This window comes from Lepus europaeus, chromosome 23, assembly GCF_033115175.1.
Source record: "Lepus europaeus isolate LE1 chromosome 23, mLepTim1.pri, whole genome shotgun sequence".
In the NCBI taxonomy this organism is placed as follows: Eukaryota; Metazoa; Chordata; class Mammalia; order Lagomorpha; family Leporidae; genus Lepus; species Lepus europaeus.
The window spans coordinates 12,907,094-13,189,450 of NC_084849.1; the positions used below are offsets into that span (position 1 = coordinate 12,907,094).

Here is a 282,357-nt window from a genome sequence, read left to right on the forward strand (position 1 = left end):
TTTTAAAAACATTTATTTGAGGGAGGGAGGGTGAGAGAGAGAGAAAGAGAGCGAGAGAGCGAGCTCCCTGTTGCTGGTTAACTCCCCAAATGGCCAGGCCTGGATTCTGGCTGAAGCTGGGGGCTGGACCACAATCCAGGACCACATCTCCTGAGCCATCACCTGCCTCCCGAGCCTGCACAGACAGGAATCTGGAGTCAGGAGCCAGAGCTGGGTTTGTACTCAGGCACTCTGATGTGGGACATGTGCATCTTAGCTGCTAGGCTGTCGGACCCTCGCCAGCGAGGGTCCAACATAGTCACGACACGGTCACTGTTTCTCGGTTCTCAAGGAACTTTTACTTGTGGGGGCAGAAGGAAAGAGAAGGAGGAGCTCCAAGCCCAATTCCCAATGTCCCTTTATACCCCAGGTCCTGTGGAGCATCCGCTCCACAGCCAATAGCGGCTCTCTTCACGTGCAGTTCACGCTGGCATCGTCCAATCAGATGAAAGGACGCGTATAGTCTCGGGTCGAAAGTTCATCTGTTTCACCGGGTTCCTCCTAGTTGTTTATGCAGAGTCCATTCTGTTTCATCTGTTTCACCTGGCTGTTTTCGTGGGCCCTGTGGTCGACCGATTGCTGCAAGCTGTGCAGATGAGGAGGTTCTCACAGGTGGCCAGCCTGCGGTTCCCCACACTAGGCTAAACACCTGCTCTCAGAAGCAGCACTTTTAAAAAAAATGATTTATTTCATTTATTTGAAAGACAGAGTTAGAGAGACAGAGAGGTCTTCCAGCCGCAAAATGGTTCACTCCCTAGATGGCTACAAGGAGCAGGGCTGTGCCAGGCCGAAACCAGGTGCTGGAACCCCATCTGGATCTCCATCTTTGAAAGGCCACTACCAAACACACCAAACTCCGGAGTGAGGGAAAAGGTTAATGTTGAGGGCAGCGGGTGGGGTGGGGAATGAAGAGAGAGAGAGAGAGAGAGAGAGAGAGAGGTGGGAAAGCAGGTCTCATTACAGCCTTGCAGGGGTAGGGACGTGGGAGCAGCAAATGCCGTTAGGGTGAGGGTGGAGTTGATGTTTGTGGTCAGGCCATTTGGTCACCTGACTCCTAGTAAACCAGGCTGGGTTCTGGAGAGGCTGAAGTTACTGTACAAGATGGCGATGGGGCCAGAGCTGCGTAAGACGGTACCACTTCACTAGCCATCTTCTGCTTTCCCAGGTGCGTCAGCAGGGAGCTGGATCAGAAGTGGAGCAGCCGGGGCTCCAGCAGCGCTGCAGCACATCCCTGGCCACCTGGTGCTTTACTTCTTAGACAGATCAGGCGAGGAAATCAGCTCTTGCCGTCCCAGAGTACACGCTGGAGGGTGAGTGTGCACCATGAAGGCCAAAGCCATTGCCTCTCCGTTCTGTGCCAGAGGGGCCTGAACAAAGAGTGCCTGGGGAGCGCCAGGCTGGAGCTGAATTCTCGAGAGAAATAACAGGCAATCCAAGGACAGAACGTGCTCCTTGTCTGCGGGGAGGGTGACACCTTCAGGGAGAGGGGATCCGGAGCCAGGTTGGGGAGATTAAAAGGGAGGGGGCTTCCATCAGAGCAGGAGGGGGCTGAGGAGGGAGAGACGGGTGAGGAACGGGGTCCATATGGAACCACCTCCTTGTGAATGACTAAGTCTCTAAGTGGCAGCTGACACAAAATCCCGTCTGTGTAGCATTTTTAAAAAACAGAATTATTGATGGGAGAGTTCTCAAGAACAAGCAAATTGTTTCTAACTACAGATAGTTTTTTTTTTTCATTTTTCAAATCAGGCCCAAAATTGCTTTTTTTTTTTTCATACAAATTTTGTATTTTGTTCACAAGAAGACATGCAAAGCAACACAGCAAAAATGCCTACAGCCACAGATGTACCAGGGTTGTGTTGATCTTCCAAATGGTCACTCGTATCAGTCTCCTGTTTCCATTCCTGTTTCTAAACAGTGTACTCTGAAACCATCACCACTTCTTGTATCGTTTGCATATTAATCTCCTGGTGTTCTTCGCACATTACCGATTCCAAATGAGGTGTGATTCTCCTGTCTCGGGAGGCATTCATGTAAGAGGAAAGGAGTTTGTCTGAAGTTCTGGATTGTTCAAGCATGAACTCCCGGGAGCACACACCTCAAGAAGCTGCAGGGATGGCTCAAGTAATGGGGTTCCTGCCTCCCGAGCGGGAGACCTGGATTGCGTTCTCGGCTCTTGGCTCTGACCCTTTTCCAGCCCTGGCTGTCGTGGGTATTTGAGGAGTGAACCAGCAACGGGAACTAAAGCTCTTGCTTTGCCTCAGCAAAAAAGAAAAAAATAAAGAACCACTGTGGGGTTTCAAGGCTACTGATGGCAATTTATGCTTTCTAGTAAAAATCTTTATTCTTTAAAAGATGGTTTTTGTTGGTCATAACTCGAGAGAGAGAGAGAGAGATTGATTTTTGGGAGATGTGGGCTAGGATCCAACAGTCGGGTGGAGCAGAGTACAGGTTGAGCATCTCTTATCTCTTGGGCTGGCGCTGCGGCTCACTAGGCTAATCCTCCACCTTCGGTGCCGGCACTCCGGGTTCTAGTTCCGGTTGGGGTGCTGGTTCTGTCCCGGTTGCTCCTCTTCCCGGAGTGCCGGTTCTGTCCCAGTTGCTCCTCTTCCAGTCCAACTCTCTGCTGTGGCCCGGGAAGGCAGTGGAGGATGGCCCAAGTGCTTGGGCCCTGCACCTGTATGGGAGACCAAGAGGAAGCACCTGGCTCCTGGCTTCAGAGTGGTGCAGCACGTTGGCCATAGCGGCCATTTGGGAAGTGAACCAACGGAAGGAAGACCTTTCTCTGTCTCTCTCTCTCACTGTCTATCTCTGCCTGTCAAAAAAAAAAAAAAGCATCTCTTATCTAAAATGCTTGGAGCTGGACGTGTTAAAGATTTTGGACATTTACAGAAGATGATGAGATGTTTTGGGGAGGAGACCGAAGTCTAAACACAAAATTCATTTATGGTCATTTTATTTTTAATTTTTTAAAGATTTATTTTTGGGGCTGGTGCAGATAAAGCCACCACCTGCGGTGACAGCATCCCATATGAGCGCCAGTTCAAGACCTGGCTGTTCCACTTCTGATTCAGCTCTCTGCTAATACACCTGGGAAAACAGCAGAGGATGGCCCAAGTGCTTGGGCCCCTGCACTCATGTGAGACATCAAGAAGTAGCTCCTGGCTCCTGGCTTCCATCTGGCCCAGTTCCAGCTGTTGCTCCCATTTGGGGAGTGAGCCAGTAGATGGAAGATCTGTATCTCTCCAACTCTGCCTTTCAGGTTATCTTTTATTCATACTTGAAAGACAGAGCTGGAGGCGGGGGGACAGAGAGAGAGAGAGAGAGAGAGAGAGAATATCTTCCATCCTCTGGCTCACTTCCCAAATGACTGCAACAGCCAAGGCTAGAAATCGGAAGCAGGAACTCCATGTGGGTCTTCTATGTGGGATTCAAGTACTTGAGCTATCACTGGATGTCTCCCAAGCACATTAGCATAAAGCTGGATCAGAAGCGGAACAGGGACTCAACATGGGCATTCGTATGAGTGCTAGGCTTGGCTTTTGGCTCAAGTTGATAAAGCAAGCTTGACCGATCCTTGGAATTCCATATAGAAGATATCCAGGATAAGGTGAGATGTTTGCTGAATGTTTTGGGAGAAATAGGTTATTATTTTAATTATCATTATGAAAACACGGGTTTCTTTGGCAGCAGACACTGACGACCAGTGGCCAAAGGTCTGTGTTAGGCTATGTCCGTGGGACTCCACGAAGGGCACAAAGTGACCATGAACTTGAGTAAGCTAAGGTACAGCCTCACCAGGACATGGTCCCAGATGTGTGTGGCTTTGCCCCTTATTGGGGGTACACCTTGGAGGTCTCCAAGGTCAACAGGGCTATCAAGTGCATCAAGAAAAAGGGGGAACACACATGTGTACCAACAGGAACCTAAGGAGCTGAGCAGTGACCTGGCCCCCAGGAGGAAAGCAGCTGTCGAAAAAGACTGACCTCCCTCTCCAACTCTGCGCACAATAAAACCTTCAGAGAAAAAAAATTTACTTGTATTGGACGCTTATACCCCATCTTACATCTTTTTTTTTTTTTTTTTTTTTTTAACACATCTGCTGGTTCGCCCCCTACATGGCTGAACCGGCCAGGGTTGGGCTAGGCGAGAGCCAGGCACCAGGAGCCCCATCCAGGGCTCCCCCGTGGGCGGCAGGGACCCAGGTCCCGGAGCCCTGGCGGCTGCCTCCCAGGGTGCGCTCCCCTGTGGGATGCGGGCCACACGCCAGCCCAGGCCCCAGCCAGCTCTCCAGCTCCGACGACGCCTCCTCACCCGCCCGCCTGAATGTCAACTCCAAGAGGTTTGGTTTCGCTTTTACAGCCTTAAATGCAAGTTTGCTCAATGCAGGAACACAGGCAGGGCACAAAGTCCCTGCTCGGCAAAACACTAGCGCGCCCCTCGAGCCGGCCCGCGCATCCGGGGAGCCGCACGGCGAGCAGCCATGTGCGCGCCTGCGCAGCGTGAAGGGGCGTGGCGTGGCGAGGGGGCGTGGCCACCCATCCGGAACCCAAAAGCGACGCCCCGGCGGTTTCCGGCTGCGGCGGACACTTCCCGCGGAGGGACTGTCCCGTGGCACCTGGGGGCGGCGGCGGGGGACGCGGAGTCCGGAGCTGCGACGATGGATGACCGCAGCCTGGAGGAGTTCCGACGGCGCTGGCAGGAGGAGCTGGCGCAGGCTCAGGCGCTGAGGAAGCGGCGGCGGCCCGAGGCTGCGGAGCGGCGGCCCCGGCGGCCCGAGGTGAACCCCGGGCGCGGCGAGCAGGCCTCGGGATACCTGGCGCTGGCCCAGGGCCTCCTGGAGGGCGCGGGGAGGCCCCCCGGGGCGCGGGCGACGCGGGCCGAGAGGTCGGACGCAGCGAGCCGTTCCCGCTCCCCCCCGGTCCGCGAGGGCGCTGGGGGCGGCGAGGCGCTGGTGGACCAGCTCATCCGCGACCTGGTGAGTGGCGTCGCCACCTGCCCAGGCCCGGCGCGGGCCCGCCCCCCTGACCCGGCCCCGCCACGAGTGGCAGAAAAACTCGGCGTGCTCCCGGTCGTGGGGGGAAAACCGAGGAGCGGCGCGTGGACGGTGCCCCGGGGTCCGGCTGCCCCCCCAGTCTCGGCGGTGCCTGGCGTTCTGGGGGCGGTCAGCCGGGGAGTGTGCGTGTGTGTGTGTGTGCGTGTGTGTGCACGCGTGTGCGTGTCCGTGACTGTCTCGCAGTGCTCAGGACGGCTGCCCCAAGGCACACCAGCCCCAAACATCAACAGGTGTGCGGTTGAGAAATCCTGAACTTTTAGCAAGAGGACGCGAGAAATGGACAAGCAGGAGTTTTGACTTCTTTGGTGTACTGTTGGCTACTTAATTTTTCTGTGTCTGTTACTTAAGAGGGGAAAAAAGGAAGAAGAGTCTTAGCGGTGCCGCTGGCTGCTGTAAGAACGAAGAGTCTTAATTGTTTTTTTTTTTTTTTTAATTTTGGGGGGGCGGCGGAGATCCCTTGGAGAAGCAGGAGGGAGTCTGGGAGTCTTGGTTAAAAAAGCCTCGTTCGCCAGGCTGGCAGAATCGGGATCACCGGAGACGCATCCACGGCTCCCACGTTCAGAGTTAGCCTGGTTTGCTATAATCAGGCTCAAAGGAAATCTTTTTTTTTTTATTATTTAAAAGATTCATTTTATTTATTTGAAAGGCAGAGATAAAGTGAGAGGGAGAGACATAGAGAGACCCAAATGGCTGGGCCAAGCCAGGCCAAAGCTGGGAGCCTCATTTGGTTCTCCCATGTGAGCGCAGGGACCCAAGGACTTGGGCCTTCTTCCACTGCCTTCCCAGGTGCATCAACAGGCAGCTGGATCCTAAGTGGAGCAACCGGGACTCAAATGGGTGCCCATATGGGATGCTGGTGTTGCAGGAGGAGGCTTAACCTGCTACACCACAGCGCCAGCCCCTACAGGTGTTTTTTGTAAAGACTGAATTCTTTGAAAGGCAGAGTTACAGAGAGAAGGGGTTGGGGGCGGGGGAAGCAGATCTTCCACCTGCTGCTGGTTCACTCCCCAGGAGCCCTAAGGGGGCCAAGCTGAAGCCTGGAGCTTGGCACTCCCTCTGGGTCTCAAATGTGAGTGCAGGAGCCAAGCACTGGGCCCTCTTCCGCTGTTTCCCCAGGTGCATTGGCAGGGAGCTGCATCACAAGTGGAGCAGCTGGTGCTTGAGTGAGATGCCAGCATTGCAGGCAGCGGCTTAACCCACTGTACCACAACGCTGGCCCCATCTTTACAGTTTTCCCATTGGGAATGATCCTGTAACTGAAAGTTGTTCCAAGAAGTAATGACATGATTTTATGTAGCATGTAGTTTTTTACTCAAGTAACATTAATAGCAGTTTTGAATTTCACCAAGTGTCTGGTCCTGTGCCCCACTTCTGATTCTAGCGTAGCCATCCTGTGAGAGCTGTTAACTGTCCTTTCACAAATGAAGACAGACGAGTTTCTTGTCATTTTTCTGGGGTTACTCAGCGGATAAACTTGGGGGGTTGGATTCGAATCCAAGTCTTTTGGACTTCCACTCTCCCCAGGCGTGTGAATCACCTGAGGCCTTGCTAAGTGCAGGTTGGGGCCTCGGCCAATGGGAGATTTGGTCAGAGGACCGTGTTCGCAAGGCCTTTCAGCCATGACATTTCTGAGGGATAGGCAGTAGACCAAAAATAATGGAGAAGGAAATGGAATATTCTGAAAACAAAAGGTTCCTCTCCAGGGAGTCCATCAGAATCAAGTGTCCTGGGTCGCGTGGAGAAGCCTGCAGCACACGCCTGTGGGTGCCCTGCCCCCTCCGAAGCATCACGCCAGGTGCCACTGGGTGCTGCAGCCAGCCTTGGCACCCGTGATGTTTGAGAACACCTTGCAGGGTGGATGTTGTGGCGCAGTGAGTTCAGCCACCACTTGCCGTGCTCATATTGTAGTATGCCGTAGTACACTGCTGGTTTGAGTCCCCACCACTCCATTTCTGATCCAGCTTCCAGCCAGTGCATCCTGGGAGGCAGCGGATGGTGGCTCAAGTGTGTGAGCCCCTCCCACCCCTGTGGGAGACCCAGATTTCTGGACTCCTGGCTTCAGCCTGGCCCAGCCCTGGCTGTTGGGGGTGTTTGGGGAATGAACCAGTGATCTCTTTGTCTCCACCAGCCTTTCAAATAGATGAAAATAAACGTTAAAAAATAAAAAGGGACTGTCTCATACAGCAAGTCTCCTTTAAGCACAAACACACACCACCTTACAACCTTGAGTGACACTACTATAAATAAAGTCGTTGGCTGGTGCCGTGGCTCACTAGGCTAATCCTCCGCCTGCGGCGCCGGCACCCCGGGTTCTAGTCCTGGTCGCTCCTCTTCCAGTCCAGCTCTCTGCTGTGGCCCGGGGAGAGCAGTGGAAGAGGAGCAACTGGGACTATAACCCGGCCCCATAAGGGATGCCAGCGCCACAAGGTGGAGGATTAGCCAAGTGAGCCACGGCACCGACCCCCAAGTTTTTTTTTAAATCAAACTTTGAACTGAAGTGTACAGATCATAAATGTACTACTCAACAAGTTTTCAGGCGTGTATACATCCATGTAAGCATACCCAGATCCCAGAACAGCACCGCCCTTCACCTCCACGTGTTCTCTTCCACCCCAGGGTAACCTCCAGCCTGCTTGCTAACACAGTTCGTCTGTTTTGAACTGTGTAAATGGGATCATGTCCTAAACTCTTGTGTCTGGGTTCTTGTGCAAAGCCTTGTGTGTGAGATTGAATCCTCTAATGATACCACATTTTGTTTATTCATCAGTAGTCGTATGGTGGACGTTCTAGATAGCTAGTTAATGGCCGGTTTGGGGCTATCAGGAACAGGGCTGCTGTGAGCATTGTGTTCATCTTTTGGAACATGTGTGCACATTTTTCTTAGGTTTTAACTTAGAGTTGCTGGATTGCAGCATGTATCTCCCTTGGTAGATATTGGCAAACAATTTTCCCAATTGGTTGTATTGGTTTTCTCACTTATGTAGTAAATTGAGTTGGTGGAACATGGTATTTTACTTTACCATAAGTAACAGCCAACGGAGATGACATATGGCAGCTGAACTTGATCCTCTCGTGGGTGTGGTGGTAGAGTGACAAACAGAAAAGCATGCTTGCCATGTAGGAATGTGGTCCCAGTGTTGTGAGCTCTGTGTGTGTGTGTGTGTAAGATTTATTTATTTGAAAGGCAGGGTTACAGAGAGGCAGAGGAAGAGGCAGAGAGAGAGGGAGGTCTTCCATCTGTTGGTTCACTCCCCAATGGCTACAACGGCCAGAACTGAGCCAATCTGAAGCCGGGAGTTTCTTCTGGGTCTCCCACATGGATACAGGGGCCTAAGGACCTGGGCTATCTTCTACTGCTTTCCCAGGTCATAGCAGAGAGCCGGATCAGAAGTGGAGCAGCCAGGACTCGAACCGGCACCCATATGGGATGCCAGCACTGCAGGCGGCAGCTTTACCCACTACACCACAGCACTGGCCCCTAGATATAAGTTTTTTTAAATATTTATTTTCATCTACTCAAAGGTGGAGCAAATGCAAGAGAGAGAGCTTTCATCTGCTGCTGTATTCTCCACTCCACGCCCCCCCCCCCCCGCCCCCCATGCCTAGGATAGCTAGGGCAGGACCACGATGACACCAGGAGCCCAGATCCACCGAGTCTCCTGTGTAGGCGTAGGGACACGAGTACTTGGACATTCACCTGCTGCCTCCGAGAATGCAGTAGCGGAAAGCTGGGTTGATACACAGCAGCCTAAACTAGAACTGGCACTCAGGTATGGGATGTGGTCATCACAGGTGGCTGCTTAACCAGCTGTACCACAATGCCCATTCCTAGATTTTAAAAACATCAGGAGTGTGTATTTTTATCAGTTTGTACTGGATAGTACAACTATGGCTTAAAACAGCCATCATTTATTCAGCTCACCGTTTTGCAGTGTGGCTGCACTTGGGTAGGTTCGCACCTGTGCCTGAAATTAACTGCTGGGCTCCTTTTAGCTCTGCTGCCTGGGGTTGGTGGTAGTTGGCTGTGTGTGTGTGAGTGTGTCTGGGTTATGAGTATCTCCTTGTCCAACAGCTTGGCCCAAGTGGGCCTTCTAAGAGTTACGAGAGTAGCAAGAGGGCAGGTCCCAGTGTGCAAGTGCTTTTGAAGTCTCCCTGGGCCATGCTTGCTACTGTCATGTTGGCCAAAGCATCATATGGCCAGGCTCAGCCAGTGAGGACTTAGCCAAGTGCCTGGATATAGAGAGGCATGAACAAATTAGGGGCTGTTGCCACAATGCCTACCCCCCAGACTCTTCCCTTTTGAAGTCGTTGGTAACTAAGAACACTGCAGGTCGAATAAAAACCTTTCTTCTAGCTCTGTCTGCCTTGGCTCACCAGTTTGTGTTCTTTGTCTTGCACCTTTCCCAGAATCTGCTTGATCTGTGGCATGACAACTTGTGAAAAGATATTTAGTTCCATTTGGGACTCCCAGGAAACTCTAGCAGAGGCTGAGCTACTTGACATGAAAGTGGGAAGAAAAAAAATCTGGTGCCACCTACTCGTACCCCTCCGCAGTTTTTCTCTGATCTTGGCACACTGTGATTGTTATCAGTGCGTTCTACCCGTTTTTGGTGCAGTCTCCGCAAGCAGAGTCGCGCTAGAGTGAGGACAGCTAATGAGTTAGCCTCTTGAAGGGTAGGTGGGCAGCATTGCTTTTGACTGTCTGAGGCTTGGGTAGAGGCCAGAAGCTTTGACGGACAGGCACAGTTGAAATGAAACTTGGAAGTCACTCTGAATACCTAAATTGACACTTGATAGTCTTCTCAGCGTGTGGTTGAAGTAAGGAAAGAAATGACATGCTGTGGTCAGGGTACCAAAGGCCGTAGGCTCGCTCGCTCTCCCTTGCCTTCATTCCTCTTGCTTCATAATCTTGGGCTTCTTGGAGATACTGGAACCCCTGAGTATGACTGCAGTTGTATTTCTGGCCTTAGCATGGTGGTACTATCCGGTTATGTGGTCTCATTTTTTATTTTTAAAAATTTTTTAAAGACTTATTTATTTGAAAGAGATTTACAGAGAGAGGTCTTCCATCCACTGGTTCACTCCCCAGGTGGCTGCAACGGCCAGAGCTGTGCTGATCTGAAGCCAGGAGCTTTTTCTGGGTCTCCCACGTGGGTGCAGGGGCCTAAGGACTTGGGCCCTCTTCAACTGCTTTCCCAGGCCATAGCAGAGAGCTGGATTGGAAGAGGAGCAGCTGGAACTAGAACCGGCATCCATATGGGATACTGGCACTTCAGGCCAGGGCTTTAACCTGCTGTGCCACAGCACTGGCCCCTGTGGTCTCATTTTTATTGAGGTGGTATCTTAGGGCTCTACACAACACGTAAAAGACCCTAACTTGCATCTTGATTCATGTAACTGGAAGCTCCAGGTGGTAGTGCTTGTTGTGTGTGCTTACAGAGTAACTAGAAATCCCTCCTCCTCTTACCCTGTTGCCCTTTTTGTTGGCTTTGTTCACAGGCAGACTGTCCCCTTTTGGAATCAAAGACTACTAACAACTGAATTTTATATTCTGTCTGCTTAGCAGTTCAGGGGAAAGAGAGCATGTATTTTCTGTTGTTTGCAGCACAAACCATGTTCCTAAATTCTTGTTTGTCAGCACTGGGTCATGTTTTTATCGTTGAGGCAACCACTGGTTGAAATTGGCCAGACTTGTATTCAGTGCCCCCTCCTGAAGATAAGAGTCAGTCCCATCCAGATCACGTTGGGTGGGAGGAAGGTGGTTTCCAAAAAGAAGAGAGAGGGGGTGGGCTTTGGCATATCCCCTGTTGGAGTGCCTGCTTCGAGTCCTGGCTCTGCTTCTGACCCAGCTTCCTGCTAATGGGCACCCGGGGAGGCAGCAGTGATGGCTCAAGTGTTTGGGTCTCCGCCCTTCATGTGGGAGACCTCAGGTTGAGTTCCAGGCTCCTTACTTTGGCCTGGCTGATGCAGGCATTTTGGGAGTGAACCAGTGAGTGGAAGACGTTTCTCTTGTCTCTCTGCCTTTCAGATAAAGTGAAAATAAAAAAGTTAAAAAAAAAAAGGCCGGCGCCGTGGCTTAACAGGCTAATCCTCCACCTTGCAGCTCTGGCACCCCAGGTTCTAGTCCCGGCTGGGGTGCCGGATTCTATCCCGGTTGCCCCTCTTCCAGGCCAGCTCTCTGCTATGGCCCGGGAAGGCAGTGGAGGATGGCCCAAGTCCTTGGGCCCTGCACCTGCATGGGAGACCAGGAGAAGCACCTGGCTCCTGGCTTCAGATCAGCGAGATGCAGCGGCCATTGGAGGGTGAACCAACGGCAAAAAGGAAGACGTTTCTCTCTCTGTCTCTCTCTCACTATCCACTCTGCCTGTCCAAAAAAAAAAAAAAGTTAAAAAAAAAAAGGGAGAGGGGCTGGCGCCATGGCTCACTTGGTTAATCCTCCGCCTGTGGCACCGGCATCCCATATGGGCTCTGGATTCTAGTCCCGGTTGCTCCTCTTCCAGTCCAGCTCTGCTGTGGCCCGGGAAGGCAGTGGAGGATGGCCCAAGTGCTTGGGCCCTGCACCCACGTGGAAGACCAGGAGGAAGTGCCTGGCTCCTGGCTTCAGATTGGCATAGCGCGCTGGCCGTAGCAGCCATTTGGGGGGGTGAACCAACGGAAGGAAGACCTTTCTGTCTGTCAAAATAAAAAAGGGAGAACAGATGTTGAACAGAAGCAGCAGCAACACAGGTCCACTTTAGTCGGGTGAAGCAGTGCTGTGGGCATGCACGTTTTTCTGTTGACCATGCAGATATGCATCACGTAACAGGGGCATGTTCTGAGAAATGTGTTAGTGGATGTCCCTGTGCAAATGGCATAGCGTGCACTCACCAAACTTCGATGGTGTCACTGTCAGTCACCTGGTGAGGCTCTTGAGTCAGGCCAGAGACACAGGTGTATGGGGCTGCTGTCCACATAACAACCGTACGCTATTTACAGTCATTAGGTTTTTTTTTTTTTAATACTTATTTATTTTTTTGAAAGAGTTTCAGAGAGAGAGATGAAGAAAGAATCTTCTACCACTGGTTAATTCCTCAGATGCCTGCAAAGCGAGGGCTGGGCCGAAGCCAGGAGCCAGGAACTTCATCTGTGGGCCATCTTCTGCTGCTTTTCCCAGGCTGTTAGCAGGGATCTGGATTGGAAGTGGAGCAGCTGGAATGGCTTAACCTGCTATGCCACAACACTGCCCCGGTCTTTGTTTGTTTGTTTAATAACTGGGAGTGTACTCTTAAAATAATGATAATGATAAATAATGCCTAAAAACATAATCCAGTAGCGCAGTTGTTGATTTTCATTATCAAATGTTATGTCTGTACTTAGGCGGCCTGCAGTGTGTCACACATGGCAACATTGTGGTAGGAAGTTTTCAGCTTACATGGTCTGTGCTTGCAGTTTGTCTGTCAAGGTATCACTTCCTCTTTGCTGAAACTTACCATGACAAGCCCCCAGCCTCCCTCCCCCATGGGTTGGGAATTCCTGGAGGAAAGAGTCTGCTGTTTTATGCTCTCCCCTCCCCCCTCAGTGCAGGAAGGCCCCAATGGTCATTGAGTTGAAACAGGGCAGAATTGCTGCCTTGCAACAGCAACTTTATGAAGAGGATCTGGAGTTGTTAGAACCCTTGTGAGCATTCAGAACCTTCAGCTTTAAGATGGGGGTTTTCAAATGTGCCACAAGTTTTAATACTGCAGGCCAATATGTATCACTCCCTATCAACTTTTTTTTTTTCCATATGGAGTGCTGGCACTGCAGGTGGTGGCTTTACCTGCTGTGCCCTAACACTGGCCCCATTAGCATTTATTTTTTAATTAATCAACTTACTTGACAGAGATACAGAAAGAGAGAGAGAGAGAGAGAAAGTCTTCCACCAGTTAGTTCACTCCCCAAATGGCCACAACGTCTGGAGTTGGGCCAATCCGAAGCCTGGAGCTTCTTCCGGGTCTCCCACACAGGTGCAGGGGCCCAAGCACTTGGGCCATCCTCTACTGCTTTCCCAGGTCATAGCAGAGAGCTGGATCGGAAGTAGAGCAGCTGGGACTCAAACCGGCTCTCATATGGAATGCTGGCACTAGCAGCCGGTGGCTTTACCCACTGCGGCACAGCACCGGCCCTGACTATCAACGTTTAACTTGTCAGAGCCTTTATCTGTGCAGCCAGCAAGATCAATTCCGTGCTTAACTGTCTTCTGCTTTTTTTTTTTTTTTTTTTGACAGGCAGAGTGGACAGTGAGAGAGAGACAGAGAGAAAGGTCTTCCTTTGCCGTTGGTTCACCCTCCAATGGCCGCCGCGGTAGGCGCGCTGCGGCCGGCGCACCGCGCTGATCCGATGGCAGGAGCCAGGTGCTTCTCCTGGTCTCCCATGGGGTGCAGGGCCCAAGGACTTGGGCCATCCTCCACTGCACTCCCTGGCCACAGCAGAGAGCTGGCCTGGAAGAGGGGCAACCGGGACAGGATCGGTGCCCCGACCGGGACTAGAACCCGGTGTGCCGGCGCCGCAAGGCAGAGGATTAGCCTCGTGAGCCGCGGCGCCCGCCTGTCTTCTGCTTTTAAGTTAGGAGCAAATAAGGAAGTTCTTCTGTGAACAGTCCTGGTCCGGTTCATATAAAACACAACAGCAAACCAGGTCACATATGCACTTGTTCCGTGACCTCCTAGAATAACTCTTCCCTCTCTGCTGTTCTTTGGCTTCCTTTTAAGGCTCAGCTTGAATTCCGTCTCCTATGTTCTCTTCCCTGATCCCTGCAGATTTCTGCCTTTCCTCCAACTAAAAGTCCTGGTTGTCAGTGCCCTCACGTTATTCATGAATTAGGTCTCTCCTTGGAGTCCTTTTGAAATGGGCTCTGTATACCAGAACAGCGTGTAACTTAGATCATTCCTTCATTGGAAGGTTCTGCTGGCTTCTCGCCTGCCTTGTACAGATGCTCAGTCGGGGGCCTCGCAGTAGCAGAAACTGTTCTCAGCGCTGAGCACCCAGCCGTGAACGGGACGGAACACAGCCTGTGCCCTCCTGGGTCTCACATTCTGGGGACCAGGAAGCTGGACAGTGGGTGAATAATTGCTGGACATTAGATGCTCTGGGGAAAAATAAGGCAGGTCAGAGGGACAGGATGTGCCTGTGCTGTGAGAGGTGCTGTAATTTTAAATGGCGCCATGGCAGAAAGCCCTTCTGGGAAGATTGTATTTCACGGAGACCGAAAGGAGGTGTGAGGGTGCAGGTTCCAGGGTGCCCTGGTGGGCACGCACCCTGTGGCTGCACGCCCATGCTCAGAGGGCCCTGCGCTGGGTAAGTGCTCTGTTGTCTTGGTACTCTTTGTCTTTTTAAATTTATTTTTATTCTTATTTGATTTGAAAGACCAAGAGACCTTTCATCCATTGGTCACTCCACAAATGTTGGGAGGAGTGATGGAGGGGATAGGGAGAGCTCTTGATTGATTTTTTAAAAGATAGATTTATTTACTTGAAAGAGTTACACAGAGAAGGAGAGGCAGAGAGAGAGAGAGTGTGTGCGAGAGAAGGAGGGAGGGAGGGGTCTTCCATCCGCCGGTTCACTCCCCAGTTGGCTGCAAGGCTGAAGTTCCTCCTCCCTTGTCTTTCCCCTTTCTGTGTCTTAAAAGTTCTGATCCCCATTTAGACTAAAAAGGGACTTTGCAAGCAAAGGTCCAGTCTTTTTGCTTCACAGCAACTTCCTTCACTGCACGCCCAACCCCCGGGATCCCCCAGCACTCACTCTTGCCCTAATTCTTTAGGCTTGCCTTTCTTACCCCACTCCCCTTTTCTTTTTAAAATTTACTTATTTGAAAAGCAGAAGTGACAGAAAGAGATATTCCATTTTCTGGCTCACTCTCCAAATGGTCTCAATGGCCAGTATTTGTCCAGGTTACGGCCAGGATCCCGGAACATGATCCGGATCTCCCACGTGGGTACGGTGGCCCACGTACTTGGGCCATCTTCCATTGCTTTCCCAGACACATTAGCAGGGAGTTGGATCAGAAGTGGAGTAGCCGAGACTCACACTAGCACTCTGATACGTGATGCAGGTGTTGTAGGTGGTGGCTTAACCCACTGCGCCACGCCAGCCCCCATCAACCTCCCCTGCCAGGGTCCCCAGGACAGTCATGCAGAAGGTGGTGAAGGAGAATGTGTCTGAGTTGGAAAACCTATTCTTGTTTTTAAAAAAGTAAAGAAAATATATCAAATCTTATAGATGTTTATTGCACATCTGTGTGCAAGGCACTGGGCTGCTTAGATTCTACAGTTCAGCTCCAGGATCCGCTTGTGCAGTCAACAAATATTTAGTGAATACCTTTGGCTCTTTGTCCTAGCCAGCACGGGGAGTAGGTTAAATGTTAAGAGATTTGTGGACTGCTTGGGAATTTAACCACTCTTTGTGGTTTCTTTGGAGAAGTTGTTTCCAAGTTCTCAATAGCTGGTATACTAATGACCTTGGGAATGCCTTAGGGGGCTGCATTGCCTTTTGCAGTCACATGACAGTGACTCATGTCGATAAGGTTTCAGTGCTCTGAGTGTGGATGCCGTTTCTGACATATTTACTAACAGCGCCTATCACACCCCAGCACTGGCATGGCTCTGAATTCACATAGTGTTTTGGACATCAGTTACCTTATTTTAAAATGTGTTGCTTTTCTTGGTAAAAATATCGTGTGCTCAGTGTAGAAATACTTGGGAAATTCAAAGAGAATAAGAAGAAAATGGTATGAGGAGCCAGTGATGTGGCATAGAGGGTAAAGCCTCCACCTGCAGTACCAGCATCCCATATGGTCACCGGTTCAAGTCCCAGCTGCTCCACTTCCCATCCAGCTCTCTGCTATGGGCCTGGGAAAGAAGTAGAAGATGGCCCAAGTCCTTGGGTCCCTGCACCCACATGGGAGACCTGGAAGAAGCTCCTGGCTTCTGATCGGTGCAGTTCCAGCCGTTGTGGCTAATTGGGGAGTGAACCATCGGATGGAAGACCTCTCTCTCTCTCTCTCTTTCTCTCTCTCTCTCTCTCTTCCTCTCAAATAAGTAAATAAAATCTCTAAAGAAAGAAAAAAAGGAAATTATATGAGTAGTATAGAAAGAAGGAAGCAATCACTTAGAGGCGATTCAGATGTTCTTATTTTCTTTGACATAAAGAATGTGTTTTGAGGGATGGGTGTTTGCATCCTGTGTTGGAGTCTGAGTCTTGAGTTCGAGTCCCAGTTCCACTTCCGATCCAGCCTCTTACTAATCCACATCCCTGGAGGCAGCAGGTGATTGCACAAGTAATTGGGTCTCTGACAGCCAGCCATATGAGAGACCCAGATGGCGTTCCTACCTTCTGCCTGGGCCATCGCTGCCTGTTGTGGGCATGTGGGGAGTGAACCAGCAGGTGGATGATCTCACGTGGGCTCTGCCTTTGAAATAAGTAAAAATAAATTTTAAATTTTTTTTAGGGAATACAAAATTTGAGACAAATTGAAGTTTGTAACTGGATGTCTAGTTATTTGGATAGTGTTTGGGACTTTTCACAATCAGTCTTTTTTTTCTCACAGAAGACACAGGTGAAACTGGAACTCATTCCTTCTGAGTGAGATTGTGCCGGCTCCTCTTCTCAGTTTTGCACTGTCTTTACGAGTTTATCTTTGCACTTCGAGATAAACTCCTTGGAGCAGTCTCCTATTAGTCACAGATTGAGGAGAAATGTTATTCTGAATCTCTCATTTGAGCCCGGGGTGCTTTTCTCAGTTCTTAAAACACCACCTAGAGAGCTCTTTCCTGGAGTTTGCCCTGGAGATGTCCACAGAGAACAAAACCCCAAGTCAAGTTTCTTCAGTTTTTACTGATTTGGCTCTCAGTAATTATCTTTTCTTTTATTAAACAAGAGAAGGCAGATTAAATTTCCAACGGGAAGGCACAAAACCAGTCCATTTACAGAATTAGTCTTACATTAGCACACAGGAGTACCAGTCTGCTCCCGTGGGAGGGATCTGTTTGCCATTTCTCTCAGCATTTTTGGAGTAGGTCCAGTAGACTTTGGGAAAATCTGCTATTCACTGACTTTAAATCAGCAAGTAACATGACCCCTTTGTGTTTTCCCCCTTGATTGGGCAAGAGGGGATGGATTGGGTTTTGTATGTGCCTGTGATTTAGGGTTGTGCTTCTCACCTCTGGTGTGCAGAAGCATCCCCTGAGAAAGATGCTTTCTTGAGCCCCCACCCAGGGGTGAGGGGCAGTAGGTCTGGGGAGACCCTGGGCAGTTTTGTTTTTTTAAACTCAGACGTGATGTTGATGTGTTAATATGGGACAAGAATCACCAGCAGTGGTAGAGAGCCAACATCTGAGCCATTGTCAAAGAAGTAAAAGCCAGGTTGTGGGTTACTAAAAAGATCCTTTTCCTTAAATTTAAAGGAATGTTGCTACTTTGAATTTATGGCTCTTCTGTAGCCTAAATTTGGTCAGTCTCACAACACAGGATCGGTTGGATTCATGCCAAATTAGTCTCTAAACATTTGTAGTCAAATTGATATTTTTATAGTGTGGCCAAAATTTCCTAAATTAATATTTCTACTGTCTTTCCTTATTTCCTGGAGTATCTTTGTTTCCGAAATGCTATTTTGTCCACTTTGATGTTTTTAGGTAAATATAGAAGTTGAGTTAAAGCAACCCAGGGCGTTTTGCATGGCTGTGTGCTTCCCATTGGTGGGGAATTCTGATAGCTTCTCCTGGGTGACAGGGTGTTCTCTGCACGCAGTATCAAGTCGAATTCTTTGCTGTAGAAGAGCAGCTCAGGGCTGAAGATACTCTGCTGCTGCCAGTAGGCTTCCGGTCGTTACTGGGCTGTGGCTTCGGTCTATGATGTGGCTTCACATTCTTCTTCAATCAAGCAGACCTATAAAAACTGGTGTGCTCAGCCACGGGGTCAGCACGCTCACAGCTCTTACTCTTCTGTTGTGTTACTGATAGCACATTCACTAGTTTGTTGGCGGGTTGCTATAATGATATCAGTCTCACCTGCATTCCAGTGTGCCTCCCTTAGGGAAAAGGAGAGGGAAGTAGGTTACCTACACTGATGTCTTTAGAGTTGTGCACAAGAATCCTCTGAGTGTGTCCGTCACGGGACTCTGATGGGTCGAGCCTGCTGCTCTGGGGAAAAGGTTGAGCTTTCTGCAAAGCAAACTCTTGACTTGCAGATTTGCATGTGGGTGGTGGTTCAGTGCGTTGGTTTCAGAGAGGTTCTCAGTTGAGGCCGGAGTGCAGCCATTGTGCCCAGGCAGTGACTACTCGGGGGCGGCAGACTGCCCTCTGAGATACAGCTTGGCCAGACAGCTTGCTTGGCAAGGGCAGTGCCCAGGAAGAGAGTAAACTGTGAGCCGATGGCAGGCAGCTTGCTCATCTGGGGAGAGGCTCTCTCTGACCTGAAGGGGGCACCCAAGTGACACATTGCCCCCCTCCCCAAGCATTTATTGTGTCTATTAGAAGAGCCATTGAGGCACAGTCTTTTTTTTTTTTTTTTTTTTAAGATTTATTTTATTTATTTGAAAGAGTTACAGAGAGAGTAGAGATAGGGAGATTTTTCATCCACTGGTTCACTCCCCAGATGGCCGCAATAGCCGCAGTTGCGCTGATTCAAAGTCAGGAGCTTCCTCTGGGTCTCCCATGCGGGTGCAGGGGCCCAAGGATTTGGGCCATCTTCCACTGCTTTCCCAGGCCATAGCAGAGAGCTGGATGGGAAGAGGAGCAGCCGGAACTTGAACCGGCGCCCATATGGGATGGGAGCACTTCAGGCCAGGGCTTTAACCCTCTGGGCCACTGCACAGGCCCCAACGCATAGTTTTATCTATGGTGTGATCTACACCCTGACACCATCCTAGGCTCTAACCCCAGCTGCTATTGCTGGAAGCCAGGTGGCCACATGGCCCAACTGTCGGTGTCAACTCCACTCCCATCCTAATGGGATTCACCGCTCCTACTTCCCTGCCTGCTCCCCTCCCCTGGGCAAAGTTTTAAAAGGACCTGCTCCTGAACACCCTCCCCCCTTCTCTTTCTCTCTTCCTTTCTCTCCGTCTCCTGATCTCTCGCTATTTGTCTCTGTCTTCTCTCTCTTACACTCTCCTTCTCCCTCTCTTCCTTCTTTGCCCCTTCCCTCTGGTCTGTTGAGTTTCCCTAATAAATTCTTTCCCTTAAAAAAAAAAAAAAAAAGAGCTATTGATACAGTGTCTTGCCAAAATTATTCCAGGCACAGCATGAAACCTTGACATTTGATCTCTTGACCTTTTGGGTCTACAGATTTCTTAAGCTGGGTACCTTTTTTTTTTCTTACTACGTTGGCTGTTTCTTCTCCTGCCATTAACCAACCAGTGATAACAGCAGGGCATGTCATCTACATATAAGAAAGATGGGTGTTTAATCTTTTGGAGTTGTAGTTTTTAAAAAGACTTTATATGTAAGACAGTGACAGGGGGAGATAGATATTTTCCATCTGCTTGCTTGCTCCCCAAATGGCTGTAACGTCTGGGGCTGGGTCAGGCTGAAGTAAGGAGCCTGGAACTCTGGGTCTCTCACATGGATGGCATCTTCAGCTGCCATCCCATGTGCATTAGCGTGGAGTCGGATTGGAAGCGGAGCAGCCAGGACTTGAACCTGTGTTGCAGGTGGCAGGTTAACCTGCTGTACTACATTGTCGGCTATTGAGTTGTAATTCTAAGTGTACAGTGACTTAAAAAAAAAGTTTGACCCTTTAACGTTGGTGGTTTACATAATCACAGTTCAGTGCTTTGGAACAGTGGTCACCCTTCAGAACTTACGAATGTTCCACCATCATCATGTGTGCGTTCCCAGTGAGCCCAGCGCAGGGTCTCTGGTGTGTTGGTGTGGCGGCTGTAACACACCACTGACTCATTTGCAGCCTTTCATCCCCTGTGCACCAGAGTAGAGGCTTCTTGAGTTATTACACAGGTCTAGCCTTTTAAAAATGATTATTTTAAAATTTTATTTTATAAGAGACAGAGCTGTCACCTGTTGGTTCATTCCCCATGTACCTGCAGTAGCTGTAGCTGAGCCAGGCCAAAGCAGGGAACCAGGAATTTGATATAGCTCTTCCAGGTCAGTGCGGGAACCCAGCTGCTTGAGCCATCACCTGCTCCCTCCCAGGATCCGCATTGGCAGGAAGCTGGAGGCAGGCGTAAACCCAGACACTCTGGATTAAGTGGTATTTTAACCACTATGTTAAATACTTGCCCTGATGATGATTTTTTAAAAACTCCTGTTCCATGGATACTTCCAGTGTTCACGCTCCTGAGTACAGTCTGCTTCCCCATCTTCTCACTACTCCTGTTACTAGCTGTCACATACTTACAGTATGGCAGGGCTGGGGAGACGACGTCCCTGTGCGAGCAAGCTGGTACTGTGGGGTATGAACAGGCATGCGGCAGACACACTACCAGAAGTGTGCCTTTTCTGCACTAGACTACTTGGAAACAATGCAGGTGATGTCAGGAGTGACAAGTGCAGAAGCTGGTCCACAGTGAGTCCTGAATGGGACCCACTGAAGAAAGCAAGGCCTGGCGTGTCTCGACAGTGAAAAGCTAAACGAGACTTCAGTCTGCACTAGTGCAGGCTTTTGTCTGCCTTTGTTCTGGTCCCATGAGGTTAGGGGACATTCTTCTCTTGTGTCTTTACCAGATAGGCCTTCCCACTTACTGTAGATGGGGGTCGTCCAGGGTTACAAGTGGTGATCTGCCTTGTGTACAGCCCTCTGTGGCCGCAGGGACTCCCTTGCACATTGTGGTGAGGATTCTCAAGTTGTATGAGACTCTGAGAGAGAGTTGTGCCTCTTTGTTGATGCGGGAAGCCAATTAGTTGTGGGAGGCGAACTAGCCTGACATTAGACCAATAACTTTCCATTATTTTTTTAGGCAAGAACCCCTGTGTCTTCCAATTACACTTGCAGATTTTTTCCTGTTTTTTTCAGTATGGCCGATGTTTCTCCCTTGATTTCACATTCTGTTCCTTCTTTGCCCAAGAGGCCTGTCAATTCTTACTCTTTTTGTGTGTGTGTATCCTCTAGAGATCTTTTTTGGCCCTCATACTTAGCCTTGCTCTGTTTTTGCAGTTGAATATCACATTCTCTTCATATGTTCTGGATTATCTTTTAGCCCTGAATCTCCTAGATGAACAGAAATATGATTCCAGAAAAATCTTTACACTGAATCTTAGTAATGTCCAAATCAGTGTTCACAGTCCCTTAAACATGCTGAGATGTTGTCTGTTTTGAGGCTATAGCCTTGCAATATGTAAGACTGTTGTGTTTGCATGGTGAATTAACAATTTGCTTGCAACCAGTCACTGATGTCAGCCAAAGCTTATTAAAAATGCATTTTATTAAGTGAGTTCTGTTGGGACAAAGAGCACAGCTTTCTCTTGCTTTGCAGAAGCAAGTACCAGAGTGCACTTTGGCAGGTGGATTTGAGAGCAGGCAGAGGGGTGCATATGCACGTTTGGCTTTTTCTGTTTCACACTCATGTTTCTTTGTGCTACCAAGATCGTCATGACAGCCTTATCTCTCAACTGAAGTCTGTTACCTCATCTCTAATTGCCCATCCAAAGGCAGGCAAGCTCTAATTTCCCTACATTAATAAATGACACCGAAGAAGAACTTCTTTGTTTGCACTGGCTGCCTCAGGTTAACCCACATTAAGCCCCCAGGAGGGTTGGGAAACCTGTCCTGCTCCAGCGGCCAAGGACGGTGTGGTGTCCCCTCACAAGCAGCATCTGTTTGTTTACTTTTCACTCGTGTTCACGGCCCTGTGTTTTTTTCTGATGAAAACATTCAGTGCCCTCGGTCAGCCTTTCCTCAGCTGTGGACTCAGTGTCCACCGAGCTGGGGGCGGTGGCACTTGTCCTGGGCGCTGGGTGGCTTCCTGGATTTCAAGGCTCCCTTTCTTGGCCGCCTGCTGCTCACCTTGCCTTACAAGCCAGGGGGCGGCCATACATCTCTGTACAGCTTCCCGTGGTGTACCCAGTGTGTGAAATGGTGCCCTTGCCTCTCCTTTTTGAAGCCTTGTGGCAAAGGGTTCTGTGGCTTTCCTAAGTGAATGTGGTAGGGGGGAGGTTTGTGGGGGTCGGAGCTGGGTGTGACTGGCAAGTCCTGCAGCGGTTCTGTAACTGCTTGGTGAGGCAGTGAGAGGCCTGCTCCTGGGACACAGCCTTGTCTCTTGGTGCCGCCTGAGGACAGTCATTCAGAGGGGCTGCAGACATGAGTTATTTTCATATCTCAGAATTGTAAGCTTTGTTCTTTTTTGTCCTCAGAACGAAATGGATGATGTGCCCTTCTTCGATGTCCAACTGCCTTATGAATTGGCCATCAACATATTTCAGTATCTGGGCAGGAGAGAACTTGGACGGTGTGCACAGGTAAGCTGTGGTTAACGGGTTCAAGAGCTTTCCAGATGGTGGTTAATGTATAGGAAGGTCCTGGGTAACAGAAACTTTGTAAGTAAAGTTATATACTTTACAGAACCGGCTAACTGGATAGCAGCTCTCCTCAAAGGAAGGCACCCTTGAACTTTACAGAACCAGCTAACTGGATAGCAGCTCTCCTCAAAGGAAGGCACCCTTGAACTTTACAGAACCAGCTAACTGGATAGCAGCTCTCCTCAAAGGAAGGCACCCTTGAACTTACAGGATTGTGTTCCACGACACTGCTTCTGCGACTGTTTGCTGCAGAGCACTGTCGTCCCTGCATTCAAGTTATGGCTGACCTGTGGCAGTGAGTGCCAGGCTGGAGCTGGCTTGTGCTGTTGATATACTCACCATTTTTTATTATTACTATTTATTTTTTATTTATTTTTATTTATTTATTTTTTGACAGGCAGAGTTAGACAGTGAGAGAGAGAGAGAGACAGAGAGAAAGGTCTTCCTTTTCCGTTGGTTCACCCCCCAAATGGCCGCTATGGCCGGCACTGCGCTGATCTGAAGCCAGGAGCCAGGTGCTTCCTCCTGGTCTCCCATGTGGGTACAGGGCCCAAGCACTTGGGCCATCCTCCACTGCCTTCTCAGGCCACAGCAGAGAGAAGGACTGGAAAAGGAGCAACTGGGACAGAATCCAGTGCCCCAGCTGGGACTAGAACCCGGGGTGCCAGTACCACAGGCGGAGGATTAGCCAAGTGAGCCGTGGTGCCGGCCACTATTTATTTTTTTAAAAAATTGTTTATTTTAAAGGAGGAATTGCAGAGAGAAAGAGACAGAGATCTTCTGTTTGCTGGTTCACTCCCCAAATAGCCACACCAGTCAGAATTGGACCTATTCAGAGCCAAGAGATTCCTCCAGATCTCCCACCTGGGTGCAGGGGCCCAAGCATTTGGGCCATCTTCCATTGCCTTCCCTGGCACATTAGTAGAGAGCTGGATTGGAAGTGAAGCAGCCAGGACTCAAACTGGCGACCATATGGGATGCTGGCACTGTGTGTGGTGGCTTTACCCACTATGCCACAGTGTAGGTCCCATACTCACCATTTTTAGTGCAAAGATGTGAGCCCTTGGTTAAATCAAGCCCATTGTTACCTTGATAGCTGTGCGTCAGCTGGGGATTGAAGAGTTAAGTTAGGTTTTAGGTATGTAGTGCACGTTGCCCCTTGATATTGCTTGGTGTGAGGCCCGTGAGAATAGAGACCCAGTGAGGGGACTGCAGATCAGTGCCACCTGCCTTGGGTTCACTCTGGGGTAGATGCCAGTGGAGTGGAGTGGCTGGGACGATCACCTAGACTAAACTTCGTTTTGGATGTGAATCTAGGGGGACTCTTGATAAAAATGCAAATTCGGAGTTAGAAGGTCTAGGTTGGGGCTTGATGGTCTACATTTTTTTTTAAGACTTATTATTTTTAAAAGATTCGTTTTATTTGAGAGGCAGAGTTACAGAGAGGGAGAGACCAGTCTTCATCTGCTGATTCACTCCCCAAATGGCTGTAGTGGCCAGAGCTAGGCCAGTCTGAAACCTGGAGCCAGGGATTTCTTCGGGGTCTCCCATGCGGGTGCAGGGGTCTGAGTACCTTGGGCCAACTTCCACTGCTTTCCCATAAGCAGAGAACTAGATCGTAAGAGGAGTTGCTGGGACATGAACTGGCACCTGTATAGGATGTGGGCGCCACAAGCAGAGGCTTAACATAGTACTCCACAGCACCAGCCCCAAGATTGATTTATTTTTCATTTGAAAGGGAGAGTTAGAGAAAGGAAGTGACAGAGAGATCTTCCATGTGCTGGTCCGATCCCCAATTGGCTGCAGCAGCCAGAACTGGGCCAGACTAAAACCAGGAGCCAGGAGCTTCTTCCTGTCTCCCAAGGGTTCAGGGGCCCAAGCACTGGAGCCATTCTCTGCTGCTTTTCCCAGGCTCATTAGCAGGAAGCTGAATCAGAAGTGGAGCAGCCAGGATCGAACGGAAGGCCATATGGGATGCCAGTGCTATAGGCTGTGGCTTAACTCACTAAAGCCACAGTGCCAGCCCCGATGGTCTTTGTTTCTAACCAGGTGACTGACACAAGTGTCGCTTTGACCACACTTTGAGAGGCAAAGGTTTATGCCAAGAGCATATAATTGAGTTTTCTTTTATTAGAATTTATTACTTGTAGTTGATAAATAAAAGTTGTATTTATTGTGCGGTATAATATTCTGAATATGTATACTTTATAGGATGGCTCTGCTAAGCAAATAACACACATTACTTCACATGCTTATTTTTTGTGGTGAGAACGCTTAAAATGTACTTTTTTAAATTTAATTTTAAAGATTGATAGATTTATTTGAAAGGCAGAGTTGCAGAGAGAGGTCAGTCTTCTATCCACTGGTTCACTCCCCAGATGGCCAGAGCTGAGCTGAGCTGATCCGAAGCCAGGATCCATGAGCTTCTTCTGGGTCTCCCACACAAGTGCAGGGACCCATAGACTTGGGCCATTTTCTACTTTGTTCACAGGCCATAGCAGAGAGCTGGATCAGTAGTGGAGCAGCCAAGACTCAAACTGGCACCCATATGGGATGCTAGCACTGCAGGCGGTGGCTTTACCTGCTGCGCCACAGCACCAGCTGCAAAATGTACTTTCTTAATAATTTTCAAGTATATAATATATTGTTATGGACTATGATCACCGTGTCATACAAAGGATTTCTTGACCTAATTTCTCTGTCCAACTGAAATTTTCTATCCTTGGACTGTTGTTTCCCCCAGTCCTCTCCTCAACCCCCAGCCTGGGTAACCACCATTTTGTTCTCTACTTCGATGAATTAAACTTTTTTTTAGATTTTATATATAAGTGAAATTAGGTGGTATGTGTCTTTCTGTGCCTGGCTTATTGTATTTAATGTAATATCTTCTAGGTTCATCCATGTTATTGAAAATGATAGAGTTTCTTTCTTCTTAAAGGCTGGATAATATTCCATTGTTTATCTATAACACATATTTGTTACCTGTTTGTCCATTGATTTCATGTCTTGGTTGTGAACACAGAAGTGCATATACCTCTTCAGCATTTCTTTCCTTTGGGGTGGCTGGGTCATATGGTAGTTGTATTTACTTGTTTGAGAACCTTCATTCAGTTTTCCTTAATGGCTGTACTAATTACATTCCCACCAGCAGTGTACAAGGGTTCTGTTTTCTTTTTTTTTAATTTTTGACAGGCAGAGTGGACAGTGAGAGAGAGACAGAGAGAAAGGTCTTCCTTTTGCCATTGGTTCACCCTCCAATGGCCACCGCAGCAGGCGCACTGCGCTGATCCAAAGACAGGAGCCAGGTACTTCTCCTGGTCTCCCGTGGGGTGCAGGGCCCAAGCACTTGGGCCATCCTCCACTGCACTCCGGGCCATAGCAGAGAGCTGGCCTGGAAGAGGGGCAACCAGGATAGAATCCAGCGCCCCGACCGGGACTAGAACCCAGTGTGCCGGCACCGCAAAGCGGAGGATTAGCCTGTTGAGCCACGGCACCAGCCAGGGGTTCTGTTTTCTTCACATCCTCACATTACTTGTCATCTTTCATCTTTTAGATAATAGCTGCTCTAATGGGTATGTGGTGATAGCTCATTGTGGGTTTAATTTCCAGTTTTTTGGCAATTAGTGATATTGAACATTTTTCACATTCTTGTTGGTCATTTGCATATCTTTTGATAAGTGTTTATTTGGCTCTATTGGCTCAGTTTTTAAAATAATGTACATTTTTCATGAACTTTTTGAATACCTTTTTAAAAAATATTTTAATTTTTTTGATCTACTTAATACTATTGGTTGAACTCTTTAACACACAATGATTCTTAGGTGTTTAAATTCAACTGAAAAGTGATCCCTGTTAAATATAAGAGTGGGAATAAGAGAGGGAGGAGATGTACAATTTGGGACATGCTCAATCTGACTTGCCCCAAATGGTAGAGTTAGAAACGTGCCAGGGGATTCCAATTCAGTCCCATCAAGGTGGCATGTATCAATGCCATCTCACTAGTCAAAGTGATCAGTTTCAGTTCACAATTGATCATGATAGGACTAAGAGTCAAAGGGATCACATAAACAAGACTAGTGTCTGCTAATACTAACTGATAGAATAAAAAAGGAGAGAACAATCCAACATGGGAAGCTGGATACACAGCAGACTCATAGAATGGCAGATGTCCTAAATGGCACTCTGGCCTCAGAATCAGCCTTTAAGGCATTCAGGTCTGGCTAAAAAGCCCATGAGAGTATTTTAGGCATGGAAAGCCAAGACACTCTGGCAAGGAAAAAAAAAAAAAAAAAAGACCTAAATGAAAGATCTCTGCGAGTGAGATCCCAGTGGAAAGAATGGGCCATCAAAGAAGGAGGTACCTTTCTCTGAAGGGAGGAGCGAACTTCCACTTTGACTTCCTTGTCTAAATAAGATCGGAGTTGGCGAACTCAAAAGGCTTCCATAGCCTTGGCAACTCATTACAAGAGCCTAGGATGATTACTGATGCCATAAACAAGAGTGTCAATTTGTTAAGTCAACAACAGGAGTCACTGTGCACTTACTTCCCATGTGGGATCTCTGTCCTTCTGTCCTTAATGTGTTGTACAGTGTGAATTTATGCTGTAACTAGTACTCAAACAATACTTTACACCTTGTGTTTCTGTGTGGGTGCAAACTGTTGAAATCTTTACTTAATATATACTAAATTGATCTTCTGTATATAAAGATAATTAAAAATGAATCTTGATGTGAATGGAATGGGAGAGGGAGCGGGAGATGGGAGGGTTGCAGGTGGGAGGGAAGTTATGGGGGTGAAAAAGCCACTGTAATCCAAAAGCTGTAGTTTGGAAATTTATATTTATTAAATAAAAGTTAAAAAAAATTTGAAAACTTTTATTTGTTATAAAAAAATTTGAAAAAATATTTTATTTGAAAGGCAGAGTTGTCTGTGTGGTATGCTGGAGCCCCTGTGTTTTCTTCTAGTAGTATTATAGTTTCAGATTTTATGTTTAATGATTTAGTCCATTTTTAGTTGTTTGTTTGTGGTATGAGATGAGGGTCTAATTTCATTTTTCTGGTTGTGGCTGTCCAGGTTTTCCCAAAATCATCATTTATTGAAGAAATTGTCTTTTCTCTATTGTGTGTCCTTGGTACCTTTGTCAGAAACTAAATAAATGCCTGAGACTCTCCATTCTGTTCCATTGGTCAGTGTCTGTTTTTATCCAGTGCCGTGCTGATTGGATCACTGTAGCTTTGTAGTAGACTCTGAAGTCCAGTAGTGTGATGCCCCGGCACTGTTCTTCTGTTCAAGATGGCTTTGGCAGCTTGGGGTCTTTGCTTCCACAGGAATTTTTATAATTGTTTTTCTATTTCTATGAAAAAACGCCTTTGGAATTTTCATATGGGTTACATTGAATCTTTAAATCACTTGGGGTAATATGGATATTTGCACAATATTAATCTTCTAATGTACTGATGCGGACCATCTTTGTATTTATTTCTGTTTTCATTTTCATTGTTCTGGTCATTCACCTCCTTGAGTTTGTTCCTTACTATTTTGTCTTTGTATCTGTTGTGATGAGATTGTTTCTTTAGTTCGTTGTTAGAATATACAACTGCTACTGATTTTTGTAGGCTGACATTCTGTCCTGCAGTTTTACTGAATTTATTCTAAGAGTGTTTTGGTGGTGTCTGTAGGATTTTTTACATGTAAGATCATGTCCTCTGCAGGCAGGAACCATTTAACTCCTCCTTTCTGATTTGAGTGTCTTATGTTTCTTTCTCTTGCCCATCACCAGGCTCAGATTCTGTGCTGAAAAGAAGTGGCAAGAATGAGCATCCGTGTCTTGCTTCTGAGCTTGGAGGAGAAGCGTTCAGTTCTTCTTTGTTCAGTGTGATGTTAGCTGTGGGTTTGTCACACACGGCCTTTACTGTGTTGAGATACATTCCTTCCGTATCTGATTTGTTAAGAGTTTTTAATAAGAGAAGAGGGTTTAGTTTTGTCAGATGCTTTCTCTGCATTTATTAACATGATCATGTGGTTTTTGTCCTTCATTCTGTTAATGGAGTGAATTGCATTCAAGTTTTTGTAAGTCAGGAGTGTGTCTGATCGCTGTCGTTTGGTTTTCCATGGAGGACACTGGAGTAGCCATTCTCCATAATTGCCAACAAATTAGTTAGTTTAGCAGTGACCATTGACATCCCTGGATTCTGTCGTGCGTTTTAGAAGGGTGTGTGTACCTTAAAGAAATAGTTTAGTAAATCGACTGGTAGAAAGACTATAAAATCCAGAGTACCACCAAAAACGTAAAGTTCAAAATATGAAAGCACTTTGAGAGCGGTGCAGCTGTAGCCACTTCCCAGACTGTAGAGCTTTCTACCTCACCGTGCAGTTCAGCAAAAGCACATGGTATAGGCCAATTTACAGAGTTTGTCTGGCGTTAAAATTATTTCTTGATGTGAGGCATTTTGCTTATTTTCTTAATTAAATGTGAACTTGAAAAGATTTTCAGTACTCCTGATTGCCATAGTATTACATAAGTGAAGGTGTTGCAAATATTATTAATGCAGAGTGTGTCCCTAGAAAGTGATGGAAATTAAAGGCTAAAATTCACCATAAAAACAAAAACAGAAACCATGTACAAGAGTGTCAACTGTGCTCAGAGCCTATCTTTGTATTAAGAGTACCTATATTGTCTCCTTTCCCCCTTGGAAATTGGATTTGTTATATTCTAACTTTACACATTGGCCTTGTTCCCAAAAGCTAAAAACAACAGTGTAGCTAAATGAGTCCAACTCCTGGATTTCAGCCTGATGCTGTTAGCTGAAGTCTTCGAACAGAGTCTAACAGCTTTACACAAAGTCAGCATTCGATGATAAAATCTTTATTCTTGCTAGTGAGCTGCTGTGGAAGGAATTATTTCTTTTAACATTGCTTTTTGCTCTCCTGCTTTGTAGAGAGCCATGTGGCTTTCACATCTGCTGCGGGTTTTCTCGTCCAAAGAGTTTATCAGTGAAAGATAGGATCTGGTGGAAGAAGAGATCCCCCTTTTGGTACAGAGGGGCTGCATTTCAGGGTAGATTGGTTATGCTGGTGAGATTATTCTGCAGGTGTGAGCAGCTGAATTTGCAGCACAGTGGTCCAATTGTCACCAGAATTCATCCCTCTTGGGCCAGTTGGACTTGGTGGTGGTTGTTAACTTAGTTTTTAGAGCGCATGCATAAGAATAGAAAATATTCTTACACAGAGCCCTTGTAATGTACAGGACTTTGCTGGCTGTGATGTGCAAAGCCAGGACTTTTATGGAGCTTGTACACGAGGATGACACGGATGGCCAGTAGTTTGTGGAATTGGCTTTGTGACTCCAGATTGTTAAAATAAACCATGAAGTAGTAAATATGAGTAGCAGTTTCATTTGTTTCTTGTGGTGCTTTTATTTTTGAAACAGGGGAAAGTCCTTCTGTTGGATGGTGTGCCCTGCTGCTTTATGATTTTATTTGAGAGGGGCTTGCTCTTCCTGCCTCTTTTAATCTAGGCGCCTTGGGACTTGAGTGAAATGGGGCCAGTTCTGTGGAGTTGGCACCGTGACCTGTGTGTGTGCCCTTGGAGAAAACCTGTTTGCTTAGATCTTTATGCCAAATTGGTAAGCAGCTCACAGTGAGGAAGCCTGAGTGGCGAGGCCTTCTGAGATTTAATTATGCTACAGACTCTACCGGAGAGCTGATTTCCAGAGACTTTGCCTCCTCCTCACATCTCCTCCCTCTCTGCGTTTTGAGGGCTTGCGTGGCAGGACTGAAGTTGTGAAAACATAAGTTTGTGATCTTTGTGTGCTGTTGATGCTGGTCTCCCTTGCCCTTTGCACATCAGTAGTTATCCCCCTGCAAACTCAGTATCTCATGGCGTGTTCCAAACAGAAATGTCTGAAAAACAGTGCGACTTTTAGTAAGTAATTGATTTGTTGGATAACACTGATCAGCTCCATTATTTTGCCATAAATAATTTTGTGTTCTTTTTTTGGTGTGTGTGTGTACAGAATTTCTGGCACTTTTTTAGGGGTAATATTTTTAAATGGGTAACCATGATAAAATTTCAAAGTTACAAGCTTACTGCATTTCTTTGCCATAATATTACATGAATGAGGGGCCAGCATGTGAAGTAGTGGGTAAAGCTGCTGCCTGCAGTGCCAGCATCCCATATGGGCACGGGTTCGAGTTCCGGCTGCTCTACTTCCGATCCAGCTCTCTGCTATGGCCTGGGAAAGCAGTAGAAGATGGCACAAGTCTTTGGGCCTCTGCACCCATGTGGGAAACCTGGAAGAAGCTCCTGGCTTCAGATCAGCACAGCTCCGACCATTGCGGCCAATTGGAAAGTGAACCAGTGGATAGAAGACCTCTCTCCCTCTCTCTCTCTCTCCCCCTCCTCCCTCCCTCCCTCCCTCTCCCTCTCCCTCTCCCTCTCCCTCTCCCTCTCCCTCTCCCTCTCCCTCTCCCTCTCTCTTTCTCTGTGTGTAATTCTGTCTTTTAAGTAAATAAATAAGTCTTGAATGATTCTGAGGAGTGATGATTTTTTAGGTATTTACCAACAATCATTTTTAAAGACTTTTAAAATAATGATAAATTAGGCCGGCGCCGCGGCTCACTAGGCTAATCCTCCGCCTTGCGGCGCCGGCACACCGGGTTCTAGTCCCAGTCGGGGCACCGGATTCTATCCCGGTTGCCCCTCTTCCAGGCCAGTTCTCTGCTGTGGCCAGGGAGTGCAGTGGAGGATGGCTCAAGTCCTTGGGCCCTGCACCCCATGGGAGACCAGGAGAAGCACCTGGCTCCTGCCATCGGACCGGCGCAATGCGCCGGCCGCAGCGCGCCAGCCGCGGCGGCCATTGGAGGGTGAACCAATGGCAAAAAGGAAGACCTTTCTCTCTGTCTCTCTCTCACTGTCCACTCTGCCTGTCAAAAAAAAAAAATTAAAAAATTTAAAAAAAATTAAAATAATGATAAATTACTAAGAAATTGCAAAACTTAGTACAGAGAGAGGTTCTATGTAGCCTTCCTTGGTCTCCTCCATTGGTAACATCTCATCTAAGTGCAGAATGGTGTCATAACCAGGAAATTGACCTTGGCACAACCCAAAGCTCATTCTGGTCTCACCAGTTTGGCGTGTACTTGCTGGTGAATTGGGCTCCATGCTGCTTTTTCCCAGGTGTGATTTGTGTGGTAACCTCCACAGCCAGCACAAGAACATGTGTCATGGGGATTTCTTAGGCTCTCCTTTCATAGCTTTTTTTTTTTTTTTTCTTTTTTTTAAGATTCTTATTTATTTGAAAGAGTTACAGAGAGGCAGAGAGTGAGTGAGAGAGAGAAAGAGAGAATGTCTTCCATCTGCTGGTTCATTCCCCAAATGGTTGCAATGGCTGGAGCTGAGCCAGTCCAAAGCCAGGAGCCAGGAGCTTCTTTTTGGTCTCCCATGCGAGTGCTGGCCCCAAGGACTCGGGCCATCTTCTACTGCTTTCCTAGGCCACAGCAGAGAGCTGGATCAGAGGTGGAGCAGCTGGGACTTGGAACCAGCGCCCATATCGGATGCCAGCACCGTAGGTGGTGGCTTTACCCACTACACCACAGTGCTGGCCCCTTTCATAGTTTTTTAAGGCCACATTGACCTCAAACCCTGCCCCACCACCTCTGTTTCTAATCCCAGGCAGCCACTGATCTCCTCTATGATACTGTCTTTTTGTGTTTTCTGTTTTTTGTAACCTGGAGTTTGGTTATGTGTATTTCTTGTGTAGTTTTATAAATTTAGTTGCATGGGCAACAGTGGCGTGTTTTTCATGGAAAAAGCAGAAAAATGTTCATAAAGGAGGCAATAAAGAAAAAGAGAAGATGTGGAGGTTAAAAACCTAAGATTTACAATAAAATTGGTGGGCAAGAAGTAGGTGATTACCACCATAAAAAGTAATGCTGGAACTAAAGTCCAGTCCATTTGATTATGGTGTTTTAAGTTTTGAGGAAAATGGGATCTCATGATCCTGCCAGATGTCGTTGTAGGAGAAGCTAAAGTCCAGGGTTTGTAGCTGAAAGTCCGGAGTCTGTGTGAAGTCTCTGCAGGTGAAGCTTCCACAGCCGAGTGGGCGGCAGCGTCTTCATAGCAGAAGCAGTCTGCAGCTCTCAGGATGCCCTGTGCCCTGAATGCCACCTCTGCCACCGGACTGCGCTCTCAGGGAGGTGCTGGAAGGTTCCTGGTGTGCCCAAATGCAGCACCCTCAGTAGTTCCTTTCAGTCCGCCTGGTTGCAGTCTCTGCCTCCTTAAAGCAGGTTAGGAAGAAGCAAGAAACTGGCAAATAGATTGAGAGCCAGATGAAGCAAGAGTGGCCAACACCGACCATCTCTGTCCTGAGTTGGGGATACGTAGGAGGTGTGGCACTGTTCATGTGACTTTCGTGTGTTTGAGATTTTCCGTGATCAAATATTTTAAAAGAAACAAAACCAGAAAAGTGAGAGAATGCATTTGAGTGAGGAAGTCAGAGCTGAGCTGCTTGTGTGACCTTTGAAAATAAAAGCAATCCAGCTTTTCTAAAAGTTGAGTTTTTGAAAAGTTGGATTTCTGGGGCCGGTGCTGTGGCATAGTGAGTAAAGTCGGCCACCTGCAGTGCCAGCATTCCATGTGGGCACTGGTTTGAGTCCTGGCTGCTCTACTTCCAATCTAGCTCTCTACTATGGCTTGGGAAGATGACCCAAGTCCTTGAGCCCATGCACCCATGTGGGAAACTTGGAAGAAGCTCTAGGCTTCTGGCTTCTGATCAGCCCTGCTCCGGCCATTGCAACCATATGGGGAGTGAACCAGCAGATAGAAGACTCTGTCTGTCTCTGCCTCTATAACTCTACCTTCCAAATAAATAAAATCTTTTAAAAAAAGTTGGGTTTCTTCTTTTATCTCATTCAGTTATTTACAGAGGGCTTATGCTGTACCAGGCACCATTCTAGACAGTGAGGGTAACAGTGAACAACACAGATTCAAAACTTGGCTTTCTTAGAGCTTACATTACATACAGTAAAGACATCATTCAGTAGGCAATCAGGTGGCCATCAGTGCTGTGGGGAAAAAAAATGACAGCACAAGTGATGTTGACCTTGTGCTCTCAAGTGGCCATGGAAGACTTGACAAAGAAGGTGATCTGTGAGCAAAGACCCGAGGAGAGATGGCAGAGGGATGGGTGGTGTGCAGTGGCCCTGAGGCAGGTGTGGCTGAGGCTCACCCGGGCAGAGTGCACACCTGTTGTGTTTGAGGAATAGCCGCCAGGAAGTCAAAGGGGATGTCCCGATGCCTGGGTCCCTGTGGAAGGGTTAGTGTTCATAGTAAAGGGCGTTTGCTGGTGGGATTAAGTTACAGATCTTGGGTGCAGTGATCTTGGATTGTCCAGCTAGACTCAGTGTAACTACAGGGCTCCTTAGAGAGACAGGAGCTCACAGAGGAGAGAAGATGCCACTGGCTTTGAAGATGGAGGAAGGGGCCACAAGCCAAAGAATGTAGGTGTCTAATGGAAGCAGGAAAAGGAAAGGAGATTTCTCTCTGTATCATCCTGAAGGAGTGCAGTGTTGCCCAGACCCTAATTTTAGACCTTTGGCCAGCAGAGCTGTAGGAGAATAAATCTGTTGTTTTAAGCCACTAAGTTTGTAGTAAGTAGAGCATGAGTAAGGAGCTAATACAGGGATATGGTGAAGAGGGAGTGAGGAGAGATGGCAGAATTTGAAAGGCATTCTGTCCACTAAGAGAACTTGAGGTTTTACTCTGAATGAGATGGGAAGCCTTTAGAGTGAGCAGAGGACTGACGAGGTTGGACTCAGATTTTAAAAGGACTGCTTTGGGCTGCTCCATGGAAACTGGGCTGTAGGGGCACAGCAGGAACCAGATGGGAGGCTGCTGAAATAATCTGAAGGGGAGGGAACCTGGTGGCTTAGACCAGGGTTGTAGCCGAGGAAGTGGACACAGTCAGGATCAGTACTGAGGCACAGAACCGGCAAGGACTCCAGGGTCCTGAGCTAGGGAGGGGCGAGGTGGCCGTCTTCTGACCCGGAGGAGACTGTGAAGGGCATGGCAGGGAGGTCAGTGCGGACATGAGGCTGAAGGTGAGTTCTGGGTTGAGCCCAGGACATCGATGGTATTGAAAGCCAGGAAACCAAATGAGAACATTTAGGAAGTAAAAGTAGGCCAGCGCCATGGCTCAATGGGCTAATCCTCCGCCTTGCGGCGCCGACACACTGGGTTCTAGTCCCAGTCAGGCGCTGGATTCTGTCCCGGTTGCCCCTCTTCCAGGCCAGCTCTCTGCTGTGGCCCGGGAGTACAGTGGAGGATGGCCCAAGTCCTTGGGCCCTGCACCCCAGGGGAGACCAGGAGGAAGCACCTGGCTCCTGCCTTCAGATCAGCGCGGTGCGCTGGCCGCAGTGCGCCGGCTGCAGCGGCCATTGTGGGGTGAACCAACGGCAAAGGAAGACCTTTCTGTCTGTCTCTCTCACTGTCCACTCTGCCTGTCAAAAAAAAAAAAGTAAAAGATTCAGGGATTGAACCTGGCAGCCAGAGAGGCCAGCCAGGAAATGGGGAAGGAGTTATGGGAGAATTAGCAAGAAAACCAGACTACAGGGTTCCCTGGAGCTGAGGACTAAGTTTTCAAGGGGGAGAAAGTGATCAAAGGTGTTAAGTGCTGCTGTTTGTCAAGTGAGAGGACTGAGAAGTGACTGTTGGGTTTGGCAGCCTGGAGGTCACTGAGGACCTTGGTGAGGTGAAAGCTAAGGGGCTCCAGGGCAGGTGGGATCATGAATGTAAAGAGCCGTCGCACGTGGCCTGTCCTCCCTGCGTAGACGTGCTGTGCGTACGTGCAGCTAGAACAGTGACACTTTCCCCTGCGTGAGCCTCACTGGGAACCCTGGTCCAGGCAGAGTCATGAAGCTAATGTTTGAGCCAAGAGCTTTTTTCTTTTTTTAATGCGACAATTCACAGTGGTGCTATAAAGAAAATGCTGGAGACACTTTTATTAGCAAACCTTCGCAGCTGAGGCTCACTCAGTGGGGCTTTTACTGAGCGGAGCTGTTCCAGTTCTGATGGATTAAAGGAAAGACCATTAGATCTTTGGAAAGTTCAGGCTTGTAAACTGGGGAGACTCGATGTAATTTAAAGAATTAAAACAACTAGGAATTTTTTCTTTTGGTGGTGTCCTTTAAAATTTGCTTGTGAAAGTTTAAGTAGGTCCTTTCTTTTTGATTTTTTTTCTTCAGAATTTAAGGAAATCCTTAAAAGCTGTCATTTTCATTCTTTAAAAGAAGGAAAAAAGCACCTTCCCTTTATAGTTTGCATAAGAAATTGTTGGCACATTTCTGTTATTACCTCATTGTAGGTACAATCTGTTCCCTTTGTGGAAGTAACTCTCACCTCAGTCTCTTAAAAATCACTCGAAGAGGTTTTTTTGTTTGTTGTCCAGGACTTAATTTTATCCTGAATATTATTTTCTGTGAAGTTAGTGATTTGAGTGATATAGCAAAATATCAACTCTGTATTCTCAGGTTTTTGGTTGTGTTTTTTTTTTTTTTTTTTTTAGATTTGTTTTATTTATTTGAAAGGCAGAGTTACAGAGAGAGAGGTCTTCCATCTGCTGCTTCACTACCCAAATGGCCCCAACAACCAGGACTGGGCCAGGCCAAAGCCAGGAGTTTCATCCGGGTCTCCCATGCGGGTGCAGGAGCCCAAGCACCTGGGCCATGCTCTGCTACCTTCCCAGGTGCATCAGCAGGAAGCTGGATGGGCGTGGAGCAGCTGGGACTCAAATTGGTGTCCGTGCGGAACGTGGCACTTCCGGCCAGGGCTTTAACCCGCTGTGCTGGCCCGTTTTCTCCATTTTTGATCTCCTAACCCTATGGTACAGGCAGATTTTAGGTTGTGTGATTTAAAACTTGGCATTTTCCTGGGAGCGGACATAAAAATCTGTCAGCTTCCACAGATTTTAAGAACTTACATGTTTGAGACTTCTTAGAAGTCCTCCTGACTAGTTTCTCAGTCTTAAAGCGGCTGAAGTTTGTACGGTTTAGGTAGGATCTTCTGGTTTTAGTCAGTGAGCTCTGGACTTGGGTTCTCCTACAATGCAGATGAGCCAGAAGCTCCATCTAACAAGCTTTGGGAGCACAGAGTTTAACAACATTGCCCTCCCTGTTTGGGGGCAGTCTTGGGATCCAGCCCGACTGTAAGAGCAGGAACCCAGGTGGCTCTGTGGCTTCCCCAGCCACAGAGAAGCAGCCCCCAGTCTGGGCACATCTGTGGGTTGGCTCTCACATGCCAAAGGTATGGATCAGTTTGGTGGTTACGGTGCAGGAGAGTGGATGCACATTGTATGCAGTTCGTGTCTGATCAACCAGGAGCCCATGTCTGCTTTCTCTGCAGTGACTTCTGCACAGTGTTGGGCTTTGGAAAGGAGGAGATCAGGAACAAGGCTGGGCAGTGCGACTTTCTGTGTCCCCTTCTGAGATGGGCAACACATACCAGTCTCTTAAAATCTCTGAGAAGTCCTTGACATGTAATCCTGCTTAGCTTTGTGTAAACCAGTGGTCCCTAAATTCGTTTGACCAGGGAATACCTTTTTTTTTTTTAATATGTATTTATTTATTTGAAAGGCAGAGTTACAGAGAGGCAGAGGCAGAGTGAAGTCTTCCATCCACGGGTCCATTCCCCAAATGGCTGCAGTGGCTAGAGCTGGGCTGATCCGAAGCCAGGAGCTTCTTATGGTCTCCCCCATGGGTGCAGTGTCCCATCAACTTGGGCCGTCTTCCACTGCTTTCCCAGCACATTAGCAGGGAGCTGGATTGGAAGTGGAGCAGCTGGGATTGAACCAGTGCCCATATGGTAATGCTGGCACTGTGGGCAGCAGCTTTACCTGCTATGCCACAGCGCCGCCCCCACCATGGAATACTTAGCAACATTCTGAGAAGCTGTGGTTCTGTGTATGCTGTGGCAGTTGCTGGTCTGTGTAATGAGATATGTTCAATGACAACGTCTATATGATCTCAGCTGCTCTGAGTCTTCTCAGTAGTTGCATTTCATGAGTTTTACAAAATTTTATATTTCATAATTTTTAGAACAAAGACTCCTGGATCTGAAGGATCAGGAAAATTGCCCTGTGTTTAGTTAGCGTTTTCTGCCTTGAGAACCCTGGAGGGTCCCTCGGTGTTACTTTTATCTTATACCTCATTTGATCCTGAATTCCAGGGGTCTGATAGAGGACACACTGTACTCTAGACCAACGTGCCTTGTGGCCTGGCTCCATCACAGCTGATGTCGGTCCATCCCTATCTGTTTTTCATGACTGCCTAGTGCTCACACTCAACTCTGGCATAGACAGATGGACAGATACTACCCGGGTGGCATGGGCAGGCTCAGCTGTGAATTAGACTTGCCAAAAATAAAACCATGGTGTTCTTTCTAGTCAAAATTGTGGCTGCATTGTTATTGAGTCATTATCCATTTTTTATTGCCTGACCACTTGTGATCAGATGAGTTTGCCTCACTGAGCCCTTATGGCAAAGATGGAGAAGTGTGGGATGATAGTGTGGTTAAGTGGATTTGTGACTGATGCTGTGGCCATGCCCAGGGTGGGCTGCTTAATAGATCCATGGCAGCCTAGGGTTAGGCTCTAGCGGTTTGCCACAGGGCCCTATTCTCAGCCCCATCCTAGTTAACTTTTTTTTTTTTTTTTAATAATTAAGACACAAAGGCCACAGACTGTATGTTTTGCAGATGACTTATGGTTGGGAGAAGTAGCTAATGTAATGGAGGACAGAATTGGGATTTAAGAGTGATCTGGGAAAAAAATGATCCGAGAAGACTGAAGTGCTGGATGGTGGGTCAAGCAGTGAGGTGGGGTTTTAAATGGAGAGAAAGTGAAGAACATAGGTATAAAAAGTAGCTCTGTGGTGGTGGGAGTTGGAACTTTTTAAATAAATTGCGGTTGTGTTTAAAAAGCTCCTGAAGAGTGATGAGCATGAAATTGAGGTTACAGATAAGGGGGAGAGTGTGAAGAGTGAGAGATGGGAACGTACTTCAGGAAGTTCATGGAAAATGGAGTTAAAAGGTGTGTATTTTGGTGCAAAAAATATTTTTTTTAAGATCCATGTGTACAAGGGGTTTCCAACAAGTTCATGGCAAATGTATGTTCTGAAAACAAATGGCTTTCAGAATTTGGGGGTGCCAGAATGAACTTGTATTTTGATTTCCCTTCGAACTTTTGAAGTACCCTTATACTCAGGGGTTTAAAGCTTATGAGTGATATCTTGTTTCTTAAGCAGGGTGCTGCGTCTGTGAGTGTGAAGTATTCTTTATACCTTTTTGTCTGGCTAAAATATTTAATAATGAATCAGACTGCAGAAGCTTTAGTGCGCTGTTGGGAATCTGCAGTGACATACCCACAAGCACAGCGCCGAGCCGATGCCTGGGCAGACCTTCCTGTTCATGGCACTCGACAGCCCAGAGCTGAGGTGGTGTTCAGTCCCAAGCAGCACATTGAAGAGAGATGCTGTAAATGCACAGCCATGAGCGTACATTCGAGGGGGATGGAGATGGCAGCTAGTCACATGACCAGTAGTTGAATGGAATGGGTAATATTTACAGCAATGAAGAAATAACTAAAGGGATATATGGTGCCATCTTTGGCTATTTGAGGGACTGCCCGGTGGAAGAAGGAATAGATGGTTTCTTGAAAAGGGGAGAATCAGGGCGTTTTCTACACAGTGGAAGAAAGCTCATTCTAATAGTCAGATGGCCTTGTGCTAGAGCAGGCCAGTTTGGGAGGCTGTGTGTGGGAAGCATTTTGGGATTGCACGGACCTCAGCTGGCAGCGGGTGCTGTGAAGAACCTTCCTGCAATGAGGAGATGAACGTAGTTGATCTCCAAGCCCCTCTGAATTCTTCAGATTGAAACTGAAGACTTGAGCCATTGTCACCCGTCAGCATTACGGTGTGAAGCCTTTGGTTCAGAAAAATGACAGCCTTGTTGCTTATGCCTGCTGGTCTTCACTTCTGATGTTGTGGATTCTGTACAAAGTGTCTGTGCCTGCAGAGAAAGTGACTTAGGATGTGGTTGTCGTACACATGCGTGTGCACCTGTACAGCAGAAGTGTGATACAGGAAGCCAGAACCTTCATATGCCAGCAGAGTGTTACGTTGGTCAGTGTTGCTTTTTGCACTACTCATGCTTTTGGTTGAATAGACTTTTTAAAAAAATACATATTTATTTATTTGAAAGAGTTACAGCAAGAGAGGAAGAGACAGAGATCTTGTATCTACTGGTTCACTCTTCAGAGGGCCACAAGGGATGGGGCTGGACCAGGCCAAAGCCAGAAGACTGGAGTTTCTTCCGGGTCTTCCTTGTGAGTGCAGGGGCCCAAGCACTTGGGCCATCTTTTGCCGCTTTTCCCAGGTGATCAGCAGAGAGCTGGTCGGAAGTGGAGCAGCTGGGACATGAACCAACATCCTTACAGGACGTGGGTGTCAGAGGCGGTAGCTTTACTCACTTTGCCACCATGCTGGCCCATCCTGTATTTCTTCAGACATGTTTTCTGTCAGTGTTTACAGCATGTTTGTTTCTGTTGACTGCTCTTTTCCTTTATGTGGATCCTACTTCTTGTTTCATTGCAGGTCTTCTAATTTGTCGTTAAAAACTGGGACATTCTCGACAATCTGTGACCATTCTGGCAATCATCATTCTCATTCTGCAGAGTTTGTTCCTGCTGCTTGTTGTTTTTGATGTTGGTGCTGTTTATTTACTTTCCTGGCCTGATTCTCTAGTCTATATTCTTTGTCCTGCAGGGCCACAGAAGTCCCAGTTTGATTAGCTCAGTGGTCTGCCGTTGATGGGCAGATTTCCTTACAGGCAGCCTTTGCTGAAGTGCTCTGTGTGTTGGTCACTGTTTCCCCGTTCCAGCAGTCATCACTCTGCCTTAGCCTTCTCTTACTGCTGGTGAAGAACCTAGGGGTCAGGGCCTTCTCGGAATTTTCCTGGGCAAGTGCACGTGGCATTCTAGACTCCCAGGAATACGTTGGAGTCTTTCAAGGCTCTGTGGAATCCCATGCCCAGCTTTTCCTTCTACAGCGTGTTGGTCAGCATCTTGTTAGCCCTGACTAGTTAGTGTACCTCAGGCAGCTGTCGTGTTAACAGTTGTCTCTTCCTGTTTGGACAAACGCCCTGGAGTTAGTGAGTGCTCCTTCAGTTCAGATAAAGACAGGCCCAGGAGTAGGCCTCTCCAGTAGCTTCCAGACAGGTCAAATGGTGATAGTCTCTGAGGACTGGATTTCTGAGGAGCCCCAAACGCGTCTGTCCCCCAGTGACTTCTAGGCTGCTGGGTTTTCCAGCTTCCATTGTTGCAAGGCTGTTGGAGCTGGAGAGGAGGGGATAGCTCAAGGTAAATGACACAGAGATCACTGTTTTGAGATTTGCCATTTTTTCTCGAGTACATGTTCCTAAGAATGTTGCAGGCCTTTCATTAATTTCTGAGGCTCTGAAAAAGTTGGTTGTGACAATTTTTTGTCACTGTGTGGAGATTTTTGGAGGTGTTTGTTCTGCCTTCCTAAGGTGTCTTTGCATTGTGAGCATCTGCTGCACTTCTGTTGTGTGCTTGCTTGCTCTCACTTTGGCTCGTGTTTCTTCTCACCTCTGTCTCTGATGCTTGAAGTGGCCCTATGGAGTAGAAACACAGGAACCAGAGGCCACTGGTCACCACTCTCAGCTGATCAGAAATGGATTTCAACCTTAGGATAGGCACAGGCGGTTTCAACACGCACTGAAGACTGCATTGTGCTCACTTGCTGGATCCATCTTTTCTAGTCTTGCCAACTTTGTACATTATCCTGTGATGAACTAAATTCATTGTTGCCCATTTTAGGGTTAGGAAGTAAAACACTAACAACAAAAAAGGCACTGGACACTGCTAGGACTCAAAATTCAGACAGACAGGATGCTGGCTTCTCTCTGCCAGATCTCACAGTTCTGGAGTTTTCTGTTGAATGTGTTTTTTAAAATCTTAAGTTCCCACATGTAATGTAAATTTGAATTTCTTCTGTGACTGTAAATTTGTGCTATTGGTATTTATTGTACTGCAGCCTCTTATTTCACGGGCCACCAGGTCCAAATCCAGAAGATAGAAGTGAAGCTGCTGTGGGTGGAAGGTCGCAGTGCTGTCCTGGAAAGCTCTGTGTGATCATGTGGCTAATTACCATGAGAAGTTTGTCTTTCTTGCCTTTTATGTATTTGTATACCTTTTTTCTCTTGTTAGATCATGATTTAACCAAGCAGTCAAAAACATGATATTACACGGTGATAAAACAGTCTTGAAAGATAAAACTGGAAACATTTGCTTGTATTTTTTTCCACCTCCGAGTGTTTGTTAATGAGACATTTTATACTGCTGTAAACCCAGGGCAGTGATAAAGGTGTTGATTGATTTTTGGATGGCAAGGGGCTCCTCTAATTGCAGAATTTGACATTTGTGTCCCTTCTGTCGTTCTAGGTGAGCAAGACGTGGAAGGTGATTGCAGAAGACGAAGTGCTGTGGTACAGGCTGTGCCAGCAGGAAGGACACCTTCCGGAGAGCAGCATCTCGGATTATTCTTGCTGGAAGCTCGTCTTCCAGGAGTGCCGAGCCAGGGAACACATGTTAAGGACCAACTGGAAGGTAGGCAGTGGCCAATATCGTGACCTGTAGAGAACAGCTTACAAGGACAAGGAATCCCTGCCTGCAGTTACAGTCTGCAGTTGATTGTCGAACACAAAGGGAGGGGCGTGTGCCGAACAGCCCCGCCAGCCACTGCTGACTTGTCCAGTTCGTCGCTGTCTGCCCCCGTTTTCAGCCACAAGATTGGGAGGCATCCCCTTGCTCTCCAGGAGAGGAGCGGCGATACTGGGTTGCCAGGCACTGCCCCTCTGCTGGCTGGGCTTGTTGAAGTCGTGCCCGGTACAGCTCCTTTTCACGTTCTCACGTTCTCGCCTCTGGAAAGATGAAGGAAGCAAAAGCACCGTCCTTACGAGAAAGGAGCCGGCAGCATCCCTGCCAGTGAATGCAGGGGAGATGTTAAATGTCTCTGAGCACCGGCTTCTCTTCCCTCACGTAACCTCCTGGCTTGCTTCCCTAACATTTGTCACTTCAGAGTCTCTACAGAAATATTAGATCACAGCTAGGAATTCATACCATGGAGGCTGTAGGAGAGAACTGTCAGGGAGCAGTTACATAAAGCTGTTGGAGGCGCGACAAGGCTGCATTGTGGCTGCTCCTGGGAAGTGGGTATTCAGTGGGAGAGAAGGGATGGGCCTGTGCCCCTTCCTCTCCTGTAAGGGTCGATCCTAATAGACTTTGAGATACATGAGCTTTTGCTTGTTACTGATGGTGACGTATTGCCAGTGTGCAGGTTTGTCCCTAGTAACCGTGTAGCCTGATGAGTGACCAATACGCTTGACCTGAGCCTCCTCACACAGTGGCTGGCTAGGTGAGTGAGAGTGGCACTGTTCTCTAAACCCCAGCACTCATGGCATTGGGGGCCAGGTGATTGTTTTCTAGGGGTGGTGTTTCTGTGTGTACTGCAGGATGTTGAGTAGGATTCCTGGCCTCACCCACCAGATGCTGGTAGCATGCCCTCTTCCCTCCAGTCTGGACAACCCAAAGTGTCTCCAGACAGTGCCACATGTCCCCCGGGAGGGAGGAGATAAAATCGCCAGTGTTCTAAGAGGTGTTAAGTTGTTAAGACACCATCTCTAGTAAGGTCATGTTGGCCCCGGGATTTGTGTTTGCATCCACACAAGGTAATCAACTGGCATGCCTGGTTAGGGCCATGTGATGGGCCACGGGTGAGCGGTGGGTTGAAAGGTTTGACAAAGAAAGGTGCTCAGATAACCGAAGGGCCAGAAAGTGAAGGGTTTAGCCCTGGTGGGAGGTGCTTCAATTTAGGAAAGCTTGAGGTGGGAGCTGGAGACAGTTGGTGTCCCATGGCTTGCAGTAGGAGATGTCAGGCCCTGCACATTAGCAGGAAGCTGGATCAGAAGTGGAGTAGGAGCTGGCACTGTGGCATAGTGGGTAAAAAGCCACTGCTTGCAGTGCCGGCATCCCATATGGGCGCTGGTTCGAGTCCCAGCTGCTCCACTTCTGATCTATTTCTCTGCTATGGCCTGGGAAAGCAGTAGAAGATGGCCCAAGTCCTTGGGCCCCTGCACCCATGTGGGAGACCTGGAAGAAGCTCCTGGCTCTGGATTGGCACAGTTCTGGCCATTGCCTCCAACTGGGGAGTGGAAGACCTCTGTCTCTCTCTCTCTCTTTCTCTCTCTCTCTCTGCCTTAATACATAAATCTTTTTTTTTTTTTTTTTTTTTTGACAGGCAGAGTGGACAGTGAGAGAGAGAGACAGAGAGAAAGGTCTTCCTTTGCCATTGGTTCACCCTCCAATGGCCGCCGTGGCCAGCGCGCTGCAGCCTGAGCACTGCGCTGATCCAAAGCCAGGAGCCAGGTGCTTCTCCTGGTCTCCCATGCGGGTGCAGGGCCCAAGCACTTGGGCCATCCTCCACTGCCTTCCTGGGCCATAGCAGAGAGCTGGCCTGGAAGAGGGGCAACCGGGACAGGATCGGTGCCCCGACCGGGACTAGAACCTGGTGTGCTGGCGCCGCAGGCGGAGGATTAGCCTATTGAGCCGCGGTGCCGGCCGATAAATAAATAAATAAATCTTAAAAAAAAAAAAAAAACAAAATGGAGTAGCAAGCACTCTAATATGGAATGCAGATGCCCCAAGTGGTGACTTAACCCACTTTATCACAAATCCCACTAAAGAGTGTTTATTTTCATCTACTTGGGATATAGAACAAAAGAGAAACAGTGACTATAGAAATATAGAGACAAGGACCTTCCACATTGCTGGCTCAGTCCACAAATGCCCACAATAGCATGGGCTAGGCCAGACCAAAGTCAGGATCCTGGAACTCCATCTGTGTCTGCCACATGGGCGGGAGGGGCCCAAGGACTTGAGCCATCGTTCTCTGCCTCCCAGGATGTAGTCGTAGGAAGCTAGATAGAAAGTGGAAGAGCCAGGACTTGAACCAGCACACCTGCTATGTCATGATGCCCATTATGGTTTACTTGGTATTCTTGAAAACTTTATTCCCACTTTTTGTTTTTAAAGATTTATTTACTTATTTGAAAGGCAGAAATATAGAAAAGGAGAAGAGAACGAGAGAGAAGTCTTCCATCCGCTGGTTCACTCCACAAATGACCACAAGGACTGGGACTGAGCCAGGCCGAAGCCAGGAGCCAAGAGCTTCATCCGGGTCTCCCACACGGGTGCAGAGGTCCAAGCAGTTGGGCCGTCTTCTCCTGCTTTCCCAGGCACATTAACAGGGAACTGGATAGGAAGTGGAGCAGCCAGGACTGGAACTGATGCCCATGTGGGATGCTGGCACTGCAGGCGGAGGCTGAACCTGCTATGCCGCAGCACTGGCCCCCACACTTGCTTTTAGCTTTTATGATTCTATTCTTCATAAATATTTTATACCCCTTCAGATTTCCTTTATTTTTATAAATTTTTAAAAATACTTATTTTATGTATTTTTTCCAAATAAATGATCATGGTAATGTAGTTCAGAAATCATGAAAGGACATGCAGTGGTGAACGCCCATCTCCCTCCGCTCTCCCCAGTGCCAGCTGTAAGCAGGGAAATGTGTGTTTAGGTTTGAGAGCTTCCCTTGACACTGTTGCTGTGAAACCCCTGAGCTGGTGGTCAGAAATCGTGTCACCTCTTCTTTTTGCCATCCTGATCTTTTGTCTTCCTATCTGATTTTCCATTTTATTTTGAGAGTTCTTGTGTGAGTTGTCAATGGACATGAAATATTTTCTACTGAGCTGAGGAGCTCAGCGTTGTTGATACACCTCTTCAGATAAATGCCACTGCCAGCAGCCATTTGCCAGCCTACTGTGGACTGTGGCTCTTTGTGCGCATGGATTTTCTTTGTATTCGGGAGTTTCACTCATCCTGAGCCCCCTAGCTCAGTGCCTTTAATGTACATGGTACCTTGTATGTGCTTAGTGTCTTGACTTGTTTGGTTGCCATCTTTGACGTAGCACTGTGAGATGGAGATGAACGTGACGTGCTTTGCCTTCCAGCTCTCCCAAGAACCGTGTAAACCTCATCCCCCTTTTCCTCATGCAGAATCGAAAGGGGGCCGTGAGCGAGCTGGAGCCTGTTCCTGACGCAGTGTTGTGTGACGTGCACTCTCATGACGGCGTTGTCATTGCTGGGTAAGCAAGGCCGCTCTTCATCTTCATCTTCATCCTGTGTCCTGGGCGCCCTCTGAGTACAGGGTCCTTGTCTTTCCTTGGGAATGTGTTCACTCTGCAGCGAGTGGTGAGGAGCAAACGGCGCTGAGCAGACCTGTGGTCCATTTGCCTCAGTGTGTCTTTCCTAGCTTTTAAATCACGCTTGTGGCATGTTATCTAGGATTTTCATGAAGGCACACAGTTTGTATTTTATGAAGACATAAAGAAGTCAAGCAAGAATAGTAACAGGGCCTGTTGTGCTCTCCTGCGCTGAAGCTGGTGCTGTGGCCACTCTTGACCTCCCTTCCCCACAGCTTAGTGTGTGCTTGCTGCTCGAGCTGTCCTGCCCAGGGCTTTTTGTCTCCCTGGCCAAGAAATAGAATGTTGGCTTCTGTAAATTCCTTTGGTACCAGTTCCCTAAACCACTTTCAGGAGTTCTTCATCATTTGCCACGGAGGTGCATTGATGTATTTCTTTAATGTACATTAAGGGGGCCTGCACTGTGGCATAGAAGGTTAAACCTCCACCTGCAGCACTGGCATCCCATATAGGCGCTGCCTTGAGTCCCAGCTGCTCTTGTTCTGACCCAGCTCCCTGCTGATGGCCTGGGAAAGCAGTGGGAGATGGCCCAAGTGCTTGGGCCCCTGCACCCGTGTGGGAGACCAGGAAGAAGCTCCTGACTGCTTCTGATCAGCCCACCTCTGGCTGTTGCAGCTGTCTGGGGAGTGAACCATCATGTGGAGGACCTCTCTCTGTCTGTAACTCTGCCTCTCAAATAAGTAAATAAATCTTTAAAAAAAATAATGTACATTAAGAAAATCAGCTCTTTTTTTGGATTCAACTATAGTCTCAAATTGTACGCTTAAATTAAAAAGCTTTTTTTTTTAATTTGAGAGATCTTTCATCCATTGATTTGGCCTCCAAATGACCATAAGCTCTAGAATTGGAACAGGTTGAAGCCAGGAGCCTGGAATTCCCAGCTGGGGGTCTCATGTGGGTGGCAAAGACCCAAGCACTTGAGCCCTAATCTGCTGCCTTCCCAGGAAGTTAGCCGGGAGCTGGATCAGAAGCAGAGTAACCGAGACTCAAGTCAGGCCTCTAATATGGTATGCAGGCAGGACTGCTGGTCACTAAAGCTGCTTTACCAAGCACCTACCCCTCAAACTGTGTCGTTTAAATTGTGTGCCTTCTTAGCCTTCAATCATGCTGTAAAATAGAGACCAAAACACTTAGATTTCTGAGTCTTGATGGACTCTGAAGTGAGCCAAATAAGGTTTCTGCTAGTAGGAAAAGAAAACCAGGCACAGCAAGCTAAGCTGCTGCCTTCAATGCTGACATCACATATTGGAATGCGAGTTTGGAAAGAAAGAGTGATGGGGGGGGGGGGAGTAGGGAGGGGGGAAGTGGGGAGGGAGGGGGGAGTGGGGAGGGAGGGAGGGGGTGAGAAAAAGAGAGAGAGAGAGAGAGAGAGATCTTCCATCCACTGGTTCATTCCCCAGATGGCCACAACAGCTAAAAAGCCAAGAGCCTAGACCTCTGAGTCTCCCGTGTGATTGACAGGGGCTCAGCTATTTGGGCTTTCACTGCTTCCCCAAGTGTATCAGCCTGGGAGCTTCATTGGAAGCAGAACAGCCTGAGCTCCAGTGTGCCATGCGTACCTCGAATTCGGCAGCTTAACCCACTGCACCACGACGCTGACTCCTAGCTTATCTTGAAAGATCTAGATTGAGTTCTGGGCTCCTGTCTTGGGCATGATCCAGCCCTGACTGTTGGGGGCTTTTGGGTAGTGAATCAGTAGATGGAAGATCTCTGTTTCTCTGCCTTTTAAGTAATTTTAAAAAATTCCTTCTTGATAGTACTGTGAGAATGCTGTAGAACTGTTATTTTTAGGAAGGCTAATGGACGAGAACTCTGGCTCCACTACCTATTGCTAGGAGCCCCTGACAGGCAAGGTCCTTTCTGCCCACTAATGCCAACAACCGGTGGTGACTTTAGAAGGCACTGACACCATTCGGGCTTAGAAAGGAGTCGGCCTTGTGTGTCAGAAGACACAGTGCCAGGGCTGGACTGAAATTGTCTTTAAAGAAATCAGAAGTAGCAGAGAGACTTCCATCTCCAAAGCCGATTGTAATGTTCTCCCTGGACGTGGTGCTCCTGCAGGCCAGGCTGACTCGGAGTCCTGATGCCAGAGCTGCTCTCCCGCCTCCCTGTTCCCTGGAGGTCTGTTCGCATTACAGATTCTGCCAGCACAGAGCCAGGCGGTGGCAGAGTTGTGCGGATCGATGAGATGAAACCTGATCTGTGGGCCAGAGAGGCTCCTTTTTCACAGAGAACCTTGGTGGATGGCTTCGCATGAGGTACTTCAGTCTTGCTTGTATGAGAGCATCTTGTGTTTATCATTAAAATTTCATCTGGTGGTTACGATGCTTGTTTTCTGGGTCAGATCTTGAATCCCTTTTCATTTGAGACAGTGGTGTTTGTGGTTACCTCATTCCCAATCAATGTTGTATTCACCAAGCTTTTCACCGTGATGCATCTCCAAGGAGCTTCTTAAAGAGACAGTGACCACCCCACCATTGCTTTCTCTTGTACAGCCTATCTGCTGTTCTCTTTCTTTTCTTCTTTCCTTCCCATTTCTCTCTTTTACACAAGTGGAATCTCTTTAGAAGCTTGGTTTTATGTATCCAGAGCTAGCAAAACAATAAAACATCTTTGCATTGAAGCTTCTTAAATGTGTTTTATAGAATTATCGGAGGGCCAAGATGGTTGGGAAATCTGCATCTTCTACATTCGCAGTTCCTGGATGAGGTCAGGTTGCAAAGACCTTGACTGATTTGTGTTGCATTGGCCTTCAGGTTGATCTGGCTTTGTGCTTCCTTCCTTTTCTTTGCACACAAAGCCAAAGTTACCTAAAACAGTCATTGACTCATCCCTTACCTGACAGGTGCCGGAGTACCTGTTGTATGGGCAGCACTGGCCCCTGCTCGCCTTAGACCTGTTTGTCTAGCAGGGAAACAGGCATGATTCTCAGTGATTTTGTTTTTCACTTTTGGTCTATGAGTCTGCTTCCTGTGCCATCCTAGGAATAATTTCCACTTACCTTTTCCTGACATTCGGAGTTCTTTGGAATTTGTTTCCTACCTACCTATTGCTCTTCTTGAGTGAACCTTTGTGGGTTTTTCACTGTTCTATTTAGTCACCACTGACCAAATATTGTTTAAAAATTGTGGCAGAAATCACATACCATGACGTTCACTCTTCTAAAGTGTACAGCTCATGATTTTTATGAAAATTCACAGGGTGGCATTATCATCTAACTCCAGAACATGTTCGGCACTCCCAGAGGAAACCTGGCTGGCATCCTTTTAGGCCTGCCCCAGCCCTGTCTCCTTCCAGAGACTTCTGGGATGCCCTGGCCTGACACCCTGCCTGTGCCCCAGGTCTGCTCTGCTCTCACTGTGGGAGAAGGGATTCTCTGTAGCTCATCATGTGGCCTCATGGCTCCACTTAGATGTTTGTTGTATTACTAACTTCTAACTTTGCAGCCGTGTGTCGTCTTTCCAGTAATGTGTAAGTGTCTCGTGAGGCTCAGTTGATCTGCCTGTGTACCGTTCTGTGTGCAGTGGGCATTGCAAGTTGTGCTCAGTCTCCTTTGCCCCCTCCCTGCACTTACCTGTCATGTGGGACACTGGCGATCAGAGCCTGCTGTCTCTTGCCTGTCAAAAAAAAAAAAAAAAAAACCAACATGATGAGTAGAGGTTTGCATATTTATCTCCTTTTCAGTACTATGAAACTTCCTTATTTAAAAATTGTAAAACACATGCTGTGGTAGAAATTTAACTTCCACATAAGTGTGTGGAATAAAGTTGGTTATTTTCCTGGGCTGCAGTCCTATAGGTGGAATTAGTGGATCTGGGGGAATGCATTTTTATGATTTTTAAGATTAAGAAATTATTTTAAAATGCTTCCATAACCTTCACCTTTTTTCTGATTTGAAGTCTCCAAACCATCTCTCAGGCCTTGTCCTCCTCAGGTGTGCGGCTTCCTAAAGCAACGCTACTCTCTGAGTGTCACTTTGGGGCCTGAGAGCCAATGGCCTTTTCTTGATCCTCCTCTAAGGCTGTTGGCAGCATTTGACCCTGCTCGCTGGACCTCTCTAGAGATGGGGTAGCACATCGGGAATACCTTTCTTTTTTTAAAATATTTTTTAAAGAATTATTTATTTATTTGAAAGTCAGAGTTACACAGAGAGGAGAGGCAGAGAGAGAGAGAGAGAGAGAGAGGTCTTCCATCCACTAGTTCCCTCCCCAGATGGCTGCAACAGCCAGAGCTGCACTGATCCGAAGCCAGAAGCTTCTTCCGGGTCTCCCATGTGAGTGCAGGGGCCCAAGGACTTGGGCCGTCTTCCACTGCTTTCCCAGGCCATAGCAGAGAGCTGGATAGGAAGTGAAGCGGCTGGGACTTGAACAGGTGCCCATATGGGATGCTGTCACTTCAGACAGCAGCTTTACCTGCTATGCCACAGTGCCGGCCCTGGAAATATCTTTGTACCCTCAGAGCCTAACGCCAGTCCCAGCACCCAGGAAATTCTGAGGACTGAGTGTCTGCCTGTCAGTTCCCTGCTTTATCTGCAAACCTGCATTCCCCGGGCCTCCTCCAACCCACCTGAGCTCCTTTCCTGGACCTTCTGTGGTCTTGTGTGGCCACAGAGCGATGGTACTGTTGCATTCCAGAAAATGCCTGAACCAGATGTTTTCTTTGCCCGCTAAGTCACAACAGAAAAAACTTGTGCTTAGCAGTTCAGACACACCTACTTTCTACTTTGATTTTCCAGCTAAAATTTCCCATTGCTTTAACTTAAGACACATTTGTGTTCAGAAGTCACCTCTCTGCAGAATAAGCCACATTCTTTTCTCTGAGAGGGCGGCGTCTGCCTGCGTTTGCTCCAATCTGGTGGCAGTCCTGAAATGGTAGGGAGGACGAGTGTGTATCTCCCTTGCCTTTTAGAAGAAGTATCATCTAGAAGGTGTGTTGATAATAAGTGACCAGGGAAGGTTTCTTTTGTTTGTCTCTTTAGGTTTTTAGTGGTGACAGCTCTTAGACTTTTAGAAAGGTTTAGCAATTTTTTTTGTGTATCATTTAGAAGAAAGGAGGCTGTGAAAACATCCCTGCTCTGTTTTGTGATGCTTGGACTGTTCTCCGTCTCCCCAGTTGCACTCTGGAAGTGAAGAGTGTTGCAAACAGATGACGTCATGGGTTCACAGCGGTGGCAGAATGCAAGCTGAGGCTCAGGGTGCAGTGGAAGCTGCCTTGCAGAAGAAGTGAAGGAGATGGCCTAGTGAGGGAGCGCCTGCTGGGTCCCTGGAGACGAGGCCAGCCCAGGGCCAGCTCTGCTGAGCTTTTGTCAGATGCCCGGGAGTGGTGGGGTTTGCCGTCAGCCCCGTCCTCATTGATGATCCCTGAAGCGTGTCCGTTCTCAGGAGGCAGCACAGTTTTCTATTCAAAGTAGAGGACCTTTTTTTCCCCTCCCATCTGGTTTTAAAATATGAAGCACCCTCTTTTGTGGATGATTTTTTGAAACTCCTAAATGTTTTTCTCCTTTTTTCCGCTGGTGTGGCCTGCCTTCCTGCCTTACTGGAAGGAGCAGCCGCTCTGCATCCAGGGATCTTGGCTCTGCCAGATGTGGCCGGAGGGAAAGCCGTTATCACTTAATGTTGCAAAACGTGAGCTGCCTGCTTTTTCTGAGCACATTCAGTTCCAGTTTGCCTCAGGCCTTTGCGGCACTGTGCCTTCATAGGTTCATACCAGCGTGGCAAACACTGCTCTCTCCCAACGTGCACCAGGTGTGATCTTACGCAGATTTGTTTTATCTTTATTAGCTCTGTCTCTCCAACCAAATTGGACATCAGAGTCAAGGGTTTCCAGTCTTCTGTAAATAGAAAACAAATTTGAGCTTCAAGTTTATATATATATAAGTTGGTATTGAATATCTTGTCATTTACTTTGCCTATTGGTATTTCAGTGGAATTTTATCATTGTTTTATAATTATGAACTGTTAGGCAATATCAGTTTAAACATAATCACCTAAAGTAGCCTGAAATACTTTGTCCTCTTTATTTTTTTAAAAGATTTATTTCATTTATTTGAAAGAGCTACACAGAGAGAGAGGGAGAGGGAGAGTCTTCCATTGCTGGTTAACTCCCCAAGTGGCTGCAACGTCTAGAGCTGCGCCAATCTGAAGCCAGGAGCTTCCTCTAGGTCCTTGCAAGGGCCCAAGGGCATGGGCCATCTTCTGCTGCTTTCCCAGGCCATAGCAGAGAGCTGGATCAGATGTGGAGCAGCCAGGACTTGAACCAGCGCCCATGTGGGATGCTGGCACTGCAGGCAGCAGCTTTACCCGCTATGCCATGCCGCTGGCCCCATGTACTCCTTATAAATGATTTTTTCTCTACTTTTCCCATTAGTTAAAAATGTACCTTTAAATTAGCCATGTACCATGCCAAAATTTTAAGAGTGTGGCTTTGTTCTGAAAATACATATATATATTTTTTCTCTGAATTGTTGGATATTTTCTATTCAGAAATGGATGTTCTCAGGGCTGCTGTTTCTGACACTTTGCAGGTTTCTTAGGAGTATCTAAAAAATAGATGATACCTACGGATTACTTTACGGTTCTTGGGGATAAGAAATGTGTTATAAATATGGATTGGTGGTAGGGTTGTGTCAGACCTGTGTCAGCCATGCTTCTGCTTACTCAGGGCATGCTTCTTGGAGAACTTCTGACAGTTTTCCTTTCAGCCTTGTTTGATATGGATTTTGTGCTGCTGCTTATTATGACATTGGACTGTTTCCCATAAGGAGTCCAGTCATTACCCGTTAGGGACCTCTTTTTAAAAATACTTCTAAGCTTACTTATTTTCTGCTGTGAGGTGTACGTGCTCTTCTAGTAAATAAGTCTGAGGTCAGATATTGATAAGCGACCAGAGGAGAGCATTACGTTTATCATGTCTTTAATGAAGGGGCTCCAGAATACCTTTAATAAATACTGGTGAACTCATGACTGCATTTATCCATCTCTGGTTCTCCAAGGAATAATGGGAAAGGCCACAGCTACACTAACTCTGCATAATCATCATTGACTCTGACGCTATTGATTGTGATTAACCAAGATGTATGGAAAACAGTTGTCAGTGTGTAGTGCATGTATCTCGTAAGGTCCATTAAGATGTTCATTATTTTTCAATTGATGCGCCTAAGTCCCGGTTGATGTTTGGCAGTAGTGCATTTCCATAGGACAGCTGCACTGTGGGACTGAGTTCATTTTGTTAATTGCATAATATAACACAGTCATGTTTCATAGAAAATAGTAAATACTCTTGCCGCTATTGATTTGTAATCTTCGCTATCGCTGCAGAAAGCACAGGGAAAGTGAGTAGTTCTTAAAACCTCTACGTGTTAAGGGCGCAGAGGATTCTTGGAACGTGGGTGCTGCACTTTTGGGGGCCTCTGCCTAATTGTGCGCTAGGCTTTAACTGCTTTAACACTTGAGTGTTGCAGGTTGACGCCAGCGGCTCCTTTCCTGTAGGGAGCACTCATGGAGAGTGGATGAGGACTGTCCACGCATCCCTTGCTCACTGGGAGTTTATAGGCCAATGAGGGGTACAGCTGTTGGGGGTCACAGAACACAGCAGGGATGGTAGGGCAGGGAAGAGTCTCTGGGCCAGCTTCCTCCTGGAAGGGACTGTTGGGCAGGGTCTGGAGTGATGAGGGTCTGGCCGGTTAGTGTGGTGGGTGGGGCCGGGATGCTGCCGCTTCTCATTCCCAGAGCCGAGGTGGTCATTAATAATCCATTACAGCATTAATTTTTCTGCTGAGCTCAGGAGGATAGTTTCAGCATCTTTTTCAACACAGGACTATAGGCAGCCACTACTGATTTGTTTATTTGACACACAAATGAGACTATTTGCTGTTCCTGGCCTGAGGCTTCTTTGCAAGGCTTCTCCAGGCTACCGTGGGTACCTGATCAGAATAGAACTGGGACTTTGGGAGGCAGCTGCATGAGTATGAGCCTGCTGATGGTAAAGTTTTACTAACCATTCTGTCTGTCGTCCCACATCACCTGTTCACAGGTTGGGCGGCACGGCATGCACCTGCCAGCCCCATGCTCCTGCGGCCAGCATCTGGAGGTTCGTGGTTGACGTCTTCCTTGCAGTTCACACTGATGGGCTAGGGGCAGGCCTGAGTCACAACATTAAAAATGATAAATTCCTTATGTTGTACTTCAGTGGGGATGGCTCTTCAAAGCAGTGTTTGTGTAAAGACCCTATTGTGTATGGAGGAAAAGGGGCCTGTTGGCTAAGCAGCAGATTGAGAGAACCCTGGGTGCCCTTTGGTCCTAGCTGTGCCACTGATGTTTGGCCTCTGATTGTGACTTCAGGGGAGTCACTAACCTTACTTCTGAGCGCTTGCAAGTGAAAATATACCTCCCCCACCTCGCTTGTTATGATGTCTTGAGAAAATTTGTTTTTAGCAAAAAGTGCTGGCAGCCTGGAAGCAAATTGGAACCTCCGCCAGATATTTATACAAAAAACGAGAGGTCAAAGGTGGTTTTTAGCTGTGCAGTGTTTCTTTCAGTCTGTTCGTCCAAACAAGTGGTCTCCTTGTTGGGAACTTACCAGTTAATGAGAGCTCTTCGTGGTAAATCATTTTAAATTGGCAGCTGCTTGGGAGGGGTTCTGTTCCCATTCTTTGAACAAAAATCAGCTGTGGTCTCTGACCTATTTTTGTAAGGTAAACTCAACCTTGCCAAGCGTGAAACAGCTTGGAAAAGCAGTACCCTTTCCCTGGCCCTGGGCATGGCGGGGGCACATCCTCGCTCACTTGGAAAAGGCTTCTTTCCCCAGTTCTTCTGGAGTGTTCTTCCATCAGCTAACATATTCGTTGCAGTTGTACTTTGCACAGACACTAAGTAGAGAGCCGTCAGCATTGGGGTCCAAAGGCTTTCTGACAATGCAGCAGTCGTGGTGGTGTCTTAACTGGGTGAGTGTAATTGTCATCAGGCAGCAGTAAAGACAGATGTCTGGAGCTCCAGAGAAACTCAGCCCGTTTCCACCTCCACCCAGTGTCTCGTCTCGCGGCTGCTGCTGGCCACTGTTGTTAAGCGCTGATAGATCACATTCAGGGTTTGGTCCAGGTCCCTGTGCTTCAACCGATGTTGTATCCTCATGGAAACGTCTGTTTCTTAGCTAAGTTCATTAGCTCTGAGTCTGACTCCCATTGCAATAGTGCTTTCACTTAGGGTGGATTTCAGAGTGCACCGCTGAACTCGGGTATGTTTCTCTGTCCTCATCAATAAAGGAGACATGGAGTCTCATATTTTACCTCTTCAGTCATTTTGCTGCACAACATTTCTGTGATTATCATGCTCTTGGATCATGACGAATAGTCAGTTTCCATAGGTATCTATGGGAAATTAATTGTGCTTATCTTGTGTTTTCAGAGTTTTAAAATTATTTGAGAGTCAGAGATAGAGAGGGTGATCCATTTCATCTGCCAGTGCACACCCCAAGTGTCCACAATGCACGGGCTGGCCCGGACTAAGGCGAGGTCTGGGCCAAAGCCAGTAGTCAGGAACTTAATCCAGGTCTCCCAGGCGAGCGGGAAGAATGCAGTCACTTGAGCTAGCACTGCTGCTTTTCAGAGTCTGCATTAGAAGGAAGCTGGAGTCAGGAGCTGGAGACACGGATACTGAGCCCAGGCACTCTGGGTGTGGAACACAGGCATCCGAACTGTCAGGCTAAACACATACCTCTTTTCCCCTGTTTTGTGGAAGAAATTCATCTATATGGGTCTTCCATGTGGGTGGTAGGAACGCAAGCACTCTGGCCATTTGCTGCTGCCTTCCAGGTGTATCAGCAGGAAGCTAGATCAATGTGGAGAAGCTGGGACTCAAGCCAGGCACTCCATTATGGAATGTGGGCATCCCAAGTAGCAGCTTAACCTGCTGTGCCACAGCGCCCGCCCCTGGAGCTGTATTTCAGTCCATTTGGAAGTACATGGTAGAAGTCCACTGTCTGTGTTCTGGGTGTTTGGCTTAGCATTAGCACTGGAAGGTGGGTAGTAGAGATCAAAAGGGATGCTGTTCCTACCCACCAGGTTGTTACTGGTGGACACCCCATTTCAGTCACCAGTTACTGATTTGGTTTTAGCTGCACATAAGATGTTTTGACAGGGTCTTCTTGAAGACCTCACAGTTGAGTTGAGGAGCTAGGAGGTACACGTACGGAATGTAACAGTGAATACTCTTTCTTAACATCAAGGGCGTGTAGTTGAGGCAGAGGATGCTTTGTGGAGGAGAGGAGACCTGGGCTAGACATAGGTGCTTGGTGGGATTGGGCTGGGACACGGGTTCTCAGCTTTGGAGGCAAATGGGAAACACTGAATCCTTCCTCCACCTCCAGCTAGTCAGGAGTTGCATTCTGAGAGAAACAGCTTAAAAGGCTCATCGGGGGGCCTGCACTGTGGCGTAGCAGGTAAAGCCGCCATCTGCAGTGTCGACACCCTATACAGGCGCCAGTTCAAGTCCCAGCTGCTCCACTTCCGATCCAGCTCTGCTATGGCCTGGGAAGGCAGTAGAAGATGGCCCAAATTCTTGGGCTCCTGCACCCGTGTCGAGGACCCGGAAGAGGCTCCTGGCTCCTGGCTTTGGATCGGCACAGCTCCAGCCATTACAGCCAGTTGGGGAGTGAACTAGCAGATGGAAGACAGACTCTCTCTCCCTCTCTCCCTCTCTCCCTCTCTCTCTCTCTTTCTCTCTCTCTCTCTCTCTCTCTCCTTCTTTCTGTGTGTAACTCTTTCAAATAAATAAATAAGGCTCATCAGGAACCTTTTAAACATTAATAGAGTGCGATTCTCCCTGAGATCCCTGCGTTCTGCCCCATTACTGTAACTTTTCCCTCCAGGTTTCTGAGCGACATTGTCATCCTTCTCGTCTTTCTTTCCTGAATTGGCCGGTTCCTTCGTACAGAGCTTCATAATCCAGTGGCACACATTCTAGAAATTCAAGTGACTCTGTGGCTGAGCAAGTGACCTTCCTCCAGAGAGTGGCCCGGTGGTGTTGGACTGTGCTCCTGTGCAGGGTGCTTCATTCAGCACAGTCGGATTCAGGACAGTCGGATTGCTGCCTAGGAGCCAGTGGCTGTGCTTTGGCCGAGGCGACATCAGTGTCTGCCTCGTCGCCTGGCCTCAGGGCCCTCCTGCTGTGACTTTGTGTCTGCAGAGGAGCAGTGGTCACCCAGCCGCAGCACCTAGTTCTAGAAAGCACATGTCCTGTGTGGCTCTGTGTGCCACATGCGTGTTCTCCGGGTGCCGTCCTGCAGGTACAGAGCCGGTTTCTCTAACCTGGGGAATTGCTGTGAGCACAGAGTGACCCGTGGGTTACTGAAAACTTGTGTGTTTAGTATGCATTAATACCTTGGGGAAAATGCAGTTACCTTTAGTACATGAAGCACTTCTGAATCTGTCTCCTTGCTTTCTTTGTTAGGAAATCCCACCTGGATTCATCTTCTGTAGAAGCTTCGTGCATGTGTCGTGTCATAGATGAACTAGATCTCAGGGGGTGTGTTTGACTCTGCAGAGAAACCCTGGAGGAGTTGTGGTTGGAGCTGCAGGGAGACTGTGTCTGCCTCTCCGTGTTCCTGAGGCTCTCAGGACTAGATGCTTTACAGGTGAAGTCAAGGCCTCTGCCGTGGCCTCGGGCACTTACACACCTCCGTGGTGGGCAGCATCCCAGCTTGTCATCTGGTCCTCCCTCACCCACGGGGCCTGGGTCTGAGCAGGTCTGACCTGCCTGGGCTTCAGGGCCATCATTTACTGGAGTGACTGCTGTGACAGCACAGGGAGTGCTGCTGTTTCTGCTTGGGCAGAGCTGGGGGGTCCTGCATTCAGTGAGAGCTTTTCATGAGAAGGCAGCACTGTCTGGCTGCTAGAGGCAAAACTTAATTGTTTCAGCAAGTCAAGTAGTCTTTGGGGACTTTCATCAGTCAAATCTGATTCACGGATGAGGTGTTAGAAAGCTTGCGCCTGCAGCACAATCAGGTCTCAGTGTGCGCAGCGTCTCTCCTTCAGTCTTTCCTCTGTGCAAATCCTGTGGCTCATACAGACTTCTGCTGGTGAGTCCTGTGGCAGGAGAACTTAAGGCAGCAGATTGGTTATAAAAGTGTGAAAGGAACAACAAGGAGATCTTGATACTGGATTTCTTATTCTAGTTTCTCACTTGACACAGGCACCATTGTGCTGTGAGAACAGGAAGCATGTTCGCAGCCTTCTGTCATCTCGTTGACATTTCTTCCAGCCGGAGTTACTATCCACCCAGAGCCGCAGGCGTGCTCCCAGGCCCACCAGAGCTTGTTCCTCTGTTGTGTTTTATGCCTCTTGCTGTTTTCCTTTCAATCCCTTTTTGGAACAGAGTGTGTCCTTCTCTTCCAGATACACATCAGGGGATGTGAGGGTGTGGGACACCCGCACCTGGGACTATGTCGCCCCCTTCCTGGAGTCGGAGTTTGAGGAGGACGAGCCTGGAATGCAGCCATATGTCTCCTTTGTGAGGATAAACAGCTCGCTGGCGGTAGCAGCCTATGAGGATGGTGAGTAACTGCAACCTCCTCCCTATTAAGGGAAAAAAAAGCTTTACAGAAATTAAGCAGCTGTGGCCAGCTCCCCCTCTCACCCATGTGGGCACACACACATGTTCACACATGTGTGTGCACACACATGCTCTCTTGCCTTTATGTGAAGAAGTTGGCCAGTCACCTTCAGTGCGTTAGTAGGCACAGGAACACAGCACCTATTAAAACTGGGGTTTAATTCCTGCTGGAACTGTCAGTCTGGGTGTTAGTGCCAGACAGGAGGCTAGCCAAGCCATCTTAAGCAAATAACTTGTTTGGTGTAAAATATTACATATACTTGGCCTGCTTTTCCTTGAGTCTCTTCTCAGTCCTGAGAGAATGGTGGAAAGGGGAGAGACACAGAGAATCTATGGACAGATAGACATAGAAACATAAAGGCAGTGCCTACCTTCTCCTGGCACCAACATTCCACTAGGAACGTTGATGGTAGCGTGTTCTCTCTCTGGTCCCCATAGAATTCTTTGTGTGGGAACAGCTGTGGACTTAGAGCAGAACAGTCTCAAATCAGCTTGACCTAAGTAATGACACACTTGGTAATTATAGCTAACAGAAGTAATGACGTCTGTGGCCATCCAGCCCATCACCGGCCTCTTGTGCTCCCAGCCTCCTTTAGGGTGTCAAGTTTGAGTCTCCATTTACCTGAAAGTTGGGGTGCTGCATTTCAGAAGGTTCACATTCATGCCGTGGCCCCTTTGCAAATCTTCAGTCAGTGGAACATTGTCACTTGGCTCAGGGGGACAAAACTACAGTGAAGTAGCCACTGGGGAATTTTGTGCCTATATTCCATTTAAAAATTAGAGCTGAGTCTTGAAAACATCTTTATTAGATTGACAATGTGAATGGTTTGATTGCCAGTAGATTCCATTGATGGGTTATTTTAAGCCTATAGAAATTTGGTTGGGCTGTTTTCTGTGGTATAATTATTATTAATATTTCATATGTGTTGAGATTCTGGATAGGTTTTTTTTTTTTTCAAAATGCAAAGATTGCAGTACTTGTAAGTCAGCATCATACAATTTTAGAATCATCTAATGGCCTCCCCTGCTATACACACACATGAATGTACACACGCATATTCTACCAGTGGGAAAACGGGTCCTAGAAAGCCAGCCGAGTACTCTGCTTCAGGTCCAAGTCAGTTGTGAGCCAGTATGATCGTGTGTCCTGGGCCATGCTGTTTGTGTAGTTCTCAGCACAAGAAATGTGAGCCCAGGGGCCAGCATTGTAGTGTAGCAGGTAAAACTGCTGCCTGGGGTAGTCAGCATCCCATATGGGCGCCAGTTTGTGTCCTGCCTGCTCTACTTCTGATCTAGCTCCCTGCTAATGGCCTAGGAAAAACAGCAGAAAATGGCCCAAGTGTTTCGACCCCTCCTACCCACATTGGAGACCTAGATGAAGCTCCTGGCTATGGTTTGGCCCAGCCCTGGCCATCGCGGCCATCTGGGGAGCAAACCAGTAGATGGAAGATCTCTGTGTCCCTCTCTAACTCTTTGAAGAGAATAAATAAATCTTTAAAAAAAAAAAAGTGAGCTTAATTTATTTGCACACCATGTCTCATATCCCATGAGTTTGAAGATTCAGCCTGAAGGAGATTTCTTCGCTATTGTTGCACAGAAATATTGGGAGCCATGTAGATATGAAGAGTCTATTTTCATTGGTAAATACTTGGAACTGATTGCCAAAATATATTTTAAATACTTGAGTTCAAAAATTATATTTAAAATTCAAACAGAGCAAAACCATATGTAAAACACAAAAGAAAACATATTGGAAGCCAGTGTTGTGATTCAACATTAAGTCTCCACTTGGGTTTCTTGCATCCCATGGCAGAGTGTTGGCTTGAATGTTCTGGTTCCAATTGAGCTCCCTGCTGATGTGCCTGGGAAGCAGCAGATGATGTCTCAAGTACTTGAGTTCCTGCCACCCACATGGGAGAACTCGATGGAGTTCTGGCTCCTGGTGTTAGCTGGCCCAGCCCTGACTGTTGTGGCCATGTGAGGAGTGAATCAGCCGATGGAAGAGCTCTTCCTCTGTCTGTTCCGTCTCTCTGTCATTCTGCCTTTAAAATGAATCCACAACAAGTGTCAGAGTTGCATGGCTGTTTCTTACATATATTTTTTAAAAGATTCATTTATTTATTTGAAAGTGTTATACAGAGAGAGAAGGAGGAAAGGGGGGTGGGGAGTGTCTTCCATCCACTGGTTCACTCCCTAATTGGCTGCAACACCCAGAGCTGTGCCAATCTGAGGCCAGGAGCCAGGAGCCTCTTCCAGGTCTCCCACACAGGTGCAGGGGCCTAAGGACATAGACCATCTTCTGCTGCTTTCCCAGGCCATAGCAGAGAGCTGGATGGGAAGTGGAGCAGCCGGGACTCAAACCGGTACCCATATGTGATGCCAGCACTACAGGCAGTGGCCAGCCCATGTGTGGCTGTTTCTGTGCTTCTATTTCCTCTGATTCTACATGAAGGCCCTGTGCTATATGAATTCGTTTCCATTGTGTTTTCAGTTGTCTTTTTTTTTTTCCCTCTGCAAATTGCTTGTCCCTGTCTGTCCTTATTTTTCTTTTGCTTGTTATTGTTTCCAGTTGAAAAGGGCTCAGGAAATAACCTTTGTCATATGTATTTCATATAGCTATGGTTTGTCATTCTTCAGTGAACTCTGAGTGTTTCCGGATGTAAGGGATATGTGTATGCAAGGGAGATTTTAATTTTTTTTTTTTAAGATTTATTTTATTTGAAAGACAGTAACAGAGAGAGGCAGAGACAGAGAGAGAGGTCTTCCATCTGCTGGTTCACTCCCCAGATGGCCGCAACAGCCGGAGTTGTGCCAATCTGAAGCCTGGAGCCAGGAGCTTCTTCCAGGTCTCTCACGTGGGTGCAGGGGCCCAAGGACTTGGGCCATTTTCTTCTGCTTTCCCAGGCCATAGCAGAGAGTTGGATCAGAAGAGGAGCAGCCAGGACTGGAATCAGCGCCCATATGGGATGCCGGCACTTCAGGCCAGGGCTTTTAGCCCACTGCACCACAGCGCCAGCCCTGGGAGATTTTAATTTTTTAATCCGCAAGTGAGTGGGTTTTATTTTATAATTTAATATTTTTGACTAAGTAATGCATTTTTAGAGTTCAGATATTAAAATTGTATTAACAGTTCTACCTTGAAGTTTTACTTCCACTCACTTTTGTCTATCCTGTTTAAAGATTTATTTATTTATTTGAAAGTCATAGAGAAGTACAGACAGATCTTCGATTTGCCGGTTCACTCCCCAAGTGGCTGTAACAGCCAGGGCTGAGCCAGGCCAAACCAGGAGCTTCATCTGGGTCTCCCACATGGCTGGCAGGAGCCCAAGCACTTGAGCCATCCTCTGCTGCTTTCCTAGGCCATTAACAGGGAGCTGGATCAGAAAAGGAGCAGCTGGGACATGAACTGGTGCTTGTATGGGGCGCCGGCGTTGTAGACAGTGGCTTTACCTGCTACGCCACAATGTCAGCCCTTGTCGATTCTGTTCTAGAGTAACTGGATGTTTACTTTGTTTTATAACTTTCCAATATTTGATATTAGCAATCCAAGCAACTAGGCTTATCAGTTCTTCTCCCTCCCCCTTTTTACGTGAAAGGCTGTGAACAACATTATGTAACGTTCTGTGTCTTGGCCCTTGTCACTTAGTGAGAGATCTTGAAAGAAGTGTTGCTGTGTAGAGAGCGGGCCCTCCCTTTCCACACCTGCACGGTGTTCCTCGCGTGCAAGCTCCTGGCTGGTGAAGAGCAGCTGCGTGGTATCTGGTCTTTTGCTGTGACAGGTAGTGTTGGAACACACATGATGTTTCGTGAGTGCAGGAGAAAGATTTCCAGGTCAGAGGGTATATGCAAATGGGCATGTATGCTGTTTGGCAGTCTTAGCCACAAGGTATCAGGATGTGTCCGTTTCCTCACAGTTTTACCAGCACAAAGGATGTTTTGAACTTTTGAGTGTTTTTCAGTTTTAACAGATGGGAAATATGAGTGTAGGGTTTTTGTTTTGTTTTGTTTTTTGGACAGGTGGAGTTATAGACAGAGAGAAAGGTCTTCCTTCGTTGATTAACTCCCCAAATGGCCGCTATGGCCCGTGCTGCGCCGATCCGAAGCCAGGAGCTAGATGCTTCTTCCTGGTCTCCCACGCGGGTGCAGGGCCCAAGCGCTTGGGCCATCCTCCACTGCACTCCCAGGCCACAGCAGAGAGCTGGACTGGAAGAGGAGCAACCGGGACAGAACCCAGTGCCCATATGAGATGCCGGCGCCGCAGGCGGAGGATTAACAAAGTGAGCCACGGCGCCGGCCCCTGAGTGTAGTTTTTAATATGCATCTCTGTTAGTGTGGAAGTGGTTGATTTTTTTTTCCATATGCATGTTTGCCTGTAGATCTTTCTTTTTCTGTTACTGTCCTGCCTTATTTCTTTATATTTAAGTCTTGGTCAGGATAGAGTTTATCCTTAGTTAGCATGAGTTCTGAATCCAACTATATCTTTTTTTCCAATGTCTCTTATCAGAAAGTCTGTCTGTGCTTAACCGGAGTGTAGTGCTGTCTTTATAAGCTTTTAGATAAGGAATTCCTTTTGTGTTTGGGTCTGTTGCTGCATTTCATGTTCTGTTCCAGTAGGTGCATCCAGCAGTTACTCTACACCATCAGGCTGCCAGTGCCATCCTTCTGGGTTTCCCATCATGCTCGGGAAGGTGATACTCTGAGATTAGGTCGGGCTGTAGGATCTCAGGGCTGCAGCCTTGGTAGCTTTGACTTGTCACAAGTTCATTGTGGTATTCAGGGTTATTTCTTTTCTAAGAACTTGTGTGTATGCTTGGTCCTCTTCCAGCTGAGCTTGACTGACCAGCCTGACGCGGGTGCTCACCCCTTCCCTGGATCTCGGGCAGCGTTGTCTTTGGTCTCACTGCAGCTGAACACAGTCACCACAACATTTGTATCACCGTGTTTGTGACTATTTACTTCCGGGCAGAGATGAACTCAAATAACTAAACGCTCATTTTTGTATTGCTCCTCCCCAGGAGCAGCTAACTGGCACTTCTTAGGCCAAAATAAGGCAAAAGGGAAATTTACCTCATGGGGCTGCTGTATGAAATTTGTGACTGTGCCCCATAGAAAAGAAGAAAAAGATAATAAATAAAATGAGTTAATGAACTTCAACTCTCGTGGTTGTGCCAGCAAGAAGCTCTGTAGCCACTGAGCCCCCTGGGTGGTCCCTGGCATCTTCTCCGGGGAAGGATCCTATCGGGGCAGACAAAGACTGCTTTGGGTCGTCCCCACATCGTGTGTCGCCTCCATGCCCTGTAGGGGCACTGAACACGCACCTGGGGTGGTAGGATTTGGCAAGGTGAGCCACAGTTGTGATTTTTTGAATTCCAACCCACTGGCCTCATATTTCTTCTGCCTTGTTTCCGATTGTCAGCACTGGCCGTCCTCCAGTTTGATTTTACCACTAATTGTGTTGCACGTTACCGTACCGAAATGAATCAAATCAAAATGCTTTTCCTGGAGCATTAGATAAAGCAGGCGAAGGTTCTGAGTAATGAGCAGATGCTGCTAATGCAGGGACAGCAGAGACCTTGCCAGGACTCCATCTGCTCCATGCTTGCCTGCCTTTGGCCTTGAGCCACAGCATTAGGGAATGGCAGTGCGCTCGGAACCAGCTCCCTGCTCACAGGGTGGGTCTTGAAAGCCCACTCTTCGGTGAGAAATGAGACGACATACTTCCTGGGAGCAGAGAAGTTGTTGTTTGTCCTGCTAAGTGGGGACAGTGCACGTCAGCATGTGGCCGCCGAGATGGGGCAGCCAGCAGCCGTTCTGTGGTGCCATCGAGCGAGGCAGAGTGGCTTCTCCACTCTCGCAGCTCTTGCAGTGCGATTGTCTGAGCACACACATGCTCCATTGTCCAGGACCGCGCCTGCCCAAGGCCAGGGCGCGCTGATTCCTCATTTACTGAGTCTTAACAGTAGTTGGGGTGATCTCCAGGCTTTTTAGTGATCATCAGTAGGATCCTGTTTTAGTTGGAAAGGTGGGGAAACTAGGCAATCCTGAAGTTTTATTTATGACTTTAAGTGTAATAAATCAGTTCTTCCATAATTGTGCTTATGCCTCTCGTTGATCTGTTGATGAGGACTCTGGGATAAAATGGCATGACCTCTGAATGGATACACGGTTTCCTCCCATCTCCTCTCTGTCAGCAGTGAGCTGTGAAAGGTGGAGTATTAGCGTGTTGACATATTGCTAGGGAGATGGCTTGGACAAGGGATGGGGGATGGTGGAGGTTTATGGTACATTTCAAGACCTTTCTTTTCAGGTCACTTTTCCCTTAGAATCTTGGAAAATTAGTTCTTACCTGATAGCTTTGCCTATGCTATAGGTCTAGGAGGCTTCTTCAGACACTCCGCAAACAAAACAAAGTGATGCTTTCTGGCAAACCAGCCCCAGACAATCAGATTCAGTCCTTTTAAAAGATAAGGTTCATCTGTACATTTAAACAGTTTGCCTAACAGTGGAAATGCGCATATTTTAAATATATTCAGAAGAGAAGTAAAACCTGTAAGTGCAGAGCGCTGGGGCGTCGGCCTTTCCAGTTGGTCCCTGCCCCGCGCGTTCCAGGACGTGCACCGTGTGTCAGAGCTGAGCCGAGAGCCTGCGTTCTCTGCTGCAGGCAGTGGCTGAGCACAGCTGCTCTTCTGAAAGTTGCCTGTGCTACGGAGAGGAGAGCTGGACGTGGCACTTGCCCGAGCTCTGGACTGCACGTGATCACAGCTGAATAGAGGGCCAGGCGCCTCAGGCCGGAGCGCACAGAAACCACGATCATCTCCGGTGGAGTGGCGAGGCTTCTGGGAAAGTTTTAAAAATCAATTTCAAAAGAAATTCTAGGTCTTTGGACTTTAAAACAGAACTGTGCTGTGGGGTCTCAGTGTCTGAATTTGCGTTTTATGTTTTACTAAGTGATTACCCACGTGTCCGTGTTTACCTTGTAATGTATTCTTTGCCTTGCCAAGAGATCCACAGATGAATTCTTAGGGATTTGGAAGCTCCCAAATTTAAGAAACACTCTGTACGAGGCATAAACTAACATGATCAATATCTAGGATAAATATGAATTTCTGAATTACTGAGAAAATAATTTTTCTCATGCAGAAGAAAGTGGCACATTGAATTTCTGATGCAAGATTTAGTGCTAATCCTTTGGTTTACTGGGGATAATTTTACTGAAAACTAGGTTTTGAATAATACACAGTGTGATACTTAAATTGCAAGTAGCTGCCTGTCTTATTACAGTTGAGGTTAAAAACCAAAAGGAGCAATAAATCACGCAAGGTGGCTTTGGAGAGATGGTTTAAATTAGAGAAATAAATTGCCCAAGTTCTTAAATGTACCTAATGATAACCTAATCGAGCATGAATTTGCTTTTTTCAAGGCAGATAAATTGAATTTTAAGTGAGAGAATTTAATTTCCCTTTCAGTACTTACAATTTTAGTTGTAGCATTTATTCCGTTCTAAACCCTAGGGTTTTTATCAAAGCAGAAATAAGTGTGGGAATGAATGTATTTTTGTTTTAAAAGTAAAATGTGTCTGCTTGCCTTCCTTTTTAGTCAAAAGCCATTAGGCGGGCCTGAGTGGAGTCGAAAGGAAGCCCAGTGGGCCTGGGACAGTGGGAGGAGGGGGCCTGAGGGGAGCAGCGGCCTGGAGGGCCTGGGAGGTCGGCCATGGCCATGTGGGTATGTGGGAGCTTGAGCCGGATTCCTCACTATTGGAGAAGGAAGGTACAAATAAGGGGTAGGGGTGGACTGGGTGGATCCTGTGGGGCTGGATTGCAATAGGAGATGTTGAGGTGGAGTTTATGGTGTTGTAGCTAGAGAAGTAAACAGGGGTGCGGTGTGTGTGTTCCTTGTCCTGGCTCTGGTGAGCAGGGGTTAAAGCAGTAGCAGCACCACAGCAGTGAGCACAGCCCACTCTTGAAGGGATCACTGTCCACCTGAGGGAGCCACAGCTGGCGCAGAGCTAGGGTGGGCGAAGAACAAAAAGCCCAGGCCATCTGATTGTCACGAAGCAAGGAAGCTTGAAGAATGATGGTTGCCATGTTAAAGGAACAGAAGCTATCGTGAAGTGGACCCGCTGGCCAGATCTGGGACAGTGTAAGTGTCAGTAACAGATACAGCCCCTTGAATGTTGCAGGTATCCGCAGGTACACACTGAGGAAACAGATAGGTGAATGTAAAGGAAGAAAAGAAAAATTCTCTTACAGTAACATGTCAACTAGTAGTGTAGAAAGAATGGTGGGATTAGAACGTCACGAATTGGCAGCCATCATGGTGGTAATTGATTTGGGTTAAAAGAATCCATGATAGGCCGGCGCTGTGGCTTAACAGGCTAATCCTCCGCCTTGCGGCGCCGGCACACCGGGTTCTAGTCCCGGTTGGGGCGCCGGATTCTATCCCGGTTGCCCCTCTTCCAGACCAGTTCTCTGCTATGGCCCGGGAAGGCAGTGGAGGATGGCCCAAGTGCTTGGGCCCTGCACCCGCATGGGAGACCAGGAGAAGCACCTGGCTCCTGGCTTCGGATCAGCGCGATGCGCCGGCTGCAGCGGCCATTGGAGGGTGAACCAACGGCAAAAAAAGGAAGACCTTTCTCTCTGTCTCTCTCTCTTACTATCCACTCTGCCTGTCAAAAAAAAAAAGAATCCATGATAAAGCTAGTAGTAAGAGTGAGATAAGGCATGGGATTTTACATCATGTCAAAGAATATACTTACTGCTAATTAAAAGAGAGAAAAATGCACCTTTGCAGTTGAGAAACCTTGCAGATGCCACTTTAATAACCTGGTCAAATTTCACATTGTTTAATCATGATGCAAACTGTTGTCCTGTACCCCGTGATAAGATGCAGTAAGGAAAAAAAATTGCACAGCCTGGTCTAATAATGCAAAAATATCAGCCAGACCCAGATGAGGGACATTTTACAAAGTGATTGGCCTATCCCCCTCAAAATTGTCAAGGTCCTAAATGGAAAGATAACCTAAGTAATATTCCAGGTTGAAGGAGGTGAGGGAGATGTGACCACTGAACACAAAGTGCCCTCTTGGGTTGGATCTTTTTTCTATAAAGGACATTGCTGAAGTAATTAGTAGTGGGATCTGAACTGCAGGTATATGAGAGTTTTTGCAACTTTTGTGTAATTTAAAATTGTGTCAAAGTAATAAGTTTAGAAAACACTAATTTTTGATCAAGGTAAAGTAACAAAAACTGAATTTATCCCTTTACCCTAAATAACTGTAAAACTGGGAAAAATACTTTAAACCATGATTCTCAGACATTGGAAAAGAAGCCTCCCAGGACCCTGGTCCCTTAGAGCAGAAGAAACAGGGCAGGGCCTGCTGTTACACCAGCTGCCCCCTGCCCAACTCAAGGCAGGAGGGGCACTGGGACAGGGTCTGGCCACTTCCCTGAGCCGAGGAGTGCCCAGTAGGAGCCAGAGGATCAGAGGAAGAACTCTAGACACCTGCTGAGGGGTCCCAGGCTGAGTACGCTTCGCAGGTGCATGAGGGATTACCTGAGACCAGGAAAAGAACTACCCGAAAGGAACTCAGGCAGGCAGTGTATGTTTGCATTTCCCTCAGCCAGAGCAGAAAGACCTGGTGATACCTAAGTTGTTGGACAGAAGCCTTAAAGAGGGGCACCTTTCAGTAGTGGGGCTAAATTAGCCCTCAACTAAAAGCTGCCATGATTCACTGTTAGAGTTGAAAAGCAAATCTCAAAAGGATCTAAGTGATTTGAAGTATTTTAATCTTTGATCAAAATAAAATTCAGCACTATTTAATAGATAAAACCCAGCAACCAGCAATCTAAAATTCACAAAGTTTGCTATCCAATAAAAAATGAAGGCCGGCAGAGAAGCAGGAAAATGGAAGCCCATAATGAGAAAAATCAGTCAATAGGGGGACCCAGAAATGGCAGAGAAAACTAACAGATGAGATTACTCAGCTGGCCATCACAAGCATGACGTGTGAGTGCAGAAAAGTGTGGGAGAACAGGCCGGCACCGTGGCTCACTGGCTAATCCTCCGCCTGCAGCGCGGGCACCCCAGGTTCTAGTCCCGATTAGGGTGCTGGGTTCTGTCCCGGTTGCTCCTCTTCCAGTCCAGCTCTCTGCTGTGGCCCAAGAAGGCAGTGGAGGATGGCCCAAGTGCTTGGGTCCTGCACCCGCATGGGAGACCAGGAGGAAGCACCTGGCTCCTGGCTTTGGATCGGCGCAGTGCTCCGGCCGTAGCGGCCATTTGGGGGGTGAACCAACTGAAGGAAGACCTTTCTCTCTAACTGTCTTAACTCTGCCTATCCAAAAAAAAAAAAAAAAAAAAAGTGTGGGAGAACAAAAGCATGATCAGGAAAGAGTCGAGAAGGAAGGTACTTGGAGAGAGGAAAATGGACCCCTCGTATGTGCCTCCCTACACCTAAAATGACCCTTCAGTTTTATTTCAGGCCATATACCGGTGAACTTAACATAGATTGTAGACCTAAAAGTAAAACTTATCTAAAAGGAAGCAGAAAATCTTTTGCCCTTGAGTTGGGCAGAGATTTCTCTTTTTATTCTCATTTTAATTTGAAAGTTAGATGCACACAGAGCTACAGATAAGAGATCTTCCATCTGCTGATTCAATCCCCCAAATGCGCAGAACAACTAGAGCTGGACCAGGATGAGGCCAGGGGCCAGGAACTCAGTCTGGTCTCCTATAGGAGTGGCAGGGACGCCACTGCGTGAGCCATCACCTGCCGCCTCCCAGAGTGCTCATTTGCAGGAAGCTGGAATCAGAAGTGCAACCAAGATTCAGAACTGAGCAGTCCGCTATGGGAATGTGGATGTCTTCAGCACCAGGCTAAGTGCCTACCCCAGAGATTTCTCAGGACACAAAACACAAATTATAAGAAAAAAATAGGCCGGCGCCGTAGCTCAACAGGCTAATCCTCCGCCTTGCGGCGCCGGCACACCGGGTTCTAGTCCCGGTCGGGGCACCGATCCTGTCCCGGTTGCCCCTCTTCCAGGCCAGCTCTCTGCTGTGGCTAGGGAGTGCAGTGGAGGATGGCCCAGGTCCTTGGGTCCTGCACCCCATGGGAGACCAGGAGAAGCACCTGGCTCCTGCCATCGGAACAGCGCGGTGCGCCGGCCGCAGCGCGCTACCGCGGCGGCCATTGGAGGGTGAACCAACGGCAAAAGGAAGACCTTTCTCTCTGTCTCTCTCTCTCACTGTCCACTCTGCCTGTCAAAAAAAAAAAAAAAAAGAAAAAATAATTATTAGACTTCATCAGAATTACAGACCTTTCCCATTAAAGATATTAAGAAAATGAAAAGCCATGAGATGGTAGAAATATTTGCGAAGCATAGAAAGGGTCTACAAAATGTTCATGAAGGCACAGGCGTTCGGTGCAGCAGTTAAGGCACTGCAGGGCCTGCATCCTATTTTGGAGTTCTTGAGCTCAAGTGCTGCCTCCAACTTCCAGCTCTAGCTTCCAGCTGGTGCACACCCTGGGAAGTAGCAGGTAATGGCTCAAGTAGTTAAATCCTGGGCACCCACATAGGAGACCTGGATTGAATTCCTGGCTTTGACCTGGCCCATCTCGGGCTGTTATAGGCATTTGAGGAGTAAACCAGCAAATGGAAGATTTTTACCTGTCCTTGTGTCTCTTCCTTTCAGATAAAAACAAAACAGTTTATGGAAAATGCATATTTTTTAAAAAAAAACTATAGATTTCAAGTTTTTGCACCAAAATTTACAACTTTCATTTCCATTTCCATGACCTTTTTGAAATACCTTCATATCTGATACATAACTTGCATCCAGAATACATAAATAACTTCTACAACTCAGGTGTAAGCAAGCAATAAAAAATGGCAGATTTGAATAGGCACTTCACCAAAGAAAATATATAAATGACCAGTAAGTACTTGAAAATAAACTCAACATTGTTAGTCATTAGGGAAATGCAAATTAGAAGTATTATGAGACAACATTATGTGTCAAGTGTTGGTGAGACTAGAGCACCTGGCAGTCAGGGGCAGCTGCAGCCACTTTGGAGACAGCTTGACTTTTACTTACAAAATTAAACATAAACTTGCCAAATACCCCAGCAGTCCTACTCTTAATATATTTATCTAAGAGGATGAAAACATATGTTCACACAAAAAGTTACGCTTGAATGTTTATAGCATTTTAATTCATGATAGCTCCAAACTGGAAACAACCCATATCATCTGATGAAAGGATAAATTCATATAAATATATATGCACATATTTATATCATCTGATATGTATTTATATTTTCTATGTCATCCAATAATATATGTCATATATATAGATGTTATATATGAATACATTATCATTTGATATATCATCTGATGAAAGGATTAGTGCTTTATAAATATATTCACACAACTGACTACCAGTTCATGGTCCAACACAGATGAGACTCAGCAGCGTTATTCTAAGACACAGAAGCTAACTACAAAAGAGTACATACTCTGTAAAATCTCGTTTACATGAAATCCTGGGAGAAACAAAACCATACTGGCAGATAGCAGGTAAGGGGTGACCGGGGGATGGGATGAGAAGGGACTGATCACACAGGGGTGTGAGGGAGCTTTTTGGGTGATGGGACTGTTCAGTTGGTGATCATGGTGGTTATAGGGCTGTGTGCATTTGTCTGTTCTCACCTAGTTGTTCACTTCAAGTCCTCCCTCCGCCTTTGGAGCGCATAGATGATACCTCAGTAAAACTGCCTTTTCAAAAAGACAAAATGTGCCATTTAAATACTTTCTGCAGTGTAATTGATACTCCTGCAAAGTTAGAGTTGTTTGCTTAGCAACTGTCTGTGAGATAGATAGAATAGAAGGTGAGAATGCATCCCTGCTCAGCCCTGTCTTTGCGTGGACAGTCAGGAGTAGAGATGTCTTCTGGTGGCTCCATGGCCACCAAAATACAGTTAGTGAGTAGGGTTTATTTCTGAGTTTTCACTTCTGCAATAGCTATTCCATAAGTACTTCAGCTCTCTCGCCAAAGGGCTGTGAAGAAGTTGGTGTTGTGTGTGTGAGATCATGGTGGCAGCAGACTTGGCCAGAAATCCTGACCAGATGTGCTCTGAGTTGTTTCTCTTTGCTTTTGACTCTCCTTAAACAGGACATGAAAAACCAGACTGTGCGGTGTAACAAAAAGGAGTTCTCTGTGGCCTTCTGTCCCAAGGCCATGGAAAGCTTTCCTGCATATTCCTAAGGGTCCTAAGAATCTGCTGTGGTACCCTAGTAGCACTAAACATAACTGGTGCCCAGATTTTGGTTCCTTTTTTTTTTTTTTTTTTTTTTTTGACAGGCAGAGTGGACAGTGAGAGAGAGAGAGACAGAGAGAAAGGTCTTCCTTTTGCCGTTGATTCACCCTCCAATGGCCGCCACAGTCGGCGTGCTGTGGCCAGCGCACCGCACTGATCCGAAGGCAGGAGCCAGGTGCTTCTCCTGGTCTCCCATGCGGGTGCAGGGCCCAAGCACTTGGGCCATCCTCCACTGCACTCCCGGGCCACAGCAGAGAGCTCGACTGGAAGAGGAGCAACCGGGACAGAATCCGGTGCCCCAACCGGGACTAGAACCCAGTGTGCTGGCGCCGCAAGGCGGAGGATTAGCCTATTGAGCCACAACGCTGGCCAGTTGGTTTCTAAATGTTAATTCTTAAAGGAAAACAGGACTAGGACAGGTAAATAGAAATTGAGTCTGGAACATCTTATGGGACCAGAAACTAAGATTTTTTTAAAAAAAGATGGAGACAGGACAATAAAATTTAATTTGAGCTCCCAATGGCTAAAACAGGGACAATTTGAGCAACAAAATATGATGGTGATAATGGATAACTCAAGAGCCCTGTGCTAAACGTCCTGGGGCCTTGCAACAAAACCATGTACTTGCTGGGGAAATTTGCATTTGAATATGAATGCCCAAGTGAGATGTTAGATGTCTGTGGTTTCGATTTTCTCATTCTCATTTGGTGTTAGTTAACTCAAAACAGACTGTAGTTCTGCCATAATTTAAGTCTTTTTTTTGTCATTTTTCCCCCTGCCTTTTGTTTGAGTCTTTTATTACTTTTATTTAAAGAAATTAATTGGTAGTATGATTTCAAGATCTTTTGAGGATTTGGAATGCGGTTTCTTAATGTCACTACGAGAATTTTCACTGTAAATAAGAAGACACTTGGTTGGCAGTGTGGCTGTTGAAGTAGTTGTAAAACCCAAGCTCATTTTTTTTTTTTTAATTTATTCATTTATTTGGAAGGCAGAGTTGGAGAGGGAAAAGGTCTTCCATCCACTGGTTCATTCCCTAAATGGCCACAACAATTGGAGCAAGGCTAATCTAAAGCCAGGTACCTGGAGCTTCTTCCAGGTCTCCCACATGGGTGCAGGGACCCAAGGACTTGGGCCATCTTCTGCTTTCCCAGGCCATAGCAGAGAGCTGGGTGGGAAGTGGAGCAGCCAGGACTAGAACCGGCGCCCATATGAGATGCTAGCACTGCAGACGGCAGCTATACCCAGTATGCCACAGTGCCAGCCCTACGGTCATGTATTTTTACTCTTGTTAATGATAGCCTTTTTTTTTTTTTTTTTTTTTTTAAGATTTTATATATTTATTTGAGAGGTAGAGTCACAGATGGTGAGAGGGAGAGACAAGAGAAAAGTCTGCCATCTCCACTGGTTCATTCCCCAAATGGCCACAACAATCAGCTGGGCCAATCCAAAGCCAGGAGCCAGCTGCTCCTTCTAGGTCTACCACGGGGGTGCAGGGGCCCAAGGACCCAGGCTATCTTCCACTGCTTTTCCAGGCCACAGCAGAGAGCTGGATTGGAAGAGGAGCAACCAGGACTAGAATTGGTGCCTATATGGGATGCCGACACTGCAGATGGAGGATCAACCTGTACCATGGTGCCGGCCCAATGATAACCTTTCAAATTGTTATTTCAAAAACATCCTTTTATGAAAAATTCAGAACACACAAAACTGGAATGAACAGTATGATGAACTGCCACTCCGCTTTAATAGTTACCAGCATTGTTTTAAAATTATGACCCTCAACTAGGGGTGGAGATCTTTCGATGATTCACATATTTTTCCTTCTAGCAATTGTATAGCATTTTTCAAAAGAGAAGAAAAAACACAGAGGCTAAGACTGACTGATGCCTGGAGGCCTAGGCCTGGCTGGGCCAGGCCCTCTTGCGAGGCTGTCGTGTACCCAGTTGATCCAGGAGAGATGGTGGTGATATTGTGGACTCCTTTGGTTTATTTACCTTAATCCTTTGGTGAATCAGAGGTAGAATTTGACTTTTTAATTTAGTTTTGTATATCAGAATTAAATATTGAGTATAAAATACAGATTATGAGTGAAATAATCAGATTATTATTTGTTAAGATGTGCATAGATTATAATTTTTATTTAGTATTACATGTGAAAAAATTCAAATAATACCAAAGAGTATGTAGCAAAAAGTAAGTTCTCTTTTGTTAAACCTACCACCGCTCGTCCCAGTCCCTTGGCCCCCACGGTATCCTCTCCTGCTCAGAGGCATCGATAAGTACGCATGGACTTCAAAGTTTCTTTTTGAAAAATCTTCAGAATTTTTGCACCGATTCTACTTTACACAAACTTTTTGATGTGCCCTCACACTATTACTGGTGTCAGATATATTCTTCCAAATACATTCTATTCTGTTGCTATCTCATAATTGTATTGCAGCAAAGAGCTGGCTGTTGTCAGGGCCATGTGCACAGTGGGGTCTCACGCTGTCCACCTTCCTAGTGCTTTCTCCTGCAGAAAAGCTTGTCTCAGTTCTTTGACTCCTCCATCAACCCGTTTTCCCTTTGACTTTGTTAGCTGTAAATTCTTCTATTTCATCACATTGCTGTAGCCTCACAGTATATGAATTGCCTGCTTTACAAGTCACTGTCTCTTCAGGTTTGATTCTTCTTTTTCAAATGTTCTTTGTTTCCTTCTTTGAGCTTGAAAGCAGCTAAGCGTATTCAACCTGTCTTCCTCTTCTCTTGACTCAATATTTGCTTTGGTAAGCTCATGTCCGGGTGCTTGTTTGCTTGGGCCCTCAGCTGTCATTTGGTCCACAAGCCCTTTGAGATTTTTATACTTGTCCATTTTCAAAAGCAGCTTCCAGTACGTTTCCTGCTTTCTGTTTTTCTGCCGTAGGCAGTAGAGCTCATCTTTAGAGCTGTGGTCAGCAGGAATGTTGGAGATGATGTGCCCTGTCCAGGTGACGGGCACACTGCATGCAGCTGTTTTCCAGACTTTGCGTACTTTAGCCCTTCCTGATGACCTCTCCCACTGGCTCCTCTCCCATGGGAGCCAGACTTCTGGTGCCCTTTCTCTTTCTTCTTTCTAGATTTATTTATTTATTTGAAAGGCAGAGTTACAGAGAGGCAGAAAGAGAGGAGTCTCTCTCCAGCTATAATGGCTGGGGCTGGGCCAGTCCAAAGCCTGGAGCTTCTTCTGGGTCTCCCACATGGGTGCAGGAAGTGGCTTCTTCTGGGCCATCTTCCACTGTTTTCTCAGGCCATAGCAGAGAGCTGGATCAGAAGTGGGGCAGCCAGGACTTGAACCCGCAACCATATGGAATGCTGGCACTGCAGGCGGCGGCTTTATCTGCTAAGCCACAGCACGGGCCCCTCTCTTGTCCTTTCAGGCCTCATGCTCCCTCTGTGTCTCTGGCCTGCGGTTCAGCATGGTGTTGTGTGGACTTAGTGAGGAGGTGCAGATTTAGTGTGTGCAGTGGTTGTATTTTCAGTTTTTGCTAAAATATCTCTTCCCTGTTGCAGAATTTCTGTTGACTCCTCCCTCATTTCTGATAGGCAAGTGTTTATTTGCATGGTGGAAATTGAGATTGCCAGCTGTCTATAAATAGTGAGCTTCATTCAGTGTCTCTGAACTTGGTTAATTGATCATGTCTATTTAACTGTTACTGAGCTGAGATCAAGCTTCAGGTGTTTACTGGACAAACTTAAGAGGATTGAGATGCGTGACTGAAATAAGTCCTAACCAAAGAAACATGAAAGACCCTAAGACACACTCGCAGCTCACAGAGTGACCAGCTTGTGACTTGCTAAACTGTTACTGACCTGTTTTAAATTTTATGGTGCATGGAAAAGATCAGAGAGGCTACTGGTTTTTTTCCAAAACCAGTTCAGCAGTTATTTACCTTTCAAGCAATTAACATAATTACCATTATGCTAAAAAGTAATTTTGGAAAGTTCTGCCCTGAGCTCTTATGACTCCACCGGGACAGTTTTAGTTGGGACTTATCTTTTTGATGGAAGCCTAATTGCAATTTTGGCTTTGTGCACACAAACAGAAGCAGCTAATTGTTTAGGCAAATAGCAGATTAATTTAAATATGCATCCCTAATAAAACAAAAATGGTATCCATTATGGTCCTTGTTCCCATGACGAGGAATATAAATATTCTGTGCAAGTACCATTAGGCGGAGGTCTCAAGGATTGTCAACATTATTTCACAGTGGTAGCACTTTCCAGATAGCGAGTAATCTTTACAAAAGCTAACATAAATCAGTTTAAACTCATTTAGATCCCATTTCCACCATGTGCAGTTTCATTACCACACTCTGGCTGCCTCCTGTGGGAGGGGGAGGGGCATGCTGCAGACTGGCATGGGTGCCCATCCGCAGCTGCTGAGCAGGCTCTATGTCTCCTCAGAAGACTGGCCCTGTCACTCCTGTCATTCGTGGTGATTGCTCTAGCCTGGGTGCATGCGGCCTTTTTCACCCAGCTGCTGCTTGTCAAGGTGGAGGGCTGGAGCCCAGGGAGCAGGTGTGGCTGCGGGCCCTGCCTCTCTCCCTCATTGGACCAGTGACCTCTGTTCATGTGTTCTTCCAGATTTTTCGAGAGATTCAATTTCTTCTTTCATCTGCACCCTTTCCTTATTTCTTAAGAGTGAAACCATGTGGTGATCCCAGCACTACCTCAGAATTAAACATCTTTTATCTAGCTATGGGATTTTGTCAGAGAAAGAGAGACACCTGCTGTACTGTCTCTCTTCCTGGTGTGGGGCAACATGGAGCCCCACACCTGGCTTTTAAGGGTTATGTGGAATGCAGGGAACAGTGACAGAGACCTCCTGACGTCCCTGAGGAACTTCCCTTTGTGTTTGCTGAGCACTGTTTGACCTAGAAGGCAGGATAAATCAAGTAGACACATTTTGGGGTGGCCTCTTGGTGCCTCGAGAGCTGAGCATGTGTATAGGGTTTAGGTTAGTCTTTTGGCCTCAGATGATTGGACGAGGATGTGGGCCTCCTGGGGGAAGCTGATTCATGGACGCGGACTTCTCTTCGTGCCTGGTTTAGAAGACGTTGTTGCTTGGGGACAGGTGCAGTCCATGGGACAAGAGTAAACCGGTTGTGGAGAGAGAAGCAGGCAGAAGATGTGTGTGGTGCATGCAAGAAACAAGCACAGCCTTGGTTTCCAACGTCGTCCTCGCTTCTGGTCCTGACCCCTCACGGTGTCCAGCTGTACTGCTGGCCCCGGGGCTCTGTGAAACAGTCCTGTCTTTCCCATCTCGTTTCCGGTCTGTCTTAGCCAGTTTCAGTGCGTCTGTCCCCTTGCCAAACCATGACACTTCGTTGACCTTCACCCCAGCTCAGTCTTTGAATTCACTACAGTAGGGAATACAGAAGGAATGGGACACGATCCTGCCCCTTCAGAAGTCCACACTGCCAGGAGCCAAATCAGTTTATTGCCATGTGATAAAGTTGCCTTTCCAGATACATTTACATCAGATTTTAAAAAATTTTACCCATGTGAGAAATGACTTTCTTTGGCTGTGGTGGTCATTGCGTATTTCTCCCGTAATAATCATGCAGAGCGGATGGGCCTAGTTCAACTTGAAATGTCTGGGAAAGTTAGCTGCTCGGGCACTTCTGGAGAGCTTACCAAGAGACAAAGAGACACAGAGAAAGATCTTCTATCCCTTGGTTCACTTCCCAGAGGGCCACAACAACCAGGGACAGGTCAGGTGGAAGTCAGGAGCCAGGAACTTTTTGGATCTCCCGCGTGGGTGGCAGGGGCCCATGCACTTGGCCTGTTCTCCACTGCTTTGCCATACGTATCAGTAGGGAGCTGGATCTGAAGTGGAGCAGCCGGGACACAAACTGGCGCCCATATGGGATGCTGTTGTCACAGGCAGTGGTTTTAGCTGTGATGCCGCAATGCTGGCCCCTCTGTGAGGATCTTAATCATGTGATGACATGGCAGTAAGTGAAGCATGGCCATTGTGGCATTCTGTGTATTCTCTGTTATGTAATTTATTTTGTATTGTAGCTATTGATATGTTTATTTTTCTCTCTGGTGTTTGCTTTGTGAAAGTGGGGATCATGTCCTTTCAATCCAAGTGGCCCCCAAAGTGTGCGATGGTTGCCTCCAGAATGGCAGCTCTGTGAGTCTGAGACCTTTTTGTGTTGCTTTGCCTCATTCACTGCAGTGTCCCTGTGCCTGTAACAGTGCCATGGCACAAAGCAGAGGCTGGAGAAATAATTATTGAATGAATTACTGCATTGATTCCTTTTTAGCTAAGCCTCGCTTTTCATGGACAATAATCAGCTACAATTGTAGAACTTTTTTTAGTATTCCATTTTATTGATTATCATTTATCCATTGCTGTATTGATGGCATTGGATAATTTTCAGTTTTTTATTTTTACCAAGTTGCAATGGACACCTTTTATCTGAATGTTTGTCTTTAGCCATTTGTACTAGTATTCCTATGGAATAGATTTCTAGACAAGGAATTTAGAGATCATGAGTTCTACAAGTTTGCCTAAGTACTGACAGATTCAGCAAAGTTCTCCCCCCCAAAAAAGTGATATTAATTTAATTATTGCCTATAGTGATCAAGTAGACTGTCTACTTATCAACACTGTGTGTTAGGAACCCTTGATTTTCCCTTCTCTGAAAGGAAAGGCTTGGGACTGTGGAGTGTGGCACCAGTGCATCACACAGTGGGCGTCCTGTGGAGCCCGTTTGTACGATTTTAGTACACAAGATCACTTTGAAAGCCTCTGAGTCTTCTCCACGTCTCTGGACAGGAGACCAGCTGCTGAGTATGCTCCCATGGTTACATCTTAACACTTCCTCCAGCCACAGAAAACTTGGACCGGGGTGTGGGTGTGTTCCTCATCAGGCCTCAGCAGTACAGCGGGGAAGCAGGGCTGGCTGGCTGCATTAGGCCAGCACTCCCCAGAGGGCTTGCCATAGACCCCTCTGGACTTGTTCCTCAGTGTGCCATCCAGGAAGCTGGCATGTCAAACTCCACCCTAGGCTGGCTGGTGTATGCTGTTAGTACCTGCCCACCTCCGTAATGATGCACCCTTGCACACAAATGTTCTTTTTTAGATCCCTTCAGACAAATTATAGTCAAAACCATTAATGCGGACCTGCTACAGGTGTTTTTCCAAGCTTTCCTGGCTTTCTCAGTTTGAATGTAAGTTTCTTGCACTGGAGCAACTTCTCCTGTAGCAATAAAGGTTTCACTCACTAGCAAAAAAGCATCCGTTTCTATGGTAACTTCATGGTCCTATATATTGGGGGAACCCTGCCCTGACAAGCTGATAGAAGAATGGTTGGTGAGACTGACCAATGTGGTTGGACTAGCCTGTGCTCTGTAGTTGACCACGAGTTCCCTGCCACCCGAGGTGTATGTCACGCAAAATTTTTAACTCTGTGGTGTAGCCTTCTTCAGCATCTGCGCCGACACTAGAGAACCGGACACCATTTGGCAGTATCTGAGGTATCCGGAAAACCTGATCAAACCCTGGATGGATCCTCCATCCAGACCCACGGGCCGTTGCTGATGGCCAGATGATATCGCATCCCATCTAACGTGAATGTTCTTTGTTAATTTGGTTGGCCACCCTCCCAACCACTGCGCGAAAGCAGAACTGCTTTTGGAGGTACCCTTCCAACTTGAAAAGCCGAGCACCATGTCTGAGGTGCTCCCCTGCCTGTCTTTGACCTCCAGAGCCATGATGGTGCAGCCCCATGAGATGATGTCCACCATCAGCAGGTCTGACTGCAGCTGGACCTTCTCCAATGTCCCTGTGCCAGAGGGCAGCTTCCCAAACACAGCCCTGGTCACTGAGACCATTGGGAAAGTTCAGGTGTGCACCTCGCTACCCCCTGCTCTTGGCATCTGCAGCATAGAGCTTTTTTTTTCTAAGATTTTATTTATTTACTTATTTATTTGTTTAAGAGGTAGAGTTACAGACAATGAGAGGGAGAGACAGAGAGGTAGGTCTTCCATCCACTGGTTCACTCCCCAAATGGCCACAACAGCTGGAACTGGGCCGATCGGAAGCCAGGAGCTTCTTCCAGGTCTCCCAAGTGGGTGCCCAAGGACTTGGACCATCTTCCACTACTTTCCTAGGCTATAGCAGAGAGCTGGATTAGAAGAGGATCAGCTGGGACTAGAACCATCACCCATATGGGATGCCAGTGCTGCAGGCAGAAGATTAACCTGTACCACAGAGCCAGCCCCTAGAGCCTTCTTAAAATATGTGTTTTCACTGCTCAGGTCGCTGCAGCTTTGAGATTGTGGAAGTAGCCATGATAGAACTCTGTTAACTTACATTTAGTATTTATACAACCGTCTCTAAAACACTCCTGCTTGCCAGCAGCCATGTCTCTGCCTGCCCCTGAGCTTTGGGGGTCACATATCCCACAGGCAGCTTGAGGTGAAATCACAAACCTCGCAGAAGCCACTAGATGCTCTGATGTTGGAAGTGATGCTGGAAGCACGGATTACATGTGTAAATAGAAATGGCTTTTTTCTTATTTAAATTTCTCCAAAAGATAATTGCCTCCTTATGTAAAAATAACAGCATCCATTAGGTTTATAACATATATGGAAATAAAAAGTAGGGCAACAATAGCTCAAAGGCTGTGAGTAAACAAATGGAAGAATGCCCTTGTGAAGTTGTTTTGCTTTGAGCTGGTTTAATATCAGTAGAAGATAGACTGGTAAGATGAGAGATGTACGTTAGAATCCTAATGTCTGGCTGATTAATCACCAATGGAATGAAAATGGAATAACACATATTCAACCCAAATACTTCATTCACAAAAAAGTGGGGAAAATGAGCAAAGAACAGATGGAACAATTAGGAAACAGAAAAATGATGGATTAAATCCACCCTTAACACTAAATATCAGTAGTCGGAACACCCATATTGAAAGCCAGACCAAATCTATGTTGTCTACAAGAAATCTACTTTAAATATGAGGGGGCTACAAAGTGTTTATGGGAATACACATTATGAAAAACTATGCCTAGATTCTGCTTTTTGCCTCAAAATGAACTTGTCTTTTAATTCCAATGTTTCTTCATGAACTAAGACACAAGGCACAATAAAAGGATGGAAAAAGGTCCAAATGCTAATGACAGCTGGAGTGACTGTCAGTATCAGGTCAAGTGGATTTCAGACTTATCACCAGGACTACAGGGTCCATTCATCAAGAGGACATAACAGTCCTAAATGTGCACTGGAAGTGAAGTTGAAGGGTCTGTGGCCACACCACCCTGACCTTGCCCGATCCCGTCTCGTCTCGGATGCTAAGCATGGTCAGGTTTCGTTAGTACTTGGAAGGAAGAAGTGAAGTTGATGGACCATGCAGATGAAACCGGCGCTACTGACAGGTGAGGCCTGGCCTGGTCGCCTGCTTCACTGTCGGCACAGAGGACACTGGGAAGGACGGCCGCCGTTCGAGAGAGAAGCATTTGCCATGAAACACAGAGAGTCCTAGATTTTTTTTCCACCAAGCAAGACCTTTCTCAGGAAGGCTCTATGAAACTCCACTTTGTGGTAAAGGGTATTTTATTGCATGCAGTTCTGTTTGAGAAATGATGCCAACACAACCAATCCTTGATTAATAATGAACAATGTGTTTGTAGATAAACTCCATGTGTGCTAGAGTGAGCTGTGGTTAAATAGCTTGCACGCTTGGCAGACGCAGGGCAAGTTGGATGGCGCATGACAGTTACTTGCTAGTGCAGTTACTTCATGTACTTGCGGGTGCAGCCCCCCAGCCTGCACTCCTCTAACCAGATTGCAGCTCAGCCTCGTCACATCCCAGGAGGCTCTGGGTCAATTGCTTCACCACTCCAGGCTTGTGTTTCTTCTCGGTAAGAGGAGTACGATGCTGCCCCTCGGAGCTGGCAGGGAGTACTCCATTGCTCTGTTTGCTGTGATGTCTCAAACAAATGCAGGTCTGTGAAACGTGGAGTCTTTGGGAGGTGCTGTGTCCTGTTCAGTGTGGAGCGCCCTCGGTATCCTCAGCAGCCCATCTTTTCCCTTTGATTCAAAGTGGAAAGAATTCGCCGAGCTCTGCCAGGAGAACGTGTCGTGGAGCCTCTCGTGGTCTGAGGAGAGGGCCCTGCTCTGCAGTAAAGCGCGTTCCACACGTGGCAAACTCTGCTTGGCCTGCGGTCACCTGCTTAGCCGCCTGACACTTTGAAAGTCTAGCACAAAATGTATTCTAACTTTCCAAGTTTATTCAGTGTTGAATGATGCCTTACTGTAAGACCCTAAGTTTAAAGACAAAATACAAGAAAAAAAGACAAGCATATGGATTACAAAGAGAGGAAAAAAGAAAAGCTTTATCTGTTTTAGGAAATAACGTAGGATTGAATTCATAGATGAACAATGAGGAAACTATATTAATAGATTAAATATGCTTTATGACACAGCATACGCTAAAGTATGTAAAACTAAAAGGAAAGAGGGGCCGGTGCTGTGGCATAGTGCTGCATCCCATATGGCCACTGGTTCAAATTCCAGCTGTTCCACTTCTGATCTGGCTCTTTGTTGTGGCCTGGGAAGGCAGTGGAAGATGGCCTGGGTCCTTGGGCCCCTGTACCCACATGGGAGACCTGGAAGAAGCTCCGGGCTACTGGCTTCGGATGCAGCCATTTGTGGAAGTGAACCAATGGTTGGAGGACCTCTCTCTCCGCCTCTGCCTCTCTGTGACTCTGCCTTTCAAATCAATGGATAAATCTTTAAAAAAATAAAGGAAAGAAGGAAGGGCCGATCTTTAGCATTTTATGTGGTTGGTCTCCGTTCACCCACCCAGCATTTTGTGCAGGAGGTAAAGTTGGCTTAAAGTTTACAGAAGAGGAAACAGGCTCATAGCTGTTAAGTTTTTCCCCAAGTTCTTTGGCGAACAAATGGTGGAGCTGGATTTGAACTTTAACAAATCACAGACTGTATCATCTCTGAATAATTATTTACCAGTGAGTTTTGAAAAATAAAACCAACTGTAATCGAAACAGGGTGCTATTTTGTGAAAAAGAAACAATCATTGGCATTCCAAATATGGGCAAGCTTAAAATTCTGAGAGAAGAGTGTGAATTTCTGTAGTCCACTGATTCTCAGGCTTGGGCAAACATCCCCAAAGTTTCTGGTGCCTGAGAACTTGGATTTCTAACAAGTCCTGCTACTGGTCCAGGGAGGCCACTGCTGTGGTGAAACGGCCAGTATGTGTAGGAGGACTTAGCAGCCCTTCAGGGTGCTGGAGAGAAGGATGTGTAGTAAAATCAGCATTTAGAGAACTTTATTCATTTTATTTGAAAGGGAGAGACGGAGAGATCGATCTTGCACCTGCTGGTTCACTCCCCAGATGGCCACAACAGTAGATCTGGACCAAAGCCAGGAACCAGGAACTTCCTCTGGTTCTCCCACGTAGGTGGCAGGAACACAAGTATTTGGGCCATCTTCTGCTGCCTCCGAAGGTGCATGTGTAACAGGAAGCTGGATCCAAAGCAGAGCTGCTGGGACTTGAGCAAGACTGATGTGCAATGACAGCAACACAAGTGGCACCTTACCCTCCGTGCCACAGTACCTGCTCCCAAATCAGCATTTTTAACACGCGTGAGATAGTCAAGTTCGTGTTTTAGAGCTAGAAGCATGTGCGCTTGTAGCAGCCAGAGGAGGGTGGTAGTGAGGAAGGGTGTAAAATGCTTTAAGAGCCCTGAATTTGTAGAATGATGGCCATTTTCAGGTGGTGGCTAATGTCTGGAACATGGAACATGTGTGGCATATAATATGTATTCAATCATCATTTGCTGCATGAATGAATGTACAAATGGAAGAGTGAATGAGGAACTATGTTGAAATCATTTGGCAGTTACTATGTGTACTCCAATTCTTTTTAAATCTCATACAGTTTTTAAAATTTATGATAATCTTTGGAAAACAAAGTGTACCAGGAGATTTGCAGCCAATTTCCCTCCTACTCTTATCCCTTTCCCTTTCTTTGCTTAAAGCTAATAATCATCATCACTGGTTTGTGTATCCTCCTAGGATATGCTGTGTATGTGCTTACATGTATTTGTGTGTCTGAATTGGGGTTGGCATTGTGGTATATCAGGTTAAGCTGCCACCTGTAACACCAGCATTCCATAGTGGGGCACCAGGTTGCTCCCAGATGAGGCTCCTAGCTTTAGCTTGGTCCAGCCCTGACTATCGGAACCACTTGGGGAATGAACCAGAGGATGGAAGGTTTGTGTCTGTCTCTCTCTCCTTCTCTATCTGTAACTCTGCCTTTCAAATAAATAAATATTTTAAAATAAAAAAAAAAACATGCTATTTCAGACTATCCCTCTGTTCTATAGGTTTCATGTAAGGCTGGCTACCTCTTTGTAAAGGGCTCATTTATTCCAAATTCCAGACTGTGGAGAGGTTGCTGTCTACACAGTTGTCTGTTGTGGACATTTTGGTAGCTTGCAAGCTTTCGTCATGAAAAATACGACATGACTCCTTATCCATGCTTCTTTGTGTTCATGTATAAACGTGGTTGAGTTAAAGAGTGTATGCATTTGTAATTAGGCAGATGTTGTCAGATTGCCTCAAGAGTGAGTGAATTACTTTATGTGCCTCCTGCAATTTCAGAGAAAGCGTGTTCTTCATCTCCTCAGCAGTGGAATGTTTTGTGATACTCTTCATGTTTGTCAGTTTGGCTGATGTAAATAGTATCATAATGCAGGTTATATTTGTGTTTTTCTAATCGAGGGTGGGTCTTTACGTTTCTCCTTATGTTTAAATGTCTGTTTTTCTTTTTTTATGAACAGCATTCTCATGTTTTTTGCTCACTTCTTGATTTTTTTATTGCATCTTTTTTAAATTTTTATTTTTTAAAGGATTTATTTATTTATTTATTTATTTGAGAGGCAGAGTTACAGAGAGGAGAGACAGATCTTTCATCTGCTGTTTCACTCCCCAAATGGCCACAGGAACTGAGGCTGGGCCAGACCAAAGCCAGGATCCAGGAACTTCCTCTGGGTCTCCCACATGGTGCAGGGGCCCAGGGACTTGGGCCATCCTCCACTTCTTTCCCAGGCCCATTAGCAGGGAGCTGGATTGGAAGTGGAACAGCGGAGACTTGAACCGACACCCATATGGAATACCAATGCTGCAGGCCATGGCTTTAATCTCCTAAGCTACAGTGCTGGCCCCTCTTACTGCGTCTTAGAGCCCTTTATGTGTTAAGGAAATACACCCTCTGTAATATGTGATGCTAATTTTTTTGCCAGTTCATTATTTATTTTTACATTTTCTTTATATTACATGATTGTTACTAATAACATGTGTTAAGCTCATTTAACATTGTTACCCACATTGCTTTTCTTTACATAGGGTTTCTTAATATTTGGGATCTAAGGACTGGAAGGTATCCTATCCACCGTTTCGAGCACGATGCAAGAATCCAAGCATTAGCCCTCAGCCGAAAAGGTGCCACTGTCGCCACAGCCTCTGCATTTGGTGTTATAATGCTGTACCCCAACGAGGAGGGCTACTGGCAGATGGCTACAGAGTTTGAAGTTCAGAAATTGGTGAGCTTTCAGTCTGGCATTTTATCTTCCATTCTTAGAGTCTCTGTGTCTAAAATAAACAGCAGTAATGTTGCCAGCTCCCATTCACTTGGGCTTTCTGTGGGCCTTGCCTCCACAAATCCCACAACTGTGTTAAGCAGGTAGGGGTGTTTCCCTCATTTACCACGAAGCCAGCAGAGGCTCCGACGGGTGAGCTGACGTGCCCCAGGTCTCAGAGTGCGAAAGCTGTGAGTCAAACCTCAGAACTAACCCCCCGGGCCACAGTTTCTCACCATGGTGGTGCTTGGGCTCACTCAGGCCAGCATGGTGGACTGGCGCCCTTGGAGATCTGAGACTGGTTCCTGGCCCAATAGAGAAGTTTAAAAGGGGTCAGTGGCGTCATCCCAGTCCTTGTAGGCGGAAGGGTTCCCATCCTACTTTCTTCATCCCAAGCGTCTCGCCTGGAATTAGGAGTAGTGACTCTCGAGCGAGCACTGTTCGTTGAGTAGCTGTGTTCCAGAACAGCGTGTGTGAAGGTGACCCAGGCCTCACAGTTCCCTTGTGGAGATTGTTTTGGAGTGCGGTTCTCCATAACTTCAGTCTTTGAATGTTGGGAGATGATTTGGTGGTGAGGAGGAAGTGCTCAACTCCGTCTTTGCTGAATTTGGATTTAATTTAAACAGACTTCATTTTGGCACTTGTTAGAGAGTAAACGGAGACACCAGCTTTGAAAAATGAACTGATGACCTGACCTGGAACTGATCCTTATTCCTCTCCCATGCGCTCTGGTGGAAATCACGTTAGACTTGGATAACTTTGTAGAAAGCCACAGTGCTGCTCACCTCTGGGAGCTCCTCCCTGTGAGAGCTGGTCTCTCAGTCTACGTGTTCTGTTCCCAGACTGCCTGATGCTGCCCTCCGAGAGTTTTATTGGAAAACGTGAGCGTAGAGGCCGGCGCCGTGGCTCACTTGGTTAATCCTCCGCCTGTGGCGCCGGCATCCCATATGGGCGCCGGCTTCTAGTCCCGGCTGCTCCTCTTCCAGTCCAGCTCTCTGCTGTGGCCCGGGAGTGCAGTGGAGGATGGCCCAAGTGCTTGGGCCCTGCACCCGCATGGGAGACCAGGAAGAAGCACCTGGCTCCTGGCTTCGGATTGGCGCAGCGCGCCAGCCGTGGCAGCCATTTGGGGGGTGAACCAATGGAAAAGGAAGACCTTTGTCACTCTCTCACTGTCTATAACTACCTGTCAAATAAAAAAAAAAAAAAAGAAAAGAAAACGTGAGCGTAGACTATTTAGACTATTTTCCTTTGTTCATGAAACTGCCATGGTGCTTGTTGTTTGGTCTCTGACTAAAGATCACTGTAGAGCAACAGTAATTATGTGGACTCAGTTACTTAAAATGCAAGTCCCTCTGTCACAGTGTCAGTCCAGCCTTGGCAGCAGGGGACATCCTGGCACAGACCAGAAGCTTTTGGAAGTCATGTACAGCTCCCAGCAAAGCACAGCCACTCTCAGCCTGGGCCTCTTGGTCTGTCAGAAATCCAGTGCTAAGACGGAGTCAGATGGCTCAGCTGAAGGTGTATATTTTAGGAAAATAAGGAGTGGTTTTAGGAACAAGTGGCCAACGCTGGAGGCGTGTTTCCTAACACTTTTTGTGTGTTATTTCTCACCCTGGCTGAGGGCTTGTCCCAGAATGTGCCCAGTATTCCTGGAAAAGGCACCCCCTGGCCCGCACAGTCATTTTTGTCTTCCCCAGATACAGTCCCTGGACAGCAGTGGCAGCGTTCCTGGGGCTGTGGTGTTAGCCGAGCATGCCCGTCCTTTGTGATGGACCCATGGTTGGCGACGTTGGGCTGCCACTGGCACTGTTGGGCCCAAGGATTAGCAGAGTCACCCGGATGTTTACTCTCTCTCGAGCTCCCCTGGACAGTCTTCAGGAGTTGAGCTTGTTTGGCGTGCTGTCTGGGAAGTGCCATGCTCTTTCACTGCAGATTTTCATAATCACACAGTGTGGTTCACCTTCGGCATTCATACTCATCATTTACTCAAGGAGGTGAAAACCTGCTACAAACTACGCTGGGGAGAAATACGTCGCTTGAGGATAGAGAAAAGCAAATTATTTTTGACAGGTGTTCCTCATAGCCATGCACATTGGAGAAAGTGCTAGTGATCATGCAGTCAGGAGAACCGCAGAGGTATAAAATGCTGGCGTCAGTGACCCTTCTGCCCTCGATTGGCCGAAGGACTCTCTGTGGAATCACTGCATGACCTTGAAACCAGGAGAGAGCAGGGAACTGAGATAGTTCTAACCTTTTGAGAGCACATTTTTGGTGTCTGCACACATGTTAATCAAATAGGGTTTTTGCTAATGTGAAACTGAATTTTTCTTTCTTTTTTTTTTTTCATTTAAAAACATTTTTATTTTGTGAATAAAAAAATAACCACTCCCATGGTTCAGAATTTTAAAGACATGGTGAGGCTGACAGTGAGAACGCTTCATCCACCCATCATAAAACCCATTTCCCTCCTTGAAGGCAGGCTGATGCGTGTATAGTCCAGAGCGTTTTACACCTGCCTCCTCTGCCCCCAGCTTTCCTGTGTGTTAGTGCTCCAGCCGCCAGGTACCCTCCTTGCTCCCTTTCAGCCCTCTCCTCCCAGCTCACCTTAGACACTGTAAGGGTACCATGCTTTCTTCTATGCCTGCATGGTTTCCCAGCGTGAAGATGTACTGTAATCTATTGAATTAGTCCCTTAATCATGCATGTCTGGGTTTTCCCAGTTTTTAGCTGTGACAAAATAGTACTTAAGCAAAAAATCTATTCACAGTCATTTTGCATATGTGTGAGTTTATTTCTAAGTAAATTCCTGGAAGTGGACTTGCTGGGACAGGGTATATGTACATTTGAGGCTTTGATTTATGTTGCCGGATTTTTCTTGGTAGGGGATGGACTGGATATAGTCCCACCAACAGCAGGTGGTTCCCAGGAATGTGGCTTTCCCCCCGTCACTTCCAGTCCAGTGCGTTATCAGACTTTTTGGTCTTTGCCTGTATCTCAGTCAGTTTCACTTTGTGTTTCTGATTTTAGGAGTGTACTGTGTTTCTCTGATGGTGAGCACCTTTTCAGTTCTGTAAGAGGTGCTGGTGTTGGGTTTCCTATGAACAGTCCTCCTGTGCTTCTTTGTTGGGTTGCTGGTCTTCCTGTTGAGGGGAGGAGGAATTGTGTATTTTTGACCAAGTTGGGATGAGTTTGTAGGACTAAACAACTTTTATCTTCTAATAGGTTGACTACCTGGAAATAGTTCCAGATACTGGAAGGTACCCTGTGGCAATAGCCGCTGCTGGAGATCTGGTCTACCTGCTGAAAGCTGAAGACTCCGCCAGAACCCTCCACTATGTCTACGGTCAGCCCGTCACGTGTCTGGATGTCTCTGCCAACCAGGTTGCCTTTGGCGTAAAGAGCCTAGGATGGGTGTACGAAGGAAACAAGGTAACAGAAGTAGCAAGATGTCAGATTAATAAAAAAAGAACGTAGATTTTATGTTTTGGAAGGCATTTGGAAAAGCAGAACCCTGTTGTTTTTTCTCTCTGCTGTGTGGTGGTAGTGTATGAGCATGGTAAAAAGTTCACGCCCTTCAAAAGGATATAAAAAGAAAAGTGATCATTTCCTCAACTCCACTGGACACGCTATGAGTGGTTCCTTGATATCCACGTAGAACAGTGTGTTGCACGTGTAGGTACTTTTGTAAGGAACACGTGTCACTAGCATGGGGTCACTGTGTGCGTGCTGTTCTGTACCCAGTGTTGTTACTCAGCAGTGTGCCTTGGAGGGTGCTCTATGTCAGCATGAGCCAAGCTTCCACACCTGCCATCCCAGCCTGTGCTTACAAACCATAGGCTGTTCGTCTCCTCAGGGGTGGGCACTTGGCTCGCTCTCACTGTTTCAGCTATTACAGGCAGTGCCACGTGGAGATTGGGACTTGCAAAAGTCCTGGAATGTTTCATCTCTATGATGTGCACTTGAGATGTTGGCAGACATGGCCAAATTGCACTTTAAAAAGATTGCATCAAAATTTACATCCTCGGTTGGGCATTGTGGCACGGCAGGTTAAACTGTGGCTTGGGACCCTTACATCCCATATCCGTCCCAGGACGAGTACTGGCTCCTACCGTTCCCACCCAGCTTGCTAATGCATCCTGGGGCAGCATATCGTGGCTCAAGTACTTGAGTTCCTGCCACCCACACGGGAGATCCCATCTGTGGTGGGTATTTGGAGAGTGAACCAGTGGATGGATTATTTCCTGCTCTCTGTGTCACTCTGCCTTTCAAATAGGTGAAAATAATATATAAATACTTTTTAGACAGAAATGTACATTCCCACCAACAGTATGTAAAAGTGCCTTCCGATGCTCTTTGGGCCTGAAGTAGGAAGACGAGTTTTTAATTGAAATTCTTTGAATGATGACAGAATCTTATCACTCCCTAGCCTGTCCTGACTGTAGTCCAAGTACTTAGTCCTGCAGCTGATTGATAGAGCTCTCTGTGCCTTCCTGTCTGGTTTTGTTCCTTCCAGTTTCACTTGCAGTGGACCCTGCTGGCAGCTAGTAGGATTCTGGGTAGGGAAGCCTCGGGGCCATGGGCTTCTCCAACAGTGTCCTCCTGAGGAAGGAGGCCCCTTCTCTGCATGGACAGAGTGTGGACTGAACAAGATCCAGGCTCTGGTTGCACACAGCCTGTGTCCGAGCCCCACCAGCAACCTCTACCCTTTGTGACCTTAAGCAGATTGCCTGATCCTCTCTATGTCTCACTCTCATCTGTAAAACTGGGTTCGTACAGTACCTACTTGATAGGGGTGTAGGCTGAAATGGAAAGATGTGTGTAAGGCTTTAAGCGTACTGGCTGGCCCGTGAGGGCTAACTGTCACTGTGAAGAGCTTCCTGCTCCTCATAGTTAGATTCTGGCCTCTGGTGGTGATTGTTACATCTTAGCTCCCAGATGTGTTTGTCCTGTAAAGTCACATCTGGTTTCTGTGTCATTGGTTTTGCAACCTAGCGAGTGCTCAGAAACTTCCTGGCTTGGCATGGCGGAGGTCAGTGAGGTATTCTTTATCCTGGACGACAGCGGCGCATAGGAAGCATGCGTGGCATATCGGATCCTCCATGGAAGAAGGGCTTCCTTTGTGCTCGAGTCGGCTGTTTTGGGGGGCGCATCCGGTGACCTCAGCCGGAAGATCTGTGCCCACAGAACTCCTGAGTTGGCCCAGAAAGCAGGGGTGAGCTCATGTGTTGAGAGAGGAAAGACTGTTTTCTTATTTTTAACTGATGCTTTCATGTTTTTGTTGGCTCATTTCTTTTTAGAGTTCTTAAGTGTAGTTTTTTGTTTTAAATACTAATCTGGTTTAAATTTTTTATATTCTTTTTTTTTAATATTTTATTTATTTGAGATGTAGAGTTACAGACAGTGAGAGGGAGAGATAGAGGGAAAGGTCTTCCTTCCGCTGGCTCACTCACCAATTGGCTGCAATGGCCGGAGCTGTGCCAATCTGAAGCCAGGAGCCAGGAACTTCTTCCCGGTCTCCCATGTGGGTGCAGGGGCCCAAGCACTTGGGCCATCTTCTACTGCTTTCCCAGGCCATAGCAGAGAGTTGGATTGGAAGAGGAGCAGCCGGGACTAGAACCAGTGCCCCTATGGGATGCTGGCACTTCAGGCCAGGGCATTAACCCCCTGTGCCACAGCGCCGGCCCCTCAATTTTTCATATTCTTAATAAATTTTTCATCTGGCAGGTTCAGTTTTTCTTTGACTTATATGAAAGGATTTATTCCTTTAGTAGATACATTTTAGAAATGCGTTAAAGGAATAGTTCAGCACAAAACTAGACTAGGAGGGTTCTTTAGTAGTAGGTGTTTTTTTAATGCCTCTTGGAGTTTCCAACCCAATAATTATAAGAATCGGCTGATTAATACATTAATTTTATGAAAATTTTTGTGTAAAGCCATATAGTCCCTCAAATAACTTATGACCTAATATTTTTCACAGGTGTCTTAAAATTAGGAATGGGGGTAAGCAATATTTTCTTTGAAAGATGACAATAGCATTTTGTCACCCAGCTATTTTGTGAACACACAGCAGACCTGCACACACTCACGTGGGCGAAAGGCTGGTTGTTAGCAGTGCTGGTGACAACTTTCATTGAGATATTCCCCCAGCACAAATGCCACCCACTCCCAAGTGAGATGAGCGCCAGGCTGCTGCTGTGTAACTTCCTTGCTTTTGCCGAGGCAAGACCTTTCACTTGGTTGCGCCTACTGCATTTTCTGCTTCCTCTGAAAACCTTGCATTTTAAAGACGTGTGATTGCATGCAGCATTTCTGTATGCATTAAGCTGTGTTGTGGGTGGCTCTGTGAGATTTTAGTACCATCCTGCTATGCTGTAATGTTATGTCAGAATTCCCAAGTCATCCCGTGCGCAAGGCTCAGTGTCGTTTAGCTTGTAGATGCCATGTTTTGGTTGTATCTGGCATCAACCTGGCGGCACAGTGTGTTAGGTTGCCTGGAGCTGTGTACACACTGGGGTGTGTATCTGTACCGCTGGCCTATATGTCTGGAGTTCAGATAAAGGCTTCATGTGAACATAAAGTGGTTTATCTTGCTTTGTACCTATTACAAAACTGGGATTTGCTATCATCTGTTACTGATTAAACATGATCAAGCAGATAGTGAGGGACTTGCGCTGTGGCATAGTAGGTTAAGCCTCTGCTGCCGGCATTCCTTATGGGTGCCAGGTGTGTCCTGGCTGCTCCCCTTCTGATCCAGCTTTCTGCTAATGGACCTACTCCGTGGGCCCCTGCTCCCATGTGGGAGACCCAGGGGAAGCTCCTGGCTTTGGATCTGCCCAACTGTGGCTGTGGTGGCCATTTGAGTGGTGAACCAGCACATGGGAAACCTCTCTCTCAGTCTCTCCCTCTCTCTCTAACTCTGCCTCTTGAATAAATAAGTAAACTAAAAAAAAAAAAAGACAGTGAGGTCCAAGTGTTCACATGGAACCTCACTCAGGACTTAACCTGTAGCAGCACTCCAGAGGTGTGGTTCTGTTTAGTTAGAGACATCCTGCATCATCTGGTGGTCACATTAGCATTGCATAGGCACCACAGCTGCGTTAGCGCTGTTTGAACACGAATCAGAGTCTTCTGTGTGCACATCTAGCTAGCCAGCCTGCATGAGTTCATCATAGATAGTACTGAGCACCAGTGCTGTTCTGGCATTGTAGCGTTAAAACAGGATTCTGCAGGGACTGGTTTTGTGATGTAGTGGGTAAATCTGCCACCTGCAATGCCGGCATCCCTTATGGGCCCCGGTTTGTGTCCCAGCTGCTCCACTTTGGACCCAGCTCCCTGCTAATGGCCTGGGAAAAGCAGCGAAGGGTGGCCCAAGTCCTTGGGCCCCTGCCACCATGTGAGAGACCTGGAAGAAGCTCCTGGCTTGTGACTTCCGTCTGGCCCAGCCCTGGCTGTTGCAGCCAATCTGGGGAGTGAACCAGTAGATAAAAGATCTCTTTGTTTATCTCTCCCTCTCTGACTCTATCAAATAAATAAATGAATCTTTAAAAAGAAAAAAAAAGCAGCCTTATACACATAGATTTTAGCAAACTGACGCTTGTCAAGTAACCTAGCTCAATTAATAAACATAATGTTCTACAGAAACCAAGTTAATTTAACAAAAGCTTATCTGCTGAATCTGTTTTTTAATTATTTTATTTGAAAGGCAGAGTTACAGAGAGAAACAGAGAACTCTTCCATCCTCTGGTTCACTCCCCAAATGAGCACAAAGGCTAGGGCTAGGTCAGTCCAGGCCAGAACCAGGAGCCTGGAGCTCCATTCAGGTCTCCAACATGGGTGGCAAAGGCCCAAGCACTTGAGCCATCTTCGGCTACCTTCGCAGGTGCATTAACAGCGAGCTGGCTCAGAGGTGGAGCAGCCAGACAAGAACTAGTGCCCACACGGGATGCCGATGTCACGACGGTGGGCTATTAACCCACTGCACCACAACCCTGGCCCCTGCTGAATCTTTTTAAAAAGCCTTGTCAGCATAGCTGACTGACAGTCATCTGTAGCTCAGGTAGGCAGGGATCAGAGAGCTATGCCCAAGAGTATGTCTTCTTTTTTTTTTTTTTTTAAGAGAGATTTATTTATTTATCTGTAAGTCAGAATTACACAGAGAAATAAGGAAAGGCAGAGGGAGGGAGGGAGGGGGAGAGAGAGAGAGAGGGAGAGGGAGGGAGGGAGAGAGGGAGAGGGAGGTCTTCCATCCGCTGGATCACTCCCCAGTTAGCCACAATGGCCAGAGCTGCACCGATCTGAAACCAAGAGCCAAGAGCTTCTTCTGTGTCTCCTATGTGGGTGCAGGGACCTAAGGACTTAGGCCATCTTCCACTGCTTTCCCAGGCCATAGCAGAGAGCTGGATCAGAAGTGGAGCAACCGGGACTCGATCCGGTGCCCATATGGGATGCCGGCACTGCTGTGCCATAGCACCAGCCCCATTATGTCTTGGTTAGTCTGTGGGACCCAGGTCTACAGATACAGACTTCAGAAGTCACAATGAGGGGCTACATTTGGGTCTGCCAACATTTTCTTTGGCCAAGACAAGTCATGGAGTATTGACTATTATCTTTATTTTATAGGATTAGATTTTTAAACATATAAGAGAAGAAATTATCTTTTGACCGGGTATTGTTTTTCCCTGGTTCAGATATCAAAGATAGGAAGGAGGGTATACAGTGAGAAGACTTCTTCCCTCTCCTCTCAGCCTGCCACCCCGTTGCTCCTGGAGCCCAATGGGTGCTGCCAGGGACAGTTCGTGGACTTATCAGCAAACTTCTGTATGCACCTAACCCCCTCTTAAAAACATTACAATGCTGTGTACCTTTTTCTTGCAACAGAATTCCTTGGAAACTGACAGAATGAAGAATTTACTGTTTTTTTTTTATAACTCTGAACTATGTTATCCTATGTGCCTTAATTGGGCCAACACCCTATTGATGGCTGTTGGATTGCTGACCATCCTCTGCCATTGCAGAGCGCACACGACCACGTGAATGTGTGTTCAGGATCAGCTCCTCACGGTAGACCTGTTGTTTTGATAGTCCTCCCCAGGAATTGTACCCGAGGCAGTGGTGGGCAGCAGTCCACCTCCGGGGCGCCTTCACAGCTCTTCTTCTGGAGGCTTTACAGAAAGATCACAAAAAGCGAGGCCAGGAGAGAAATGCTGAAATCTGACTGTTCCTGTCCTCATTAAAACAAAAATATTTTTATTTATTCATTTATGTATTTGAAATGCAGAGCAAGTGAGAGAGGGAGAGACAGAGAGCTCTTTCATTTGCTGGTTTATTCTCCAAATGCCCACAACAGCTGGTGCTGGGCCTGGCTGAACCCAGGAATCAGGAACTCCATCCAGGTCTTCCATACAGGTGGGTGGCATGGACCCAAGCATTTGGGCCATCTTCTACTGCTTTCCCAGGTGCATTAGCGGGAAGCTGGATTAGAAGTAGAGCAGCTGGGACTTGAACCAGCACTCCAATATGGGATGCCAGTCAAAAGTGGTTTAATTCACTGTGCCGTAACACTGGCTCCCTGCCCTTCATTTGATGGTTTTGCAGCTCCCTGCTTTGAGGACGAAGGACTAGACCACCTAGTTTCCCTATCAGGCCGTGCTAGGGTGGAGGGAGCTGCAGTATACATTGATAGGTGCCCATGCTCAGCTGCCTTTTTTTTTTTCCCAAAGATTGATTGATTGATTTGAAAGGCAGAGAGAGAGAGAGGAGTCTTCTATCCGCTGGTTCACTCCCCATATGGCTCCAATTCTGGAGCGCAGCCAATCCAAAGGCAGCTTTTTCCTGCTCTCTCACATGGATGCAGGGGCCCAAGGACTTGGGCTACCCTCTACTGCTTTCCCACACCATGCCACAGCACCGGCCCCACTCAGTTTTTTTTTCTTTTAATTAATATATTTTGAAAATCAGTGGGAGAGAGAAATCTTGTACCCACTGGTTCATTCCCCAGATGGCTACCATGACCAGCACTGAGCCAAGCTGAAGCCAGGAGCTTCGTCCAGGTCTCTCACGTGGGTGGTAGCAGCCTAGACACTTGGGCCATCTTCTGCTGCTTTTCCCAGGCTATTAGCAGGGAGCTGGATTGCAAGTGGAGCAGCTGGGATACAAACCGGCATCCACATGAGATGCTGGTGTCGCAGGCAGCGGCTTTACCTGCCATGCCTGCCGTAGTGCTCAGCGTATTCGGTACCCATTTGAGTGAGAGACAGCGACTCTCTGTATCTGCTCCTCCTCTTTTCTCTGCTGTGAAATGAGGAGAGCCGGACACATGACCTTTGTGCTGCTGACCAGCACCGATGTTCCAGTTGTTTCTGGTACCTGTGGAGCTGTGTTGAGCTGATCTGACACTGGGGATCCTGAGGAACTGAGGGCTTCTGATGGTTCAAGGAGTCTGTTGCTGTAATGTTTGCTCTCTAAGGAGATTCTTCTGAATCCATGCTTAGTGCCGGCAGAGATGACCAGGCGGGAAATGGTTGCTTTTCCTCGTGTCTTGCTGGGTGTGTGATATGTGGTGGCAAAGGCTGCTGGAAGGTCTTTTACTTTGAGATGGAAACAGATTCTTAAGTTCTGATGCTGCATTCTTGGGTTCTTAGACTGGAGTGGCGTAAATGACCTTAAGGGTAGCCACTTCGTGGACTGTAAGAGTAATTACTCTGTCCTCGTCTCTTCATCCGGCTGCAGTGCAGAATTCAGTGTCAGCCCTGTTAACAGAGCCCTCTGTGTCCAAACATCCCTTGAAAATTTGTTTTGATGTCTCATAGCTCTTGAATCTGTCAAAAACACTCATTTATGAAAACGTTTTTATGATACCTTATCATCTTGTTAATTCTTTTGCTGCCTGATATAATCTTGCTCTCAGAGGTGAGGGTTAGAGGATACAGTTGCCTCGTTTGGGAGCGTTATGTTGGCGAGGCGTCTCATGCCCATAAAGGAGAGAGATCCACTTAGGGCTCTTAGCGTCATTCCGTGTACTTGGACATATTTCCTCATGGAGGTCTGGAGCACTTGGCGCTTGGTGGCAGATTGTATTAAGCCCCACGCGGCGTGCATCCTAATCAGGGAGGTGGGAGTGAAGTCATCCGGAGGGCTGGGCTGTGCTTGACAAGGACGCTTGCCTGGCGCTGCTGCCTCGGCGCACATCACGCTGGTAGACGAGAGCCAGCACCTCCTGTGAGCATCATTCCCGCGAGTGGGTGTGAGGAGACGGGTGGCTGCCTGTCATTGTCACCAGTTGAGTCACCTGTCTGGGAGACCCCTTGGAGTCGGGATTCAGTGCTCAGAGATTGTGGCTGCGTTGTCCCACACCTGCTCTGGGACAGGTTCCATTCCAGAGAAGAAAAACTTGGTATTTTACTAGCACAATGGGTACAGAATTGAAGATTCACAAAGTAAATGTTTGTTTTTATAAACCTTTCAGCTTTTTTATATTTTCTTTTTGGGGAAGTTTCGAATAAAAAGCTTTTAGAGACCAGTGTTCTCAGTTATGGGGTACTGTTGTTCATTGTTACGATCATTGTTTCTGCTAAGGTTGGTGTCACTGTTTTTTCTTTTAAAGATGTATTTTTTTTTTTATTTATTTGAAAAGGGGAGTTGGAGAGGAAGAAGGGGAGAGAGAGAGAGCTTCCATCCGCTGGTTCACTCTCCAAATGGCCACAACAGCCAGGCCAAAGCTAGCTGCCCAGAGCTTCTTTGTGGTGTCCCATGTGGGACATCGACCACTGCTTTCCCAGGCGCATTAGCAGGGAACTGGGCCAGAAGTTAGCAGCTGCATCTCAAACCGACACCCAACTAGGCATCGCAGGCAGAGGCTTAGCCTGCTCTGTCATAATGCCGGCCCCTGCGGTCATTGTTCGTGAGTACTTTCTTGAAAGCATGCTGTATGCCAGCTACGTGAGTGACACTGGAAATAGATGGGTCAGAGATGAAATCTGCCTGGTGGTCCTTCTAGTGACTTAGCAACATGAAGGTGGTTCTCTCCATGTTGAGGTGCACATGAGGTCGTAAGAAGATCTATGCTGTGAACTTGGTGAATTCCAGAGTAATGGACATCTGTATGGATAAGTAGATGAGGATTGAACATTCAAATGCATTGCGTGCATGTTATGGTCATGAAATGGTATCAAACTTCAGTACCGCTGGGACATTGTACTCCCTTGTGGAAACCTTGAAGCGCCTCCACAGAGCTGTAGGGTTGCTCACGATAGAAGAACCTCTGCCGTCTTTGGTGCCGTGTCGGGCTGTGATGGGCTCTTCTGTGCAAGTGTTGTTGGAGTCTTGCTATCTCTGATGAAGCTCAGTGTAACTTGGGCTCTCAGACGGTCCTGGCAGGTAGGTGAAAACAGGGTGAAGTTACTTGGGGCTCAGTCGAGGGGGACCAGGTGGAGGTGTCTGGAGACAGATAAACCTGAAGCAGGTTCTTCTCCTTGGTCTTCCCATTTGGAAGCTGGGATGATGCTGGGAAGGGAGTAATGTGCTTTTGTGGGCGGCCAACACGGCATTGGGTAGGCTGTGTGTCACCTCCCTGTCAGGTTGGAGTGAGGAAGGTGGTACCCGGGAAAGAGCAGCAGCCTGTGGAGGGGACAGGTGTGGGAGCCGTGTTCAGGCTGCGCCTGGCAATGGCACAGCCCTGCTTCTGCACAGAATTCACTTTCCTGGGAAAGGTTCTGAAAGAGTGCATTTAGAGTAGGAAGGGAGGGGTCCGTTTAGCTTCCGTGCGGAACTAACGCAGTCAGGTAATGTGTGAGAGTCTCACCGTTGGTGAGGGCTGGCATGGTGTCTTACTTGTCTTGTCTTCACTTACACTTGGCTAGTGTGTACATGGAAGTGTCATGTGTACTGTTTTCCAGCTTTTAGAGAAATAAATCCGTGTTCTTGAGGCTCTGAGCAGTTTCACGGAATCATCACGTTGAAGCGTGTCGTGGTCACTGCCTTTCTGCTCTTCCGGCTGTGAATTCAGCTCGGATTCCATCCCTGGTTATTTATGTGGAATTTCCATCCTGGTTCGTCTTCCCACATCCATCAGAGACTATGAATTTGGAGTTGATTTTTGCATTTATTTCACAGATCGGCTCTAGTTTCTCTGTGCAGGTTGGGCCTAATACACGGGGGATTGTTAGTGTGAACAGTCAGCTTGTTTTTCGGTTGGCCATGACCTAAGAGAGGCCTTTGGAAATGGCTGCCGTCGCTGCACAGGTGGAAGTGGCAACACTGGTGAAGGCTGCAGGCTTCCCCTGTGTGTCTGGCAGCACACGGAAAACGGCCCCTGAGAGCTTGTTTCAGGACATCTACAGCACGTTAGTGTCCAGTGTCCACAGCAGTTGGAACTAGACTGACAAAATACTCCAGGGTGGAGAACTTCAGCTTTCTATCCAGTGCGTGGATGACTGTGATTTGTTACTTTACTCCACACTTCAGTCTTCTGTAAGGGACTGTGGTATTGAGTGGGTTTGTAATTAACTTATCAATTAGTGAATTGCAGATGAGTGTCCTAATGGATGCAGAGTTACTCTTTTCAAGCAAATACTTTTCTGGACGCGTTACTAATGTACAGGGTACACCCCCTTTGCAGAGAGACAAAGGAAAACCCCAGCTCAGCCCACATTTGAGTGATCACATTCCAGAGAGGGAGACATGGGAAGGGCAACCAACTCCGAAGTGTGCTGAGACAGGGCTGTGAGCTGTGTGAAGCGTGTCGTGGGCCGAACTCAGCTCTGCTGTGACCATGACCTGCCTGGCAACCCAGCCCCGTGTGTGGCGCATCTCTCCTGCTGGATAACTGTGCCAGATGTGACTGATTGACTGGACCCACGCCTTAGTCCATACCTAGTTTTCTTTGGATCTTTACAGGTTAAGACACTATTCCACAGGTGGCCTCTTCATACTTTTCGGTTTTTTTTTTTTTTTAATTTAAGAAACAGTGGACTTTTTTTTTTAAAGATTTATTTATTTGAAAGGCGGAGTTAGGCAGACAGAGAATAGTGAAGTCTTCCATCTGCTGGTTTGCTTCCCAAATGGCTGCAATGGCTGGAGCTGAGCTGATCCGAAGCCAGGAGCCAGGAGCTTCTTCCAGGTCTCCCACGCAGGTGCAGGGGCCCAAGGACTTGGGCCATCTTCTGCTGCTTTCCTAGGCCATAGCAGAGAGCTGGATTGGAAGTAGAGCAGCCAGGAGTCAAACTGGAATGACCATATGTGATGCCGGCACTGCAGGCAGCGGCTTTACCAGCTGCACCACAGCACCAGCCCGGAAACAGAGATCTGCTCTGGGTTCATTCCCAGATGACAACAGCCAGGACTGGGTCAGGCGGACACTAAGCGCCCAGAACCCATCCAAGAACTCAAATACTTGAACCATCATCTGCTACCATCCCGGGGTGTGCATTACCAGGAAGCTGGATCAGAAGTGGAGTAACCAGGACTGGAACTAGGCTCTTGTATATGGGCTGTGGGAGTCCCACGCTGCTACTTAAGCTGCTACGCTAAATGTCCCGCCCCCTGCCAGCAGGTGGCCTCTTTGCGCTGTGGTGGTTCCGTGGGTCTCAAATTCTTCTCTTGTGTTCACTGTAGGTTTTAAAATGAACATTGAAATGACATGGAAATAATGCCCCTTTGAGTGCATCCCATCCACAGGCCCTTCCCTCACCTCACCCTGCCCTTTTCCCACCTTTGCACTCTGGTGACACCTGTCCTGATCCATTTCATGTTGTGTCAGGGTGATGGCCAGGTGCTGAGGACTGTGGGTAAGGCCTGGTGCTTCGGCCTGGTCTGAAGACTCTGGGGAGTCGGGCCCCACTTCCCAGCTCTACAGTCCCAGCTCCAGCCAGGCCGACCCAGTCCTGGGTTTGCCGCTTCATTTTCCGACAGGGGCGTTTCCTCTTCCCCTCCTGTCTCCAGATCCATCCAGAGTCCATTACTAGAAGAAGCCTTCCCAGAGTCCAGGCTGTATGTGACGATCCTGCTGCACTGAGCTCCTCTGGTACACAAGGTCTGTGTCTCACACGTGGCACAGTGACTGCCAGCATTGTTGCCTCACCTGCGTGGCAGCAGTAGGGAGGTAGGAAGTGAGTCTTCATAGTTGCGTAGCACCTCTTTAACTGTGGAGGTTCTTTCCTGGCTTGGAGGTAACGGAGGCATAGTGCTGGGATTGTCACGTGCCAGGGGACATGAGAGTCTGGAGCCCAGGAGTCCGGGTGGGGCCTGAGAATTCACATATCTCACAAGCCCAGTGCTGCTGATGCTGCTGGTTCTGAGCCCACACTTTGAGCACCCTTGAGCAGAAGTTTAAAGGACTCTCAGCTTCATTGCTGACCAGGAGGTTTGACTTCTCAGGGACTCTGTGTCCTCATGGTACACTGAGAAACCTCGTAGTGTCCACCTGATGGAGTGGCAGTGTTGCCTGTGAGAGAACACTGTAGACAGCAGCTGTCACTCTAACCGTCTTTGCCTGTCTGGCAGCCAGCTGACAGGGATGGGAACAGCTGTGCTGCACCTAGTGCTGCCTCGGCTACTTTTGTTACCTGTGGACTCTGGGGCGTGTTGACTGTGTCAGCCCCAGTTTCTTGATGCATGCATACAGTGTAGACGGGAGTGTCCATCTGTCTCCCTCTTGGTGGCTGTGAGACTCAAATGGAGCAAAGCTGAGAGGTGTTCCGTGCATATCAGGAGCAGCCTGTCTGTATGATGGCCACACACTGCTAAGCTTGTGTCTCTGAGACCACTGTGTACCCTGTGGCGTGATCAGAGGGTTACACCTCCGAGGAGAGGGCAGCCCGTGGATGAGCTGTCTGCCCTGCACCAAAGGCCCCGCTGCCTCCCTCAGCTGTCTCCTGAGCTGTCCTTTGCATGAGGAATCTGATTTTAGCAGCATTGTGCCTGTCTTTCCTCCTGGAGGGCGGCCTTTGTCCTGTTGAACCTGGGGCCAAACTGGAAGTTGCCAGGCTAGTCAAAAGTAAGCTGAGGGGCCGGCGCTGTGGCGTAGTAGGCTAAGCCTCCACCTGTGGTGCTGGCATCCCACATGGGCACCAGTTCTAGTCCTCGGCTGCTCCTCTTCCAATCCAGCTCTCTGCTATGGCCTGAGAGAGCAGTGGCGTATGGCCTGAGTGCTTGGGCCCCTGCACCCACACGGGAGACCTGGAAGAAGCTCCTGGGTTCTGGCTTCCAATCAGCCCAGCTCTAGCTGGTGCGGCTATTTGGGGAGTGAACCAGTGGATGGAAGACCTTTTTCTCTGTTTCTCGCTCTGTCTCTAACTCTGCTTCTCAATAAAAAATAAAATGAAAATAAAAGGTAAGTTGATAAGCAAGCTAATGTAATATCCGGAGTTTCATGTACAATGTTAAGTCTGCAGGTTTACAGATAACTTAAATTATAAGCATCTCACTGGTAGTCTTTTTTTTTTTTAAGATTTATTTATTTGAAAGAGTGAAAGGGAGATCATCCATCCACTGGTTTAGTTCTCAAATTGCTGCAACAGCCAGGGCTAGCCTGGAATGCCATCCTGCTTTCCCAAGTGGTTGGCAGGGACCCAACTACTAAGGCTAATACCACGCCTCCCAGGATTATTAGCAGGAAGCTCAACTGGAAGCATGGAGTAGCTGGGACTCAACCAGGAACTCCTGTGGGATGCAGGTTTCCCAAGCAACAGCTTAACCCAGTGCACCACAATGTCTGCCCCTCACTTATCTTTCCACATAAAAAGAAACACCTTTGTTGCCCTTCATTTTAAAGAATTCATGCCGCAGATTGCAGCCCCAGTTTCCTCACTATAAAATAGATGTAGTTAAACTTCTCTTTCTTGTGGGGCCATGGTCACGTACACGTGATCACCATCTGTGAAGAGTTTTGAAGCCGCCCATGCTCCTTGTTCTGACGTAGAATAAAAAGCAGCACGTGAGGATGTTCTGCTTCACTCGCGCATTTGCATAGTAATTGTGATCTCTTCGTTGGCCTGGCTGCCCTGACAGTGGACATTTCCTGTCCATTTTACGTAACTGTTAGCCAGTTCTTTGTGGTCACTGGGACAAAGATTCTCTACAGACCCCTGAAGCAAAGCAGAGAGCTGTTCTGCTCCCGCTGCAACGTGGAAATGGGCTTCCTTTTCATCCCCAGCACCTCTGCGTGTGTTGTCGAGATAGTCAGTGTTTTGGATGATTTTTGCCTGGATTTTTACCCAAGTGTCCTCCTGCTCCCTAGTTCCTTTCAGGCTTAGGTCACAATAGGTGTTGGTTTGGCCTCGCTCTCGTCTTTTGTAGACATCTGCCCACATCACAAAGCCCCCATGTTTGGCACAGCCCGTGGTGATTGGCACTGCCTCCCCGGGAAGAGTCCAGTCCTGGAACAGTGGGGGTTGCAGGTGCATTGGCACGTGGTATGGTGTGTGCAGGCCTGGCCTACCCAGTGCCTGGCGATGCTCAGCAACACCGTCCGGTCCCTGAAATATCTCGGCCTCCTGGGCTTGTCACTCCAATTAAAACTTAAACATGAAAGCAGCTCGGGCTGCTTCTCCCTTTGTGCTGAATTTGCGCGTGGACTGTGCCAGAAGCGTGTCATGGAAACTGGGAAGGGGGTGGGGCGCCTTTCAGGGAGCCGTGCTCATGTCAGGGATCCATTTCTTCAAGCTTTGCATTTTACTGGTTGCTGCTGCTAAGTGCACCTGAGAGGCAGGTCTCTGTTTGCCAACAGAAAGTCACCTTTGGGATGGTGGGGAAAGTCATTTTCCACATGTTCACAGATACGGCCCTGTTACCAAGCCTCACGCTGTGACTTATCTCTGGCAAGGACTTACAAAATAGTCTCTCTGGCTGATTGTCAAAAATTACATCATATCGGAGTAAACTGCTTTTAAATCAGACATCCATTATTCATGTATATTAACTGCTTTTTTATTTTTTTATTGGCTGTTTTGTATATGATTTACTCTTTTCTCACTAGCTCCCCCTCCCTCCCCAATTGTCTATCTCTCATCTCTCTCTTTTTTTTTTTTAACGTTAGCTCATCTGTGAATTTACAGAGGCCGTTCCCTTAGCTTTGTGTGTGACCATGCATGTGCAGCCCCAGCAGTTTTTGGTAGTGAAATTTCACAGTTTGGTGGGTCATAGTTACGTAGGTCAAAATAGCAGCGTGGTTACTAAAGCAAGTAAATTCTACCCCAAAGGTTTATAGGCCTTTTTGTCTCGCATCTTTTATTTTTGTTATTAAAAAAAAATAAAGCATGACTAATGTACTTCAAGACTTGAACTAAATGAAGCGGTGCCTGGCACGCAGGCGCTAGCTGATAGGCTGCTGGTGGTGGGCAGCAGACTGTTTTTCCGTGTGGACGAGGCCTGTCCTTACTGTGTGTCCAGAGTAGCATCCACCCTCAGTGGACGGGAGGCCTCTCTTTGCACTCCTCTGATGTGCATACACTGTGCAGGTATACGAGAAGCAGCTCTTCACCTGAGCTGTCACCTGGGCAGGTCCCGTGTGTCCGGCAGCCTTGCTGCCATGGCACACTGTCCTCGGAACAGTCAGGACTCGACACGGTTCATTCTGCTGTGTGACACCCCCCCCCCCCAGTCAGCCTCGCTGTTGTGTGCAGTGTGTGCGTGCGTGATTCCCTCATCATCACTCTGCCAGTGTCTTGGGTCTTCCTTCGGGAATGACTTCTGTCTCCCGGAAGTAGCTTCTTTAGGCGTCCTTTAGGGAAGATCTTTGTTGCTCCCCAAGAACCGCTTCCCTTCACCCTCATTCCTGAAAGGAGGTTTTGCCTTTTGTAGTTTGAGGTCCATAGGTCTTTCTCTCAGCCTTTGAAGCCGTGGTTGTTTCTTTTCTTTTTTTTTTTTTTTTCTTTTTGACAGGCAGAGTGGACAGTGAGAGAGACAGAGAGAAAAGTCTTCCTTTTTGCCATTGGTTCACCCTCCAATGGCCGCTGCAGCCGGCGCACCACGCTGATCTGAAGGCAGGAGCCAGGTGCTTCTCCTGGTCTCCCATGAGGGTGCAGGGCCCAAGCACTTGGGCCATCGTCCACTGCCCTCCTGGGCCACAGCAGAGAGCTGGCCTGGAAGAGGAGCAACCGGGACAGAGTCTGGCACCCCGACCGGGACTAGAACCCGGTGTGCCGGCGCTGCAGGCGGAGGATTAGCCTAGTGAGCCGTGGTGCCCGCCCCGTGGTGGGTTTTGATGTCTGGGGATGCTAATGAGAAGCAGGCTGTCAGTCTAACAATTGTTCCCTTTCAGGATTTTTTCTCTTGTCTGCTTTTAAGATCATCTCCTTGCCTTTAGTTGTCTGTGCCATTACTCTAGTGTCTCTATGTGTGGATTCATTTTTATTTATCATTTTGGGGTTTCTTATGCTTCCTTCCTTTCAGTTGTAGACAATTCTTAGTCATTATCTAGTTGAAAATCTGTCCGGGCCGGCGCTGTGGCCGCAGCGGGTTAATGCCCTGGCCTGAAGCGCCAGCATCCCATGTAGGCACGGGTTCTAGTCCTGGCTGCTCCTCTTCCAATCCAGCTCTCTGCCATGGCCTGGGTAAGCAGTAGAAGATGGCCCAAATCCTTGGGTCCCTGCATCCACGTGAGAGCCCCAGAAGAAGCTCCTGGCTCCTGGCTTCGGCTCATCTCAGCTCCAGCCATTGTGGCCAACTGGGGAGTGAACCAGTGAATGGAAGACCTCTCTCTCTCTCTCTCTCTCTCTCTCTCTCTCTCTGTCTGTCTCTACCTCTCTCTGTAACTCTGTCTTTCAAATAAATAAAATAAATCTTAAAAAAAAAAGAAAGAAAATCTGTCTTTGCTCCGTCTGGAACTCAAGCTAGGTATGCGTTAGAGCCTGTGTGCTCTCCCTTCTGTGCCGCTCACCCCGTGTCCCATTTTCCTCCTCTCTGCTGTGTTCTGCGTGACTCCTCAGGTCAGCCTTCCAGGTCACAAGGTCTCTCTTGAGCTCTTCTGATTTCTCATTTACATGTCTGTTGACTTTTGAATGTTTAGAAATTTTTGTTTTCAAATTTGCTTGATGAGTTTTAGTACTTCTCACTGTCTCCTCCTTTACTCTGTAGACATTTTCAGCGTGCAGCTTCTACATTATTTATCTGGTAGATTTCCAGGCATATCAGATGTTTAATTCAGCTTATTTTTCTGTCTCTTGCTTATGATAAATTTCTTTTATTGTGAGTGAATATTTTGCTGGTTTTTTTTTTTTTTTTTTTTAAGATTTATTGATTTGAAAGGCAGAGCTACAGATAGAGAAGGAGAGGAAGAGACAGTTCTTCCATCGGTTCGTTCAGTCCCCATATGGCTACATTGGCTGGAGCTGTCCCAATCTGAATCCAGGAGCCTGGAGCTTCCTCTGGGTGTTCCATGTGGGTGCAGGGGTCCAAGCACTTGGGCCATCCTCCTGCTTTCCCAGGTGCATCAGCAGGGAGCTGGATTGGAAGTGGAACAGCAGGAGCTTGAACCGGTGCCCAAATGGGATGCTTTACATGCTATACCACGACGCCGGCCCTGGTCTTGGTTTTTAGAAGTCCCATCAGGAGCCTGGGTGGAACAGTCTGCCTCCTTAGAAGATCCTGCCAGGCATGGATACGCGCTACCAACCGGAAGCTAGGTGGGCTCTCGTGGCCCTGTAGGTGGTGTAAATCCAATCCTGAAGTTGTCAGCGGGCAGGTTTGGGATCATAGCTGCTGTTCCTCACCCTGAATCGGTCCCAAGCAGGCAAGTTTCCCAGGGTAGCCCTGGTGAGGGGGTGCGGGGTGGGGGGGACACATCGTTTGCCCTAACTTAGTTTCCACAGAGAGTTTATAGCTCCACCTGGGCCCAACTTCATGCAGACGTCTTAATTTTGTTGTTCCACTTGGAGCCACTGTCCTGTCTCCCAGTTGTCTTGGCTCCTAACATTGGCAGGTGTCCCCAGACATCCCTGGCTCGAACACTGTCTTCCCTTTAAGGTCTCAAAAATCAATGGTCCTGTGCATTTCCCTGATTCTGTGGCAGTTGAGCAGAATGTGTGCAGGACTGTTTGATCGTAGACTGAATTTTATGCAGCGTTTTCAGTGTTCATAAGTAGAAGGGTTTTGCAGATATTTAGTCCACCGTGGAGTCAGTGATGGGATCATAGGACAAGAAGCAGTTTGTTTGTTCTGAAATTTCAATATCATGAAGAGATCATTGTGTCTTGAATAGAATGAAGCAGTTCCTTTGGACAAGCCGACAGCACAATCCCAATCTAGGAGTGGAGAATATTGTGAAGCAGTAAAATGTATGAGTATTTGCTGGGCTCTAGGCTAGGCTAAGCTCTGGGTTTGCGTGGCATCATGTACCAGTCAGTTAGTTAGAGAAGGACAGCACGGGCTGGGCCTTGAGTGCTGGGATTTGGCCCCGGGGAACTTAGAGCCCAAGTCTCAGAGTGTGTTTTATGTGCAGTGCAGTGCTTGGCAATGGTGCTGCCCCAGAGCCTCACCCAACCTGGGGGGCAGTTTCCTTAGCCACCCTCCTGCTCCCCAGTGTCCAAGAACCATAGGTCTGGGAAAGAGCAGGAGGAAGACAATGCATGGTTCACAGTGTCCCTGTGCACAACAAAGTGCATAGACGGTGAATCCCTTCACTGACATAAAAGAATGGGCTCTGCCGTGGGGAAGGGGACACACAATATGCTCGAGTGACTGGAAGAGAAGAGAGCACAGGCCAGGTGGCTTTCACCTCTCAAAATCAGCTTCCGGGGCCAGCACTGAAGCATAGTGGGTAGAGACGCCGCCTGCAGCGCTGGTATCCCATATGTGCGCCAGTTCGAGTCCCAGCTGCTCCACTTCCGATTCAGCTCTCTGCTATGGCCTGGGAAAGCAGTAGAGGATGGCCCAAGTCCTTGGGCCCCTGCACCCATGTGGGAGACCTGGAGGAGGCTCCTGGCTCCCGGCTTCGGATGGGCACAGCTCTGGATGTTTGCAGTCATCTGGGGAGTGAACCAGAGATGGAAGACCCCTCCCTCCCTCCCTCCCTCCCTCCCTCCCTCCCTCTCTCTCTCTCTCTCTCTCTCTCTCTCTCTGCCTCTGCCTCTGCCTCTGCCTCTGCCTCTCTGTAACTCTGCCTTCCAAATAAATAAACAAATAAATAAATCTTTTTTATTTAAAAAAGACTCTTATAAATAAAAAAAGATTCAGCTTCTCCACATTTGTACCTCCAGGAGACACGTTCAGGCACACTTGTGCTTTGATAGAAATTGGAAACCTATATGTGGTGTCTTCAAGAAATTCATGGAAAGTTCACATTATGAGAAAACTGTTTAGTTTCAAAAAGTTTTTGTACCAAGATAAACTGATCTTTCGTGCTCATTTTATGAGACAGAAACAGAGATAGAGCTCATCCAATGGCTCACTCCCCCAATGCCCACAATGGCCAGGGCTGGGCTGTCAAAGCGTGGAGCCTGGAATGCAACTCAGCTCTCCCCTGAGCCAGCACCTGTTGCCTCCCAGGGTGCACATCTTCAGGAAGCTGGAGTCAGGAGGTGGATCTGAGAATCAGCCCGAGGTCCCCCCATGGGGGTGTGAGCATCTTGAGCACTAGGCCAGACACCCCCCTCGAAGCCTGTCTTTTAATTCCGTTTTCTCATGAACTCTCTGAAGTTCCTTCATCTGCGGTAGCGAGGAAGGTGCATTACTGAATGTGGGAAGAGCAAGCAGGTCGTCTTTGTCTAAGAATTTCAGCGCAGGCTCACTTCTGCGGCTGGGATCTGTTACTCGGCTCCAGTCCCGGACAGCAGCTCCTAACCTTATCCTACCTTTGTCACTTCACTTTTCAAAATGTGGGCAGACAAATATTCTTTAATTCACAGAGCTTTTCAAATGCTAGCGTCTCATAAGGGAGGTCGGTGAGCATTCCTGACAACTTGGGAAGGCAGAGCTGGGCTTCTGAGGAGGTGACCCAGACACTTGGTGGTGGCAGCTGTTGGCTTAATGCTTTGGACACTTTAGTAGGAAGAAGACGTACTGCTTTGATAACTTAAAGCAAGCACAGAATGGAGTTCCCTCCTGGTTCATCAGAACATGACCGAGAGTTCAGAGCCACACAGCCCTGTCAGTGTCTCCGTAGTGCGTTCTGTGAGGACGTGGTTCCAGGTCACCATGAGGGCTCTGTCAGTCCTGGGTTTAGGAAGAGTTTGCACCGCTGAACCCCCTTCTTCCTGGGTGAAGGAGGAGTGGCTCGCCCTGCGCCCACCCTGCCGTAGGACAATGGGCCTCTGCCTGCTCGTGCCAGTGGTTTTCTGGAAAGCCAGGCGCACACATCTTAATGGCCCAGGTCACACCTGCCCCGGGGCAGTTGCTGATGCTTCCCAGATGTTGGGCTTGTGGCCACTGCCTCCCTCCTGACTCTTTGCTGCTGCCCCTGCTGCTTAAGACACCAGCTGCTGGGACACGGCCTGAGATGGGCTGCTGGGTCTCCTCAGAGAGGCAGGACAGCTGGCGGCCAGGCACCAGCTGGAGGGGAGGCGGACTCTGGGCTGGCAGCAGGCTGCGGCTTCGGTGTCATTCCACAGTCCCCGTTCATTCCAGCGCCCGGTGCAGGAAGGTGATGAATACGTGTTTGTTGACTGGCTGCTGAATGAATTACAGCATTATTTATTCCTTCTAAAACATGAGAAAGAACCCAAATATCTGTCAATATGGACTGATGTATCCAGAGACATCCCAGGCAGCCCTGACAAAGAGCAAGATGTGTGTTGGTACTGACAGATGGGAAAACAGGTTATAAAACAACCTTGTTCGTCAAAAAATAAATGAAAGTATGCACACACAGAGGACAGACACAGGCCCTCCCAGGTATTCGGCACACATACCCACCTGTCAGAATTGGTTGTAAGAGAGGGATGGATGTCACAGAGGACCACCACTTTCCATGTTGTGTAATTCTGTGATGTTAGAATTTTTCACAAACTACATTATATTTGAAACCAACAAAAACAAAAGAATCTTAAACAGATTTCAAAGAAATCAGAATGTTGACCAAATTGAAAGTTTAGATTCTAAGACTAGCCTCTATGGATCATTGTAAGAACTCCTAGGAAAGGGAAGAACTTTGTGCTCTTGTGTGTTCTTCTACCTGGTACCTTCTAGGTCTCCTGGCAGCCAAAAAGAAAGGGAAAGGGTTGGTGACAGCGACCACACACCACACTTCTTCCGTTCCCCTTTCCACAACACAGATCTGTCTGCACGTGGTTTAGCTGTTTTGGAAAATTCTTCAAGAAACATCTAATGCCTGTGAAAATGTGCTTTGTAATCAGTGTGTAAGCTTTTCCTTAATACACACCTGGCTTCTAAGAAAAGAAATCCCTAACCACAGCCACCCATGCCGTTCGTGGTCAGTCATGCAGGCCGTCCTCTAAGGTGTTGGCTCTGGGCACCTCTTTCCTTCCTTGCAGCATCCCAGTTCACTCTGAGAGTGAGTCAAGTAGCTGTAGGCTGAGACTCACCCAACCAGGGCAATAAAGAGAAAAATTAGTCTAATGCATGGTCTTAACAAGAGGAGAGTGTGAGCATGAATAATTAATCTCGCTAGTCTGTGGCAATCAGATAAAATGAAGTCCCATTTGCTCAACCTTATTAAAAGAGAGAGAGAGCGCAGGCGGGCGGGAGGAGCAGTAAAGGTCGTTAAGGGACTTGAACCAGGGAAAGAGCCGCCTTGGAGATGGGAATGTGTTTTCTAGTCTCTGTGGTCTTTAACTAAACCGAATGCGAGAGGTGATCTTCAGATGGCTCCGGCTTGGTGAATTATTAACCATTTCAGAAGACTCAGGACAAGGAACTTTAAAGTCTTTCTGATGAATCTGCAGAAAGTCTTTCCAGCCAGGGATTCCATCCCTAAGTCCCTCAGAAGGGACGCAGACGTGTGCACTGCTTGAGGGTCAGGGTGCGGTGTTCATGGTCACCGTGGACGTGCTGCTGCTGTGAGGCCTGCTCTCCTGAAATCGAAACGCTCAGCACTGAGTGATGATGAGCAGGTGCAGCATATGACTGGTACAGTAGATCAGGAGGCTGCTGTTAATTTTTTCTACTTCCAGGACCCAATTTTATGTAATTTTTATGTTACATACTCAAAATAGATATTATTTCTAAATTATACTTGGAATAATTTATTCTTTGATATTTTAGAATTGTTGAAGTTTTCTGAGTTAGAATCTCATTTTCAGCTACATCTGTTCTTTCTAATCTTTCTGGCTTAAGACATTTTAAATTTTGAAATTGCTCTTTCGGATGCTATCAGCAATAGTTAGTTAATAGTCTGGTATGTTTTTGCCATCCTTGTTTGAAATATGCGTTAGCAGTGAGGTTGGTAGCTTTCAAGGCAGAGACTGCTGAATTTATTGTTAACTTTCAATACCAAAATAAAAAGCCACATGCTGGTAAGTGGTAACTCTGCGTGCTAACGAGAGAGAAAGCCAGTCGCCTCCATGTGTGTTGAAAGGGGATTTCTCTCTCTCTCTCTTTTTTTTTTTTTTTTTTTTTTGACAGGCAGAGTGGACAGTGAGAGAGAAAGAGACAGACAAATGTCTGCCTTTGCCGTTGGTTCACCCTCCAGTGGCCGCTGCGGCCGGCGCGCTGCGGCCATTGCACCGCACTGATCCGAAGGCAGGAGCCAGGTGCTTCTCCTGGTCTCCCATTGGGTGCAGGGCCCAAGCACTTGGGCCATCCTCCACTGCCTTCCCAGGCCACAGCAGAGAGCTGGCCTGGAAGAGGAGCAACCAGGACAGATTCCGGCGCCCCGACTGGGACTAGAACCCGGTGTGCCGGCACTGCAGGCAGAGGATTAGCCTAGTGAGCCATGGCGCCGGCCAGGGGATTTCTCTAACACAGGCACATTCACACTTCTGAGTGCAGTGATTAAGATGAGCACTTTAACCACATGATCAACAGGATAGATTTGTGTGTGGGTGGGTGGGTGGGTGGGTGTGAACAAGGAGGCTTTGGCAGTGTGAATTCTGGGACAAGGACTGTATCCTGAGCACCTACAACAGTGATCCACAGCAGGCAGTTAATGCTAACTGAATGAAATTGAAGCGAATGAGATTTTTTATTTTAGTTAAGACCTAAGGAGTCTTTCTGAAGATCATCCTAATCATCCTTGTAGTCGCTCCTTTAGCTGGAGAAAAGGAATGGGAGTGTTCTCGAGCGCAAGGGTTCCTTCTTGTTGCCTTTTACACCGTGTGGAGCAGAGCACATGGAGAGGGACTGAAGGGAGAAGTGTTTGGGAAGGACTCCTCTGAGGGTTAACTCTACAAACTCCGTCTCCCTGGATCCTTGTACCTTCTGTGGTCTAAGTACAGGAAGATAGATCATGCCACGTGGCCTGCAAGCCGCCCGATTCCTTGTTGGCTCTTCCGTTAAGTCCAGATCAGAAGCAGGCAATGAATGACCTGTAGGATTCCTAAGTTCCCCATCCAGCGTGTTCCTTCAGATCCTGTGAGTTTCTTTGCACCTTGGCCTGAGGAACTCTGAATTTTCTCTGCTTTTTCTCCATTTCCTTTTGTCATTCTAGTTGTCACACACCCATGCCATTAAGAACTAGCTGCAGGCAGGATGTTGCGTTTGATGGGGCTCGGCCCCAGGGCGGTGGTGAGAAGGGAGTGTGTGGATTGTGCACCCACGTGTTTCTCTCCCGCTGCTAGATCCTGGTGTACAGCCTGGAAGCAGAACGCTGCCTCTCGAAGCTGGGAAATGCCCTCGGCGACTTCACGTGCGTCAACCTCCGGGACAGCCCTCCCAGCCTCATGGTCAGCGGCAACATGGACAGGAGGTAGGTCTGAGTCGGAAAGACAATGCTTGTTTAATTGTCCACTGCTCATGTTCCTGGTTCTCGCTGTCCAGCTCTGCCTTCCTGAGGCCAGCCCTGACCCCATCGACACTCTGGACTTGGAGAAGAGTGTCTCACGTTAGGAATCGTTGGATGTGGCGCCTCCCTGCTTCGTTTGCGAAGCCCCCTGGGAAGGGCTTCTTGGGAGCCAATCGGTGGTCACAGTTGGTGGAAGGCCCAGGGAGGCCACTTGGAATATCTCTGTCCCCCTGCTGCAAAATCGGCTTGGCGTTTAAAAGCTCACTTTCTAATATTGAAAACAATAACCTAAGGGATGAATCATGTTCCGCAAAATAGGCCTGCCTGCCAAATGATGTCAGGAGTGTGTTTCAGAACACCATGGCGTCCCTCTGGAGTGGGGGAAGAGCGGCTCCGTGCGAGCAGATTCCAGTTTCTATTTAGCTGATTAGCAGGCTTCTCTTGAACGCCCTGGCTCAGGGAGTTGGATTTTCCCTGTGCAGAATCTGGTGCCAGCCACGGACGCTCCAGGACCCATCAGCACGAAAGGATTAAGTGTTTGAAAAGACCCGCAGTTTCCAAATTTTAGGTTTCTCCTCCTCACCACCCCCTCTCCGCCTTGCCTTTTCCTTTTCTTTTGGCTTTTTTTTTTTCTTTTTCCTGGCAGTTATCTGCTGTGTCTGATCCAGTGCCCTGAAGAGAGGTAGTGTGGCTGGAGGCCAGGGTCTGCCGGCGCCCGCTCCCCTGGGCCCGGCCCCGGGCTGCAGGTGGTGGCTGCTCGGTGGTGGGTATCACATCATGAGGCGGGAACTCCTCTGTGCCAAATCCCAGAGCGTGGTCCTGCCAGCGCAGCAGCTTGCAAAAACAATTATTTTATCAAATAATATTTTCAACTCCTGACCTTTACCCCTCTATCTACCCACCCCCCACTTAGTACGGCAAGATAATAAGAGCACGCTTTGGTGGGGGGAAAGAAAGCCCTAGGATGATTGAGCCACTGCTGCCTGCAGACTGTGTGTGTGTGTCCAGGCAGTTTCTCTCTTAAAATAGTGACACCTGATCCATGCCCCGCTCCGCGTGTCTCAGTAGGGGGCTCAGTGTGTGGGTTTCAGTTTGCAGACGGCCTAGTGGGCTGCCGGCTCATCTGACAGGATCTCTACATGCGGAGTCCACTGCGGAGTGTCTTGTTTTCCTGGAGAGCAAATGTAGAGGCCTCTCGGGACAGCCAAATGGAAAAGTTGGGGATTGCAGGTTGTGCCTCAGGGTTTGTTTGCAGCGTAAGCACTTAGGTGTTCAACCACAGGTAGGCTCGTGGGAACCAAAGCTGTGTTCTAGAGAAGACCCCCTGCCTCTCTCTGCGTGCTGCATCACACAGCCCTGTCGGCTCCAGACACAGAAGCACATGTCACGGCCACTGTCGGCTCCTGGCCATGCTGTCAGGAGAGCTGTATACAGGATCTTCAAAAAGGCCGTAGACTGCAATTAAAAGATGTTTACGTTGGTGCAAAATGTTTCTGAAATCCATGTATACAAGGAGTCTTCAACAGGTCATGGGAAATACATTTTATGAAAAAAGATGGATTTCAAAAAACAGCACCAAAATAAACTTATTTTATATAACTCCATTTTTCTGTGACCTTTTTGGTATACACTTGTGCCCTCAGCAAAGCTGACTTCTCCCTCTGGAGCAGCCACTGCCGGAGGAGCCGAAGGCCCTGTGTACAAGGCCTCTGCGGGCCGTGCGGACTCCCCGTGTGGCCAGGAAGCCAGCCATGCAGTTCCTGTAAACCCTCTATCTCTAGATGAAGAGGGGACCAGTGACAATGCTGGGGGTGGCATTTACTCAGAGCTGGCCCTGGCGCCACACATGAGCTCTGTGACCACTGCAGGCTGGACGGCCAGCCCGAGAGGGTAAGAACACGCCCCTGAGGCAGCAGGCTACGTCTGCTGTTGTTGTTTTTTCTTTTTTTTAATCAAAATTACACATCTGGAAAAACGAAGGAGTGAAGAATCTAGACTTCTACATGTGGAGAAGTCTTGTCTTTTTTCCCCCAAAGGCTTAATAGCTGTGAGTGCAGTCTCCTTAGAGATGCACACCAGGCCTGTACAGCTCAGATTTTATTTCATGAATGGGAGTGAGGGGTCAAGTCCTGTGAGGAGAACTGTGTCCTTGGCTGTCACTTAGTGACTGATGCAATTTTTAAAAAACTCTGGAACCTCCCTAGTTTATTTAAAAAACTTAATTTCCACTGCATTCTCTTGGTACTTTATAAATAACTTGAGAATGAAATGGACTCTGAAGATACATAAAACTATCCAGCTAAGATAGAAATAAAGTAACTTTTCATGAAGGTAGGAAAATCAGTTTGAGTAGTTTGCAGACATGGGTGGAATTTTGTGAGGAGTTTTATTGGGAGGGGATGGACAGACTTAAATTAAAAATGAAGAAATACCTAGCCTGTTACTCTTTCCAGAAAAAAGGCAGCGTAAAAGTGATGAAGAAAAAGGGAATGGCTGGGACGGAAACTGAGCATTGTCAGCTGTGTCTGTCCCTGCTGGGAAGGAGGCTCTCCAGGGAGGGGCGCCGGGCAGTTTGTCCATGTGGCTCCTGGGCTTTGTCCCTTATTGCCAAGTCTTCTGAGTGCTGTCAGAGGACAGAAGCACAGCAGGTGTCGGGGCTGGGGGGAGCCTCTGCTCTGTCCAGTGCTGTGTTTGCACCGATTAAGACACGGTTGTTTTGTGAACGTTGTCACATCTTTGAAATCAGGACATGCCTGTTATAATGCCATCATAAAATTGCCAGCATTTTAAATGATACATAAAATGCTGGTCCTTACAATCAATGGTGTTTTCAATTAAACAGAAGTATGTGTTTGTTCACTGAAGTCAAACGTTGAGTTAGCAACTTAGGAATTAAGATGTTTGTAAGGAACTTGAACTTGAATGAGTTACCAAGAAAAAGTCTGCAGGGAAATCACTGTTTTTGTTTTGTTAAAACTGGAATTGATTGAATTTAGAATCTGCAGATTCACACCTTCCACCACACCTGGGGAACTCTGGCCACGTCTCCTTGCTGTGCATTCCCGGCACACTCTGGTCTCCTGGGGCCTCCCTGTTGGCAGCGTCAGGCCTTTCGATACTGGCCATGAGGTCACTGTGTCCCGACCATTCTTCCTGTTCTTCAGAACGCACGCTTCCCGCTGGTCGCACTTCAGCCTCACGACTGTCCCCTCCGCCGTCTCCATCCTGGCTACTGAACCCGTCCAGTGAGGTTTTTCTTTCAGGTTTTATATTTTTGGGTTCAACATTTCCATTCAGTCGTTCTGTTTTGTTTCTTGTAGCTTTTGGTTTCTCTGCTCAGGATGTCACTCTTCCGGCTCGGTTTATCTTTACCTTGTGGAATGTAGTTACAGTAGATACTTTAAAGCCCTGGAGGATTCCCAAAATCTGGGCTACTTTAGGGTTGGATCACATTTCCTGTTTTGTTTTTGGTTGTCAAGTAATGTTCTGTCGTGTCCTGGACACTGAAATGTGACGATGTGTTGACTTCAGACCCTGTTTTTATGGTCTTCCAAAGTTTGAAAGTTGATTTTTTTTTTTTTTTTTTTTAATTTTTACACAGATGTCGCCCTGGTTAGGTTCAGATGTCAAATTCTGCCTTGCCTTGGGTGATGACTCCCGTATCAGTTCTCTTTGCAGAGCCTTTCTGTGCTGTTTTTTTCTGTGTACATACGTATGCCACCCGGGGTAGTAGGAGACTGGGCACTGGTTACATCCGTGTTCTCAAGGCCTCTGCTGGGCCTCTTTGGCTGCATCCTGCACAGCTCAGGGAGAAGCCTGGGGTTCCTGCCCAGTGCTAGGGGTCTCCTCCTTCAGGTTTTTCCTTTCTTTCTCAACCGCTGTGCTTTCCAGCCTTCAGGAAGGGGATCTTCTCCCTGGCCCTTTGGTCAGGAAGGGGGGGTCCTGCTGTTGTTGTGACTTCCTGCACCACCACATGGTTCTGCTCTTGAAGCTCTTGCTCAGGGCCAGGCTGCAAGAGGGAAAGGGGGAAATGAGAAACCCCTCCCCTGTGCAGTACTTCCCTGGTTTGAGCCTCGTTCCTAATCCACCAGCTTGGGCTCGTCAGGTATATGGTTTTTGTCTCTTGTCCATAGGTTTTGGTGATGGTCAGAAGGAAGAGGCAGTAGTGGGCTTACTCTGTCCAGTCCACCGGTCCACTCCCCAAATGGCCGCAACAGCCAGAGCCAGGAGCTTTCTCCAGGTATCCATGCAGGTGGAGGGGCCCGAGCACCTGGCCCATCCTCTCCTGCCTTCCCAGGCCTTAACAGAGAGCAGGATCGGAAGAGGAGCAGCTGGGACTCAACTGGCGCCCATATGGGATGCCGGCACTGCAGGCGGCGGCCATACCTGCTATGCCACAGCGCCGGTCCCTCTTGCTTCTTTTAAATGATTGGAATGAAAGCCAGTCAGCAGCGCAGGGCTATGGTCAATGAAGTCCCTTCCTGTTCTGTGGTTCTCAGTCTTCTCATCTGTGACCTGCTTGCTGTCAACAATGAAATGGGGCTCAAGACTGGAGAAGCCCAGCCGTTTTCTGGTAGGAGCTGGTGCTGCAGGCAGATGCCATCTGTTCCTGGGGTGCTCACAAATCCCCCAGCTTCCCAGCTGCCTCCTGCCCCCCATGTGCTAAGTTGTATTTGTAAGAGCCTTATTGAGCTGGAATTCACTTACTGTATAGTCCATCCACTTAAGCTGAACAAGTCAGTGTTCTAAGTGTACACAGTTGTGCAGCCATCACCAGTCAATTTTAGAACATTTCCATCAGTGCAGAGAGAAAACCCACACCCACGAACAGTCACTCACCCTTTCCTCCAACCCCTCTGACACTAAGCAGCCACTAACCTACTTCCTCTATGCATTTGCCTGTCCTGAACAATCCATATAAACAAGACGACAGATGACTTTAAACAGTTTCAGGTGGGGCTGACGCTGTGGCGTAGTGGGTAAAGCCACCACCTGCAGTGCCAACATCCCATATGGATGCTGGTTCGAGTCGCAGCTGCTCCATCTCTGATCCAGCTCTCTGCTATGGCCTGGGAAAGCAGCAGAAGATGGCCCAAGTCTTTGGGAGACCCAGAGGAAGCTCCTGGCTACTGGCTTCAGATCGGCACAGCTCCGGCCAATGCAGTCAACTGGGGAGTGAACCTCAGATGGAAGACCTCTCTCTCTCTCTCTCTGCCTCTCTCTGCCTCTCTCTCTCTCTGCCTCTCCGCCTCTGTGTAACTCTGACTTTAAATAAATAAATATTTTTTAAAAAAGTTTCAGGGTAAACCTGTGTCATAGCATATACCAGTACTTCATTCCTTTTGATGACTAAGTAATACTCCATCGCATGGTAAAGACCACTGGTCAGTTATCCAGTCACTAGTTAATGGACATTTGAGTGGTTTCTACCTTTTGGCTATCATGGATAAGTTGTTATTGTTCATTCGTACATTTTGTGTAGATGTTAGGTTTTTAATTCTTTTGGGTATATATACTTGAGAGTAGAATTGCTGGCTTATGTGGTAAGTTCGTTAGGAATTACCAGTCTTCCTAAGTGGCTGCACAGTTTTTCAGTCCTCCCGGCATAATGTATGTATGAGTATTTCAGTTTCTGCACGTCCTCACCACCGCTTACTGTAGTCTCTGAGAGTAGTCATCCTAATGGGAAGTGGTACCTCATTGAGATTGTGCTTTGCATTCTTCGATAGCTCATGGTGTTTAGCCTCTTTTCCAGTGTCTGTTGCCCAACTGTTCATCTTCTGTGGAAGATGTCCAAATTCTCAGCCCATTTTTAATTGGGGTGTCTTCACTGTTGAGTTGTTAGTTTATATATTAGTTAATTTATTTTCCAGATACAAGTCTCTTATCAGATAAGATTTGCAAATATTTTCTCCCATTCTGTGGGTTCCTTTCCACTTTTTTTTTTAAGGATTCATTTATTTATTTTAAAGAGTTACAGAAAGAGAAGGGGAGAGACAGCAAAGAAGAGATGGAGAGAGAGAGCGCGCACGCGCGCACGCTTCCATCCGCTGATTCACCCCTCCCCCTTCAGATGGCCACATTGGCCAGAGCTAGTCCAGGCTGAAGCCAAGAGCTGCTTCTGGGTCTCCCATGTGGGTGGTAGGGGCCCAGGCATTTGGGCCATCCTCTGCTGCTTTTCCCAGGTCATTACCAGGGAGCTAGCTCAGAAGTGGAGCAGCTGGGACTTGAACTGGCACCGTATGGGATGCTGGATCGCAGGCAGCGGCTTAACCCACTGTGCCTCAGGCCAGCCCCTCTACTTTTTTTTTTTTTTTTTTCTTTATTTGAAAGGCAGAATTTATAAAGAGAGAAAAGGAGAGACAGATCTTCTGTCTGCTGATTCACTCCCCAGAATGGCCACAACAGTCAGAGTTGGGCTGTTCCAAAGCCAATAGCTTCTTCCAGGTCTCCCACATGTATGGTAGGAGCCCAAGGATTTGGGCCATCTTCCACTGCTTTCCCAGGCATATTCTGAGGGATCTGGATTGGAAGTGGAGCAGCTGAGACTCAAACCAGTGTCTATGTGAGATACCAGTGTCACAGGCGGCAGCTTCATCTGCTACACCATAGTACCATTGCCACCACAACCTCCCTTCCCCCTCCACTTTCTTAATATTCTTTGAAGTACAAAAATTTTAAATTTTGATGAAAGTTCAACTCACCTACTATGTTATTAGTGTACCTAAGAAGCCATTTTTAAAGATTGATTTGAGAGGCTGGCACTTTGGCATAGCAGGTAAAGCCGCCACCTGCAGTGTCAGCATCCCATATGGACACCGGTTCGAATTCCGGCTGCTCCACTTCCAATCCAGCTCTCTGCTATGGCCTGGGAAAAGCAGTAGAAGATGGCCCAAGTCCTTGGGCCCCTGTACCTGCGTGGGAGACCCAGAAGAAGCTTCTGGCTTCGGATCAGCGCAGCTCCAGCTGTTGCAGCCAACTGGGGAGTGAACTGGCAGATGGAAAACCTCTCTCTCTCTCTGCCTCTCCTTCTCTCCCTGTGTAACTCTGACTTTCAAATGAATAAGTAAATCTTTAAACCTAAAAAAAAAAAAAGACTAATTTGAGAGGCAGAGTTACTTTTTAAAGATTTCTTTCTTTATTCGAGAGGCAGAATTAGAGACCGAAAAAGGGGTCTTTCATCTATTGGTTCACTCCCCAAATGCCTGCAATGACTGGAGCCGGGACAATCTGAAGCCAGGAGCCAGAAGCATCTTCCACTCTCCCATGCAGGGACCCAAGCTCTTGGGCCATCTTCTATTGCTTTCCCAAGCCATTAGCAGGGAGTTGGATTGGAAGTGGAGCAGCTGGTCTTATACTTGCTCTCATATGGGATGCCAGTGCTGCAGACAGAGGCTTAACCTACTACACCACAACTGGCCCTAAGAAGCCATTTTCTTTTTCTTTTTCTTTCTTTCTTTTTTTTTTTTTTTTTTAAGATTTATTTATTTGAAAGAGTTACAGAGAAGAGAGACAGAGAAAGGGAAGTCTTCCATCCGCTGGTTCACCCCACTGGCTGCAATGGCAGGAGCTGCACCAATCCAAAGCTAGGAACCAGGAGCTTCTTCTGGGTCTCCCATGCTGGTGCAGGAGCCCAAGGACGTGGGCCGTCTTCTGCTTTCCCAGGCCACAGCAGAGAGCTGGATCGGAGGTGGAGTAGCCCATATGCGATGCCGGCACTGCAGGCAGCGCCTGCGCCTGACCCCAAGAAGCCATTTTCTAACCCAGGACCACAGTGAGTTGTGTAATTTGGGCCTCTACACTGAAGTCTGTGATGCATTAGGAGTTTGTTTTTATATGCCATATAAGGTAGGGGTCCACCTTTATTTTTTTGCACATGGATGTCCATTGTCCCAGCACTATCTGTTGGAAAGACCTTTCCCCATTGAGTTGTCTTGATGCCGTAGTTGAAAGTCACGTGACCATAAATCCGAGGACTTGTTCTCTCAGCTCTAGTCCGTCAATCTGTATATCTATGTTTTGCCAGTACCATGTTGTCTTCAGTACTTACAGCTTTTTAAGATTTCTCACACCCTTTTACTCAATAACATACAGTAAGCTTCAAACATCAGGCAAGTTTAACTGTATCATTGTACATGAAAGTAAAAAAAATTGCTTTGTTTAGTATGGTTATATGAAATATTTGAATGGTTTAAATGTCAAGAGGGCCAGTATTTCCAGCTTGGGGTCATGTGAGTTATTTGTTGGCATTACGTACGTGATCGTCATTGTCTCCAGTTAGTACCATGGGCTGGCTAGCATAGATCACAGAATTGTGGGTTTTGCAGAGCTCTGCAGGATCGAGTAGTGTTGGCCCAGCTAAGGAGACTGAGGGCTGGAAGGTCCCGGGACTGGCCCAGTTGACTTCATGCTGTGTTTCAAATACAGAGTGCTAAGCTGAGCTGAGCTGGATTAAACTCTGCGATTCTACCTGAAAAAATATTTTTCTAGTCATTTTCTTTAAAGGTTCATTCGAAAGGAGGAGAAAGAGATTGAGATTGATTGATCTTCTTTCCACTGGTTCACACCCCAAATGACTGCAACAGCCAGGAGCTCCATCCAGGTCTCCCACATGGGTGCAGGGGCCCAAGGACTTGGGCCATCTTCTGCTGCTTTCCCAGACACATTAGCAGGGAGCTGGATTGTAAGTGGAGCAGCTGGGACTCGACCCAGCACTTGTACAGAATGCTGGAATCGCAGGAGGCAGACAGCTAACCCACTGTGCCACAACACCAGCCTGTAGTCACTGCTGACAACATTCATCAGTGCATGTAGATGAAGCTATTGATTTGGGTGTATAAAGTTATATTTAAAATTCCTTTTAATACCCCAGGTTCACTGAAATCCAGTATAATCAGGCATTGATATTTTTTAAATACTAGTTTTGATTAGTTTGGTCAATATTTTAATGCCTGATTGCTTGTTCCCTTTCTTTTCTGGGTGGGCACACAGGTCAGGTCCTTCTTAAGCTGCGAGGCCAGTGTTTGAACAGGCTTCCGCCTCGCTATCAGATCCAGTTTGCCTTATCATCCTGTAGGGCACTCTCATCCAAACCAATGGGAAGCAGCCCCGAGTTGTGAACCCCAATTAGAGAGTCTCCGGGCCTACTTCTAGCCCTGACAAACAGGAAGTTGCCGTGTGCCTGTGGATCGCTGCCTGCTGTTAGAGCGAGTGGGGTGCGAGTGCTGCCTTTGCTCCATCTGCAAGTGTTGTAATCAGTCATTCAGAGCGCTTAGCACCGGACCAACCAGAGCGTGCCTCCCTCTCGGCTCCAGCACGTTTTCCTGCCCATCAGATGGATGCTCCTCTGCTGGAGTCTTTGGAAGGTTCTGGTGTCTTTTGTTTTAATTGGCCGGCTACAGCCGACTCCTATGGTGTGATTTTCATTAGAGAGGGGCTGGAGAGAGGGAGTGTTGGAACCGTCCTCCAAGCCCAACCATGAATATTAAACATAATACAATTACAGCTTTCGGACCAATTATTTTTCTATTCAGCGGGCAAAGTTGATGGAATACTCACTAGTGAGAGGCACAGTATCCACCATTGGCGGTTTTTTTATCCCTGGAATCAGTGTCTTGGCATACTTTTGTGCCCATTTGCCGTGCTACCTGTTTCCCAGTGCCGAGTGTGTGATTTGAATGCTGTGGGGGCAGGGCTTGCCAAGGTGCACTGCCTCAAGTTGGTGCTTAATGCTGTCAGTACCTGCTTCTTAATGTGAATTTGCATGGCGTGTGTGGACTTAGCGCACTGTGGTGTTTGCATTTGTCAGAAATTAGAGGGATGCCTGTCAGGAGATGCTAGGGGAATGATGCTCCTTTTTTCTTGGGGGAAGAAGCTCAAGTCTGTTCGGGCCCATTTCTGTTCGCCATAGAAAATACACTAGGTGCTGTATTTTTGGTGTATTTGTTTATTTTGTTTGGAGCCATCCATGCTGGTATCTAAATACAATAGGAAAACAGATGGCAAACTTTGAACTTCTGGACCAAATTTGTGTTTTCCTTTGTCTCCTTGACAGCCAAACTGTAAATTGTGGAGTATAAATATTCAACAGAGGAGTGCTTTATGGAAATCACCATGGCAAAGTAGACCCTTATTAACCAAATATGCACTGAGGAGGGCTTGGGCTCAGAATGGTTCCCGCCACAGCCTAGGGGCTGAGCTCCTGCAGCCTGCATGCCTCTCGTGGAGGGTCCTGTAGTGCCAGCACGGAGAGCTTTGTTCTCAGCGCCTGCTGCATGCTCCTCTGTGCCCTTCCAGCCCCAGCCCCTCCCCGGAGAGGTCGATGCACCCAGAGCAGAGCCCTGTTTCCCAGCCCACGCACTGAGGCATTGCCGCGGCCCAGCCAGGACTCAGCAGTGCAGAGGCCAGCTCCGTTTCCGTGTTGTTTTAGTAAACTCAGAAACCGATGATCCCGAGTTGGTGAAGTAAAGCATACCTTTGAGGTGCCTGGACAGCCTCAGATAGCACAGAGCACCCCACCCCTCCACGCACCAGGCGAGTCCTGCACCAGAAGTAGAAGCCTCCTTTGCTGCCCTCCTCCTCCCAGGGTGACTGCTCTTAACACCTTGATTAACCCTCAAATTTCTTCTGCAGCAGGTTGGATGTTAAGCAGGTAGTGTGCAACTCAGGAGCACACAGTTGCGGGGGTGGGGGGGCCCATCCTCCGCGCTCCTTTCTTCCTGAGCTGCCACCTCAGTTGTGACCATGGTGTCTGTCAGGGGGTGGTGCGCCCCGTGGGACAGCACTGTTCACAGGCTCCCTGTTCTACATGGATGTTCCATAATTTCCTGGTGCTCATTCGGTGACCTAGATAAAATAGATAACTGTCCCATCATTCCAATTTGACAATGTAAATGTTTCTAATTTTTGTCTAATTCTAGCGTTCCTTCACAGGTGCTATCTTTCCCCTCAAGCTGCTTTTAAGTCCTCTTTGTAGTTTCTCGTTTTTATTATACCATTGGGTGAGTATTTTTGATTGAGCCTGAGTGTGCAACAAGTTTGATTTTGGGACAATAGCATTAGCTCCTTGGCTATGGCTTTTTTCTTCTCCTAGAAGGTCGTTTGGAAATGCACTGAGCTGTTTCCTTTTTAGCCTCAGACATATGAAAAATGTGAGGAGGTAACTGCATCTTCCGAGTTTCACTTCAGGGAAATGAAGCTTCTCTTGGCAGTTTATTCAAGCAGGATTTTCGGTACCTCCTCCCCCCATCAGCTGGGCCCCAGGCGCTGAGGATGCAGCCTGAGCTGTCCACCGGTTCTTCCAGCTCGGGGCCTGGGCAGCCGCTCACTCTGGGCAGTCAACAGTGCATTTAAAGGGTGTCGGGTGTCTTCATTGCAGTGTTTAAGTGGAGGTCAACCGTTGTCTGAATCAGAAGCCCCCTCTCCTGTAGCTCACGGCCTCAGGGGATCTGCACATGTGCTCTCAGTTTATTGTTTGACTTGTGCTTGTCCCCCCATGGAAAAAGTATTTTCATATACAATTAGGAGTTATTTCCATGTAAGATGTGGTAGGTTGAGAAAATTATATTTGGCCTTTAATTGCTGTTGTAGGTGGGATTTTTTCATTTTTTAAAGTAGTGGTCGCATGTACATGAGACAGCTATTTTGGTGTATAAATTTACAGTTGATGCCGACTTACTGAATTCTTGTGGAGCAGCAGTTGATGATAAATCAGCCCACAGAGCAATATTTGGATCTTTCATTTTCTTTTGTTTGAGTCTAATTTTAAAACAGTGTGCAGTCGTACGGTAACCAGGCATCAGTACTTTGTGTAAAAGAACTGTCATTAGGAGTGGTTTTCTGTGTCATCAGGTGTCTTTCCAGTGTCTCGGCTTCTGCTTGCCGGCAGCATGGCCGTGGGTTCTCTTAGCTGATGTTTGATTCGCATCTGTGTTTGCTTTTATGCCGCCTGCACTGTCAGGTGTTGGGGCCTAGGATGCTGGCTTCATCGAAAGAGTCTGGAACCGGTCCTTCTTTCCCAGGCTGGGGAGCGGTTCTGGGGCTCCGGAGTAGCCACTCCCTGTGGGTTTCAGTTTTTGCACCTGGATAGATGAAGAGCAAACTGGGGAAGCAATTTGGATTTTTTCTCCCAGGGATTAACTTTGGTAAAAGTTTCCAGATTTGAAGCTTTAGAAAGTTAACTCAGAAAACCTAACTAGATTATAATCACCAAGGAAACAAACATGTAAGTCACAAGAAAGTAGGTTTTCCTAGTTTCACAAAGTCAGCATCAAGGCCTCTACTCCCTTGTAAAGGGACCTGCACTGAGCAGATGCAGCAGCAGGGCACCAGTGTCCCCGAGCTGTAGGTGACGGAGTGCTGGGACAGCGCACGGAGTAGCAGATGCCTCCGGAAGTGTGCACACAGCAACCAGCACGCACAGAGTTTGGGAGTGCAGCCTTTAACTTCGGTCCTGTTGTTGTTCTGTGGCCTTCCAGGGTGAGGATCCATGACCTCCGCACTGATAAAATTGCGCTGTCGCTCTCCGCCCACCAGCTTGGGGTCTCTGCGGTGCAGATGGATGACTGGAAGATTGTCAGCGGCGGCGAGGAAGGCCTGGTCTCCGTGTGGGATTACCGCATGAACCAGAAGCTGTGGGAGGTGCATTCTAGGTAAGGTAGTTCCTCCGTGGCTTTAGGAGGGACACTACACTGGTCAGCCCGGGCCGGACGCTGTGCCGAGTGCCCCAACTCCACTCAGCCATGAAACGGCCCTGGTTCATGCCCAGCCAAAGGGCTGTCTCGAGAAGAGAAGAGTAACCACAGGAAGCTCAGACTGTGCGCCCAGGCCTACGCCTCTCCCTGGTGAGCAGGGCCTCACCGCAGGAGGACTTTGTCCTCTCAACCTTGGATGCAAATGTTTGTGGGACAGGTCTTGTCCCCAGCACAGGCTGATGCTTTGGACGTGCTGCTGGGGGAAGGCCTCCAAAGTAGTCTCTGTGGTGCCAGGGGCCACGAGCGTCATCCTGAAGGAGAGGATCAGTAAGGCCGACGAGGGCTCTGCCTGGGAGCCCCAGCAGCAGTGTGGCCCTCCCTCCTGTGCAAGTCAGCACCGCGGCAGACCACTCCCAGAGGCGGCGAGGTGCCATGGAGACTTGGTTTCTCACCTGCAGGGCAGTTTGGATCAGTGCTGCCTCGGCAGCCTTGCCCTGAGCCAAGCCCTGCCTGTACCTGCCTGTACCTGCCCCGCCCAGCGCCACCTTCCTCCGCAGACAGCGTCCTAGGCCCTTTTTCTGATTCCCGTAATGATGCAGAGTTGCCACCAGGTGGTGCCAAAGGCAAGTAAACCCTCACACTGTACTTCTAGCCTCATCTGCCTTTCACTGCACCCGCTAAGTCCCCGTCAGAGCTCAGTTGGACCAACCAGGTGAGGCCCCAGGCTACGAGGCCCTCCCCAGGGGGATGGTCCCACCCAGTCTTGCGCCTGCACTGCCAGCAGCTTGTCCCCCTAAGGTCAGCATTCTCACCAGCACGAGGCAATGCCACCCTTGCTGCTGTCTCTGGGCAGGCTTGGTCCTAGCCGTGCACAGGGCCCATCCGGAGTTTGAGCCAGAGGCTGCCCCCATGCCCACAGTGCCCCGGGGACCCTTCGGTGGCTGTGCTGCCTTGTCCTCCCAGCACCTCTGCGTACAGAGAGGCCAGGCAGGCCTTTCCAGCCCTCAGCAGTGGGGCACCCCTGACCTTCCGGAACAGTTAGGGCACTGAGGGCAGGTGTGCCCCTGCGTGTGGCACGGTTTCTGCTCAGGGTGAGGTCGGCGAGAGTGTTCAGGAGGAACAGAATCCTCCAAGCAGGACGGAAGACGTTTCTTTCCCAGACTTTCCAGTTGTGCAGCTGTGGCCCCCCTGCCCAGGCGCCAGTTTAGATCTGAAACACTAGGTTGTTAGGGGGATACACGCCCAGGATGTGGCCTTGCTCACTGGGGCAGGGCCCTGTGCCCCAGGCCCTAGCCTTCCCTCAGCTGTGATGTCTCCCCATCCAGGCACCCCGTGCGGCATATCTCCTTTAATAGCCACAGCCTCATCACAGCCAACGTGCCCTGCGAGCGGGTGGTGCGCAACGCTGACCTGGACAACTCCGCCACGCACAGGAGGTGAGCTGGGCTGGGCCTCACCTGTACACGGTCAGGAACACTGTGTAGCTGCGTGCTTAGGCAGGGTCATTCTTTCCATAGACATGAAACGGAGTCTTGAAAATGTGTATTACAAAAAAGCATTAATTTCAACAATTTGGCACCGAGATTTAACTCCATTTTCCTATGAGCTGAAGTCCCCCTGTGTAGACAGTGGCGTGACTGTACCCAGTAGTGAGGGCTCTGAGAGGGGGCTCAGGGCCCTGCCCCAGGGTCTTTATTACTTGACGCCCCTTCCTGTGGCCGTCTCCAAGGCTGACCCTCTGCGCATGGAGTGTCTGGCCCTGGTGACTCTGCACAGACAGAAGTCACGAGGGTGAGGGTGAGGGTAGGGAGTGTGGCCCTGACCTGTTGTCGTCTTGTGCTCCCTCCAGACACCGGGGGCTGATCCACGCCTACGCATTTGCAGTGGACCAGCTGGCGTTTCAGAGCACTCTCCCCATCTGCCGCCTGGCCTGTGGCGCCATGAGCAGTCACAACTACAACCTCGCACTGGCCTTCTCGGACAGCACTGCCTAGGGCAGGCCCAGAGCGCCCTGCTCCAGGTGGGACCGTCCCGTTAACGGTTTGGGGGAGGGCTCGGGCTCCCGCGCCACCCAGGAAGCACTGTCTTCTTGTTCCTCTGATTTGCATCCCAGCCTGGCTCAGGAGTGCCACCCCTAGCTCATTTTCCTTCTGGGCTGGGAGGCACAGCAGCCACCTCCCCCGGAAGGCAGTGTTCCCTGCGCGCAGTTCTGTGATTTACCTGTACGTTTGTGGAGCGCTGGCTGACTGCTCTGTCCTCCCGACAGGACACCACGTCAGTGTTTCCTAGGAGAGCAGGTGGCAGGTGGCACAGGGCTCAGGAGTGGTGAGGGCGGGCCCAGCTCCCTCTGTCCACCTTTCTCCCCAGGACGATGGCAGGCTTGCCGACAGAGGGAGATGGGGATGCTGCACACATCAGCACTGGCCACAGCTAGTGCAGAGCGTGACCCCGGCCCCATTCACTGCCCCCCATGCGATATTAGACATCCGCAGGTTGCAAAATAACACACGCACCTGGACTGAAAGGGGGGGCGGCAAGCCTGGAGGACAGGAATTCCTGGCCCCGGGGAGTAGTGAGTGCGCGGAGGCCGGGCTGGGCTTTGAAAATAAGGTAGAGGGGACCCAGTTAGCCAAAAAGCCTTAGAAAGCTCCAGAGAGGTCTTCAGTCCCTCACCCCCAGCTTGGCAGGCAGGATCAGGGGTGGATATGTGCGTGCCTCTCCTGCCCAGTCTGGGCCCAGCGGGATCTCTGGAAGTTTCTGCATCCTACAGGGCTGCCTTCCCCGACACGGTTGACCACCATCCTGAGCCGGCTCCTTTCCCTCCCTCTGCCACACAGGCCACCGTCCAGGGTGCCACCCGGCTCTCCCAGAGCCACCTCCCCTCCGGGCTGACTCGTCTCACCCCTGTTATCTCCACATTCGTTCTGACATTAAACTTGTGGGATTTCCTGACACCTCGCACTGTTTGCACCCTGGCTCCCCCTCTCGAAAGGGCCTTGCTCTGCCGTCCCAGCCTTGGGCGGGAAACTGGGCGGAAGGGTGCTTGTCCCTGAGTCTTGAAGAGACCTCCGCCCCGCCCGGAGTTTCATCTCTGCCACTACACTGGTTTTCAGGGCAAGTCAGGTGCCTCTGTCGCCCGGCACTCACTCACAGGTCAGGGATGGCGTCTCCTTCCCCACCGAGGAGCAGTCCCGGCTTTGCTGACTGCCCGGATGACAGCTGATCAAAGGCCAACCTGAATCTCTGCTCGAGTGGAGTTCTGGTCCTTTCTACAGGACAAGCCCCAAAGGGGGGCTCTTCACCCCATTCCACCCGAAACCCTGGGACCCCAGTGCTCCTCACTCTGCTAATGAGAGGCCAGCGCTGGCCCCTGCACGGAAGCGGCACTCGAGACAGCCGCACAGTGGCTGCTGTTCGAAGCAGGGCCACGCACCCAGGCTGTCGTCTCCTGCACGGGGCCTGTGCTTTGAGCAGCAGCTGTGGCGGCAGCGAGCTTATGGTGCTGGCCTGCGGCGCCACGAGCCGCACGGCCCTGCCCGCAGCACTGCACAGCCAGGCCAGATGGTTACCTGGCTACGGCTGCAAGCCTGCGGCGACTTGGAGCCGGGCTGCCTCTAATACATGGTGGCAGGTTCCCGCGTGCTGGGCTCTGGCAGCGGCCATGTGTGCTCTGGCCTGCTTCTGGCCTCGGATGTTGAACATGGGCTTCCAGAAGCAGCCATTGGACGTTCCGCACTGGGGACCTTGTCCTAGCCCAGGATGGGAGGGAGAGCGCCCCCGTGCTGGCAGCTGCAGGCTGCTCTTGGGGGTACGGACACTGCAGACCGGAGCCTTACCTCTCACCCACTTGGGCAACAGATGAGAGGGCCGGGCGGCCACCGCATCTTCACCAGGCTCGAGTCCTCCGGGGGCTGGGCTCATCTGCCACCTGCTGGCACTGGCTCAGATTCTGGAGGAGCTGGGAGACAAAGGCTGCACTGAGGGCCTGGGCTCTGCCCACTCAGCTCTCCTTTCCCAAGGTCACTGCTATGTGGGAGGACAGCTTCAAGGCAGGTGCTTGCAAAACCCTGGCCGAGGCAACTTGTATTTTTGTATCTTTTAACTCTTCTCTCGGCCTACGTAGTCAGGCGCCATCCCCAGCACAGCCGGGGGCAGTTTCTGCCTCATTGGCTGCAGGTTGGGGGGGAGTCCCACCGCTCCGTGACAAGGGTCAGGGTCACAGCTGACCTGCCCCCTTCGGCACAGCCTGAGACTGCCCAGTCCTTGGGCCAGCAAGGAAAAAGGGACTGTTTGCCAAGCCTGGCAGCCTGTGCTCCCGAAGCTGCCATGCCCTTCCCTCCACTGCCTCATCCATAATTCACGCTCAGCGTGGCTGCAGAAGGGTCCCCAAGCTCTGCGGGTCGGGTTGGTTTCCACGACACAGCCCTTTGACAACTCCCAGACCAAACTGCCCACTCCTAACAATAAAAGCCAGCATCCCCCCGCCCCGCCCATCCCCCATCCCAGCAGACAGCTACAGAATTCCAAATGACAGGGAAGGGGCCTCCCTGGCCAGCCCTGCCCAAGTCTCCAGCCACGGCCTGTGTCCTCAGAGTGCAGACTGCCCAGCTTCCACGCCGCGTTGGATGTGGCGGTGGGCTCTGCCTACTTACCCGTGGTCCCGGGCGTAACTTCCAGGAGGACGGAGCGGGCTTGTTTGACTCAACACTGGCCTGCTTGAGAATGGACTTCAGGACACATCCTCGGCCTGGGCCTGCTCCAGGTGAGGTGTCCCCATCACCCAGGCTGTGTTACCAACCTGCCCAGATGGCGGGGCTGTCCTGAGGCCCAGGCCTGCAACCCTCAGCTCTTGTTGATCCAAGACCAGTGGCCCCTGGAGGCGCCGGGGAGTTAGTGTGGCCCTCCTGGGAGAAGACCCCCATCGGACACCAGCCATGTGGACTCCCGCCCTGCACCAGCAGAGCGGAGCGTGCACCCTGCCAGGGAGAGCACACCGAGTGGTCACGGACAAACGCACTTTCTTCCCAGCAGCGTGGACCACACCATGGCCAGTCAGTCTCATTGTAGTAAGACACGCACACAAGCCTCGGCCCACGGCTTCCGACTGGAGCCGCCTCTCCCCAGCGACAACCCAGGCCTCTGGGCTAGCAGGAGGGGACTCATTACATATATTTAAAAAAAAAAAAAAAAGGACGTTAATGAACTGCCTTTGATGAAAAGAACAAACTGCAAGTACGTTAGCAGAGTCCCAGAAAGCCCAGGCCTGTGGAGGCCCTGCCCGTGCCCCTTGCTGCTCGGCACGGCTGCAGCCTCCCTCAGGCCCCTGGGAGGGGGAGGCGCAGGAGCTAAGTGACAACACGGAGCCCCAACCAGTGCCTCCCAGAGCTGACAACCAGGAAGCCAAGAGGGCCCTGGGCAGCCAGGGTGGGCAGAGGCGCCAAGGGAGTCCACCCTCCAGAAGCGCCCGGGGTGCAAATGGCAACCAGCAGGCATTTGTCTGCCACCAAACTGCCTGGGTCCCAGCCTTGGGAGTGCAGGAGTGGCCCAGGCTGCTGCTAGTGGGTCGTCCACAAGACACCCCGAATCCCAGCTCCTGCCCACTCGGGGGCTGTGCATGAAAAAAGCAGGGGTTGGGGAACTCCCCACTTTTCCCACTCCCCGAGCTGGCCAAGCCAAAGCCAAGAGCCAGGAGCTTCTTCCAGGTGTCCCCGTGGGTGCAGGGGCCCAAGGATGGGGCCAGTCTTCTGCTTTCCCTGGCCATAGCAGAGATCTGGATCGGAAGCGGAATAACAGGGACTCAAACCAGTGCCCTTATGGGATTCCAGTACTGCAGGTGGCACCGCTAACCCACTCTACTGTGGCCTGGGAAAGCATCAAAGATGGCCCAAGTGATTGGACCCCTGCACCCACATGGGACACTTGGAAGAAGCTCCTGGCTCCAGACTGGCCCTGCGCCAGCTGTTGGGGCCACATGGGGAGTGAACCAGCAGATGGAAGACACCTCCCTAACTCTGCCTTCCGTATGAATACATCTTTAATAAAAGGCCACGGTGCTCAGCCCCGCCCTCCAGCGCCCTGTCCAGAGGGAGCCCTTGGCCCCGGGTGGCCTGCCCAAGGAGCCACGTGCATCTGACGGGGCATTTCTCAGGACCCCTCAGCGTTGCATTCATGGAAACAGCTGGGCCTGAATGTCTGCCTTGTGAAGCTCCAGATCAGTGACAAGTGAAGCTGGGGACACCTGGTTTTCTTCCCCCTGCTCTGTGCGACTGTCCTGTTGTGGAGCCAGGCTGGTCCTTGGGGACACCCTCTGTCGCAGGCACGTGCACCCCGAGTTGCTCCAGAGTGACTTGTGCTCAGAGCAGAGCTCTGCTTGCACAGACCCCAGGGTCAGGCTGGGACACAGACTCATCACCCTGGCGTGGTCTCAGTGGGGACCCCGGCAGGGGCAGTGGTGGCCCATGGGCTCTTCCATGGTTCCCTCGTGCCAGGGCCCTAGGTGTCGGGGCGGGGGCGGTACCTGACAGGTGCATTCCTGTGCAGTGGTTGGCGCTGAGGCTCACGTGACGAGCTGACACTCAGGTTTAAAGAGCAGAGCAGGGACACAGGAGGGGACCTAGAAAGTTCCCTGTTAAGTGGACCAAAAAGATGCTTACTTTGGTGCCAGAAGAAAAAAGTCGACAGTGTGTACACACGAGGCCTTTGGAACAGAGAAAATGCATATTGTAGGAGTGCTATGGGGCCAGCACTACGGTGTAGCAAGTGAAGCTGCTGGTTTGGGTCCCAGTCGCTCCACTTCTGAGCCAGCTCTCTGCTGTCGCCTGGGAAAGCAGAAGATGGCCCAAGTCCTTGGGCCCCTGCACCCGCACAGGAGACCCGAAAGAAGCTCCTGGTGCCTGGCTTCGGATCGGTGCAGCTCCAGCCATTACGGCCAATTGGGGAGTGAACAAGCAGATGGAAGACCTCTCTGTGCCTCTCTGTAACTGACTTACAAATAAAAATTATTTCTTTAAAATAAAAATGGAGCAGCTGGGACTCTAACTGGTGCCCATACGGGATGCTGGCACTGCACGAGGCAGCTTGACCTGCTACACACGCCGCCCGCCCTGCCTTTCTGAACCTTTCCCATTGTGACCTCCCAAGGCGTGGGTCTGGGTAAGGCAGATAAAGCGCTAATACCGAAACAAGAAGTGACAAACCCCATCGTGCAAACCCCGCCAGCCTTGCCGGTTACTGAGAACTTTCTAGGAAGCGAAGAGCGGCGCCTCCCCACGGGAAGCAAAGGAACCACAAAGGCCAGCACAGCCTCAGCAGACTGGGCCCTCAGGCTGCCCCCATCCCCTCCCCCGCAGCGCCGGAGGTCAGAAATGCTTACCAGGGCAGGGCTTCTCCAGGGGTGATGCTCTCCACCTGAGGCCCGCAGGGTCCGTGGACAGAACCAGGGGCCGGGCCTTGAGTCCCAGGCCTCGGGCTCCGTGCCTCCTCTTCGATGTCTGTCCATGCTGATCACCACACCGAGGGTGCCTCGCTCTGGTCCTGGCCCTCAGAAAGCTCCAGGGGGAAGTCAGGCTGCTCTTCCTCACCCTGCTGCCCCCCCCCCCCCATACACAGCCCCTGAAACACCCACAGCAGACAGGGCGCCTCTCCTGACCTGCCTCTTACAACCACTCGGCCACGGCCTGCTCGCCACAAACAGCTAGAGCTTCAACAACTTCACAGGAAATGAGATGAAAAGTTCATTTGGGTGCACGAAGTTGCAAAATCCATGCGATGAGGGGGTCTCCGAGAAATTCGTGGAAAATGTATATTAGGGCAAAAAAAAATCTGCAGAGATTTCATTTTTGCACCAAAAGCCATTTTCCACCACCTTCTCGAAGTCCCCTCGCATTCAGTCCTGTGCCCCCAAGTGCCCAGGGCACCCTGAGGCCGGGAGGAACTGACCAGCTGCCTTCATTAACAAATCTTTTATTATTATTATGAGGAGAGATAAAAACAGCAAAGCACAGATTATTTACAGGAGCTGCAGCCAGGGGGCGCCCCAGGCCACGTGGGGGCGGCCCAGCTCCACGGCCCAGCTCCCCGGGGTGGGGGCGAGCGCGTCAGTGGCAGAGGGCGATGGTCTCCATGTTGAGGAAGCGGACGTGCATCTTGGTCTCGATGTCGATGCCCTGCCAGATCTGCGACAGATAGCCCAGGGTCAGGCCCCTCCCCGCCAGCAGGTGGTGACCGGAGGCTGAGCGAGGCGAGGACCAAAGCTGCCCCGTCTGTCTGTGGGGACGTGGCTCTGGCACTGGCATCCCGAGGTCATCACAGCGAGCTGCGATTCACATGGGCGCCGGGCTCCCAGCACCAGTCACCCCAGAACACTGCACGGGGAGGGGCTCAGACAGAACCATGCTCGTGGCAGAAGCATCTGTGAACTGTCAGGGACCGTTGAGCCAGAGAGCCCAGTGGTCCTGCATTCTAGACAGGCCCACTCGAGCCAGCGGTCGTGGCCCCCGCTCCAGCCCCGGCACTGGTGCTGCTGCGAAGTCCACCACAGCCCGATGGTGCAGAGCCCCGTCACTCCCATGACTGCAGACTCACCAGCTCCCTGGCACGCCGGAGCCCGTGGGAGCCACAGATGGGGGAGGGGGAGTGCGCAGGAACGAGAAACTCGTTCTGGTGGGCAGGTGACGCCTCACCGTCTCCCTGCTTACGTAAAGACTGGCAGTTCTCAAACTGTCACTCTGCACCTCCAGGGACACCCACGGGGCTGCCCGGGGGCCTTTCTTGCCCCTGTCGCACTGCCCACGGTCCCCAGGCGCCTCCTGGCCTCCAGCCTCCGTTCTGGGCATTGTGAGGGACGCAGGGGGAAGGGCAGCAGGCTCCCGTGGAGCTGTGGGCGGGTCGGGCCCAGGGAAAGACTCCCCCATGCCAGGGCAGTAACTGCTCCATGCCAAGGGGCGACTTAGGGCCTCGGCCAGAGGTCGGCTTCAAAGGCGCATCCGTAGGGCTTACCCAGGACCGCCTGCCACACCCCAGCCTCCTCTCCCAGCTGCTCAGGCCGTGGTCTTCGTGCCAGGAGCAGGCACAAGCCAGGGAGACCCTGTAGCACAGGCCCCGCCCTCCTTATGTGTGCTGCCTGCTGGGGGTGGGGTGCACCTGCCCTTTCTGAGTCCCAGGACACAGGGGGCTTCTGCTGCTAGCTGGGTCAGAGGTCAGTCCCAGGGGATGCAGGAGCAGGGCAGCTCCTGGCCTGGGACCCCCTCCTGCCCCTGTCCTGTCTTGGCTTCCAAGACATGGCCATGCCCCAAGCCAGAGCCCTTCCTGCAGGGACACTGGGCACTGGGAATGTGGTCCCTCGCCCCCTGGGTGAAGGGCCACATCTCCCCGACCCCTGGGTCCCCCAGGCCCCCCAGACACCCACCTTCAGGAAGTCCTCGAAGGTGATCCCCTCGTACACTTGATCGGGCTCCTGGAGACAGAACACACACCGGAGTGAGCCCCCAGGCCTTGCCCAGCTCCTGCCAGGAGATGCCCCTGTGCCCCCCACCCACGAGGCACAGGGGCCACTGTCGGGGCAGGGAGGCTCACCAGGGCCCCCCACAGGTCACACGGGGCAGCTCCCCCTGCCCCCTCCCCATGTCACCGCCAGCCCCCCAGGGGATTATAGCAACTCTGCTAGGCCAATCCAATCGAAGCTTGCACGTCCCCAGGAAAGAATGAGGAAGACCGGGTGGCCTGCAGGGCCCACCTCTTCTCTGTGAGTCTGGGGAGGCGGGGCTGAGCCTGGGGCCTCTCGGCAGCAGTGTTGGCCGTTCCAGGCTCCCCCTGCATCCTTCCTGCTCTGGGGACGGTACCTGGGGCCCCGCCCACTTCCGGCCGCACTCTGGGACCCAGCAGGATCCCGCGCCGGCAGCATGCTGTGGCCGTGGCTGTCACTAAGAGGCCAGCCACACACATCTGGGAGGCCCTGGTGCTGGTTACCACGTAGCCATGTAGAGCACCGCACACCCGTGCCGCCATGGAGGAGCCTGGAGACCCGCACGTCCACGGGGGCAGAGACACCTGCTGCCAGGCAGCCCCTGCGCGTGCACGGCGCCAGCTCACACCTGCTGCCAGGCGGCCCCCGCGCGTGCACGACGCCAGCTCAAGGCCGAGTGCCGTGGATCAGAAACAGGCCCGGATGGGGTCTCCAGACAAGTTTCTGGAGAATGCAACTGAAAAAGATAATTCGGTGCGACAGTGTTTGCGAATCCAGCAGCTTGTCCAGCACATGCATCTTCGTGAACTTTAGGGATGTCTGTGCTATGTGTGGCTTGTCAAAAGCTCTGGGCACAGGTGTTGGGCAGGGCAGCTCAACACCACTTTGCATGTCCACATCCTATTTTGGGGCACCTGGATTTGAGCCCCAGCTCCTGCTAATGTGTGCCACGGGAGAGAGCAGGGGCTCGTTCAAGTACTTGGGTCCCTGTCACCCATGCGTTCCCGGCTCCTGGCTTCAGCCCGGCCCAGCCCCAACTGCTGTGAGCTTCCATCCACTGGTTTACGCCCCAAATGACCACAATGGTCAGGGCGGGGCCAAGCCAAAGCCAGCAGCCAGGAACTCCATGTCTCCCACTTGGGTGGCAGGGGCCCAAGCCCTCGGGCCATCTTCTGCAGAGCTGGGTCCCCTCAGGGGCTAAGGCCTCGATAAGGCAGAGCCAGCTCTGGTGCGTCTCTGGCTCAGACAGCCGCGACAGGGCGTGGCCCGAGGACTTCTGTGCTGACCACTTCACGGTGACGTCAACCTCACAACAGCCCCCAGGCGGGCTCTGTCCTTGCACCCATTCCACAGATGAGGCTCCAGGGGTACTGAGGCTAGGCTGCTCGTCCAGATGGGAGCAGCAGAGATTGCTCCAAGTCCGTGACGGCTGTGCCTGGGGGCAGGATTCTGTCCCCTTTTTGGTTTCTTTATAGTTTTAAATAGGGGCCAGTGCTGTGGTATAGTAGGCTAAGTCCTTGCCTGCAGTGCCGGCATTCCACAGGGGCACTGGTTCTAGTCCCGGCTGCTCCACTTCTGATCCAGCTCTCTGCTATGGGCTGGGAAAGCAGTGGAAGATTGGGCCCCTGCACCCACATGGGAGACCTGGAAGAAGCTCCTGGCTCCTGACCTGCCCAGCTCCAGCCGTTGTGGCCATTTAGGGAGTGAACCAGCAAATGGAAGACCTCTCTTTCTGCCTCTCAAATAAATACATACAATCTTTAAAAAATCTTTTAAATAAAAACAACCCGTTCTCAAGCTGGCCTGGCCAGCCCTGTCCCTGGGCTCCTCCCTCCCTGGTCTCCTCTCTCTCCAGCACCGAGATGGCTGGCTGCCCTCTCCCCAGGCCGGCCAAGGAGAGCTAATTACAGGTAAGGCCCCAGCAGGCGAGACAGCAGGGCTGCGGGGGGCTGGGGCGGAGCAGGGTACGCAGCTACTGCAGCCGCCAGCCTGCTCCCAGCATCGCCTCCGCGGTCACTCGGGAGAGGAATCGCTGTCCCACGCAGCAGCTGGCTTTGCAAGACTGCCAGGGGGCAGCCCACGCGTGTGCGTCTTTGGGGGCGTCCTCGGAGGCCAGGCGGCCCTGAGCCCCAACCTTAGGGGAGGCTGCACACACAGCCCCAGCTGTGCTCGTCTGGTCCAGAAAAGGTTTGCTGAGTGACCGGGGAAGTGGGCCCGTGGGTGGTAGCCAGGCCTGGGGCTCCCACCAGGCCTCGAGGACACAGATGAAGAACACCACGGCCCACAGAGGCTGTAGTGGGACGGAGCAACCTGAGGAGAGCGCAGCTGAACCAAACAGGGACTTGGCCCAGCACCCGCGGGGACCCCGTGCCCCACGAAGTCACGAGCCCCGAGTGGGATGGTTCCCCCAGGCCAGGAGCCTCCCCGAGCACCCGGCAGACATAAACCACTGCCCAGTGAGATGACTGAACCCGGCCTGGCAGCAGTCCGGGCCCTCAGGAACCAGCCTGGGCTCAGCGGCCTGCAGGGAACGGGGTGACCCAGGTGTCCCTACACAGCTGAGCCCATCCGTGGAGCCGACCAAAGCCCTCGGGCACCACGTCCACCGGAGCGGTCCCCGGGGAAGGGTCCTTTCTGTGCTGTGAACTTGGGTTTCCCCACCAGTGAAATCAAGCGGAACACGAACACTACAACTGGGCACTTCACTTACACCCGGCCCCGCCGGCTCCTCCGCCTGCCCCAGACCCGGGGGTCTCCCCAGCCCAGCACAACTCCCCCCCCCCCCCCCCCCCCGCCCGGGACCCTTGGCCTTGAGGCCAGAAACCGCCTTGAGTCACTCAAGAGGAGAGAAATCAATTCCCGGGGCCTCCTGCAGTCTGCACAAGGCGGGGCTGGGGGCGGGGCTGGCCGGTCCCAGGAGGCCTCAAGCCCCGCCCCCCCACCCTGCACAGCTCCTAGTGGGCGGGGAAAGCAGGAGAGGATCGGGGCCGTGCTCTGAGCCCCGCCCCAGGCAGAGGGGTACACAGGGCGCAGGTGGCAGCAACAGCGGGCCGCAGGTGTGCAGTGCGCGCGCACGGCCGCGGGTGTGGAGTCCCCGCCCCAGGCACTCACCATCTGCCCCACGCACACGCTGGCCGCCTCCATCATGGCCCCGTCGGCGATGGAGCGCGCAGACTCTTTCTCGATGTGGGGGTTCCCTGAGAGCAGCTCCTCCACCACCTGCCAGGCAGGGCAGAGACCCCGTGACCCGGCGCCCAGGGGCCTGCGTCCGGGTCGCGGGCCGGGGCGGCGGCAGGTGCGCGGGCGGGGGCAGAAGCATACTTTACATTTCGATACTCCTCCAGCGTGATGCGGCCATCGCTGTCCGAGTCGTACATGTGGAAGAGGACTGGGGGAGCAAGGGCAGGGCGCGGCTCAGTGCGGGGAGGAGCCCGGGCCCCCTCTTCCCTCACTCTAAGGTCGCCACCACTCAGCCCGAGACATCAGTAAGAGACCTCAGTGCCAAAGCTGCAAGGGCATAGGCTGTGGGGCCAGACGGACCTCTCTGGGCCTCAGTTTCCCCAGCTGTAAAACGGGAACAATAGCATCTGGGAGTGAGAGCCCAGAGGACCAGCCTGGCACCCTGTGGAGGCGGCCAGCACCATGGCAACACCAGCAGAACGGGAGTCAGGTCACAGCCTCGCTCTCCACCGGCCTGCAGCCACTTTGGCCTGGGGCTGCCCAGGATCCCGGCTGAGCCCCCGAGCGCAGCCAGGGGCAGCAGCCCCTCCTCCAGCGACTTCACCCTTTCTGACATCACGGTGGTGGTGGTGGCCATGGTGGCGGCCCATGGCCCAGCACACACGAGGAACTGGAGGGAGGTCACCTCCCCCAATCCACCGCCCATCTCGGCTCAGACCCGGGAGAGACCCCAGAGCCAGGATCTACCGAGTGCCCACCGGGTCTCTTCCTGTCATTGCCACTTGAGCACCCTGCACAGACGGCACCCTGCTAAAGGCAGGAAACCACAGGTCTGGACCTGACAGAGTCCCTCCACTTCCTGGGCCCGTGCCCCCTACCCCGCCCTGGAGCGGACACCCACAGTGACACAGGGGCCCTGGGGATGTCCCCACGGACACGCCCCGGAGCTAAAGATCCCGATGGTGAGCGGCCCAGCCCAGGCTGCAGTCGGCCAGAGTCCACGGGGAAAAGCAGCCGTGACGTGCTCCACCGAGGGCCGGCCTGGGCCACAGCCGACCCAGGACTGTGGCCCCAGCACAGTCCGCGGAGGTGGGGAAGGGGCTCACTTCAGGGACCATCACCAGGCGCCGGGGGCTCTGCCTGTGCCATCTCAGAACCACTCGTGGGTTTGGAATCAGCTCGCCCGTGTTCTGGCTCGAGGTCAGTGGGTTACATCGTCACCCATGACACTGGCATCCCACATGGGCACCGGTTCAAGCCCCGGCTACTCCACTTCCAATCCAGCTCTCAGCTGACACACCAAGCAAGCAGCTGAAGATGACCCAGGTGCTTGGGTCCCTGCACCCACATGGGAGACCAGGATGGAGCTCCAAGCTCCCAGCTTCTGCCTGGTCCAGCCTGAGCTGTTGTAGTAATTTGGGGCTTGAGCCAGTGGATGGAAGATGTCTCTGTCATTGTGCCATCCCAAAAAATACAGCTTTAAAAAAAAAAGAGTCACAGGGCCACTCGGCCCAGGGGCCAGCTGGCACCCAGGTCTGTGTGAACCCATCACCCCACAGCCCCTCACTCGTCCCAGGAAGCCCAAAGCTGCTCGGACACTGATGGGGAAGCGCTGGTGTGCACCTCAGCCACCCTCCTGGGGACGGATGGCCAAAGGATGCAAGCGGTCTCCCTGCCCCCTCCCCTTCCTGTGCACACCCGCGCTCTGAGGCCTTGGGGTGGGGCCGGGGAGGGCACGCACATCTCAGCTTCTCCTTCCGGGACAGCTCCACCTGCTCCTCGCCCAGGGTGGTGTCGATGGGCCGGAAGTAGGACATGATGGTCAGGAAGTCCTCAAAGTTGATCTCGTCGGCCAGGCCGCTGGGCCCCTTACGCAGGTTCCTGCAGCGGCAAGACGTGGGCGGGGGGAGGAGAGGGTGTCAGCTAGGACCCAGATCCCGCCCTCCCCCGAGCAGCAGTGCCCGAGAACCCAGCCGTCCTGGGCACGGGCTCTTCCCCAAGCACCTGCTCTGTGGGGTCCCAGGAACCCCTGGGGTGTCAAGTCCAGCCCCGACTCTGCCTCACCGTCCAGGGGGCTGGCATAGAACACACGGCTGCTGAGGGCTGGGCGTTATAGGGCACACAGGTGGGCACTGACATGTGGGGAAACTGAGGCACGAGCAGGACACACCTGATCCTTCCGTGAGCTCAGGGGGTGGGTGAACCACGGGCTACAAGGGGCCTGTCGCCTACTCCTCTGCAGCCTATGAGCCAAGGAGGGTTTCACACTTTGCATATTGAAAAGGTTTTTTTTAAAAAAAAAAAAAAAAACACAAAACAAAAACAAACAAAAAAAAAAGAGGTGTTTGCAACGAGGAGACTGTGTGAGGTTCAAGTTTCAGACCCAGAGGCAGGGCACCCAGCCACAGCCACTTCCCGCCCCGCCCCCCGCCCAGGGGCTGAGCACCCACAGCAGCGCCCAGAGCCCTGCAGAGCCCACAGCCCTGTCTCTCCCGCCCCCGCTCTATCCGGGCTGGGAGCCCCTCGACAGAGGGGAGGGGCGCCCGGGGCTCAGGATGCAGCGCTGGGGCTGCCTGGTGCCTGGGCCAGCACCTGGTGTGCAGTCGGGGCGCGGAAATCCACATGAGCACTGACAAACCGCCCCGCTCCCAGCCTGACAGAGGGAAACAGCTGCCCAAAAAACGGTTTGAAGATAACCCCTAACGCAAGATCCCCCACACCAGGGCCAGGCCTTATCACTCCTGGAACTGTGGCCCAACGGGCACAGGGCCAGCGGAGTCCTGGACACAGCACAGTTCTCCAGCCGGCCCCGGGACCCCTGTGCCCGGACCATCTACATGGGTCTGACCCAGGGTTTAAGACCAAGCAAGTTTAAAGACACGCCTCTGCCATCTTCCAGCACCCCATGAACACTGACAGCCCCCAACGAGTCCACTGCGCTTCACCGCCAATTTCTCTATGCCCGAGAATGTTCTAGAAAGCAGTGAATCCCATGGCCGGAGCAGGGAGAGGAGAAACCTCCCACGCTCGGAGCGTTTGCCTGTCTCCCCTGAGCTCGCCCGGGGTCTGAGGGCTCTGCGGTCGGCTCTTCCCAACACGTTTTAACCGTGTCCAAGTTGTGGCTGTCAGGGGGCTCCCCTGGAGCCCATGCCCTTCCTGGGCAGTTCCAGCTGCAGCGAGAGACACCATGACAGGCTCCGGGTCCTTCTCAGGGCAGGCTGGGACCCACTTTTGGGAGGAACCTCCCTGGGAGTCTGCACAGGCTGAGACCAGGGTCCACAAAGCCTGGGAAAGCCCAGAGCCCAGGAAATGCAAACAAAGCACCTGGAGCCAGCCTCACCTGCTCTCCACTCCCACACCTGAAACGGGCATCTAGGACTAGGGGCAGAAGCCAGGGCTACGTCCAAATTTGAGCCCAGCCTAGAACCAGGCAGCTCTCTTCCTTTATTTTACAAATGTCAGTTTTAGAGCAATATTTTTACTTCCTCAACTTTCTGATTACCCGGTAATGAAGGGAGCGGCCGGAGACGGCTGCTCCAGTCCCTACCCTATTCCTAAGGAGTTCTGGGGATGAAGGTTGAGGCTGGAAAATCCACTTCCGGCTCCTCCTGTGAAATCCGCCCTCACTGGGAGTTACAGGTGTCGCCCTTCGCAGTACGAGGTCTCTCCAGAGTCTATGGATAGGTGGGTGAGGCTGTGGCCACCCCAACCTGGTCCCAAGAGGTCCCTGGATGCCTGCCTATGCTGGCTCCATGAAGCGTGAGCCACTCTCAGCCCAACCCAGGAGTCCCGGCCACTCCCTCACTCAGCCGGTCCCCCCAGGTCCCTCCTGCCCCCACCCCCACCCCCACCCCCCGCCCCGCCAGTCCTTGCTCTCCACCCGCAGCCAGGGTGAGCTTTGCAAGATGCAAATCAGAGCTAACCCCCCAGGCTCCTGGCTCTCTGGGTAATCTCCGGTACCCACCTGCTCTCCCGCCGGACTGTATAGTCCAGCCCTCGATCCTCCGCCCTGCCCTGTCCCACCTGGAGTCCACCTTGCTCCAGCCTTGCGTTTGCACGCCTGCCTGTGGACACTGGGCATTCCTCGAAGCACCTCTGTCCCCTACTCCCTCCTGTGCGCCCTGCAGCCGTCCTGCCGCCGCCCTGCCTGGCCTCAGGCCCTCCCAGAAAGGGGACTCAGCCACTGCCCTGCCCAAAGCCCTCTCGCCAGAGGGAGGTGCCAGCCCAGTCCCCTGCCCGTCCGCCCCTCCCTCACAGACTACAGCCAGGGACACCTGGCTTCCACCCTAAGAGCTAAGGACACAATTCCTGGATCTGTCCAGAGCCGGGCGGATCCCAGCCCCCAGGGGTGATGGTTGAGACCACAGGGACTTGGGTCAGGTTTAAGAAATAAGCACACACAGTAAAATGTGTTTGGACAATGTATGTACCCCAGTGCTCTGCCCACACACTCCCTTCCACAAAGCCACAAACACCAGACCCACCCCCACCCCAGGATCACCAAGTCCTCCAACCTAAAGGCCAGTGGATGCTTGGGGGCCGAGCTGTGGTCTGCACCAGGCTCTCTGCAAGCCAGGGCCATGGGCACAGCGAGCGCTCACTAGCGCCTCAGCACACAGCACCTCAGAGCCCCCGAGGCAGGAGCTGTGATCTCGGGTTGTGGGTGGGGTGTCACTTCTGACACTGGGTTACACAAAGAGGCCGGGTAGGGTGGGGTGGGAGGGGGCGGGGTTTAGCACAGTGATTAAGACGCCAGGTGGGACATCCAGGCCCTGTGCTGGAGTGCCCAAGGTCAAGTCCCCCTGCTCACACACACACCCCGGGGGAAACAGCAGCACCCCTGCACCCCATGTGGGAGCTCTGGATGGAGCTCCAGGCTCCTGGCTTCAGCCTGCTTTAGCCCTGGCTGCTGCAGGCACTGGGCAAGTGAACCAGCAGGTGAGCAGCCTGTCTGCCCGCCTCTCAGGTAGACAACTTCTGAAAAGATGGTGGCTTCCGTCTTGGGCGGGTGCAACCCTCCCCAGCTGGACACCCTCTCTGGAGGAAGCCATCTATGCAAAGGCTTGGAGACGCCTCGGGCTGCATGACAGCGACCCTGGAAGCAGAGAGAGACCCCCTTGGCCCCAGCTGAGCCCTGAGGCGAGAGCCCGGCCGCAGCTGACAGCTCCATGAAAGCCCCCACCCCACCCCGAGCCAGAGACCCCAGCTGATTCCCGAGCTACAGAAAGGGGAGCTAATGGGGCATTTGTCCTGCGGCCGGAGGTGATGCACACGGAAACCTAGGGAGATGGAACTGGCAGCCCCAAGTCCCCCAGCTGGGAACTCACGACCACCTCCCTCCGCCCCAGCCTCTGCTCACAACCCCTGCCCCTGCTAAAAGGGGCGCTCTGAGCCCCAAGTCCTGCACCCATGGGGCTCCAAGGACACAGCCCCCCGCCTCGGGGCCCCTGCAGGCCAGAGCCCACCCACCTGTTGTCGAAGAAGGCACGGACGATCTTGGAGCGGATGGGGTTGAGCTCCAGGTCGGGGACACTGTTGAAGTTCTCCTTGCTGGCTCCCAAGCGGGGAAGGCACCAGGAAAAGAGCGACAAAAAGAACATGGTGTCAGCGGGTATGCGTGGCAGGGAGTGAGCCCCCGGGACAGTTCAGGGAGAGGGGGTGGGACTGGGACCCCGCCTCTCCTCGAGAGCCTGGGCAGGGGCCGGCTGGGCCAGGAGAGCTGTGCCACGGGGCTTCAGGCCATCGGTGGGAAAAGAATTACACGATCGGCTCGTGTCGCTGCAAAACGTTTCTGAAATCCATGCAGATTCAGGGCCGTCAAAAGGCTCATGAGAGGGCCAGTGCCGTGGCTCAACAGGCTAATCCTCCGCCTTGTGGCGCTGGCACACTGGGTTCTAGTCCCGGTTGCCCCTCTTCCAGGCCAGCTCTCTGCTGTGGCCCGGGAGTGCAGTGGAGGATGGCCCAAGTGCTTGGGCCCTGCACCCGCATGGGAGACCAGGGGAAGCACCTGGCTCCTGGCTTCGGATCAGCGCGGTGCACCGGTCGCAGCGGCCATTGGAGGGTGAACCAACGGCAAAAAGGAAGACCTTTCTCTCTCTCTCACTGTCCACTCTGCCCGTCAAAAAAAAGAAAAAAAGAAAAAAAGGCTCACGAGAAATGGGCACAGCGAAAACACGGAGCAGGGTTTCAGATCCTCTGCATCAAAGCGAACTCGCCTCTTCCCTCCATCCTCCGCGAACGTCACAAGTGCCCTCGTATCAAGCGTTCACCTCCAAAGGCAGAGCCCTGGGATGGGCACCCATGGCAAGGGGTCCCAGACTGCCCGACGCCCACCCTGAGGCCCCAGCCGACGGCCCCTGCTTTGGCTGCTCTGGATCCGCAGTGGCAGCGGCCGGCAGGTGCGACGCCACCCGCAGGTGTGTGCCAAGACTGCTGAACCCCAAAGACGTCACTCAGGATAGCCTTGTTTGTCACCTGATGCCTAGGCCTCCCCGTGTACTGGGCTATTCAGCCACCTAAAGGCACGACACCCTAACACCCACTGCAGCGAGGACCGACCCTGAAACCATGATGCTGGGTGACATAAGCCAGGCACGGAAGGACACTTGTTGTAGGGCTCCATCTACAGGAAACGTCCAGACTGGGCAAATCCGGAGAAACAGAAGAGCAGTGGCCAAGGGCTGGGGAAGGGAGTTGGGCAGGGACAGTGTCCCTCGGGGGCCGTGAAGGATGCTCTGAAACTGAGGGCGGGGCCAGGCAGTCTGGGCAGCGGCCACAGCCCGTACCAGAAGACCCGGGTTCCAGCCCCAGCTCCAGCCCCTAATTCCAGCTTCCTAATGCAGACCCCGAGAGGCAGCAGTAAAAGCAGTTGGTTCCCTGCCACACACGCGGGACTTCTGGATGGAGTTCCCAGCTCGCAGCTTCAGCCCGGCCCAGCCCTGACCACTGAGGGCATTTGAGGAATGAACCAGAGACAGGCATTCTCTGTCTCTGCCTCTCCAATAAAAAAAACAAAACACTAAAAAAAAAAAAAAAAAATTGTGGGGGCTGGCACAGTAGTGGGTAAAGCCACTGCCTGCAGTGCTGGTATCCCATATGAGTGCCGGTTCGTGTCCTGGCTGCTCCACTTCTGATCCAGCTCTCTGCTATGGCCTGGGAAAGCAGCAGAGGATGGCCCAAGTCCTTGGGCCCCTGCACCTGCATGGAAGACCTGGAACAAGCTCCTGGCTCCTGGCTTCAGATCAGCGCAGCTCCAGCTGTTGCAGCCATTTGGGAAGGGAGTCAGTGATAGAAGACCTCTCTCTCTGGCTCTGCCTTTCATATAAATAAATATATCTTATTTAAAAAAAAAAAGTGGTTCTAGAAACCTAATTCTTTATTAAAAGTCTCTGAATTATACATTGCAAGGGGCAAGTATGTAAGATGTAACTTTTTGAAAAAAAAAAAAATAAAGCCTTTATTTAAAAAACAAAACCTGTTTGGAGGTGGGCGTTTGCCACAGCACTTGAGGTGCCCCGTGTCGGAGTGCCCGGCTGACTTCCTGCCTACACCTACAGCAAATGATGGACGGTGGTTCAAGTGCTTGGGTCCCTGCCGCCCACGTGGGAGACCCACATGGAGTTCTGGGCTGGCTCCTGGCTTTGGCCTTACCCAGCCGCAACCTTTGTGGTCATCTGGGGAGTGATCCAGCAGATGGACAGCCTCTGACACTCCATCTTTCCCATAAATAAAATGGATTTTTTTTAGAAAAAAAAAATCCCTAAAGCCTAAAACAAGAAAAGAAGCCCTGCGCTGGGGCAGGCGTTCGGCACAGTGGTCAAGATGCCGCTCGGGCGCCCCCGTCCCACACTGGGGACCCGGGTTCAGGTCCCAGCTCTGCTTCTGTCTGGCTTCCTGCTGGCACACACCCTAGGAGGTGGCAGGCGATGGCTCAAGTAGGTGGGCCCCTGGCTTCTTCCTGGCCCAGCCCTGGCTTTGCAGGCAACTGGAGAGTGAACCAGAAGACAGGGTATCTCTCTCTCTGCTTTTCAAATTAAAAAAAAAAAAGGATAATTTTTTTAAAAAAAGAACCTCTGTACCAACACCACGTGCCGATGCAAACCGTGGAGCTGAAGTCAGGACCATGTCTAACCGACCTGGGGGGCGTGCCTGGAGCGGGCACGGGGCCTGTGGGTGTTCCATCCATCAAAGTCCCCTGAGTTGTGTGTGCATTGCGCATGTCAGACCCCTATGCCGGAAGGCACCTGTCCCCTTCCTCCTCCCGCAAGGCAACCACAGGCAGAGCCCAGCGCCCCGGGAGGGGACCGAGCCGAGGTTCCCAGGGGACAGGATCCAAGGTGGCCAAGTCACGGCTAGATGGCAGCCACGGCCATGCCTACCCTCACCGCCTGCACGACCCCAGTTCCCAGGTGACACCATGAGTGTTCCTGCTGTCCCGGATACTACAGGCCCAGCCCAGCCCAGCCTGGCCCGGCCCGGCCAGGGCGTGCACGTGACCAACAGGTGCCCATAGCGCCAGGCTCCTGCCCGGACACCACACTGCTCCACTCGCCTTGGCTGAGCAGCGCCTGCGGGGACAGGGCTCCCGTGCACCGCAGGAGGGAACTGAGGAGCAGGGAAGCAGCCGGTCACTCCGGGAGACCCCAGACCCTCGCCGGCTGTCGGGCTGGGCGTCCTGGCTCCTGCGAACCTTCCTCGGCCTTGGTTTTCTCACCTGTGAAGTGGGCATGCTAATACCTGCCGAGGGGCGAAGGGCACAGCCTCGGCCATCAGCCTAGGGCTCCACCCTGCCCCTCTGGAAGCAGGAATCACACAGCACGGGGGTGCAACTGACGGAAGGTCAAGTCTGGAACATGCTTAGCACACGCTTAGCCCGGAGCCCACGGAGCATCGGGGGCTCTGCAGACAGTAGCTTCAGGCTGTGGCAGCCGAGCCCCTTAGCCTTGCCCAGTACCCAACACCACACACCCTCTGGCAAGCCAGAGCAGCTCAGCAGGTGGTCTGCCGAGTCATCAGCTCCTCCCCCAGGGGTAGCGGTGGGCAGCGCCCAGTGCTGTTTGGAGCTGACAGCCACCCTGGAAGGCAGGACCTTAGGCCCATTACAGAGATGAGCAGACTGAGGCAGAGAGGGGGAGCAGCTGCCCATGGGAGTGGCGGCTGCTGTCTGTCCTCGGGGACACTCCCTGCCACCTGCCACCCTCCCTCTTCAACAAGGAGGACATGGGCGGGGCCCAGAGCTGGGGCAGGCCAAGCCCTGCTTCCCCACGGTTTAATGTCCCATAAAAGCTGGTTTCACTCTAAGCTCCCACTCCCTCTCCTGTCCCCAGGTACTCACCGGGCTGGCGGAACTGGCTCTGCTGAGGGCCAGGCAGGTGGGGGGCGGGGGGAGGCACAGGTCTGCTTCACACTGCAGCCCAGTGAGTGAGCATGTGTGTGTGTGTATGGGGGGTGGCAGGTGCCACCCACAGCGACCACCGAGGCACACACCTCGCACGCCTCCTCCAGGGAGTTTGAACCCCTGGGGGTCCCCTCCCTGTGGTTTGGGTTTGATTCCTTCCCTAGCCCCCACGGGGACAGAAACCCATCCAGTCCTGATGCCTGGGGCGGGGTCTTGGGGAAGGGACTGCATTGGATGAAGCCATTAAGGCACAGTCCCGGCAGGTGTACATTGAGAGACACAGACACACGTGCTCCCTGCCTCCCACCCAGGGTGCCCTGTGCCACCTTGGGACTCCACCAGCAAGACCCCACCCCCTTCCCCAGAGGCTGAACCACAGACGCCCACCCAGCCTTGGCATTGGCTCTCCAGAACCAGCAGCCACAACAAACCTCCATTCCTTCCAGCGAGGCTGCTGGGTCTTTATCACGGCAAGGCAAAGTGGATTCACCCAGCCCAGGAATCCCGGTGGGCTCTCACCAAGCACCGAGAGGTACCTGTGTTGGTGACCATGCCGCCATCACACAGCCAGCACGGGGCTCCAGCCCGGCTCCCACCACCCCGTGCTCTTCCTCAGGGCTGTGCAGTGCCACTTTAAAGAGAGAGGAGAGAGGGCTCCGGGGCGGGGGGGGATCTGCTCCCCGCTGCCCCCAGCCCAAGAGGCCCTACTGGGGACCCCGGAAGAGGACAGGACAAGCACCCAGCCCACAAGGGAAGGGCAAGGCCAAGGCCACACCAAGGTCACACTCCCGGTGTGGTCTCCGGCAGCCTCTGAGGCAGCCCAGTTCAAACGCAAAGTCTGCTCTGTGGCGTCTGGGCTCGGGGCTGCCCCCAGCCACTGACCTCAGAGCCGAGAAAGCAGCCAGGCCACAGGCCCCCAGCCTGGAGTCGCCGCCTCCTGCCGCCCACGTAGGCCTGGCCCTTGCAGAATGTAAGCCTCATGGGATTGAGCACTGGTAGCGCAGTGAGCTCAGCAGCACGCGACACCCTCACCATTGTGGGCGCCTCTCCATGACCCGCCACAACCGTCAGCTCTCGGACAGGTTCAAGGTGAGACACTGGGTTCCCAGGGGACCCAGTGCTGCAGGGAAGCCAAGGAGAAGGCCCCAGCTCTGCTGCCAGCCAGCTCCGCACGCAAGCCGTGGCCGTGCTGTGCTATCTCAGACTCAGTTTCTCAATCTGTAAAGTGGGGATGACTGGGGCAACCCAAGACCACACAAGGGAGCCGGGAGCCGCGTGCCTGGCATGGTCACCACTCAGCTCGTGGCAGCTGGACCTCCTGCCTCTAAGGTCACAAATCAATGGCAAGGGCACTGCTGGGAGGCCAGGCGGACTCAGAGACGGGTGCTCTGCAGCTGCCCGGGCTGTCAGCACGCGGCTCTCCACAGCGGATGCAGAGTCCTGGTCCCGCCCCCACACACGGTGGGGGCTGTGGCCACGGAGTATCCATGTCGGGCCTCACTCCGCATCCGATGGCTTGACGGATCTAAAAATACGCTCGCAACTGGCGCTATCTAACCCGGCCTCCCGCGGGCTGCTTCGTCACCCTGTCTGAAGTGACCCAGGTGTCTATTCTGGGGTCTGAGGGGCGGCCAGAGAGCTCTCAGGAAGTTCCCAGTTGCTATCAACGACTTGCACCCGATAAGAACGAACAGCAGGAAGCCACCCGTGTTTTCCCGTCTACAATTCTGACCTTCTAACGGGCTCGCTTACAAAGGACAGGCGCTCATCCGAGGGGAGCTCACAGTGGGTGCTTCATGCACTCAGTAGGTAAGCACCCTCCTATGTGGGCATTTCGCCAGGTGGGCACGGACCCTGGCCCTCGGTGGTCAGGATGCATTCGGGTTTGGGGCGTCCTGGAGCACGTACAATTTGGGGAGGGGCTCTATAACAAGAGGAACACGGCATCATGGAGTTTTAGGAATCAGGCACCGGTCCTGCCAGGAATTCACATAGAAGCAGGGTTTGGAAGAAGGTGCCACAGCCGCGGGGCTGCCCTGCCCCCTGGACGGGGGCCCCTGGTGGTTTCTGGAATGGAGAGCAGACTGGAGAGAGACAGGAAAGGCCGGGTTGAAGGGAAAAATCAATTCTGGCCGCTGTGCCCCTCGTGGGACTGTTTCGAAGCTGTGTTCGATGTATCGACGCTGCGAATTTAGAAACCTAACTCTTCGGGCTTTCAAATGCAACGTACAGAGCCGGGTCTCTGGAAAAAGCCTGCACTTTGGAAGACGGCTTTCAGCACTCCCTCCCTCCCTGTGCTTTCCAAGAGGCAGGGGGCAGAGGGGCCACATCCCCACACCCCCCACGGAGGGCCAGGGGCTGCCCGGGGGTCTTGGCTGGGAAGCCCCAGGCCATGCCTCCCTCCGGGCAGCTCTCCCCAAAAGCCTCAAAATGCTAAAGAAAGGAACCCTGCCCGGCTCAGCCCAGGACGTCCTGGGCAGCACCCTCGAGGTGCCGGCTTGGAGAAAGCTGATGGCCTGGCCTGGCCTCTGAGTCAAGGCCAGGCAGAGCGGGGGTTGGGAAGGCGCTGGCCACTGGATCCCAGCCCAGAGCTGCTCAGAGGAGGACGGAGCCAGAAAGCCCAGGGGACCACAAGAGCGGCCCAGTCCCCCTCCTTCCGGCCTGCTGGGTAGCCTGGGATTAGGCAAAGCGGTCCCTGCAGGCTCGTTTGCATATGACAGACAGATGCTGTGGCCCTCCCCTCCTGCCTGCAGGCTGGCTCTGTGTGCAGGCTCTGCAGTGATGGGAACTACAGGTCCCTGACCTCAGCCACTCGGGTCCTCAGAGGTCGCTCTCAAGTCCAGGCCAAGGCCACGGCCTCCTTCCAGCAGCATCTGAGCCAGGTTCAAATCCCAGCTCCTCCACTTAGGAGCTGAGTGACCCAGGGCCAGGGACACGGGGGCCTCTCTGAGCCTTACCTTCCCATCTGTAGAATGGGAGAGGAGGTGTTCTCAGCACCACTTCCTAAGAGGTCGTGTAATACAGACGCAACCGGCTCCTGCCACGGAGCCCGGAAAACAAGAGTAATGGGAAGAGCTGACACCCACGCACAGTCCCTGGGTGCCAGGCCCCAGCTCCACTCTCTCCTGAAAACACAAACCCACAAGGGACGAACCACAACTGATGACAGGCCTCGGGGGGGCCATGATGTATGGTACAGAGCGCTTGCGTTGTTAACTGTCATTTGCCGCTTGCTCCTCAGCTCTCGTTCATTCACCTACTCCAAGGCCACCTTCGGTCTTAATAAGCTCCCGACTCAGCACCTGGGCCAGGAAGCAGACCCAGCTCCTGCCTCCCAGTGGGCTGACAGGGCCAGAAGCTGCGGATGGAGTTGGGGGGGTGGTGCGGCGCTCCAGTTCTGTGCTGGGAGGGGTGGGATAGGGCAGCCCTCGGAGGCAGCTGTAGGGGTTCAGGGGGTCAGGGAGGAGGTGGCCTACGCTGAGGTGTCAGCAGAAGCCAGCACCTGCACACCTTCACGGGTCCCAAGAACACCCTGGGGAGCCACTGAGGGCTGCTGTTGGAGTCTCTCAACAACTCTGCCAGGGGGGTGCGCAAGGGCAGCTGTGGCAAGGACACGGCACGAGGTGGCCCCAGGGCTGCGTGTGCAGGAGGGGGAGGCAGCAGCCTGGCCCCTGCAGCACGGCCAGCCTGGGCACGCTCCAGCCGCCCAACCGTGGAGGGCCTGTTGTGCGCTGTCCTCGGTGCTGAACGGCCGCCTGCACTTGTTGGAAATGCAGATGCTCAGGCCCCACCCCAGACCAGCGAAACAAAGCCTGTACTGTGGCCAGATGTCCGGGTGATTCGTGTGCCCTCCAGCTGCAAAGAACGGGTGTGGGGCACCCCCTTTCAGTACGTCCTCCGAAGGTGCACGGTGGCCAGACGGTCAGGGGCTCTGACGACAGAACCCCGAAGTGAGGGTCTCCCGTGCCCCTCCTCACACAGCCCCAGGCCCCTCTGCACCCTCCTCCCAGGACAACCACTGCCCGGGCCTCCCAGCACGCGGCAGGACAGCCACAGCCCCATTTGTGAGCCCAGCTCAGAGCGAAACTGTCCCACACACGTCGGCTCATCCTTAGTGTTCAAACCAAACCCCACGTGACCCCACTCGCTTTCTGGGTGAGGGGGACAGGCTCCCCGAAGCAAAGAGAGAGACTACGCGAAGCCACACAGCCAAAGGCAGAAGGATTTCTACACAGGCTTGGCTTGGAGCTCTGCATGTTTTGGTCTCTGCACCCTCAACCTCAAGTCTGAAGAATTGGGGATGGCGCGTGGTGTGGCAGGTTAAGCCTCCTCCTGCGACACCAGCATCCCATATGGACGCCTGTTTGAGTCTCAGCTGCTCCACTTCCAAACCAGCTCTCTGCTAATGTGCCTGGGAAAGCAGTAGAAGATGGCCCAAGTGCTTGGACCCCTGCACCCACATGGGAGACCTGGAAGAAGCTCCTGGCCGCTGGCTTCTGATCAGCCCACACCCAGTCATTGTGCCCATCTGGGGAGTGAACCAGCAGATGAAAGATCTGTCTCTCCTCCTGTCTTACTCTGCCTCTCAAATGAATAAATAAATCTTTAAAAAGATCGAAGAATTCAACACACATGGAATTTGAAGCTACAGCACTCCCCCCCACCCCCAGCCCAGGTTGGGTCCGACCCCAGACCTCTCCCCTCACAGCCCTGGGAAGAACCAACCTGCATTTGCAGCTGCCGGCCCCAGCAATTTCCTCATAGTCGGGCACGTGAGCCCAGCCCAGCCCAGCCCATGAGAAGCCAGGTAACTTTCACTGGGCAAAGCGGATCAGAGAGGTGGAAGCAAAGGTATAATTCCTGGTGCTCTTTAATTCTGCCTTGGATATAATTAAAGCGAGATCAGAGGCCATGCAAACCCCAAGACTTAGAATCTGAGCTCCTGAGATGGATGCTTTGGGTTCTGTTAAGACGGATGGGCGCGTAGGTGTTCACACGTGGGGGTCCAGACAGCGCAGGTGAAACGTGTGCTTACTGAGAGCCAAGGCTTCTTCCTGGGCTGCTCCAAGTCTGCAACGGCTGTAACCTTGACACCCTGTTTCCTCTGGGACTCTATCTGGTGGAGAGCTGCCTGCCACAGTGTGGCTGGTGGTGGAGAGCTGCCTGCCATGGTGTGGCTTGCAGCGTCTGCTGTGACCAGCAGCTTGCAGGTCAAGGGCCTCTTTCTAACCAAGCTCCAGGTAACGTGGCCACCACTGAAGACAGAACATAGCTCGAGACGGTCCTCCTCACACAAAGGTAACTTGCAGGGTATCTAAAGACCACTGCTTGAAATGGCATAGCACATCAGTTCTTAACAGAAACCTGTCACCTGCCTGTCTTGCCTGAGGCTGGAGGAACCGGAAGAGGTAGAAACAAGGGACAGAGGGCCTCCGGACAACACCTGAGCCCCTGAATCCAGCTGAACCACAAGTCTCCTTTCACACCCAGGCGGGCACGGCCCTGGCCTTTAGCAGGTGCACAATACGCACCTGGGATTCCCAGCACAAATCCAGGAGTACGAGGTAGGGCGGGGTGGGGGGCTGAATAAGCTCCCCCAGCACCAACCCCCCATCTCCACTCCAGCTACGATTTTCTGATGCCAACAGACACAGATTTGACTCTTTCCTTCCCATCAGAACACCCTGGTTCAGAAGGAACTAGAAGGAAGAGAACCACCACAGCTTTGCTTGAGCAAATGGGGCAATTCAGGGGCTCTTCCAAGCCCCCCCAGCACTCAGGGGAAATAGAGACCCCACCCACCCCACCGAGCCCCAGGTCTGCCAACCCCAGCCGCAGGTCTTACCGGATGGTCGGCTGGTCTCCACTCAGCTGCTTAAATCGCCGGTGTAGCTGCTCGATCTGCTCCGATGAGACTGAGGGGGAGGGAGGGACAGACAGAGAACCATCAGTGACCGCTGACCTTGGAGCATGCAAAGAAGGCTGCAGGTGTCCTCCCGCCCAGCCCTGCCCAGCCGCCCCACCAGGACACCCACACCTCCTTGGCAGACGAACCCATTCTTCCTGGGGACGCGGGCTGGGGCGATGAGTCCAGTTCCCTCTCAGCTGCTGCCGAGACAGCTCGTGGGCAGGCGGGCCGGCCAGGCGGGGCTCCCAGCCTACTAAAGGGACACTCCACCTGCTTGTCCGACTCCCTCCTCTCCCAATCCTCAAGATGAGCTTTTCCAAACTGAGAACCGGGTTCTGCAGGGTCACAAATTCAGAGATGGATGGGGGTGGGCGCTGTGGTGCAGGGCTTCAGCTCTGCTTAGGTAGGACACCTGCACCCCTTCTGGGAGTGCCTGGTTGCCGTCCTGGCTACTCCGTGCCTCTGACACAGCCCCCTGCTAATGCAGCCCCCCGGGAGGCAGAGACGATGGCCCAAGTGTTTGGGTCCCTGCCACCCACGTGGGAGACCTGGATGGAGTTCCTGGCTCCTGGCTTCAGCCTGGCCGAGAGCCAGCTATTGCAGGCACTTGGGGAGTGAACCACTGGATGGAAGATCTTGGTCTCCCCGTTACTCTGCCTTTCAAACCAATCAATCTTTAACACAGACAAGGAATGAAAGGGGAAGACGGGTTAGGCTGGGAGGCCTGCACTGAGAACATGGTGGAGAAATGAGACCGGCAGGAAAAGTAGGATTTTGGCACGTGGTGCTTGGCGCCGTGGGCAATGCCTTCTCATTCCCTGGTGGTCTTCGGGACCCTAAGCCCAGGGGTGACGTTGATCATCCATGTCCTCACTCTGAGGCCGTGCGTCTCCTGCCAACGCCACCTCCAAGGTCAGCCCGCAGTTACGCCCACACACCTGTGCTCATCTTAGAAAACACTCCACAGGGGCCGCTTGGATACGTTTCTCACTTCATCTCCAAAACCACCGATGAGGTGGGGAGACGTGTGGGGGTCCTGAAAGCTCAGCAGAGGGGCTGGGACCACACGGTGGGCATTCAGCAGGTCCCTGTGTGTGCCTGGGCCCCCAGCACAAGTCCAGGAGTGCACCCCAGGTAAACCAGGGCGGGGGGCGCCGGGGTGGCTGGGTAAGGTTTTCTTCTCCCCTCGTCTCTAAGCCCTAGAGTCTGCACTGGATTCTAAAGCGGGCCGCAGCCCCATCAGCCTGGTGTTTGGGCCTCAGGGCTGGCCCGGACTCTGCATCGCACGGGCAAAGCTTCTGGCCAGTGGCTGGGCTGGAGAGCTGCCACCTGCCGCAGCCCTCAGGCTGCCTCTTCCTGGGGCACACTCTCTCTTCTTACTGGGGCCCCACTGCTCACTCCACCTCCTGCCCTGTTTCGGGGTTTTGGTTGCTTGTTTTTTTAGCCAGAGGTCCGAGCTAATGCCGCTTCAAGCAGCGACCGCTCAGAATCCGGAATCCACAAGCACTCCCGGCAGCTGCTGTGTGCTAGGACACGCGCACGAGGGCTGCCAGCCCAGGCGGGGCGCTGCCATATGCCGTGGGCACGGGCCATGCATGAGCTCATCCGCTCCTCAGGACCCGGGAGGGGGCTGGTGCCACGTGGCGCACGCAGACACACAGGCAGCTTGCACCTCTCTGCAGGGACACTCGGCTCTTTATGTCCCCGGTGCCAGCAGGGACTCCGCCCACCTGATGGCCCAGCCACTCCACTGGGAGGTGCGGGGTCCACACAAAGGCTGGCGCTGCTCCAGGCCGCAGCGGCAAAGCCCAGGGCTGGGCAGGGGCGGAACAGCACGCACACACAGAAAGGTCAAAGAGCGGATTGGTGGGCAGCAACCAAGGGGCCCCCACGGGCGGATGTTCGGGCCCAAGTCTCAGCTCCGCTCCCGACTCCAGCTCCCTGCTAGTGCCACTCCGGGAGTGACGACTCCAGTGCATGGGCTCCTGCCACCCACAGGGGAGACCTGGATGGAGGTCCTGGCTCCCAGCTTCCGCCTGGCCCAGCTCTGGCCATTGCAACCATTTCTCTCCCTCTCTCCCTCTGCCTTTCAAATTAAGTTGAAAATAAATTGCAAATTTTGAAAGAACATGGAAACATGATCGCGAACACAAGGAGTCAGACGCGATTGCACATAAAATTCACGAACAAGCAAAACTCATCTACAGCGTCTGAGGTCAGGACAGCGGCTGCCCTTGGGGCATCGTGGGTGGGCACAGTAGGCAAGACGTCACTTGGGACACCCCGATCCCACATCAGAGCGCCTGCATTCAAGTTCTGGCTCTGTCCCAGCCCCAGCCTCCCACTAACCCACACGCTGGGAGGCAGTGGCGATGGCTCAAGCAGTTGGGTTTCTGCCCCACTAAGTTGAGAGACTAGCGCTGACTTCCGGTCTCCTGGTGCCAGCCTGGCCCAGCACCAACTCTGGCGGGCATTTGGGGAGTGAACCAGCGGAAGGGAGCCCACTCTCTGCTGTGTCTCCCTCTCTCTCTTTCAAATGCATTTTTTCAAAGAGGGTACTCAAGATTTGAAAGGGGCGTGCAGGGTCTCCCGGGCGCTGGGCATGCTCCATTTCTTGAGCCAGGTACAGGTCAGCAGGTGTGTTCCCAGAAAGCCCTGCACCTGGGTACCGTCACCACACGAAGCTGACTGAAGACCTGCAGGAACTCTACGCACAGGGACTTATCCCGAGAAGATGAATCCGACAGGAACCAAAACACGACAGCACAGGCGTGCTCACGTCGCCTTCCTTAGAAGGCCGAGTGTCCCCGCTCCAGGGTGCTTGAGCCCAGACAGCTTTCAAACTCCGGAATTTCTCAGATTTGGGGAGACCCATGGTTGACAAGACCCAGATCTGAACATGAAATTCCGTTGTGCTTCACACATACCCTATGCACACAGCCTGGAGGTAACTTTGTATAATATTTTCAGTAATCTGGCCAGCGCCGCGGCTCCCTAGGCTAATCCTCTGCCTGCAGCGCCAGCACCCCGGGTTCTAGTCCCAGTTGGGGTGCCGGATTCTGTCCCGGTTGCTCCTCTTCCAGGCCAGCTCTCTGCTGTGGCCCGGGAGTGCAGTGGAGGATGGCCCAAGTGCTTGGGCCCTGCACCCCATGGGAGACCAGGAGAAGCACCTGGCTCCTGGCTTCGGATCAGAACAGCATACTGGCCGTAGCGGCCATTGTGGGGGTGAACCAACGGAAGGAAGACCTTTCTCTAACTCTGCCTGTCAAAAAAAATATTTTCAGTAATTCTGTGCACAAAACAAGGTTGTACAGTATAGATATTTCCACTCAGTGTCATGTCAGTACCCAAAAAGTTTCATATTTGGAGTACTTTCTATTTTTGGATTAGGGATGCTCAACCTGTAATAGCTTACAATTGTACTCTAAGCGTCAGTCAGAAGCACACAGGTGAACACGTCACGATACACTTCGTCTGTGATAAAAAGGTACGTGCTGCCTTTCCAAGCGGCAGTTAGAGTTGTGCATCCGACTTGGAAATGTAAGGTTGGCTTAGAGCAGCTCACTCCACGGCAGACGCCACGCTGGGGAAAGTCCACAACTATGTACAGATGCATTCTAAGTAATTGTTTAAAACCCTAGAATTATAGTCTCTAAAATAATCATAGCAATTATCTCTCAACTCCATACTGGGATTAAAGCCTTTGTTTTCTTTTTTCTTAAGATTTGTTTATTTATTTGAAAGACAGAGAGGGATGGAGTGAGAAAGAGAGAGCGAGCGCTCTTCCATCCACTGGTCCACAGCGTGCCAGGCCGAAGCCAGGCGCTCCATCCACGTCTCCCACTGGGGTGCGGGGGCCCAAGCACTTGAGCCACCTGCTGCTGCTTTCCCCGGTGCATTAGCAGGGAGCTGGGTTAGAAGCCAGGCAGCTGGGACTCGACCTGGAGCTCCGAGAGGTGATGCCACCAGGCAGGCCCCTGCGCTTGCTTCTATTCATCCGCATTTTCCAGTTTTGCTCTAAAATACAAGGTGTATCCATATTAGATAACAGCGTTTTTTAGCATACGGCCTGGTTGTGGATGGCACAGTTGAGGAATCTCCCAAACATTACCCTTAATGACTCACTCACTCCCTGGCCCAGGCCTGCATCCTACGCAAACCTGCCCTGACTCAACCCTTCTCGTGGCGCTGTGAGGGGCACACTGCCCCCATTTCACAGAAGAGCAAACCAAGGCTCAGAAGGGAGGGAGTCAAGGTCACGAACCCTGCCAGAGGCACAACCACCCTGTGGACTCAGCCTGTCCGGGGGAAAATGTGTGGCTCTGGTTTTGGGGGTTTTGTTCGGCCACCCCACAGTGCCTCATTTCCTGGGTCACAGGAAGCCTGCTATGCAAGACCACAGATACAGTAATCTGTCCGTTGAGAAACACTGATCAGAAGCCACCACCAGTAAGGACACGTCCCCCCCCAGCACACGAGGGCGGGCGCAGAGGGCCAGCCTGCTGGCCACACGCTGTGCATCTGTTTCCATGAAACATCCGGCAGGCAAATCCACGGGGACACAGAGACAACCAGGGCTTGCCAGGGGCTGGGGCAGAGAGAGACCTAGCAGGAGAATGGGGAGGCCTTGCGGCCGACTTCTCCAAGAGGGATAAAACATGTGACCGACTGTGTGATGGCCGCACGCCCCATGGTTATGCTACCAGCCACGGAGCACCCTTTCAGCGGGCAGATGTCACGGCGTGTGGATGACATCCCAATAAAGCCACTAAAAAACCAACGCAAGAGCAGGTGTTTGGCCCAGCAGGTGAGCCCGGAGCTGGTACACCTGGGTTTGCCTTCTGGCTCTGCCTCTGATTCTAGCTTCCGGCCTAAAAGTTCAACTTGGGGGGGAAGGGGCAGCACCCGAGGGCTCAAGCAGTTGGGCCTCTGCCCCCCTAGTGGGAGACCTGGGTGGAGCTCCCAGATCTCAGGTTCAGCTTGGCCCCGTGCAGGTACTTGGGGTGAAGTTATCAGATGGGAGCTCAGACTCAAAGATACAAAAGCTTAGACACAAAGTAGCAAACACACTCATGACTACGACAAGAGCAGGCACTAAGTGAGCATTTACTATGTCCGAGACACCATGTCTAATTCTACTCTTGACAAGACTTAGCTCCCAGATGTTTCTCACCAATCCCATCGGGCAGGTATGATTCTGTCCCCACTCTAGAGATGGGAACACTGAGACCTGCCCAAGGTCCCAGAGCTAGGAGGATGGGTGTCAGCCATTGTAGATCAGGTTTAGCAACTGAAGAGCTTGCAGCCTATTACATCCCAAGTGAACGTGTGCACGTGCGTACGCACACACACACCCCCTCTGCCCTGCCTGACTCAATAAAAGCAGAGGATTAGGGGAACAACCTCCCACCCCTGGGTCTCTGATTTTAGAAGCCAAAGCACCAGAGGCAAGGAGACGCTCCTATGCCACAGTAACCTGGGGAAAGAATGGTGTCGGGGGCTCAGGGGCCGACTCTCCAAACACCCAGACCCTGGCGGGGGGAGCCGGTTTACAGGTGACCTTAGCCAAAGGTCGAGAAGTGACTGGGGAGCTGATCTGCCTCTTCCATTTCTCTCCCCTGGGCCCACCCCCCACCGCTCCCCGCAGGGATGACGTCATGGAAGGGGCCCCATCCCACCCCTGCAGGGCTCCTGGGGCAGAAGCATCTCCTGTTTCCTCACTGCTCACCTCCGAGACTTCCCCAGGCCCCCGTGAGGTCACTGTTGCCATGGGGACGATGGACAGAAACAGGCTCCGGTTCCCGGCAGCTCAGACCGCATTTTCCAGCTTTAGATTTCAACCTGAGCGAGACGCGCACCTTCCGCGTGGCTGCTGGGAGTTTACTGGGACCAACTTTCAGTGGGGCAGATGGGGGTGACACGTCACCTGGTCCCAACAGCGTCCACAAGAGAGGATACACCTGTGCTGGCCAACACGGAAGTCACCAGCCACACGCAGCCCCTCAACCTGTGCGAGGTGGCAAGTACAAAAGGAGGTGTGCTGAGGGCACACCTGGCTCACAAGGACTTGCTGCAACAAAGAATGCGGATGTTGCAATATGTTTTTTTAAGATTTATTTCTTTGAAAGGCAGAGTTACATAGAAACACAGGCAGAGACAGAGACAGACAGAGAAAGGGGTCTTCCATCGGCTGGTTCTCTCTCCAAATGGCCACAATGGCTGGGGCTGGGCGGATCCGGAGCCAGGAGCTTCTTCTGGGTCTCCCACATGGGTGCAGGGGCCCAAGGACTTGGGCCATGTCCTACTGCTTTCCCAGGCCATGGCAGAGAGCTGGATCAGAAGTGGAGCAGCTGGGACTCAAACCGGCACCCAAATGGGATGCTGACACTGCAGTAGGCAGCTTTACCCGCTATGCCACGGCGCCAGCCCCTCAATACTTTATTTGGGTTCTATGTTGAAACAAAAATATTTTAGATAGATGGGCTAAATAAAAAATACTAGTACAATTAACTCACCTGTTCACTTTTCCTGGTGGCTACTAGAGAACTTAGAATTACATTGCTAACAGGGAAGGCAGACAACACTGCTTTGCATGCTTGTCTTGTACAGTTTTGGGCAACCCAATTTCCAGGAATGAATTCGGAATAATTAAGATGAAGGTACAGGGCCAGCGCTGTGGCGTAATCGGTAAAGACGCTATCTGTAGTGTCGGTATCCCATGTGGGCGCCGGTTCTAGTCCCAGCTGCTCCTCTTCTGATCCAGCTCTCTGCTGTGGCCTGGGAAAGCAGTGGAAGATGGCCCAAGTCCTTGGGCCCCTGCACCCACGTGGGAGACCTGGAAGAAGCTCTTGGTTTTGGATTGGTGCAGCCCTGGCTGTTGCAGCCAATTGGGGAGTAAACCAGCAGATGGAAGACCTCACTCTCTGTAGAACTCTGACTTTCAAATAAATAAATAAATCTTAAAAAAAAAGAGAGAGAGAGAGAGACGAAGGTACAAAGATAAACAGGTCAGAGTAAATGTTGTCGCCTGCTTAGAACAGTTTAAAACCTATTGCGGGGGGGGGGGGGGGGGTACTGGCACTGTGACGCAGAGGGTTAATGCCCTGGCCTGAAGAGGCGGCATCCCATATGGGCGCCATTCTAGTCCCGGCTGCTCCTCTTCCCATCCGGCTCTCTGCTAAGGCCTGGGAAAGCAGTAGAAGATGGCCCAAGTCCTTGGGCCCCTGCACCCATGTGGGAGACCCAGAAGAAGCTCCTGGCTCTGGATTGGCGCAGTTCCAGCTGTTGTGCACATCTGGGGAGTGAACCAGCAGATGGAAGACCTCTCTTTCTCTTTGCCTCTCATCTCTATGTGTAACTCTCACTCTCAAGTGAAAAATAAATCTTTTAAAAAATAATAAAATAAAACCTATGGGGAAGATGCTGAGTCACAGGAAGCCGGTCCAGTTAACCCTGGCATGTGCTGAAATCAGGGTGCTACGGGGCCTTAAAAATCCTCAAAACACCGTGGGGGGCAGCTGTTTGTTCACCCTTAAAGGTGCTGGTTCAGGGTGGGCATGGCGCCACAGCTCCGCTGCCACTTGGGGTATCTGCAGCTTCTATCAGAGTGCCTGGCTGGAGTCCTGGCTACTCCGCTCCACACAGCCTCCTGCTAATGCACCCTGGGAGGCACAGGTGACGGATCAGCAGCTTGGGTCCCTGCCACCCACAGGGGAGACCTGGATGGAGCTCCTGCTTGAACCCGGCCCAATCCCAGCTGTTGCAGGCCTTGGGGGAGTGAATCACAAATGAAAGATTTGTTTCTCTGTCTGCCTTTCAAACAAAAAAGAAGAAAGGGGCCGGCGCTGTGGCACAGTGGATAAAGTCACTGCCTGCAGTGCCGGCATCCCATATGGGTGCTAATTCGAGTCCCGGCTGCTCCACTTCTGATCCAGCTCTCTGCTATGGCCTGAGAAAGCAGTAGAAGATGGCCCAAGTCCTTGGGCCCCTGCACCTATGTGAGAGACCCAGAAGAAGCTCTTAGCTTCTGGCTTTGGATTGGTGCAGCTCTGGCCATGATGGCCAAATGGGGAGTGAACCAGTGGATGGAAGATCTTTTTCCCTCCCCCTCTCCCTCTCTGTAACTCTGCCTTTCAAATAAATAAAGTAGATCTTAAAAGATAAATTCAGGTTGCCAGTTAAGACACCCACATCAGCGTGCCTGGGTTCAATTCCTGCCGATGCAGGTCCTGGGAGGTGGCGGTGATGGCTCAACTGGCTGAACCCCTGCTGCTCACAGGGAGACTTGGATGGAGCTCCCGGCTCCTGCCTGGCCAGCCATGGCAGCTGCAAGCATTTGGGGAGCAAACCAGCAGACGGAAGACCCCTCGCTGTGTGTCTCTCCTCTCTGCTACTCTGCCTTTCAAATAAGTGAGAGTTTAAAAAGTGTTTTTAACTTCAATGACTACAATGAAGAGCAGGTGCTGGTGAGGATGTGGAGCCGCTGGAACTCGCACATGGCCATCGGGGGTGCGCAAACAGGGCAGGGCCCATGGGAAAGCAAGAGGGCAGTCCATCAGGCAAAGGTCACGTGGCCCAGCGACCTCACTCCAAAGCTCAGACTAAGATGAATGGAACTTGCGGCCGAAGCCTGCATCATGGCGGCTGTCACGAGGGCTGTCGGGTGGGTAGATAAGGACAGTGCGCTCTGTCCACCCCGTGATGCTCCCGCTCAAGGGGGAGAATGAACACAGCTCTGATCCTTGTGCAGTATGGCTGGACCCTGAACTCATCACGCGGGGTGAAGACGCCAGACCTGGGGCCACCTGTTAGGGGAGCCACTCATAGGAAGAGGCAGGAGCTGGCAAGGCCCCAGGGACAGAGAGGGAGCGGTGGTTGCCAGGGGCTGCCAGACGCGGGGCGAACAGGATGCGACAGCTTACACATGTTCTTCTGGGGGTGATAAGATGTTCTAGGATTAGTGGTGACCTTTGCACAACTCTGCAAATACACTAAAGGCCACCAAGCTTCATGGGACGGGAATGAGAGCTCAATGTAAAAGCTGTTCAACCTTGGAGGTGACAGAGCCACTGAAACCAAGGCCCTGTCCCAGCCCAGGAAGGCTCATCCCCTCCCTGGGGCCTCGGCTGACAAACACCCTGTCCACTGGCCGAGGAGCACTGGGCCGGGGAGAGAGCTTCCAGTCCACGGGGATGGGAGTGGCAGGCGTCACCCAGCGAGGTCCCAGGGCCAGAGGGTGGGCAGGGAGAGCAGAGCAAGCAGAGCTGGCAGAGGCAGTGAGCAGGGAGCAGGAAGCCCCGGGGACTTCAGTGCAGGTGGGAAGGGGGCGAGGGAGAAGGCAGGCAGGGGTAGGCAGAGGCCATCATCCCCACAGCCAGGGTCCCTGGGCTTCATCCAGGCTCTCCTGAGGATGCCAGCCAGGAACAAAAGCTAAGCGCCTGGCAACAGATGGAAGGGGACATGGATGATGTCACTGGGAGTCTGCGAGAGGCGACAGGTGCAGCACCCAGGTGAGCAGGAGGTGGAGGGGCTCAGCCCAGGGGGCAGCAGTGAGGACGGTGGGAAGCCTGCTGGCTGCTGTCTCCAGGGCTCCAAGCTGCCCCACCGCCTGCTGTCTCCACCAGCTGTGTCAGCCCAGACATGGGCCCCGGGACACCAAGGGGCACCATCAGGAAGGGGTCGGTGGCTTCCAAGGCCACCCAAGCTCTCTGTGGACTGGTCAGGACCCAACTGAGACAGGGTGGAAGTCCCAGGACGCAGAGGTGAGCCAGGCCAGAGAGGGAGGCTCGGTCACAATGTCACTGCCGAGAGGAGCCCGTGTGCAGTGGACGTCTGGCCAGCGGTGAGGACAACACTTGGGACATCCATATTTCCTGTTGGAGCACCTGATTCAAGTCCTGGCTTGGCTTCCAAGTCCAGCTTCCTGCTGGTGGGTATCTCGGGAGGCAGCAGGGGATGGCTAATAGTTGGGTCCCTGCCACCCACACGGGAGACCCAGACACAGTTCCCGGTTCCAGCCCTGGTCCAGCCCTGGCCATCATGAGCATTTGCGGAATGAACCAGTGGATGGAAGATCTCTGTCTCATAGTTAAAAACATTTTTGTTGTTGTTTAAAGAGAACAAGATGCTGGTTGGATCCCCAGCTTCACGCCCTATTAAACCGAGCAAGCCGCCGAAATCCAAGCCGGCTCCCTCCTCGGAAATACAGAGACAAGGACAGCCCCTCCCTCCAAGGGTGTGCATGTGAGAAGACACAAACTCACACAGACACGATTCAGTCACCAGAGCCGACAGCAACACAGCCAGTGGATGTACACAATGAAGCGTTACTCAGCAATGAGAAGACACATGGTTCCAACAAGGGATGTCACACGGACACCACTGGAACACACAATGCCCACCAAAGGATGGCAGGCACACAGGCCACCTGGTCTACCTTCCAATCGTGAGAAACACCCTGAACAGGCAAATGCACAGGGACGAGAGAAGTGGACTCGGGGATGCCAGGGTTTGGGGCAGGAAGGGACGAAGAGTGACTGCCAATGGGGGTTCTTTCCAGGGTGATGAGGATGTCCTGGAAATAGATGTGGTGACACTGGTACGACACTGCAAATGTACTCGATGCCACTGAACAGAACACTTAAAATTTTTTTTTATCTATATGGAAGGCAGACACACAGAGACCTCCCATCCGCTGGTTCACTCCCCAAATGCCCACATTGCCAGGGCTGGGAACTCCATCCCAACATTGTGAGCCTCCCAGGGGGCACAGTGGCAGGCAGCTGGAATCAGCAATGGAGAGGAAGTAGAACCTGGGTGTTTTGTTTGTTTGTTTTTGACAGGCAGAGTGGACAGTGAGAGAGAAGCAGAGAGAAAGGTCTTCCTTCACCCTCCAATGGCCGCCGCGGCCGGCGCACCACATTGATCCAAAGGCAGGAGCCAGGTGCTTCCTCCTGGTCTCCCATGCGGGTGCAGGGCCCAAGCACTTGGGCCATCCTCCACTGCACTCCAGGGCCACAGCAGAAAGCTGGCCTGGAAGAGGGGCAACCGGGATAGAATCCGGTGCCCCAACCGGGACTAGAACCTGGTGTGCCGGCGCCGCAGGCAGAGGATTAGCCTATTGAGCCGTGGTGCAGGCCGAACCTGGGTGTTCTATAGCGGGACGTGGACATCCCAAATGGTGTCCTAACTGTGCTGCCAGACGCCCACCCGCAAGCTGTATGGTTTAAAATGGTCAATTTTATCCCAATGTTAAAAATGAATCACAGTGAGATCCCAGTGGAAAGAAGGGGCCATCTTTACATAAAGAGGTACCTTTCTCTGAAGGGAGGAGAGAACTTCCACTTTAACTATGGCCTTGTCTAAATAAGGTTGGAGTTTGTGAACTCAAGAGGCTTCCATAGCCTTGGCAGCTCATGAAAAGAGCCTCAGGTGATCACTGACCTCATAAATAAGAGTGTCAATTGTTGAATCAACAACAGGGGTCACTGTGCACTTGCTCCCCATGAGGACCTCTGTCTTTAATGTGTTGTACTATGGGAATTAATGGGAAAACTAGTCTTCAAACAGTACTTCATACTGTGTGGGTGCAAACTGTTGAAATCTTTACTTAGTACAGAGTTGATTTTCTGTATATAAAGATAATTAAAAATGAATCTTAATGAAGAATGGGATGGGAGAGGGAGTAGAAGGTGAGATGGTTTGTGGGTAAGAGGGGGGGCATGGAGGGGAAGAACCACTATAATCCAAAAGTTTTATTTATAAAATTTAATTTATTGGCCGGCGCCGTGGCTCAACAGGCTAATCCTCCGCCTTGCGGCGCCGGCACACCGGGTTCTAGTCCCAGTCGGGGCACCGATCCTGTCCCGGTTGCCCCTCTTCCAGGCCAGCTCTCTGCTGTGGCCAGGGAGTGCAGTGGAGGATGGCCCAAGTGCTTGGGCCCTGCACCCCATGGGAGACCAGGATAAGCACCTGGCTCCTGCCATCGGATCAGCGCGGTGCGCCGGCCGCAGCACGCTACCGCGGCGGCCATTGGAGGGTGAACCAACGGCAAAAGGAAGACCTTTCTCTCTGTCTCTCTCTCACTGTCCACTCTGCCTGTCAAAAATAAAAAAAAATTAATTTATTAAAGCTTTCTATAAAAATAAATAAAATATTTTAAAAAATGAATCACATAAACACTCAGCCTGCATCTGCTGGGAGCCTCGTGAGGCGCTGGGGTTGCCCGTGGCTCTGACCATGATGTCCCAAAGCAATCCCATGATGCCATCTGGGCTGTGCAGCTGGCTCCAGGCTCAGGAGGGAGGTATCGACTTGTTGTGTGCCACCTGGGCTAGCGCCAAAGCAGTGACTAATCTCAGGCTCCAGGGTGGGGGGACAGACAGGGACTGGGCTCCATGGCTCCCAGGGGCCAGCCCGCCTGGGCCTGCCCTCACGCCTGGCAGGTGCAGAACGTGTCGTGTCTCCAGCTGCTGGCTTCTTCCCTTCACCTTGACCAATGTGCACACATCAAAGACCAAGCCCAGCCGCAGGATTTTACAACAAATGAAGGGATGCAACTGGGTGGAAGTTCTGAACCCCACCCTGCTCTGCAGTGAGGAGCTGCGACTTCAAGCAGAAAATTGAACCCGCGTCGTCAGTGCAAACCCCGAGGAACGCCCAGGAACAGCTGCCTGGGCCCCGTCAGCACGGAGGTGGCATTTATTTTAATCTCAGGTGCCAAGGAGCTGCTTAGCACCGGTGTGGGATCCTCCAGTGTTCAGGACTTGCGGGGAGGCTGGGTCACAGCGAGTGCACTTCACTTTCAAATACCAGAGAGTTCGCAGGCCGTGGACCGAAAGATACATTTATTTTGGCACAAGCATCATGGAAGCCAGGAATAGTTTTTTCATAACATGTTTTTTTCCATGAACTTGTCAAAGCCCCTTATGCGCCTGGATTTTTTTTTTTTCTTTTGGGCACCAAAATAAACTTATCTTTGAGTTCCAGTTTCCCACAGACTCTCAAGTTTCCCAGTGAAGGCTCCTCGTGAGCAACGAGGCAGCTAGGAACGCGGGCAGAGTGGGCGGGCAGGAGCCCAACACCACAGCGTGGGCTTCGCTCACCCACGCTCCCCTTCCCACAGGGAGGCTCTGTTCTTCGCCATCTGCCGTGCAGCAGGGACGACACCCGCGCGTGTGAGCGCCGACTCGGAGCCGAGCCCCTGGCTAACACCGCCTGCCTCCCAGGGTGCTTAGCACACCCGTTTACCAGGAAGTAGAGTCTGGGGAAAGATCAGTCGCCCACCAAAGGTCACGCCGTTACAGGAGGCAGGACTGGGACCTGGGCCGATGACGCTAGACTCTGTTCTCATGAGTGTTTGTACACTGGGAGGTGATGAAGCACACACAGCATTCACGCGATTCAAGAAGGCAGAAGCAGGAGCCTGGCCCAACAGAGAAGGCACCAGATAGACACCCAGGCCCCACACTGGAGAACCTGGGTTCAACCGCAGGCTCCGGCTCCCGGCTCCGGCTCCCTGCTAATGTGCATCCCGGGAGACAGGTGATGGCTCAAGTGACTGGGTCCCCATCACCCGCGTGGGAGACCTGGACTGAGTTTGACCCAGCCTCAGCTGTTGTACACCCAGTGGATGGGAGCCTGTGACTCTGCCTCTTTTTTTTTTTTTTTTTTTTTTTTTGACAGAGAGAGACAGAAAGGTCTTCCTTCCATTGGTTCACCCCCCCAAATGGCTGCTACGGCCGGCGCACCACGCTGATCCAAAGCCAGGAGCCAGGTGCTTCCTCCTGGTCTCCCATGCGGGTGCAGGGGCCCAAGCACTTGGGCCATCCTCCACTGCCTTCCCGGGCCATAGCAGAGAGCTGGACTGGAAGAGGAGCAACGGGGACAGAATCCGGCGCCCCAACCGGGACTAGAACCCGGTGTGCCGGCGCCGCAGGTGGAGGATTAGCCTAGTGAGCCACGGCGCCGGCCTCTCTGCCTCTCAAAACACAGACACAGATGTCTCCATTTCAATGAAAGGTGTAAAGACACAGAAAGGAAAAAAGCAACAGGGAATCAACAGAGACTTGGAGAAGGGGCGTCCTTCAGAGCTCCCACATCCTTCTAGAACTACCCTCAGCTGCAGATTAATTCTGAGGGCAAACCAGCAGAGATGGCTATCTGAAGGTCGAGGGCCTGTCACTGTGGGGCATTCAGATAAGAAGTGCAGTTCCTGCTACGTGCACTCAGTCTGCCTTTGCCTGCCAGCTCAGGAACCAACGCTCCAAACCAGGAAAAGTTTAATACACGGCGAAGCTTCCAAGGAAGGGGAACCCCCAGGAGCCAGAACCAAGGGGGAACTGGGACTCAGCAGGGTGCATGGCAGATGCTGTGAGAGGGGCCCCAGGGCCGCCGCTGCGACACAGCAGGCTAAAGCCCCCCTTCTGCAATCCCACATGGGTGCTGGTTCGAGTCCTGGCTGCTCCACTTCTGATCCAGCTCCCTGCTATGGCCTGGGAAAGCAGAAGATAGCCCAGGTGTTTGGGCCCCTGCCCCTGCGTGTAAGACCTGGAGGAAGCTCCTGGCTTTGGATCAGCCCAGCTCTGGCCGTTGCAGGCATTTAGGGGGGTGAACCAGCAGATGGAAGACCGCTCGGTCTCTCTCTACCTCTGCCTCTCTATAACTCTTTCAAAATATAAATATTTTAAAAAAAGAAAAACAAAGAAAAGAAAGGGGTCTAGGGGCATCGAATGTCCTGGGCTCTGGGAGCTAAGGTGGAGGCTGAGGAGTGGCAGTGGCCTTGAACCTGTGTGAGCTTGAACCCCTATGAGAAGCTGCAACAGCAAAGACAGCTCCCTGTGTGTAAAACGGACAAGAACTGTTTTTCTACCATCCCAGAAACCACCAGGCAGCTAAGGGAGGTGGCAGGGTGCAGGGGAAGCAGCTGAGCCCGTGGCAGACTTGGGGCAGGCGTTGTGGCACAACGGGTTACGCTGCCACCATGGCATTCCACCCGAGCAGCAGTTCAGGCTCCGGCTGCTCCACTCCCGGATCCAGCTCCCTGCTAAGGTGCCTGGGAAAGCAGCAGCAGGTGGCCCAAGTCCTGGAGCCCCTGCCACCCACACAGGAGACCCTGCTGTGGTTCGGGGCTTCAGCCTGACCCAGGCCTGTCTACCGTGGCCTGTGAAGATGTTAGATCTGTGTAATTCTGCCTTTCAAATACAATAAATGAATCTTAAAGACCTATAGGCTCATCAAAAATGGAATGAATTACTACACAAAGTCTTAGGAAGTCCTTACGCAGGAGTTAAGCGACCGGCCTTTGAAAGGTTTCCAAACAAAACAATTAGTTCAGGGCCTGTGTAGTTGTGCAGCAGGTAAAGCCGCCGCCTGCAGTGCTGGCATCCCATAGGGCTATGGGTTCACGTCCCGGCTGCTCCACTTCCTATCCAGCTCCATGCTAACTGCCGGCGAAAGGCAGCGGAAAACGGCCCAGGTGGCTGGACCCTGCGCTCATGTGGGAGACCCAGAAGAAACTCCTGGCCCCGGCTTCAGCCTGGCCCAACCCAGGCCATGGCAGCCATCTGGGAGTGAACCAGCGGATGGAAGACCTCTGTCTCTCCTTCTCTGTGTAACTCCGACTCCTGCCAACCGCCACTGAGCACTTACACTGCGTTAAGCGCTTTACCCACTCTCAATCCTCACCACAAACGCGTCACAGCATCTACTTCAGGGCCCATCTTACAGATGGGGAAAGCAAGGCTCAGGGAGGCAGACTCCCTGGCCTGGACACTAAGAGGCAGAGCCACATCAAGTGCACCTGCTAAGGACCAAAGCCAGGCTGCCTGACACTGTGAGGCCCCAGGGACACAGGCGAGGGCGAGGCCTTAGACCCGCTGGGCAGGCGAGGCCTGGGAAGGGCTGGGCACTCACTCAGGGGTCTGTGGTTAGGGGGTTCCGGCACCAGTGCTCAGGGGGCTTGGGGACCCCTGCCAACGTCAGCACACGGGGCAGGTTGTCCAGCCAGGCCACCCTCGGGAGTAAGCCGCCTCCTCCTTCCAGCCGCTGCCTGTGACCTGGCCCCAAACCTCAGTGCTGATGTCTCCCGAGCCCTCTCCTCACCTCCCAGGGAGCTGTGCCCAGACCAGAAGCTCTGCAAAGGTCACCCCGTGGGGACAACAAAGAGCCTTCCTGTCCTAGTGCTTAAGGTGACCTTCTGCTTTCTGAACCAGTAATTAAGGTAGAGCAGGCGGCCGGCTGGCTGGCAGGCCCGGGGCGGCCGGGCACCTCCCTGCCCGTCCCCCCCATCTCACACAGCCCCACCGGCGTGGGCAGGAGGCGCCCTGTCCCCTTTCCAAGGCGGTGGGCGCTCCGGAGCTCCTGCACCTGCCTCCCCGCTGGGGGTGGCAGACACCAACGCACCCCCTCGACAACATGTGAGGCGTCGTGTGGGTAGCGCTGGGCACTGCTTCAAGTCCTTGCTGCTTTCTGGGGACCCCAGACTCACAACCACAGCCCTGGCCAGTGTCAGGGCTGGGGAACCAAGACGATGGATGTGACAGCATCCAATCACAACCAAGCCACGGAGCTGGGGAGGCCGGGAGTGCAGTGCCGCCGCCCGCCTTCATTCACAGACCTTTCTAGGGCAGATGGGAGCCCTCCCAAGGCCCTGGGGGACGCGGGGGCAGTGGCACATCCCTGCCTCTTCCTCCCAGTCATGCTCCCCCCGCCCCCGACACAGCCTCCCACAGAGCGTGCGCATCCCAGGGCAAGTTCTAGAACTTTCTACATCACCTTGAACCAACACTCTCTGCCTGCAGACCCCACTTTATCTACAAGCTGCACAACATCCCAAATGACACCCTGGGGCGCCACGACCTCACCCAGATAACAGGCTCAGCCTCTCGCCCCCTCCATCGGTGCCGTGTGACAGTTCTGGGCTCTCCGCACTTGAAAACCTCACTGGCAGGTCTGGTCTTTGCATTCTGGTTCCACACTCGGCGTCTGAGTGACCCTTGCTGTCATCCGCGAGTTGGCGACAATGACAGGCCTGCCCTCAAGTGCTTGGTCCCCTGCCACCCACGTGGGAGACCTGGATAGTTTTTCCAGCTCCTGGCTTCTGTCAGGCCCAGCGGTGGGCATGTGGGGAGCGAAGCAGCGCATGGGAGCTCTCTCTGGGCCTGGGGTCTGTCTCTCTGCCTCTCAGGTTAAAAGGTGTGGGTGGGGACGTGGGAGGCCACAGCCGCTGCAGGGGAACAGGAGGGAGCCGGCAGGTCCAGCCAGCTGGCTCTTTCGCCCTTCCTGCTTTGCGGGACAGCACTGCAGCGAGGGGCCGGCCGGCCAGCCAGTCCTTGTCCCCAGCAGAGCATCCGCCCTGCCACCCGCTCCAGCCCAAGCTTTCGGAACCCTGGTCTCCAGGGCCTGCGAGATGGCCCAGGCTGAGCTCTGCAAACGACCAGGAATCCCACACACAGACTCAGGCCTGTAGGCGCTCTGCCCATGACTGGGAATCCCACGCAGACTCAGGCCAACCCCCCAGCCATCCCAGCTACCCACCCTCCCTTGGCCTCTCCCCCTCTACCTCCCCACACACAGTGGGAGGCTTGGATGAGACCACGCATGCACAGAACCCCGGCTACTTCCCACCATTAGCCTGTGGCCTTGGACAAGTCCCCTCATCTCTCGGGCCTCAGTCTCCCCATCTGTAAGATGGGAAAGGCAGCGCTCCTGGGAGCATTGCAGGAGCTCCTGCAGGGGAACCGCCTGGCTCAGCTCCACATTTGGCAACAAACAGGAGCCATTACTCCCCCCAGTCTGAGCGCTCCATCTGCAAATTATTTTTTCTCTTTCTGGAAGCTTCTCGCCTCGACGCAGACCTGCCTGTTGGAACGGTTTTGCAGAAGGGGGCGGGGTGGGGGGAGGGATTCACCTTTCACCTTTCCCTGAAGCCATTTTTCTTAATTTTTTTCAAACTGCAGGAACAGGTGTGGATGAGGAGATGGGGGGGCAGGAAGTGCAGCCACCGCGCAGTAGTCAAGGGGAACCCACTGGCAAGTGATCCCCAAGGCCCCGCCTTCCTCCAGGGCCCACTGCACACCCGGCCCCGTGCCTGCGTGGGACAGGCAGGCTCAGACACAGCGGCACGCCCGCCAGCAGGATGCCCACGCTCCGGTTGTGAACGTGAATTTTACCACACGGTGGGGTGCGCTTTCCTGGCTCAGCAAACACGCCTGGGGACGGTTATTTAGGCTTCCCATCAGTCAGCGAGACTCCAGCAGGCGAGGGGGAGGGAGTGGGCAGCAGGCCGGGGTGCCCCTGCGTGGGCGAGCTGCTGCTCGGCCCTATTTCTGGTGAGGCTGGTGAGGCTGGCTCCACGCTGAAGCCAGGGGGGCCCAGCACGGGTGGAGGGGGGCACAGGTGCACAGGGGCTGCACAGCCCCAGACGAGGGCAGCCGTGGGATGCAGCTCATGGGCAATGCTTTGTGGGGTGGGGGATGTTTGGCACAGCAGCTAAGACCCCGCTTGGAAAGCCCATACCCCCCATCACAGCGCCTGGTCTGAGCCCCGGCTCTGTTTGGTTTCACAAGGAGGGAGGCGGCACATGATGGCTCAAGCACTCTGAGGGCCCAGGTGGAGACCAAGGCTCCTGGCTTGGGCCTGGCCCAGCCCTAGGCTGTCGTGGGTATCTGGGGAGTGGGCCAGTAGATGGTGGGGATGGACAGGTTCTCTCTGTTCCCGGGGAGCAGGGGTTCAAGGGAGTGGGGGGCAGGGGACGAGGCCGGCCAGTCTGCCGGAGCCCTGGACGTGGGCATGTGCCCCGGGAGGCTGGGGGCCGGCAGCCAGGGCAGCACCGGCAGCTTTGTAAGGAGTCCGGTTACGTGGAAACTTCTGGAATCTTAACCCGGGTCAGGGGGTGGCCTCAGGAGGGGCCTGCAGGGGAACACGGAACTGCGTCCATTGTAAGGATGGCAGCGCTGCGGGCAGGGGACCAGAGAATGACCCGCAGGCTTGCCCAGCCCTCCTGGGTTCCCAGACAGCGGAGGTGCAGGGACTGGGAGAAAGCGGGGGTGGGGATCCTACAGGCCCCAGCTCCTCTGGGTGCCCGCCGGCTGTGAGGCCGCACCCACTGGCTCTACCCCCCCCAGCCTCAGTTGTCTTATCTGTGAAATGGCTATGCTCCTGAGAACACAGAGAAGGCTGCCCCCAGGGTACGCAGGGAGGGGCCTGCGGGGCAGGGACCCTCCTTAGGGACGCTTACCAAGGACGCACAGGAATGGCCCTGTTCCTGGATCCACAGGCTGACACCCCCGGCCAACCGTAACCACACCACATCCCCACAGCAGGCACCCCGAGGTCACGCAGCCGGGAAGGATCCCAGACGCCACGGGGCACGCGGCCAGCGGCACCCCAAGCTTCCCCGGCTCTGCTCCGAGGCCTCCACGCCAGCCTAACTCCCCGTTACTGCGCCCATTTCCTGTCAAGGCAACTGAGGGCCCACCCGTGACTCGCTGTGCACCTAGTGAGACCCAGGAGGGCAGGATATTGCCACAACCTGAGCCCCGGTCCTGTCTCCCACAATCCTCACTTCCTGTCGCCAATGCAATCCTGCCTGCCTTGACCCTATCACGGCTGCCTCCTCCAAGAAGCCCTCCGGGTGGACCCTGAGGAAATTCACTTCCTCCCTGCTCCCCACACTCCGTCCACAGCACAGAGCACTCATGGGCTGACACTGACGAGGTGTCGCCCCTCAGAACATCAGCCCCTGCGGGTCACTTCTGAACCTCCAGCCCCGGGTGGGTCAATATTTACTGGACCGGCACAAGTGCCACACTGCAGGGGAAGGAAAGCCACAGAGCAGAGGCCCAGCCTCTGCCATCCCCGCAGGACGCCGGCCCCAGGAAACCCACACGGTCCCTGCCCCGTGTGCTCCCAGCCCCTGTCAAAGCCAGCAGCAGGTGGAATTCCCCTGGCCGACCCCGGCAGCTGGGAGCCCTCCCCAGCCACCCCGGGGGCAGCAGGAGGCACCCGGGCAGCACCCGGCCAGCGGCCGCCACCCTCCTGGCTCCTGCAGCCTCTGCATGGACATCCAGGGGCACAGAACTTCTCGAAGTCTGCGGCTCCTGCGGCTCAAAATGCAAGCAACGCGGCGGGCGGTGGGGGCGCCCGGCGGCTTCACCCCTTGGGCAAGTACCCAGGGTGTGCGCGGCTGCCAGCCTCGCGGAGCCACCCCCACGCACGCGGTGAGCCCACGCTGCTCGCTCTCTCGCTCGCTTTTCACGGAACAAGACGCGCACCGAACCACAGACCCACAACACAGCTCCCCTCCGCAGGCTGGGGGCCGTTCTAGATCTGTGCACGGAAAATACATCCCGGGAAGCGGGGTTCGTGTGCACGTGTTCCCCGCCCCCCCTTCTCTCTCTCCCCCCCCCCCACTCTGGCTACTGCGGGCCTTCTGCCCTTTCCCCACCAGACCCCTGCAAAGAGGTGCCGAGCGGGGGCTCAGCGCTCCCGGGGGTGCCGCTCCTCCGCCCTGGGAGCCAGCGCCCGCCCCGCCCCGGGTGCAGCTCCCCGTCTCATCGCCCACGGCACCCACAGCCAAAGTGAGCAGAGAGGTACAGGGACCAGCCCAAGGTCACACGGCGCGCGCCGCGGAGCCGCCAGGGTTCAAGGGTTCGCCAAGGCCACTCTGCCCACACCCCCGACCTCCAGTCCCCACCCCCTCCCCGCCTGCAGCGCCCCCCGACCCCGGGCAGAACCCAGCCCGGCTGAACTCGGGCGCCCAGGCGCTTCCGCCGTCACTTCCCTGCGGGCGCCCCGCCCCGGCCGGGATGCGGGGCGCAGCAGCCTGTGCGGTCCCGGGAGTCCGGGCGAGCTCGGAGGGCGGCGCGGGGCGCCCCGCCAAGTGCTCCGCGGGCGCTGTCTCGCTGCGGGCCCCCGGAGAGCCGCGGGGGGTGGCCCACCCGAGAGCACGTCGCGGACGGGAGGGCGAGGGGAAGTGCAGAGACCCCGAACCTCCCGCCTAAGGTCACACAGGCGGGGAGCGCCAGAGCCCGGCTCTCGCCCAGACCCGGCCGATTTCAAAACTTTCCGCCCCCGCGCGCCACGAACCCAAACGACTCGCAGGTGCGCGGCGCGCTCCGGCAGCACGGCCCCCGCGCTCGCTCTCCGGGCCCGGGGTGCCGCCCCGCGCGGGGGCCGCCCGGGCCCTGCCCCTCCCCACCCCGCAGTCCCCGGCAACTCCCGGGCTGAGCGGCCCGCAGCCCGCAAAGTGGCCGGCGGGGACCCATTCGAAAGACGGGGAGACTGAGGCGCAGAGAGGGCCAGCCACCAGCCCAAGGTCACACCGCGCGGCGGCCGAGCGGGGGTCCCCGCGCCGCCCCCCCGGGGTACTCACAGCCGGTCTTGCCCTCGAGCTCCCGCACCTCCTCGGACGCGGAGTGGGCAGCCCCCATGGTGCCGGCGGCGGGGACCCCCGGGGCGCGCGTCCCTCGCAGGCCCCGGGCTGTCTCGGCTGCGCAGCGGCCGCTCCGGCCTCGGGTCCACGGCGGGTCGGGAAGCCGGGGACGCCTCGGAGCCTCGGGTTCCGCGTGGGGCCCGAGCGCGGCCTCATATAGCGGCGGCGGGAGCGCGCCGCGGTCCTAGCGCACGCCGGCTTCGCGCACTGCGGGGCGTGGGCAGCGCCCCGCCCCGAGCGCCGGAAGCCTCGGGGAGGGGGCCCGGGAGCCCTCGGCTGCCTTCCCAGGTGCCCGGGGCAGCGGGCACGCGCGCCGTGCCTCGCCCCTCCCGCGCCCCTGCCGGCTCTGGGTAGAAGCAGGTGCAAGCCAAGCTGGGCGTGGGTCGGAGGACTCGGACCCGCGCGGCATCCACGCCCACTCCCGTCGCGGATCTTGGGAGGGAAAACCCTGGGGGGTAGCGGGGGAGGGAGGAGGGTCTGCGCGCATTAGTTAGCTCTATGGGAAGCACTGGGAATAACCATCCTATTCAAATGAGCGCCACCTGCTCTGTTTGGCCAATTCTGAGAAAGACCCCATCCCCCTCCCCAGCACCTTTCCCAGGTGAGCACGCCCACGTGAAGGTCTTCCCCCCCACACACACCCGCTCCTCCCACCAGCTGCTGGAGAGGAAGCCGCCTCTAGACCGCATCCAGGCTGGGTGACGCTGGCCTGGCCTGCCAGCTGTCTAACCACCATCCCACCTCCTTGACATGGACTTAGGTTAATGAGTCGCCCGGACACTACCGCAGGTGGCTGACCCTCGCAAGCAGGCGCTGATGTGCAGGGAGGCCTGGGAGTCAGGGCGCACATTCAAAGTCCCGACTTTCAGCCAGGCTCGGTGACACCACCGTCAGTGTCTGCCCGGGGGCCAGGTTCAGTGCTAAGTGCTGCGGTTGGGCCTCGAGTTCCCGTCCATGAGTTTCCCAGGATGCTGGAGGGGGGCTGCTGAGGACTGGTGGTCCATTCCTGCATTCACGGGACCCAGCCTGGGTCCTGGCCACTTCTGGATGCCTTCCAGAGCCACCTGTACCCTGCCAGGGCAGCAGGGCCAGCCCCTGCCTGCCTGGGGGGAAATGCAAGTTCTCATTTGCAAGATCAGTGCCTGGAATCTGCATTTCCCACCACTCTTGGGAGGTGCAGAGACCTGGCTTTGCAGCAGGAACGTTGGCCATGGGGCGTGGGCTGGTCTGAGAGGGCTGGAGAGCTGGCCCCAAGACCCCCTTGCATGTCAGGATTCTAGGAAGCCTGGGGCCAGGGAAGGAGTCCCCAAGTCCACTGAACCAGTCTGTGACAACAGCTGGGACCACTTATTCCAAGTTCAAATACCAGCTCCTGGCCTTTTTTTTTTTTTTTTTTTGGTCCTATTTTTTTATTAGAGAGAGAGGGAGAGAAATCTCCCATCTGCTGGTTCAACCCCCCGAATGCCTGCAACAGCAGCTAGGGCTGAGCCAGGCTGAGCCAGGAGCCTGCAGCTCCTCCCAGTCCTCCATGTCATTGGCAGGGAATCACCTCCTCGGGCCGTCACCTGCGGCGGAGCTGTGCATTAGCAGGAACCTGGGCTCGAACTCAGATACTCAGGAGTCCCAAGCAGCGCCTTAGCTGCTATGCCAACTGCTCGCCCCCTCACTCCTGGAGCCCTGGCGGGCGCCGATGTATGTAACAGTGAGAGCAGCTCGTGGCTTCTCCCCGCCTCTCCCGTGGAGGGTTTCACTGGATCACCTGGCTACAGGGACCTGCTGGCCAACCGCGAGCTCCCAGACAGGGCCTTTCACCTGTTCCTTCTGCCTGGAACCGCCTTCCTTTCCTCTCTCTCCCCAGGCTCCCATCAGTCCTTGGGGTCCTCAGCTGCATGCTGTGCCTACTGCCGGGCAAGCCCCCGTCTGCAGCCAGCAGGACGCTGGGGCAGAGGAAGTCTTGGGCATGATGACCGGGGGGATGTTTCCTAATGGGAGGATGTGGAGAAATCACTATGAGCTCCCCAGGACAGCAAGAGCGAGGGAAGCCAAGGCCCCGGTGTGTGCCTGCCTTCACACGTTCGTTCGTTGCGTGCTTACTGAGGGACTGCTGTGTTCTGCGCCCTGGCCAAGTGCTGGAGCCACAGCCAGGGCTGAAGAACTCCTGTTGGAGTAGAGAGACAGGTGCACGGGCAGTGACCACGCGGACAGGAAAACAAGGGCTGGCGCGGGCTCCCCTGGGGCCCCCGCAGATCTGGAATCCCCAAGGCAGAGCAGCCCCTGCACAGAGCCTGGACTCCCCCAGCCACAGCCACAGCCATGTGCCAGGGGGCCGGCTGCCTCCGGGGGGCTGCAGCGCCCACCCTCTGCCCGGGCTCTGCCCTCCTTTCCTGGCGGTGATGCCCGCACGGCAGGGCTCTCGCCACATGAAGCCGCCTGCTGCTGCTGCTGCAGCCACTGGGCCAGACGTCATTCAGTCTGGCCACGGGCTCCGTGGGCGGCGTCAACAGAGCGGGAACAAGCCTGCAGCTCCGCGTGGGGCTTGTTGTCTGGAGCTCTGTGGTGGTGGTGGGGGCTCGGTGGGGTGAGCTCTCCTCCCATAACACAGCCTGTCCTTGCTTCTGAGGGCTGGGAGACAGTTGAGTCACCAGGCACCTGCCTCTCCTCTCCTGGCTGATTCAAAGCAGCGGCTGTCATTCACATGGCTGGGACCTGTGACGCCACCCAAGGCCGCTGAGCCCAGACACTCGTCCTCCCACCTCCCTGTTAGCGGGGCTGTGGGACCCCACTTGGGCAAGGGACTTTGCCTGCCTGAGCCTCAGCTGTCCCCACCTGTGTAACAGCAGTCACAGGGTACCCTCCTCAAGGGGGTGCAGATTCGTTAAGCGCCGGAAACAGGGTCCCCCAGAGCTAAGCGCCATCCTGCCTTGTGCACTGAGCAGGCTCTTGGCAAAGAGCAGGAGGAAGGTACGTCCCGGTCTGCAGCCTTTGCCACGTCAGTGGTGCAAATATTCCTGCCACGGTCCGTTTCAAGCGACCGGTAATCTAACAAAGGGCTTGCAAAGTTCCTCAGTGTTGCACAGCTGTTTGCGCGTGCAAACGGGTACAGAACTCCAGCTCTGTTGTGCAGATGACGCTGCTGTTGTCACAGTGCTTCCTCCATTCACACATTCCCCACTCAGAGCCAGGAGTCTGGCCTCAGTGAAGGGCCCAGTCCTTGACCCAGCTCCGGGGTCCCAGGGTCTGGAAGGAAGAGGTGTGGAGGGACCAGCAAGGTACACAAGCAGGTACCAGCCGCCGCAGCATCGCGGCTGAGAAGCGCTCAACAGACACATCTGCTGGTGGGAAAAGCACAGCGCGCAGAACTGTCTGGGTCCATCAGAGGGCAGCCTCGGAGCTGTCCAAACAGCAGGTTCTGTAATTCACCTGTTCCTTCTGCACGTCACAGGGGGGTAACGCCCACGGAGCACTGATGTTCTAGGAGCAGCAAGACACTGCTCTTAATCCTTGAGCCCTGACTCCAGGAAATTTTAAAGGGCGCCCCCACCCCCGCCCCACTGTGGCACAGCAGGTTTAGCCTCTGCTTGGGATGCCTGGACCCCATACCAGAGTGCTGGTTCAAGTTGCAGTCACTCAGCTTGTGATCCGGCTTCCAGCTCCCAGGAAGGCAGTGGCAAAGTGGCCCAAGTACTTGGGCTCCTGCCACCCACGAGGGAGACCTGGATGGAATCCCTGGATCCTGGCTTTGGTCTGGCCCAGCCCTGTTTGTTGCAAGCATTTGAGGAGTGGACCAGCAGATGGAAGACCTCTCTCTCTCTCTCTCTCTCTCTCTCTCTCTCTCTCTGCCTTTCAAATAAATAAAACAAATCCTTTTGTAAACAAGAACAAGAAATTTCGAGGACTCCAAGTGCCATCTCGCTTGAGCTCCACCCTAGAGAAGCCCACACCTAAACCACATCCAACAACAATCAGTGACTGCCGATGAAACACCTGCCGCCAGGGCGAGAGACCCTGCAGGTGCATTTCTGCCCACACCACGCGGGCAGCATTTCTCATCCAGGCTTCCTATGCCAACTTTGTCCGCCTTGACCTCTTGGTGTTGGTGCCCATGGTGTCACAGTCTCCCCACCCTCAGTCGGCACTCTGAAGTTGTCCTTCCGGGCATCTTATAAGCACTCCTTCCTCCTCTGACACATGCCACCCATCTGATCTTTCAGCTGCTGTGGGGGATGGATTGGGATCAGGGCCAGATCCAGGCTCTGCCGTTCCCTGGTTGTGTGCCCTTGGCTTGGTTACCAAGGGCTGCTGGCCTTGCTGTCCTCATCTGTAGAATGGGCATCTAGTGGTGAGGAGATGGCTGGCACCCGGAGGTGGCTGCTGCCGCCCGTTCCTGCCCTGGGGGTGGGAGTGGGGGGTACCCGGACTTTCTCAGCAGCCTGCCTGCCCTGTTCCGATTCCTAGCGAGACAAGTGGCACTCACACTGGAACCCTGTCCAGTCTCCAGTCTCGGGGATTTCAGAATAGTAGTTCCTGCTCTTCATTCTCCGAGAGCTTTTGGCTCGACCCTGAGTTGGATGATGGAAGTCCTCTGGGTGGCCCGGGATGAGGGCCCCCTGGATGTCCACCCGAGCTCCTCGGGACAGAGATAGAGATGTGCCTGCTGCCCTTCTTGGGTTGCCCGATCGCTGCTGCCACCAGCGTCTTTGTCTCAACCTCCGGCTGGGGCCCAGTGCCCAGACCTCAGGGGACGTAGCTCCACGGGAGGCCAGGCTGGCTGTCTAAAAATAGGAAGGAGACTGGAGCTCTTCGAGAAGGGCAGGGTTTCTATTATTTATTTAGTGACCAGTTCCTGCAACCCGCAGAGGGCAGGCGGAGGCTTGTCCCTGGATGGGCTTCAAGCTCATTGCATTGTTGTCCATGAAACAAACTTATCTGAGAGCTGACAGAGGTGGCAGGGGCCCAAAATCTATTTAACTGCACCATTCCTTTAGATGGAGCTTTGGGGCACATGCAGTGGAGAGAGGGATGAAGAGGCTGTGAGTGGGTCTCCTACAACCTGCTCTCCCCCAGGAGGGGACTCCATGCCTTGGGGGGACCCCACCCCATTTAACAGGGTGGTTTGTCAAACGTAGCTGGGAGCAACGGCCGTGGCCTCTGTATGGGAACTCCCGGAACAGCTGTTCTAAGCACGAGCAGCTGAACCTGGAGACGCCACACTGGAGCCCCACTTGGCTCCACATCAGTGGTTCTCGAATGGCTCTGTGCCTCAGGATCGACTTCTCCTGTAAGGGGAGGGGCCCAGGAATCTGCATTCTTAACCCAGCCCCTGTGGTCCGTGGCAGACCCTGAGGACCACAAAGAAGGAAGCTGGCACCACCCCAGATGCCTGGGGTTGGAAATAGGAACCTGGGTGCGGGCAAGCCCCCTCCCACATCCTTTCATAAAATGCGTGGCACACTGCATTTTATTTTGGTCCAGGCCGCCTGGACCAAGGTGTCCCTGGGCACCTGCAGGGAGGGATCCCGCAGAGGCCACCTCTGTGTCCTCGAATGGACTGAGATGATGAGGGAAAGCCAGGGCCCAGCATGGTCTCTGCCGTCACAATGTCCCTTCACCTGCCTGCGGGGTGCTAGGGGGTGACCGGGCAGGGATGGCACACTCTGCTCCCTCCGGGGACGCCAGCTGCCCTGCAGGAGGACACAACAGCCAGCAGGGCGGGTCTGCCACCTCCTTCATCCGGGCCTCCCCAGCCAGGGAGGCCGGGCCGGGGGTGGGGCAGGCCTGGCCACCTCCTCTCCTCGTGCCCTGGCTTCTCTCCAGGGAGGGCTGCAAGCCCCAGCGAGACCCACCCAGCCGAGCGCCTGGCGGGCAAGAATGATAAATACACACTGGGGATAGAGCTGGCGCAGTGGATAATTAGGGGCTTACCTGGGAAAGGAGGTAGCAGGCACCTACTCTGGGCCACCTCGGATGCAGGCGGCAGGGGGCGGTGGAGACAGGGGTGCGGCCAGGAGCCCCAGGGCCCCCAGCCTGCTCACCATGCTGACTCAGCAGTCAGTGTTCAGGCCTGTTCTCTGCTGACAAAGCAGGTTCCTGGCTGTTCGCCCTCAGCTGTCTCTCCTAGGGGTCGCTGCAGAGGGCAGGCCTGGGCACCTGATCCAGGAGGAAACGCAGGACAGCCTGGCCTGAACGGCCGCCCCTTTGAGATTCCTTAGGCAGAGGCAACTTCCCCTCTGCCTGGGAGACTCCCTGTGGTTGGGGGTGGGGGGTGGGGGGGTGGGGAGGAAGCGCTTGGGGGGGCCTCTAGGGGTCCCAAACCGTGGCAGAGGCAGCTCAGAATCCTGCAGCTCCTCCACCTGCCCTCCCCCACCTGCCGCTTGGAGCAGAGGCCGCGTTGGGGTCCTGAGCCCCTTGGGATTGGATGAGTGACCACTTTCATTTCCACAGGGGAAGAGTCAGCAGCTCAGAGTGGCCAGAGCAGGCCCTGAGAGTCGGCCCTGGGGTGTGGGTGGTCCCCTGGTCATTTGGGTCAGGTTCCCGGGACCTCGGAAGTGGCATCACTGCGCACTGGAACCTGGGGGCTTCTGCTGTAGGGGCTGGGAGTAGAGGCTGAAGCACAACAGACCAGGGTTCAAGTCCCGTCTTTGGCCTGCAGCAAGATTTCCATCTGTGAAATGGGCGCGTGGATTTTACACGAGGTAAAGTCACAGCTCACAGAGTGCCATTGAAGATGCCCAGTAATAGGCCAGCATGACTCTGGTCGTCCGGCTGGCTCAGGGGCCACTGCGCCAGGGCCAGACGCTGGTCCTAGCTGCCCCTCGGCGGGGACTGGGTGGGGACGGCGGCCGGGAGTCACAGAGTAAAGCTGTGATCAGGTTGGGCCGCAGGAGATGGGGGGAGGCGAAGGACACTGGGTGCTGCCCCTCAACTTGTCCCCGGGGCAGATCTGAGCCCCACAGGAAGAAGGCACAGAGACAGGGCGGAAGAGTTCGCCCAGCCACCAGAGGACGGGGGGAAGAGAGGGCCTGTCCACTCTGGGCAGAGGGAGGTGGGTGTGGGCTGGCGTGACCCCGCCCTGTGGGCAGTAGCAACAGCGGATCACCTGCAGGGGAGGGCGTGGGGACCTCCGTCAGAGAGGAGCCCACACTCACACCTCGGGCACTGAGAGCCTGTCCACTCCCACCCCCAGGTCCACTGCTTTGGAGAACAGGATTTTCTCCAGATGTGTTACACACTCAGCAACGCAGGTGGACGTCTGTTCTGTGACAACTCGGGAGGCGAGAGGCAGCCCTGCCTGCTGGGGAGGCCGAGGGGCTGGGCGCAGAAGGAACTAGAACACTGGTTCTCAAGCTGGGCCGCACAGCCAGAGCCCAGTGCCACCAGGCTGGCGCTGGGCAGGGCGGCATCGGGAAGTGGGGCTCCCCCGGCTGAGTCCAGCACAGAGCCGAGTACAGGCACTGCTGTGTCTGCCTGGCCTGGGGCGCTCCAATCCCGGCAGATGCTGTTGGAATCCCTGGGGCTGGGGCCAGGGGCAGTGTGGTGAGAACGCACACCAGGGAGGAGGCTCACAAGCCACAGATCCACTCAACCTGGTGGTGCGATTGATTCCCGGGACACTTGCGCCTTTTCTTGGCGTGCTCTGGTCATGTGACCTCAGGCTGCTCTGTGCTTGCCAGTGGAGCTGGAAGCCGTGGCTCATTAACCCCCGTGTCCTAGTGTCCTAGAGCTCGGAGTGGCACGTCAGCCTTGAGGCTACACAGCGGCGTGCCCAGGAGTGGCTCACGGGGTGCACCTGCGTGACTGCACTCTGAGCAGTGGGGCACGTCCCCCCGCCCTGTTGCTCGGAGGATGCAGGTGGACACGCATGGTTCCTCAGGGAACCAGCCCTGGGCACTCTCTTTGGGGACAACCTTGGGAAAGAAGGTGTAGGAAGTTGGTGTTAATGTTGGCTTGACCTTGGGAAAATCTCTCTACTCTACTTTTATTTATTTTTTTAAAGATGAATTGTTCTTTGTCCATCCTGCAGACAGAGCTGATCAGTGCATGGGCTGGGTGCTCCCATGTGTAAATAAATCCATGTGTACATTGGGTAATAATTAGAACCGGGGGCCGGCACCGTGGCACAGTAGGTTAATCCTCCACCTGTGGCGCTGGCATCCCATGTGGGCTCCAGTTCTAGTCCCGGCTGCTCCTCTTCCAGTCCAGCTCTCTGCTGTGGCCCGGGAAGGCAGTGGAGGATGGCCCAAGTGCTTGGGCCCCTGTACCCACATGGGAGACTGGGAAGAAGCACCTGGCTCCTGGCTTCGGATCGGCGCAGCTCCGGCCGTTGCAGCCATCTGGGGAGTGAACCAGCAGATGGAAGACCTCTCTCTCTATCTCTCCTTCTCACTGTCTATAACTCTACCTCTCAAATAAATAAATAAAATATCTAAAAAAAAGTATTAAAAAATAATTATCACAACCATCACAGTTTTCATTCTGTGTGTGTGTGGGGGGAACACCTGGCCTTGGAGAGTTTCAAGTGTACAACACATTATCAGTAATGACAGTCACCACGCTGTACGTTAGGACCCTGCTGCTTGTTAGAGTGCACGGTTTGCCCCAGTGTCTCCTCTCCCTCCCCGGCCCCACCCAGCCCTGGTCATGGCCATCCTGCCCTCTGCTTCTGTGAGCTCACCTCCTTTCCAGCCCACGTATCAGTGAGATCATGCAGCATCTGTCTTACCGTGTCTGGCTTACTTCACTTAGCATAGCGTCCGGATTCGTCCACGGGTTGCAAATGGCAGCATCTAGGGCAGGTGCTGTGGTGGGGTGCAGCAGGTTAGGCTGTGGTCTGCAGTGCCGGCATCCCCTGTGGGCACCGGTTCGAGTCCCGGCTGCTACACTTTGAGCCAGCTCCCTGCTAGTGGCCTGGGAAGGTAGTGGAAGCTGGCCCAAGTGCTTGGGCCCCTGCACCCACGTGGGAGATCCTGATGGATCTTACTTCAGCCTGGCTCAGCCCTGACCACTGCAACCATTTGGGGAGTGAACCAGCAGATGGAAGGTCTCGCTCTGTAATTATGACTTTGAAATAAGTAAATATTTTAGAACAAGATATTAATAAAAAAACAAGTGGCAGGATCTTCTCTGTTCCATTCTATCTGTATGCGTATGCACACACACGTGTCTCAGATCTCCTGACCCCACTGACCTGTTGGTGGCAGGTGCCTCGGCTGCTTCCTGACCCTGGCCGCCATGAGAAGTGAGCCCTCTCCACCGTGCTGACTCCTCCCGTCCGCAGGGGCAGGCACTGCTGCATCACGCGGTGGGTCTCTAGTTAATGTTGCATGGACCCGCCCTACTGTTTCCCATAAGGGCTGTACCGGCCAGCCTGAAACAGCGTTCCAAGCGATCCCGATCCCATGTAAACTGCCCCCCTCCCCCTCTCCTGCCACAGTCCCTGGTGAGAAGCAGGAGTTCACCCCGGCTTGACTTCCTCTTCGCACTCTATTCCCAGAATGCACTTCAGCTACAGAACAAGTGGATGGGCACCTGTTGGGGTTCAGAGCAAGCCCTGGACTGCACTCTCCTCTTAGATGGCAGGAGTCCTGACACCGTGGCGTGCGCGCAAATCCCCTGGGGTGTCTGGGGCAGCCGGCAGAGATGTTGTTAGATGCCCCTCTCCAGGGGAGGGGAGGCAGGGGAGAGCAGGATGGAGGCTCTCTGCTCCCCTATGGTCCCCAACTGCTGAGAAAGGGGTCTAAAGCCAAAAGCCCAGAGGCACCTGCCCCAGCCCCTCCCCTGCTGACCTCTGCTCCGGAGCCCCCGCCCTCCAATCAGGCCAGGAGGCCAGCCTTCAGCAAACGGCGGGGAGCTGGAAGGGGAGCAACAACCGATGCAAAGCCTCCAGTCTCAAGCTAAAGCCTGCTCACCTGGGGCCGCCCAGCCCCTTCCTACCCTGGCCTCAACACCCAGGGGCAGCGCGGCCGCCGCAGGAGGGGAGGGCACACCTCCCCGGGCTTCTGGTTAGCAGACCCGTGCTCCATCCACGCTGCCGCCGCCGCCGCTGGCTGCAAGGAAGGGGTGCACGTGCCTCGTGGGTGTGCGTGCCTCGTGGGTGCGCCTCCGCCAGCCCCTATTCTTAGGCTCCAGAACACACCTCCGCCTCTGAGGACTCTCTCAGCTTCAGCAGGCGTGTTATATATAAATACCGCAGAAACGTGTGCGTGCGGGGCTGCTGGGTAAGGGCAGCTTGCTTTGATGCCAGATGTTCCAAGGGCCTAGAGGTGGGACAGCCCTGCCCCCGGGGAGCCCCGCAAGCAGTGTTGGAGTGTCAGGGATGGCTGCTTGCCTCCACGGGACTCGCTGGCCGCCCCTGACTGAGGCTCCTTTAGCAATGCTCACTGCGGCGGACTGGATGCTGTGTGCCCAGCCATGCACTGATTAGGCGTTGAACTGGACGACCTGGGTTCAAACCCTGGCTCTGCCACTTGTTCGCTGTGTGACCTTGGGGGCATCACATGACCTCTCTCCATCTCTGCAGGGCAGTGGTGGCTACAGCACTGGGCTGCGGTGTGAGGGAAACGAGCCCCAGACTGCATGGTGCTTAGAGACACAGGTGTGCCCGCCCGGCCTGGCGTCAGCCGCTCTCCCAGTCACTGCTGTCATTGGGAGGCACCGTTCTCCCTGCCTCACCCCAGGCTGCATAGCCACGTTTGCCAGCCTGCCCATCTCAGAAGCAGTGTCTGAACCTCCATCTTCGCTGCGAAGCTTGCGGTCAACTACAAAACCCTGCTGCCCCCTGCGGTGTGGTGGGGGGAATGGGACACAGCTGAGACCAGGGGGCCTACGCCACTCTGAACCTGTGGCCAGTGGGGAAACCACCCCACTGGACCCCACCTCCACCATCCATTTCTTTTCCCCGGCCTCAGTTTCTTCACCTATAAAATGGGTTTAGGATAGCAGCGTCCACTCTGGAGTCGGATGAGGATTAAAGGCCATCACCTTCCTAAAGGCAGCTCCCCCACCTTCTGCTCTGACCCCAGCTCCAGGCTCCTGGGCCAAGCCCGAGAGGCTCCTGTCGGCCTCTGGCTCACCCTGCATGCCCTCCAGGGCTTCCGTCTGGAACACAGACCCCCTGATGGCCTGGGTCGGCTGCTGGTGTGGGTTAAATGACCCCCGGATGGGCGCCGGGGTTGTCCCCATGTCCCTGCCCGAGCAGGAGTCCCAGGAAGGCGACCGCTCAGCCTCTTCCTCCTCCCGTCCCTCCCCCAGCTGTGTGCAGGGCCAGCGCTGCTCCTGATCACAGTGAGTTTCCCCGACTCCCAGCTGTGCCCAGTCCCGTCTGCTCGCCTTCCCTCCAAAGACCGGCTTTTGGTGCTGCTCTCTGGAAAACCCTTCCTCACTTACCTCAACCAATGCCTGCTTCCTGGAGGACTGGGGTGTGCGGGGGCCGCAGGGGCCAGCTGTGTGCAATCCCCGAGGCCTGGCAGGTGGGAGGAATTCGGAAGAGAAGGAAGCGGTAAAGACGGGTGCAGGGTTCAGCGTCAAGGCCAAGTGGGCCGCGGGGAGGAGCCAGGATCCTGTCCTCAGACCCAGGGCACCAGCACCTCATGCGGAAGGTGCTGCCATCAGCCAGGGTTCAGCCGGGGTCCTTGCCAACGTCAGCTCCTCCTTCCTGGCCAGGGAACCACTGGCAGAGCTCTGCACTGGCCGGCAGCCGCCAGCTCGCCGGGGGCGGCACAGCGCTTCTCCTTTAACCTGCAGAGGGTTGGCCATCAAGTACAGAAATGCGCACAGCACAGCTGCCTGGCAACAGCCATTCTCCCTGTCGCTGCTGACGTCTCCGTGGCCCCTGCCCCAGGTTAGGGACCCACCTGTCAGCCACGGAAGCAGGACTTGAACCCGAGGCTGCCCTGCAAAGCTCTGGTCAACTCTGCCCCCTGAGGCCCGGCGGGGCTGCTGCTGCTGTACACAGAGAGACTTGGAAATGCTCAGGGGAAAATGGAATGAAAAGATAAGTTCGTTTTGGTGCAAAAAAAAAAAAAAAATTGAGATTCACGCAGTTTTCTGATCACACACATTTTCCGTGGGCTTTTTGAAGACCTGAGTATTGGAAAATAATCTATTTTGTATCATATGGGATTGAAGCGTTCTAGAGAAGTAGGCATCACCTAACAGGAAGGCCTTGAGATTCCAATTTTATGTGAACTGAGTTCATAGTCAGAGCTTTTAAAAACTGTAATAAAGACGGCCGGCACCGTGGCTTAACAGGCTAATCCTCGGCCTTGCGGCGCCAGCACACTGGGTTCTAGTCCCGGTTGGGACGCCGGATTCTATCCCGGTTGCCCCTCTTCCAGGCCAGCTCTCTGCTATGGCCCGGGAAGGCAGTGGAGGATGGCCCAAGTGCTTGGGCCCTGCACCCCATGGGAGACCAGGAGAAGCACCTGGCTCCTGGCCCCGTATCGGCGCAGCACACTGGCCGTAGCGGCCATTTGGGGAGTGAACCAACGGAAGGAAGACCTTTTTCTCTGTCTCTCTCACTGTCTAACTCTTCCTGTAAAAAAAAAAAAAGAATTGATAATGAAGTACTTGGGAAGGATTTTAAAAGTACTTAATAAGAAATCAAATATATGAAATCCATTAGTGCATTTGAGAAGCATTTAAGGGAATTAAGTGGGTAAAAAAAAAACCCTTAAAAGTGATCGTAAAATTGTCAATTTACATGCAAAACAGTGACACTCGCACACTGGACACGCAATCTACATAGAACTGGTGTTTCCAATCAGCAGACCGCCCGAGCCACCAGGGTCAGGTCTGTGCCAAAGACACAAGCCACCGAGGGTGTGCAGGGTGCGCTGGAGGCAGAGGCGACCTCTACAGGTCATGGAGAAAACGCATGCACGCTGCGCTAAAATCAGCTTATCTTTCTATCCCCGATCCCCCAACCTCCAAGCTTGAGTGTGCGCCCGGGGGGTCGGTGGAGGGGCGGGCAGCTGGCCCTGGGACGCCAGCGCCCCCTGCTGGACTGCCTGGGTTTGAGCCCTGGCTCCGTATCCTGGCGGCTGCAGGGGGGCTCCGGGCTCCTCCTCTCGGTCCAGCTGGGGACCTGAAGCTGCCAACAGGCGGAGAACAGCCAGGCCGGCTTGTGCGCCGCTGCTGCCTCCCCGCGTGGGGCGGGGCTGGTCCAAGCGGGAGACGACGCATCCCTGGGTGTCGAGTGAGCCTCTCGGCCACGCGGGTCATGGGAGTGCCCCGTGATGGGCCTCGTCTACAGGGCTGGCTCCCGGGAGCTGTGTGTACCGCGTAGACAAGACAAGACAACCCGTGCACATACTGCCCCTGGGCCCTACCTGAGGCCTGGTTCCATGCGCATTTAGACGATCAAGTATTTCCCGAGTGCCTACTAGTCCGTCAGCACTGAACTCGGCACGCGGGGACAACCGAGGAAGAGGAGGTGGGAGCGGAAATGGCCCATGGGTGAGCGTCTTGCCAGTCGGTTTGCAGGTGAGGGTGTAAAGCGACCAGCCACGCCCACGCAGTCTGTGGATGCTGCTGTGCCCCAACAGTGGCGCAGCTGTCTGGCTTCCGAGGCCTGAAATGCCCGCTGCCTGCCCCTTCGCACGAAGCGCCTGTCAACCTCTGTCTCACTGAGATAAACACTGTCATTTAGAAGGCAGACGGCAGGGTGTCTGTCCTCCGGCGGGCGACAGTGCTCTGGCTGGGAGGAAGGTGCACGCACACCCACCGAGAGCCACAGCCACGGCCACACCCGCACCCGGGCCCCTGTGTCTGGAGCAGTCTCGGGTCACGGCGTGAAACAGCCATTTTCCCTTTGCTTTCTAAAATCACTTCCTCTTCCCGGCGATGGCTTCTTTGAAAACAGTGACGGCATTCTCAACTTAGTTTGGCCAACGGCAGCTCCTAGCAGGAGCAGGAACTACACAGGTAACAGCGACCCAGCCCCTGTGCCTGCTTTCAAGGAGTGTAGAGTATCTGTGGGGCACGCAGGCCAAAAATCAGAATGCAGAGCGGCAGAGGGCTACCACAGGGCAGAGCCCTGGTCGGCAGAGGGCTACCACAGGGCAGAGGGCTATCACAGGGCAGAGCCCAGGATGGCGAGGAGGTGTTAGGGCCTAACCCTGCCAGGGAGAAGGGTGTGGGGCGGTGTGGAGCGGAGCCAGGCGGCTTCCAGGAGGGAGCAGGGCTGCAGCTGTGCCGAGCCCAGGGTGACGATGACAGAGGTAGGGGTGGGAGCAGGCAGGGCAGCTGCAGAGCCAGGGCAAGGGGTGGAGCCTGGACCGAGGGCGTCACCCCCAGGGCAGTGGGTGGAGCCTGGACCGAGGGCGCCACCCCCAGGGCAGTGGGTGGAGCCAGAAAGCAAGGAAGCCTCTGGAGGAGGCACCTGTATCAGGAAGACCAGGCAGGCGGCAGGGAGGCCTGGGGCAGGGAGGCGCAGGGGGGAGGTGGGACCCCTGCTGGTCCCTGAGCAGGACAGGGCGCTGGGTGAACCATGCAGGCGGGAGGCGGCGTGCGCCCCAGAGAGCAGCTGTCATTCACTCCTTTCAACAGGAGTGAGGAGGGAAACTCAGCAACCGGCTTGCACAAGCGCCAACCACGCGGGCAGTGGGGCTGCACCACCTGTCCCTCCTAGGACCCCGGCGACTACAGTGAGCGAGCCAGCCGCCCCCAGGGGGACACCGAGGGCTGGGGCGAGGCCTAAGGCAGGCAGGGCAGATCCCAATGCGCACACGAAGGCAGGAATGGCTTCCTTTGTCCCCGAGGCCCTCCCTGGAGGCGAGCAGTCCAGGTCTGGTGTCCATACCACATCCCAAGGATGGTATTTCTGAGGACATGGCCCAGCTCTGGCCACTGCAGTGCAAACTGCTCGGCCTGCCCGGGTCTGTGAATTCGTGGCCCCTTCCACGGAGACAATGAACCACGACCAGGCACCTCCGTGACACCAAGGGCGGCGACACTTTTACTTCATGAGAGCAGGTGCTTGGCCGAGCAGAGACGGAGCCTGAATCACATACAGCAGAGCCTGGGTTCAAGTCTCTTCTCCCTGTTCTGACTCCCTGCTGATACGCACCCCCGGAGGCAGCAGTGAGGACCCAAGTCCTTGGGGCCCTGCCACCCACGTGGATACCTGCATGGGGTTCTGGCCTCCCAGCTTCAGCCTGGCCCAGTCCTGGCTGCCGCAGGCATCCGGAGAGTGAACCAGTGGACGGGGCACTCTGTATCTCTTTGCCTCTAACAAACAAGCAAGGAGCTCACAGACACACAGCCTCTCCGGGCAGATGTGCGGCTTCTGAAGGGGGCGAGGGGCTGGGTAGGAAGAGCAGGAGGAGGGTGGGCCCCCAGCCCCCAGCCCCGGTGCCTGCAGAAGCAGCGAGATGAGCTGGGAGCGCTACCCGCTTTCTTCCAAGTCACCCGGGAAAGGGAAATGGAAAATTACTGTGCCCACCCCCACCACGTACACAGGTTCCCTGGAGGGGACAGTGCGGCCAGCTGGCAGGGCCCCCGGGCCGGCGTGCGGGTGCTGGCTCCTTCCTGGCTCCACAGCCTTCTCCTGCGGACGCAGGGAGCACCAGAGACGCCAGGAGCAGTCATGGCGGGCGACGCTGTTTGCTGAGGGGACTGGGGGCAACTCGTGCAGGCGAGCCCTGCCCCGACAGTGACAAGTGACAGCACGGTCTATTGGAGCCAGACTAAGCTACAAAACCTCTGCCTTCCCAGCCCCGCAGCCTCCCTCACCCTAGAACCATCTGTTTGTCCCCATTGCCCTGGGCACATTGTCGCCAGGGAGCCTCTGTGCACGACCCCTCTGGCTCACATGGGGACGGTCGCCCCACACATCGCAAAACTGCATGTCTCGGACCCAGAGGCAGCTCTTCTGCTCGGCCACCCACCTGCAGCTCCAGGTGGAGGGGAAAGCGAATTCAAGTGAGGAGCGAACGGTAGCATTTCGGCAAGTAACAGGAAGGAGGCCTAACAGATGCAGGGTGGGGGGAACCTTAGCTGTTGATAAACACCATGCATGCCCGGCAGCATAGGGCTGGGCTCTTGAGAACTGGAGAGGAGCAGCAGGTGGTCCTCGGAGGGGCCTCTCGCCCCTGGAAAGGCACACAGGCAAACCCCGTGGCCAAGGTGACAGTGCGCCCCAGGTCTACCCTTCTAGGAGCCACTAACTCAACCCAACAACACCTGCCCTGCCTTGGTCACGCCCACGCGCACGCACACTGGGAGACATCTTCGTGGGGGAAGGGCCGCCTGATCCTGGCCATTTCCAGGACGAGAAGGAGCCAAAGCAAACGGGACCTGGAGCGAGTGCTGTCAACAGCAGCTCGGGTCTGGGCACCCTGCAGGGCCGGGCTGGGGTCTGGCCTGCATCTGCAGCAAAGGGCGGGGAGGGGAGCCTAGGAGATGGGGGATCAGGGAGGACCTAGCTTGGCTGGCCCCGCCCGGCCTCACCAAGGCCCTGGGTCCTGAGGAGGGGAAGCTGAACGGGAGGGAGCGTCAGGAGGCAGCAGACGCAATGGCTGCCAACCGCCCTGCCCCACGCAGAAATAAACCACATCCCCGGCCAGCGCTCGCTCAGGCACGCCTCCTCTCAGCCCCAGCCACTTTTCTTAGCCGGTGTGGCAAACGGAATTAAGGTTGTAGAGAAAGGAGAAGGAAGCCACAAGCCGCGGAGGGGCCCTGACCCGGAGCTCCACTGCTCACAGTTCCAGGCTGCACAGCTTCCTGGGCGTGGAGGCCAAGGTCCCAGAACTGGGCGCTTGCTCTGCAGGCTCCCACTCCACCTTCACAGACGGCGCCCGGCCCTGCTAATGCAGACTGGTCAACAGCAGCTCCCCGGCTTCTACACCTGCGGCACAAGCGCCTTTTGGACACAAGCTCCAACTCGGTGCTTTGTTGTCAGGCAGCTACAAGACTTGCTTTGGGCACATGGACTTGGCACTGAGTGCATTTAAAAAGAATTATCGCTGGGGTTGGGGCTGTGGTGTAGCAGGTTGAGCCACCGCCTTGTGACCCTGGCATCCCATACGGATTCAAGTCCCAGCTGCTTTACTTCCCATCCAGCTCCCTGCTAATGCGCCTGGGAAAGCAGCAGCAGATGGTCCAAGTGCTTGGGTCCCTCAATCAATAGGGAAGACCCAGAAGAAGCTCCTGGCTCCTGGCTTCAGTCTAGCCCACCCACTGGGGAGTGACCCGGCGGATGGAAGATCTCTCCCTCTCTCTGTAACTCTGCCTTCCAAATAAATATGGTAAAGAGAGAGAGAGAGAGAGATTTTTCACCTGCTAGTTCACTCCCCAAATGCCTGTCAAGGCAAGGCCTAAGACAGGAGCCTGGAACTCTACCCAGGTCTCCCACTTGGGTTGCAGGGACCCACGGCCTCCCAGGATGTGCACTGACAGGAAGCTGGACCGGAAGTGGAGGCGCCAGGGCTGGAATGTGGCACTCTGATCCGGGGTGTGGGCGTCCCCAGCACGGGCTCACCTGCTGTGCAGGGCCTGCCCCGTGGTGTTCAGTGCTTTTTAACAGTTCGTCTCTTTGCCATCTTCCACCCTACTGGCACCAGCTGTGCACCAGGCAGTAGTAGCATACTGGGGTAGTCTGAGATCCTATGATGCTGGGGTAGTCTGAGATTCTATGGTGGCTGGGTGCAGTCTCACCATCATTTTATCATGTCTAGAAGGCACCTTTCCTTCACTGTCGGTCTCAGGTACGACTGGTACCGTGCTCACCAGGAGCACGTCCTTCCCCCCAGGGCGTGCGTGCGCACGTGTCTGCCTGGAGTCTAGCTTGTCAGGGAGCCTTGCACAGGGCTCAGGGAGAAAGGCGCACACATCGGAAGGGTCTTCAGAAAGCTCAGAGCAAACGCACGCTACGTAAACACCGTACATGGATTTCAGCTGGTGTTCTGTGCCAAAATAAACTGATCTTTAATTCCATTTTTCCAAGAACGTTTTAAAGCACTTTCGTATGTTAAGAGGGAGACGGGCGCAGGCGGTCGGCACAGCGGTTAAGTTGCTGCTTGCAGCGCCTGCGTCCCACATCAGAGCGCCTGGATTCCAGTCCTGGATCCACTCCTGGTTCCAGCTTCCTGCGAATGTGCACCCCGGGGGGGCAGCAGCTGACAGCTTCAGTTGGATCTGTGCCACCCACTGGACCCCCATGTGGTTCAGGCTCCTGGCCTTGGCCTGGCTCAGCTCTGGGTGCTCTAAGCATTTGGGGAGTGAAACAATAGATGGAAAACCTTTTGCTGTCTGCCTTTCAAATAAAATAAATAGTTTTTAAAAGAAATTTATTTAGGCCAGTGCCGTGGCTTAACAGGCTAATCCTCCACCTTGCGGCGCCGGCACACCGGGTTCTAGTCCCGGTTGGGGCGCCGGATTCTATCCCGGTTGCCCCTCTTCCAGGCCAGCTCTCTGCTATGGCCCAGGAAGGCAGTGGAGGATGGCCCAAGTCCTGGGGCCCTGCACCCCATGGGAAACCAGGAGAAGCACCTGGCTCCTGGCTTTGGATCAGCGAGATGCGCCGGCCGCAGCGGCCATTGGAGGGTGAACCAACGGTAAAGGAAGACCTTTCTCTCTGTCTCTCTCACTATCCACTCTGCCTGTCAAAAATAAAAATAAATAAATTTATTTATTTGAAAGGCATAGTTACAGAGAGGGAGAAAGAGAGAGGTTTTTCGTCTGCTGGGTCACTCCCCAAATGGCCACAAGTCAGAGCTGCGCCAATCTGCAAGCAGGAGCCAGAAGCTTCTTCCGGGTCTCCCACATGGGTGCAGGGGCCCAAACACTTGGATCATCTGCTGCTGCTTTCCCAGGCCACTGGCAGGGACCTGGATTGGAAGTGGAGCAGCGGGGACTCGAAGGAAGTGGAGCAGCGGGGACTCGAACTGGTGCCCTTTAGGGATGCCAGCATCACAGGCAGCAGTTTTATCTGCTGCACCACAATGGCGGCCCAGTAAATAAAGTTTTACTGGCACACAGCTGTGCCCATGCATTCATGTGCTGTCCACAGCTGCTTCCCTGGGACGATGGCCGAGCTGAGTGACTGCCACAGAAACCACATGACCTGCACAGCCAAAGGCACGCACCGCCTGGCCCTTTACAGAGCAGGCGTGCCAGCCCTGGCTTCGGAGGGATCACGTTTGCAGAAGCAAACGCCTTTAAGCAGTTTGGGTTCCCCCAGACTTCAAGAGCAGAGACTGTAAGGGACAAGACTTCCTCGTCTTCCCTCAGCAGAGTGCCTGCGGGTGGAAGGAGAATGGCTGAGGCCGCCAGGGGGCAGCCGCAGTGCAGCCAGGGACGAAGAAACACGAAGGTTTGGGGTCTGACATCATCAGCCAGGCAGTTTCTGCGGGGCCAGGAAGCCCGAAGAGGAGGCAACAGGGGGCAGAGGAAACTCTGCCTGGATCCACAGCCCAGGCTCAGGTCCCTGCTCCAAGACCTGGCCACACCAAGGCCGCCTGGCCTCACTGTTTTAGAACCACTCGGGGAAGCGCCCCCTACAGAAGCACTGCTTGCTAGAAACTCCCACCATTACCCATCTTTCCTCCCCTGCTCTTATGAGAGACGGACGCCTCTGAAATTAACCTGGGCTTTTTGTTTTCCTTCAAGGAATAACTTTAAGGAAATCTGGGGGTGGGTCAAGTCAAGCAGGATTAGGCCACACAGATGAGAAAGGCGACAAAATGTACAAGGTGCTTCAAATACTTGGTGCAAAGTGGAATTAAAAGGTTAAATTGAGCTCCATGCAAAAAATTTTAAAATCCATGCAACTGTGGAGTCTTCAAAAAGTTCATGGAAAATGCATATGAAAAAAGTGTGTATGGATTTTAATTGTTTGTGCCAAAATAAACTTGTGTTTAAAATTTAAAAAAAAAAAAACTTAAAAATAAATGTATTTATTTGAGAGCCAGATAATCGAACTCCCACCCGTCAGTTCATTTTCCAAATGCCTGCCAACAGCCGGGGCTGGGCCGGGTCCAAGCCAGGAGCCAGGGACTGAAAGTGGCTCTCCCACGTGGGTGGCAGGGAGCCGCCGCTCTGCCTCCCGGCCTGTGCCTGAGCAGGGAGCTGGGCTCAGGGGAGAAGCAGCTACTGCGACACGGGATGCAGGTGTCGCAAACTGCTATGCCAAATGGCCACCCCCAAAACTCAGCTCTTAATTCCATTTTGCCACAAACTTCCTGACGTACCCTCGTACTTCTCCCATGTTCACTGCAGCTCCTGGCACTGAGAGAGGTGGGCACATTAAAAGACGACGCCAAGAAAAGCCACCAGCGCCAACCAGCGAGACAAAGGGACGGCAGCTGCTGCAAAACCACAGCCCAGGGGAGCCTGCGCCCTCTACAGGACAATAGCGCCCCCCAGGGGCAAAAGCTTGCTTTTTATGGGGGGAAGCAAGAGACTATTAAAGGATGGATATATATAAAACACCTAAGCAGATGTAGCTCATCTTGGGTATGTCACGGGCGGTGCAGGTCGGCCCTGCTCACCACAGCTAAAAGGTGAAAACCACCCAACCGTACACCGAACGGGGTGTCAGCACGTGGAGCACCCTCTGGCCATGAGCAGGAACGGGGGGGCTGAGCCCCAGCAGAGAGGATGCTGCACAGACAGGCGGGCAGAGGGAGTTCAGGGGGAGTGGGACCCCCCCGGGCGGGGGTGGCTGAGCCGCGGGAAGGGTGGAGCAGGCTGTGGCCTTCACCGTGGCCGCTAACCGTGGTTCCAGCCTCCTCACCGGAACATGCCCGTTTCTCCCAGCACGAGGGCTCAGTGCGTGGATCTAAGCGTCGCTCCAGACCAGCCTGCGGAACCTCCCAGACACTCGCTCCGCTTTCAGCTGGACAGAACCGGCTGCCCCCGGGTCGCTCCTGGAAGCCACATGCCCGCGGTGGAGCTTCATAAGCCTGCGTTCCCCTGCCCAGCATTATGGGAGCGAGAAAGTTCTGTTACGGTCGAGCCACACTGCATTTCTTGGGTCTGTTTACTACAGAGCCAGCATCACCCTGGTACAAACATCGCTAATGGCCGGAACACACTCGCTCTATAATCACACATAAATGTATTTGTTCAAGTAACGTCTTTGACCTGCAGGATTCAAACGTTCAGAGCTGGAATGGTGAAGGCTGAAGTTACTGTAAAGCCAGCGACAAGGGCACTGGGCAAGGCGACTGCACAAGGTGTCGGCTGCGGGGCTGTGAAGAGCGGGCCCAGGGCTCCTGCACAGTGGGAGGCGACCTGTGTTCCTATCCTTCAGAGAGGGTCTGGAACAGTGGCCCCAGGCCCCAGGCCAGCAGCCTGCCTTTGTGCATAGCCGGCCCTTGACCTAGGAATGTTTCTACATTTTCAAAACAAAGGATGACGTTCAGGCTGTCCCGCAGAGTGGGCGGGTGGACACTGAGTCACACACACGATGCCGATGCCGTCAGTGCCTGATGTCCGCCCAGGAGACAGTCCTGGGACCCAACTCTGCAGCACCCAGAGTGACCAAGACAGTGAACAGGAAACGGGAAGCAACGCACCTTGGTCATCACGGCCACACAAAGGTGTCGGCAGCCCCCCACCCCTCACTCAGAGCGGGGCCCGAGGCAGTCTCCTCCTCTGCCCAAGCCAAAGGCCTGCAACGTGGCCGCACGGCTCGGCGAGGCACGCTCAGACACAGCGTGACGTTTCACGGCGAGACCAAGACTGGAAGCAGCAGGAAGCGCAGGTGTAAAACCGCGCCAGCTTTCTCAAGGGGGCAATTCTGCCGGGGCAGAGGTGACAGGGCCGGCCTTCCAGACTCTGATCACGTGGACGGCTGCGGACACCACGCTCAGCCACTGGCCCTACCAGATGTGTCTCACGCAGGGTGTCCCAGAGCGGCTCTGCAGACGCTGGACCCCGGGAGCAGGGCACGTGGTCAGGGAAGAAAGACCAGGGCCCGCCGGGTCAGGAAGGCACGGCGCCCTGCCATCTCTTAGGGAGTCCCAGGGCAGAGCACCGCGGCACAGGCCTGGAGACAACACCAGGCTGGCACGCGCAGCTTCTGCCCACGGCCACTGTCACCCGGCACAGGTTACTGCCATCCCGAGGTCGCTATGGACAGCCATGTGAGTCATGGAACAAAACACACCAAGAACCTCGCCTTCCCCCACGCACCTGAAGTTCTTATTCTATGTCACGGAATCTTCACGAAATTAAAGAGCTGCCATCTTTGGGTGGCGACCAGAAACGCTCAGAGGATCCCGGGCCCGCTCGTGCAGGGACACGAGAGCATCGAGGTGCCCCGTGCGCCCGCCAGGGTGAAGGGGCAGCCGCAGACTTAGGCAGACGTTGGCCTTCTGTTCTGAAATGGAACTGGGCAGGCCGCGGGGGCGGCTGCTCTGGCTAAGTCCCATCTAGTGATCATCGCACAACAGGACCTCGGCATTCATTTGAAGAGAAAAGCGCTACCATCTCAAACACTGAGTGCTTTAGCACTGCGATAGACCTACTTTTATAACAGGGCTTTTTTAAAATGGAGAAAACTCTTGAAAAATTTTTAAAAAGAAACTTATGATTTATTAGAGTACAGGATCCAAAACACGTTTTTAGAAAAATATAAAGTGCCCAAATACCAACGTACACAGGTGATACAGGTTTCCCGGAGCCAGGGGAAGCATTCATGGAGAAACACATTTAAAAACAGTCTCGGTCCGTATTTACAATCGGGGCAGCAAAGGTAAAGCCACCTTTCTTGGCTTGGACAGGACTCTAAGAGAAACAGCAATCAAACCAGAGAACCCACGCTGCTGCCGCTGGCACGCTCTGTGTTTCTGAGGACTGCGTCTCCTGGAGATGGCCTCGCCGGCCGCCGTCGCCTGCAAAGCAGAGTAGTGTAAAGTGCCCCCGCCTCGGCAGGCGAGCAGCGGCGAGGGCACGGTCTCCCACGCCAGTCTGCGGACTGGAGCGACGAGGGACGTGGACCCTGGACAACAGCTAACTCAGGCTGGAAGGGGCCGGCTGCCAAAGCCTCACCTCTCTAACAACCGCCTAACAGCCTTCACTGGCTACGAAGTTTCCAAACCTCGGGCATCCCTGGGTTACCCTCTGTTAACCAAACGGTAACCGGGAGGCAGTCCTTCGGCACGGTGTGAGGAAGCCGCATGCCGACGGGCAGACGGGCCAAGGCTGGCGGCAGCACGGCCCCCAGTGCCTCGTTCGCTCGAGCGAGCCTATTAATGTATTTTCAAAGTAGAGAGCAAAAGAACTAGGCCCTGACTCCAGAAGGTAGCTCTGCCGGTTACTGACAAGATTAGCTGGCTCCAAACCAGCAGGTCGAGTGGCACACTCCACGCTCTTGCTAATGACATCGGAAGGAGCCCACGGCACGGGGACACCAAGTTACACACTTCCCCGGTGGCCCGTGGGCACTGGCGGCTGGAGAAGGCAGAGGGCATGCCGCCTCCGTCCCAGGGGGCCCCACTCTCCGTGTCTGCCCAGCGACTTCCGGAGAAGTCCTGAAGTGACCGTGGAATGAACCAAGGGCATGAAAGTTTCCAGGCTCATTATTTCTTCTTTTTTGATGACAGAAGTGAAACCCCCACACGCTGGTCCCTGCAGACCAGGGGACGACTTCGCACAGCAAACGTTTTCATGTCAGATCTGCACGTTTCACCACTGGTTTAACACCTACTCGCCACACGGGAGCAGATTAAGAAAAAAAGTAGTCGTTTTAAAGGGAGGAAGCGTAGATGAACGTGGAAAAGTCCACTCACAAAGGCCATTATTATGCATTTTCTCAAAGAATTCTGGGTAACAGAAAACTAATGATTTATAGACATGTGCATAAGCCCAACAGAGGAATACGGAAGGGAAAACTATTATTCTCCCAGTCTAAGTAACAATAAAAAAAGATAAACACTTGAATCTGTGTTTCACATATTAAAAAAATTAATTCAAATGCCTCTAATTACCATTAGTTTGTTAATGTCTCCATCTCCAAGATGCTGCCAAGAAAGCATTCAACTTTACCTCTGAATACGCGACTAACCTCAGTGCAGAGAGGGACAGTCCTGCTTGGGACTGCGTGTTCCAGAGGTCAGAGAGCCGTTATTGCCTAGGGCGACCCCATCTGTCCAGCAAACTGAAATGCTCTGAGACAAGTGTAGACGGATGTAAGGATGCAAAGTGAACAGAGAATGGTTCTGAGGGTGCCAGCTGTGAGATCGCATGAAGACAGAGTGTCACAAACTGTCACCACAGGACAAGCGTACAAGCCATGCCACTGAACACAGTGCCTTTCAAATCAATTCACTAGTGTAGGCGGAGAGCAACATTGTCTTTGCAGCTGGAGGAGAGCACACGCTATCTAAACTTAGGAGGAGGCAACCAGCACTACTGGCTGCAGTGGCTTTCCTGGTGGTGTGAATCCAGAGGGGCCCTGGGCACGTCCCCGGAGCCCCGGTCTCTGGGAGAGCAGCAGCAGCAAAGGTGCAGTGTCCTCTACTAGACGTCACTCGTCTATGTTCTCCTTCTTCGCACTGTAAATGTTCTGCACAGTTTCATAGACAAACTCCAGGTCCTCCGGGTACCGGATTTCTAGCTCTGCGTTGGGGATGTAGTGGGTGCCGGTAAACTCAGAGAAATAGCGTCCCACATCGGGGTGCGAGATTTCCTGAGGCTCCACATTGTATTCCAAGTTTTCTGTTGGTAAAGAGGCACACGGACATTCGCATTAACACTTAGACGTCAGCAGTGGCCGGGGTCCACAGCACCTCCCAGCACTCCTTCCAGGCGGGAGAGACGGAAAGACCACAGCCATCTGTGGCATCAGGGCCCCGGGCAGCACACAGGGCCCCAGGACGGCCCTGCGTGGAACAGAAGCACTCTCCAGGCAGGACGTTTGGCCCAAACACAACTCTGGCTCTCAGGGGCTGGAGGACTAGAGACTCGCCGAGCTCTGAGACACCAAGAACACAGGGAAGATGTGGACGCCATTGTGCCGCTTGGGTACAGGTCTCCGTGGGACCTGCCATTCGGCTGGTCCACTGAGGAGAGCCTGGCCCACGCATGCACACCTTCCTGCCCAGCTCCTTTCGACGCCGCCATGTGCTTGCGAAGGCAAGGCAGGCGGCCCCTTTCCAGGGAGACGCACAGGAGGCGGTCTGCCCCTCCACACCCTGTGTGTCACTGCTCTTACTGCCGTACCACCCCCTGGGAAGGCCGTGCCACCTCCTCGCCCCGCTGTCTGCTTTGCCAACAAGGTTAAGAAGGAAACACCGAGGCAAGGGGTACACAAGGCTGAAATCCTCTCACACGGCTCACATCCCCCCAAATACCCGAGACACGGCTCCTCCACGGGCACAAAGGACGGTGTCTCGGGCACCTTTCCTGGCCCAAGATGGATGAGGCTCTGTGTCCAGGGCAGAGAGCAGCCCCACCCTTCACGCCCAGGCACCAGGAAGGAGCTGAGCCAGGCAGATGTCCCTGGGGAACTAACAGGAAGTCAGACTGTGCACACCCGGCCCTGGGACTGGCCGACATGCACAGGGCAGCACACTACTCCTGAGGTGTGTGGCTCAACGCCCGCAAGCACAGGGTCGGCAGGTGTCTCGGACGCACGGCCTTTCCTGTGTCTGCCTCTGGGGGCAGGAGGGAAGAGTGAGTAACCCAATCTGCGACTGCCTTTTTCTTACACCACAACATGCATGGAGCTAACGCAATTTCACGCTAATAGGCTGTTTCAACTGCTTCTTCAGATGGTGTTCAGGTGTGTCAGCTGAAGAACCCACACTGCTGAGGAAACCCCAAATCCTGTGCAAGATGAAGGGAGGGGTGTATCTAAGGGCACTCTGACAGCAGGGACTGCAGGATCCATCAACATCTAGCCACAGGCCACTGGCTCAACCCTGGCACACGACTTCGGCAAAACACTAGGCCACAAAGAAAATCAGCAACCTACCTTCAAGGTCCTGCTGGGGGTGTGGAGGTAAAAACATGTACAGCTCTCTGTCTCTCAAGTAAAAAGGAAGTAATAAAAATCACACTCGATATCAAAGAGCGTGTGTTCAGCCTGGCGGTTAAGACACCGCGCCCCGAGTCGGAATGCCTGGGGCGGACTCTCAGCTCTGGCTCCTGACCCCAGCTTCCTGTTGGTGCAGATCCTAGGAGGCAGGTGGCAGGCGACGGCTCAAGTCCTCGGGTCCCTGGCACCTACATGAGACCCAGATTGAGTTCCTGGCTCCTAGCTTTGGCGTGGGTCAGCCCTGGCTGCTGTAGGCATTTATGGAGTGAGCCAGCAGCTGGAGGATGTCCCAGTTTCTCAAATACAATGGAAAACAAACTTGAAATGATTGTAACATGGGGGGCTGGCACCGTGATGTAGTGGATTATTTAGCTGTTTGTGACGCCAGCATCCCATATCAGAGTGCCAGTTCATGTCCCGGCTGCTCCACTTCCGATTCAGCTTCCTGCTAATGTACCTGGGGAGGCAGCAGTAGATGGTCCAATTGCTTGGGCCCCTGCTACCTGTGTAGGAGACCAGGATGGTGCTCCTGGCCCCTGGCCTCAGCCTGGCCTGGACCCAGCTGTGCGGCCATTTGGGGAGTGAAACAGCAGATGGAAGATCACTCTCTGTTGCTCTAGAGAAGGAAGGAAGGACGGACGGATCCGGGAACATCACAAACAAAACCCCCTGTGCTCTAAAGGACTGCTGGCGCCTGTCACTGCGGGCAGGCAGAGACGCTCGTATAAAAGGAATCCACGGGGGCGACTTAGAGAACTGCTTTGCAGCCAGTCTGTCAAGAGCTGTGGTCTCACCCAGGGCTATGATGCCTTGAAAGGGACATCTAGCAACATCTGAGGACGTTTTTGGTTGTCATAACTGGGAGCTGCTATTGGCATGCAGGGGGAGAGGCCAGGATGCTGAACACCCTAAGACATACAGGCACCCACGCCCGCCCCATGAATCACCCAGAACCAACACGGACAGTGCCCAGGCTGAGAAACCCTGCTCGGAAGAAGCGAGTTCCATGTTCCGAGTTGCTTCATTGTCCCCCTCCTCCCGCCCCCTTCCTTCTCTTCCAAAGCAGTTTGGTGTGGGTAACATCTAGCTTCTGTGTGAGGGACAGGGAAGCGTGAGCCCAGGTTATCACGCTAGGTCTGTCACACAACACGACTAGGCAGCTGCCACAGGACTGTGAACGTGGGCCCAGAACAAGAGCGCAAGAAGTCCAGGCAGGAACGCTGGGAACGACTGACCAGGTTAAGGAGTCCAGTAGGGAGCCGCTGGGCCCACCACCGGCTGGCAGAGAGGGACCAGGCCTGGACTCAGCACCTGGCCTTTCAACCTGCCAAGGAGCTAGACAGGGGCAGGCGTTGGTGCAGCAGATAAAGCTACTGCCTGCGATGCCAACATCCCATCTGGGTATCGGTTCGCGTCCTGCTAACGAAGGACCTGGGAAAAGCAGTGAAGATGCCTAAGTGTTTGGACCTCTGCCACCTGTGGGCCTGGAGGAAGCTCCTGGTTCCTGGCTGTGGCCTGGCCCATCTCTGGCTCTTGTAGCTATTTGGGAAGTGAACCAGCAGAAGGAAGATCTCTCTGTCTCTCCTATCCCTGTAACTCTTTCAGATAAATAAATCAATCTTTAAAAAAATAAAAAAAGGAGATAAATAGGAAATAGTGACAAGAAAATTTCCAAGGAGAAGACAAGATAATGAAGTTGAGCACGTGTGTATTATGAAAGGAAATAAACACCGGTCTCCTACAGAAGGTTCTCAGGAAACTGAAGAGAAAGTCAGATCTAAAGCAAAGTAAGAATCGTAGACTTAAAAGTTTTGCAAAATCTGGAGACGCCGCTCCAGATTCCCTTCAAGTTTTCAGAGAAATGCATCTGCTTGTTTTATTTTAAAATTTCCAGTGACCCCAGATATGTGAATACAAAGCTTGTAAACTTAGGGAAATGCTAGCTGTGAGTCCGCCCCGGACCCCTGCCCTGTGCCAGTCCCTCCTGTGTCTTCCTAACCGTGCTGTGAACACAAATGTGTGTGCAAACACCGCCCATGGATCTGCAGAACACTGGGTGTCCTCACATGTGCAACCGGCTCCCCAGACGGCAGTCCAGGCTTCCAGTCCGCACAGACCCCAGCCTGCCAGTGCTTAAGTGACAATGACCCTGCTGCTCTAACAAGGGCCACAGGCTCCCGGCACTTAGTTCTCAATGTGCTTCTAGGTGAGGACTCAGGTGGCACTGCAGGGTGGGAGGAGTAGCACTTGGGGTTTGTGCCACTCAAGGGAGCGTCTGTCTACAGCTCTTCCATCTTGAATGCGGCCCATCTCATCTGATCTCGGGAGCCAAGAGCATCCAGGCTGCCCTCTGTAATGACTGTCCCCTTATATTCCACCTGGCGCAGGATCCTCTCACTCATGCCCTACATTGGCCAGCACAAGTGCACTGCCTCAGGACAGAGTTCCGTTGGGAAGTGTAAGATTAAACTCTGGAAAAGGGTGCTAACATGTGGGCAGTGCATAGCGTGGACCACGCATCCTACGGGGTGCACTACCACTACAGACACACCATGGGGCCAGCGCTGTGGCATAGCGGGTAAAGCTGCCACCTGCAGTGCCAACATCCCATGTGGGCACCAGTGTGTCCCAGCTGCTCCACTTCTAATCATCCAGCTCTCTGCTATGGCTTGGGAAAGCAGCAGAAGATGACCCAAGTCCTTGTGCCCCTGCACCTGCATGGGAGACCCAGAAGAAGCTCCTGGCTCCTGGCTTCGAATTGGCTCAGCTCCAGCCGTTGCAGCCAATTGGGAGTGAACCAGCGATGGAAGACCTCTCTTTTCTTTCTGCCCCTCTGTAACTGCCATAAATAAATAAATATTAAAAAAAAAAAAAAAAAAAAAGGCCGGCGCCGTGGCTCACTAGGCTAATCCTCCGCCTTGCGGCGCCGGCACACGGGGTTCTAGTCCCGGTCGGGGCACCGATCCTGTCCCGGTTGCCCCTCTTCCAGGCCAGCTCTCTGCTGTGGCCAGGGAGTGCAGTGGAGGATGGCCCAAGTCCTTGGGCCCTGCACCCCATGGGAGACCAGGAGAAGCACCTGGCTCCTGCCATCGGATCAGCGCGGTGCGCCGGCCGCAGCACGCTACCGCGGCGGCCATTGGAGGGTGAACCAACGGCAAAAGGAAGACCTTTCTCTCTGTCTCTCTCTCACTATCCACTCTGCCTGTCAAAAATTAAAAAAAAAAAAAAAAAGACACACCACATTTAAGAACAAGATTCTCGCTTATCGGCTGAATTCCTGGTCTTCCCAAACGTGTGGCTAAAATCCAGACTAGCTATGTCACTCATTTTCCACAGGGTCCAGGAAGCAATTGCGAGAAAAGGGACTGCTCTCCTGTCAGAGCCAACAGAGTACCAGGCGCCAGCGGGAACATTCCTCACCAGGGCTGCACCTCGAGCTGAGAGCTAAACACACCGCATCCCACGTGGAAGTGTCTGGGTTATTACCGGGCTCCCGACTCCAGTTTCCTGCTAATGCAGACCCTGGGAGGCAGCAGGCGATGGTCAAGTACTTGGCTTCCTGCCACCCATGGGGGAGACCTGGCTCCCAGCTTTAGTCCGGCCCAGCCCCAGCTCTCATGGGCATCTGGGGAGTGAACCAGCTCTGTCTGTCTGCCTCTCACAAAACCAAAACAACCGCACCATTATACATATGCAAGATGCTGTTCACGTGAAAGCTAACACACCCAGGGAAGAATCCTCTTACTTATGCAGACAAAACTGCTCACAGATGGCGTATAGTATGTGGTTTGTAATTCACTCTTCAACTCCAGGGACAGCTAATGACCGGAAAGGCATTATTTACAGGTTCAACTCTGGTTAACAGGACCATTGAAAAGAAAGGTTGCAAATTTACTTAGAGAAAAAAGTTTAAAAACCAAATAAATTTAATGCAAAAATTTCCATTTTAACAATTTACTCTCAAGATCTCCCACTGGCTAAATACGAGACAATTTGAGAATAAAGTTGTCCCAAATGATTACCCATTGGATAAATGAAAATCCAGGAATCTCTGGCAGGGAGGTGGCCAGCAGACAAGGGGAGGGAGAAGGGGGAGGGACAAGAAAGATCTTGTTGATAGAAATGGAGCAAGAGCGGCAGAAAGTGTGCACTTTGCAGTCTCACAGAAAGACTTGGGCAACAGTGCACAGGCGCTAGAACTGACCACAGCGTCACCGGCTCGGAGAGCAGGACAGCCACAGGATCTCACAGGTGACTCCAGGGGTTGCGAATTGCAAAGGGAAAACCGAGTCTTCCGGTGAGTCACCCTCTCAGCCAAGTGGCTAAGCTCGGCCGCCCGGAGAGCGGGACGCCGAGCACACGGCCCTGCACTGACACTCAGCATCCCTGGCAGAAATCTCAGAGCTGAGACTCTAGTCAATCCATCCATCCATCCGTCCGTCAGACTTTACTTCCAGAAAGGCAGACGATTTCCAAGACAAAAGCCGGTCGCACAGAATGGGAACTGTGTAAGAGACCAGAGAAGGAACCACCAAGCATGGTCCCCTAGTCCTGGCTATCCGGCACACGCGGTGACCATGGGGCACCATGAACGCGGACCCAAGAGCAGACACCAAGAACCGGCTTCCTGTGTTAGGCGTGATCATGTGGCTGGGGCAAGGCGAGGCAGAGAAACGCCTGCACCTCAGACGATGTAGGACTGAGTTTAGGTCACAACGCCTGGGACATTCTTCCAGAACGGTGCAGTGAAAGGCTAAGACACACACAGTAGGCGTTCAGTGTTGGAGCGCCTGGAGGATGAAGAGGGTGTCCAGTGTGTCTTCTAACTGTGCCGCACATTTGAAAATGCTCCTACTTCTAGTCACCTTGGAAACAACTGGCTTCTCACCCCTTAGACGCTCCCCATCCACCTCCCCGCTCTGCACTTGTGCTCAATGTGAGCTGAGGGTAGGGACAGGAGGAGATGCGAGGAGGCCTGGACTGGCAGGGGAAGTGGTGAGGCAGCTGAGCAAGATGCCCTGCAGGGGGCAGGCCTGGGAGCGGGCGCCACACGAAGGGAAACAGGAGAGGGGGCAGGGGGCAGGGAGCAGCAGTGGGATGCACAGAGGGTGAGGAGACAGAGGGCACAGATGGCCCCAACGGTGCCTTCCAGAGAGAAGGGACGGGCAGGGGTGGCTGGGTGTGGCAGCAGCATGAGGTCAGGGGAGGAATTGGAGAGGCTCCTGATCAACCGCAAACAGGGTCTGGAGGGTCACCAGCACACTGACACTTGAAGACGACACGAGAGCAAAGGAGATGGACCAGGAGAGGCCCACAGAGCTCTGCGGAAGCGCACCCCCACCCCAACCCCCTGTCTAGGGGAGCCTGCCACAGGGCTCTCTCCATCTCGGTACCCCACGGCCCAGCACCCAGAGTCCTTTGGAAACACTGACTAGGGCCCAGGGCAGAGCTTTCAGTACTAACAACCTGCTAAGGGTCCCGCAGCCATTGAGTCTGCCTCCATCTCAGAGATGGTGAAAGTGGCAAGAGCCTGCCTTCTCCCAGAGGCGCGACAGCATCAACTGTACACCTCCTGCTGCAGGCTGCCCTGTATGCCTGGATCGGGACCCGTTCAGAACACCTACAACCAAATACTCACTTCCACCTACTTTTTAAAAGCCCGATTTAAAGTCAACATAAATGTCCCCAGAAACCAGGAAACTGAACGCTGAGAGTCTTAACGCTGACACTGACTGTGGCGAAGCCGTGGGCGCTGGATTCAAGTGTATGAAGTCACCCTCCTCGGCTCCTGGGTAAACCCTGTGCTGTGCACTGTAAAGTGCCCCCGGTGCTTTGTGGCGGTGCAAATGCCCTGGCAAAGCATGGGCCGACTTCCAAATCACACGTCCAGCTTCAGGAACTGCCAGCGGAATGCAGCTGACACGGGTTGAGAAGGTCACACCGCCCTGAAGGCTGCAGGTGCCCAGGGGGCAGGTCAACCCCACAGCTTCCCCAGGACACGGACAGAGGTCAGCCTGCAGCCTCGACACACACACTTCCCTTGAGGCGACAGGCAGGGAGGCCTCTCCCAGCTTCCGACGAAGTCACAGGAACTAACACGAGAGCTCTGAAGCCTCGAAGGCTCTTAGACGTCAGGATCTCCAGGGCTGGATTTACGGACACAGCAGTCCAGGACAAGGCTCTGCCCAGCCGCGTGCCTCTGCTGTCACACCTGTGCACCCATCTGCACGCCCATGAGATGACGACGATGGAGGTTCTCAAGTGGAACTCATCTGCTTTCCAACGCCGCCTGTTGCACAGCGGCCCCCTCTGGCATTCGTGTTTGCTTCTAATAAATTAACGTGAATGCCTTCCCAGTTAGGCATTAAACAGCCTCGTCCTATCAAAGGGAGGAGAAATTCAACAGGGACAAAGGAGCAGGAGATCCCCACGGCAAGCCTTTTAGTCTGGAATCTGCCTCCACGGGCTCCACCCGCCTCCACTCAGATGTGCCCCAGGAGAGCACCTGTCAGGGCTGACAGTGCTCCAAACACTAACCAAAGGTGACAGGGCAGCTCTCTCGGGTGCCTTTAGTGCCCGCGCTGTGGACTGCACTTCCCACAAGTGGCCACATGGCGGGGCAGGGGCTCGGAGACGGCACCGCTGGCAGCCAGCCTCCAAGACCAGAGGACTCTAGGAGGCTCCCCAAGTGTCCGAGTGGCACGCTCTGGTCTAGGCAGGCAGTGCGGGCAGGGCACAGGCTCTCTTGGGCTGAGGGGAGCCCAAGCAGGGTCTGGAAGGGCGGACTTTTGGGAACTAACTAGCACAGTGACATATCGGAACGGAGATCAGAAGTAGCGCGGGAATAGCCCTGGCCATGCGAGGGGCTGAGTGTGTGAGCTCTGTAACCCTTGGCAGGGCTGTACCAGTGCCTGCCCACGGGTCCAGCTGAGGATCAGTCCTAACCACAGGACTACGCATCTCTGACTCACGGATGCCCTGCGCCCTCAGGGCTGGGTGCTCAAACGTGCCCGAGGGCCACCCAACGCCCAGCAGAGCAGCCGCTTACCTTGGGCTGCGTATCGACAGGACCCATCCTCCACCAGCACGTTATAGAAGGGCTGGTGGTGCCCGTGAGGCAGGCTGTGCACGTTCATGTTTCGGATCCACTCGTGTCCCATCATGCAGGTGGGGTCCCAGCCGTAGATGACGCAGTTATAGCCGTACCTAACAGACAGCAGACAGGTGGCCGGTTAGTGCCCGGGGAACCTGCACAGACGACGGCCTGGCTCCTCGGGCGCTCACTGCTTACAAACTCACCTGCTCTTCCAGGACAGCCCTGCCTCTGTGCGGACCCTGCTACTGTCACCAGAGCACTTCACCTGGCAAAGAAGGAACTCCTCAACACAGCAATGGGACAAGTGGGCGTCCAAACGGACAGGGAGCCGGGACCTGGCCTGACTACAACCTGTCAAAACCAACTTCAGCAAACCGGGGACCCAGATGTGAGACGCAGGACTTGCAAACTACGCGGTATCTTCATGACTCAACAAAGCTCTAAACAAACAGCTCAGAAAGGACAAGACTATCCCTGTCTGACAGCATTAAAACTCAGAGCCCAAAGGACCCCGATTCTATTAAAAAAAAGGACAACTGGGAGAATATGAACTGACTGGATATTTGATGGTGTTGAGAAACTGCTTATTGCTTTTTAGATAAGAACAGGATGACCAATGTTATTTAAAAGGAAACAGAGTGGCAGCTTTCAGGCAATATGGGAGTAGCGACACTGAAAGGGTGTTTGGTCCCTGGGCCAATAACAAGGGAAGGAGCGGGTGAAGACGGAGCTGAGACAATGACCAGGGAGCCCAGCGCGGTGACTGCTGAAGCCAGATGGCAGCAGCATCGCCCGGCTCATCACTCAGCTCCCTCGGCTCTCCTGTGTGTTTGAAAATCCCCATAAGAAAATGAATGAAATGCAATGAAAGAATGAACAACACTAGCCCCAAACTGGGACGAGAGCTGTGCACCACGCAGCAACACACACAGGACGAAGGACGACTACAACAGACAGAGGCTGCTCAGTCAACAGGAAGTACGCAGAACGCCCGGGGCCCAGACGGGGAGTGTGCGTGACAGCAATACCGCACCGCAGACGGCTTAGTGACGAGGGACGCGGAAACAGAGACCGCGCTGAAGTACCCCCTGCCCCTGAGTCCCTGCGGAAGCTCTGCCGCCGCACTGCCTGGCGAGGGGCACTTGGCTTCCAGCCTGCTGGTGGGATGTGCTGAGTCCAATCACCAGGGACAGAGGCGCGTGCTGCCTGGTACAGGTCCCCCACAGCCTCACCCAAGACTCAGGGGCGCAGGGAGATAGAGGAGAAAGAGCCAGGAGAAGCAGGAGAAAAGCTCTCTGCTTACAGAGCCGCTTCCATCCTCCACACAGGGGAGGGCCAAACGTCCCTAAACGCATCGGGAGACTGCTGGGTTACAAGGCCTCTGGCGCACGCGCAGAGTGACCGCTAGCGAGCGGCCAGAGGCCCCGCTGCTGCTCCAGGAGTCAGGTCCTCCTCCGGCGGGGTGGCTGGCGCCTCCCTGCAGGCGCCGCGGGGCGGGAGAAGCCGGCACTCACCTCTTGTGCTTCATAATGAGCCCGATGGAGTAGCAGACATCCCTGTGCTTCTCCTCGGAGCGCAGCTTAACCTCCACGCCTACCTCCTCCTTCTTGCGCTCGATGTGCTCCAGGGTGTGCTGCACCAGATAGCCCACCGCCCCGTGCTGCCCGGGGTCAAGGGTTTGGATGTGCTGCAGGATGTCAAGCACCTTCAAGACAAGACAGAAAGACTAGGAGATAATATTTTCAGCTAGGCCTTTTCTCTGCCGCAGCACGGGATCTAGGCCTACCTACGTAACCTCACAAGGGACAGCAAGGGGGGCCAGGCCCTGCCGGCCAGGTCTCCGTGCCATTTCCCAAGGGGCCCTCCCCAAGTCAGAGCTGTGCGCGCCCGGAGCTGAGCTCACTTGTGGCACTGGGGGCTGGCCCAGGACACGTGAGTGAGGGACTAGTGGGGCAGGCACAGCACAGGCAGGGAAGGGCTGGCTCCTAAAGGGCAGGATGCTCTTGGTCAGCTGGGGATTGTGGGAATGGCCATTTTTAAAACGTAGTGAGGAAACTAATTTAACCTGCCACTCACTAACTGGGAGGAAAGACTGTAACTTCTTTACTGGAGAACAAGAGGGAGCCTTGGCACAAGTGCCCCATGCTGGGTAAGACAGGAAGGGTCACGGAGAGGGCACCAAATGGATGAACTGGCATCTTCAGGAAGGAAGCCGTGCGGACCGGGGCTCTAGGATCCTGCAGTCACTCGCGTGATCTGAACTAACATGGGACCTGGAACTCGGGGGCTGGGGGGAGAGATTCTATCCTGCAGAACTGCCCGGCTCCACTGTCCCATTCTTTCACGGCACCCGGCGCCTCCACAGAAACACATGGAATTACGCGGCACTCAGCAGACCCCGGCAAGCTTATCTTTCCAATTTACTGAGTCCAAGTTACAGGCTGCTTAGTGGCCACACAACCGGATTCCAGCCGCAGACCTGGAAAACAGGCTGCCTTTACCTCTGAACCAGCTTCTCTGCTTATCAAATGACGACCGATCACTTCCCTATCTATTTCCTGATACACGTGAGCCTACCCAAGTATTGTGAAACGGAAGTTTTATGTGACATGAAGATACTGTTACAGCAGCGTGGCGTTTCCTGAACACTTTCTCTCCTCTGGGCTCGGCAGCGTCTGACGCCCCTCAGTCCTCTCGATGCTCGGCAGTGCATTCCCTTCTGATGTCCAGAAGAGGACCCAGGCCTAGCGAAATTAAGTCACTTGTCTGAGGCCACGAGGTTATGGAGATCTGGCATGAGGGTGTGGCCTGGGTCTCAGCCACCACCACCCCAGGCAAGAGTAGGGGCATCAAACACAGCAAGTTTGAAACACAAAAATGGACAGAGTGGCATAACCCCAAGTATCCCAAGCCCAGCTTCAACACGAGTTGGCTGAGAGCCAAACCCCACCACGTGCCCCTCGGGGACACTGCAGCACTTCTCCTGTGTGGCTCAAAGCACCCTATCTGACAATACGCCTCTACTGTGCTTGTATGACAGCTGTCCTTGGTGCCCCACTCGGCTCCAGCAAGCTGCTCTGCTACACTCCACACACACAGCCCCCCTGTCCCAGCAGCCCCTCTGCAGACAAGCACCACGGCAGGACGCACAATGTGCAGAACACAAGGGAAGGCTTGAGCTGAAACTACGGCCAAGGAGAGAAGGTTCAGGGTTACGGAGCCCTCCTCCCAGGACGTGTGGCGGAGGGCGAAGGGAGAGGCAGAAACAGAAGACACTGTGATCCGGGCCTGGCGTTTGCCAAGGTCAGGGCTGACAGCTGGACACTGCGCTGTCCCAACCAAGTGCTCCGGCCTGGAATCCAAGTGTCCACAGCCTTGGGGGCAGAGCCCTCACCCGGTGCTCCAGCCACAGGCGTTTGTCTCCGCTGCGCCTCTTTCCGGGAGCCGGGACTCACTATCTGCAGAGGCAGCGGTCAACACCTGAGGCTCTGTGGGCCGCGTGGTCTCCGACTCAACGACTCAGGGCTGCTGCTGAGCTCCAACGCAGCCCAGCAGGAAGCAAACAGCCCTGGCTGCTCCCTCGGCAATGCAGCCACAAACGGGGCAGCGGACCCAGCCCACTCTGCCCCTCCGCGCAGAGGCTCTCTGGACTCTGGCTCCACTTTGATACTCACCTGCCTGTGAGGTCTACTTGTGGGCCTGCTCCTACCTGGCAGCCGTGCCGCAGGCTAAAGGACCATCCTCAGTGTGCCGGTCAGGACACGCCCACCACACGGGCCTGTTCTCCAAATACCACCTTCTAGAGGGGACGAGCTGTCCCCTTTCTGTAAACTCTGCTTGTCCTCTTTGTCTGCTCCTTCATTCATATCTAATCAGGTGTATCACTTCTTAACTACTCATTAGCACCCGCAACATGCCAGGAACTGTGCCTCCTTAGCACAGGGAATGGCTGCCGCCAGGAGCCAGCAGATGTGGTCCCTGGAAGCAAAGGACTGCACCATGGACTCAGAACAGGCTCCATGAAGGGCAAGCACAGGCAGCTTGGGGGAGGGGACCCGACCTCTGCAGGGTCTAGGGCAGGGGTCTCCCAGGAGGCAGGAGGTCCTGCTGACTCAGCAGACTTGAGCGGGCAGAGGGAGCTGGGGGCCAGCAGAGGTGGCCTGGCAGACGCACACGGCATGCACAGAGGCTACGCCAAGACTTTGCAGATGGAGGACGTGGCTGGTGCGGCACACGGCACCGAGGGACACTGCTGAGGCAGCTCAGCTGGGCAGGCAGAGTCAGGCCACTGGGAGCCTGGAAGCTGCACTGAAGAGCCAGTCTGACCTTCAGGGCAGCAGGGGAGCCACTCAGAGGGTCAAAAAGTGAAGGGACACACTGATCCAGGCTGCAAACAGGCCCTTGTCTATGCCCACGCCCACCGCCTGTGAGAGAGCCAGGCAGGAGCCGTCCAGAGACAGGGCAGCTTGGGGAGAGGAGAGAGAGAGAAAACTCTAGAAGCCACCCTCAGCCTGGAGCCTGGAAAGGACAGAGAGGCCCAGGGGCATGGAGGGAAGGGTGGGGGTGGGGACCCTGCAGTGACCACGAGAGAAAGCAGCAGACGCACCTGTTGCATTCACAGCGTGAGAGAGGGCTGACCGCCGGCAACCTTGGCCAGAACAGCGGTGCGGAGGAGCAGGAGCGGATGCCCTGACGCCCCTGCTCTGGGAGGAGCCCTGGCACGAGGCCAGGGCAGCAGTGTGCAGGGAGGAGGGAGAGGAGGTGGCCGCAGGGAAACATGGAGAAGCTGGCACCAAGCGCTCTTTTTCTTCCCACAGCGAGGAGGTTTGGGCAGAGATGCAGACAGGAGGACAGGAGAACTGTGGCCCCAGGTGAAGAGCGGGTCTGGCAGCAGGAAGTGGGAGGGCCCGTCGTGCTTCTTCAGAACCCATCTGGCCTTAGCCGCGACCCCCAGGGGTGAAGCCCTGGAGTGGGTTCTGGGACCACTGGCACTGAGGAACCCCTGGCGCCACCAACACATGCGCAGGAGACTGCGGCGAGCTACTCAGCTTCTCAGAGCCTCAGTTTCATATTTAGGAGACAGAAGGACGGTAACAGTCTCGACCCCACAGGGCTGCTGAGCAGAGAGAAGTGTCTCCAGTGTCTGTGACTTCACAACTGGCCACGCCACGCTACTTCCATCACCGCCACAAAACCCTGGGTTCCTGCGCCAGGGACCAGGGGCACCTGGGCTCCTGTTTCTTTGCTCCTCCTGACTTAATTCCGTGGAAAGCAGGGAACTCCTCAGGGCCTCTCAGCTCGGGAATGTTACCCTTACCTAATACGGTCAAAGCCACCACAACACAGACCTCACGCCCCTCTAGAAATCCCGTCTACACAAGCAGGTGTCCAGAGACGGAAACACCTGTGGATACGCATGTGCGTCAGGGCGTGTCCACACATACACGTGCATCTGTACGCAAGCCCTCATCAGACCTCTGCAGTATCCCGTCTTCTGCACTCTGAAATTACTCCTCTCCCTCCAGGGTCCACCCGAGCCCTGCCTCTGCAGAGAAACCTTCTCTAATTACACGGGCACCCCCAGGTTTGTCCTCAATGGGGGTCCAAGGTGTCCCCTAGCCAGATCCCCTCTTTACAAAGGGGGAGCTGCTGAAGCATGGGGATGAGCTGCCGTTCTTTCCTGAGCTCTGCACGAGGGGACATCTAAGCACTCCAAAGAAAACCATTCCATGTGCAACAGTCCTGGAACCTGCTTTGGCGACGTGTGCCTGGCAGGAGGGCAAGCCTGAGTGTTCTCAGGATGCCAGTGTTGGCAGATGGAGTGAAGGGCCAGGACTAGGATGAGTCTTGGGAGATGGGAACGGGGAGGTGCATGAACAGCATCATGTTTCAGTCTAACCGTGATTTTTATGGGTGTGTGTGTGTGCGTGAACAGCATCATGTCTCAGTCTAACCATGACTCATTTACAGGGGGTGGGGAGAGGTGGGGGGTGTGAACAGCATAGGTTAAGAAGCTTGCTCTGTGGGCCGGCGCCGCAGCTCACTAGGCTAATCCTCCGCCTTGCGGCGCCGGCACACCGGGTTCTAGTCCCGGTCGAGGCACCGATCCTGTCCTGGTTGCCCCTCTTCCAGGCCAGCTCTCTGCTGTGGCCCGGGAAGGCAGTGGAGGATGGCCCAAGTGCTTGGGCCCTGCACCCCATGGGAGACCAGGAGAAGCACCTGGCTCCTGCCATCGGATCAGCGCGGTGCGCCGGTCGCAGCGCGCCTACCGCGGCGGCCATTGGAGGGTGAACCAACGGCAAAAGGAAGACCTTTCTCTCTGTCTCTCTCTGTCCACTCTGCCTGTCAAAAAAAAAAAAAAGAAGCTTGCTCTGCGGTTCAGAAACCGTCCCAACATTCCTCTACAAGTTTAAGTAAACAACGGCAGGAATTAGTTAAGCACATTTCGGTATCAAAGATAACAACCAGTCACGGACCGCTGGCGACAGGACTGCAGGCAGGTGAGGAGTCTGCTTTTCCCCCAGCTCTGCTTCCATGGTCACTCAGTGTGGTGGACAGACAGGGTGCCCTGGGCTCTGCAGAAAGATTTCACCAGTGCCCAAAACATAGGCAGGTCCATTATGGTGACATCCTTGAGCGTCCCAGATGAAAGTTTCCCAGACAGGCAAAGCAGCTCATCACCAGGTGACAGGCACACAGCCTACTGGACCGGAACCTGTGCCATGCGCACTGCTCACTCCAGGCAACTCTGGCTGCGTGCTGCAGCCTTCGGCAAGTGCCGGCTGCTGGCTGAGGACGGCATTCTAAGGTGAAGCAGACCCAAATGGAACAGCAAAGACAAAACCAACAGGTCCTTTCGAGTCCAGTGTGGGTATTCAGGATGGGCAAGTTTCCATGCTAACAGCAGGGGTGGGGGCTGGGCATTGATAGCTGTGCTCCCCTGGCTGAGTGGGCCACCTGGGGGTGAGTGGCAGGGCACAGCCTCGTGGTTTCAGGTTTAAGGGCTGGACACAGAACAGGCAACTCCCAGCAGTGGAACCGATTTTACTCAGAATGAAAGAAGACAGAAAAAAATGTAATTGGTTGGTCAATGGTAGACTGAATACATTTGTACTCATTCCCCTTGTAAATACAAGGATGAACTTGTAAGAGTCGCCTTTCAGCCTAGGATTTCCCTCTCTAAGGCAAGGGCAAAATATCAAAGTAAAATAATTACCTTCTCTGGCCAGATTCCCAGGTGGAAGTACAGCCTGGCTTGCAGGAGCAGCAGCTGCACCTGGTCCGGGTACATGGCCAGGTACAGGTCCAGGGAGTCTCTCAGGAGCTGGTACGACTGGTCAATGCCTTCCCTAGCAGAGAAACACCAGTCTCATCCCGTCTGCTTCTGAACACAAGGCCCACACTTCGAAAATAATTCACACAAATTCCAGATGTTCCTGATTTTGGTACTCCCACTACACAGCAAACAGTTAACAATGTTCTCAACAAAATACACAACAAATATAAACCTTGTACCCCATTTTGGTCCTGGACATTAAATTTAATTAAAATCATAAATGTTTGCATTAAGTAGGCACTTCAATAACACTGTAATAATTAAAAATGGAACCCTGGGGGCCAGTGTGGTGGCACACGGGGTGAAGCGTCTGCTTGCGATGCTGGAGTCCCACCTGAGAGCACGAACTCCAGGCCCTGCTGCTCCTCTCCTGACTCAGTTCCCTATTCGTGTGCTGGAGAAGGCAGTGGACGATGGTCCAACAGTCTGGGCCCTGCCACCCACCTGGTAGACCAGGATGGAGTTCCTGGCTCCTGGCTTTGGCCTGGCACAGGTCTGGCTATTGTGGCCATGGAAGATCTCTTTCTCTCTCTCTCTCCCCTCTCTATCACTCTCTTTCAAACAAATAAATAAATCTTAAAGTGTTTTTTGAACAAAGATTTTTAGGGACAGTGGAACTACTGTGAATGATAAAAATGGTAAAAACACAAGTCACTATGTATGTATCTAAATACATGGAAAAAAAGAAATCTCATCACCAGGAAGAAAACCACTACTATAACATACCAACTACAGCTTTCAGTCTTCCTGGCAGGACAAATTTATTTAGATTCAGAAGAAAGATCATTTTATATTTTTGTTCTGAGAGATTAAAAGGTACAAATTAAAAGATGGAAAACTGGGGCCAGCGCTGCAGCATAGGTTAAGCCTCTTCCTAGGGCTCCAGCAGCCCATATAGGCTCTAGTTCTAGTCCCGGCTGCTCTACTTCCAATCCAGCTCCCTGCTGATGGCCTGGGAAAGCAGCAGGAAGATGGCTCAACTGCTTGGGCCCCTGCACCCACGTGGTAGACCAGGATCAAGTTCCCGACTCCTGGCTTCGGCTCAGCCCAGCTCCGGCCGTTGTGGTCATTTGGGGAGTGAAGCAGCAGATGGAAGACCTCTCTCTCTACCTCACTGTCCTTCTATCTCTGCCTTTCAAATAAATAAATAAATGCTATAAAGAAAAAAGACAGAAAACTGAACATGAGAATATCCTGTTTCTGAAAAATGATCTGAGATCTCCTTGCCACTGAAGAATGCTTCTCCAAGTCCACGTGAAGGTCTCGAAGCACAGTCCCTGTGCACGTCAGCTGCGGACAGCTTGCTGCCATGGGGGGCAGGTGGAGGTTACAGCCACTGCACTCGCCGCTCTGCAGGAAGGCAGGGGTGCTCCCTGCACAGGCTGCCCTGCAGGGCAAGGGGAGCCCCTGAAGGCACACACCCTGCACACGCTCCAGAAAACCTTACCGCTTCCCCAGGCTCAGCAGGTTCCCCACCATCCGCTGCAGCACCTTCTTCACGTTGACCACACCATACAGCGCCGCGGTCACATGCTGGCCTATCAGGTATTCACACTCTTTCACTGTCAGCTGCTTGCCTTTTCCAAAGGCGTCGATGTAGATGTAGTCAAAGATGTCCAGGGTTGCCCTGCCGAACGGCCAAACACCAAATGAAATCTCAACAACTCAACGCCGGACATCCCTGTGCTACGCAGCTCAAGTCAGACACAGAACATTGAACAGTGACACTCCTGCTCACAGCATCAAGGACCGGTCCAAAGCTTAAAGCCTGACCCCCCTATGCAGCCCCTGCTGGGCCCAGGCCACAGGACACGGAAATTAAGAGGCAGCACTGATGGGCAACATCTAACAGAGCTTTTTAGGAAAATAAATCTTACAGCTCCCTGCCAGGAGTATCCATCAGAGTCCTGTAGGGAGGCAGTTCATTAATTCCGCACACTTGCGGTAGCTGTCTATGCATCCTGGGCCCTAAAGGGTCTGATTCGTTACAGCCCCTCACACCAGGCTTCAGCCCTTTGCTCTGCTGACAAGCAGGGAAGTCTGAGGCCTGCGGAGCCCAACACCGCCTCAGGCGGGCACCCTGTGCTGGGCCACAGATTCTAGTGCACGGCCAAGGGTGCCCCCGCGGGGTCACAGAGGCATTCAGGTGGCTCTTTGTTTCCGGGACACTTGTGCTTCCTGTGAGCAGTTGTTTCACTTTGACCTTCACGTAAGATTTCCTCTTTGGCCCCCAAATGCCTAGTTGGATCTCTTCCTTGAGTTGTATAAATAGCCCAGCTCTCGCCATGTTGTAGGATGTATATAAATATTCCAGAAACAAAGAATTCCTCAATATTTTTATGAGGCTAGAACCACGTACAAAACATAAATTTACAGGTCAAGGTCGTTTACGAGCATAAATGGAAAAAAAATACCATAAAAAATGTGAACAAACCTAATACAGCAATGTCCTTTAAAAATTAAATCAGACTTTTGGGTGAACACTGTGACACAGTGGATTTAGTTGCTACCTGGGACACCCACATTCCATAGCAGTGCCAGTTTGAGTCCTGGGCACACCACTTCCAAACCAGCTTCTTGCCAATGTACCTGGGGGGCAGCAGATGGTCAAGTGCTTGGGTCCCTGTCACCCACATGGGAGACTCAGATGAGATTCCTGGCTGCTGCCTTCAGCCTGGAACACCCCTAGTTATTATGGACATTTGGGGAACGAACTGGAAGATGGAGGGAGGATTTCTCTTTATCTATACACATATATCCATCTATCTTTCTGTCTCTCTGCTTTTCAAATAAAATAAATCATTTTTGAAGCCGGTGTAGTGGTGTGGAGGGTGAGGGCGCCGGTTCGAGTCCCAGTTGCTCCACTTCTGATCCAGCTCTCTGCTATGGCCTGGGAAAGCAGTAGAAGATGGCCCAATTCCTTGGACCCCTGTACCCACTTGGGAGACCTGGAAGAAGCTCCTGGCTTCAGATCAGTGCAGCTCCAGCCATTGCGGCAAACTGGGGAATGACCCAGCAGATGGAGGACCTCTCTCTCCCTCTCTCTGCCTCTGCCTCTCTGTAACTCTGCCTTTCAAATAAATAAATAAATCTTTAAAAAAATCATTAAGGGGCTGGCACTGTGGCGCAGCAGGTAAACGCCCTGGCCTGAGGCGCCGGCATCCCATATGGGCACTGGTTCAAGACCCATCTGCTCCACTTCCAATCCAGCTCTCTGCTGTGGCCTGGGAAAGCAGGGGAGGATGGCCCAGGTCCTTGGGCTCCTGCACCCGCTTGGGAGACCCGGAGGAGGCTCCTGGCTCCTGGCTTCAGATTGGCGCAGCTCCGGCCATTGCAGCCATCCGGGGAGTGAACCAGCAGATGGAAGACCTCTCTCTCTCTCTCTGCCTCTCCTCTCTCCATATAACTCTTTCAAATAAATAAATCTTTAAAAAAAAAAATTAAAAAAAATAAAGTTAGATATAGATGTACACTAAGAATGCCAGCAAAGCTGAACATTAAAAAATCTACTTCTACACATATATACTAAAGAGAAAATTCGGCCGGCTCCGCGGCTCAATAAGCTAATCCTCCACCTTGCAGCGCCGGCATACCGGGTTCTAGGCCCGGTCAGGGCACCGGATTCTGTCCCGGTTGCCCCTCTTCCAGGCCAGCTCTCTGCTATGGCCAGGGAGTGCAGTGGAGGATGGCCCAAGTGCTTGGGCCCTGCACCCCATGGGAGACCAGGAGAAGCACCTGGCTCCTGCCTTTGGATCAGCGCGGTGCGCCGGCCGCAACGGCCATTGGAGGGTGAACCAACGGCAAAGGAAGACCTTTCTCTCTGTCTCTCTCTCTCTCACTGTCCACTCTGCCTATCAAAAAAAAAAAAAGAGAGAGAAAATTCTCTTATCACATCAGTAGACACAGAGAAGACATTAAAAAAAAAAATACATAATACTTAGTTCATAGTAAAACTTCTAGCAAGCTAAGATTTTAAAAGGCAGCTTTCGGGGCCAGTGCTGTGGTGTAGCGCGTAAAGCCACTGCCTGCAGGTCTGGCATCCCATATGGACACCGGTTCAAGTCTTGGCTGCTCCATTTCCAAGCCAGCTCTCTTCTATGGCCTGGGAAAGCAGAAGATGGCCCAAGTCCTTGGGCCCCTGCACCCATGTAGGATACTCGGAGGAAGCTCCTGGCTCCTGGCTTCAGATCAGCGCAGCTCCAGCCATTGCAGCCAACTGGAAAGTAAACTAGCGGATGGAAGACCTCTCTCTCTCTCTCTCTCTCTCTCTCTCTGTGAAACTCTTTCAAATAAATAAATCAATCTTAAAAAAAAAAAGGGCAGCTTTCATAATTGTAACACAGGTTAATATCACGCTTGCTGATGAAATTGGAAAAGCATTCCATTGAGCACCATATCCAAGGCAAGGGTACTGGCTATCAATGTTTCTATTCAACTTTGAACAAAATAATCTAAGTAACAGAGCAGATAAGAAAAAGAAACAATATTTAAGGCTACAAAAAGAAACAAAACTGTTACTATTCACAGACACTATGAATACCTATACAGAAGAGCCAAAGGCTGACAAATTATTAGCACTAATAATTTATTCAGTACAGGCACTGAGTATCAGACCTCTGTAAGTACCAACCACAGCCCTGCACAACATCAACACTTAGAATACAAAAGTTACTGTTAGGTAGGAAATCAGACATGAGCTTATGTGTGTGCGACAAAGGACTAAAGAAAAGACATCTATGTCCAGCATATACATCTGCATCTCAAAGTCATCCCGATAATGTTTCAGGGGCAGCCCAGTGTTCGCATCCTGCCCTGCCCCCTCCTACCCGATAACCTGCCAGGTGGGGGTCCCCGCCCCTTCTGCCTGACAATCTTCCACAATCTTCCAGATGCAGCCCTGTATCTGCATTTCATTTTTATTTTTATTTTTATTTTTTTTTTTTGACAGGCAGAGTGGACAGTGAGAGAGAGAGAGAGAGAGAGAGAGAGAGAGAGAAAGGTCTTCCTTTTGCCGTTGGTTCACCCTCTAATGGCCGCCGCGGTAGCGCGCTGCGGCCGGCGCACCGCGCTTTTCCGATGGCAGGAGCCAGGTGCTTATTCTGGTCTCCCATGGGGTGCAGGGCCCAAGCACTTGGGCCATCCTCCACTGCACTCCCTGGCCACAGCAGAGAGCTGGCCTGGAAGAGGGGCAACCGGGACAGGATCGGTGCCCCGACCGGGACTAGAACCCGGTGTGCCGGCGCCGCAAGGCGGAGGATTAGCCTGTTGAGCCACGGCGCCGGCCTGTATCTGCATTTCAAATACCCTGCTCTGGATCCCAATTCTCCAGGGGGTCCTGCTCACCCTTCCTCTAAACTCAGGATGGTGCCAGTTAGGCTTCTTCCTGTCTGATACCTTCAGGGGAAAACTCAGATAGGAACTTCTTAAAATTTACATCCATAAAATCCTTTGTTTCAGGAGGAAATGTGTGAAGACAGAGACCCATCTCCTTAAAAACCCCGGCCTAAATGTAGACCGGGGCACTCTCTCTCAGGTCCTGTCTGGAGAGGTGCCCATCTGTTCTTACAGATGTCCTTCCCCTAATAAACTTTGTTACTTTACTTTCCACTACTCTGTCCCACACCTGCATTCTTTATTGCGTGAAGACAAGAACCTTGCCATTCACCGGTAACATTACTGCTTATAACAGTACAAAAATTTTAGGTGCTTAAGAATAAATCTGACAACACATTAGCTCAAAAGCTCAAAGGATGAAATCTTTTTAAGGACATTAATGATCACTTACATAAGTAGAGAGAGGACCATGTTCACAGACAGACTCAACAGTGGCACACTAACCACGCTCCCCATATTCATGTAGGCATCCCATCCAGCCAGCATCCACACAGGGTCCGTACGGAACCCGATACCCGACTCTCGTCTACACAGAAAAGAAAAGCTAAGAGCCAAGGTAATTTGGAGGAGTTTGATGGGGGTCTCATTCTAGTGGATATTGGGGCTAATCATAAAGTCACAGCAAATGGGACCACATGGCCTTTGTGCAGGCCCCAGAGTAAGCAGAGTCCTTCCGGGCAGCAGCGCGCCTTTCCATCACCCGCCCCAGGATATTCACAAATTATCTGTCATTTGCGTTATAGTGTATACGCATCCTGCTAAAATGATAGCAAACCCTCCCCTTTAGCAGTGGTAAATAATAGGGCAAACTGTGTTTTAAATGCTTTCTATTACACAGAATTCCTTGGTAGGTCATTACATAGGCATTTAAGAATATTTTAGAAATATGGGAGAGCTTCAAATTGTGGAAAATTTGCATTCTATTTAAATTCCATTCTGCCATGAACTTTCTGAAGCCTCTTGTATTTGGATGGTTATCTGGGGGAAGGGAATGGGCTAAAATATGATTTTTTAAATTTAAAATAAGGAAAATGGGTGCCTACTGCCCAAATGCACCCGTTGAGTACATCTTTAGGAACACACGTTTGGGATGCAAGGGCAGCCTGTACGGTTACTCAGGAAGCACACACGTGGCTCGGGATGAATGAGCGCTGCTGGATGCTGTGGCAGCAGTGAGAGGACGCAGGAGGGACGGACCCCGGAGGCTCCCACCACACCTACCCTGGCCCGTGAAGACAAGCTTATCCGAGCACAGAAACCTTAGAAATCCACACACAGTTTTTCCTAACATGCATTTTCCATGAAATATTTTTTAAAATTTTTATTTATTTGCTTAGAGGCAAGGAGAGAGAGAGAGAAAGACCTCCCATTTTTTGATTCACTCCCCAGATGCCCAAAGCAGCCAGGGCTGGGCCAAAGCAAAGGCCAGGAATTCAGTCTCAACCCACAGCTGCCATGTGGGTGGCAGGGACCCAACTACTTGAGCCATCACCTCTGCCTCCCAGGGTGCACACTAGCAGCAAGCTGGAGTCAGGAGTCAGGCAGGTATCAAATCCAAGTACTCTCATACGGGACGTGGTGTCTTAACTGACTTCCTACTCAATAAACAAAATGCTCACTCCTCCATGAACCTGCATCCCATATGGGCACGGGTTCAAGTCCTAACTTCTCCACGTCAATCCACCTCCCTGCTGGTGCACCTGAGAAGGCAGTGGAGGATGGTCCAAGTGGTTGGGCCCATGCACCCATGTGGGAGACCCAGAAGAAGCTCTTGGCTCCTGGCTTTAGTCTGGTCCAGCCCCAGCCTTTGCAGCCATTTGGCAAATGAAACAGCAGATGCAGGATCTCTCTCTCCCTGTCTCTTCATCTCTCTGTAACTCTGCCATTGAAATAAATACACAGATCTTCTTAAAAAAGTTTGTTCAGTTTGTTTATGTATTTTTTTATTCATTTATTTGAAAGGCAGAGAGAGATCTTCCATTCCACTGGCTCACTCCCCAAATGCCACCAAAAGCCAGGGCTGAGCCGGGAATTCCAACTGGGCTTTCCACATGGATGGCAGGGACTAAAGAACTTGAGCCATCGCTTGCTGCTTCCCAGGGTGTGCAGTACTAGAAGTGAGGCAGTGGGACTCAATCCAAGCACTGACATGGGAGGCAAGTGTCCTCAAACAGCCCCTCCATGAACTTTCCTAAGACTCCTGTGTGCGTAAACTTCAAAATTCTTTGCACTAAAACATTTATCTTTTAATTCCATTTCCATGAACTTTTTGAAGTATCCTCATACAATGTTTTATTTCCCAAACTAGGAGGCAGACGTACAGACACCAACCATAGTTTTCTATGCGGCATCAGACACCCCGCCAGGCATGTAAAACACTGGGTGATCTCACAGAACTGTCCGCACGACTTTATGAAAACCACTGATCCCGTTCTCCAGAGGAGGACCATGAGGCGCAGGAAGCAGGGCCTGACCTCCCAGCTCGAAGACGGCCAACTGAACTGTTCACAGACCCACCACAGCATCTCAGAGCTCATCACCAGGAAACAGCTCAAAGAACGGGATCCAAGTACGTACCTGCTACCTTCTTTTTCTGAATAGCTGATTCAATGAAAAGATATTTCTACCTTTCTGATGGAAATACTTAGCTTAGAAAAGCTAGACTATACCTGCAGAAAGCTAGACTGTAATTGGAAAGGAGCTGTCTGCCTGACAGGACACCTGTTTTAAGAGACCAGGGGCAGTGCCTGCATCCCATATGGGCTCCGGTTCGAGACCTGGTTGCTCCACTTCCATTCCAGCTCTCTGCTAGGGACTGGGAAAGCAGTAGAAGACGGCCCAGGCGCTTGGCCCCTGCACCCACATGGGAGACCCTGAAGAAGCTTTGGATCGGCACAGCTCTAGCCATTGCAAGCATTTGGGGAATGAACCAGTGGATGGAAGACATTTCTGTCTCTCCCTCTCACTGTAACTCCACCTCTCAAATAAATAAAATCTTAAAAAAAAAACAAAAACAAAAACAGAACTCATTAACTAATGCTCCAAGTTTCACATCAGTCACCAACCTTCCCTAAGGGTGAACTTGGTTCCCGTTTTCTCTCTTGGACGTGTGTGTGGGACGGAGGAAAGATTTTACAAAGAACAGGAAGAACCTGAGATTCTCTGGTCCGATCTGCGTTGGAACCAAGGGACTTGCAGAGTCACAAACTCTGAAGTCCTAGTCCTGCGTTTTTTCAGTTAAACTTTTTATTGGGAATTGACTGCAGATTCATGGGCAGTTGTAGGAATGCACAAAGATCCAGGGTGCCCCTCACCCCGTTTCCCCTCACAGCAACACCCCATGTCACTCCAGCACAGTATCACATCCAAACACCGACACCCACAGAGGCAAGACCCAGAACAGCGCCATCCCCACCCGTGTCCAGCCTCTAACCTGTCCGCGCACACGTAACCCCACCTTGTCTGGGCACCCCAGGACTGAGCCCTCAGGACCACACACGTCACAGACATCTTACCCTTCGGCGCCTTGGCACCACCTTAGTAAGAAGTGACTTGGGAAGTTGACCGGTTCCAGGGGGACTCCCAGCTGCCGGGCAATTGTCAGGTAGAGCAGAGACATGCTGATGGGGATTCCTGTTCTGCGGATCAGAACCTGAAGGGGGGAAAACGCTTTGAGTTCGCAGAGCTGAAAGGCCCTTCTCGCCCTTTCCAAGCACACGCCTACCTACTGTGATCCAGGCAAGAGGCTCATCTCTGAGGCTTAAGGAAAGGAATATTTTATTTATTTAGATCCAGAGCCAACAAACTACACCCCCTGGGCCACATCCAGCCCAGCACTGCTTCTGTATAGTCTGCACAAAAGGAGTTTTATTCTTCTTATGCTTGAAAAAGCAATCCAAGGAATGCTATTTTGTGACAAGAAAATCAACATCCATATACAGTTTGCTGGAACACAGCCAGGCTTCTTTGTTCCTTTGTATCCCCTGTGCCTTACACACTACAAGGACACAACCAGGATGTTCCGACAGAGCCAGAACACTTCACTGCATGGCCCTGCACAGGGAGAGTGTGCCAAGCCCTGCTTTGGCCCTCCTTCTTCCAGGAAGCACTGAAGACCATTGGAGAAGCCTGTCAGAGACGACAAAACGAAATCAAAGTAGCAGATAGAGCCACAGGACAGAACGCGACACAGAGCCACGTGGGACGCGAATGCAAAGTGAAGGATCCAAGACATGGGAACTGGAGGCAGCCAGACTCGGGCCTTCCTCCCACTGCGCCAGCAGCCAGGGGAAGCAGAGCCCGATCAGGTTCACGGTCGGTATGCCCAGGACACAAACAGACCAAGCTGACTCAGGAAACATCTCCTGCTGGTCAGGAACTTACCTCAAGGGACTGCAGACAAAGCACATGCCACGGCGCAACGGTCAACACCCACAGAAGTGTCCTTGCAGGGAGGGAGAAGCGAGTTTCACCGGGCACTCAGAGATGGAAAGGACAGTGCTGGTCCTAAGACACGTGCAGCCCACCACCGATGAGCTTACAGATGCACAGCTGCCCCACTACCCTCGGGCGACTGGCTGGAGGACCTCCCAAGTGTCTCAAAGCCCAAGGCTGCCCAGTGCTTCATTAAAACGGCACGGGATAGCTATGCACACCCTGCTCTAAGCCTTTTTCTGACTCTTTATGGTAGCTAACGTGAGGGCCACGGCTGTTACACTGTACCGCTTACAGAACACTGACAACAATTCAGTACAGACACCCTTACTATTTTTTCCTGATTATTTTCGACATGTTGTTGGTTGAATACATGGACACAGTATTGTTTTGCCTACACCCGTACATACCTGGTGCATGTATAAGTTCAGGGCGTTGTAGTAATCCATTCGATTCCCCTTGAACTTCAGCTGATCATACAGGACGTAGTTCATGGCATCCAGCACCTGGCTCTGGAGCTCTATTTCCATGATCATGGGGGACTCACCTGAAACACAGAGCCCTACTCTGGGACACAAGCAGACAAGGCATGACCGGTACCCCTAGGGACCCCTGACACCCCAGATACGGGCAACCGCCTAACCACTCCCATGCTGTCCTGTCAGTGGCTCTAGCAGGCAGAGGAGACAGCGTTGGGTCTCCAACACCTGCAGTGAACAAGTGCTCGTCACATCACAGGAGCACACTGCCACACTTCCCGGACGGCCCTACTCCTCGGGGTTTTTTTTGCAAGTACAGCCGGCTCCAAAGTGATTCCACACCTGCCTTGAAGGCCAAGCTGGGGTGGCGACTGTTGATGCCCCGGAGGGTTTTGCAGACAAGCTCCACGATGCTGTCGATCTGGGCCTGGATGTCTTTGAGGCTGATGTCAGACAGCGGATTGCAGTACTGGTCGATGTACACGGCGCCTGGAGAACAAGAGGCACGGAGTAAATCTCACTTCCACCTTGTTCGGAACCAGCTCGTCACTGGACCCCAGACACCCTGGGCCGTGGCTTTCACAGCAGCCCTGCAGAAGCTTCCACCTTGGATGCTAGGCCTCGCCGCTCACACACTAAGGAGGAGGAACAAACAGTCGTAACAAAGGAGACTGCACATCACTTCCGCCTCCCCAGTGATCCAAACCCTTCTCAGAGGTCATGGACTCCAAACACCGTGTGCTACACGGCACGCTCCCATTTCTTATTACAGTGAGGAACAAACGTCACATGAGCTTTTCAGGCTACACCTCTCCCCAACTCTTACAGGTTCAAAATCCAACAACTCTGAAAACTCAGTTCCTTTACCCCTTCAAAGAAAGCTAAAAGCTCTTGGTGACAGGACATCCCAACCAAGTGCACCTCTCAAGGCAGACGGGCTCTGGAGATCCCTACTTTGAAATCGAAGAAACGGCTGGGCCGGGAGAAGCGCAGCTGAGAAGCCCAGAGCACGGTGCAGACCCCACCTCTTAAAAATCCCCACCTCCGCAGCCTGTGCTGAGATCGGACAGCATCAGGGTACAGGAATCTTCACTTGAAAAGCCCTCGAGTCACCTTTTTTTTTTTTTTTTGACAGGTAGAGTTAGACAGTGAGAGAGAGACAGAGAGAAAGGTCTTCCTTCTGTTGGTTCACCCCCCAAATGGCCGCTATGGCCAGCGCTGCGCCGATCCAAAGCCAGGAGCCAGGTGCTTCCTCCCAGTCTCCCATGTGGGTGCAGGGACCGAAGCACTTGGGCCATCCTCCACCGCCTTCCCGGGCCACAGCAGAGAGCTGGACTGGAAGAGGAGCAACTGGGACAAAACTCAGTGCCCCAACCGGGACTGGAACCTGGGGTGCCGGCGCCACAGGCAGATGATTAACCAAGTGAGCCACAGTGCCAGCTCTCAAGTCATCTTTAAGTCAGGAGATCTCAGACCAGCTCAGGGTCCTGATTCCCCTATAACACCCCAAGGAAGTGACAGCACTTGAACGGGCATCAAGAGACCCACACTATTCAAAAGACTGCCATAACCTAGGCAGCTCACGTCAAGAGCCTCGCGAGATCACTGACGTCGTACATAAGAGCGGTAATTGTTACACTAACAACAGGAGTCACTGTGCACTAACTTCCCATGTGGGACCTCTGTCCTCAAAGAGTTGTGTTATAATTATGTCTAAGTGCTCACAAAAGATGTTTCATTCTTGGATGCTTCTTTAAAGTTAATTTTCTAAAAAAAAAAAAAGTGAAATTAACTTCAAGATGCAATGACTGAACAGCCCTTGTCTCGACTGTTGAACTTTTTTTCATTTTTTCATGCAAATTGTTAAACTCTTTACTTAGTATAAAGTTGGTCTTCTGTATATAAAGTTAATAAAAAACGGATCTCAGTGGAGAATGGGACTGGGAATGGGAGAGAAAGGAGGATGAGTGGAGCTGGGAAGAATCACTACATTCCTTAAGTTGTACTTATGAAATGCATGAAGTTTGTATTCCTTAAATAACAGGTTTCTTTGGGGAAAAAAGAAAAAAAGAGGCCCACACCCAGTCCTAGTGCTGCCACTGGCCAAGGGCTGGCGCCGGGCCTCCCTGGGGCTGCCTCCACTTGCGGGCTCAAGGAGTCCATGCTGTGCTGCTAAGTCAGCTCACCCACGGCTACACCTGCTTCAAAGGTGCTGGCTTTGTACTAGCGAGTCACCAAGGACAGAAGGCTGGCACCAACGGCCACTCAGCGACCTGAAAGCCCTTGCGTGGTTTCCCAACGTCTATCTACAGTACTCATTGGGTGTGTTGCTTCAAAATAATAAATTTGTATTTGAAAAAGATGAACACGAATTTGTTTTCATACATAGATACAGGAAACAGTGCTTATCAAACGCTTCTTGACTGTGAAATAAACCCAAGGAAGGATGACTCCCAACTCCAATATGTAGGAGAGAGTAAGGGTGGTGAGGCAGAGATTTTAAGCAATGCAAACAGATTTCCCTGGTACTGGGCTCTCACAAAACCAGTGAGCACGTGCACTGGCCCTGCGTGGTGCAGAGTGAGCACGCCACACCACGGGTCTCACAAGGGACAGAAGGAACTGAGTGAGCAGTGGGAGAAAGAGACACAGAACTTTTACCGTGAGACACCACGGCAGTTGCTCGGGGGGGTTCCATCTGCAACCAGCCGGTCAGGACATGATGGAGGTGACAGTGCAGCTGAGCCCTGGAGGGTGCGTGGGCTTTTCAAGAGGGAATTAGAAGGGCCCCCACAAACGTGGTGAGCTTATGGGGTGTCCGTCAGGACAGTGGCCTGGCTGAGGCAAAGGGAACACTCTGTAAAGTACCAGGAAGCGTTGGGAGCTAGGCAGAGGACCAGCTTTTTACGGGCATTGAAAAGTAGGTAGAAATGTTCAACAGAAAGTCAGCTGTCTGTGCCGCCGGCTTCACTTCCCCGGAGTGGGGACAAGGCTGGTTTCGGGCTGGATGGGTGTGGGTGTGCTACAGGCTGACTGAGGGCGGGCGAGGGGGACGGGTTCAGGAAGGCGAGGACAACTGAGAGTGATGCTGCTGGGAGCTGCGGTGCCCACGAGAAGAGACGCAGCAGGGACAAGACTAGGAGAAACCGGGAGAGGGCAAAACAGCCTCGAATCAAGGAAACCACTGGAGCAGGGAGAGAGCGTGAACAAACTATATTTCATAACCACGATTTATGAGTGTTTATGTAACATGCCAGGAATTAAAAATAGTTTTTAAAAAATGAAGTCACACTTTGTTCCCATTCGACTTAATGAGAACACGAGGTTACTCCCTTCACCTTGCTGTCCGCTGGCTTCTCTCTCCTCACTGAACACGCTGTCCTCAGCGGGCTCCGCCCACAGCCCAAGGGCCTTGTTTGTGGTCACATGGACACTAAGTGGAGACATCTGCCCCTGACGTGGAAATGATGGAGAGCTCAGAACGGCAGGCCCATGGCACTCGCTCACCCAGTGCTCCCTGACTCGGACCCGACTGTGCATCCTTGAAAGGCCCTGTCTCCCTAGCTGGCAGCTTCACTCTGCCAAAACCTCCACTCCACATCCCACAGCCCGCCTCTCCCTGTCACACCGTGTCCCTGGCTTGCTTCGCATCCGCCATCAGCAGGGAGTTTTCCCCGGGGACGGTTCTTCAGGCCCACTCCTCCCGTGGGAACACCACTGGGGATGGGGAAAGACCCACCTTCAAGGTACGATTCATAGTCATCAGGCTGCTGAAGAAAGGCCTTCAGATTGTTCAGGATTTTCTGTTGCCGCAGGTAATAAAGAATTTTCTTTGCGTAGTACTTCCAGGTCAAAGCTTTCCTGGGAAAAAATAAACGTAAACAAGTCGATAAGAATTAAGACTTTAAAATCTCACATTGGGGCCAGCGCTGTGGTGTGGTGGATAAAGCCACCACCTGCAGTGCCGGCATCCCATAGGTGCACCGGTTCGAGTCCCGGCTGCTCCACTTCTGATCCAGCTCTCTGCTGTGGCCTGGGATAGCAGAGGAAGATGACCAGAGTCCTTGGGCCCCTGCACCCACGTGGGAGACCTGGAAGAAGCTCCTGGCTCCTGGCTTTGGATCGGCGCAGCTCCAGCTGTTGCGGCCAATTGGGGAGTGAACCAGCGGATGGAAGACCTCTCTCTCTCTGACTCTCCTCTGTGTAACTCTGACTTTCAAGTAAATAAGTAAAGCTTAAAAAAGGAACAAAAGCTTCACTTAGCTGCTCTTCACTCACACCAGTGATAATCACAGCGTGCGGAACAGACGCGGCTCACGGTGCTGGGCTCAGTGTCAGGGCAGTCGCGGCCCAGTGGTGGCCTGTCTGCACTAGCACCAGCACCAGCACCGGCCTGCACTGCTGGGATCTGAGTGGTGGTTCTGGCTCTGGCCTCAGGTTGGCTTGCCCATCCTCAGGAGGCAAAGGAAGAGGTGTGCAAGTGGCCGAGGCCGAGGCGCACCTCTGCAGGACACGGGGCTCCTCACAAGTGCCGCCGCTGCCGGCTCGCCCAGCTCACAGTGTCAGGTACTACCTGTTCACACCGACAAGCCCAGTTCATTTTTGCTTTTTTAAAAATTTATTTGAAAGGCAGAGTTACAGAGAGGCAGAGTCAGAGGAGAGAAGTCTTCTATCTGCTGGTTCACTCCCCAAATGGCCGAAACAGCCAGAGCTGGGCTGATTCGAAGCCAGGAGCCGGGAGCTTCTTCCAGGTCTCCCACACAGGTGCAGGGGCCCAAGGGCTTGGGCCATCTTCCACTGCTTTCCCAGGCCATAGCAGAGAGCTGAATCGGAAGTGGAATAGCTGGGACTCGAACCGGCACCCCACAGGATGCCAGCACTGCAGGCATTACTCGCTACGCCACAGCTCCAGCCCCAAGCCCAGTTTATTTTCAAGAGCAGTGTTCTTGCAACTCCAGACCCGTACAAAGGTACTCCAAAATTCCATGGAAACAGTATGAGTTGATTTTGGTGTAAAAGTTCTCTTTCCATAACGTACAGAAAAGTTGTATTATGGAAAAAACTGTGGATTTTAAAAACATCTGCACCAAAGTCAACTTCCTTTAATTCCATTTCTCCGAACTTTCTGAAGAGCCACTGGATAACCACCTGCTACTTCCCACCCGACGTGGACATCTGGGAGCACCCAAGACTTCTCCCCCCGACAGCCACCCCATCTCAGAAACAGGCAGCCGCACCTCCTAGTGAGGCTCCGCCCTCCGAGCACCCTGGCCTCCCTCTTAAGGCACACAGAGTCCGCCGGCGGGCGCTGTCACCGGGCTACCTCCAGGATACAGTGGCGAACACTGCCACCGCTCACTGACTCCTCCTACCCCCTCACAGCAGCGGCCTCCTAACCTTACAGCTCCGAACCTTCTTCCACAGCCTGTCCTCAAAACAGCAGCAGCATTCGAGTGACAAGGCTCAGCCACGGCACCACAGGCCTCCACCTCCATTCTCCAATGGGTTCCCGACTCTCAAAGCGAAGCCAGGCACGACACCACAGGCCTCTATCTCCATTCTCCAATGGGTTCCCGACTCTCTCAAAGCGAAGCCAGGCACGGCACCACAGGCCTCCACCTCCATTCTCCAATGGGTTCCCGACTCTCTCAAAGCGAAGCCAGGCACGGCACCACAGGCCTCCACCTCCATTCTCCAATGGGTTCTCGACTCTCAAAGCGAAGCCAGGCACAGGCACCACAGGCCTCCACCTCCATTCTCCAATGGGTTCCCGACTCTCTCAAAGCGAAGCCAGGCACAGGCACCACAGGCCTCCACCTCCATTCTCCAATGGGTTCCCGACTCTCTCAAAGTGAAGCCAGGCACGGCACCACAGGCCTCCACCTCCATTCTCCAATGGGTTCTCGACTCTCAAAGCGAAGCCAGGCACAGGCACCACAGGCCTCCACCTCCATTCTCCAATGGGTTCTCGACTCTCAAAGCGGAAGCCAGGCACGACACCACAGGCCTCCACCTCCATTCTCCAATGGGTTCCCAACTCTCTCAAAGCGAAGCCAGGCACGGCACCACAGGCCTCCACCTCCATTCTCCAATGGGTTCCCGAATCTTTCAAAGCGAGAGCCCAAGTACTACGGGGGACCTGACCGGCCCCTTGTCTCTCACCTCATCACCTCCTAACGTCAGTTCTCACTGCTCTCGCTAGCCTCAGGCCCGGGGCGCACTAGCTCCCGGCGCCGTGTTCCGTGAGCAGGCTGTGCACACCCTCGAGCCCCGTGCCGTTCGGAAGGAACGTTCCTGCGCAGGAAGCGTGCGCGCTGTCCCCCGCACCGTCTACTCCTGGTTTCGGCTCAGACGCCCCTGGGAGAGGGCTCTTTGCCTCGGCTGTTTCAGCGGCGGCACGGCCTCTTCCCTGACCAGTCAGCTCTGTGCCGCTCTCCACGTGCTCAGGCCAGAGTATCCACCTGTTTGCTTAGCGCCCGCCTCTCCCACACCGTGGGCTCCACAGCACACCTGGGGGCGTTCACGCCGACAGACACACAGCAGACGCTCAGTAAACCGAGTGACTGAACTTCTCCAAGCACACACACACAGGATTCTAAGGCACGGGACAGCCGCAGGGAGTAACTCCTGCCACTGACTTCACAAAGAAACAAAGGGCTCGCCAGTCTGCACAGAGGAAGAGGAAATCCAGTAGACAGCTGTTGTAGACAGCTGTTGTACCTGCTTTCTAACCTGGGAGCTGTAAACCTGTCCATTTAAAACATCACGTGAAACAAACGAGCCGCTTAAAGAAGTACATGAGGGCATTTCAAAATGTTCACGGAAAAACAGAATTAAAAGCCAAGTTTACATTGTGGTGCAACTACGTCTTCTAGAATCACGTGGCCTTTTGGCATAGCTTTTTTTTTTTTTTTTTTTTTTGACAGGCAGAGTTAGACAGTGAGAGAGACAGAGAGAAAGGTCTACCTTTTTCCATTGGTTCACCCCCCAAGTGGCCGCCACGGCCGGAGCTATGCCAATCCGATGCCAGGAGCCAGGTGCTTCCTCCTGGTTTCCCATGCGGATGCAGGGCCTAAGCACTTGGCCATCCTCCACTGCCTTCCCAGGCCACAGCAGAGAGCTGGGCTGGAAGAGGGGCAACCGGGACAGAATCTGGCGCCCATATGAGTGCCGGCACCACAGGAGGTGTGGGGAACCGCAGGCTGGCCACCTGTGAGAACCTCCTCATCTGCATAGCTTGCAGCAATCGGTCGACCACAAGGCCCATGAAAACAGCCAGGTGAAACAGATGAAACAGAATGGACTCTGCATAAACAACTAGGAGGAACCCGGTGAAACAGATGAAGTTGAGGCAGGACGGACTCTGCATAAACAACTAGGAAGAACCAGGTGAAACAGATGAACTTTCGACCCGAGACTATACGCGTCCTTTCATCTGATTGGACGATGCCAGCGTGAACTGCACGTGAAGAGAGCCGCTATTGGCTGTGGAGCGGATGCTCCACGGGACTTGGGGTATAAAGGGACATTGGGAATTGGGCTTGGAGCTCCTCCTTCTCTTTCCTTCTGCCCCCACAAGTAAAAGTTCCTTGAGAACCGAGAAACAGTGACCGTGTCGTGATTGCGTTGGACCCTTGCTGGCGAGGGTCCGACAGGAGGAGGATGAACCAAGTGAGCCACGGCGCTGGCCCCTCCTTCCCCTTGTAATTGTTCAAATCATCGGTCTGGGGTCCTTCTGTCCCCCCGTGATGAGCGCCTCGATCCATGGATCTTAGCACGTGTCACGGTTTCAGTCCACTGAAGTCACCGCCCACACTGATGCTGAGCGTCTCCTCTCACGCCAGGAAGCCCCCATCCGTTCGACACGAGGAACGGTCACTTGTCTCGCCACCTGGTTCCAGGCCTCCCTGGTGCCCCAGGCTCTCCCACATGCCTCACAGTAGACCGAGAATCAGTCATTTCTCCACAAACCCTGGCTTCTTTCAGGAGAGATGGTGTACCAAGACCACAATCTGGATTCCAGGGAAGACATTTCTACTGCGTTGGTTAACGTTTCTAGACCTTCTCAGTAGACAGAGCTAGTGAGCCCGGTACCTGTACAGACCCACATTCTCACACGCGCGCACGCACACACACACACACCTTCGGGACATGCAGTGAGCAGTGTGGATGAGGCCCCTGTGATATGGGAAGGATTATAAACATGCAGACAGACAAATAATTGTAGGTGCAATGAGACCATAAAAAATACTATAAAGGCACTTTAATAAATCTGCAGAAAAAAATGAATTGAGACATATCAAATTAAAATATTTTGGTAGAAAATGTTTTAAAATTCATGTATAGTGTTTACATAATACACATTTTCCATGGACTTTTTTTTAAGGTTCCTCATATGTATGATTTCAAAAACTTTTGCACCGAACTAAACAAATTTAATTCCATTTTTCCAAACAATTGAAATGTTCTCATATAAAAACCTCCAGGCTTCACACTGACACTTCTGGTTCAAATTCAGAAGTAAATGGCTTTGACCTTTTTATATCTTATATCAGCATCTTCTTTATTCCAAGGGAACTCTGCCTCTCCAGGATACTAGAGATGACAGAATATCATATAGATATTCATTTGCCTCTGTCCACATCTCTCCCTCCCTCCCTCCCTCTCTCCCTCTCTCTCTCTGTCACACACACACTCAGCCTCAGAATACCAAGGCTAACAGTGTCATCCTGCTCACGAGTACTGAAGACAGCTACACATTCTGAATACATTCTCCCGCACTGTCTGCTCGCTTTCTTAAACAGGTGCACCACATCTACACGCAGAACCCACATCTGGCTTCCATTCTACAGCTAAACGCATGTTTAACGCTCACCACCAGTCCCCACGTCAGTGCCACTCTGGGCTTCTGGGCTGTTCGAAGTTCACTTTCTCGCAGTGTTGTCAGGGAGGGCCCAGAAGTCCTGAGTTCCTGCAAGCCAAGTTGGTCTGCAGCCTTTCATAAGTGCAAGTCAGTTTGCCTGGACATAAGAATCCTTGGCTTGGGGGCCAGTGCTGTAGCTCAGCGGGTTAACGCCTTGGCCTGAAGTGTTGGCATCCCATATGGGTGCTGGTTTGCAACCCGGCTGCTCCACTTCTGACCCAGCTCTCTACTATGGCCTGGGAAAGCAATAGAAGATAGCCCAAGTCCTTGGGCCACTATACCCACGTGGGAGATCTGGAAGGAGCTCCTGGTTCCTGGCTTTGGATCAGCACAGCCCGGCCATTGCGGCCAATTGGGGAGCGAACCAAAGGATGGAAGACCTCTCTCTCTCTCTCTGCCTCTCCTCTCTCTGTGTAACTGACTTTCAAATAAATAAATAAATAAATCTTTAAAAAAAAAAAAAAAAGAATCCTTGGCTAACCTTTTCTTTCAGTCCTCAATATCTTTAATACATTACTCTTTCTTCCTCTGGCATAAAGCATTGCTACTGAAAAGTCTGATGATATTGTCATTTTCTTTTTTTTTTAATTAATTTATTTTTTGACAGGCAGAGTTAGACAGAGAGAAAGGTCCTCCTTCCGTTGGTTCACCCCCCAAATGGCCACTGCACTGCGCCAATCCAAAGCCAGGAGCCAGGTGCTACCTTCTGGTCTCCCATGCAGCGCAGAACCCAAGCACTTGGGCCATCCTCCACTGCACTCCCGGGCCACAGCAGAGAACTGGACTGGAAGAGGAGCAACCGGGACACAATCCGGCGCCCCAACCGGGACTAGAACCTGGGGTGCTGGCGATGCAGGCAGAGGATTAGCCAAGTGAGCCACGGCGCCGGCCAATATTGTCATTTTCTTTTCCTTGTGACTTCAGCTTTTGGCCTGGATACCCAAAGGACTTCTCTGTGTAAAATGCAGTAATTTTCCTAAAACATAGTTCAATACTGGTCATGCTGGGTCAGTTTTCTCCATAGAGCGTAGCTGGCTCACACATCCACGGGAGGACAGAAAGGTCTACAGAACACCAGGGACGGGAAGTGTCTGCCAATGCAGGGGATGCAGACGGCTGTATCGGCGTCACGGGAAACGGCCCTCTCTCCTCTTATGCTCTCCATTTCCAAACGATAAACACGGAACAAACACAAACAAGGTTCGCCACAAAAGCCGGCATCCCCAGAATGTTTCCAATGTGCTACAGCCCTTGCCATAGGAAACAACCTGCTGTGGGTTCAAAATGCATGGCAGGAAAAGGCCAACATGTTCGTGATGCTTGTTTCTAGAAAGGCCAACAACGCATGTTTTCACTGGCTACGCATTTTCAGTCTTTTTTGCCAAACTGATAAATAAAAAAGGAATCTTCACTGTTACCTTAACTTTCTCTTTTTTTTTTTTTTAACACAAACTTGGGTCTATAGTTTTTAAAATTTATTCTTATTTGTTTGAAAGGCAGAAAGAAACAAAGAGACAGACTGGGTGGGGAAGAGAGGGGGTGGGGAGAGACAGAGAACTCTTCCACCTATTGGTTTGCTCCCCAAATGACTGCAGAAGGCAGGGCTGGGCCAGCCTGAAGCCAGGGGCCAGGAACACAATTCAGGTCAAAGCTGCAATCAGAACTCAGGCATTCCAGGACAGGCAAACCAGGTGACACCTTAACTGCTGCGCCCAACGCCTGCCCCTGTCATTTCTTTGAATAGTGATGGCAAGGTTTTTTACATGATTGTCAATCACTTAGATTTGCTCTTCTGTGAATACTGTCCTATCTTTTACACATTTTTCTTAAAAGGATTTTTCTCTGAGAGGTAGAGAGAGAATGACAGAGCACTCCATTCACTTGTTCACTCCCCAAATGCTGGCAATGCCCAAGACCGGGCCCAGCCACGTGGCCAGCAGGGAACCGATCACCCAAGCCATCGTTGCAGCCTTGCGATCTGCATTGGCAGAAAACCCAAGTCAGGAGGCAGCGCCTGGAGAGTCGACCATCGGGACTCATGTGGGAAAGCGGCTGTAATTGCAAGGCCGATGCCTGTCTCGTATGCCTGTCATTTCCTTTAAGGAAGCTCTGAAGAATCCTGTGAACTCCAACTTTGCCGAACGGTTTCTCTGGTCACACCGAAGTTATTTCTTTAAATCACAAGATCATTTACCTATGTTCTTTTATTGCTTCTGCATTAGTGGTCTTGCTTAAGGAATTCTCCCGGGGCTGGCGCCGTGGCTCACTTGCTTAATCCTCCACCTGCGGCACCGGTATCCCATATGGGTGCCGGTTCTGGTCCTGGTTGCTTCTCTTCCAGTCCAGCTCACTGCTATGGCACAGGAGGGCAGTGGAGGATGGCCCAAGCGTTTGGGCCCTGCACCTGCATGGGAGACCAGGAGGAAGCACCTGGCTCCTGGCTTTGGATCGGCACAGCACCAGCCGTAGTGGCCATTTGGAGAGTGAACCAACGGAAGGAGGACCTTTCTCTCTCTGTCTATAACTCTGTCAAATAAAAATTAAAAAAAAAAAAAAAAAAAAAAAAGGAATTCTCCCTAGGCTGTAAATTCTGCTTTCCTGAGGGATTTTCATAGTGATCATTTTCAAAATGTTAGTTTAATCCTCTAGAATCTGTTTTGGTGTATGATACAAGTTTTACTTCCTTCCAGATGGACCAACCTTCAGTCATGTTTAGTACCATTATTTATTAAATAATTCATCTTTTTCCCCCAGAGTTTAAGTTACTTTTAATTCTGAACTGTCCTTTGCTATTGATTTTTATTTAAGTGCTATATTGCTTTGATTACAAGTAGCTTTATAATATGTTTTAATATATCATGATGGGGCCAGCACTGTGGCATAGCGGGTAAAGTCACAGCCTGCAATGCTGGCATCCCACATGGACACCGGTTTGAGTCCCGCCTGCTCTACTTCTGATCCAGCTCTCTGCTATGCCTGGGAAAGCAGAAGAAGATGGCCCAAGTGTTTAGGCCCCTGCACCCAGGTGGGAGACCTGGAAGAAGCTGCTGGCTTTGGATCAACTCAGCTCTAGCCATTGGCTATTTAGGGAGTGAACCAGTGGATGGAAGACCTCTCTCTCTCTGCCTCTGCCTCTTTGTAACTCTGCTTTCAAATAAATAAATATTTAAATATATATAATGATGCAAGTTTCCCAATCTTATTCTAATTCTTTTCTCTGAAACTGCACGTAAATTTACTCTTCTGTATGCATATATGATATTATATATTTTATATTATCCAACTGAAAGAGAAAACTGAAAGTCTGTCTCTGCTTTGCAAGTAAATAAATATTTTTAAAAAGGAAAAGAAGGAGCCGACATTGTGGCCTAGCTGGTAAAGCCTCCACCTGTGATGCCAGCATGCTACATGGCACCTGTTCATATCCCAGCTGCAGCTGCACAGCTTCCAATCCAGCTCCCTGCTAGTGCCCTGGGAAAGGCAGCAGAAGATGGCCAAAGTGCCCAGGCACCTGCAACCCACAGAGGAGACCCAGATGAAGCTCCTAGCTCAGCCCTGGCCAGTGTGGCCATGTGGGGAGTGAACCAGCAGATGGAAGATCTCCTTCTCACTGTCTCTTCCCCTCTCTGTAACTGATTTTCAAATAAATAACAAAATCTTCAAAAAAAAAAAAAAAAAAAAAAGAGGAAAAGAAACAATTAGAAGTATCGTTACTCTTCCCAGTGATACAAAATGAAAAAGAAAGTGACTGTCCATCAACAGGGGGCAGTTCCATATACCCTAAAAAACAGGAGGCAACCAACCACAAAAGTGAATTTTGATTTTCTACCTGTTGATTAGGATAGATTTCCATAAGGTAATGTTGAATGAGAAAAAAGGATGTAGAAAAGTATCCATTAAAAGATCCCAATGCTGTGAAATAATGCCCTCTCTTCCCCCACGCATACCACTATCTATTAGCCTGGAAGAACGCAACCCAGGTTGTCACTAAAAATTATGGGAGTGGGGCAGAGAAGGCCAGTGGAAACGGAAGCAGTAGAGAGGAAGAGGAAACCAGCCTAAACCAGAAAAAGCAGCCCGTCCCAAACACGAAGCCAACACCGCGAGGAGGGCCCGGGGGAGATCACACCAACAGATTTCACACGTGTACAAAACACAGGTCGGCTCTTATTTTGAAGGCTGCGTGATACTGAGTCTTAGATCATACTTCAATTCATTTATAGATAAACCAAAATAGAAACGGAAAAATGACCTCTGCATCTGAACTCACCCAAGGCCTAGAATAGTGACACATCTTACCTCTCTCCCATAGTTGTCCCACGGAGAGATTTCTCTCTCCCAAGCCCCTTAAAAGCAACAAAATAGTCGATGCCTTGTTACCCGGCTGTCTTGCAGTGGTTTCTCTTAGGGAAGACCCTACACTGCCCTTCTCCTCTCTCGTCATAGTTAAGTTTCAGAACCTGCACAGCACAAACTCTTTCCCCCAGGCAGCTTGGGCTGGAGGCCAAGGCATCTTTCAGGTAATCTAGAAATGGACCTCTGCAGCAGACCCAGAAGGCAGAAACATTTTAAGCAACAACCAAGAGATAATGGGTTCTTCTTGATCAGGAGAGCATCCAAGGAACACAGTGTACTGATCAGGAGATGAAAGAAAGGCTCAACCGAGTACTTATGGTGGTCAAGTTCACAACAGTATCAGTTCATAGCAAAACTTACAAACTGTAAAAAGAAGATTCCATCAAATTAAGACATGCCTAAGATTATTTTCTAAAAATAAAAAAGATCCAATTTGCAGCCAGCAAATTTGATAGAGGTAGGCAGATAGGTGATAAAAGAAGAATGTATTAGTGAATGACGTTAACAGATACAAGCGACAAAGAACAGCACACAACCCACAGTACAGCTAAACGTTAATCCCCTTCACTTTACGAAAGGATTTCTGCCAAGTTTCCTTATATATCAAAACATGTTCCGGGGTTCAGCCACACACATTACAGCAATTCCTTCTGCGGTTATTATTAAAACAAAGCAAAAAAAAAAAAAAAAAAAAAACCTGCTAAAGCTAGGCTTACCTTCCTTCCATATTCAGGATACACACCAGTTCATCTTCAAAAAATATCTCTGGTCCCTCAAGATTCTCAATGTCACTGAAGCCGTTACAAGGAACCTGTGAGGAAGACAGACATCAACAGGCCTCAAGCGTGCGTACTAACGCAGCTGTCACTCTCACACACCAATCTGAGTGGCCGACGAACGTGCCTGTTCGGAGCTATTCCACATGCTCCTAATCTGTTCACATCTGGTACTTGTAAATTAATTGTGTTTCCATAGACTGCAGGTTCTAAAAGGTGAAGAAAAGTTAACTGTAACCAGAACTACAGCTACAAAGTCCTACAGTTCAGGATCAGTCCTTCCCATCACATAGATCAGCTGTACCAACCAGGAGAGAGGGCCAGTGAGATAAGCCAAGGAGGAGGCAACTCCTCTAGCCTGCTGGGTATTTAGGATCTTTAAGATGACTTCTCCTACTTTTCTTTGTAAAAGCAGCCAGGATGTTTCAGGTCAACCCGTGTGCATGCTGGGAACGCAGGGATAGAAGGGTCCAGAGCCAAACCAATCACCCACCCACGGATCAGTCTGAAGTATACTCCCGCTGTGTTCAAAGTCCTTGACACACTTCTAATTAAGCATGGGACAGGGAGAGGGGGAGCAAAGGAACAAACACAATTCTTCATCACCAGACAAAGGCAGAGAAAGCTCAAACCGCACACACACACAAAACCGGCTGCTGCAGCCGTGGATGTCGTAGCCTCACAGCCCGCGGCCAGCAGCACCAAACCTGCACAGCGCCCGGACGCTGCGTGCAAGGCTTCACCCCACGACTCGCAGTCTGTGATGACCGACACTGTCAGCCCAGGCGTGGCTTCTCCAAAGTGCAACACAAAATCCGCTTCCTTGCACCAATACACGTTTACAGAAGCGAATGAGGTGAGGGAATGTCTATTTTTTATTCTGCACAAGGAGAAAGAGTTCAAATTTGTCCAGAGTTCAAATTTTCCTCTTCAAAACTTGAAAAGCCTTGAAAATCTTTCAAATGTATGAACTCCATTAGTAGCAATGAAATGAGAAAATCAGAAGTAATCTTCAGAAACCCAGGCTGGTGAAATAAAACAGGTGGGCGCCCGTTCTAGGACCCCGGACCAGAAATAAGTATCATTTGACAAGTTGTTTTCTGGATTTGCAAAGAATTAAGCATTAGGAGTGGATACAGAAACTTGTGGGAGACATTTCCGGGATGAGAAAAAAAAAAAAAATCCACCATGCATTTCAGCACTATTGAAAAGAAAGCCTTTGCAAGATCATTTTATTTGAGGGAGTTACAACTCTGACGTACAGGCAGCTTTTTAACTCTCTGTCCCTTTACAAAAAATGCAGTCCATCACCAGGTACAACCCGCAACGCCAGACAGCAGAATCGCATTCATCCCGTCAGCCCTTTTGGGAGCGATCTATAGAGTTCAATCACCAATGATGCCCCACGACAGGTGGAGGCTGGGCAGCGGATCCGCTCACGCACACCTCCCTACTCCCTCCTGCCCCATTCTCTCCCTCTGGCTTTTTAGAAAGTAAGGCTGGCAGGGAGGGGAGGAAGGGGACACAATGACTCTCTCACAGCCGGGGAAGCTCCTGCCTGCAGCCCCAGCCACACACGCACACAGCCCACGGCCAGGCAGGGCTCGCGGCCACATCCACAGATGCTTACATGCTCCGAAAAGAACCTCTTGGAGAACGAGGCCACGATCTTCCGGGCTTCCAAGCCAGCCTTCTGCCGAACTTTGTATTCCTCCAACCAATTGACGTAGTCGGTGGGGCTGTAGTGTTTCATAAGGGTAGGCCACCTACGGGGGAGACACACACCGGCCCCGGCTTCAGAGCGCCCCGCAGGCAGCCTCGGGTCCGGCCCGGGGCGGCGGGGAGGGGGTCTCCAGCTCAGACCCCCACCCCCACCCCGCCTCGCACCGTGGCGACGCCGCGGCCCCCTGGTCCCCACGACGGGGACGAGAACGCTGACAATGACAGTAAACATGGACGGCGCGCGCGCGTCCCACGCATCCTCTCGCCCGACCAGAACCCTCCCGGCGCCGAGGAGGTCTGAGGACCGCGCGCCCCGTCCACGCAGGAGGCCCGGCCCCAAGGTCACCGCCGGGGCGCCGCGGGGCCGGGTCCCACCCGCGCCCGGGCCGTAAACCCCGCGCGCCGCGGCGGCCACAAAGGAGGCGCGCGGAGCCCGAGCGGGGACCCCGCGGCCGGACGCGCCATCTGGGCACCGCGTGGGGGGGCGGCGCGGCGGGGCCGAGGCCTTTGTCTGGCGGCCGCGGGCGGCGTCCCGAGCTGGGGTCCGCGGCCGGCCCGGCGCGCGGGGCGGGGGGCTCACCTCACCCGGAACTGCTCCTTCCACACCTTCCCGCTGCTCTGGCACAGCTCGCGCAGCCGCCGGCAGGTGCTGGAGACGCGGCCGATGTCGGCGGCCGTCAGCGAGCCGCTGCACAGGATGTACTCCAGCACCTCGCCCGGCAGGTTGACGAGGCAGCTGAGGCCCGCCGGCTCCGGCGCGTTCTCCTCGGCCAGAGCGGGCACCACCTCCATCGCGCTGTCGACCGCTGCCGCCGCCATCTTGTCCGCGTACCTGGTGGGGGGGGGTCTGCGGCGCGCGCACGCGCACGAACGCGCCGGGGGCGTCCCTCTTCGCCCTGCCCACCAGCCTCGGGGGCGGGGCCTGCGGCGCCCCGCCCACTCTTGGCCGCACCCCGCCTCCAGCTCCTGCAGAAGGGAGCTGAGCTCCGAGCCAGGGAGGCAGCAGCAGGACCTAATGGCCTCCTTTTTTTTTTTTTTTTTTTGAGAAAATGTTTTTAAATCGGCGGCCACGAAAACTGTATGCAGGTTCTTGCATGCTGAGCGTTTTCTGTGCGTTAACTCACTGGGCCCTCTCAAACACCCTAGGGGCTATCCTTCCCAGATTACAGAAACTTGGGGGAGGCGGCAACACCTGCTCCACCGTCCCTTTCCTTAGATTCTAATCCAGAACCGCTTGAGTTTGGCTTCACCGCGCTCTTAACCGCGTTGTAACACAAACTCTTCTTTTTAAATTAAAAAAAAAAAAAAGTACTCGTTTGTTTTTAAATGTTATTTGTAGGGCAGAGAGAGAGAGGGAGCTTCCATCTCCTGGTTCACTCCCAAATTCTCCAAACAGCCGGTGCTGAGCCAGGTGCAAGCCTGAGGCCGGGAATTGCATCCAGGTCTCCCACGTGGGTGGCAGGAGCCCAGGTGTGTGAGCCATCACCTGCTGCCTTCCACGCTGAACATTAGCAGGGAGCTGGGACTCGAGCCCCCATCACTCTGATATGAGGTGCAGGTGTCCCTAGCCGGGGCTTACACGCTGGATCTGCTGTGCCAAACCACGTTCTTTATACAACGCTGTGATGAGCAGAGCCCTCTGTGGTACTGTAGGGAGTGACAACTCCCAGCAGCGCTTGCTTTTGGGCACACGGAGGGAGGGCTGACAGTGCTCCTCGTCAGCAGGACGCCCCTTCGTAGTTTGGGAAGGCATATTCTGGTCTCCCACGATAGGTTCTCTAATTATAACCACTGCACGGATGAGGAAAAGGAGGCTCGGAAAGGTGGGCGTCTCCGGTTCTAAGTCAGGCAAGAGCGGGGCAGCCTGGGTCCCGTCGCTCAAAGCAGGAGCATGGGTGGGTGTACTCCCTGCATCTACATCTTTTCCTTGTTTTAAACTCAGCTCCGTGGGGTACCGCACCCTGTGCTGTGTGCCCTGGGGATACGGACCTGAGGGGAAACGGGGTCCTTGACCTCCTGGAGCAATCTGTTGTCAGTAGACAGAGGCTACCATAGAGGGTCCCCCGACCCCCGAGTGGGAATCTGAGAGGGTGGAAGTAGCCCAGTTACTCTCCTGGATGGTGGGAGGCCATCTGCAGAGTGCACAACCCAGCTCTCCAGGTTTGGGCTAATTCGACCCCCTCCTTCTTTCCCAGTCCAGCCAAGGCGTTGTGGCAACAGAGGACACACTGTGCCAGCTGGGTGCCTATGCCTCAAGGAATAGCCCAGTCATTCAAGTCTTTATGACGCAGGTGTTTCTGGGAACACGGTGCCCCGACTGGACTCCCACGGCAGCAGAGAGGTAGGGACTCCACCTGCCTTGATGCTTGCACTTCAAAGAGATTGCGCTCAGGCCCCGAAGTAAAACATTCCCACGTTGCAGTGCTGGCAAGATTGTTATTGACGAAACGGAGTCTAGCCGGCCGACTAGGTTTCTCTAGGATGGGCACTGACACGGGCTACCCCATGCGGGGGCCTTGCAGAGCAGGTGCCACGAGAGGAGCCCCCCTTGGGAAGATATGGTCTGCTCCCACTTCAACAAAACATGTGCAGAATGCAAACTGACTGAGACAGCAGGGAGATTAGAGGCTCCTGGTGGCTGGGAGGGAACTGGGAGTCACTGCTTAATGGGTACAGAGTTCCCGTTTGGGCTGATGAAAAAATTCTAGAAATAGTGGCGATGGTTGTGCAACTATGTAAATATTCTTTAAAAAAACTTTTATCTGTATTTGAAAGACAGACAGAGGTCTTCCATCTGCTGTTTTGCTTCCCAAATGCCCACAACAGTTAGGATTGGACCAGGCCACAGCCAGGAGCCTGGAACTCCATCTGGGTCTCCCATGCGGGTGACAGGGACTCAGCTAAGTCCTTGAGCCATGACCTGCTGGCTCCTAGCAGGCACATTAGCGGGAAGCTGGAATCTGAAGTGGAGCTGGAACTTGAACCCAGACCCTCTGATACAGGATGGAAGCATTCTAAGGGGAGGGGGTCTTAGCCACTGTACCAGATGCTGACCTGCTAAATTAGGAATCGATAGTTAGGGTGAGTAGTCAGGATTATCCAGGTGGGCCCAGCATAATCACAAGGGTCTTTATAAAGGGGGGGGGGCAGGAGGAAGAGAGATAGAAACAATGAGATGCTGAGAGCAGAGACAGGAGTGGGGCTGGGCCACTTCGGGAGTGTGGACAATGCAAGCAACTGGACTCTGCCCAGGAGCTGTGCCCAGAGCAAAGCCACACAGGTGTTTGCATTGGCTTTCCAGAGCCAATGCAGAGGACTGCGAATGGATCATCTTACAGCTCTGGGTGTCACAAGTGCCCGGGAGGTCCCAGGAGACCCGCAGTACTCATCCACTCTGCTTTATCCAGTGCATTGCCTGTACTGGGGTGCATACCGCCTGCATTGCCTGGCTGGTAGCTGCATCTCTCCAGCCTCTGCGGCAGCAGTGTAGTGTGCCCAGGCAGACACCAGACACCCAGAGCAGATGCCCCCATCTACACACACCCCCATGCACACAGCTACCGCACAGCCGTGGCCCGTGTGCCAGGTGCCGGCTGCAGAAAAATAAGGCACCCGCAAAGGTGGTGTTGGAAGCCACCCCTCAGCAACCAAGATGGCACTGGCAGAGACAAGCGAGGAGGATGGGATTCCTGGTGGGGGCGATGGCAGAAGCAGAAGCATAGAAGATGTGTTTAGAATCTGTCGGCCCTGAAGGGAGGGCAGGTCTGGGCGGGGCAGGGCCAGCATGGTGGGGGTGTTGGGGGGTGAGAAGGCTGCTTGGGGCTGCCCTGCATACAGGCCCAAGGAGCTGCCTCTCCCTCTCTGGTCACTGAGCAGAGGCACCACGGCAGGGATGCTTCTGGGAGGGCAGGTGATGTCACCACTTGGAGGACAGAGGGGCAGGGCGTCTTCCCTCCTAGCTCTTGCCCCAGTTTTCTGCGAATACCTGCCTTTCTAGTGACCAGAAGCCCTCAAAGCCAAGCGAATTCAGTTGTCACTGCAACATGCTGAACTCGTGCCAGAGTTCCCAGACGGCCTCTCGGTCTCTCCCATGCTTCCCGGTACCCAGGATGGGAAGGAGGGAGGGGGATGGGGCTCAGCATCCTTGAAGATCTTGGAAGCAGTAAATCGGGGAGGTGCTGCGAATTCCGGAGGGAAGCTCCCACCTGCAACTCCGTACTGCAGTGGCAGGGCGGCCAAGAGAGCCTGCGCCCGGGGGCCCTTCCCCCAAGGTCCAGGAAGACAAAGAATTTGATGACTTTTTGTTTGTTTGTCTTTTTAAGTCACCTGACTAATTACTCAGGACTAAAGTCTGCTGTTTGTTGAACTTCATCTTGTTTTCCTCTAGAGGTCATTGCTAAAGCGACCTTCTCTCAGCGCTGTGGCTTAACCACCACTGGGAGCCACCCGATCCTGAATGCTTGCCCTGGGCTCCATCTCTTGGTGACTTTGTGGAGGGCGCAATGAAAAACATCACAAGCACAATTCCCCCCACTGTGTTTAAATATATCGTAACTGGCCAGGAAACCCGCATTCTACAAGGACTTAAAAACCTCATACAGGCGAGCCCTGGGTTGAGCTGCTACCGGGAACACCCACATCCCACACTGCAGTTCAAGTCCCAGCTCCTCTGCTTCCGATCCAGCTTCCTGCCAGTGCACCCTGGGAGGCAGCAGTGATGGCTCAAGTGCCACCCACATGGGAGATCCAGATGGAGTTTCAGGCTCCTGGCTTTGGCCTGGCCCAGCACTGGGTATTTCAGGCATTTGGGGAGTGAACCAGTGGGTGGAAGACCTCTTTCTTACTCTCTCAAGTAGATGAAAATAAATAAGCAGCAAAAAAAAAAAAAAAAAAAAAAAATCTTATACTCGCACCCCCCACCACTCACTCATTCCTACCCTCTCCCTCTTCGATTTGTGCTCCCGAAGGTTGTGTTTCGGGGTCCACTTGGATTTGTCACTGGTTGCTAGGCAACGGAAGCCACCCAGTGGGGCTGTGTGTCATGAGAGAGGGTCCCCAGCGGCTGCTGAGGCCAGGCCTGCTGCCACTCCAGAGTGTATTATGTGAGTCACGTGGGAAGCTGATGGAACACACAGGCCAGGCACCCATGTCTTCCCTTGAGCCAGTGCTCATGGGTGGGCAGGAGACACCCAGGAACTGGCTTTTAAAAGGAACAAGCTGGGACGGTGTCTGGTCCAGCAGTTAAGACGCTGCTTGGGCCTCTGTGCAGTAATGCTCATGTTCTGGCTCCACTTCCAATTCCAGCTTCCTGTGCTGGGAGCACAGAGGAGCTGGGACTCGAACTGGGCACCCTGATACAGGCTCCGGGCGTCCCAAGTGGTGGCTTAACCTGTTGCACCACAACACCCACCCAGGCCCTTGCCTTTGGGATCAGACACCTGCTGAAATTAAGCTTAGGGTGCTGAGGGCTGTGTATGAAGCTAGAAAGAGCTGGGTGTGGGTGATCCAGGGTGGGGCACTTTCTATGGCTGCATAGGGGGTGCTGGGCAGTGGCGGGGCCGGGTCGGGGGAGAACTTGCTGACACGGAGGTGGGCTGGCGCTTCTTGCAGTTAATGTGGCAGCCCACTGAACTTCCATCCCGAGACCACCCCCTTATTGGCTCCCTGCTAGAGCTTCCTGGGGGGGCACCACTGGGAGCCACGCCAAGCAAACCCAACCAAAGATAACCACCAGCCACGTTGAGTCCACTTTTTAATATTTTAACCATAATGCAAACAGGCATAAGGAGACGTTTGTGGAACCCCGTGAAAGTCAAAGATGAGAACTAGACGGAAGAGCATGCGACGGGCACAGCCTGGACAGCTCTGGGCAGCTCGCAGAGAGCGCGCGGCGGGCGTCAGTCCGTCGCGGGAGGTGTTGGAGCGCACGAGATACTTGGCAGAGGTTAGCAGCATCGAGAGCTCAGAGGTAGGGGGGCGTCCCAGTGTATGACAGCGTGTGCGTGGTGAGATGCGACCCCCGCTCTTTCCACCATTCCCTACCCCCACCCCTGGGGACAGGCCGGATGCCTAGGGGGGCGGATGCCCTTGGTGTGTGTGTGGGGGGGGTTGCTGCGACCACGACAACAACACAACGAGAACAGTGGAGGCAGAGGGCAGGGCAGGGCAGGGACTTTGGCCCAGCACAAACGCCCGGGGCCTTGGTGAGTCTACGTCATAGCCATGAGCAAGAACACGGCGTCTTAGGGAATGGAACGTCCTTCTGTGCACGGGGAGGGGCCTTTGTGAAAGCAGACTCCCCCCAGCCCCCAAATCCTCTCCGGCAGCGGAGAATGGAAGCAGCCACCTCTGGGCCCAAGCAGGCTCTGCTGTCTTTGCAGAGAGTGAGTGACAAGGAGTCCCAGGGCAGCCGGTAGATGTCCTCTTGCTCCTAAAGTCCACGAGCAGGGAGCTTTGTGCTGGAGGGGGGACACATTGGTGGTGGCAAGTGGCAGGAGGCTGCTAGTAGCCCTCCGGCGGTAGCAGCCAGGGCCACTGCTCATCATCCTACAACGACCAGGACAGTCCCCACGACTCCTTGAGCCCGGAACGCTGGGAGTGCCGGGGTGGTCAGACCCCGGGCTGGAGCCTCCCAGGGCTTGGGAGCCAAGTCTGGGCGCTTTGATGTCCTGGAGTCTTTGTGGTGTGTGCAGGCTGGCTGGTTCCTGCCTGCAGGGCCACCGTGTTAATAATTGACTCTACCTTTGGCCCCCACGGCCCCTGCCTGTCCAGAACCGCTAAGGTATTCTGGGACAAACTCATAAACACGCTACGGCATGACTCTGGCCACTTCCCGTGCACGTGGCACTGACAAGCGTTACAGGCTGAGGATGCGTGGAGCCAGAAGTGTTTCCAGTTTTGTGCGTGCGTTTGGATTTGGGGCTATTTGCATATACAAATATGCTATGCTGGGGACCCAAGTCTAAACACAAAAATCTCTCATTCTCCTTGACACCTAGACTGAAGGCAGTTCCGGACATTTTAAATAATTCTGTGCATTAAACAAGGTTTCGGGGTGTGGACCTTTCCACTTGGGGAGTCAGGTCGGTGCTCAAAATTCTGGATCCTGGAACATTCCTGGGGCAGCAGAGGTACAAACGCACAAGTGGACGTGGTCCACCAAAGCGCAATCTCGAAGCCCCTCCCTGCCCCGTTTTCCTAACAGCATGGATGAAAAGGCCTACCAGGGGCTATTGCCGAAGGGGTGGAGCAGCCTTGGCATCCAGCGTGCCTGTCCCCATGAGCAAGGTCGGAAAACCTCTCACCTGCTCTGGGCTTGGGGCAAAGCTTGGCCCCTCCCGGGGCCCACAGCATGTGGCTGCTGAGAGCATGTTTGGTAAGAAAAATCTCGTGATCTCAGGCCGACGTCAACGGGCCGGGCGGTCTGTGCCCCCAGGCCTGGCTGGACGAAGGAGGGTTCACCCCGCAGGCCCTGGCAGAAGCTGGCTGTCGGGCCAGCACCCCAAAGCTGTCCTCAGCGGCAGGCTCGCCCTCACCCTCACAGCAAGTGCAGCAGCCGGCACTGCTGATCGGGTCCCTGGGTCCCCGGAACCGCTTCGTCACCCAGCTGCTCCACTCGAGTCTTAGGCGTGGCAATAACCGTCAAGGGCTCCGTGGGCAGCCTTCCATGCGTGGTGCCACAGCCAGAACATTCGCTTCCAAGCCTGGCTCCGATCACCCTCATTTCCTGCTTCGAGAACCTCTGCAGCGCTCCCTGGTGCTGCCCCAGTACAGCCCACGTTGCTTGATTCACTCCGCAGCTGTCCCTACTGTCTGCTCCCGGCCGTCACCTTCCTTGGGCTCCCAGAGCCAGCCCTGACTCACTGGATCCACTCCCCAACCCATATCTCTCCTCCTCCTTCTCCTCCCATTCCCCGGCGAACTCTTGCCTTCCAAAATCCACCTGTGACATCGCACCCGTATCTCAAACCCCAGATATTTCTGCTAATTCTGAGAATGGCTGTCTTGAGCTTTCTGCTTCTGACCTACAGCGCGAGGAAAGGAGGTGTGTTGTTTATCTCTACACGCAGCAGGGGGCGCTGTGTACACTCTGGGGCAGCAAGACCCAGATTAAGTGAAGAGAACAGTTCACATTTGGTAACGTTGGGGGCCAGCTACCCTAACTGAGCACTTCATGGGCACTGCCTCACGGGATCCACCTTGCTGTACAGGTGCACAGACAGGAAAGGCCAAGCAACTAGCCCATGGCCATGTGCACACTCAGGCAGAGTGGGCACTTGGACTAGACGATCCCCGAGAGTCCTGCTGTGGCAAATCAGAAGCATCCCCTCCAAAAGACAGACGCTTGGCTGTCCCACTCCCAGGAAACCAATGGAAGCCTCCCTTCTCCCTGGGAGTCGAGCCCTGGTGCTCTCTCAGCACCAGGTGTGGGAACCAGGTCCACAGGTAGGAGCCCTCCTGTGTCAGAGTGCTACATTTCTCCTGGACAGACTCACTTTTGGGAAATGGGGTTGGAGCTCGAGGGGTAGAGGGAAAGAAGCAGGCTGTAACCTTGGAAATCTCCAAATTCCCAGTCACCCTTCTTTAGGCTCAACTGTTACTACACATTCCATGCTCTGCACCTGCGATGAGCTGTGGAGCCCGAACCAAAAGCCACCACCAGAGGGCAGTATCTATCCACTGAACTCTAAGTCAGGACAATGCTCTTGTAGCTGCTGGCTACTTCGAGGCTTTTTGATGTAGAGCATGCTGACAAGTGAGAGAAACACACCAGGCCCGCCTCCCGTCTTCCAGCCAGCAGTCACGGAGCAGCTTGTGTTGGGGATGGAAAGGTGTTCACTTAAAGAAAGATGGATTCCAGGTAGAGAGTCATTTCTTCCAACGCCCTGCAAACGAGATGCTGCTGCACCTGCCGGCGTGCCACTAGGCCAGGGATCTAGCAGATGGAGGAGCTGGCACCTGCTAGGCGCTCCCGAGTATATATTTTTTGGTGCTGGAAAAGCATTCGTGCAGGCAGCTTGACTTGGGGAGGGAAGACTGGACACCTCCCCATCGCTGGAGGCTGGACACAGCGGCTCAGTCCCTGGGGAACCCGTGACTTCTTAGGCGCTGTCTCCAAAGTCTCAAAGGTATGGAGAGAAAGTCCAGGGAGCTGGCATTGCAGGGGCGGCTTTTTACAAGTCTGGGGTGGGGTCCCTTGGGCTCTTGGCACCCTCACTCTAATGTTCTTCCAAAGGGGGCCAGGACACTTTCTCCTTGGTGCACCCCCAAACTAAGCATCCAGAAATATGCCCATGCATGCAACAGAAAGGGAATGTAGCCTTCCCGAATGACAGAGCAAAGCAAAGCAGGACAGAACCAGCTAGGCTCGTCTCTTCCCTCCCTAGGGATCTGGGGCTGAGCCCTGGAGGCTGGGGGTCCCAGGGGTTTCTTGGCTGTGCCTGGCTGCTGCCTGGCATTGAGTTTCCAAGCACGTAGGTGTGGAAAGGGCCTTGTCTTGTTTGCAAAGAGAGGGGAAGTTCCCAGGGAAATGTTGGCCCCGAATCCCACGGACGACTGATTTTATGAGTTGAGGGTAGTTCCTTGTCAAAGTCATTCAAGAGGTGAAAATGCAGGGGGATCAGTTTTAGAAGCCGAAGGCCCTTGGGCCAGGTTCTTCCACCTAGAGTCGCGGCTCCAATACATTTTCTGTGCACAGAGCTCCTGGAAGCCACTTCTGCGATTCTGTCCCCAAGGGTGTAGCAGCAAAAGCAGTGATCAGAGTTTTCCTTGGCACAGCTCCCAGGTTCCAGCACTTTGAAGTTCACTACCACGACCAGGGGACACTCGGGACAAGGGACTCGTCCCAAGCTGCCTGGTGGCAGAGGGGGCAGCAGCTATATAGGCAGCAACGTTATTTTCAGGTGGCATTGTCTGGGGAGAGGGGTCCATGAATATGGCTAAATCTCTTGATCTTGGTTGGCAGGCCTGGGGGTGGTGTGGAGGGGGATGGGTTTGGCCCAATCCATTAGATGAGCTCATCTCCTGGGGAGGGCGCCACCTGCTGGCGTCAGAACCTCACTGCATCCAATCTTGTGATGAGTCTTTCCCTTGAGAGCTTGTCCATCAGGTCACATCTCTCCCTGTTGCCGAACGTTTGTAAAACCAGGACAATTAGAGGGCTTCCAAGCATTTCAGGGACACTGGCACAGACCCTTACTTACAGACACATGAAGAATTACACGGGCCAGGGGCAGACTCAGATCTGGGATCGGTGCACCTGCACAGGTGAGACAGAGACCCAGGCCCTCACACGCACACCACGCACCACCAAAATGACATCATCAGGACAGAGAAGAGGGGACTTGGGTGGCCAAGGGGCTGGCTCAGGAGACTCCCATCCAGCACCTGCAGCTGTTCCAAGGACATCCGGCGGCGGCGGGGTTGGGGGGACGATGTGGGGGGGGCGGTGGCAGCGTCCCATGGTCTCATGCACTGGTGAGCCGCCCTTGTCAGCGGGGCGGGGGTGGGGGTATGGGGGTGGGGACAGCTGTAAGAGCCACTGCAGATTACAAAGGCATCGCGTCACAGCAGGGGAACAGAAAGAGATCCGAGAAGGCCTGGGAAACCGCTGCAGGGTGGACACCGGAGGAGGACGCCAGGACACAGCGACAGGACGAGAGGCAGCGCATGGGCCCCGCGGGGCCCTGTGGCAGGGTCAGCCATGTCTGTCCACACCTGCACAGCCTGCAGCCGCCCCGCTGGAGCACGTGCCGAGCGTCTGGCCAAGAGGATCCCGTTAGGAGCTGAAAACCCTGTAGGACGAGAGGTGCCACGTGGTTAGGGCTATAGGAGCACCGAGTCCCGCCAGAAAACCAAGTCCAGCAGGGCGCTGGGCTCGGGGCCTTGGGTCTCTCTCCTGTGTGTCCTGTAGCCCTAGTGTCTTCAAAGAGTTCATGGAGAACGGAGTAAAAAAAAAAATCAAACCTACACAGTTTTTCCATAATGTGTACTTTTCATGTCCTTGACAAACAATTTTTTAATGTGTTTGATTTATTTGAGACACAGATAGAAACAGACCAGGTGGGCCCCCATCCGCTGGGTCACTTCTCAAATGCTTGCAACAGCCAGGGCTGGGCCAGGACGAAGTCAGGAGCCTGGAACTCCATCTGGGTCTCCCACATGGTGGCAGGGGCCCAAGCATTTGAGCCTTTGCCTGCTGCCTCCCAGGGTGCACCTGAGCCAGAAACTGGATTGGAAGGGGAGCTGGGATGCATAGACACTCTGATATGGGAGGCAGGCACCCCAAGAGTGGTCTAACTGCTGCACCAAGCACCCATCTCTCGTGCAATCTGAGGCCCCTTGTGGACGCATTCATTAAAAAAAATTTTTTTTTGGACCAAAAGTTACCTTTCATCCCATTTTCTATGAACTCTCTGGAGCACTCTCACAGTGGGGCTTGGCTTGAACAAATGAATGAAGGCACGCACACATGCATGCTTGCTCGCCACCAGCCAGCAAGAGAGACATTTATAGGGGCTCTTGACAACCAAGGAAATTGTGCTCTTAAAGGCAACTGTGTGAGCCTATGGGATGCAGAAGTATGTTTCGGAGACTACCACGCTGTCATAAGGATGTGACTTCATGAGGATGCTATTTAAGAAATGAGGGTAGGGGTAGGTGTTTGGTGTCCTGGTTAAGAGGCCACTCAGGATTCCAGCATCCCGAGTTGGGAGCGCCAGGCCAAGTCCCGGCTTCTCTGTTTCTGCTCCAGCTCCCTGTGGGAGCCCCAGCTGGAATTCTGGGCTCCTGACGTGGGCCTGGTCCAGCCTCAGCCTTTTCTGGCCTTTGGGAGAGTGAACCAGGGGAGGAAAGATCTCTGGCTTTCAAGTGAATAAAAAATAAGTGAAATTCCAAAAATAAAAAAGAAATGAGCATGTGCAACTGCAAAACAGACAGGGGAATTCCCATCAAGTTCAAGGTGTGTGTGGGGGGGTTTACAGGTGCCCTGGGGCAGGAAGTGGCGGGGAGGGCAAAGGGGGGGAAGAGGACCCCCACAGCTGCTGTGTCATCAAGGGTTAAATCGTGACTCCATCCCAGAACTGTGGTGCCTCAGGCCATTTCCAGCAATTTCTAGGGGTTGAGTGGTATTGTCAGAACCGTATCCATTGTAATAAGCTCCCAGTGCCTTGGGTGAGGAGGGAGCTGGTGTGAACACAGCTTCCCAGAGACAGGAGCCACCGGTCCACTAGGGGGCGCCCCAGATGGCTGCCAGCATCTACAGTAGGCTTCCCACACCCCTGGGGACATTTTAAACATGCAACCGGGGGCACCTTTACTTCTGGGCTTCAGACTCAGCAGGTCTGGCCTGGCCTGGGCATCTGCATTTCTAACACGTGCCCAGACGGCGCCCATGCTGCTGGCTTGGGGAAGCCACCGTGGGAAAACCAGACATGTGTGCCCGTGGCACAGGGCCAGAGCAGAGGGCTCGGTCTGCTCCCCCCAGGGGTGGCGCCAACTTACTCGTCGGTGTCTTTTTTGCTCTCCTCGATGAAGGCGATGGACTCAGATCTAAGGCGGTTGGTCACTTCGTACGTCCGCAGGGTGACTCCGAAAATATCCTCGTGGTACCGGTTGTCATCCTAGGGGGCAAACGCCAGGTTGGGTTTAGTGTGACATGTTGTAGCCCGTGGTGGCTAGCAGGGAGGGGAGGAGGGGGAAATCGCTCCGGGAGCCTCGGAGGGCTGGGGGCATCCGGGATCTCACGAGCCATGGGAGCCCCCTGGGCCGGCCTGAGGGGTGGGGGGATAGGATGCTCTCCGAGGGCAGTGGCTCTGAGTGCCCAGCAAGGGGCAGCTGGGGAAGAGGCGCGTGCCAGGTGAGACAGAGATGCACCGGCGCTGGTCCTGATGGTGTAGCAGGAAGCCACCATCAGCAGACCAGCTTCAGCTTGGCAGGTGGTTTTCCACCTCCACTCTGCTGAGCCCTGGGGGACCCCAGAAAGTAGCTCCCCGAGGGTCACACCAGACAGACCCAGTGCACGGGGGCCCCAGGGTTGCTGTGCTTGGAGCCACACATCTCTATCACAAAGTTGCTGTCATTACTATTATCATTAAGAGTTTAGCATCAGATACAGAGCAAGAGCTTCTTCCACAAAAATGTCACATCACTGCTCACTCAGGAAGGCGGAGAGAAAAAGGGGGTGTCCCTGGGAGCTCTGTAGGAGATGGGACTTCCTTTTTTTGCATCTGGGGCAGTAGGTCACATGGTTACAACTCTCCCACTCGCCTCTACCAGGCTGTGGGCAAGCCAGGAAAAGGCTACACCAGCATGCCTGGCTTTCAGATCCCACTTCTCGCTCTTAGACAGATCGTGTGTGTGTGTGTGTGTGTGCAGTGCCCAGCCTGCCCGACTGTACAGGGCAGTATGGCAGCTTGGTTCAGGGGCAGGTAGAGTTGGCTTGGGCTGGTTTCTCCGCAGCTACCCAGGGGTCCGCCCACTTGTTTTCATACACCATAGCTCCGTGTTTACTCCATACACCCGCATGCCTTCCTATTCCCTCAAACAGGATTTGACACCACCTAGCAGCGCCTCCCCCATGCAGGGACGCCATCACGGCATCCCTAACATGCAGACGGGTGGGGGGCAGCCCCCCTGCCACTCACCCTCAGCCTGCTGATGAACACGCCAGCGTCCTCGGCCGAGAGCTTCCCCTGCTGAGCCATGATGCGCTGCACGGCTTTGAGCACGTCGGCGGCCATGGTCACGTCCCCGCACACGTAGATGTGGCCGCCCTGCTCCTTGAGCGCCCGGTACACCTGCTCCGCCAGTTGCTCCTGCAGGATGTCCTGCACGTACTTCTGCAGGGAGGGGGAGAGCGGAGAGGGGGCGGGGCCTGTGACACATGCAGCACAGCCAACTTGGGAGGCCCATCCCAAACCAGAGGGCCTGGGTTCGAGTCCCAGCTTGGCTCCCGATTCCAGCTTCCTGCTAACACACCCAGGGAGGCTGCAGCGATCGGCTCTCCTGACGGGGAGACCTGGATTGAGTTCCAGGTTCCTGGCTTTGCTCCAGCTCCGGCTGTTGTGGGCATTTGGGGAATATACCAGTGGATGGGAATTCTCTCTGTGTCTCTCTGCCTTCCAAATAAATAAAAACAAAAATGTACAAAAGACGGGGGCCGGCGCTGTGATGTAGGTTAAGACTGCTGCCAGTGCTGGCATCCCATATGGACGCCTGTTTGAGTCCTGGCTGCTCCACTTCCCACCCAGCTCTCTGCTGTGGCCTGGGAAAGCAGTGGAAGATGGCCTAAGTCCTTGGGCCCCTGCACCTGCATGGGAGACCCAGAAGAAGCTCCTGGCTCCTGGCTTTGGATTGGCCCAGCTCCGGCCATTGCGGCCAATTGGGGAGTGAACCATTGGATGAAGACCTCTCTGTCTCTCTCTATCTGTAACTCTGCCTCTCAAATAAATAAAATCTCTTTTTTAAATGTATGTCCATTCACAAGACCATGCAGCCACCCCCCACTACCTGGTTCCAGAACATTCCCAGGACCCCCCTGGGAGACCCTGTCCCCATCAGCGGCCACTCCCTTCCCTGCTTTCTCCCCAGCCCTGGCGACCATGAATGTGCCTCCGCCCTTCTGGGCTTGCCTGTAAGTGGGATCGGGGATTTGCAAGTTCTGCCTCCCTCTGCTTCCCGGCGCACAGAGCGACAACTGCCCAGAGCAGAGTTGAGGCAGGGCCGGGAGTGGGGACGCGCCCCCCGGGAGCACACCGCGCACGCGCGGGGCTGGGGTCACCTTCGGCTTGTCGGGCTCCCGGGAGTAGGCCGTGTACAGCTCTCTGAAGACGCCCTTGTTCTTGGCCTGGAGCGCCTCCTCCCTGTAGATGTGATCGATCTTGGACTGCCGGCACCCGAACACCAGGACCATGGGGCAGGGGCTCATTCCTGGGGACCAGGAAGACCTCACGTTACTCACGGCGCTGACGCCTGCTGGGGTGGGGGGGATGTGCGGAGGTTCCGGGGTGGGGGGTGTCGGGACCTCAGTGTATGCCACGCCCATGGAGGCTCAGGAACACGGGGTGGGCGGGGCCTCTGTGTGCACACACACACACACGTGCACACACCCGTGCCCATACACACGTGCACACACACTGGGGGAATAGGCGGACCTCTTTTCTTGGGCCTCGGCCGCTCCTCTGTCCCCCTCACCACTTAGCAGACCCCACCACTGGGTGGCGCTGAGAGCACAGACACCAGGGCTAGAAGGCCCAGGGTTCGAATCTCAGCTCTGCGTGGCGATGAACAACTTGCAAAACAGAAAGAGCCAAGCCTCAGTATTCACAGGGGAGAGGTTGGTTCTAGACACCAGGGTACCAAAGCCTGGGGATGCCCAAGTCCCTTAGAGGAAGCGGCACAGTGTCTCTGGACATTCTCCTGCATACTTCAGCTCATCTCTCGATGGCGTCCACCCATGACAACACTAGTGCTATGTGGATAGTTCTTATACTGCACCGTTTAGGCACCGACGACCAGAAAATGTACGTGTTCAGGACAGATGCAATCCCCCCGCCCCCCAGATGTCTCCCACCCACAGTCTGTGGAGGAGCGCACAACACGGCCAACTGTCACAACAGCACCCACCTCCCAGCACTGCTCGGGAAAATAAAGGTGAAATACGAAAACCGTGCTGGGCGCCCGGTGCTCGCTTTGTCCCTGCGCTCGCTCTGCGAGAGCCGTGGCTGCCTGGGACAGGTTTTCTTTTTCTTTTGGTTGTTTTTCTGTCTGGTTCACTGCAACACTCTGGGCATGTATAACACCATTGGGCACTCAGTAGGTGCTCAATAAATGCTTGTTTAATGCACACCGCCGCTGTGTGCATCCATCTCCCCATTTTGCACAAAGTACTTCTGTTGCGGGTTCACACAGCAAGGCTTGCTCTCAAACAAGAGCCTTTGGGACAGTCACAGGAACATTGGTCCTGGGGACGAACGCCGGCCCCATCCAGGGCTCCTGGCTTCTCATGAGGGGGCCAGATCATCAAAGTGACAGCAATGTCCCTCGGGATGAATGAGCTAGGTAGCAGCTTAGTCCTATGGGCGATGCCAGCACCACCTCCTGCTCCTCCCAGGCCGCGACACAATGGGCAGACGCAGTGTTGGGGCCGCTGAGCCCCAGGGGGTAGGACGGAGAGGCCGCTGGGCTGTCACTCACCTTTGTGCTGGATGTCAAACTGCCGCTGTTGCCAGAAGCTCCGGAAAGGTGCGATGCCGGTGCCCGGCCCCACTAGGATGCAGGGGACTTGGGGGTTCCGGGGCAGGCGGAAGCTGGGCGCGCTGCACAAGGAGGGGGGAGTCAGGCCTTGCTGGGCTCCAGGCTGAGGCAGCACAGCCCGGTCTCAAGCAGATCAGGCGGCTGTCACGGGGAGCCGAGCAGCCCGACTGGGGCCAGGGGGAGCCCCACGTGTGTGGGAATATTCCAGAAAGATGAGGTCCTCAGGGTCTGGCTGTTGTTCCGTTCTGTGTCTCTCCTCACCGCTGGCACTTGGGGCTGGACGTTTGCTGGGGGCTGCCCTGTGCTACATGGGAAGCCGGGCAGCACCCCCTGATGCCGGGAGCAACCCTGAGTTGTGACACCCGAGTGTCTTCAGAAACCATCAAGCGTCCCCTAGCGTGGATGGTTGGAGAACCACCGATCTAACCTGAAGTCAGGGAGTTCAGTGCACAAAAGAACCGCCTGGGGACGCTGAAAGTGTGGGTTCTGGGGCAGGTGGCGGGTGCAGCCGTTCAGCCATCATGCCATCACTTAGGAGGCCGGCATCCCACATCAGAGCGCCTGGCTTTGAGTCCCAACTCTGCTCCCGATCCCAGCCTCCTGCTAACGCACCTGGGGAGGCAGCAGGGATGGCTCAAGTTCCTGTGTCCCTGCCACCCACACGGGAGAGCCAGATGGAGTTCTCAGCTCTGGGGCATCTGGAGAGCGAACCAGCAGACATGGAGTCTCTCTCTCTCCGTGTTTCTCTCCCCATTTCTCTGCCTCGCACATTAAAACAAACACATAAAAGTTTTAAAAGGCACAGACTCCTGGGCGAAGCAGTAAGTCTGGGCTCTGTGTTTTTAAAACACTGCACGGGATTCAGATGCCAATGGTACATGGACCACTCTGGACATTCCAAACCCGGCGTCTGCCCCAGGCCACGTTTGGGAGGAGAGTTTGTGGCTGGCAAGGCAGGTACCTATAACAGGCCTAGGCTCAGCTACACCCTTTTCTTAATTAGAGATTTATTTGAAAGGCAGACTGTATGTGTGTGTGTGAGTGTGTGTGTGTGTGTGTGTGAGAGAGAGAGAGAGAGAGAGAGAGACACCTTCCATCTGCTGGTTCACTCCTCAAATGGCTGCAACAGCCAGAGCTGGACCAAACTGAAGCCAGGAGCCCAGAACTCCATCTGGGTCTGGGTCTCCCATGTGAGGGGCAGGAAACCAAGCTCTTGGGCCATGCTTTCTCAGGCACATTGGCAGGTAGCTGTATCAGAAGTGGAGCAGCTGGGACTAGAACCAATATGGGATGGTGGCGTTGCAAGCGGGGGCTTAAGCAGCTGTGGCACGATGCCGACCCTTCTGGGGCATTCTTTAAAGCTGACTTTGGGAGGAAAGGCTCCCAGTGATGGAGGTGGTTGGCTCTTACCCATCTCCAAGAACCTGGACACAGATTGGGGGTGCCCGGCAGAATCTGGATAGAATCCCCATTAGTCCGTACCTTCCAGGAAGGTGAGCCCACCTTAGCCTGGTCTTCTGCACTTGACAGGTGCATATGCACTGGCTTGCCTTTGATTAGAAGGCTTCCTGAGCTTGCTACGTTGTTGTGTCTCCCGATCCTGGTTCCTCAACATGGAGGGATGCAGGACACACATCCAGGTCCCCTGGGATCCAGACCACCCATGCAGGCTTGGCCACCCACCCCAGTTCGCAACATCCCTGGGGAGATTTGAGAGGGCCGCTCACCCTCTCACAAAGCAGGGCACCACCTCGTCAGCAGGTATCCGGTTGAGCCAAGAAGAGCACACACCGTGGTGAATTGGTCCTTCTCCATCTACGAGAAGAAACATGGTGGTCTGGCTGCCCCCTGGCCCCACACTTCCCATCATGGCCCCCCACACCCCACAGTAAAAAATGCTCACGGTCAACACCACGTTTCTGCCTTTGGAACGCCTGGTCTAGTTGGGGATGGGCTTGTGGCTTGGCAAGCGCCCAAGGTTCTGCTGGGGGCTGGTGGGTGGGATTCAAGTCCTGCCCCCTTGAGGGAGCCTCAGACCCGGTACCCGCGGTGGGCTCAGCACTCGTGTAGCACCGTGCATTGTAATTGCTTCATCAATGGGTGGAAACACGGGAACTAAGCAGCTGACATGGATACATGGGAGTTCCCCAGGGCACGGCTGGAGGTGGCTTGTTTTAGCTGTTGCCAGGCGTGGGGAGGGGGCGGTGGAGCCAGTGACAGGGGACTCTCAGCTGAGGCTCCCAAATGCACATCTCGCCTCCTTCTCGATGCTGCCCAGGGGACTGGCGCTGCTCCAGGGGACGGCTTTCCAGCTCTGCTTCCTCCCTCCCTTCCTGGTTTCTTCCCAGAGTCCCCTGCCAGGATCTGGGATCCGGCCCGTGAGCCGTTGTTCCATGGGGGGGCCCCCGTGGACACTGTGAGGCCCTCCCAGCGCCTGTGCCCACCTCGGGTGTGGTAGGAGACAATGGCCACGGTGAGGTGCACCTCGTCGGGGTACATGTCTGGGGAGGAGCTGATGGAGTAGTAGCGTGGCTGCAGCAGGGACAGCTGGGTGAGCAGCAGGGTGGCCGGCATCTGGATGGATGGGAACTCCTCCAGCACCTCCACGATGGTGGGGTTCTTGCCCCATTTCCACTCCTCGTACTCCTGCAGACCCTGTGCCGGGCAGAGGGGCAGAGACGGGCGTGAAGCCAGCTCTGGGCTCTTCAGGAGGCCCAGGGAAGAAGCCAGAGCAAAAGGAAAGATCTGGACACACACCCCCCCACGGGAACCCTCCCGGGCCGGGTTTGGATCCTCAGAAGGCCTTCGTGGAACAGGCGCTGGCCCACTCCCGGCTGCATCCGAGCACCTGCCTCTGGGCCACGCAGAGTCGCTCACGGCTCTGCAGGCTGCAAGTCCACAGTCAAAGCCCCATGAGACTCGGTTCCTGGGGAGGGCTGTGCCTCGTAGGTGGCACCTGCTGTGCCTCCTCACCAGGTGAACCAGGTGAACGGGCGCCAGGGGCCTCTCCTCTAAGGGCTGCTATCCCACTCGTGAGGGCCCCAGCCCTCGTGAACAGTCTCCTCCCAAACACCCCATCTGAACACTGTCACCTCGGGGTTAGGGCTCAACATACGAATTCTGGGGGACACAACATACAGACCACTACAGAGAACACGGTTATCTCATTTCACAGGTGGGGATATTGAGGGGTGTACAGGCTCTAGGTCTATTAGACGATGAGGCTGGGTTTTGAACCCACCCACCAGTTCAGGCTCACTGCCTCTTACAAATGGCCCACAAGGGACGAGTTGTTCTTGCATTTTTAACTGCTTGGAAAAGAAATGGAGAAAAAATACCATTTCATGACACAAAAATATGATATGAAATTCAAATTTCAGTGTGCATAAATAAAGTGTGATTGGAACACGGCCACACGTGCCCATTCACTTGTGTGTTGGCTGCACGGCTGCGGAACAGCCCAGGCCGAGGCACCAGATGGAACCCCGCCCTGGTCCTTCATAAGGAGGTAGTTCCGAAAGTTCGTGGAAAAATAGAATTGAAAGATGAGCTTGTTGTGGTGCAAACATTTTTGAAAGCTGTGCACATGAGGGGGTCATTAAAAAGTTCACAGAAAATGTATGAATTTCAAAATGTTCTTGCACCAAAATAAAGCTACTTTGTAATTCCACTTTCCCCAAACTTCTAAAGATTACCCTGTCTTCACACACACACACACACACACACACACCCGTTAATTAAAAGTTTGAGATCAATACAAGGCATAGTGTCTGAAAAGTTAAATAACAACCATTGTGTTCATGATGGAAAACGGTGGCCTCCTTTCTACTTCTGCCATCTGTTTCCAGCTCCCCAGAGGAATCTTGTCACCCTTGGTGTCGATTTCTCTATTTCTAAGTAATGCTTCCTTGCTAATTAGCTTCTTCCTTGCCACCTGCCCTTCAAGCTATCCTCCCAGACTGCAGGAGAGAGCACCTGCTCACTGGAGGAGACCCCCTGGGAGCGGCTTGGTGGGCTTCCTGGGTGAGATTCTGTTATTAGAAAAGGTGATGGGGCCAGCACTGTGGCGTAGCGAGTAAAGCCACCGCCTAAGTGCCAGCATTCCATATGGACACTGGTTTGAGTCCCGGCTGCTCCATTTCTGATCCAGCTCTCTGCTATGGCCTGGGAAAGCAGTAGAAGATGGCCCAAGTGCTTGAGCCCCTGCACCCACGTGGGAGACCCGGAAGAAGCTCCTGGCTTCACATTGATGCAGCTCTGGCCGTTGCAGCCATCTGGGAAGTGAACCAGCAGATGGAGGACCTCTCTATCTCTCTCTCTCTGCCTCTCTTCAAATAAATAAATAAATAAATAAATAAATCTTAAAAAAAAGTGGGGGGGGGGAGAGGGAGAGGGAGAGGGAGAAGGGCAGAGATATAGACAGACAGTGAGAAGCAGATGGAATGGGATCTCCCAGCTGCTGGTTCACTCCCCACAAGCCTTTAATGGCCAGGGCTGGGTCAGGCTGAAGCCAGGAGCCTAGCGCTCAAGGCAAGTCTCCCGCATGGGTGGCAGGGACCCACGGTCTTGAGCCATCACCTGCTGTCTGTCGGAGTCAGCTTCAGCAGGCAGCTGAATTGGCAGCAGAGGTGGGGTGAAGCCCTCTGATTTTGGGATGTAGACTTCTCGGGAGGGCATCTCACACCTGCCCCTGGGGAGGATCCTCCCTGAGTGAGGTTTTGTGGAAACTTGTGGGGACTGAGCCAGTGACTGCCCTGTGAGGGTGACAGGAGCTGTGTGTCGCTCAGCTGACCAGAGGCCTCTAATCTCCAGCAGTCAGCCCTACCCTGCGGTTTTCCGGTGCCAGAAAAAGCTTACTTTTAAGTCAAGGCCCTGCGTGATGCTCTTCTAAATACGGGCTAAGATGGGATTCACGGAAGCTCAGGGTGGAAGGTAGCAAAAGAGTTAGGACAGCAATTTCCATCATGGCCACACAACTCTGGGATTCCCGGGGGCCCACTCCTGTTCAGTCAGGCCTCAGCAACAAGCAAAGGGAGATGATGCTCAACTCCGACCAAACGGACCTCGTGCAAAATAGAGACCGGCAACCTTCGCTCAAGACTGCCCCCTGCTGGAAAAGTGTCAGAATACAGTGTCACAGCTCCCAGAGACCAGGAGATGAGGAGCACCCCCTGGGGTGGGGCTGGGGTGAGGCTGGGGCCGCACACCTTGCTGAGGACCAACAGGCGTTGCTTCTCTTTCTCGTTGCTGGCCAGGGAGGCAAACTGCTGCAGCTGCAGGGGCGTGGGTGGCGTGGTGATGTCCAGGTAGTACTTGAAGGCCTGGAAGACCGTGCAGGGCGGCAGGCGGGGCTCGTCTTTCCAGTTACTGATGACGCCTGTGGGGACACAGCTGGTCTGGGCGGGGCGCAGGAGGGCTTGGCTCCCAGCCAGGGGGTCCAGGCCTGCTCCCGGGGCAGAGGCTGGGGCTGGGTAAGCAGGGTGGTCCTGCAACCCACCAGCTCTCCAGCCACCTGCCACACTGGTTTCCCGCTCTCAGGGCCCAGGGGGCCATGTGGGGAGCTCACATGTGCGAGAAGCAAGTCCAATCAGGGAAACCTGTCCCAACATGCAGAAGTGAACACGAAAGGAGAGAAGCACGTGAGAACAGCACGCCAGTGCCCCGGCATTGCGGGCGGCGCCTGTGGACACCTCGCAGCCCTCTGGGCGCGAATAACACTCATCTTGTGTTTTCTCTGCACCGAGCGCCCTCCCCAGTAGTGGCTGTCATTAACTCATGGTGAGGGCTGGCGTTACATGAGATTAAGGGGCACACAGAGAGGTTAAGGAGTTTGTCCCAGGTCACACCGCCCCCGAGTGTGAAGTCAGGCAGTCTGGCTTCACACCTTGTTCTAACTCCTACTTTGTACTTTCCATCCACACACCTCAGCAGGAGCGCAGCCCAAGACAAAAAGCTGTGTTCCCGCAAGGAGAAAGAACCCACGGAGCTGGATTTAGTCCATGTTTCTCTCCAGGTGCTGCCTCCTTAAGGAATTCCCAGTATGGTTGCAACTATACAAGGGTCTTGGAAAAGTTCATGGAAAACGAGTAGTATGACAAAATGAGGCCTGGATTTCTGTTATTTTTTGGCACCAAAATAAACTTATGTGTTTTTTTTTTTTTAAATGTACAGGCTGGCACTGTGGCGTAGCAGGTTAAACACCTGCTTAAACAGTGCATATGGGCACTGGTTCGAGTCCCGGCTGCTCCTCTTAGGATCTGGATCCCTGCTAATGCACCTGGGGAAGCAGCAGAAGATGGCCCAAGTCTCGGGCACCTACACCCAGGCGGGAGACCCGGAGGAAGCTCCAGGCTCCTGGCTTCAGCCTCGGCTGTTGCAGGCATTTGGAGAATGAACCAGTGGATGGAAGATCTCTGTCTCTTCCTCTCTCTTTATATAGATCTGCCTTTCAAATAAATAAATTACTGATTAATTTATATTTGAAATAGAGGGAGAGGGAGGGAGGGAGGGAGGGAGGCAGAGATATCTTCCATCTGCTGGCTTACTCCCCCAAATGCCAACAATAGCAGAGACAGGGCCAGGGGTGAAGCCAGGAGCCCAGAATTCAATCTGGGGCTCCCACGGCAGGGACTCAAGTACTTGGACTATCATCCGGTGGCTCCCAGGACACACACAAACAGGAAGCTGGAATCAAAAGCAGAGCTGGGACTGGAATCCCTCCTCCACCAGGGGCTGCAGGCATCGCGAGCTTGGTCAGCGCACCACGTGCCCCTCTGCCAGCCTGCCTGTTCATTCTGTTTTCCGTGAGCTTTTGGAAGTCCCTACACACTGTTGTCACTGTCATGTTCTACCTTGATTCCCACGGTGACTCCAACGTAATGGCCGCAGTTACGGTGCCGTGCACTTCCATGGAAAGTCACCATTGTTCCTGGGACTAGAGCCCTGGGCCCCCCTGTGCCTGCTGAGCCAAGGCCCCGTGAGTCTTCTGCCTTGGACAGTCCCCCAACGTGAATGTCAAGGACACTCATGCCCACAGCCTGCAGCTTCACCTAACGAGGTGAGAGCCAGTGGGCTCCATCCCTGGCTGGCCATTGGTTCTAAGAGGACGTGGGGTCAGATCTCAGCTGCTCCTGCCTTGGTGGGCAGTGAGGCACCGAGGGGCGGTGGAGGCGAGGAAAGCAGCGAAAGGGACCCCCACCGCACTCAGAGGAAGGGAGGAGCCTTGTTTCCCCAGGGCCAGGCCGAGGCTGGTCAGCCGTGAGAAAGGAGGCATCCTCCTCTCCCGTCCAGGCCGCTGCGTGGGGAGAGGGATGGGTCTCCCCTTCCCCAGACACCCGCCCCCCCGGGACTCCCTGGGCAGGGGCGGGGCCGCGGGGGGTGTTACCCAAAGCCGTGTTCCGCTCTTCCAGGAGCTCCACTTTGACCATCTGGTTGGCAGGGGGCGCGTCTTCCAGCCGCTCGATGAGGGCGTTCACGAGGTCCTCGTGGTTGCCAGGGAAGACCCCCAGGTGGTCCCCAGGCTGGTACTGCAGCTCCTGACTCCCGTTGGTGTGCAGACGCACGAAGATGGTGGAGCGGCTGTAGGGGAGGGCGGGGGCAATCATGGGACGGGGCCACTGCTCCTGTGCCGGGCCATCTCGGCTGCAGCCTCCCCTCCCCCACCTTCCATCCCCGTCTGGCCTTCCAGCCAGGCTGTGTCCCATCATTCCCAGCGTCAGCCATGAGCTGAGGGCGGCTCCCCGGGGCTCATCTGGATCCCCGGAGCAGCACTGCTCAGTCCCTCTTGCTGGCTCCTTCTCATCTCCCCAGACCCTGGGCACTGATGCTCCCCAGGGCTCAGTTCTCAGAAATCTCTGCTTCTCTAGCTTTCTGACCATTCTACTCCCCCCCACCCCCGCCACCCAGCCTGCTTCCTCCTGTGGTTTGTGGTCTGTCCCTGACCAGTGAATTTGTCTGTTTTGTCCGTGGCTCCGCCCCTGGTGCCCCCGCCAGCACACGGCACACACTATGTGCTCAGGAAATGTGCTGAATGAAGCAACACCAGACTCGGCGCTTAGCAGCTGCCAGAACAGCTCCTGTTCTCTGCACCACTGGGGTGCTCCCAGCATCTGAACTCTTGGGGTCACCAGCAATGGGGTCACCAGTCAGTGCAATTCTACCTCTCCTGAGAATTCCAAGCTCTACCTCCTTTTGCAGCCAGGGGTCCTCATATTGTCATGGTCAAGGGCAAAACAAAACACCTTGACCTCAAGCTTTTGTTCCTTTTATGCACAAAGTCACCAACAATAACACCATTGAGAGCTCCAAGAAGGAAACACAGAGAGAAACTCGGTTACGCCCGCTGGGCCATGCCCCTTGGCGTTGATTTTTGTGTCTCAAGTTCAGGAGTGCTGCGCTCACTAGCTGGCCTGCCGAATGCACGCTCCGAATGTGATTATTCTGGTTCTTCCTCGTTCTCGGGCAGGGGCACCGCGCTTTCCACGACACCTGCCGACACTGGGATGTGCGACACTTGGGCGAACCAAACCCCCTTCGCGTACTGAGCTACTGAGCCACTTGCTGTTCAGATCTGCCTTCTCTTCAGTGCCAGTTGGCTTTGCATTGACAGAAACACTTGACATTCAACATGAAGCTTCTACATTCTCCACGGGACGTCAATCAACCTTAAATAGACCGATGGGACTCCCTGCATAAAGGAGTTTTTGGCACAACCAACAGCCTTTTTGTGCTCCACATAGCTGCCATTATTAAAAATAGTTGAGCTGGCAGTTTTTTTTTTTTTTGGGGGGGTGGATCTTAACTATTCTTTTTTAAGATTTCTTTATTTCTTTGGAAAGCAGAGTTATAGAAAGAGAGGGAAAGAGAGAGAGAAAGAGAAAGAGAGAGAGGGGGGGAGAGGGGGGGAGATCTTCCATCCATCCAGTGTTTCACTCCCCAGATGGCTGCAATGGCCAGGGCTGTGCCAGGCTGAAGGCAGGAGCCAGGAGTTCCATCCAGGTCTCCCACATGGGTGCAGGGACCCAAGCATTTGGACCATCTTCTGCTGCTTTCCCAGGCGCATTGGCAGGGAGCTGGGCCAGAAGTGGAGCAGCCAGGACTTGAACTGGTACCCATATGGAATGCCAGCATTGCAGGCTTAACCCCCTAGGCCACAACGGTGGCCCCTTAAGTATTTTCTTGAAGCAAAGCACCCCGTCCTCACTGTGGTGGGGATTGATGGCAATGATTGTGAAGGCTGGGGTCCTCACTCCTTCTTTGGGAAGATCTTGCCCGCTGCAGGGCACTAATGTTGTCAATTACGTGGTCTTGCCCAACTGATTCTTCTCCAAACTGGCACCAGTCTTTGGGTCCATCAAAAAAATGATGTGGCCAAGACACCATTACCCACCACCAGTCCCAGAAAGGGAATTCACAGCAGTGAACAGCCAGCAGGGGGCGCTGTGGCGTTTCTAACGCGGGCACCTCCAGTGCTCACTGGTGGCCCGCAAATCAATTCCCGCTTCTCCTCTGATGCTCGCGGCATGCACAGAATAGAAGCGCCCAGGACCCGAACTTGCTGAGCTGGCTCACGCGCACAGCCACGTCCTCCCGTGTCCTCCTGAGCATGGCAGAAGGTGGCCGGGCAGATAAGGGGCAGGGGTGGGAGGGAGCAGGTGGACCGGGAGGTGGCTGGCCCCTGTGGTCCTGTCTGCTGACCCAAGGGGACCCCTGCTGAGCAGCCCAGGACCCAGCGGCCACCCAGCTGCTGCCAGACGTGTGGCTGGGACCCAGGCTCCAGGGGGCAGCACTGGCCTGGAAATCCATGTCTTCAACCTCAGATCTGCTGGGGGTGCGTGAGCTCCTATCTTCTGGTTTCCTCCCACAATGCCTGCACAGCCAGGGCTGGGCTGGGCTGAAGCCAGAAGCCAGGAATTCCATCCTGGTCTCCCACATGGGAGGCACAGACCCAACCACTTGAGTTGTCACCTGGGAGAACCTTAGCAAGAAGCTTCAACAGAGAACAGAGTCAGACCACAACCCAGGCTCTCTGATGTGGGACGTGGGCCTCCCAAGTGGCCCCTTGACCACTACTCCCGACGCCTGCCCCCTCCACCTGCCTGTCCAAGCTTGGGATGCTCACGGGCCATTGAGAAGCAAAGGGGAGGGGGGAGAGGGAAGTTCAGGGACAGCAGCGGCCACGTGGGCCCTGCCCCTCGGAGGAGGCTCCTCATGTGATGTCCCTCCCACATATGGAAGTGTGACGTGCACAGGTACAGGCCTCCCTGGCCCCGCCCCCTGCGTCATAGTGGTCCAATGACAGGTTTACAGGGGAAAGAACAATTTGCTAAAGTCCAGCACTGGAGAAAAACAAAAACAAAAACAAAAACCTGACGCTCACTCTTCGATGGAAAGAGGAAACCTTGCCGGTCGTGAGCCACGGGAGCTCACAAGGTTCATTCGTTCGACAAGTTCACACCGAGTGTCACACACTATTCCAGGCACTGATGAGAGTGTGGTGGACAAGGGCTCCGTTTCCATGGAGAAGTCACCGCCAAAGATCTCAGATGGGGCTGGTGATGTGGATGGGTGGGTGGTCAGGGGTTAAGGGCAGGGGGCTGTGTCAGGATGGTCCAGAAACTTCCCTGGTGATCTGGTTTTGTGAGCAGAGGCTTGAACAATGAGATGGAGTGGGCATGCAGAAATCTGGGGGCAGAGTATTCTGGGAAGGGAGACTGGCACGTGCAAAGGTCCTGAGGCAGGAAAACAGGGTGGTACATTGGAGGAAGGGAAAGGAGGCTGGGATGTTTGGAGTGGCAGGGGCCAGATGCTGAGGGCCTTGTCTGGAGTCTGGAGGCTTCCTTAGATGGCTGTGAAGCTCGGGAGAGAAAGACTTCAGTTTCTGCTTTTTGAAAGTTTCTCAGGCCTGGTTTGGGGGCACAGCAGGTAAAGCTGCCACCTCTGATGCTGGGCATCCTATATGGGCACCAGTTCAAGTCCTGGCTGCTCTGTTTCTGATCCAGCTCCCTGCTAATGGCCTGGGGAAAGCAGAAGGTGGTCCAAGTGTTTGGTCCCCTGCCACCCCCATGGGAAACCTGGAGGAAGCTCCTGACTCTTGGTCTTGGCCTGGCCCAGCTCTGGCCGTTGCAGCCACCTGGGGAGTGAACCAGCAGATGGAAGACCTCTCTGTTTCTTCCTCCCTCTCTCTACAACTCTGACTTTCAAATAAATAAAGAAATCTTTAAAGAAAGAAAGTTGGTCTGCCTGCTGCTTGGCAGGTGGATCTTTGAGAGAAAGCCCAAGACACAAGGGGTCAAGGCAGGTGGCTACTCCAGTCTCTCAGGGTGGAGACGGCCGTGGCTTCGCTCAGGGTAGCGGCTGAGGGTCTGAGATGCAGATGGACAAGGTCAAGAGCATCCCTGAGCTACTCCAGTGCAGCGAGGGGGTGGGGGGTGGGGTGGAGGAGAGGCAGGGACGACCCGGGAGGGCTGGACAGAAGCCAGCTGTTGGTGAGCCCTGTTCAGATGAGCAAGGCTGCAGAGGGGCGACTTCATGCAAGAGGAGATGAGAACGCAGGGCTCTCGGGTTCTCCCCAGTCCCGTGAGCGCTTGGCCTGGCGGGTAAGACCTCTGTGTCCCACACTGCACTGCTGGGTTCCCGTCCAGGCTCCAGCCTCCTGCTAACGCACACCCGGGGAGGCGGCAGGGAGGCTCAAGCAGCTGGGTCCCTGCCACCGACAGGGGAGCCCTGGATGGAGCTCCTGGCCATTGCAAGCATCTGGGGAGTGAACCAATGGATGGGCTCAATGGATGGGCTCTCTCTCTCTCTCTCTCTGAGTGCCTCAGCTCCAGCCTGCACTTGTCCCTCCCTCCTGACTTCCAGGGCAGCCCCCACCCCCACCCACCATGAGCACGCCCTTCCACGGTCCCTTCCACGCTGTTTGCTCACTGTTGCCCAGGCAGCCCGGCTTCAATTTCCAGGCAAGGGCATGAGGAAGGCAAGCACTCTCCTTCTTGGTTGTGCAAGAATTACCCTCTAAAGGCTGTTTACTGCCTCTGAAGCTCTTGGCTGGCCATGAAGAGCCTGGAGCGCGGGTGCTTTGTGAGATCCCGGTGATGGGCTCCTGGGTCAAACAGCCCAACCTTGGCCTTGGGCAGGGGAACATCGGAGAGTCATGCTTTTCCATCCAATTCTCCTAACCCTCCCCTTTTTCATAAACCTGCAAAGCTGGAACTGGTATTAAGCCTGCAAATAGGCAGTGCCACAGGGCAGGCTTTGGAGAAGCCGAGCAGCGAGGTATAATCTGGGCCTGCAGTGTTGATGCACAGCTGATTGGAATCCACGCGCAGCACCCAGCCTTGCGTGGAATCCTCTCCCGCTCAGCCCCACCAGACCCTCGGTCTAGCGTCAGGCGCCCTTGCTGGAGATGGAAGGGGGTGTACGCGGGGACTTTGGTTCAACTCAGCACCGAAACACTTCCCAGTTCTCCCTGCTATTTCTGTCCCACAGCTTGCAAAGCAATTTGTACGCTGGGCTTTCATAGTTTGTCACCGAAAGAAATTTCCATCAGATTCTTCGTCCCTTCTCTCCTGACGCTGCTGCTGCTGCCCTACTTTTTCAGAGGGCATAAATGGAAACTCGGAGACAGAATTCAAACACAGAGCCCCTTTCTAGATCACAGGCCGTTACGCTAAGGCATTTAACCGGCTTCTCCAAAGGGGTTAGTCTCCCGGTCCATTTCGTTAATGTTTGAGGACCTAGGAGAGAACGCGAGAGCCCTGGAGTTCTGTGTCGGGGTTTGTTTCACCCAGGGCTTGGGAGACCACAGCAGCACGCACGCCACGTTTGCAGCTAAGACAGGACGGAGTGCTAAGCAGAACCTATGATGGCTGTGTCAGGTCGCTCACCTCCCGCACTACCTTGCAATGGCCCTGGTGGCCTCCTGTGTCCCCCGACTCTGGGCACAGAAAACCAGGTTGGCGTGGCCTTGAACAAGTCCCTTGTACCTTCTGTCCCTTCTATGTAAAACGTGGCAGGTAACGGCACCTACTCCTAGGCTGGCTGGGATTAGGAGAGCTCCCGCAGGGGGAACTCAGCCCCATGCCCGGGACATCGAAAGCACGAGAAATGTCAGCGACCTTTCCAGCCATTGCTCTCAGCTTACAGACAAGGAGTCAGGGTTCAGAGTGCCTGGGTGACTTGGCCAAGGCCACACAGCTGGTACAGGGCGGAGCGGGGCTTGGAAAGCCCCGGCTGTGAGCTCCAGAGACCACTCTTTGTTCCCGGCTCTGCAGAGAATCAAGATTTCAAAAGGTCTTCATGGGCTGTCACCGCGAAGTGAAAAAGATTCCATTCAACAGGGATCAGTGCCGAGGCCTTCATTAGCGCCGCGGGAGTGACTTCTGCGCGTCCCCGGCTGGGCGGGCTGGGTTTGATCATTGCGAGAAGGCGTGATGTGTAGGGGCAGCAAGGACACGGGCTCCACGCAGCAGCCGTGGGCTGTCAGGAGGGCACCCGGCACGGGTAAGAATAGCTTCGCACAACACGGCAGCGATCACATGGCCTCAGGCACGTGGTGACCCAGTGCCGCAGGCCAGGGTGTGTCCTTCCACTAAAGCCTACGGCTGGGGAAGAACGACTAGCAGGCACCAAGGCACAGGGGCTGCTCCCTCGCCGGGAGGAAATGAAGTTGCTTTGGGTGTCACCGGAGATGCCGGGAGACAGATCATAGTTGGCGCAGGTGTTAAGATATTAGGCTATGTCATATAGATTAGATACTGGGTTCTGTCGCATAATAAGATGATTTCTAACACTTCAAAACACAGAGCGGATGTTGTGAGAGCTAATGAGCCTCCCATCAAGCTAAAGAAATGTAAATAAGAATCCCGGTAGCTGGTTTTCAGCACTCCACCAAAAAGTGCTGTAGAGTAAGGAGACGCACGGACTGAGTGATTTCTGACTTAGACGCTAGGGGACAGTGAGCTCTCTGCAGCTCTACAAGGACGTGGTCCATCGTCAAAAGGGACTCATTAAGGGAGTGGGCAATTGGAGCTGATTACAAACAAAGCAAGCAGAGTGGGCATTTAGCCTAGTACTCAAGACAGTCGTAGCTCATGCTGGAGAGCCTGGGTTCGATTCTTGGCTCTGGCTCCTGCTGCCTGACCCCAACTTCCTGTTCACACAGACTCTGCGAGGCACTGGGTGATGGCTCAAGTGCTTGGGCCCCTGCCACCCGTGTGGGAGACCTGGATGGAGTTCTTGGCGCCTGGCTCAGCCCAGGCTGCTGCTGGCATTTGGGGGGAGTGAACCAGTAGATGGCAGCTCTCTCTCTTTCTCTCTTTGCCTGTTTGCCTCTCAAATAAATAAAAAGCAATGCAAGAAAGACTCAGAAACCCCCTCTCTTTGCTCTTTTCGCAATGGCCAGTGCCGTCTCCCTTTCTGCATGACCAAGGGAGAACAAGACAAGCAGATGCTGCAAAGGACGAGGGGTCTTGGGCGCTCCGCAGCAGGTGCGAGGTGGAAGCCGAGCCTCCGCCTCACCCACGCCTGCTCCCTTGGGCTGGGCGGCCCTGGCGGCACGGGCGGGTGGCCAGCTCTGCAGGAAGCAAGGTGCTCTTACCTGGATTTAGGGCTCTGGAGGTTTTGACGGCTAAGGAGCCGAGCGGCAGAGACTCGCTTCTTGTGGACGCTGGAAAGGCCTGTGGGGGAGGGAAACAGCGGGATTCCAGAGGGGAGGCTGAAGACGCCTCGAGAAAAGTGCCCCAGGTCTTTGGGGGCTCTTAGCTCCCACATGTGCCCTGTGCTGGGGTCAGCTGAAGCCCCGGGAGAAGGGGCCGGGCAGGCATCGGTTGGGATGGGGGCAGTGCCTGTGGTGATGTAGAACACAAAGGAGAGGTGGCTGCGCTGGTTCAGGGCTGTACCAGGAAGGCACACACATGGGCGGGGCGGGGACCTCCAGGCCCCCTGCTGCTGAGCGGAGGTGGGAGCCATGTTTATTTTGGGAGGACTGCACTGCAGAGAGGCCACCAGGCGCATCTTCTCTGGGCACCCACAGGGGGTGGATCTCCTGACTTCTCTCCCACTATGTCCCGAACGCCTCCCCAGTCCCGTGGGGAGAGGCACCTTGTGTCAGTCCAGGGGCTTCGGCCACATAGGTGAGGCGGAACTTGTTCCTCTTCCAGCTGCGGTCGTTGCTGATCAGGGAATTGTTCGCCTTCTCAATATTGACGTCATCCCCCACGCAGAACACATCACAGGCCGCCTGTGGCACACACGGGGCTCGAGGTGACCTCCTTAAGCTGAGAAGGGTTCCTCCCCACCAGCTCTAAGTCATGGCCTGTATCTCTCTACTCATCCCCCCCCGCCACCCTTCCTCCCTTCCACCCACTCACCCACCCCTCTATCCGCCTACCCCTCTCCCCACCCTTCCTCCCATCCATCCATCTATCCATCCCTCTATCCCTCTCTCCACCCTTCTTCCCTTCCATCCATCCCCCCTCTATCTGCCCATCCCTCCATGCACTCTTCCTCCCATCCCTCCCTCCCTCCCTCCCTCTATCCCTCTCCCCACCCTTCCTCCCATCCATCCATCCCCCCTCTATCCCCCCACCCCTCTCCCCACCCTTCCTCCCATCCATCCATCCCCCCTCCATCCACTCTTCCTCCCATCCCTCCCTCCCTCCCTCCCTCCCTCTATCCCTCTCCCCACCCTTCCTCCCATCCATCCATCCCTCCCTCCCTCTATCCCTCTCCCCACCCTTCCTCCCATCCATCTATCCCCCCTCTATCCCCCCACCCCTCTCCCCACCCTTCCTCCCATCCATCCATCCATCCATCCCTCTATCCACTCTTCCTCCAATCCGTTCTCTATCCATCCATCCATGCACCCATCCCTCACTCTACTCTTCCTCCCATCCATCCTTTGCTCCTCACCTCCTTCCTCCCCTCCATCCATCCATTCTTCTACACACTCATACATATCCATCTGATAGAGTTTTGAGTGCCTTGCACGTGCCGGACATATCACATTTACCACTGAGTTTAGGATCTAACCTCTACTTGAGATAACACTACTATGTCATTGATTCCTTAACCCCACATGGGTAAAGGGTCACTATTAATGGAGCAAGTAAACACCTTAGAACCTCTAATCCACCTTTCTCGAAAGATGTAAAACATTATACAGAGGCAGAGAATATGGTACATCTGGATGCCTGCATTACATTTTTACTTCCTTTTTTCTTTGTGTTAAGCTCATTAGTTCTCCAACTTTAATGATCCTGTTTGGAATTAATTTTTTGAGATTAGAAGCCACTGATAATTAAACACTTTCTCAAAGGTAGCTTTTCCCACAGTTTGGCCTCGGACCATTTTGAAAACAATCCAAATGTTCACCGACAGATGAAAGGATTAACGAAACAAGGTGCAGCCACACCGCGGAAGATTGTTTGATCATAAAAATGATGAAGTCCTCACACCGGATCCAACGTGGGTGACACTCGAGAACGTCCCAAGTGGAAGAAGCCAGTAACGAAAGACCCCAACTGCATGATGCCAGTCGTATCAACAGGGGAGTCCGAGTCGGGAATTGGATTAGTGGTTGCTAGAGAGGGGGGTGGGATGGGAGGATGGGGGTTGAGAGTTAAAGGGTCAAAGATTTAACAGGTCTTCCTTCCAGGATGCTCAGCCAAGGCTGCTTGACTGAAGTCAATATCCAGACAGGGATCCCCAAGTGCAGAAGTCGCGGGGTGAGCTCAGCTCTCCTTGTCTAGAAGAAACATGGGTACGCAGCGTCCCCACCCAGGCGTTCCTGGAGTGCAGGGGCCTCTGTGTGCGTGTGCCAGCAAGACGAAGAGTCCCATGGGAAAGACAGAGGGTGCACTCTCCCTTCCTGCTCCTAGGGCTACCGAGGAGAATGCATCCGGGGGCTGGGGAAGGAGCAGGTGGAGGAGACAGAGTCCACACTCAGTGCCCCCAGCCCAGGGAGGCCAGCGTAATCGTGAGTCCCTGGCTCACTTCCTCTCCTGCCGCGATGGACACATTCTGTTGCTTGTGGCCACTGGGCAAATCAAATGTGGCCAGTGCAACTGAGGAGTGCAATTTTTAATTCTATTTTTTTTAACCTTATCTTCCTCTCTCTGTATTTTCTATTGTACACAATTCACCATTATAGGGGCTGGTGCTGTGGTACAGCAGATTAAGCCACCGCCTGTGATACCAGCATCCCATATGGGAGCTGGTTCAAGTCCCAGCTGCTCCATTTCCAATCCAGCTCCCTGCTAATGCACCTAGGAAAGCAGCAGAAGATGGCCCAAGTGCTCGGTCCCCTGCCATCCACGTGAGAGGCGCAGATGGAGTTTCTGGCTCCTGAATTCCAGGCTGGCCCAGCCCTGGCTGTTGTGGCCATTTAGGGAGTAGACCTGTGGATGGAAGATCTCTCTCTCTCTCTCTCTCTCTCTCTCTCAAATAAATAAAATAATCTTTTAAAAACTTCACCATTTTAAAATGTACAATTCAGTGGCATTTAGAACATTCACAATATTAGGCAATCATCTTGTCTATCTAGTTCCAGAACATTCTTGTCACCCCAAAAGAAAACTCCATAGCCATTAGCGGTCATTTCCAGTCCCCTCAGCCCCCATCTTCCATCCGTGTGGATTTTCTTATTCTGGAATTGCACAGGAACGGTATCCTATGATATGTTGCCTTTTTTTTTTTTTTTTTTGGCAATGCAAACTAGATACTACACTTGATCTTAGCCACAAGGCCGAGAAGCAATGCAATGCAAATGAGAAAATGTTTTCATTTAATGAAATTAAAAATGCAACATATCAAAATATAGAGAATGCAACAAAGGGATGCAGAGGAGGACATGTTTAGCGTAAAATACGTGCATTAGCAAAACTAAGTGCAGCTGGAGGCACGCAAGTGTAAGTACCAGAGCAGAGAACCAGAAATAAAATAATCCTAGAGAAATAGCCAACGACAGGTTGGGTCTTGAAAAGCACAAATTTGATGGGACTTTAGTTCTATTGGCCAAGAAAAGATATGCAAATTGGCATGCAGTCTTTTTGCAACTGGCTTCTTCCACTTAGCATCCTGCGTTCAAGGTTCACCCGTGGTGTGCCACTTATGGGTACTTCATCCCCTCCTGTGGCCAAAAGATGTCCCAACGTATGGCTATCCCACATTTTATTTAGCCACTCATTGATTTAAAGTCATTTAGGTTGACATCTAAATGGCCACGTGTGGCCAGTGACTACCGTGCTGGTGAGCGACGTGGGGCCCAGGAGGGACAAGCTCGTCCCAGCAGATGATCTGGGCAGATTTGAGCTCTGGTTCAATGAGGCATGGCCCCTTGGCCTGGCTGCGACTCCATTTCTTGGGTGCTTGTCTACCCAACGTGAAGCGGGAGACAGTCTTCCGAGTCCTGAGCTTCCAAGGCTCTAGGACCAGCTCCTTGCCCACAATGCACCATGCTGGATTGGGAGTGGAAAGCGTGTGTGTGTGCGTGCGTGTGTACATGCATGTGCATGTGTGTGTACATGTGTGTGTGCATGTGTATGTGCGCACGCACGTGTACAGGCCACCCAGCCTCACCCGAGCTGGGACGGATAGCAGGAGTTCTCTCAAGTGCTTTCTCTTCCTTAGTGGTTTAGGCCACGTCCCTAAGCGCTGAGGGACACCTGGCCCCGGGTTCATGAGGTCAGATTACCTTGAAGACCTTCTTGGCCCAGGTCCTGAAGGCCTCTTCCTGCCCACAGAGCTCGTCTCCTTCTCTCATCTTCAGGATCCTCTCCCCTCCCAGCTCTTCCAGGAGGGTGTCCACGGCATGACCGAAGGCGCAGAAGTGAGGGTACGCCCGTGAGCCCAGGCCGAACACGGAGAACCTGCCAAGGACAAACAAGAAGTCCACGCTGGAGGACTTCGGGTTGATAGGGGCGGGAGTGTTTGGTGTTAGGGGCTCAACTGTGTCCCCCCAAAATTCACACGTTGGAGTACTAATCCCCATGTAACTAGGTTTGGAGATGGGGCCTTTAAGAGGTAATTAAGGTTAAATGCCATTATAAGCGTAAGGCCCCAACACAATCTCTCTGTCTCTCTCTGTCTTGTCTCTTTGCACAATGGGAATGCAGCTGCTGCCAGCCAGGAGGAGAGGGCTCACCAGAAACCAACCTTATTGGCACCTTGATCTTGGGCTTTTAGCTTCTGGAACCACAAAAAAAATAAATTTCTTCTACCCAGTCTGTGTTCGCTGACAAACAGACATGGTGGTCAGGTGCCCCACACCCCACTCGTGGACATTCACCTGTGAGCCCGAGAGCCCAGGCGTCCTCTCCTCCCCTCCTTTGGTCTACGCAAGGCATAGGAGAAAACCCCAAAGCATCCTAAAGATGAGCCGGGAACAGCAATTTCCTGGAAGTACTGCCTATTCCTAAGCTGGACTAACGGGAGAAGTTAGTCTATGTTTTCCGAAGGTGTGAATCCTACGAGTGACATAACTAGTTTAGCTTTAAGTACAAAGATAACAAGAGCTCTAACAAGGGGATCGTTGGGGACCTGTGTTGGTGAACAGGCCAGACAAGGACTTGTCATGAACGCATCAGACGTTGGTGTGTAAACGAGACCTTCTAAAAGAGGTTAAAAGAGGTCCCACCAGGTTGGCTCCATCCCTTGCAGTCTCTGCGAGAATTAATTTGCTTCACACTCTCTGCAATGGCAAGGCCGAGAAAATGGTGGTGCCTGAACCAGGGTTCCGCTACTGAGACCCTTCTCCAGTCCGGGGTGGGGACGCCGTGGAGGGCTGGGCCTGGGGCGGCCTCGTGCTAGTCCACAGACATACAGACACTTTGTGATATACATCCGGGACTTGGTCCTGGCTGAAGCTCTAGACCTCACAGGGACTGGAGCACCAGGTTCCTGCTTCCTTCGGGATCCGAGTGTCCTGCTGGAGGCGGACACCTCGGACAAGCCGAGGAGAGCTATGGAGTCACTCCAGACGGGGCCGGGCCCTGCCCTTGGATCTCTCTCTCTCTCTTTAAATTATGCATTTGGACTTGCACTTGGGAAGGAGAGAGGGAGGGGGAGGGGGAGGGGGAGGGGGGAGGGGGAGGGAGAGGGAGAGGGAGAGGGAGAGGGAGAGGGAGAATCTTCCATCTGTTGATTCACTCCCTAAATGCCCACAAGAGCTAGGGCTGGTCCAAGCCAAAGCCAGGAGCCAGGAACTAATCCCACGTGGAGAGCAGAAATGTAAGTGCTTGAGCCATCGTCACTGCCTCCCAGGAGAGCATCAGCAGGAAAGTGGAGTGGGGAGCAGCGGCAGGACTGCAGCCCGGGGCCCCTGAAGTGGGACACCGGTATTCCCCCTGGCATCCGAGCTGCCGCACCAAACGCCCACCCCTGTCAACCCCTTTTGTAGGATGATGGAACAAGATGGCAACAGAGTGAGACAGGGGAGGGAGGTGGGGGAAGAGGAAGTTGGGGAGGGAACCTCCATCGTTGGAAGATGAACTGGAGATGGGTCCAGGGAGCTCAGATCCAGCGACAGCTAACAGGCTGACAGCCACTCCTCCCAGTCCATAGGCGTGCTGTCCCATTTCACCCTCCTCTCCCTCGGATTCCACAGCCTCCTCCATAAAGCGTGTTGGATTCCGCAGCGTTCTCCCTGCTGCCACTCCTTAACCCATGACCTCCGTGATCTAGATACCTCATGCTTTCCTTCCAAGGTGGTGTGGCGAGATGCTCACCGCCTGGGTCTACCTTGCCTTGCACCCCTGCCCCAAGTCGTCCACCTTGGTGTCAGCCCAACGAGACATGGGAAGTTCTAGCGGTGGGCACGCCTTGTGGTCAGGACGCCGTGATGTCTGCCGGACGTCGCTCATTCCTCATTTATGGGGTTGAATGCCTTTAATCGCTCCTCATTAGCTCCCCAAGCCCAATGCCAAGGTTTAGATGTCTGTGTTGATCCAAAGCTACTCCCGCTGAGAGGGCACCAGTGGGTGGGGCCTCTGGCAGGAACGGGCTTGGTGCCCAGACCGGGGGCTGGAGAGACCAGGGGTCTTCCCTGTGGCCCTGTGAGGACACAGTGAGGAGGCGACAGCTGCGCATAGGGCAGAGTCCTCCCAGACACCACCTCTGCCTTGAACTGGGGCTTCTCAGCCTGCAGGTGCGTGAGCACACTGTGTTTCTGAGCTTTCTAAGCCACCAGGTTTATAGAATCTCCTGTCAGCATCCCAGTTCCGTGACAATCTTCATTTTATGGTTTCAAAATTCCCATTTTAAGCCTCTGCACTTGGGAGCTGGCAAGGTCTTGTTTTTTTTTTTTTTTTTTTTTTAAATGATGAGAATTGATTTATTGGGCAGAAATCTATTTAAGTTTGAGATTGGCTAAAATCAAAGATGCCATCCAAAGGAGCCTCTTCATCATGCGTGTCACCATACTTGTGGCTTTTTTTGAATTTTAAAAAATTTTTAGGGGACTGGCACTGTGGCATAGTAGGTTAAGCCTCCGCCTGCAGTGCCGACATCCCATGTGGGTGTTGGTTCAAGTCCTGGCTGCTCCCTTTCCAATCCAGCCCTCTGTTAATGGCCTGCAAAAGCAGTGGAAGATGGCCCAAGTGCTTGGGCCCCTGCACCTGTATGGGAGACCTTGAAGAAGCTCCTAGCTCCTGGCTTTGGATTGGCTCAGCTCTGGCCATTGCAGCCATTTGAGGAGTGAACCAGTGGGTGGAAGACCTTTCTCTCTGCCTCTCCCTGTCTCTGTCCGTAACTCTACTTCTCAAGTGAATAAATAATTCTTTAAGACTAGATAACAAATATTTTTAGGCTAGTAGGCCATGAAGCAGAATCAAAATTATTAGGGGGTACTTAAATAACAGGAGAGAAAACAAATTCTTGCACATTTTTATTGACAAAATTGAAGTCATAATAAAAGAATTGACTACAATTTTGTCATACAGCTAATTGGGGTTCAATTGGGATGTTTTCTACCATCCAATTAATTACAAAAGTTCATCTGTTGGCCAGTGCCGCAGCTCAATAGGCTAATCCTCTGCCTTGTGGCGCCGGCACACCGGGTTCTAGTCCCGGTTGGGGAGCCGGATTGTGTCCTGGTTGCCCCTCTTCCAGGCCAGCCCTCTGCTGTGGCCCGGGAAGGCAGTGGAGGATGGCCCAAGTGCTTGGGCCCTGCACCCCATGGGAGACCAGGATAAGCACCTGGCTCCTGCCATCGGATCAGCGTGGTGCGCCGGCCATAGCGTGCCAGCCACAGCGGCCATTGGAGGGTGAACCAATGGCAAAGGAAGACCTTTCTCTCTGTCTCTCTCTCACTGTCCACTCTGCCTGTCAAAAAAAAAAAAAAAAAGTTCATCTGTTAAAAAAAATCACCCTTAGCTCATGGGTTGTACAACATATGCAGTGGCCAGCAGGCAATATGCTGCCACCCCCTGCTGTGATCGACTTAATAAGGGGAAATTGAAATCTGCCCGAGCCCAGGACCTATGCTTCTGTGTTGAGGTAGAAAATGCAAAACCCACAGCGCGTCCAACGTGAAGTGTGAACCCTGATGCCAACACCAGGCTCTGGAGACCACAAGGTGTCAAGGTCAAAGCAGGCTTGGCATTTGTGACAAAGGGATCACAGTGACATTGACGGTGGGCTGTGCATGCATTGAGGCCGGGGGCTACGGGAACTTTCTGCACTTTTTGCTCAGTTATGCTTTGAAAAACAATGTCTATTGCAATGCATGGATGGGCCTGGCGCTTCAGTATCAAGGAGCCCTGTGATCACCATCTGCTACCCATCGCTCTGAGCAGGTTAGGGAAGGGCTGAGGGATTCGTGGCCGGGCCTGAAGGCTCTGCCTACATCAGTCTCATGATGGCCAATGTCACTCTGACAGCCTCGCTTAATTTCTTCCCAAATCAAACTGAACATGTAACTTTTGAAGCACAAAATCCTTGTTCATGGGCCACCTAAAATTATCATATACTATATGATACATTGGACCATACATTGGAAAATATGGGGTTAGGCCAGTATTTTTCAAGTTAGACTGCATGTTAGAGTCAATTGCAGAGAATTACAGGAAAAAAGAAAAAGAAAGACATGGGTGGGCTCAGTTCTGGATCAATCACCTCAGAATTTCTGGAAGTGGCCTTGGCTGTCACATTGGTATGTTGTAAACATCCCCAGGTGCTTTTGATGTGCAGACAGGATTGAGAACCACTGGGCCATGGCAGACTGTTTCTAGAAGCTTCTATCAATTGTAAAATGCATCTCTTAGGAAGGGTCGTTCATTGAGCAACGTCCAGAGATTAATATCCTTCAGCACAAATGATGGGTGAACCTTGGGTGTGGGGTTCTGGGGGAGTGTGTACAGAAAGAGAACTCGGGTATGGAAAATGGGCATATGAGATAGTGTGCTTCAGTGGGTGGTGGGGCCAGCCACCTGGGGACAGCCAGGATGTAGCCGGTTTTAGTGGGGATGGGTGGGCATGTAAGGTAGATCCCCTCCCCACCATGACAACGAAAATCCCATCTTGCAACCAGGCCCAGCCCTCCAAGAGCCTTAGCCTTCTTGGGCCCCTAAGACCCTTGCTCACCTCACGTTGGCCAGCGGTCCAGCGCTCTCAAAGTGGTCTCTGACGTCGGGCCCATCGCCTGATGACTTACGGGAGTCCGAGTAGGAGGAGACGCTGTTGAAGCGAACCTTGTAGCTCCTGCCAAGACAAAGGGGAGTCTGTGAGCTCTGGCTTGGAGCCCTCCCTTCAGGGCAACACCACTGATGGATCTTCAAGTCACTCGCTCTGGTCCTGAGACCTTCTCCGGTGTGTAGAGTCAAACCATTACACTCCTCTGGCTGTGTCTACGTTTCCACACCCATCACAGTGGGATCTGTGCATCTGAACTTCACTCTGCCTGCACAAGGTGTCTAGCCACGTTTGCCTTAGGACATTTGAGATGCAGATGGTTAAAATGGTTAAACCAGTAAGAAGGCTGGATTCAAACTGACCACCCCTAACTACCAACTGACCAGTCCTTCCTGTCTCCCAAATAATAATGTGCCCAAGAATCACCCCGGGATCTTGTTAACATGGGGTGGGCCTGATAATCTTCATTTTTAACAAGCTCCCAGGAGATGCCAACGCCACCTGTTCCTAGACCTAACTTTAGGTAGTGAAGACTAGACCCATGTTGTGCAGTGTGGTAGCTGTTGGCTACATGTGGCTGTTTGGTGAGAGGTGCATGTGATTAAGTGCAGTGAAAAACTCGGTTCCTAGCCGGCGCCGCGGCTCACTAGGCTAATCCTCCGCCTTGTGGCGCCGGCACACCGGGTTCTAGTCCCGGTCGGGGCATCGATCCTGTCCTGGTTGCCCCTCTTCCAGGCCAGCTCTCTGCTGTGGCCCGGGAGTGCAGTGGAGGATGGCCCAAGTGCTTGGGCCCTGCACCCTATGGGAGACCAGGATAAGCACCTGGCTCCTGACATCGGATCAGCGCAGTGCGCCGGCCACAGCACGCCAGCCGCGGTGGCCATTGGAGGGTGAACCAACGGCAAAGGAAGACCTTTCTCTTTGTCTCTCTCTCACTGTCCACTCTGCCTGTCAAAAAAAAAAAAAAAAAACAAAAAAAAAAAAAAACAAACAAACTTGGTTTCTCACTTGCACCAGCCACACTGTACTCAGTAGCCAAGTGTGGACAGCACGGATAAGCCACATTTAACATCACTGTAGAAAGCTCTACTGGGCTGTGCTGGGCTAGCCCCTTCAGCACTCCCCTCCCAGAGAACAGTCCCTTAGGTATTTCAGGGGCCGGTCGCAGTTCACATATCAAGTAAACATGAAAACTGCTGAGCCCTGACACACAAAAGAGATTACATTTTTATTACATTAGTCTGAAGGGCCAGAGAGCTGTCCCTGGGACTCAAACCTTGGCCTTGAGACCAAGAAGAAGGTAACCAGGCCTCTCAGTTGTCCTCTCAAACTGGTAAATTTTGAATCAGACAAGTCAAGAATAAGACAAAGCAAAAACAGCAACCAAAAAAATCCTAAGACAGAGCAGACGAGCAAAGACCCCCAAAATGCAGGCCCCCCAAATTAAAACCCAGACTCAAGACAAACCCCTCCCCCTCCCACACACAGTTGAGCGCAAAAGGAAAACGAAAAAGGAAAAAAACAACATTGTGCCTGTTGGCAGCAGGGTTTC

At 52.7% G+C, this 282,357-nt stretch overlaps 4 protein-coding genes and 2 pseudogenes across 9 annotated transcripts in view; 1 reads left to right on the top strand and 5 right to left on the bottom strand.

Annotated features, from left to right (window-relative positions):
- The first annotated feature begins 4,626 nt into the window (after nucleotides 1-4,626).
- Nucleotides 4,627-128,461, top strand: FBXW8 (F-box and WD repeat domain containing 8). 4 transcript variants are annotated; one of them, XM_062182003.1, is made up of 12 exons: nucleotides 4,627-5,017; nucleotides 22,414-22,518; nucleotides 42,090-42,254; nucleotides 45,763-45,851; nucleotides 58,357-58,514; nucleotides 85,294-85,490; nucleotides 88,749-88,955; nucleotides 112,193-112,320; nucleotides 124,833-125,006; nucleotides 126,374-126,484; nucleotides 126,898-127,068; nucleotides 127,819-128,460. In XM_062182003.1, exons 1-11 carry the CDS (start codon nucleotides 4,700-4,702, stop codon nucleotides 127,040-127,042), a joined length of 1,797 nt encoding a protein of 598 aa, XP_062037987.1. In that variant the 5' UTR covers nucleotides 4,627-4,699; the 3' UTR covers nucleotides 127,043-127,068; nucleotides 127,819-128,460. The 4 variants fall into 4 exon arrangements, with proteins under 4 accessions (XP_062037987.1, XP_062037988.1, XP_062037986.1 ...); XM_062182004.1 differs by having other exon boundaries at nucleotides 127,886-128,460; XM_062182002.1 differs by having other exon boundaries at nucleotides 126,898-128,461.
- LOC133752321 (galactose mutarotase-like) lies at nucleotides 78,730-79,751 on the bottom strand (annotated as a pseudogene).
- A 4,537-nt stretch (nucleotides 128,462-132,998) lies between the features above and the next one.
- TESC (tescalcin) lies at nucleotides 132,999-174,568 on the bottom strand. Of its 2 annotated transcripts, XM_062182379.1 has the most exons (8): nucleotides 174,370-174,568; nucleotides 152,934-153,003; nucleotides 143,161-143,241; nucleotides 139,433-139,572; nucleotides 137,838-137,899; nucleotides 137,623-137,730; nucleotides 134,455-134,502; nucleotides 132,999-133,222 (listed from the first exon to the last, which is right to left on the bottom strand). In XM_062182379.1, exons 1-8 carry the CDS (start codon nucleotides 174,425-174,427, stop codon nucleotides 133,145-133,147), a joined length of 645 nt encoding a protein of 214 aa, XP_062038363.1. In that variant the 5' UTR covers nucleotides 174,428-174,568; the 3' UTR covers nucleotides 132,999-133,144. The 2 variants fall into 2 exon arrangements, with proteins under 2 accessions (XP_062038363.1, XP_062038364.1); XM_062182380.1 differs by lacking the exon at nucleotides 143,161-143,241.
- A 22,380-nt stretch (nucleotides 174,569-196,948) lies between these two features.
- On the bottom strand, nucleotides 196,949-241,756 carry FBXO21 (F-box protein 21). Of its 2 annotated transcripts, none has more exons than XM_062182677.1 (12): nucleotides 241,507-241,756; nucleotides 240,835-240,970; nucleotides 239,145-239,239; nucleotides 228,889-229,010; nucleotides 225,492-225,638; nucleotides 225,081-225,217; nucleotides 223,752-223,888; nucleotides 216,290-216,469; nucleotides 214,723-214,855; nucleotides 209,021-209,211; nucleotides 207,459-207,616; nucleotides 196,949-199,089 (listed from the first exon to the last, which is right to left on the bottom strand). In XM_062182677.1, exons 1-12 carry the CDS (start codon nucleotides 241,743-241,745, stop codon nucleotides 198,899-198,901), a joined length of 1,866 nt encoding a protein of 621 aa, XP_062038661.1. In that variant the 5' UTR covers nucleotides 241,746-241,756; the 3' UTR covers nucleotides 196,949-198,898. The 2 variants fall into 2 exon arrangements, with proteins under 2 accessions (XP_062038661.1, XP_062038660.1); XM_062182676.1 differs by having other exon boundaries at nucleotides 209,021-209,232.
- Nucleotides 241,757-253,423: 11,667 nt separating this feature from the next.
- The window catches only part of NOS1 (nitric oxide synthase 1), an 83,691-nt gene continuing 54,757 nt past the window's right edge, over nucleotides 253,424-282,357 (bottom strand). Inside the window, exons 17-28 of the mRNA XM_062182845.1 lie at nucleotides 280,758-280,874; nucleotides 275,872-276,046; nucleotides 272,280-272,418; nucleotides 271,777-271,855; nucleotides 264,565-264,758; nucleotides 262,388-262,557; nucleotides 259,625-259,835; nucleotides 258,908-258,995; nucleotides 257,121-257,242; nucleotides 255,706-255,854; nucleotides 254,570-254,764; nucleotides 253,424-253,546 (exon numbers count right to left, since the gene is read on the bottom strand). Of these exons, the coding sequence (XP_062038829.1) occupies nucleotides 253,424-253,546; nucleotides 254,570-254,764; nucleotides 255,706-255,854; nucleotides 257,121-257,242; nucleotides 258,908-258,995; nucleotides 259,625-259,835; nucleotides 262,388-262,557; nucleotides 264,565-264,758; nucleotides 271,777-271,855; nucleotides 272,280-272,418; nucleotides 275,872-276,046; nucleotides 280,758-280,874 (1,762 nt within the window). The remainder of the gene's footprint in view (nucleotides 253,547-254,569; nucleotides 254,765-255,705; nucleotides 255,855-257,120; nucleotides 257,243-258,907; nucleotides 258,996-259,624; nucleotides 259,836-262,387; nucleotides 262,558-264,564; nucleotides 264,759-271,776; nucleotides 271,856-272,279; nucleotides 272,419-275,871; nucleotides 276,047-280,757; nucleotides 280,875-282,357) is intronic.
- On the bottom strand, nucleotides 274,854-274,935 carry LOC133752364 (U2 spliceosomal RNA; annotated as a pseudogene).

Excerpts from the sequence above, each read along its gene's own strand:
- FBXO21 (XM_062182676.1), bottom strand. The coding sequence starts at position 241,745 with ATGGCGGCGGCAGCGGTCGACAGCGCGATGGAGGTGGTGCCCGCTCTG. Across the intron at positions 239,240-240,834 it reads AGAGGTTCTTTTCGGAGCAT|GTTCCTTGTAACGGCTTCAG; the intron begins GTAAGCATCTGT and ends TCTTCCTCACAG. Across the intron at positions 207,617-209,020 it reads CTCATTATGAAGCACAAGAG|GTACGGCTATAACTGCGTCA; the intron begins GTGAGTGCCGGC and ends GCTGTCTGTTAG.
- FBXW8 (XM_062182002.1), top strand. The coding sequence starts at position 4,700 with ATGGATGACCGCAGCCTGGAGGAGTTCCGACGGCGCTGGCAGGAGGAG. Across the intron at positions 58,515-85,293 it reads GGTAGCAGCCTATGAGGATG|GGTTTCTTAATATTTGGGAT; the intron begins GTGAGTAACTGC and ends TTCTTTACATAG. Across the intron at positions 126,485-126,897 it reads AACTCCGCCACGCACAGGAG|ACACCGGGGGCTGATCCACG; the intron begins GTGAGCTGGGCT and ends TGCTCCCTCCAG.
- TESC (XM_062182379.1), bottom strand. The coding sequence starts at position 174,427 with ATGGGGGCTGCCCACTCCGCGTCCGAGGAGGTGCGGGAGCTCGAGGGC. Across the intron at positions 143,242-152,933 it reads GGAGACCAGCCGACCATCCG|CAAGGAGAACTTCAACAGTG; the intron begins GTAAGACCTGCG and ends CTTGGGAGCCAG. Across the intron at positions 137,900-139,432 it reads CCGGAAGGAGAAGCTGAGAT|TCCTCTTCCACATGTACGAC; the intron begins GTGCGTGCCCTC and ends TTGCTCCCCCAG.